Consider the following 233488-nt stretch of genomic DNA (forward strand, 5'->3'; position numbering starts at 1 on the left):
CTGGGGGCATCGGGCTCCTGCCTCCCTTCGGCTCACACAACCAGGCTCTTTCCTCCCACAGAAGACTCCGAATGCCAGCAGGATTGAAGAGGCTTTTAAGTGGATCAGCTCCTGCCTCTTTGGGCCAACTCTCCTTTACGTGGCTTAAAACAGCCACGAGACTGGCAAGATCCCTGCCCACTGCTGCTGCAGGGCACAAGAGGACAGTCTTAAACCTGTCCTTCATAGTGCTCATTTTCACTCTTGGTAAGTGCAGATAAGCAAATGCTCTGCAACCACCATAGGGTTGTGCTGGGTGCCTTCAGTGTGAGCAGAGACCCCCAGTGTGGCTCCTTCTGCCTTCCTATCCCAATCTGGTTGCTCCAGAGCTGCTCTCCACCAATGGGTCCCACTCAGCCAGAGAGCTGCTGTGGATCCCCCCTGTATTCTGTATATCTCCCTGTATATCCCCCCGTGATTCTGTACTTATCACCTTCTCTCTGCCATGTGATTTGCAGTCATGGTGAATTCTTATTTCTTTATTACTTGGTCGACACTCCGGAGGGCACATAAGGACAGCATGGTGCAGGTCAGTGACTGTGGGCTCAGACGTCCTTCCTCAATCTTGGCCTCTTGTGCCCGCGAGCATGGAGCTCACAGCCCTCTAATGTCATTGATTGATATTGAAGACATTGATGCTTGTCTTCCCCAGGAGATTGAGAGACTGCAGCAGGCTGTTACTGAGCAGAGAGAGCAGCTGGACTGCTATCAATCTCCTGACTGGGCACTGAAAAGCTTAGGTGAGGACACAGCCAGGCAAGCCCTGCTCCCCTGTGCTGCTCCACGTATGTTACCTCTTGCACTCATCTCCTCCCTCCTCATTACAGGCGCCTCCATCGACCTGCAGAGAACATCTCCCACCTATACATTCAAGTGTTGGGTTTGCAGGCTCCGCTGGTTCTGGCGCACCATGAACCCTCCAGATACCATATTGCAGGTATCTTAGTGCTGGTTGCAACCCTCACTCCCCCTCACCCCTCAGCCACCATCTTCCCCTTTTCAGTAACACTGAGAGCCCCTTTGTAGGACAGGGAATTAAGGCCCTGTGTTTCTGGCTCCTCACACATAAGCCACTCTCAAGCACAAGTACGACCCACAGACACTCACTGCCTTTGCCTTTAGCTGAAGCAGGAGTGCTGTGACCCCAGTGCTCTCTCTTATTTCTCTCCCATTCTATTTGCAGCCAGGTGTTTCACTTGGACAATGCTGGCCCATGGAAGGACAGCAGGGCCAGGTTGTCATCCAGTTCCAAGCTGAAATCCTGCCTACTTGTGTCACACTGGAGCACATCATGCCTGAAATGACTCCAACTGGCACAGCCATCAGTGCTCCCAAAGACGTCGCTGTCTTTGTAAGTCTCTATTGGGCTCTATTTTAGATGTGGCCATAGCACAGTGTTAGGGCAGGCACTTGCTTTTGGGCATCCTCTTGAGTCCTGGGCTGAGCACTGCAGTGCCACAAGGGGATGTTTCCTATGTTGGAGAGATGGAATCCCTCTTAAAGTCTTGCTTTGCCAAGCGTCTTGGGGTTCTTGATCTCCAACAGAAGCAGTGCTGGGCTAATGCCCGAGCCTCAGGGCAGCGGGGTGGTCATCCATATGGCACTATCCTTATCAGCCCTCCTTGTGCTTTCCTTGCAAGGGACTGGATGTGGATAGTGAAGAGGAGGTTCCCCTTGGATCATTCACCTTTCAGATGGGGAAAGAACCTGCACAGACCTTCCTGCTTAAGGTACAATACATATACTATGCATTGAGGCCTGCTCCTCCCTGCATCCCCAATGGTTGCACAGCCACACTCTGCTGCTTCCTGCAGCTCCTTAGCAAGAATGGGGAACTTGCTGAGTTTACAGTGGGAATTTACACCCCTGTTTCTTTTTTCCTCCCCATTTTCCTTTGCAGAGTCATCATTCCAGAGCCTTTCGTTCCATCAAGGTTCTGGTAAAGAGCAACTGGGGACAACCAGATTACACCTGCATTTACCGAGTGCAGGTGCACGGAAAAAGGATGAAAAGCGATGATATGTAATAGGATTTGTTGCAATAATAGTAATAATCATAATAAAGACATTAATAACATCATGAACTGTGTCTGGGTTGAGATGGGGCACAGCTCTGTGGGGTGGGCAGCTCAGCATTCAGCTCCTCCTGTGGGAGGCAGTCAGCAGGCTGAGGTCTGGCATTCAGAGGGAATGATTGACACGGTCTCTCCGGTTCCGGAGCCGCCTCCCCCTGACCGGGTCCGGTTCCGAAGCGGTGGGTGGGTTTTAGGCCCAAATCCAACATGGCGGCGTCGGAGGAGACAGGGGGTCTCTGTGTGATACAGGGCTGCCATGGTCGGGGTCTTCCCTATGAAGCATCATGGCCTGGCTCAGTTTGTTGCTGAGAGCCATAACAAGGCCAAAGGGGCGGCTGAGTGCAGGGAAGGGAGCTCTGGAGCTGCCGTGTTTGCCATGAAACAAAAGCCTGAGAGTCAAAAATGGGATGCAAGCTGATTTTATTGTGAATTAAGTGAAGGAAAGGACACAACAACAGAGTCGGAGACCCTTCCCAGAACAGAACCTGCATGCTTGCAGATATCATGGGGCTGCATGTCCTGGCAGCTGTGAGCCCCCCTGCATCCTGACAGGACCCCTCCAGACTGAACGTAGCACTGTGTGAATCAGAGCTGGCACGGCTGGGGTCTTTGCCCCAAGATAGCCAAGCTTGGCTCAGCATGGGGCTGAGAGCCTGTCCTGGTCAAGTGATGAAGCTGTGTGCACAGGAAGGCAGCCCTGCAGCTCCAAAAACAAAAGCCCAAGATTCAAATATTGGATGCAAGCTTATTTTATTGTAAAGACAGCAAAGGACAAACACAGAGATGTGTACGAGGCCCAAGCAGGCAGGAGAAGCCTGGAGCATCAGAAGTGCTTCTTCAGGTTTCTCCAAGACAACAGCCAGCACAAGGCCCAGAAAGGACAATGAAGGACAATGGGGAAGGGGTGCTGGGGGGTCCCGTCCAACCCAATTTGTGCTAAGAAAAAGCTTGTGTGCATCAAAGGGAGACCTGAGGTGGGGCCATCTTATGTCACTGGGTGTGCAGCTGCCCTCTGTGACATCACAGCTGCCGCCTCTATTGCCTTCAGCGTGGCAGAGCCCCAGTGGGCTCAGAGCTTTTGGGACCGCAGTGCTGAGAGGACGTGCTGCTTCCAGAGCTGCTTCCAGGGCTCAGCTATCGCTTAGATGGCTAGGAGAAAGGCTCCGAGAAGAAGGCGCCAGAATATACCTGGCTCCTCAGGGAGCCAGGCTGTTGGAGAGGACCATCAGGTCCCCGCAGAGGAGATTTCAGCAGTGGGTCACAGGTATGAGATGGGGGGAACCTGCTGGGGGCATCGGGCTCCTGCCTCCCTTCGGCTCACACAACCAGGCTCTTTCCTCCCACAGAAGACTCCGAATGCCAGCAGGATTGAAGAGGCTTTTAAGTGGATCAGCTCCTGCCTCTTTGGGCCAACTCTCCTTTACGTGGCTTAAAACAGCCACGAGACTGGCAAGATCCCTGCCCACTGCTGCTGCAGGGCACAAGAGGACGGTCTTAAACCTGTCCTTCATAGTGCTCATTTTCACTCTTGGTAAGTGCAGATAAGCAAATGCTCTGCAACCACCATAGGGTTGTGCTGGGTGCCTTCAGTGTGAGCAGAGACCCCCAGTGTGGCTCCTTCTGCCTTCCTATCCCAATCTGGTTGCTCCAGAGCTGCTCTCCACCAATGGGTCCCACTCAGCCAGAGAGCTGCTGTGGATCCCCCCTGTATTCTGTATATCTCCCTGTATATCCCCCCGTGATTCTGTACTTATCACCTTCTCTCTGCCATGTGATTTGCAGTCATGGTGAATTCCTATTTCTTTATTACTTGGTCGACACTCCGGAGGGCACATAAGGACAGCATGGTGCAGGTCAGTGACTGTGGGCTCAGACGCCTTTCCTCAATCTTGGCCTCTTGTGCCTGCGACCATGGAGCTCACAGCCCTCTAATGTCATTGATTGATATTGAAGACATTGATGCTTGTCTTCCCCAGGAGATTGAGAGACTGCAGCAGGCTGTTACTGAGCAGAGAGAGCAGCTGGACTGCTATCAATCTCCTGACTGGGCACTGAAAAGCTTAGGTGAGGACACAGGCATGCAAGCCCTGCTCCCCTGTGCTGCTCCACGTATGTTACCTCTTGCACTCATCTCCTCCCTCCTCATTACAGGCGCCTCCATCGACCTGCAGAGAACATCTCCCACCTATACATTCAAGTGTTGGGTTTGCAGGCTCCGCTGGTTCTGGCGCACCATGAACCCTCCAGATACCATATTGCAGGTATCTTAGTGCTGGTTGCACCCCTCACTCCCCCTCACCCCTCAGCCACCATCTTCCCCTTTTCAGTAACACTGAGAGCCCCTTTGTAGGGCAGGGAATTAAGGCCCTGTGTTTCTGCCTGGTTCCTCACACATACGCCACTCTCAAGCACAAGTAGGACCCACAGACGCTCACTGCCTTTGCCTTTAGCTGAAGCAGGAGTGCTGTGACCCCAGTGCTCTCTCTTATTTCTCTCCCATTCTATTTGCAGCCAGGTGTTTCACTTGGACAATGCTGGCCCATGGAAGGACAGCAGGGCCAGGTTGTCATCCAGTTCCAAGCTGAAATCCTGCCTACTTGTGTCACACTGGAGCACATCATGCCTGAAATGACTCCAACTGGCACAGCCATCAGTGCTCCCAAAGACGTCGCTGTCTTTGTAAGTCTCTATTGGGCTCTATTTTAGATGTGGCCATAGCACAGTGTTAGGGCAGGCACTTGCTTTTGGGCATCCTCTTGAGTCCTGGGCTGAGCACTGCAGTGCCACAAGGGGATGTTTCCTATGTTGGAGAGATGGAATCCCTCTTAAAGTCTTGCTTTGCCAAGCGTCTTGGGGTTCTTGATCTCCAACAGAAGCAGTGCTGGGCTAATGCCCGAGCCTCAGGGCAGCGGGGTGGTCATCCATATGGCACTATCCTTATCAGCCCTCCTTGTGCTTTCCTTGCAAGGGACTGGATGTGGATAGTGAAGAGGAGGTTCCCCTTGGATCATTCACCTTTCAGATGGTGAAAGAACCTGCACAGACCTTCCTGCTTAAGGTACAATACATATAGTATGCATTGAGGCCTGCTCCTCCCTGCATCCCCAATGGTTGCACAGCCACACTCTGCTGCTTCCTGCAGCTCCTTAGCAAGAATGGGGAGCTTGCTGAGTTTACAGTGGGAATTTACACCCCTGTTTCTTTTTTCCTCCCCATTTTCCTTTGCAGAATCATCATTCCAGAGCCTTTCGTTCCATCAAGGTTCTGGTAAAGAGCAACTGGGGACAACCAGATTACACCTGCATTTACCGAGTGCAGGTGCACGGAAAAAGGGTGAAAAGCAATGATATGTAATAGGATTTGTTGCAATAATAGTAATAATCATAATAAAGACATTAATAACATCATGAACTGTGTCTGGGTTGAGATGGGGCACAGCTCTGTGGGGTGGGCAGCTCAGCATTCAGCTCCTCCTGTGGGAGGCAGTCAGCAGGCTGAGGTCTGGCATTCAGAGGGAATGATTGACACAGTCTCTCCGGTTCCGGACTTGCCTCCACCTGACCAGGTCCGGTTCCGAAACAGTGGGTGGGTTTTAGGCCCAAATCCAACATGGCGGCGTCGGAGGAGACAGGGGGTCTCTGTGTGATACAGGGCTGCCATGGTCGGGGTCTTCCCTATGAAGCATCATGGCCTGGCTCAGTTTGTTGCTGAGAGCCATAACAAGGCCAAAGGGGCGGCTGAGTGCAGGGAAGGGAGCTCTGGAGCTGCCGTGTTTGCCATGAAATGAAAGTCTGAGAGTCAAAAATTGGATGCAAGCTGATTTTATTGTGAATTAAGTGAAGGAAAGGACACAACAACAGAGTCGGAGACCCTTCCCAGAACAGAACCTGCATGCCTGCAGATATCATGGGGCTGCAGGTCCTGGCAGCTTTGAGCCGCCCTGCATCCTGACAGGACCCCTCCAGACTGTAGCACTGTGTGAACCAGAGCTGGCACGGCTGGGGTCTTTGCCCCAAGATAGCCAAGCTTGGCTCAGCATGGGGCTGAGAGCCTGTCCTGGCCAAGTGATGAAGCTGTGTGCACAGGAAGGCAGCCCTGCAGCTCCAAAAGAAAAGCCCAAGATTCAAATACTGGATGCAAGCTTATTTTATTGTAAAGACAGCAAAGGACAAACACCAGAGATGTGTACGAGGCCCAAGCAGGCAGGAGAAGCCTGGAGCATCAGAAGTGCTTCTTCAGGTTTCTCCAAGACAACAGCCAGCACAAGGCCCAGAAAGGACAATAAAAGACAATGGGGAAGGGGTGCTGGGGGGTCCCGTCCAACCCAACTTGTGCTAAGAAGAAAAGCTTGTGTGCCTCGAAGGGAGACCTGAGGTGGGGCCTGCTTATGTCACTGGGTGTGCAGCTGCCCTCTGTGACATCACAGCTGCCTCCTCTATTGCCTTAAGCGTGACAGAGCCCCAGTGGGCTCAGAGCTTTTGGGACTGCAGTGCTGAGAGGACGTGCTGCTTCCAGAGCTGCTTCCAGGGCTCACGTATTTTTCAGATGGCGACGAGCAAGGCTCTGAAAAGAAGGCTCCTGAATATGCCTGGCTCCTCAGGGAGCCAGGCTGTTGGCGGGGACCATCAGGTCCCCGCAGAGGAGATGGCAGCAGTATGTCACAGGTATGAGATGGCTGCCCACTGTGACATCACAGCTGCCATCAGTGACATCAGAGCTGCCGCCTCTATTGCCTTCAGTTTGACAGAGCCCCAGTGGGGGCTCAAAGCTTTTGGGACCGCAGTGCTGAGAGGACGTGCTGCTTCCAGAGCTGCTTCCAGGGCTCACGTATCGCTCAGATGGCGAGGAGAAAGGCTCTGAGAAGAAGGCTCCTGAATATACCTGACTCCTCAGGGAGCCAGGCTGTTGGCGAGGACCATCAGGTCCCCGCAGAGGAGATGGCAGCAGTGGGTCAAAGGTATGAGATGGGGGGAACCTGCTGGGGGCATCGGGCTCCTGCCTCCCTTCGGCTCACACAACCAGGCTCTTTCCTCCCACAGAAGGAAGACATCTTGGGCTGATGGGATGGAGCTCTGCAACAGGGCACAGAGTGGAAGAGAGCAGCCGATGGCAGCAGCCCAGGCACAGGGGCCTGAAGCTGGCCTGGGTCAGGAGCAGCAGGAGAAGTGCTCTCAGACTTACCCTGTTCCCAAGGAGGAGGAGGCCAGAGCAGTGCTTGGGAGAGCTCAGTGCAGACCCAGCTTTTATACAAGCTGTCCCACAGCTCATCACCCGCTGGACCAATGGGCAGAGGCTGCACTCCCAGATGCTGAGGTCAGGCTGCTCTGCCCCTGGCCTCCCTGAATCAGCAGCCCATGGCTGGACAGGCACAGGCCCCTTCACTGCCTTCCCTACTCTTCCTGCTTAATGGACATAATGAGTGGTGCTGAGCAGGCAGTGACTGAGAGATTTGCCTTTGATTTGGTGTTTCATCACCTCACTCCTTTGCAGATAACAACTGCAGTGTGTTTGTCACTCAGACGCTGGCATGGAAGATGCCTGGGACAAACCTTCCAATTGCCCAGTGCTGTCACCTGCTCCTCCCTGATGCTCTGCACAGCTGGCATGAGGACACAGCAAAACCAAGCCCTTGGGGAAGTGCTGTGGCATGCATTGAACTGCTACCAAGCATGTGTCATGCTCTCTTCCCTCTTACACAGGCTGAGGATGAGAGGACAGCAGTCCTAATTTTCCCATTAGCAGAAGGCTGGCCATTATCCAAGCATGACAATTGCAAGGGCTGAAACAGCGGGTGGGGGCTGCCAAGGAAACGGCATCAGCAGAACAGCCCCATGGTATGCACATGGCAGATTGGGGTTTGGCTGCTGAGAGCCACGTGCCCCCATCACAACCAGCTCCTCCCCATGCTCTCCAGCCCCCATAAAAGCAGCGCCCTGGGTGAGCACCAGCATCCAGCACTGCTTCCTGGCTCAGCTTGGGAAAAGGGTGAGTGGCTGGGCCTCCTCTGGCTGGTCCTTCTGTGGATCTGCCTGGCTGGAGAGCAGGGTGCTGCGGGGAGACTATGGCCCTGCATCAATTGCAGATGCTCTGGTCCTGCTGTGTGTAGAGCAGACTCTGTTCTTGGGCTAAGATCTGCCTGGGCATCTCCTCACTCACAGCTCTATGCTTTCTGTCTTTGCTCTGCAGGCTCATCTCTCTCACCCCAAGATGTCTTGCTACGACCTGTGCCCACCCAAAACCAGCGTGGCCGTGCCCCAGCCCATCGCTGAGAGCTGCAACGAGCTGTGCGCGCGCCAGTGCCCCGACTCGACGGCCTTCATCCAGCCACCGCCCGTCGTCGTCACCTTCCCAGGCCCCATCCTCAGCTCCTTCCCCCAGCAAGCCGTGGTGGGCTCCTCCGGAGCACCCGCCTTTGGGGGCTCCCTGGGGCTGGGGGGCCTCTACGGCGCCGGGGCCACTCAGGGCTCGGGGGGCCTCTGCACCTTTGGCAGACCCTACACTTCTGCCTGCAGCCCCTGCCCCTTGCCCCGCTACAGCAGGAAGCTCTGGGACACCTGCGGGCCCTGCTAAACCCCAGCCCTGCACATACCCAGCTCCAACATTATCCCTTATAGTCTGCGCTTCACAGGACACTGAGCATCTCCAGCTCCATCTGTGGCCTGTGTTGCAATGCTATCAGCTTCATCTGTCCTATTCCCTTCTTTCACATGCTGCCCATCCACAGCCAGAGCCTGTTGCCTGGCGTTCCCTTGTTCTCTTTCCCTTTCTGTAGCCTTGCTGTGCACAATAAAGATTTTCTGAATGCATTTCTGTCTATTCCATCTCTGTTTTGCTTCAGGAAACCCCACATCAGTTGTTCAGTCACTGGGGAATTAGAAACCATTGTCATGGGATGCACTGGGCCCTACTGTGCTCAGCTGATATGAGGAACAGACAGTGCAGATACGGCTTTAATGGGGTTTGGGGGGTTAAAAAGGGACACAAAGCAAGAGGGAACTTCTTGTTGATACTCCAGCAGCAGAACAGCGGTACTTAAAGACTGAATGTTCTGGTTCTATATTACCGTTGCGGGCACGTTGTGTTCCCGAAGAGGAGGAGGGGCAGCTCGGCCCGAAGGGGGAAGTGGGGAGGAGCTCCGGACCGGGCCTGTGTCTGTCTCAACTTGCCCTGAGGAGAAGCGAGTTTCCATCGCACTGTCGTGGTTCGACACGTACTTTGTGTGCTCTCGTCTCTTCATTTTGTTTCATTTAGTTACATTTAGTCAATTCCCGTTCTTCCTCGGATCGCTGCCGTTGTGTTTTCTCTTTGTTAAAACGATCTGCTCGCTCTCGGCCCTTTTCCCTCTCCCCTGAGCAGCAGCTTTATTCCTGGGGCCTGCGCACCCCTGTCATGGACTGATACCCAGGGATAACCCCATGACAGCTGATTAAAATGAATCTACACCTTCAATGTAGGTTCAGTCCCTTCAGATGGGCACAGAGGGGATTTCATTAATGGCTCTGGGGAGTCGGAGACCCTTCCCAGAACAGAACCTGCATGCTTGCAGATATCATGGGGCTGCAGGTCCTGGCAGCTGTGAGCCCCCCTGCATCCTGACAGGACCCCTCCAGACTGAACGTAGCACTGTGTGAATCGGAGCTGGCACGGCTGGGGTCTTTGCCCCAAGATAGCCAGGCTTGGCTCAGCATGGGGCTGAGAGCCTGTCCTGGCCAAGTGATGAAGCTGTGTGCACAGGAAGGCAGCCCTGCAGCTCCAAAAAGAAAAGCCCAAGATTCAAATATTGGATGCAAGCTTATTTTATTGTAAAGACAGCAAAGGACAAACACCAGAGATGTGTACGAGGCCCAAGCAGGCAGGAGAAGCCTGGAGCATCAGAAGTGCTTCTTCAGGTTTCTCCAAGACAACAGCCAGCACAAGGCCCAGAAAGGACAATAAAAGACAATGGGGAACGGGTGCTGGGGGGTCCCGTCCAACCCAACTTGTGCTAAGAAGAAAAGCTGGTGTGCATCAAAGGGAGACCTGAGGTGGGGCCTGCTTATGTCACTGGCTGTGCAGCTGCCCACTGTGACATCACAGCTGCCTCCTCTATTGCCTTAAGCGTGACAGAGCCCCAGTGGGCTCAGAGCTTTTGGGACCGCAGTGCTGAGAGGACGTGCTGCTTCCAGAGCTGCTTCCAGGGCTCAGCCTATCGCTTAGATGGCGAGGAGAAAGGCTCCGAGAAGAAGTCGCCAGAATATACCTGGCTCCTCAGGGAGCCAGGCTGTTGGCGGGGACCATCAGGTCCCCGCAGAGGAGATGGCAGCAGTATGTCACATGTATGAGATGGCTGCCCACTGTGACATCACAGCTGCCATCAGTGACATCAGATCTGCCGCCTCTATTGCCTTCAGTGTGACAGAGCCCCAGTGGGGGCTCAGAGCTTTTGGGACCGCAGTGCTGAGAAGACGTGCTGCTTCCAGAGCTGCTTCCAGGGCTCACGTATTACTCAGATGGCGTGGAGCAAGGCTCTGAAATGAAGGCTCCTGAATATGCCTGGTTCCTCAGGGAGCCAGGCTGTTGATGGGGACCATCAGGTCCCCGCAGAGGAGATGGCAGCAGTATGTCACAGGTATGAGATGGCTGCCCACTGTGACATCACAGCTGCCATCAGTGACATCAGATCTGCCGCCTCTATTGCCTTCAGTGTGACAGAGCCCCAGTGGGGGCTCAGAGCTTTTGGGACCGCAGTGCTGAGAGGACGTGCTGCTTCCAGAGCTGCTTCCAAAGCTCACGTATTACTCAGATGGCGAGGAGCAAGGCTCTGAAAAGAAGGCTCCTGAATATGCCTGGCTCCTCAGGGAGCCAGGCTGTTGGCGGGGACCATCAGGTCCCCGCAGAGGAGATTTCAGCAGTATGTCACAGGTATGAGATGGCTGCCCACTGTGACATCACAGCTGCCATCAGTGACATCAAAGCTGCCGCCTCTATTGCCTTCAGTGTGACAGAGCCCCAGTGGGGGCTCAGAGCTTTTGGGACCGCAGTGCTGAGAAGACGTGCTGCTTCCAGAGCTGCTTCCAGGGCTCACGTATTACTCAGATGGCGAGGAGCAAGGCTCTGAAATGAAGGCTCCTGAATATGCCTGGTTCCTCAGGGAGCCAGGCTGTTGATGGGGACCATCAGGTCCCCGCAGAGGAGATGGCAGCAGTATGTCACAGGTATGAGATGGCTGCCCACTGTGACATCACAGCTGCCATCAGTGACATCAAAGCTGCCGCCTCTATTGCCTTCAGTGTGACAGAGCCCCAGTGGGGGCTCAGAGCTTTTGGGACCGCAGTGCTGAGAAGACGTGCTGCTTCCAGAGCTGCTTCCAGGGCTCACGTATCACTCAGATGGCGAGGAGAAAGGCTCCGAGAAGGCGGCGCCTGAATATGCCTGGCTCCTCAGGGAGCCAGGCTGTTGGCGGGGACCATCAGGTCCCCGCAGAGGAGATGGCAGCAGTGGGTCACAGCTATGAGATGGCTGCCCACTGTGACATCACAGCTGCCATCAGTGACATCAGATCTGCCGCCTCTATTGCCTTCAGTGTGACAGAGCCCCAGTGGGGGCTCAGAGCTTTTGGGACCGCAGTGCTGAGAGGACGTGCTGCTTCCAGAGCTGCTTCTAAAGCTCACGTATTACTCAGATGGCGAGGAGCAAGGCTCTGAAAAGAAGGCTCCTGAATATGCCTGGCTCCTCAGGGAGCCAGGCTGTTGGCGAGGACCATCAGGTCCCCGCAGAGGAGATGGCAGCAGTATGTCACAGGTATGAGATGGCTGCCCACTGTGACATCACAGCTGCCATCAGTGCCATCAAAGCTGCCGCCTCTATTGCCTTAAGCGTGACAGAGCCCCAGTGGGCTCAGAGCTTTTGGGACCGCAGTGCTGAGAGGACGTGCTGCTTCCAGAGCTGCTACCAGGGCTCACGTATTACTCAGATGGTGAGGAGCAAGGCTCTGAAAAGAAGGCTCCTGAATATGCCTGGCTCCTCATGGAGCCAGGCTGTTGGCGAGGACCATCAGGTCCCCGCAGAGGAGATGGCAGCAGTATGTCACAGGTATGAGATGGCTGCCCACTGTGACATCACAGCTGCCATCAGTGACATCAAAGCTGCCGCCTCTATTGCTTTCAGTGTGACAGAGCCCCAGTGGGGGCTCAGAGCTTTTGGGACCGCAGTGCTGAGAAGACGTGCTGCTTCCAGAGCTGCTTCCAGGGCTCACGTATTACTCAGATGGCGAGGAGCAAGGCTCTGAAATGAAGGCTCCTGAATATGCCTGGTTCCTCAGGGAGCCAGGCTGTTGATGGGGACCATCAGGTCCCCGCAGAGGAGATGGCAGCAGTATGTCACAGGTATGAGATGGCTGCCCACTCTGACATCACAGCTGCCATCAGTGACATCAAAGCTGCCGCCTCTATTGCCTTCAGTGTGACAGAGCCCCAGTGGGGGCTCAGAGCTTTTGGGACCGCAGTGCTGAGAAGACGTGCTGCTTCCAGAGCTGCTTCCAGGGCTCACGTATCACTCAGATGGCGAGGAGAAAGGCTCTGAGAAGGTGGCGCCTGAATATGCCTGGCTCCTCAGGGAGCCAGGCTGTTGGCGGGGACCATCAGGTCCCCGCAGAGGAGATGGCAGCAGTATGTCACAGGTATGAGATGGCTGCCCACTGTGACATCACAGCTGCCATCAGTGACATCAGATCTGCCGCCTCTATTGCCTTCAGTGTGACAGAGCCCCAGTGGGGGCTCAGAGCTTTTGGGACCGCAGTGCTGAGAGGACGTGCTGCTTCCAGAGCTGCTTCCAAAGCTCACGTATTACTCAGATGGCGAGGAGCAAGGCTCTGAAAAGAAGGCTCCTGAATATGCCTGGCTCCTCAGGGAGCCAGGCTGTTGGCGGGGACCATCAGGTCCCCGCAGAGGAGATGGCAGCAGTATGTCACAGGTATGAGATGGCTGCCCACTGTGACATCACAGCTGCCATCAGTGACATTAAAGCTGCCGCCTCTATTGCCTTCAGTGTGACAGAGCCCCAGTGGGGGCTCAGAGCTTTTGGGACCGCAGTGCTGAGAGGACGTGCTGCTTCCAGAGCTGCTACCAGGGCTCACGTATTACTCAGATGGTGAGGAGCAAGGCTCTGAAAAGAAGGCTCCTGAATATGCCTGGCTCCTCATGGAGCCAGGCTGTTGGCGAGGACCATCAGGTCCCCGCAGAGGAGATGGCAGCAGTATGTCACAGGTATGAGATGGCTGCCCACTGTGACATCACAGCTGCCATCAGTGACATCAAAGCTGCCGCCTCTATTGCTTTCAGTGTGACAGAGCCCCAGTGGGGGCTCAGAGCTTTTGGGACCGAAGTGCTGAGAAGACGTGCTGCTTCCAGAGCTGCTTCCAGGGCTCACGTATCACTCAGATGGCGAGGAGAAAGGCTCCGAGAAGGCGGCGCCTGAATATGACTGGCTCCTGAGGGAGCCAGGCTGTTGGCGGGGACCATCAGGTCCCCGCAGAGGAGATGGCAGCAGTGGGTCACAGCTATGAGATGGCTGCCCACTGTGACATCACAGCTGCCATCAGTGACATCAAAGCTGCCGCCTCTATTGCCTTCAGTGTGACAGAGCCCCAGTGGGGGCTCAGAGCTTTTGGGACCGCAGTGCTGAGAGGACGTGCTGCTTCCAGAGCTGCTTCCAAAGCTCACGTATTACTCAGATGGTGAGGAGCAAGGCTCTGAAAAGAAGGCTCCTGAATATGCCTGGCTCCTCAGGGAGCCAGGCTGTTGGTGGGGACCATCAGGTCCCCGCAGAGGAGATGGCAGCAGTATGTCACAGGTATGAGATGGCTGCCCACTTTGACATCACAGCTGCCATCAGTGACATCAGAGCTGCCGCCTCTATTGCCTTCAGTGTGACAGAGCCCCAGTGGGGGCTCAGAGCTTTTGGGACCGCAGTGCTGAGAGGACGTGCTGCTTCCAGAGCTGCTACCAGGGCTCACGTATTACTCAGATGGTGAGGAGCAAGGCTCTGAAAAGAAGGCTCCTGAATATGCCTGGCTCCTCATGCAGCCAGGCTGTTGGCGAGGACCATCAGGTCCCCGCAGAGGAGATGGCAGCAGTATGTCACAGGTATGAGATGGCTGCCCACTGAGACATCACAGCTGCCCTCTGTGACATCAAAGCTGCCGCCTCTATTGCTTTCAGTGTGACAGAGCCCCAGTGGGGGCTCAGAGCTTTTGGGACCGAAGTGCTGAGAAGACGTGCTGCTTCCAGAGCTGCTTCCAGGGCTCACGTATCACTCAGATGGCGAGGAGAAAGGCTCCGAGAAGGCGGCGCCTGAATATGCCTGGCTCCTGAGGGAGCCAGGCTGTTGGCGGGGACCATCAGGTCCCCGCAGAGGAGATGGCAGCAGTGGGTCACAGCTATGAGATGGCTGCCCACTTTGACATCACAGCTGCCATCAGTGACATCAAAGCTGCCGCCTCTATTGCCTTCAGTGTGACAGAGCCCCAGTGGGGGCTCAGAGCTTTTGGGACCGCAGTGCTGAGAGGACGTGCTGCTTCCAGAGCTGCTTCCAAAGCTCACGTATTACTCAGATGGTGAGGAGCAAGGCTCTGAAAAGAAGGCTCCTGAATATGCCTGGCTCCTCAGGGAGCCAGGCTGTTGGTGGGGACCATCAGGTCCCCGCAGAGGAGATGGCAGCAGTATGTCACAGGTATGAGATGGCTGCCCACTTTGACATCACAGCTGCCATCAGTGACATCAGAGCTGCCGCCTCTATTGCCATCAGTGTGACAGAGCCCCAGTGGGGGCTCAGAGCTTTTGGGACCGCAGTGCTGAGAGGACGTGCTGCTTCCAGAACTGCTTCCAAAGCTCACGTATTACTCAGATGGCGAGGAGCAAGGCTCTGAAAAGAAGGCTCCTGAATATGCCTGGCTCCTCAGGGAGCCAGGCTGTTGGCGGGGACCATCAGGTCCCCGCAGAGGAGATGGCAGCAGTATGTCACAGGTATGAGATGGCTGCCCACTGTGACATCACAGCTGCCATCAGTGACATCAAAGCTGCCGCCTCTATTGCCTTCAGTGTGACAGAGCCCCAGTGGGGGCTCAGAGCTTTTGGGATGGCAGTGCTGAGAGGACGTGCTGCTTCCAGAGCTGCTTCCAGGGCTCACGTATTACTCAGATGGCGAGGAGCAAGGCTCTGAAAAGAAGGCTCCTGAATATGCCTGGCTCCTCAGGGAGCCAGGCTGTTGGCGGGGACCGTCAGGTCCCCACAGAGGAGATGGCAGCAGTATATCACAGCTATGAGATGGCTGCCCACTGTGACATCACAGCTGCCATCAGTGACACCACAGCTGCCCTCTGTGACATCAAAGCTGCCGCCTCTATTGCCTTCAGTGTGACAGAGCCCCAGTGGGGGCTCAGAGCTTTTGGGACCGCAGTGCTGAGAGGACGTGCTGCTTCCAGAGCTGCTTCCAGGGCTCACGTATCGCTCAGATGGCGAGGAGCAAGGCTCTGAGAAGAAGGCTCCTGAATATGCCTGGCTCCTCAGGGAGCCAGGCTGTTGGCGGGGACCATCAGGTCCCCGCAGAGGAGATGGCAGCAGTATGTCACAGGTATGAGATGGCTGCCCACTGTGACATCACAGCTGCCATCAGTGACATCAGAGCTGCCGCCTCTATTGCCTTCAGTGTGACAGAGCCCCAGTGGGGGCTCAGAGCTTTTGGGACCGCAGTGCTGAGAGGACGTGCTGCTTCCAGAGCTGCTTCCAGGGCTCACGTATTACTCAGATGGCGAGGAGCAAGGCTCTGAAAAGAAGGCTCCTGAATATGCCTGGCTCCTCAGGGAGCCAGGCTGTTGGCGAGGACCATCAGGTCCCCGCAGAGGAGATGGCAGCAGTATGTCACAGGTACGAGATGGCTGCCCACTGTGACATCACAGCTGCCATCAGTGACATCAGAGCTGCCGCCTCTATTGCCTTCAGTGTGACAGAGCCCCAGTGGGGGCTCAGAGCTTTTGGGACCGCAGTGCTGAGAGGACGTGCTGCTTCCAGAGCTGCTACCAGGGCTCACGTATTACTCAGATGGCGAGGAGCAAGGCTCTGAAAAGAAGGCTCCAGAATATGCCTGGCTCCTCAGGGAGCCAGGCTGTTGGCGGGGACCGTCAGGTCCCCACAGAGGAGATGGCAGCAGTATATCACAGCTATGAGATGGCTGCCCACTGTGACATCACAGCTGCCATCAGTGACACCACAGCTGCCCTCTGTGACATCAAAGCTGCCGCCTCTATTGCCTTCAGTGTGACAGAGCCCCAGTGGGGGCTCAGAGCTTTTGAGACCGCAGTGCTGAGAAGAAGTGCTGCTTCCAGAGCTGCTTCCAGGGCTCACGTATCACTCAGATGGCGAGGAGAAAGGCTCCGAGAAGGCGGCGCCTGAATATGCCTGGCTCCTCAGGGAGCCAGGCTGTTGACGGGGACCATCAGGTCCCCGCAGAGGAGATGGCAGCAGTGGGTCACAGCTATGAGATGGCTGCCCACTGTGACATCACAGCTGCCATCAGTGACATCAGATCTGCCGCCTCTATTGCCTTAAGCGTGACAGAGCCCCAGTGGGCTCAGAGCTTTTGGGACCGCAGTGCTGAGAGGACGTGCTGCTTCCAGAGTTGCTTCCAGGGCTCACGTATCGCTCAGATGGCGAGGAGAAAGGCTCTGAGAAGAAGGCTCCTGAATATACCTGGCTCCTCAGGGAGCCAGGCTGTTGGCAAGGACCTTCAGGTCCCCGCAGAGGAGATGGCAGCAGGGGGTCACAGGTATGAGATGGCTGCCCACTGTGACATCACAGCTGCCATCAGTGACATCAGAGCTGCCGCCTCTATTGCCTTAAGCGTGACAGAGCCCCAGTGGGCTCAGAGCTTTTGGGACCGCAGTGCTGAGAGGACGTGCTGCTTCCAGAGCTGCTACCAGGGCTCACGTATTACTCAGATGGTGAGGAGCAAGGCTCTGAAAAGAAGGCTCCTGAATATGCCTGGCTCCTCATGGAGCCAGGCTGTTGGCGAGGACCATCAGGTCCCCGCAGAGGAGATGGCAGCAGTATGTCACAGGTATGAGATGGCTGCCCACTGAGACATCACAGCTGCCATCAGTGACATCAAAGTTGCCGCCTCTATTGCTTTCAGTGTGACAGAGCCCCAGTGGGGGCTCAGAGCTTTTGGGACCGAAGTGCTGAGAAGACGTGCTGCTTCCAGAGCTGCTTCCAGGGCTCACGTATCACTCAGATGGCGAGGAGAAAGGCTCCGAGAAGGCGGCGCCTGAATATGCCTGGCTCCTGAGGGAGCCAGGCTGTTGGCGGGGACCATCAGGTCCCCGCAGAGGAGATGGCAGCAGTGGGTCACAGCTATGAGATGGCTGCCCACTTTGACATCACAGCTGCCATCAGTGACATCAAAGCTGCCGCCTCTATTGCCTTCAGTGTGACAGAGCCCCAGTGGGGGCTCAGAGCTTTTGGGACCGCAGTGCTGAGAGGACGTGCTGCTTCCAGAGCTGCTTCCAAAGCTCACGTATTACTCAGATGGCGAGGAGCAAGGCTCTGAAAAGAAGGCTCCTGAATATGCCTGGCTCCTCAGGGAGCCAGGCTGTTGGCGAGGACCATCAGGTCCCCGCAGAGGAGATGGCAGCAGTATGTCACAGGTATGAGATGGCTGCCCACTGTGACATCACAGCTGCCATCAGTGCCATCAAAGCTGCCGCCTCTATTGCCTTAAGCGTGACAGAGCCCCAGTGGGCTCAGAGCTTTTGGGACCGCAGTGCTGAGAGGACGTGCTGCTTCCAGAGTTGCTTCCAGGGCTCACGTATCGCTCAGATGGCGAGGAGAAAGGCTCTGAGAAGAAGGCTCCTGAATATACCTGGCTCCTCAGGGAGCCAGGCTGTTGGCAAGGACCTTCAGGTCCCCGCAGAGGAGATGGCAGCAGGGGGTCACAGGTATGAGATGGCTGCCCACTGTGACATCACAGCTGCCATCAGTGACATCAGAGCTGCCGCCTCTATTGCCTTCAGTGTGACAGAGCCCCAGTGGAGGCTCAGAGCTTTTGGGACCGCAGTGCTGAGAGGACGTGCTGCTTCCAGAACTGCTTCCAAAGCTCATGTATTACTCAGATGGCGAGGAGCAAGGCTCTGAAAAGAAGGCTCCTGAATATGCCTGGCTCCTCAGGGAGCCAGGCTGTTGGCGGGGACCGTCAGGTCCCCACAGAGGAGATGGCAGCAGTATATCACAGCTATGAGATGGCTGCCCACTGTGACATCACAGCTGCCATCAGTGACACCACAGCTGCCCTCTGTGACATCAAAGCTGCCGCCTCTATTGCCTTCAGTGTGACAGAGCCCCAGTGGGGGCTCAGAGCTTTTGGGACCGCAGTGCTGAGAGGACGTGCTGCTTCCAGAGCTGCTTCCAGGGCTCACGTATCGCTCAGATGGCGAGGAGCAAGGCTCTGAGAAGAAGGCTCCTGAATATGCCTGGCTCCTCAGGGAGCCAGGCTGTTGGCGGGGACCATCAGGTCCCCGCAGAGGAGATGGCAGCAGTATGTCACAGGTATGAGATGGCTGCCCACTGTGACATCACAGCTGCCATCAGTGACATCAGAGCTGCCGCCTCTATTGCCTTCAGTGTGACAGAGCCCCAGTGGGGGCTCAGAGCTTTTGGGACCGCAGTGCTGAGAGGACGTGCTGCTTCCAGAGCTGCTTCCAGGGCTCACGTATTACTCAGATGGCGAGGAGCAAGGCTCTGAAAAGAAGGCTCCTGAATATGCCTGGCTCCTCAGGGAGCCAGGCTGTTGGCGAGGACCATCAGGTCCCCGCAGAGGAGATGGCAGCAGTATGTCACAGGTACGAGATGGCTGCCCACTGTGACATCACAGCTGCCATCAGTGACATCAGAGCTGCCGCCTCTATTGCCTTCAGTGTGACAGAGCCCCAGTGGGGGCTCAGAGCTTTTGGGACCGCAGTGCTAAGAGGACGTGCTGCTTCCAGAGCTGCTTCCAGGGCTCACGTATTACTCAGATGGCGAGGAGCAAGGCTCTGAAAAGAAGGCTCCTGAATATGCCTGGCTCCTCAGGGAGCCAGGCTGTTGGTGGGGACCATCAGGTCCCCGCAGAGGAGATGGCAGCAGTATGTCACAGGTATGAGATGGCTGCCCACTGTGACATCACAGCTGCCATCAGTGACATCAGAGCTGCCGCCTCTATTGCCTTCAGTGTGACAGAGCCCCAGTGGGGGCTCAGAGCTTTTGGGACCGCAGTGCTGAGAGGACGTGCTGCTTCCAGAGCTGCTTCCAGGGCTCACGTATTACTCAGATGGCGAGGAGCAAGGCTCTGAAAAGAAGGCTCCTGAATATGCCTGGCTCCTCAGGGAGCCAGGCTGTTGGCAGGGACCATCAGGTCCCCGCAGAGGAGATGGCAGCAGTATGTCACAGGTATGAGATGGCTGCCCACTGTGACATCACAGCTGCCATCAGTGACATCAGAGCTGCCGCCTCTATTGCCTTCAGTGTGACAGAGCCCCAGTGGGGGCTCAGAGCTTTTGGGACCGCAGTGCTGAGAGGACGTGCTGCTTCCAGAGCTGCTTCCAGGGCTCACGTATTACTCAGATGGCGAGGAGCAAGGCTCTGAAAAGAAGGCTCCTGAATATGCCTGGCTCCTCAGGGAGCCAGGCTGTTGGCGAGGACCATCAGGTCCCCGCAGAGGAGATGGCAGCAGTATGTCACAGGTATGAGATGGCTGCCCACTGTGACATCACAGCTGCCATCAGTGCCATCAAAGCTGCCGCCTCTATTGCCTTAAGCGTGACAGAGCCCCAGTGGGCTCAGAGCTTTTGGGACCGCAGTGCTGAGAGGACGTGCTGCTTCCAGAGCTGCTACCAGGGCTCACGTATTACTCAGATGGTGAGGAGCAAGGCTCTGAAAAGAAGGCTCCTGAATATGCCTGGCTCCTCAGGGAGCCAGGCTGTTGGCGAGGACCATCAGGTCCCCGCAGAGGAGATGGCAGCAGTATGTCACAGGTATGAGATGGCTGCCCACTGTGACATCACAGCTGCCATCAGTGCCATCAAAGCTGCCGCCTCTATTGCCTTAAGCGTGACAGAGCCCCAGTTGGCTCAGAGCTTTTGGGACCGCAGTGCTGAGAGGACGTGCTGCTTCCAGAGCTGCTACCAGGGCTCACGTATTACTCAGATGGTGAGGAGCAAGGCTCTGAAAAGAAGGCTCCTGAATATGCCTGGCTCCTCAGGGAGCCAGGCTGTTGGTGGGGACCATCAGGTCCCCGCAGAGGAGATGGCAGCAGTATGTCACAGGTATGAGATGGCTGACCACTGTGACATCACAGCTGCCATCAGTGACATCAGAGCTGCCGCCTCTATTGCCTTCAGTGTGACAGAGCCCCAGTGGGGGCTCAGAGCTTTTGGGACCGCAGTGCTGAGAGGACGTGCTGCTTCCAGAACTGCTTCCAAAGCTCACGTATTACTCAGATGGCGAGGAGCAAGGCTCTGAAAAGAAGGCTCCTGAATATGCCTGGCTCCTCAGGGAGCCAGGCTGTTGGCGGGGACCATCAGGTCCCCGCAGAGGAGATGGCAGCAGTATGTCACAGGTATGAGATGGCTGCCCACTGTGACATCACAGCTGCCATCAGTGCCATCAAAGCTGCCGCCTCTATTGCCTTCAGTGTGACAGAGCCCCAGTGGGGGCTCAGAGCTTTTGGGATGGCAGTGCTGAGAGGACGTGCTGCTTCCAGAGCTGCTTCCAGGGCTCACGTATTACTCAGATGGCGAGGAGCAAGGGTCTGAAAAGAAGGCTCCTGAATATGCCTGGCTCCTCAGGGAGCCAGGCTGTTGGCGGGGACCGTCAGGTCCCCACAGAGGAGATGGCAGCAGTATGTCACAGCTATGAGATGGCTGCCCACTGTGACATCACAGCTGCCATCAGTGACACCACAGCTGCCCTCTGTGACATCAAAGCTGCCGCCTCTATTGCCTTCAGTGTGACAGAGCCCCAGTGGGGGCTCAGAGCTTTTGGGACCGCAGTGCTGAGAGGACGTGCTGCTTCCAGAGCTGCTTCCAGGGCTCACGTATCGCTCAGATGGCGAGGAGCAAGGCTCTGAGAAGAAGGCTCCTGAATATGCCTGGCTCCTCAGGGAGCCAGGCTGTTGGCGGGGACCATCAGGTCCCCGCAGAGGAGATGGCAGCAGTATGTCACAGGTATGAGATGGCTGCCCACTGTGACATCACAGCTGCCATCAGTGACATCAAAGCTGCCGCCTCTATTGCCTTCAGTGTGACAGAGCCCCAGTGGGGGCTCAGAGCTTTTGGGACCGCAGTGCTAAGAAGACGTGCTGCTTCCAGAGCTGCTTCCAGGGCTCACTTTTTGCAGAGATGGCTAGGAGAAAGGCTCTGAGAAGAAGGCTCCTGAATATACCTGGCTCCTCAGGGAGCCAGGCTGTTGGCGAGGACCATCAGGTCCCCGCAGAGGAGATGGCAGCAGGGGGTCAAAGGTATGAGATGGGGGGAACCTGCTGGGGGCATCGGGCTCCTGCCTCCCTTCGGCTCACACAACCAGGCTCTTTCCTCCCACAGTAGACTGCGAATGCCAGCAGGATTGAAGAGGCTTTTAAGTGGATCAGCTCCTGCCTCTTTGGGCCAACTCTCCTTTACGTGGCTTAAAACAGCCACGAGATTGGCAAGATCCCTGCCCACTGCTGCTGCAGGGCACAAGAGGACAGTCTTAAACCTGTCCTTCATAGTGCTCATTTTCACTCTTGGTAAGTGCAGATGAACAAACGCTCTGCAACCACCATAGGGTTGTGCTGGGTGCCTTCAGTGTGAGCAGAGACCCCCAGTGTGGCTCACTCAGTGAGCCTCCTCCTGTGGGAGGCAGTCAGCAGGCTGAGGTCTGGCATTCAGAGGGAATGATTGACACGGTCTCTCCGGTTCCGGAGCTGCCTCCCCCTGACCGGGTCCGGTTCCAAATCGGTGGGTGGGTTTTAGTCCCAAATCCAACTTGGCGGCAGCAGAGGAGCCACATGAAGGAGCTGCCGCACCACGTCACCAAATAAACATGGCCGCCGTCAGAGCGCTTCCCGCCTTCGAGCTTGGGGGCGTGGTTTGGTCGGAACCCTTCCTTTTATTGGCTGGGGGCTCCGGTTTTAATTGAAGCCGTAGTGCTATTGGTCGAGTGGTGTGATCTCTTTCTATTCCTTCGCTCGATTGGCTGAGTGGAGAGTATGTGCCTGAGTGCAGACAGGGGGTCTCTGTGTGATACAGGGCTGCCATGGTCGGGGTCTTCCCTATGAAGCATCATGGCCTGGCTCAGTTTGTTGCTGAGAGCCATAACAAGGCCAAAGGGGCGGCTGAGTGCAGGGAAGGGAGCTCTGGAGCTGCCGTGTTTGCCATGAAATGAAAGCCTGAGAGTCAAAAATTGGATGCAAGCTGATTTTATTGTGAATTAAGTGAAGGAAAGGACACAACAACAGAGTCGGAGACCCTTCCCAGAACAGAACCTGCATGCTTGCAGATATCATGGGGCTGCAGGTCCTGGCAGCTGTGAGCCCCCCTGCATCCTGACAGGACCCCTCCAGACTGTAGCACTGTGTGAACCAGAGCTGGCACGGCTGGGGTCTTTGCCCCAAGATAGCCAAGCTTGGCTCAGCATGGGGCTGAGAGCCTGTCCTGGCCAAGTGATGAAGCTGTGTGCACAGGAAGGCAGCCCTGCAGCTCCAAAAACAAAAGCCCAAGATTCAAATATTGGATGCAAGCTTATTTTATTGTAAAGGCAGCAAAGGACAAACACCAGAGATGTATACGAGGCCCAAGCAGGCAGGAGAAGCCTGGAGCATCAGAAGTGCTTCTTCAGGTTTCTCCAAGACAACAGCCAGCACAAGGCCCAGAAAGGAAAATAAAAGACAATGGGGAAGGGGTGCTTGGGGGTCCCTTCCAACCCAACTTGTGCTAAGAAGAAAAGCTTGTGTGCCTCGAAGGGAGACCTGAGGTGGGGCCTGCTTATGTCACTGGCTGTGCAGCTGCCCACTGTGACATCACAGCTGCCTCCTCTATTGCCTTAAGCGTGACAGAGCCCCAGTGGGCTCAGAGCTTTTGGGACCGCAGTGCTGAGAGGACGTGCTGCTTCCAGAGCTGCTTCCAGGGCTCAGCTATCGCTTAGATGGCTAGGAGAAAGGCTCCAAGAAGGCGCCTGAATATACCTGGCTCCTCAGGGAGCCAGGCTGTTGGCGGGGACCATCAGGTCCCCGCAGAGGAGATGGCAGCAGTATGTCACAGCTATGAGATGGCTGCCCACTGTGACATCACAGCTGCCATCAGTGACATCAGAGCTGCCGCCTCTATTGACTTCAGTGTGACAGAGCCCCAGTGGGGGCTCAGAGCTTTTGGGACCGCAGTGCTGAGAGGACGTGCTGCTTCCAGAGCTGCTTCCAAAGCTCACGTATTACTCAGATGGCGAGGAGCAAGGCTCTGAAAAGAAGACTCCTGAATATGCCTGGCTCCTCAGGGAGCCAGGCTGTTGGCGGGGACCATCAGGTCCCCGCAGAGGAGATGGCAGCAGTATGTCACAGGTATGAGATGGCTGCCCACTGTGACATCACAGCTGCGATCAGTGACATCAGATCTGCCGCCTCTATTGCCTTCAATGTGACAGAGCCCCAGTGGGCTCAGAGCTTTTGTGACCGCAGTGCTGAGAGGACGTGCTGCTTCCAGAACTGCTTCCAGGGCTCACGTATTACTCAGATGGCGAGGAGCAAGGCTCTGAAAAGTAGGCTCCTGAATATGCCTGGCTCCTCAGGGAGCCAGGCTGTTGGTGGGGACCATTAGTTCCCCGCAGAGGAGATGGCAGCAGTATGTCACAGCTATGAGATGGCTGCCCACTCTGACATCACAGCTGCCATCAGTGACATCAGAGCTGCCGCCTCTATTGCCTTCAGTGTGACAGAGCCCCAGTGGGGGCTCAGAGCTTTTGGGACCGCAGTGCTGAGAGGACGTGCTGCTTCCAGAGCTGCTTCCAGGGCTCACGTATCGCTCAGATGGCGAGGAGAAAGGCTCTGAGAAGAAGGCGCCTGAATATACCTGGCTCCTCAGGGAGCCAGGCTGTTGGCAAGGACCATCAGGTCCCCGCAGAGGAGATGGCAGCAGGGGGTCACAGGTATGAGATGGGGGGAACCTGCTGGGGGCATCGGGCTCCTGCCTCCCTTCGGCTCACACAACCAGGCTCTTTCCTCCCACAGAAGACTCCGAATGCCAGCAGGATTGAAGAGGCTTTTAAGTGGATCAGCTCCTGCCTCTTTGGGCCAACTCTCCTTTACGTGGCTTAAAACAGCCACGAGATTGGCAAGATCCCTGCCCACTGCTGCTGCAGGGCACAAGAGGACGATCTTAAACCTGTCCTTCATAGTGCTCATTTTCACTCTTGGTAAGTGCAGATAAGCAAATGCTCTGCAACCACCATAGGGTTGTGCTGGGTGCCTTCAGTGTGAGCAGAGGTCCCCAGTGTGGCTCACTCAGTGAGCCTCCTCCTGTGGGAGGCAGTCAGCAGGCTGAGGTCTGGCATTCAGAGGGAATGATTGACACGGTCTCTCCGGTTCCGGAGCTGCCTCCCCCTGACCGGGTCCGGTTCCAAATCGGTGGGTGGGTTTTAGTCCCAAATCCAACTTGGCGGCGTCAGAGGAGCCACATGAAGGAGCTGCCGCACCACGTCACCAAATAAACACGGCCGCCGTCAGAGCGCTTCCCGCCTTCGAGCGTGGGGGCGTAGTTTGGTCGGAACCCTTCCTTTTATTGGCTGGGGGCTGCGGTTTTAATTGAAGCCGTAGTGCTATTGGTCGAGTGGTGTGATCTCTTTCTATTCCTTCGCTCGATTGGCTGAGTGGAGAGTATGTGCCTGAGTGCAGACAGGGGGTCTCTGTGTGATACAGGGCTGCCATGGTCGGGGTCTTCCCTTTGAAGCATTATGGCCTGGCTCAGTTTGTTGCTGAGAGCCATAACAAGGCAAAAGGGGCGGCTGAGTGCAGGGAAGGGAGCTCTGGAGCTGCCGTGTTTGCCATGAAACAAAAGCCTGAGAGTCAAAAATGGGATGCAAGCTGATTTTATTGTGAATTAAGTGAAGGAAAGGACACAACAACAGAGATATGTACCGGGTGAAGGCAGATAGGAGGTGCCAGGGGCTTCAGGACAGGAGTTTTGTCAGGCACCCTCCATGCAGTGGCCAACACTGGGCCCAGAAAGGACCTTGCAGGACAATGTTGGCATCACACATCAATGCACAGAAGGAGGAAGGAGGAGGAGATCAAGGCCTGGGTTTAGCAGGGCCCGCAGGTGTCCCAGAGCTTCCTGCTGTAGCGGGGCAAGGGGCAGGGGCTGCAGGCAGAAGTGTAGGGTCTGCCAAAGGTGCAGAGGCCCCCCGAGCCCTGAGTGGCCCCGGCGCCGTAGAGGCCCCCCAGCCCCAGGGAGCCCCCAAAGGCGGGTGCTCCGGAGGAGCCCACCACGGCTTGCTGGGGGAAGGAGCTGAGGATGGGGCCGGGGAAGGTGACGACGACGGGCGGTGGCTGGATGAAGGCCGTCGAGTCGGGGCACTGGCGCGCGCACAGCTCGTTGCAGCTCTCAGCGATGGGCTGGGGCACGGCCACGCTGGTTTTGGGTGGGCACAGGTCGTAGCAAGACATCTTGGGGTGAGAGAGATGAGCCTGCAGTGCAAAGACAGAAAGCGTAGAGCTGTGAGTGAGGAGATGCCCTGGCAGATCTTAGCCCATGACATGAAGCTACCATGCATACAGCATGCCTGGAGTCTCTGTCACTGCTGTAAGGCCCAAGCCACCCCCAGTATCCTGCTCTCCTGTCTGGGAGCCCCACACCAGCTCCTGACAGAGGATGCCCAGCCACTCACCCTTTTCCCAAGCTGAGCCAGGAAGCAGTGCTGGATGCTGGTGCTCACCCAGGGCACTGCTTTTATGGGGGCTGGTGAGCATGGGGAGGAGCTGGTTGTGATGTGGACACGTGGCTCTCAGCAGCCAAACCCCAATCTTTTCCTGCATTACATCGGGCTGTTTTGCTGATACCATTTCTCTGGCTGCCCCCACCCGCTCTCTCAACCCCTGCAATTACTCTGCTTGGATGCTGGCCAGGCCTGTGCTAATGGGCAAATTAGGCTTCTCATCCTCAGCCTGTGTAAGAAGTGTGACAAAGGTGAATGCCAGTGTCCATGCATGCCACAGCTCTTCCCCAGGGGGCTGGTTTTGCTGTGGCTTCGTGCCAGTTGTATGGAGTACCAGGAACTTGGCTTTGGCACTGGGCAGGGAGGAGGCCTTTCCCATTCTTCCTGAATGCCAGTGTCTGAATGATGAACACACTGCAGTTGTTATCTCTAGACAGTCATGGTGATGAAACACCAAATCAAAGGTTCTTCTCTTGGACGCTGCCTGCTCAGCACCATGCATTTGCCCCACGAAGCATTAATTTGATGCAAGGTGGCAAAGGGGCCACTGCTGGTCCAACCAGGGGCTGCTGATTCAGGGAGGGCAGGGGCAGGCCAGCAGTAGCAAGGAGTGCAGCCTCTGCCCATTGGCCCAGCAGGTGATGAGCTGTGGTACAGCTCGTATAAAAGCTGGGTCTGCACTGAGCTCTCTCAAGCACTGCTCTGGCCTCCTCCTCCTTGGGAACAGGGTAAGTCTGAGAGCACTTCTCCTGCTGCTCCTGACCCAGGCCAGCTTCAGGCCCCTGTGCCTGGGCTGCTGCCATCGGCTGCTCTCTTACACTCTGTGCCCTGTTGCAGAGCTCCATCCCATCAGCCCAAGATGTCTTGCTACGACCTGTGCCCACCCAAAACCAGCGTGGCCGTGCCCCAGCCCATCGCTGAGAGCTGCAACGAGCTGTGCGCGCGCCAGTGCCCCGACTCGACGGCCTTCATCCAGCCACCGCCCGTCGTCGTCACCTTCCCCGGCCCCATCCTCAGCTCCTTCCCCCAGCAAGCCGTGGTGGGCTCCTCCGGAGCACCCGCCTTTGGGGGCTCCCTGGGGCTGGGGGGCCTCTACGGCGCCGGGGCCATTCAGGGCTCGGGGGGCCTCTGCACCTTTGGCAGACCCTACACTTCTGCCTGCAGCCCCTGCCCCTTGCCCCGCTACAGCAGGAAGCTCTGGGACATCTGCGGGCCCTGCTAAACCCAGGCCCTGTCCACAGCCAGCACCACCAGCATCACCTCATGCCTGAACTAATGGGCATGGGATGCTGCAAAGTGCTGAGCTGTGGCTGAGACCTGAACAGCTGGCAGCGTTGGCACCTTTGCTCTGCCGGGTTCTCCTGCCCATTCCTCTTCTTCCATGGACTACTACCTGAACCTGGCCTTACTTCCTCACTTTACCCCATTCTCCCGATGACCTTTGAATAATAAAGTTTTCCTGCATTCACTAAAGCCTTCTCCCTCTCTTTGTTGTTGATTCAAAAAGTTAGAGGTGGTTTTAAGGCAGCTGGGCTTGGGCAAATCCTGCTGATGAGAATCCAAGGTTCCCCTTAGAATGGTGGGTGTGTTTGGAGTAGGGATGGAAGAGAGGTACTTTTGGAGGGGCTGTGGAGGGGACTGAGAGCAGGATGGTGCTGACCTCACTCCCTTGCCCATCCTCCTCAGTTCTGTAGTGGGACCAGCTCTGCCAAGTCTTGCTCTTCCATGATGTAGAAGCAGCACATGAGCTCTGGAGCAAAGATGAGGAGAGGCTGGAAAGTGGTTGGTGGCAAATACTGCCTTTTATTAATGCACTGCCAGCTCCTGGCTGGAAAACAGCCTTACAGCAGCAGACATGGGTAGGGAGCCACAAAATTATTGCATAAGCTACTCATGTGCCCTGAGGTTATGACCATTGGGAATGTGGATGGCATCAGCCATAACGTGGAAGCCAGCTGTGCATGGATCCCTTGTCTCCCTCTTTCTGCTATCAGGTTGTGCTGACACCCATTCACAAGTCAGCCTGCTGGTCACATATGGATTAAACTCATCAGTAGTGTTAAAGTGGAGGTGATGGGACTGCAGGATAGAAGGTGAACTCTTATTCTAGAATGGGCTGAATCACTACCTCCAAAACGTATGAGCAGTGAGGCCTTGTGGGTCTGAGTGGCATGAAGATCTGAGACTAATGATCTCAGTGATGTCTCTGGGTCAACTTTTTCCTCTGAGGACTGAGTGAGTCACTTGTGATCATTGTGAGAAAGTCTGGATCAAGGCAATAATTACTGCACTGAATGAAGTGGAGGAAGAGTATGGCCTGAAGAGTAGAAGATCCAGGTGACAAGAGCCCTGAAGTTAGGAGTTAACAATAAATATCTGCTGTTTAATAGAAGCATTTCTGACTGTATCCTCTCTTAATTGTTCGAAATTGAGTTCAGTGTTTTGCTATGTGAATCAGTGGGAAGTGAGGGAATGGCTTAAGGCCACATGAGGGGAATTTAAACTAGCAATGCTTATAGGAAAAATGTCTGCAATGAGAGGATGGACAAACACAGATGCTCTCCAGGGTAATAGTTTGGTCAGTGTTCAGGAAGAGTGTTTGAATCTGTGTTGTCAGGTGTTGAAGCCTGTATCCTCAGGATGGATTCCCTTTGATTTTCTGATTTATTGTACAGGCTGTTGGCTGCAAAACCTAGAATATGTAGTGGGAGTGGATGATGTTCTTCCTAGAAGTTCCCTCACAACATAATCTGTGCCTTCAAATTGACATGGAGGGGATATTTCTGAAGACATGGGAGTTGGGGAAGACCCTCAGCAGAGAGGATGACGGTTCTCAGATGCCCTGCGGCTCCATTTTCTGCTTATCAGGGAGCAGCCTACATTCAGACAGGGCTCATCAGATGGGCAGAAGCACAGTGTGAGTCAGAGCTGCCTTGGCCAGAAGGTTTGACCCATGGAAATGCAGCCTGGATGAGCAGGGGCTGAGCACCTTTTCTGGGCCAGATGTGGGGAACATGCATGGGAGAAGGGAGCCAGGGTGCAGCCAGTGTGCCCAGGAAAAAAAGTCCAAGATTCAAACTTTGGATGCAGATTCATTTTATTGTAAAGATTGGAAAGGACACAACAGCAAAGACGTAATTCAGTCCAAGGCAGGATGGAGGTGCCTGGGGCTCCAGCAGAAGTGTTTCTTGAGGCATCTTCAAGGCAGTGGCCAGCACAGGGCACAGCTCAGGACCAAGAAAGACAAAGTAGGTATTACAGATCAGCTCACAGGATGAGGAAGGAAGAGAAGAAGAGTCTTGTGCTTGGGTTTAGCAGGGCCCGCAGGTGTTCCAGAGCTTCCTGCTGTAGCGGGGCAAGGGGCAGGGGCTGCAGGCAGAAGTGTAGGGTCTGCCAAAGGTGCAGAGGCCCCCCGAGCCCTGAGTGGCCCCGGCGCCGTAGAGGCCCCCCAGCCCCAGGGAGCCCCCAAAGGCGGGTGCTCCGGAGGAGCCCACCACGGCTTGCTGGGGGAAGGAGCTGAGGATGGGGCCGGGGAAGGTGACGACGACGGGCGGTGGCTGGATGAAGGCCGTCGAGTCGGGGCACTGGCGCGCGCACAGCTCGTTGCAGCTCTCAGCGATGGGCTGGGGCACGGCCACGCTGGTTTTGGGTGGGCACAGGTCGTAGCAAGACATCTTGGGGTGATGGGATGGAGCTCTGCAACAGGGCACAGAGTGTAAGAGAGCAGCCGATGGCAGCAGCCCAGGCACAGGGGCCTGAAGCTGGCCTGGGTCAGGAGCAGCAGGAGAAGTGCTCTCAGACTTACCCTGTTCCCAAGGAGGAGGAGGCCAGAGCAGTGCTTGGGAGAGCTCAGTGCAGACCCAGCTTTTATACCAGCTGTCCCACAGCTCATCACCCGCTGGACCAATGGGCAGAGGCTGCACTCCCAGATGCTGAGGTCAGGCTGCTCTGCCCCTGCCCTCCCTGAATCAGCAGCCCATGGCTGGACAGGCACAGGCCCCTTCACTGCCTTCCCTACTCTTCCTGCTTCATGGACATAATGAATGGTGCTGAGCAGGCAGTGACTGAGAGATTTGCCTTTGATTTGGTGTTTCATCACCTCACTCCTTTGCAGATAACAACTGCAGCGTGTTTGTCACTCAGACGCTGGCATGGAAGATGCCTGGGACAAACCTTCCAATTGCCCAGTGCTGTCACCTGCTCCTCCCTGATGCTCTGCACAGCTGGCATGAGGACACAGCAAAACCAAGCCCTTGGGGAAGTGCTGTGGCATGCATGGAACTGCTACCAAGCATGTGTCATGCTCTCTTCCCTCTTACACAGACTGAGAATGTGAGGGCAGCAGTCCTAATTTGCACATTAGCAGAAGGCTGGCCATTATCCAAGCAGGACAATTGCAGGGGCTGATACATCGGGTGGGGGCTGCCAAAGAAAAATCATCAGCAGAACAGCCCCATGGTATGCACATGGCAGATCGGGGCTTGGCTTCTGAGAGCCACGTGCCCCCATCACAACCAGCTCCTCCCCATGCTCTCCAGCCCCCATAAAAGCAGCGCCCTGGGTGAGCACCAGCATCCAGCACTGCTTCCTGGCTCAGCTTGGGAAAAGGGTGAGTGGCTGGGCCTCCTCTGGCTGGTCCTTGTGTGGATCTGCCTGGCAGGAGAGCAGGGTGCTGCGGGGAGACTATGGCCCTGCATCAATTGCAGATGCTCTGGTCCTGCTGTGTGTAGAGCAGACTCTGTTCTTGGGCTTATCTCTGCCTGGGCATCTCCTCACTCACAGCTCTATGCTTTCTGTCTTTGCTCTGCAGGCTCATCTCTCTCACTACAAGATGTCTTGCTACGACCTGTGCCCACCCAAAACCAGCGTGGCCGTGCCCCAGCCCATCGCTGAGAGCTGCAACGAGCTGTGTGCGCGCCAGTGCCCCGACTCGACGGCCTTCATCCAGCCACCGCCCGTCGTCGTCACCTTCCCCGGCCCCATCCTCAGCTCCTTCCCCCAGCAAGCCGTGGTGGGCTCCTCCGGAGCACCCGCCTTTGGGGGCTCCCTGGGGCTGGGGGGCCTCTACGGCGCCGGGGCCACTCAGGGCTCGGGGGGCCTCTGCACCTTCGGCAGACCCTACACTTCTGCCTGCAGCCCCTGCCCCTTGCCCCGCTACAGCAGGAAGCTCTGGGACACCTGCGGGCCCTGCTAAACCCCAGCCCTGCACATACCCAGCTCCAACATTATCCCTTATAGTCTGCGCTTCACAGGACACTGAGCATCTCCAGCTCCATCTGTGGCCTGTGTTGCAATGCTATCAGCTTCATCTGTCCCATTCCCTTCTTTCACATGCTGCCCATCCTCAGCCAGAGCCTGTTGCCTGGCGTTCCCTTGTTCTCTTTCCCTTTCTGTAGCCTTGCTGTGCACAATAAAGATTTTCTGAATGCATTTCTGTCTATTCCATCTCTGTTTTGCTTCAGGAATCCCCACATCAGTTGTTCAGTCACTGGGGAATTAGAAACCATTGTCATGGGATGCACTGGGCCCTACTGTGCTCAGCTGATATGAGGAACAGACAGTGCAGAGGTGGCTTTAGTGGGGTTTGGGGGGTTAAAAAGGGGCACAGAGCAAGAGGGAACTTCTTGTTGATACTCCACCAGCAGAACAGCGGTACTTAAAGACTAAATGTTCTGGTTCTATGTTACCATTGTGGGCACGTTGTGTTCCCGAAAGGGGAGGAGGGGCAGCTCGGCCCGAAGGGGGAAGTGGGGAGGAGCTCCGGACCGGACCGGACCCGCTCTGTGCCTGTGTCTGTCTCAACTTGCCCTGGGGAGAAGCGAGTTTCCATCGCACTGTCGTGGTTCGACACGTACTTTGTGTGCTCTCGTCTCTTCATTTTGTTTCATTTAGTTACATTTAGTCAATTCCCGTTCTTCCTCGGATCGCTGCCGTTGTGTTTTCTCTTTGTTAAAACGATCTGCTCGCTCTCGGCCCTTTTCCCTCTCCCCTGAGCAGCAGCTTTATTCCTGGGGCCTGCGCACCCCTGTCATGGACTGATACCCAGGGATAACCCCATGACAGCTGATGAAAATGAATCTACAACTTCAATGTAGGTTCAGTCCCTTCAGATGGGCACAGAGGGGATTTCATTAATGGCTCTGGGGAGTTGGAGACCCTTCCCAGAACAGAACCTGCATTTTTGCAGATATCATGGGGCTGCAGGTCCTGGCAGCTGTGAGCCCCCCTGCATCCTGACAGGACCCCTCCAGACTGAACGTAGCACTGTGTGAATCAGAGCTGGCACGGCTGGGGTCTTTGCCCCAAGATAGCCAAGCTTGGCTCAGCATGGGGCTGAGAGCCTGTCCTGGCCAAGTGATGAAGCTGTGTGCACAGGAAGGCAGCCCTGCAGCTCCAAAAAGAAAAGCCCAAGATTCAAATATTGGATGCAAGCTTATTTTATTGTAAAGACAGCAAAGGACAAACACCAGAGATGTGTACGAGGCCCAAGCAGGCAGGAGAAGCCTGGAGCATCAGAAGTGCTTCTTCAGGTTTCTCCAAGACAACAGCCAGCACAAGGCCCAGAAAGGACAATGAAGGACAATGGGGAAGGGGTGCTGAGGGGTCCCGTCCAACCCAACTTGTGCTAAAAAGAAAAGCTTGTGTGCATCAAAGGGAGACCTGAGGTGGGGCCTGCTTATGTCACTGGCTGTGCAGCTGCCCTCTGTGACATCACAGCTGCCTCCTCTATTGCCTTAAGCGTGACAGAGCCCCAGTGGGCTCAGAGCTTTTGGGACCGCAGTGCTGAGAGGACGTGCTGCTTCCAGAGCTGCTTCCAGGGCTCAGCTATCGCTTAGATGGCTAGGAGAAAGGCTCCAAGAAGGCGCCAGAATATACCTGGCTCCTCAGGGAGCCAGGCTGTTGGAGAGGACCATCAGGTCCCCGCAGAGGAGATGGCAGCAGGGGGTCAAAGGTATGAGATGGGGGGAACCTGCTGGGGGCATCGGGCTCCTGCCTCCCTTCGGCTCACACAACCAGGCTCTTTCCTCCCACAGAAGACTCCGAATGCCAGCAGGATTGAAGAGGCTTTTAAGTGGACCAGCTCCTGCCTCTTTGGGCCAACTTTCCTTTACGTGGCTTAAAACAGCCACGAGACTGGCACGATCCCTGCCTACTGCTGCTGCAGGGCACAAGAGGACAGTCTTAAAACTGTCCTTCATAGTGCTCATTTTCACTCTTGGTAAGTGCAGATAAGCAAATGCTCTGCAACCACCATAGGGTTGTGCTGGGTGCCTTCAGTGTGAGCAGAGGCCCCCAGTGTGGCTCCTTCTGCCTTCCTATCCCAATCTGGTTGCTCCAGAGCTGCTCTCCACCAACGGGTCCCACTCAGCCAGAGAGCTGCTGTGGATCCCCCCTGTATTCTGTATATCCCTCTTTATATCCCCCCTGTGATTCTGTACTTATCACCTTCTCTCTGCCATGTGATTTGCAGTCATGGTGAATTCCTATTTCTTTATTACTTGGTCAACACTCCGGAGGGCACATAAGGACAGCATGGTGCAGGTCAGTGACTTCGGGCTCAGACGTCCTTCCTCAATCTTGGCCTCTTGTGCCTCTGAACATGGAGCTCTCAGCCCTCTAATGTCATTGAAGACATTGATGACATTGATGCTTGTCTTCCCCAGGAGATTGAGAGACTGCAGCAGGCTTTTACTGAGCAGAGAGAGCAGCTGGACTGCTATCAGTCTCCTGACTGGGCACTGAAAAGCTTAGGTGAGGACACAGGCAGGCAAGCCCTGCTCCCCTGTGCTGCTCCACGTATGTTACCTCTTGCACTCATCTCCTCCCTCCTCATTACAGGCGCCTCCATTGACCTGCAGAGAACATCTCCCACCTATACATTCAAGTGTTGGGTTTGCAGGCTCCGCTGGTTCTGGCGCACCATGAACCCTCCAGATACCATATTGCAGGTATCTTAGTGCTGGTTGCAACCCTCACTCCCCCTCGCCCCTCAGCCACCATCTTCCCCTTTTCAGTAACACTGAGAGCCCCTTTGTAGGGCAGGGAATTAAGGCCCTGTGTTTCTGCCTGGTTCCTCACACATACGCCACTCTCAAGCACAAGTAGGACCCACAGACGCTCACTGCCTTTGCCTTTAGCTGAAGCAGGAGTGCTGTGACCCCAGTGCTCTCTCTTATTTCTCTCCCATTCTATTTGCAGCCAGGTGTTTCACTTGGACAATGCTGGCCCATGGAAGGACAGCAGGGCCAGGTTGTCATCCAGTTCCAAGCTGAAATCCTGCCTACTTGTGTCACACTGGAGCACATCATGCCTGAAATGACTCCAACTGGCACAGCCATCAGTGCTCCCAAAGACGTCGCTGTCTTTGTAAGTCTCTATTGGGCTCTATTTTAGATGTGGCCATAGCACAGTGTTAGGGCAGGCACTTGCTTTTGGGCATCCTCTTGAGTCCTGGGCTGAGCACTGCAGTGCCACAAGGGGATGTTTCCTATGTTGGAGAGATGGAATCCCTCTTAAAGTCTTGCTTTGCCAAGCGTCTTGGGGTTCTTGATCTCCAACAGAAGCAGTGCTGGGCTAATGCCCGAGCCTCAGGGCAGCGGGGTGGTCATCCATATGGCACTATCCTTATCAGCCCTCCTTGTGCTTTCCTTGCAAGGGACTGGATGTGGATAGTGAAGAGGAGGTTCCCCTTGGATCATTCACCTTTCAGATGGGGAAAGAACCTGCACAGACCTTCCTGCTTAAGGTACAATACATATACTATGCATTGAGGCCTGCTCCTCCCTGCATCCCCAATGGTTGCACAGCCACACTCTGCTGCTTCCTGCAGCTCCTTAGCAAGAATGGGGAGCTTGCTGAGTTTACAGTGGGAATTTACACCCCTGTTTCTTTTTTCCTCCCCATTTTCCTTTGCAGAATCATCATTCCAGAGCCTTTCGTTCCATCAAGGTTCTGATAAAGAGCAACTGGGGACAACCAGATTACACCTGCATTTACCGAGTGCAGGTGCACGGAAAAAGGATGAAAAGCGATGATATGTAATCAGATTTGTTGCAATAATAGTAATAATCATAATAAAGACATTAATAACATCATGAACTGTGTCTGGGTTGAGATGGGGCACAGCTCTGTGGGGTGGGCAGCTCAGCATTCAGCTCCTCCTGTGGGAGGCAGTCAGCAGGCTGAGGTCTGGCATTCAGAGGGAATGATTGACACGGTCTCTCCGGTTCCGGAGCCGCCTCCCCCTGACCGGGTCCGGTTCCGAAGCGGTGGGTGGGTTTTAGGCCCAAATCCAACATGGCGGCTTCGGAGGAGACAGGGGGTCTCTGTGTGATACAGGGCTGCCATGGTCGGAACCCTTCCCTATGAAGCATCATGGCCTGGCTCAGTTTGTTGCTGAGAGCCATAACAAGGCCAAAGGGGCGTCTGAGTGCAGGGAAGGGAGCTCTGGAGCTGCCGTGTTTGCCATGAAACAAAAGCCTGAGAGTCAAAAATGGGATGCAAGCTGATTTTATTGTGAATTAAGTGAAGGAAAGGACACAACAACAGAGTCGGAGACCCTTCCCAGAACAGAACCTGCATGCTTGCAGATATCATGGGGCTGCAGGTCCTGGCAGCTGTGAGCCCCCCTGCATCCTGACAGGACCCCTCCAGACTGAACGTAGCACTGTGTGAATCAGAGCTGGCACGGCTGGGGTCTTTGCCCCAAGATAGCCAAGCTTGGCTCAGCATGGGGCTGAGAGCCTGTCCTGGTCAAGTGATGAAGCTGTGTGCACAGGAAGGCAGCCCTGCAGCTCCAAAAACAAAAGCCCAAGATTCAAATATTGGATGCAAGCTTATTTTATTGTAAAGACAGCAAAGGACAAACACAGAGATGTGTACGAGGCCCAAGCAGGCAGGAGAAGCCTGGAGCATCAGAAGTGCTTCTTCAGGTTTCTCCAAGACAACAGCCAGCACAAGGCCCAGAAAGGACAATGAAGGACAATGGGGAAGGGGTGCTGGGGGGTCCCTTCCAACCCAATTTGTGCTAAGAAAAAGCTTGTGTGCATCAAAGGGAGACCTGAGGTGGGGCCTGCTTATGTCACTGGGTGTGCAGCTGCCCTCTGTGACATCACAGCTGCCTCCTCTATTGCCTTCAGCGTGACAGAGCCCCAGTGGGCTCAGAGCTTTTGGGATCGCAGTGCTGAGAGGACGTGCTGCTTCCAGAGCTGCTTCCAGGGCTCAGCTATCGCTTAGATGGCGAGGAGAAAGGCTCCGAGAAGAAGGCGCCAGAATATACCTGGCTCCTCAGGGAGCCAGGCTGTTGGAGAGGACCATCAGGTCCCCGCAGAGGAGATTTCAGCAGTGGGTCACAGGTATGAGATGGGGGGAACCTGCTGGGGGCATCGGGCTCCTGCCTCCCTTCGGCTCACACAACCAGGCTCTTTCCTCCCACAGAAGACTCCGAATGCCAGCAGGATTGAAGAGGCTTTTAAGTGGATCAGCTCCTGCCTCTTTGGGCCAACTCTCCTTTACGTGGCTTAAAACAGCCACGAGACTGGCAAGATCCCTGCCCACTGCTGCTGCAGGGCACAAGAGGACGGTCTTAAACCTGTCCTTCATAGTGCTCATTTTCACTCTTGGTAAGTGCAGATAAGCAAATGCTCTGCAACCACCATAGGGTTGTGCTGGGTGCCTTCAGTGTGAGCAGAGACCCCCAGTGTGGCTCCTTCTGCCTTCCTATCCCAATCTGGTTGCTCCAGAGCTGCTCTCCACCAATGGGTCCCACTCAGCCAGAGAGCTGCTGTGGATCCCCCCTGTATTCTGTATATCTCCCTGTATATCCCCCCGTGATTCTGTACTTATCACCTTCTCTCTGCCATGTGATTTGCAGTCATGGTGAATTCCTATTTCTTTATTACTTGGTCGACACTCCGGAGGGCACATAAGGACAGCATGGTGCAGGTCAGTGACTGTGGGCTCAGACGCCTTTCCTCAATCTTGGCCTCTTGTGCCTGCGAGCATGGAGCTCACAGCCCTCTAATGTCATTGATTGATATTGAAGACATTGATGCTTGTCTTCCCCAGGAGATTGAGAGACTGCAGCAGGCTGTTACTGAGCAGAGAGAGCAGCTGGACTGCTATCAATCTCCTGACTGGGCACTGAAAAGCTTAGGTGAGGACACAGGCATGCAAGCCCTGCTCCCCTGTGCTGCTCCACGTATGTTACCTCTTGCACTCATCTCCTCCCTCCTCATTACAGGCGCCTCCATCGACCTGCAGAGAACATCTCCCACCTATACATTCAAGTGTTGGGTTTGCAGGCTCCGCTGGTTCTGGCGCACCATGAACCCTCCAGATACCATATTGCAGGTATCTTAGTGCTGGTTGCACCCCTCACTCCCCCTCACCCCTCAGCCACCATCTTCCCCTTTTCAGTAACACTGAGAGCCCCTTTGTAGGGCAGGGAATTAAGGCCCTGTGTTTCTGCCTGGTTCCTCACACATACGCCACTCTCAAGCACAAGTAGGACCCACAGACGCTCACTGCCTTTGCCTTTAGCTGAAGCAGGAGTGCTGTGACCCCAGTGCTCTCTCTTATTTCTCTCCCATTCTATTTGCAGCCAGGTGTTTCACTTGGACAATGCTGGCCCATGGAAGGACAGCAGGGCCAGGTTGTCATCCAGTTCCAAGCTGAAATCCTGCCTACTTGTGTCACACTGGAGCACATCATGCCTGAAATGACTCCAACTGGCACAGCCATCAGTGCTCCCAAAGACGTCGCTGTCTTTGTAAGTCTCTATTGGGCTCTATTTTAGATGTGGCCATAGCACAGTGTTAGGGCAGGCACTTGCTTTTGGGCATCCTCTTGAGTCCTGGGCTGAGCACTGCAGTGCCACAAGGGGATGTTTCCTATGTTGGAGAGATGGAATCCCTCTTAAAGTCTTGCTTTGCCAAGCGTCTTGGGGTTCTTGATCTCCAACAGAAGCAATGCCGGGCTACTGCATGAGCCTCCAGTCAGTGGGGTGAGCAACCATGGCACGATCCTTACCAGCCCTCCTTGTGCTTTCCTTGCAAGGGACTGGATGTGGACAGTGAAGAGGAGGTTCCCCTTGGATCATTCACCTTTCAGATGGGGAAAGAACCTACACAGACCTTCCTGCTTAAGGTACAATACATATACTATGCATTGAGGCCTGCTCCTCCCTGCATCCCCAATGGTTGCACAGCCACACTCTGCTGCTTCCTGCAGCTCCTTAGCAAGAATGGGGAGCTTGCTGAGTTTACAGTGGGAATTTACACCCCTGTTTCTTTTTTCCTCCCCATTTTCCTTTGCAGAGTCATCATTCCAGAGCCTTTCGTTCCATCAAGGTTCTGGTAAAGAGCAACTGGGGACAACCAGATTACACCTGCATTTACCGAGTGCAGGTGCACGGAAAAAGGATGAAAAGCAATGATATGTAATAGGATTTGTTGCAATAATAGTAATAATCATAATAAAGACATTAATAACATCATGAACTGTGTCTGGGTTGAGATGGGGCACAGCTCTGTGGGGTGGGCAGCTCAGCATTCAGCTCCTCCTGTGGGAGGCAGTCAGCAGGCTGAGGTCTGGCATTCAGAGGGAATGATTGGCACGATCTCTCCGGTTCTGGAGCCGTCTGCCCCTGACCGGGTCCGGTTCCAAAGCAGTGGGAGGGTTTTAGGCCCAAATCCAACATGGCGGCGTCGTAGGAGACAGGGGGTCTCTGTGTGATACAGGGCTGCCATGGTCGGGGTCTTCCCTATGAAGCATCATGGCCTGGCTCAGTTTGTTGCTGAGAGCCATAACAAGGCCAAAGGGGCGGCTGAGTGCAGGGAAGGGAGCTCTGGAGCTGCCGTGTTTGCCATGAAACAAAAGCCTGAGAGTCAAAAATTGGATGCAAGTTGATTTTATTGTGAATTAAGTGAAGGAAAGGACACAACAACAGAGTCGGAGACCCTTCCCAGAACAGAACCTGCATGCTTGCAGATATCATCTTTTGGGACCGCAGTGCTGAGAGGACGTGCTGCTTCCAGAGCTGTTTCCAAAGCTCACGTATTACTCAGATGGCGAGGAGCAAGGCTCTGAAAAGAAGGCTCCTGAATATGCCTGGTTCCTCAGGGAGCCAGACTGTTGGTGGGGACCATCAGGTCCCCGCAGAGGAGATGGCAGCAGTATGTCACAGGTATGAGATGGCTGCCCACTGTGACATCACAGCTGCCATCAGTGACATCAAAGCTGCCGCCTCTATTGCCTTCAGTGTGACAGAGCCCCAGTGGGGGCTCAGCTTTTGGGACCGCAGTGCTAAGAGGACGTGCTGCTTCCAGAGCTGCTTCCAAAGCTCACGTATTACTCAGATGGCGAGGAGCAAGGCTCTGAAAAGAAGGCTCCTGAATATGCCTGGCTCCTCAGGGAGCCAGGCTGTTGGCGGGGACCATCAGGTCCCCGCACAGGAGATGGCAGCAGTATGTCACAGGTATGAGATGGCTGCCCACTGTGACATCACAGCTGCCATCAGTGACATCAGAGCTGCCGCCTCTATTGCCTTCAGTGTGACAGAGCCCCAGTGGGGGCTCAAAGCTTTTGGGACCGCAGTGCTGAGAGGACGTGCTGCTTCCAGAGCTGCTTCCAGGGCTCACGTATCGCTCAGATGGCGAGGAGAAAGGCTCTGAGAAGAAGGCTCCTGAATATACCTGGCTCCTCAGGGAGCCAGGCTGTTGGCGAGGACCATCAGGTCCCCGCAGAGGAGATGGCAGCAGTGGGTCAAAGGTATGGGATGGGGGGAACCTGCTGGGGGCATCGGGCTCCTGCCTCCCTTCGGCTCACACAACCAGGCTCTTTCCTCCCACAGAAGCAAGACATCTTGGGCTGATGGGATGGAGCTCTGCAACAGGGCACAGAGTGTAAGAGAGCAGCCGATGGCAGCAGCCCAGGCACAGGGGCCTGAAGCTGGCCTGGGTCAGGAGCAGCAGGAGAAGTGCTCTCAGACTTACCCTGTTCCCAAGGAGGAGGAGGCCAGAGCAGTGCTTGGGAGAGCTCAGTGCAGACCCAGCTTTTATACAAGCTGTCCCACAGCTCATCACCCGCTGGACCAATGGGCAGAGGCTGCACTCCCAGATGCTGAGGTCAGGCTGCTCTGCCCCTGGCCTCCCTGAATCAGCAGCCCATGGCTGGACAGGCACAGGCCCCTTCACTGCCTTCCCTACTCTTCCTGCTTAATGGACATAATGAGTGGTGCTGAGCAGGCAGTGACTGAGAGATTTGCCTTTGATTTGGTGTTTCATCACCTCACTCCTTTGCAGATAACAACTGTAGTGTGTTTGTCACTCAGACGCTGGCATGGAAGATGCCTGGGACAAACCTTCCAATTGCCCAGTGCTGTCACCTGCTCCTCCCTGATGCTCTGCACAGCTGGCATGAGGACACAGCAAAACCAAGCCCTTGGGGAAGTGCTGTGGCATGCATTGAACTGCTACCAAGCATGTGTCATGCTCTCTTCCCTCTTACACAGGCTGAGGATGAGAGGACAGCAGTCCTAATTTTCCCATTAGCAGAAGGCTGGCCATTATCCAAGCATGACAATTGCAAGGGCTGAAACAGCGGGTGGGGGCTGCCAAGGAAACGGCATCAGCAGAACAGCCCCATGGTATGCACATGGCAGATTGGGGTTTGGCTGCTGAGAGCCACGTGCCCCCATCACAACCAGCTCCTCCCCATGCTCTCCAGCCCCCATAAAAGCAGCGCCCTGGGTGAGCACCAGCATCCAGCACTGCTTCCTGGCTCAGCTTGGGAAAAGGGTGAGTGGCTGGGCCTCCTCTGGCTGGTCCTTCTGTGGATCTGCCTGGCTGGAGAGCAGGGTGCTGCGGGGAGACTATGGCCCTGCATCAATTGCAGATGCTCTGGTCCTGCTGTGCGTAGAGCAGACTCTGTTCTTGGGCTAAGATCTGCCTGGGCATCTCCTCACTCACAGCTCTATGCTTTCTGTCTTTGCTCTGCAGGCTCATCTCTCTCACCCCAAGATGTCTTGCTACGACCTGTGCCCACCCAAAACCAGCGTGGCCGTGCCCCAGCCCATCGCTGAGAGCTGCAACGAGCTGTGCGCGCGCCAGTGCCCCGACTCGACGGCCTTCATCCAGCCACCGCCCGTCGTCGTCACCTTCCCCGGCCCCATCCTCAGCTCCTTCCCCCAGCAAGCCGTGGTGGGCTCCTCCGGAGCACCCGCCTTTGGGGGCTCCCTGGGGCTGGGGGGCCTCTACGGCGCCGGGGCCACTCAGGGCTCGGGGGGCCTCTGCACCTTTGGCAGACCCTACACTTCTGCCTGCAGCCCCTGCCCCTTGCCCCGCTACAGCAGGAAGCTCTGGGACACCTGCGGGCCCTGCTAAACCCCAGCCCTGCACATACCCAGCTCCAACATTATCCCTTATAGTCTGCGCTTCACAGGACACTGAGCATCTCCAGCTCCATCTGTGGCCTGTGTTGCAATGCTATCAGCTTCATCTGTCCTATTCCCTTCTTTCACATGCTGCCCATCCACAGCCAGAGCCTGTTGCCTGGCGTTCCCTTGTTCTCTTTCCCTTTCTGTAGCCTTGCTGTGCACAATAAAGATTTTCTGAATGCATTTCTGTCTATTCCATCTCTGTTTTGCTTCAGGAAACTCCACATCTGTTGTTCAGTCACTGGGGAATTAGAAACCATTGTCATGGGATGCACTGGGCCCTACTGTGCTCAGCTGATATGAGGAACAGACAGTGCAGATACGGCTTTAATGGGGTTTGGGGGGTTAAAAAGGGACACAAAGCAAGAGGGAACTTCTTGTTGATACTCCACCAGCAGAACAGCGGTACTTAAAGACTGAATGTTCTGGTTCTATGTTACCATTGTGGGCACGTTGTGTTCCCGAAGGGGAGGAGGGGCAGCTCGGCCCGAAGGGGGAAGTGGGGAGGAGCTCCGGACCGGGCCTGTGCCTGTCTCAGCTCGCTCTGAGGAGAAGCGAGTTTCCATCGCACTGTCGTGGTTCGACACGTACTTTGTGTGCTCTCGTCTCTTCATTTTGTTTCATTTAGTTACATTTAGTCAATTCCCGTTCTTCCTCGGATAGCTGCCGTTGTGTTTTCTCTTTGTTAAAACGATCTGCTCGCTCTCTGCCCTTTTCCCTCTCCCCTGAGCAGCAGCTTTATTCCTGGGGCCTGCGCACCCCTGTCATGGACCGATACCCAGGGATAACCCCATGACAGCTGATTAAAATGAATCTACACCTTCAATGTAGGTTCAGTCCCTTCAGATGGGCACAGAGGGGATTTCATTAATGGCTCTGGGGAGTCGGAGACCCTTCCCAGAACAGAACCTGCATGCTTGCAGATATCATGGGGCTGCAGGTCCTGGCAGCTGTGAGCCCCCCTGCATCCTGACAGGACCCCTCCAGACTGAACGTAGTGCTGTGTGAATCAGAGCTGGCACGGCTGGGGTCTTTGCCCCAAGATAGCCAAGCTTGGCTCAGCATGGGGCTGAGAGCCTGTCCTGGCCAAGTGATGAAGCTGTGTGCACAGGAAGGCAGCCCTGCAGCTCCAAAAAGAAAAGCCCAAGATTCAAATATTGGATGCAAGCTTATTTTATTGTAAAGACAGCAAAGGACAAACACCAGAGATGTGTACGAGGTCCAAGCAGGCAGGAGAAGCCTGGAGCATCAGAAGTGCTTCTTCAGGCTTCTCCAAGACAACAGCCAGCACAAGGCCCAGAAAGGACAATGAAAGACAATGGGGTAGAAAGGGGTGCTGGGGGGTCCCTTCCAACCCTACTTCTGCTAAGAAGAAAAGCTTCTGTGCCTCAAAGGGAGACCTGAGGTGGGACCTGCTTATGTCACTGGGTGTGCAGCTGCCCTCTGTGACATCACAGCTGCCTCCTCTATTGCCTTCAGCGTGACAGAGCCCCAGTGGGCTCAGAGCTTTTGGGACCGCAGTTCTGAGAGGACGTGCTGCTTCCAGAGCTGCTTCCAGGGCTCAGCTATCGCTTAGATGGCGAGGAGAAAGGCTCCGAGAAGGCGCCAGAATATACCTGGCTCCTCAGGAAGCCAGGCTGTTGGCGAGGACCATCAGGTCCCCGCAGAGGAGATGGCAGCAGTGGGTCAAAGGTATGAGATGGGGGGAACCTGCTGGGGGCATCGGGCTCCTGCCTCCCTTCGGCTCACACAACCAGGCTCTTTCCTCCCACAGAAGACTCCGAATGCCAGCAGGATTGAAGAGGCTTTTAAGTGGACCAGCTCCTGCCTCTTTGGGCCAACTCTCCTTTACGTGGCTTAAAACAGCCACGAGATTGGCAAGATCCCTGCCCACTGCTGCTGCAGGGCACAAGAGGACGGTCTTAAACCTGTCCTTCATAGTGCTCATTTTCACTCTTGGTAAGTGCAGATAAGCAAACGCTCTGCAACCACCATAGGGTTGTGCTGGGTGCCTTCAGTGTGAGCAGAGGCCCCCAGTGTGGCTCCTTCTGCCTTCCTATCCCAATCTGGTTGCTCCAGAGCTGCTCTCCACCAATGGGTCCCACTCAGCCAGAGAGCTGCTGTGGATCCCCCCTGTATTCTGTATATCTCCCTGTATATCCCCCCGTGATTCTGTACTTATCACCTTCTCTCTGCCATGTGATTTGCAGTCATGGTGAATTCCTATTTCTTTATTACTTGGTCGACACTCCGGAGAGCACATAGGGACAGCATGGTGCAGGTCAGTGACTGTGGGCTCAGACGCCCTTCCTCAATCTTGGCCTCTTGTGCCTGCGAGCATGGAGCTCACAGCCCTCTAATGTCATTGATTGACATTGAAGACATTGATGCTTGTCTTCCCCAGGAGATTGAGAGACTGCAGCAGGCTGTGACCGAGCAGAGAGAGCAGCTGGACTGCTATCAGTCTCCAGACTGGGCACTGAAAAGCTTAGGTGAGGACACAGGCAGGCAAGCCCTGCTCCCCTGTGCTGCTCCACGTATGTTACCTCTTGCACTCATCTCCTCCCTCCTCATTACAGGCGCCTCCATCGACCTGCAGAGAACATCTCCCACCTATACATTCAAGTGTTGGGTTTGCAGGCTCCGCTGGTTCTGGCGCACCATGAACCCTCCAGATACCATATTGCAGGTATCTTAGTGCTGGTTGCACCCCTCACTCCCCCTCACCCCTCAGCCACCATCTTCCCCTTTTCAGTAACACTGAGAGCCCCTTTGTAGGGCAGGGAATTAAGGCCCTGTGTTTCTGGCTCCTCACACATAAGCCACTCTCAAGCACAAGTAAGACCCACAGACACTCACTGCCTTTGCCTTTAGCTGAAGCAGGAGTGCTGTGACCCCATTGCTCTCTCTTATTTCTCTCCCATTCTATTTGCAGCCAGGTGTTTCACTTGGACAATGCTGGCCCATGGAAGGACAGCAGGGCCAGGTTGTCATCCAGTTCCAAGCTGAAATCCTGCCTACTTGTGTCACACTGGAGCACATCATGCCTGAAATGACTCCAACTGGCACAGCCATCAGTGCTCCGAAAGACGTCGCTGTCTTTGTAAGTCTTTACTGGGCTCTTCTGTCTGGGATGTGGCCATAGCACAGTGTTGTATGTGGCCATAGCAAAGTGCCGGAGCAGGGACTTGCTTTTGGGCATCCTCTTGAGTCCTGGGCTGAGCACTGCAGTGCCACAAGGGGATGCTTCCTATGTTGGAGAGATGGAATCCCTCTTAAAGTCTTGCTTTGCCAAGCGTCTTGGGGTTCTTGATCTCCAACAGAAGCAGTGCTGGGCTAATGCCCGAGCCTCAGGGCAACGGGGTGGGCAACCATGGCACGATCCTTATCAGCCCTCCTTGTGCTTTCCTTGCAAGGGATTGGATGTGGACAGTGAAGAGGAGGTTCCCCTTGGATCATTCACCTTTCAGATGGGGAAAGAACCTGCACAGACCTTCCTGCTTAAGGTACAATACATATAGTATGCATTGAGGCCTGCTCCTCCCTGCATCCCCAATGGTTGCACAGCCACACTCTGCTGCTTCCTGCAGCTCCTTAGCAAGAATGGGGAGCTTGCTGAGTTTACAGTGGGAATTTACACCCCTGTTTCTTTTTTCCTCCCCATTTTCCTTTGCAGAATCATCATTCCAGAGCCTTTCGTTCCATCAAGGTTCTGGTAAAGAGCAACTGGGGACAACCAGATTACACCTGCATTTACCGAGTGCAGGTGCACGGAAAAAGGGTGAAAAGCAATGATATGTAATCGGATTTGTTGCAATAATAGTAATAATCATAATAAAGACATTAATAACATCATGAACTGTGTCTGGGTTGAGATGGGGCACAGCTCTGTGGGGTGGGCAGCTCAGCATTCAGCTCCTCCTGTGGGAGGCAGTCAGCAGGCTGAGGTCTGGCATTCAGAGGGAATGATTGACACGGTCTCTCCGGTTCAGGAGTTGCCTCCACCTGACCAGGTCCGGTTCCGAAACAGTGGGTGGGTTTTAGGCCCAAATCCAACATGGCGGTGTCGGAGGAGACAGGGGGTCTCTGTGTGATACAGGGCTGCCATGGTCGGGGTCTTCCCTATGAAGCATCATGGCCTGGCTCAGTTTGTTGCTGAGAGCCATAACAAGGCCAAAGGGGCGGCTGAGTGCAGGGAAGGGAGCTCTGGAGCTGCCGTGTTTGCCATGAAACAAAAGCCTGAGAGTCAAAAATTGGATGCAAGTTGATTTTATTGTGAATTAAGTGAAGGAAAGGACACAACAACAGAGTCGGAGACCCTTCCCAGAACAGAACCTGCATGCCTGCAGATATCATGGGGCTGCAGGTCCTGGCAACTTTGAGCCCCCCTGCATCCTGAGAGGACCCCTCCAGACTGTAGCACTGTGTGAACCAGAGCTGGCACGGCTGGGGTCTTTGCCCCAAGATAGCCAAGCTTGGCTCAGCATGGGGCTGAGAGCCTGTCCTGGCCAAGTGATGAAGCTGTGTGCACAGGAAGGCAGCCCTGCAGCTCCAAAAAGAAAAGCCCAAGATTCAAATATTGGATGCAAGCTTATTTTATTGTAAAGACAGCAAAGGACAAACACCAGAGATGTGTACGAGGCCCAAGCAGGCAGGAGAAGCCTGGAGCATCAGAATTGCTTCTTCAGGTTTCTCGAAGACAACAGCCAGCACAAGGCCCAGAAAGGACAATGAAAGACAACGGGGAGGGGGTGCTGAGGGGTCCCATCCAACCCAACTTGTGCTAAGAAGAAAAGCTGGTGTGCCTCAAAGGGAGACCTGATGTGGGACCTGCTTATGTCACTGGTTGTGCAGCTGCCCACTGTGACATTACAGCTGCCTCCTCTATTGCCTTAAGCGTGACAGAGCCCCAGTGGGCTCGGAACTTTTGGGACCGCAGTGCTGAGAGGACGTGCTGCTTCCAGAGCTGCTTCCAGGGCTCACGTATTTTTCAGATGGCGACGAGCAAGGCTCTGAAAAGAAGGCTCCTGAATATGCCTGGCTCCTCAGGGAGCCAGGCTGTTGGCGGGGACCATCAGGTCCCCGCAGAGGAGATGGCAGCAGTATGTCACAGGTATGAGATGGCTGCCCACTGTGACATCACAGCTGCCATCAGTGACATCAGAGCTGCCGCCTCTATTGCCTTCAGTGTGACAGAGCCCCAGTGGGGGCTCAAAGCTTTTGGGACCGCAGTGCTGAGAGGACGTGCTGCTTCCAGAGCTGCTTCCAGGGCTCACGTATCGCTCAGATGGCGAGGAGAAAGGCTCTGAGAAGAAGGCTCCTGAATATACCTGGCTCCTCAGGGAGCCAGGCTGTTGGCGAGGACCATCAGGTCCCCGCAGAGGAGATGGCAGCAGTGGGTCAAAGGTATGGGATGGGGGGAACCTGCTGGGGGCATCGGGCTCCTGCCTCCCTTCGGCTCACACAACCAGGCTCTTTCCTCCCACAGAAGGAAGACATCTTGGGCTGATGGGATGGAGCTCTGCAACAGGGCACAGAGTGGAAGAGAGCAGCCGATGGCAGCAGCCCAGGCACAGGGGCCTGAAGCTGGCCTGGGTCAGGAGCAGCAGGAGAAGTGCTCTCAGACTTACCCTGTTCCCAAGGAGGAGGAGGCCAGAGCAGTGCTTGGGAGAGCTCAGTGCAGACCCAGCTTTTATACAAGCTGTCCCACAGCTCATCACCCGCTGGACCAATGGGCAGAGGCTGCACTCCCAGATGCTGAGGTCAGGCTGCTCTGCCCCTGGCCTCCCTGAATCAGCAGCCCATGGCTGGACAGGCACAGGCCCCTTCACTGCCTTCCCTACTCTTCCTGCTTAATGGACATAATGAGTGGTGCTGAGCAGGCAGTGACTGAGAGATTTGCCTTTGATTTGGTGTTTCATCACCTCACTCCTTTGCAGATAACAACTGCAGTGTGTTTGTCACTCAGACGCTGGCATGGAAGATGCCTGGGACAAACCTTCCAATTGCCCAGTGCTGTCACCTGCTCCTCCCTGATGCTCTGCACAGCTGGCATGAGGACACAGCAAAACCAAGCCCTTGGGGAAGTGCTGTGGCATGCATTGAACTGCTACCAAGCATGTGTCATGCTCTCTTCCCTCTTACACAGGCTGAGGATGAGAGGACAGCAGTCCTAATTTTCCCATTAGCAGAAGGCTGGCCATTATCCAAGCATGACAATTGCAAGGGCTGAAACAGCGGGTGGGGGCTGCCAAGGAAACGGCATCAGCAGAACAGCCCCATGGTATGCACATGGCAGATTGGGGTTTGGCTGCTGAGAGCCACGTGCCCCCATCACAACCAGCTCCTCCCCATGCTCTCCAGCCCCCATAAAAGCAGCGCCCTGGGTGAGCACCAGCATCCAGCACTGCTTCCTGGCTCAGCTTGGGAAAAGGGTGAGTGGCTGGGCCTCCTCTGGAATGAGCTGGTGTGGGGCTCCCAGACAGGAGAGCAGGATACTGGGGGTGGCTTGGGCCTTACAGCAGTGACAGAGACACCAGCCGTGCTGTTTGCATGGTAGCTTCGTGTCATGGGATTAGCTCTGCCTGGGCATCTCCTCACTCACAGCTCTACTCTTTCTGTCTTTGCACTGCAGGCTCATCTCTCTCACCCCAAGATGTCTTGCTACGACCTGTGCCCACCCAAAACCAGCGTGGCCGTGCCCCAGCCCATCGCTGAGAGCTGCAACGAGCTGTGCGCGCGCCAGTGCCCCGACTCGACGGCCTTCATCCAGCCACCGCCCGTCGTCGTCACCTTCCCCGGCCCCATCCTCAGCTCCTTCCCCCAGCAAGCCGTGGTGGGCTCCTCCGGAGCACCCGCCTTTGGGGGCTCCCTGGGGCTGGGGGGCCTCTACGGCGCCGGGGCCACTCAGGGCTCGGGGGGCCTCTGCACCTTTGGCAGACCCTACACTTCAGCCTGCAGCCCCTGCCCCTTGCCCCGCTACAGCAGGAAGCTCTGGGACACCTGCGGGCCCTGCTAAACCCCAGCCCTGCACATACCCAGCTCCAACATTATCCCTTATAGTCTGCGCTTCACAGGACACTGAGCATCTCCAGCTCCATCTGTGGCCTGTGTTGCAATGCTATCAGCTTCATCTGTCCTATTCCCTTCTTTCACATGCTGCCCATCCACAGCCAGAGCCTGCTGCCTGGCGTTCCCTTGTTCTCTTTCCCTTTTTGTAGCCTTGCTGTGCACAATAAAGATTTTCTGAATGCATTTCTCTCTATTCCACCTCTGTTTTGCTTCAGGAAACCCCACATCAGTTGTTCAGTCACTGGGGAATTAGAAACCATTGTCATGGGATGCACTGGGCCCTACTGTGCTCAGCTGATATGAGGAACAGACAGAGCAGAGGTGGCTTTAATGGGGTTTGGGGGGTTAAAAAGGGACACAAAGCAAGAGGGAACTTCTTGTTGATACTCCACCAGCAGAACAGCGGTACTTAAAGACTAAATGTTCTGGTTCTATGTTACCATTGTTGGCACGTTGTGTTCCCGAAGGGGAGGAGGGGCAGCTCGGCCCGAAGGGGGAAGTGGGGAGGAGCTCCGGACCGGACCCGCTCTGTGCCTGTGTCTGTCTCAACTTGCCCTGAGGAGAAGCGAGTTTCCATCGCACTGTCGTGGTTCGAGACGTACTTTGTGTGCTCTCGTCTCTTCATTTTGTTTCATTTAGTTACATTTAGTCAATTCCCGTTCTTCCTCGGATCGCTGCCGTTGTGTTTTCTCTTTGTTAAAACGATCTGCTCGCTCTCTGCCCTTTTCTCTCTCCCCTGAGCAGCAGCTTTATTCCTGGGGCCTGCGCACCCCTGTCATGGACTGATACCCAGGGATAACCCCATGACAGCTGATGAAAATGAATCTACACCTTCAATGTAGGTTCAGTCCCTTCAGATGGGCACAGAGGGGATTTCATTAATGGCTCTGGGGAGTCGGAGACCCTTCCCAGAACAGAACCTGCATGCTTGCAGATATCATGGGGCTGCAGGTCCTGGCAGCTGTGAGCCCCCCTGCATCCTGACAGGACCCTTCCAGACTGAACGTAGCACTGTGTGAATCGGAGCTGGCACGGCTGGGGTCTTTGCCCCAAGATAGCCAAGCTTGGCTCAGCATGGGGCTGAGAGCCTGTCCTGGCCAAGTGATGAAGCTGTGTGCACAGGAAGGCAGCCCTGCAGCTCCAAAAAGAAAAGCCCAAGATTCAAATATTGGATGCAAGCTTATTTTATTGTAAAGACAGCAAAGGACAAACACCAGAGATGTGTACGAGGCCCAAGCAGGCAGGAGAAGCCTGGAGCATCAGAAGTGCTTCTTCAGGTTTCTCCAAGACAACAGTCAGCACAAGGCCCACAAAGGACAATAAAAGACAATGGGGAAGGGGTGCTGGGGGGTCCCGTCCAACCCAACTTGTGATAAGAAGAAAAGCTTGTGTGCCTCGAAGGGAGACCTGAGGTGGGGCCTGCTTATGTCACTGGGTGTGCAGCTGCCCTCTGTGACATCACAGCTGCCTCCTCTATTGCCTTCAGCGTGACAGAGCCCCAGTGGGCTCAGAGCTTTTTGGACCGCAGTTCTGAGAGGACGTGCTGCTTCCAGAGCTGCTTCCAGGGCTCAGCTATCGCTTAGATGGCGAGGAGAAAGGCTCTGAGAAGAAGGCGCCTGAATATACCTGGCTCCTCAGGGAGCCAGGCTGTTGGCGAGGACCATCAGGTCCCCGCAGAGGAGATGGCAGCAGTATGTCACAGGTATGAGATGGCTGCCCACTGTGACATCACAGCTGCCATCAGTGCCATCAAAGCTGCCGCCTCTATTGCCTTCAGTGTGACAGAGCCCCAGTGGGGGCTCAGAGCTTTTGGGACCGCAGTGCTGAGAGGACGTGCTGCTTCCAGAACTGCTTCCAAAGCTCATGTATTACTCAGATGGCGAGGAGCAAGGCTCTGAAAAGAAGGCTCCTGAATATGCCTGGCTCCTCAGGGAGCCAGGCTGTTGGCGGGGACCATCAGGTCCCCGCAGAGGAGATGGCAGCAGTATGTCACAGGTATGAGATGGCTGCCCACTGTGACATCACAGCTGCCATCAGTGCCATCAAAGCTGCCGCCTCTATTGCCTTCAGTGTGACAGAGCCCCAGTGGGCTCAGAGCTTTTGGGACCGCAGTGCTGAGAGGACGTGCTGCTTCCAGAGCTGCTACCAGGGCTCACGTATTACTCAGATGGTGAGGAGCAAGGCTCTGAAAAGAAGGCTCCTGAATATGCCTGGCTCCTCAGGGAGCCAGGCTGTTGGCAGGGACCATCAGGTCCCCGCAGAGGAGATGGCAGCAGTATGTCACAGGTATGAGATGGCTGCCCACTTTGACATCACAGCTGCCATCAGTGACATCAAAGCTGCCGCCTCTATTGCCTTCAGTGTGACAGAGCCCCAGTGGGGGCTCAGAGCTTTTGGGACCGCAGTGCTGAGAGGACGTGCTGCTTCCAGAGCTGCTTCCAAAGCTCATGTATTACTCAGATGGCGAGGAGCAAGGCTCTGAAAAGAAGGCTCCTGAATATGCCTGGCTCCTCAGGGAGCCAGGCTGTTGGCGGGGACCATCAGGTCCCCGCAGAGGAGATGGCAGCAGTATGTCACAGGTATGAGATGGCTGCCCACTGTGACATCACAGCTGCCATCAGTGACATCAGAGCTGCCGCCTCTATTGCCTTCAGTGTGACAGAGCCCCAGTGGGGGCTCAGAGCTTTTGGGACCGCAGTGCTGAGAGGACGTGCTGCTTCCAGAGCTGCTTCCAGGGCTCACGTATTACTCAGATGGTGAGGAGCAAGGCTCTGAAAAGAAGGCTCCTGAATATGCCTGGCTCCTCAGGGAGCCAGGCTGTTGGAGGGGACCATCAGGTCCCCGCAGAGGAGATGGCAGCAGTATGTCACAGGTATGAGATGGCTGACCACTGTGACATCACAGCTGCCATCAGTGACATCAGAGCTGCCGCCTCTATTGCCTTCAGTGTGACAGAGCCCCAGTGGGGGCTCAGAGCTTTTGGGACCGCAGTGCTGAGAGGACGTGCTGCTTCCAGAGCTGCTTCCAGGGCTCACGTATTACTCAGATGGCGAGGAGCAAGGCTCTGAAAAGAAGGCTCCTGAATATGCCTGGCTCCTCAGGGAGCCAGGCTGTTGGCAGGGACCATCAGGTCCCCGCAGAGGAGATGGCAGCAGTATGTCACAGGTATGAGATGGCTGCCCACTGTGACATCACAGCTGCCATCAGTGACATCAGAGCTGCCGCCTCTATTGCCTTCAGTGTGACAGAGCCCCAGTGGGGGCTCAGAGCTTTTGGGACCGCAGTGCTGAGAGGACGTGCTGCTTCCAGAACTGCTTCCAAAGCTCATGTATTACTCAGATGGCGAGGAGCAAGGCTCTGAAAAGAAGGCTCCTGAATATGCCTGGCTCCTCAGGGAGCCAGGCTGTTGGCGGGGACCATCAGGTCCCCGCAGAGGAGATGGCAGCAGTATGTCACAGGTATGAGATGGCTGCCCACTGTGACATCACAGCTGCCATCAGTGCCATCAAAGCTGCCGCCTCTATTGCCTTCAGTGTGACAGAGCCCCAGTGGGCTCAGAGCTTTTGGGACCGCAGTGCTGAGAGGACGTGCTGCTTCCAGAGCTGCTACCAGGGCTCACGTATTACTCAGATGGTGAGGAGCAAGGCTCTGAAAAGAAGGCTCCTGAATATGCCTGGCTCCTCAGGGAGCCAGGCTGTTGGCAGGGACCATCAGGTCCCCGCAGAGGAGATGGCAGCAGTATGTCACAGGTATGAGATGGCTGCCCACTTTGACATCACAGCTGCCATCAGTGACATCAAAGCTGCCGCCTCTATTGCCTTCAGTGTGACAGAGCCCCAGTGGGGGCTCAGAGCTTTTGGGACCGCAGTGCTGAGAGGACGTGCTGCTTCCAGAGCTGCTTCCAAAGCTCATGTATTACTCAGATGGCGAGGAGCAAGGCTCTGAAAAGAAGGCTCCTGAATATGCCTGGCTCCTCAGGGAGCCAGGCTGTTGGCGGGGACCATCAGGTCCCCGCAGAGGAGATGGCAGCAGTATGTCACAGGTATGAGATGGCTGCCCACTGTGACATCACAGCTGCCATCAGTGACATCAGAGCTGCCGCCTCTATTGCCTTCAGTGTGACAGAGCCCCAGTGGGGGCTCAGAGCTTTTGGGACCGCAGTGCTGAGAGGACGTGCTGCTTCCAGAGCTGCTTCCAGGGCTCACGTATTACTCAGATGGCGAGGAGCAAGGCTCTGAAAAGAAGGCTCCTGAATATGCCTGGCTCCTCAGGGAGCCAGGCTGTTGGCAGGGACCATCAGGTCCCCGCAGAGGAGATGGCAGCAGTATGTCACAGGTATGAGATGGCTGCCCACTGTGACATCACAGCTGCCATCAGTGCCATCAAAGCTGCCGCCTCTATTGCCTTAAGCGTGACAGAGCCCCAGTGGGCTCAGAGCTTTTGTGACCGCAGTGCTGAGAGGACGTGCTGCTTCCAGAGCTGCTACCAGGGCTCACGTATTACTCAGATGGTGAGGAGCAAGGCTCTGAAAAGAAGGCTCCTGAATATGCCTGGCTCCTCAGGGAGCCAGGCTGTTGGCGGGGACCATCAGGTCCCCGCAGAGGAGATGGCAGCAGTATGTCACAGGTATGAGATGGCTGCCCACTGTGACATCACAGCTGCCATCAGTGACATCAGAGCTGCCGCCTCTATTGCCTTCAGTGTGACAGAGCCCCAGTGGGGGCTCAGAGCTATTGGGACCGCAGTGCTGAGAGGACGTGCTGCTTCCAGAGCTGCTTCCAGGGCTCACGTATTACTCAGATGGCGAGGAGAAAGGCTCTGAAAAGAAGGCTCCTGAATATGCCTGGCTCCTCAGGGAGCCAGGCTGTTGGCGAGGACCATCAGGTCCCCGCAGAGGAGATGGCAGCAGTATGTCACAGGTATGAGATGGCTGCCCACTGTGACATCACAGCTGCCATCAGTGCCATCAAAGCTGCCGCCTCTATTGCCTTCAGTGTGACAGAGCCCCAGTGGGGGCTCAGAGCTTTTGGGACCGCAGTGCTAAGAGGACGTGCTGCTTCCAGAGCTGCTTCCAAAGCTCACGTATTACTCAGATGGCGAGTAGCAAGGCTCTGAAAAGAACGCTCCTGAATATGCCTGGCTCCTCAGGGAGCCAGGCTGTTGGCGAGGACCATCAGGTCCCCGCAGAGGAGATGGCAGCAGTATGTCACAGGTATGAGATGGCTGCCCACTGTGACATCACAGCTGCCATCAGTGACATCAGAGCTGCCGCCTCTATGGCCTTCAGTGTGACATAGCCCCAGCGGGGGCTCAGTGCCTTTGGGACCGCAGTGCTGAGAAGACGTGCTGCTTCCAGAGCTGCTTCCAGGGCTCACGTATCACTCAGATGGCGAGGAGAAAGGCTCCGAGAAGGCCGCGCCTGAATATGCCTGGCTCCTCAGGGAGCCAGGCTGTTGGCGGGGACCATCAGGTCCCCGCAGAGGAGATGGCAGCAGTGGGTCACAGCTATGAGATGGCTGCCCACTTTAACATCACAGCTGCCATCAGTGACATCAAAGCTGCCGCCTCTATTGCCTTCAGTGTGACAGAGCCCCAGTGGGGGCTCAGAGCTTTTGGGACCGCAGTGCTGAGAGGACGTGCTGCTTCCAGAGTTGCTTCCAGGGCTCACGTATCGCTCAGATGGCGAGGAGAAAGGCTCTGAGAAGAAGGCTCCTGAATATACCTGGCTCCTCAGGGAGCCAGGCTGTTGGCAGGGACCATCAGGTCCCCGCAGAGGAGATGGCAGCAGTATGTCACAGCTATGAGATGGCTGCCCACTGTGACATCACAGCTGCCATCAGTGCCATCAAAGCTGCCGCCTCTATTGCCTTCAGTGTGACAGAGCCCCAGTGGGGGCTCAGAGCTTTTGGGATGGCAGTGCTGAGAGGACGTGCTGCTTCCAGAGCTGCTTCCAGGGCTCACGTATTACTCAGATGGCGAGGAGCAAGGCTCTGAAAAGAAGGCTCCTGAATATGCCTGGCTCCTCAGGGAGCCAGGCTGTTGGCGGGGAACGTCAGGTCCCCACAGAGGAGATGGCAGCAGTATATCACAGATATGAGATGGCTGCCCACTGTGACATCACAGCTGCCATCAGTGACACCACAGCTGCCCTCTGTGACATCAAAGCTGCCGCCTCTATTGCCTTCAGTGTGACAGAGCCCCAGTGGGGGCTCAGAGCTTTTGGGACCGCAGTGCTGAGAGGACATGCTGCTTCCAGAGCTGCTTCCAGGGCTCACGTATCGCTCAGATGGCGAGGAGCAAGGCTCTGAGAAGAAGGCTCCTGAATATGCCTGGCTCCTCAGGGAGCCAGGCTGTTGGCGGGGACCATCAGGTCCCCGCAGAGGAGATGGCAGCAGTATGTCACAGGTATGAGATGGCTGCCCACTGTGACATCACAGCTGCCATCAGTGACATCAGAGCTGCCGCCTCTATTGCCTTCAGTGTGACAGAGCCCCAGTGGGGGCTCAGAGCTTTTGGGACCGCAGTGCTAAGAGGACGTGCTGCTTCCAGAGCTGCTTCCAGGGCTCACGTATTACTCAGATGGCGAGGAGCAAGGCTCTGAAAAGAAGGCTCCTGAATATGCCTGGCTCCTCAGGGAGCCAGGCTGTTGGCGAGGACCATCAGGTCCCCGCAGAGGAGATGGCAGCAGTATGTCACAGGTATGAGATGGTGGCCACTGTGACATCACAGCTGCCATCAGTGCCATCAAAGCTGCCGCCTCTATTGCCTTAAGCGTGACAGAGCCCCAGTGGGCTCAGAGCTTTTGGGACCGCAGTGCTGAGAGGACGTGCTGCTTCCAGAGCTGCTACCAGGGCTCACGTATTACTCAGATGGTGAGGAGCAAGGCTCTGAAAAGAAGGCTCCTGAATATGCCTGGCTCCTCAGGGAGCCAGGCGGTTGGCAGGGACCATCAGGTCCCCGCAGAGGAGATGGCAGCAGTATGTCACAGGTATGAGATGGCTGCCCACTTTGACATCACAGCTGCCATCAGTGACATCAAAGCTGCCGCCTCTATTGCCTTCAGTGTGACAGAGCCCCAGTGGGGGCTCAGAGCTTTTGGGACCGCAGTGCTGAGAGGACGTGCTGCTTCCAGAGCTGCTTCCAAAGCTCATGTATTACTCAGATGGCGAGGAGCAAGGCTCTGAAAAGAAGGCTCCTGAATATGCCTGGCTCCTCAGGGAGCCAGGCTGTTGGCGGGGACCATCAGGTCCCCGCAGAGGAGATGGCAGCAGTATGTCACAGGTATGAGATGGCTGCCCACTGTGACATCACAGCTGCCATCAGTGACATCAGAGCTGCCGCCTCTATTGCCTTCAGTGTGACAGAGCCCCAGTGGGGGCTCAGAGCTATTGGGACCGCAGTGCTGAGAGGACGTGCTGCTTCCAGAGCTGCTTCCAGGGCTCACGTATTACTCAGATGGCGAGGAGAAAGGCTCTGAAAAGAAGGCTCCTGAATATGCCTGGCTCCTCAGGGAGCCAGGCTGTTGGCGAGGACCATCAGGTCCCCGCAGAGGAGATGGCAGCAGTATGTCACAGGTATGAGATGGCTGCCCACTGTGACATCACAGCTGCCATCAGTGCCATCAAAGCTGCCGCCTCTATTGCCTTCAGTGTGACAGAGCCCCAGTGGGGGCTCAGAGCTTTTGGGACCGCAGTGCTAAGAGGACGTGCTGCTTCCAGAGCTGCTTCCAAAGCTCACGTATTACTCAGATGGCGAGTAGCAAGGCTCTGAAAAGAACGCTCCTGAATATGCCTGGCTCCTCAGGGAGCCAGGCTGTTGGCGAGGACCATCAGGTCCCCGCAGAGGAGATGGCAGCAGTATGTCACAGGTATGAGATGGCTGCCCACTGTGACATCACAGCTGCCATCAGTGACATCAGAGCTGCCGCCTCTATGGCCTTCAGTGTGACATAGCCCCAGCGGGGGCTCAGTGCCTTTGGGACCGCAGTGCTGAGAAGACGTGCTGCTTCCAGAGCTGCTTCCAGTGCTCACGTATCACTCAGATGGTGAGGAGAAAGGCTCCGAGAAGGCCGCGCCTGAATATGCCTGGCTCCTCAGGGAGCCAGGCTGTTGGCGGGGACCATCAGGTCCCCGCAGAGGAGATGGCAGCAGTGGGTCACAGCTATGAGATGGCTGCCCACTTTGACATCACAGCTGCCATCAGTGACATCAAAGCTGCCGCCTCTATTGCCTTCAGTGTGACAGAGCCCCAGTGGGGGCTCAGAGCTTTTGGGACCGCAGTGCTGAGAGGACGTGCTGCTTCCAGAGTTGCTTCCAGGGCTCACGTATCGCTCAGATGGCGAGGAGAAAGGCTCTGAGAAGAAGGCTCCTGAATATACCTGGCTCCTCAGGGAGCCAGGCTGTTGGCAGGGACCATCAGGTCCCCGCAGAGGAGATGGCAGCAGTATGTCACAGGTATGAGATGGCTGCCCACTGTGACATCACAGCTGCCATCAGTGACATCAGAGCTGCCGCCTCTATTGCCTTCAGTGTGACAGAGCCCCAGTGGGGGCTCAGAGCTTTTGGGACCGCAGTGCTGAGAGGACGTGCTGCTTCCAGAACTGCTTCCAAAGCTCATGTATTACTCAGATGGCGAGGAGCAAGGCTCTGAAAAGAAGGCTCCTGAATATGCCTGGCTCCTCAGGGAGCCAGGCTGTTGGCGGGGACCATCAGGTCCCCGCAGAGGAGATGGCAGCAGTATGTCACAGGTATGAGATGGCTGCCCACTGTGACATCACAGCTGCCATCAGTGCCATCAAAGCTGCCGCCTCTATTGCCTTCAGTGTGACAGAGCCCCAGTGGGGGCTCAGAGCTTTTGGGATGGCAGTGCTGAGAGGACGTGCTGCTTCCAGAGCTGCTTCCAGGGCTCACGTATTACTCAGATGGCGAGGAGCAAGGCTCTGAAAAGAAGGCTCCTGAATATGCCTGGCTCCTCAGGGAGCCAGGCTGTTGGCGGGGAACGTCAGGTCCCCACAGAGGAGATGGCAGCAGTATATCACAGATATGAGATGGCTGCCCACTGTGACATCACAGCTGCCATCAGTGACACCACAGCTGCCCTCTGTGACATCAAAGCTGCCGCCTCTATTGCCTTCAGTGTGACAGAGCCCCAGTGGGGGCTCAGAGCTTTTGGGACCGCAGTGCTGAGAGGACATGCTGCTTCCAGAGCTGCTTCCAGGGCTCACGTATCGCTCAGATGGCGAGGAGCAAGGCTCTGAGAGGAAGGCTCCTGAATATACCTGGCTCCTCAGGGAGCCAGGCTGTTGGCGGGGACCATCAGGTCCCCGCAGAGGAGATGGCAGCAGTATGTCACAGGTATGAGATGGCTGCCCACTGTGACATCACAGCTGCCATCAGTGACATCAGAGCTGCCGCCTCTATTGCCTTCAGTGTGACAGAGCCCCAGTGGGGGCTCAGAGCTTTTGGGACCGCAGTGCTGAGAGGACGTGCTGCTTCCAGAGCTGCTTCCAGGGCTCACGTATTACTCAGATGGCGAGGAGAAGGCTCTGAAAAGAAGGCTCCTGAATATGCCTGGCTCCTCAGGGAGCCAGGCTGTTGGCAGGGACCATCAGGTCCCCGCAGAGGAGATGGCAGCAGTATGTCACAGGTATGAGATGGCTGCCCACTGTGACATCACAGCTGCCATCAGTGACATCAGAGCTGCCGCCTCTATTGCCTTCAGTGTGACAGAGCCCCAGTGGGGGCTCAGAGCTTTTGGGACCGCAGTGCTAAGAGGACGTGCTGCTTCCAGAGCTGCTTCCAGGGCTCACGTATTACTCAGATGGCGAGGAGCAAGGCTCTGAAAAGAAGGCTCCTGAATATGCCTGGCTCCTCAGGGAGCCAGGCTGTTGGCGAGGACCATCAGGTCCCCGCAGAGGAGATGGCAGCAGTATGTCACAGGTATGAGATGGCTGCCCACTGTGACATCACAGCTGCCATCAGTGCCATCAAAGCTGCCGCCTCTATTGCCTTAAGCGTGACAGAGCCCCAGTGGGCTCAGAGCTTTTGGGACCGCAGTGCTGAGAGGACGTGCTGCTTCCAGAGCTGCTACCAGGGCTCACGTATTACTCAGATGGTGAGGAGCAAGGCTCTGAAAAGAAGGCTCCTGAATATGCCTGGCTCCTCAGGGAGCCAGGCTGTTGGCGAGGACCATCAGGTCCCCGCAGAGGAGATGGCAGCAGTATGTCACAGGTATGAGATGGCTGCCCACTGTGACATCACAGCTGCCATCAGTGCCATCAAAGCTGCCGCCTCTATTGCCTTAAGCGTGACAGAGCCCCAGTGGGCTCAGAGCTTTTGGGACCGCAGTGCTGAGAGGACGTGCTGCTTCCAGAGCTGCTACCAGGGCTCACGTATTACTCAGATGGTGAGGAGCAAGGCTCTGAAAAGAAGGCTCCTGAATATGCCTGGCTCCTCAGGGAGCCAGGCTGTTTGCAGGGACCATCAGGTCCCCGCAGAGGAGATGGCAGCAGTATGTCACAGGTATGAGATGGCTGCCCACTTTGACATCACAGCTGCCATCAGTGACATCAAAGCTGCCGCCTCTATTGCCTTCAGTGTGACAGAGCCCCAGTGGGGGCTCAGAGCTTTTGGGACCGCAGTGCTGAGAGGACGTGCTGCTTCCAGAGCTGCTTCCAAAGCTCATGTATTACTCAGATGGCGAGGAGCAAGGCTCTGAAAAGAAGGCTCCTGAATATGCCTGGCTCCTCAGGGAGCCAGGCTGTTGGCGGGGACCATCAGGTCCCCGCAGAGGAGATGGCAGCAGTATGTCACAGGTATGAGATGGCTGCCCACTGTGACATCACAGCTGCCATCAGTGACATCAGAGCTGCCGCCTCTATTGCCTTCAGTGTGACAGAGCCCCAGTGGGGGCTCAGAGCTTTTGGGACCGCAGTGCTGAGAGGACGTGCTGCTTCCAGAGCTGCTTCCAGGGCTCACGTATTACTCAGATGGCGAGGAGAAAGGCTCTGAAAAGAAGGCTCCTGAATATGCCTGGCTCCTCAGGGAGCCAGGCTGTTGGCGGGGACCATCAGGTCCCCGCAGAGGAGATGGCAGCAGTATGTCACAGGTATGAGATGGCTGCCCACTGTGACATCACAGCTGCCATCAGTGCCATCAAAGCTGCCGCCTCTATTGCCTTAAGCGTGACAGAGCCCCAGTGGGCTCAGAGCTTTTGGGACCGCAGTGCTGAGAGGACGTGCTGCTTCCAGAGCTGCTACCAGGGCTCACGTATTACTCAGATGGTGAGGAGCAAGGCTCTGAAAAGAAGGCTCCTGAATATGCCTGGCTCCTCAGGGAGCCAGGCTGTTGGCGAGGACCATTGGTCCCCGCAGAGGAGATGGCAGCAGTATGTCACAGGTATGAGATGGCTGCCCACTGTGACATCACAGCTGCCATCAGTGCCATCAAAGCTGCCGCCTCTATTGCCTTAAGCGTGACAGAGCCCCAGTGGGCTCAGAGCTTTTGGGACCGCAGTGCTGAGAGGACGTGCTGCTTCCAGAGCTGCTACCAGGGCTCACGTATTACTCAGATGGTGAGGAGCAAGGCTCTGAAAAGAAGGCTCCTGAATATGCCTGGCTCCTCAGGGAGCCAGGCTGTTGGGGGGGACCATCAGGTCCCCGCAGAGGAGATGGCAGCAGTATGTCACAGGTATGAGATGGCTGACCACTGTGACATCACAGCTGCCATCAGTGACATCAGAGCTGCCGCCTCTATTGCCTTCAGTGTGACAGAGCCCCAGTGGGGGCTCAGAGCTTTTGGGACCGCAGTGCTAAGAGGACGTGCTGCTTCCAGAGCTGCTTCCAGGGCTCACGTATTACTCAGATGGCGAGGAGCAAGGCTCTGAAAAGAAGGCTCCTGAATATGCCTGGCTCCTCAGGGAGCCAGGCTGTTGGCGAGGACCATCAGGTCCCCGCAGAGGAGATGGCAGCAGTATGTCACAGCTATGAGATGGCTGCCCACTGTGACATCACAGCTGCCATCACTGACATCAGAGCTGCCGCCTCTATTGCCTTCAGTGTGACAGAGCCCCAGTGGGGGCTCAGAGCTTTTGGGACCGCAGTGCTGAGAGGACGTGCTGCTTCCAGAGCTGCTTCCAGGGCTCACGTATTACTCAGATGGTGAGGAGCAAGGCTCTGAAAAGAAGGCTCCTGAATATGCCTGGCTCCTCAGGGAGCCAGGCTGTTGGCAAGGACCATCAGGTCCCCGCAGAGGAGATGGCAGCAGGGGGTCACAGGTATGAGATGGCTGCCCACTGTGACATCACAGCTGCCATCAGTGACATCAGAGCTGCCGCCTCTATTGCCTTCAGTGTGACAGAGCCCCAGTGGGGGCTCAGAGCTTTTGGGACCACAGTGCTGAGAGGACGTGCTGCTTCCAGAGCTGCTTCCAGGGCTCACGTATTACTCAGATGGCGAGGAGCAAGGCTCTGAAAAGAAGGCTCCTGAATATGCCTGGCTCCTCAGGGAGCCAGGCTGTTGGCGGGGACCATCAGGTCCCCGCAGAGGAGATGGCAGCAGTATGTCACAGGTATGAGATGGCTGCCCACTGTGACATCACAGCTGCCATCAGTGCCATCAAAGCTGCCGCCTCTATTGCCTTCAGTGTGACAGAGCCCCAGTGGGGGCTCAGAGCTTTTGGGATGGCAGTGCTGAGAGGACGTGCTGCTTCCAGAGCTGCTTCCAGGGCTCACGTATTACTCAGATGGCGAGGAGCAAGGCTCTGAAAAGAAGGCTCCTGAATATGCCTGGCTCCTCAGGGAGCCAGGCTGTTGGCGGGGACCGTCAGGTCCCCACAGAGGAGATGGCAGCAGTATGTCACAGCTATGAGATGGCTGCCCACTGTGACATCACAGCTGCCATCAGTGACACCACAGCTGCCCTCTGTGACATCAAAGCTGCCGCCTCTATTGCCTTCAGTGTGACAGAGCCCCAGTGGGGGCTCAGAGCTTTTGGGACCGCAGTGCTGAGAGGACGTGCTGCTTCCAGAGCTGCTTCCAGGGCTCACGTATCGCTCAGATGGCGAGGAGCAAGGCTCTGAGAAGAAGGCTCCTGAATATGCCTGGCTCCTCAGGGAGCCAGGCTGTTGGCGGGGACCATCAGGTCCCCGCAGAGGAGATGGCAGCAGTATGTCACAGGTATGAGATGACTGCCCACTGTGACATCACAGCTGCCATCAGTGACATCAGAGCTGCCGCCTCTATTGCCTTCAGTGTGACAGAGCCCCAGTGGGGGCTCAGAGCTTTTGGGACCGCAGTGCTAAGAAGACGTGCTGCTTCCAGAGCTGCTTCCAGGGCTCACTTTTTGCAGAGATGGCTAGGAGAAAGGCTCTGAGAAGAAGGCTCCTGAATATACCTGGCTCCTCAGGGAGCCAGGCTGTTGGCGAGGACCATCAGGTCCCCGCAGAGGAGATGGCAGCAGGGGGTCAAAGGTATGAGATGGGGGGAACCTGCTGGGGGCATCGGGCTCCTGCCTCCCTTCGGCTCACACAACCAGGCTCTTTCCTCCCACAGAAGACTCCGAATGCCAGCAGGATTGAAGAGGCTTTTAAGTGGATCAGCTCCTGCCTCTTTGGGCCAACTCTCCTTTACGTGGCTTAAAACAGCCACGAGATTGGCAAGATCCCTGCCCACTGCTGCTGCAGGGCACAAGAGGACGGTCTTAAACCTGTCCTTCATAGTGCTCATTTTCACTCTTGGTAAGTGCAGATGAACAAACGCTCTGCAACCACCATAGGGTTGTGCTGGGTGCCTTCAGTGTGAGCAGAGACCCCCAGTGTGGCTCACTCAGTGAGCCTCCTCCTGTGGGAGGCAGTCAGCAGGCTGAGGTCTGGCATTCAGAGGGAATGATTGACACGGTCTCTCCGGTTCCGGAGCTGCCTCCCCCTGACCGGGTCCGGTTCCAAATCGGTGGGTGGGTTTTAGTCCCAAATCCAACTTGGCGGCGTCAGAGGAGCCACATGAAGGAGCTGCCGCACCACGTCACCAAATAAACATGGCCGCCGTCAGAGCGCTTCCCGCCTTCGAGCGTGGGGGCGTGGTTTGGTCGGAACCCTTCCTTTTATTGGCTGGGGGCTGCGGTTTTAATTGAAGCCGTAGTGCTATTGGTCGAGTGGTGTGATCTCTTTCTATTCCTTCGCTCGATTGGCTGAGTGGGGAGTACGTGCCTGAGTGCAGACAGGGGGTCTCTGTGTAATACAGGGCTGTCATGGTCGGGGTCTTCCCTATGAAGCATCATGGCCTGGCTCAGTTTGTTGCTGAGAGCCATAACAAGGCCAAAGGGGCGGCTGAGTGCAGGGAAGGGAGCTCTGGAGCTGCCGTGTTTGCCATGAAACAAAAGCCTGAGAGTCAAAAATGGGATGCAAGTGGATTTTATTGTGAATGAAGTGAAGGAAAGGACACAACAACAGAGTCGGAGACCCTTCCCAGAACAGAACCTGCGTGCTTGCAGATATCATGGGGCTGCAGGTCCTGGCAGCTGTGAGCCCCCCTGCATCCTGACAGGACCCCTCCAGACTGTAGCACTGTGTGAACCAGAGCTGGCACGGCTGGGGTCTTTGCCCCAAGATAGCCAAGCTTGGCTCAGCATGGGGCTGAGAGCCTGTCCTGGCCAAGTGATGAAGCTGTGTGCACAGGAAGGCAGCCCTGCAGCTCCAAAAAGAAAAGCCCAAGATTCAAATATTGGATGCAAGCTTATTTTATTGTAAAGACAGCAAAGGACAAACACCAGAGATGTGTACGAGGCCCAAGCAGGCAGGAGAAGCCTGGAGCATCAGAAGTGCTTCTTCAGGTTTCTCCAAGACAACAGTCAGCACAAGGCCCACAAAGGACAATGAAGGACAATGGGGAAGGGGTGCTGGGGGGTCCCTTCCAACCCAACTTGTGCTAAGAAAAAGCTTGTGTGCCTCAAATGGAGACCTGAGGTGGGGCCTGCTTATGTCACTGGGTGTGCAGCTGCCCTCTGTGACATCACAGCTGCCTCCTCTATTGCCTTCAGCGTGACAGAGCCCCAGTGGGGGCTCAGAGCTTTTGGGACCGCAGTGCTGAGAGGACGTGCTGCTTCCAGAGCTGCTTCCAGGGCTCAGCTATCGCTTAGATGGCTAGGAGAAAGGCTCCAAGAAGGCGCCTGAATATACCTGGCTCCTCAGGGAGCCAGGCTGTTGGCGAGGACCATCAGGTCCCCGCAGAGGAGATGGCAGCAGGGGGTCAAAGGTATGAGATGGGGGGAACCTGCTGGGGGCATCGGGCTCCTGCCTCCCTTCGGCTCACACAACCAGGCTCTTTCCTCCCACAGAAGACTCCGAATGCCAGCAGGATTGAAGAGGCTTTTAAGTGGATCAGCTCCTGCCTCTTTGGGCCAACTCTCCTTTACGTGGCTTAAAACAGCCACGAGACTGGCAAGATCCCTGCCCACTGCTGCTGCAGGGCACAAGAGGACAGTCTTAAACCTGTCCTTCATAGTGCTCATTTTCACTCTTGGTAAGTGCAGATAAGCAAATGCTCTGCAACCACCATAGGGTTGTGCTGGGTGCCTTCAGTGTGAGCAGAGACCCCCAGTGTGGCTCCTTCTGCCTTCCTATCCCAATCTGGTTGCTCCAGAGCTGCTCTCCACCAATGGGTCCCACTCAGCCAGAGAGCTGCTGTGGATCCCCCCTGTATTCTGTATATCTCCCTGTATATCCCCCCGTGATTCTGTACTTATCACCTTCTCTCTGCCATGTGATTTGCAGTCATGGTGAATTCTTATTTCTTTATTACTTGGTCAACACTCCGGAGGGCACATAAGGACAGCATGGTGCAGGTCAGTGACTGTGGGCTCAGACGTCCTTCCTCAATCTTGGCCTCTTGTGCCTGCGAGCATGGAGCTCACAGCCCTCTAATGTCATTGATTGATATTGAAGACATTGATGCTTGTCTTCCCCAGGAGATTGAGAGACTGCAGCAGGCTGTGACCGAGCAGAGAGAGCAGCTGGACTGCTATCAGTCTCCTGACTGGGCACTGAAAAGCTTAGGTGAGGACACAGGCAGGCAAGCCCTGCTCCCCTGTGCTGCTCCACGTATGTTACCTCTTGCACTCATCTCCTCCCTCCTCATTACAGGCGCCTCCATCGACCTGCAGAGAACATCTCCCACCTATACATTCAAGTGTTGGGTTTGCAGGCTCCGCTGGTTCTGGCGCACCATGAACCCTCCAGATACCATATTGCAGGTATCTTAGTGCTGGTTGCAACCCTCACTCCCCCTCACCCCTCAGCCACCATCTTCCCCTTTTCAGTAACACTGAGAGCCCCTTTGTAGGACAGGGAATTAAGGCCCTGTGTTTCTGGCTCCTCACACATAAGCCACTCTCAAGCACAAGTACGACCCACAGACACTCACTGCCTTTGCCTTTAGCTGAAGCAGGAGTGCTGTGACCCCAGTGCTCTCTCTTATTTCTCTCCCATTCTATTTGCAGCCAGGTGTTTCACTTGGACAATGCTGGCCCATGGAAGGACAGCAGGGCCAGGTTGTCATCCAGTTCCAAGCTGAAATCCTGCCTACTTGTGTCACACTGGAGCACATCATGCGTGAAATGACTCCAACTGGCACAGCCATCAGTGCTCCGAAAGACGTCGCTGTCTTTGTAAGTCTCTATTGGACTCTATTTTAGATGTGGCCATAGCACAGTGTTAGGGCAGGCACTTGCTTTTGGGCATCCTCTTGAGTCCTGGGCTGAGCACTGCAGTGCCCCAAGGAGATATTTCCTATGTTGGAGAGTTGGAAAATCCCTTTTAAGCCTCTCTTTGCCAAACATCTTTCGGTTCTTGATCTCCAATAAAAGCAGTGTTGGGCTACTGCATGAGCCTCAGGGCAGCGGGGTGGGCATCCATATGGCACTATCCTTATCAGCCCTCCTTGTGCTTTCCTTGCAAGGGACTGGATGTGGACAGTGAAGAGGAGGTTCCCCTTGGATCATTCACCTTTCAGATGGGGAAAGAACCTGCACAGACCTTCCTGCTTAAGGTACAATACATATACTATGCATTGAGGCCTGCTCCTCCCTGCATCCCCAATGGTTGCACAGCCACACTCTGCTGCTTCCTGCAGCTCCTTAGCAAGAATGGGGAGCTTGCTGAGTTTACAGTGGGAATTTACACCCCTGTTTCTTTTTTCCTCCCCATTTTCCTTTGCAGAATCATCATTCCAGAGCCTTTCGTTCCATCATGGTTCTGGTAAAGAGCAACTGGGGACAACCAGATTACACCTGCATTTACCGAGTGCAGGTGCACGGAAAAAGGATGAAAAGCGATGATATGTAATAGGATTTGTTGCAATAATAGTAATAATCATAATAAAGACATTAATAACATCATGAACTGTGTCTGGGTTGAGATGGGGCACAGCTCTGTGGGGTGGGCAGCTCAGCATTCAGCTCCTCCTGTGGGAGGCAGTCAGCAGGCTGAGGTCTGGCATTCAGAGGGAATGATTGACATGGTCTCTCCGGTTCCGGAGTTGCCTCCACCTGACCGGGTCCGGTTCCGAAACAGTGGGTGGGTTTTAGGCCCAAATCCAACATGGCGGCGTCAGAGGAGACAGGGGGTCTCTGTGTGATACAGGGCTGCCATGGTCGGGGTCTTCCCTATGAAGCATCATGGCCTGGCTCAGTTTGTTGCTGAGAACCATAACAAGGCCAAAGGGGCGGCTGAGTGCAGGGAAGGGAGCTCTGGAGCTGCCGTGTTTGCCATGAAACAAAAGCCTGAGAGTCAAAAATTGGATGCAAGTTGATTTTATTGTGAATTAAGTGAAGGAAAGGACACAACAACAGAGTCGGAGACCCTTCCCAGAATAGAACCTGCATGCTTGCAGACATCATGGGGCTGCAGGTCCTGGCAGCTGTGAGCCCCCCTGCATCCTGACAGGACCCCTCCAGACTGTAGCACTGTGTGAATCAGAGCTGGCACGGCTGGTGTCTTTGCCCCAAGATAGCCAAGCTTGGCTCAGCATGGGGCTGAGAGCCTGTCCTGGCCAAGTGATGAAGCTGTGTGCACAGGAAGGCAGCCCTGCAGCTCCAAAAAGAAAAGCCCAAGATTCAAATATTGGATGCAAGCTTATTTTATTGTAAAGACAGCAAAGGACAAACACAGAGATGTGTACGAGGCCCAAGCAGGCAGGAGAAGCCTGGAGCATCAGAAGTGCTTCTTCAGGTTTCTCCAAGACAACAGCCAGCACAAGGCCCAGAAAGGACAATGAAGGACAATGGGGAAGGGGTGCTGGGGGGTCCCTTCCAACCCAACTTGTGCTAAGAAGAAAAGCTTGTGTGCATCAAAGGGAGAGATGAGGTGGGGCCTGCTTATGTCACTGGGTGTGCAGCTGCCCTCTGTGACATCACAGCTGCCTCCTCTATTGCCTTAAGCGTGACAGAGCCCCAGTGGGCTCAGAGCTTTTGGGACCGCAGTGCTGAGAGGACGTGCTGCTTCCAGAGCTGCTTCCAGGGCTCACCTTTTGCAGAGATGGCGAGGAGAAAGGCTCCGAGAAGAAGGCGCCAGAATATACCTGGCTCCTCAGGGAGCCAGGCTGTTGGCGAGGACCATCAGGTCCCCGCAGAGGAGATGGCAGCAGTGGGTCACAGGTATGAGATGGGGGGTACCTGCTGGGGGCATCGGGCTCCTGCCTCCCTTCGGCTCACACAACCAGGCTCTTTCCTCCCACAGAAGACTCCGAATGCCAGCAGGATTGAAGAGGCTTTTAAGTGGATCAGCTCCTGCCTCTTTGGGCCAACTCTCCTTTACGTGGCTTAAAACAGCCACGAGATTGGCAAGATCCCTGCCTACTGCTGCTGCAGGGCACAAGAGGACGGTCTTAAACCTGTCCTTCATAGTGCTCATTTTCACTCTTGGTAAGTGCAGATAAGCAAATGCTCTGCAACCACCATAGGGTTGTGCTGGGTGCCTTCAGTGTGAGCAGAGGCCCCCAGTGTGGCTCCTTCTGCCTTCCTATCCCAATCTGGTTGCTCCAGAGCTGCTCTCCACCAATGGGTCCCACTCAGCCAGAGAGCTGCTGTGGATCCCCCCTGTATTCTGTATATCTCCCTGTATATCCCCCCGTGATTCTGTACTTATCACCTTCTCTCTGCCATGTGATTTGCAGTCATGGTGAATTCTTATTTCTTTATTACTTGGTCGACACTCCGGAGAGCACATAAGGACAGCATGGTGCAGGTCAGTGACTTCGGGCTCAGACGTCCTTCCTCAATCTTGGCCTCTTGTGCCTGCGAGCATGGAGCTCACAGCCCTCTAATGTCATTGATTGATATTGAAGACATTGATGCTTGTCTTCCCCAGGAGATTGAGAGACTGCAGCAGGCTGTGACCGAGCAGAGAGAGCAGCTGGACTGCTATCAGTCTCCTGACTGGGCACTGAAAAGCTTAGGTGAGGACACAGGCAGGCAAGCCCTGCTCCCATGTGCTGCTCCACGTATGTTACCTCTTGCACTCATCTCCTCCCTCCTCATTACAGGCGCCTCCATCGACCTGCAGAGAACATCTCCCACCTATACATTCAAGTGTTGGGTTTGCAGGCTCCGCTGGTTCTGGCGCACCATGAACCCTCCAGATACCATATTGCAGGTATCTTAGTGCTGGTTGCACCCCTCACTCCCCCTCACCCCTCAGCCACCATCTTCCCCTTTTCAGTAACACTGAGAGCCCCTTTGTAGGGCAGGGAATTAAGGCCCTGTGTTTCTGCCTGGTTCCTCACACATACGCCACTCTCAAGCACAAGTAGGACCCACAGACGCTCACTGCCTTTGCCTTTAGCTGAAGCAGGAGTGCTGTGACCCCAGTGCTCTCTCCTACTTCTCTGCTCTCCCATTCTATTTGCAGCCAGGTGTTTCACTTGGACAATGCTGGCCCATGGAAGGACAGCAGGGCCAGGTTGTCATCCAGTTCCAAGCTGAAATCCTGCCTACTTGTGTCACACTGGAGCACATCATGCCTGAAATGACTCCAACTGGCACAGCCATCAGTGCTCCCAAAGACGTCGCTGTCTTTGTAAGTCTCTATTGGGCTCTATTTTAGATGTGGCCATAGCACAGTGTTAGGGCAGGCACTTGCTTTTGAGCATCCTCTTGAGTCCTGGGCTGAGCACTGCAGTGCCACAAGGGGATGTTTCCTATGTTGGAGAGATGGAATCCCTCTTAAAGTCTTGCTTTGCCAAGCGTCTTGGGGTTCTTGATCTCCAACAGAAGCAGTGCTGGGCTAATGCCCGAGCCTCAGGGCAGCGGGGTGGTCATCCATATGGCACTATCCTTATCAGCCCTCCTTGTGCTTTCCTTGCAAGGGACTGGATGTGGATAGTGAAGAGGAGGTTCCCCTTGGATCATTCACCTTTCAGATGGGGAAAGAACCTGCACAGACCTTCCTGCTTAAGGTACAATACATATACTATGCATTGAGGCCTGCTCCTCCCTGCATCCCCAATGGTTGCACAGCCACACTCTGCTGCTTCCTGCAGCTCCTTAGCAAGAATGGGGAGCTTGCTGAGTTTACAGTGGGAATTTACACCCCTGTTTCTTTTTTCCTCCCCATTTTCCTTTGCAGAATCATCATTCCAGAGCCTTTCGTTCCATCAAGGTTCTGGTAAAGAGCAACTGGGGACAACCAGATTACACCTGCATTTACCGAGTGCAGGTGCACGGAAAAAGGGTGAAAAGCAATGATATGTAATCAGATTTGTTGCAATAATAGTAATAATCATAATAAAGACATTAATAACATCATGAACTGTGTCTGGGTTGAGATGGGGCACAGCTCTGTGGGGTGGGCAGGTCAGCATTCAGCTCCTCCTGTGGGAGGCAGTCAGCAGGCTGAGGTCTGGCATTCAGAGGGAATGATTGACACAGTCTCTCCGGTTCCGGAGTTGCCTCCACCTGACCAGGTCCGGTTCCGAAACAGTGGGTGGGTTTTAGGCCCAAATCCAACATGGCGGCGTCGGAGGAGACAGGGGGTCTCTGTGTGATACAGGGCTGCCATGGTCGGGGTCTTCCCTATGAAGCATCATGGCCTGGCTCAGTTTGTTGCTGAGAGCCATAACAAGGCCAAAGGGGCGGCTGAGTGCAGGGAAGGGAGCTCTGGAGCTGCCGTGTTTGCCATGAAATGAAAGCCTGAGAGTCAAAAATTGGATGCAAGCTGATTTTATTGTGAATTAAGTGAAGGAAAGGACACAACAACAGAGTCGGAGACCCTTCCCAGAACAGAACCTGCATGCCTGCAGATATCATGGGGCTGCAGGTCCTGGCAGCTTTGAGCCCCCCTGCATCCTGACAGGACCCCTCCAGACTGTAGCACTGTGTGAACCAGAGCTGGCACGGCTGGGGTCTTGGCCCCAAGATAGCCAAGCTTGGCTCAGCATGGGGCTGAGAGCCTGTCCTGGCCAAGTGATGAAGCTGTGTGCACAGGAAGGCAGCCCTGCAGCTCCAAAAAGAAAAGCCCAAGATTCAAATACTGGATGCAAGCTTATTTTATTGTAAAGACAGCAAAGGACAAACACCAGAGATGTGTACGAGGTCCAAGCAGGCAGGAGAAGCCTGGAGCATCAGAAGTGCTTCTTCAGGTTTCTCCAAGACAACAGCCAGCACAAGGCCCAGAAAGGACAATAAAAGACAATGGGGAAGGGGTGCTGGGGGGTCCCGTCCAACCCAACTTGTGCTAAGAAGAAAAGCTTGTGTGCCTCGAAGGGAGACCTGAGGTGGGGCCTGCTTATGTCACTGGGTGTGCAGCTGCCCTCTGTGACATCACAGCTGCCTCCTCTATTGCCTTAAGCGTGACAGAGCCCCAGTGGGCTCAGAGCTTTTGGGACTGCAGTGCTGAGAGGACGTGCTGCTTCCAGAGCTGCTTCCAGGGCTCACGTATTTTTCAGATGGCGACGAGCAAGGCTCTGAAAAGAAGGCTCCTGAATATGCCTGGCTCCTCAGGGAGCCAGGCTGTTGGCGGGGACCATCAGGTCCCCGCAGAGGAGATGGCAGCAGTATGTCACAGGTATGAGATGGCTGCCCACTGTGACATCACAGCTGCCATCAGTGACATCAGAGCTGCCGCCTCTATTGCCTTCAGTGTGACAGAGCCCCAGTGGGGGCTCAAAGCTTTTGGGACCGCAGTGCTGAGAGGACGTGCTGCTTCCAGAGCTGCTTCCAGGGCTCACGTATCGCTCAGATGGCGAGGAGAAAGGCTCTGAGAAGAAGGCTCCTGAATATACCTGGCTCCTCAGGGAGCCAGGCTGTTGGCGAGGACCATCAGGTCCCCGCAGAGGAGATGGCAGCAGTGGGTCAAAGGTATGGGATGGGGGGAACCTGCTGGGGGCATCGGGCTCCTGCCTCCCTTCGGCTCACACAACCAGGCTCTTTCCTCCCACAGAAGGAAGACATCTTGGGCTGATGGGATGGAGCTCTGCAACAGGGCACAGAGTGTAAGAGAGCAGCCGATGGCAGCAGCCCAGGCACAGGGGCCTGAAGCTGGCCTGGGTCAGGAGCAGCAGGAGAAGTGCTCTCAGACTTACCCTGTTCCCAAGGAGGAGGAGGCCAGAGCAGTGCTTGGGAGAGCTCAGTGCAGACCCAGCTTTTATACAAGCTGTCCCACAGCTCATCACCCGCTGGACCAATGGGCAGAGGCTGCACTCCCAGATGCTGAGGTCAGGCTGCTCTGCCCCTGGCCTCCCTGAATCAGCAGCCCATGGCTGGACAGGCACAGGCCCCTTCACTGCCTTCCCTACTCTTCCTGCTTAATGGACATAATGAGTGGTGCTGAGCAGGCAGTGACTGAGAGATTTGCCTTTGATTTGGTGTTTCATCACCTCACTCCTTTGCAGATAACAACTGCAGTGTGTTTGTCACTCAGACGCTGGCATGGAAGATGCCTGGGACAAACCTTCCAATTGCCCAGTGCTGTCACCTGCTCCTCCCTGATGCTCTGCACAGCTGGCATGAGGACACAGCAAAACCAAGCCCTTGGGGAAGTGCTGTGGCATGCATTGAACTGCTACCAAGCATGTGTCATGCTCTCTTCCCTCTTACACAGGCTGAGGATGAGAGGACAGCAGTCCTAATTTTCCCATTAGCAGAAGGCTGGCCATTATCCAAGCATGACAATTGCAAGGGCTGAAACAGCGGGTGGGGGCTGCCAAGGAAACGGCATCAGCAGAACAGCCCCATGGTATGCACATGGCAGATTGGGGTTTGGCTGCTGAGAGCCACGTGCCCCCATCACAACCAGCTCCTCCCCATGCTCTCCAGCCCCCATAAAAGCAGCGCCCTGGGTGAGCACCAGCATCCAGCACTGCTTCCTGGCTCAGCTTGGGAAAAGGGTGAGTGGCTGGGCCTCCTCTGGCTGGTCCTTCTGTGGATCTGCCTGGCTGGAGAGCAGGGTGCTGCGGGGAGACTATGGCCCTGCATCAATTGCAGATGCTCTGGTCCTGCTGTGTGTAGAGCAGACTCTGTTCTTGGGCTAAGATCTGCCTGGGCATCTCCTCACTCACAGCTCTATGCTTTCTGTCTTTGCTCTGCAGGCTCATCTCTCTCACCCCAAGATGTCTTGCTACGACCTGTGCCCACCCAAAACCAGCGTGGCCGTGCCCCAGCCCATCGCTGAGAGCTGCAACGAGCTGTGCGCGCGCCAGTGCCCCGACTCGACGGCCTTCATCCAGCCACCGCCCGTCGTCGTCACCTTCCCCGGCCCCATCCTCAGCTCCTTCCCCCAGCAAGCCGTGGTGGGCTCCTCCGGAGCACCCGCCTTTGGGGGCTCCCTGGGGCTGGGGGGCCTCTACGGCGCCGGGGCCACTCAGGGCTCGGGGGGCCTCTGCACCTTTGGCAGACCCTACACTTCTGCCTGCAGCCCCTGCCCCTTGCCCCGCTACAGCAGGAAGCTCTGGGACACCTGCGGGCCCTGCTAAACCCCAGCCCTGCACATACCCAGCTCCAACATTATCCCTTATAGTCTGCGCTTCACAGGACACTGAGCATCTCCAGCTCCATCTGTGGCCTGTGTTGCAATGCTATCAGCTTCATCTGTCCTATTCCCTTCTTTCACATGCTGCCCATCCACAGCCAGAGCCTGCTGCCTGGCGTTCCCTTGTTCTCTTTCCCTTTTTGTAGCCTTGCTGTGCACAATAAAGATTTTCTGAATGCATTTCTCTCTATTCCACCTCTGTTTTGCTTCAGGAAACCCCACATCAGTTGTTCAGTCACTGGGGAATTAGAAACCATTTTCATGGGATGCACTGGGCCCTACTGTGCTCAGCTGATATGAGGAACAGACAGAGCAGAGGTGGCTTTAATGGGGTTTGGGGGGTTAAAAAGGGACACAAAGCAAGAGGGAACTTCTTGTTGATACTCCACCAGCAGAACAGCGGTACTTAAAGACTAAATGTTCTGGTTCTATGTTACCATTGTTGGCACGTTGTGTTCCCGAAGGGGAGGAGGGGCAGCTCGGCCCGAAGGGGGAAGTGGGGAGGAGCTCCGGACCGGACCGGACCCGCTCTGTGCCTGTGTCTGTCTCAACTTGCCCTGAGGAGAAGCGAGTTTCCATCGCACTGTCGCGGTTCGAGACGTACTTTGTGTGCTCTCGTCTCTTCATTTTGTTTCATTTAGTTACATTTAGTCAATTCCCGTTCTTCCTCGGATCGCTGCCGTTGTGTTTTCTCTTTGTTAAAACGATCTGCTCGCTCTCTGCCCTTTTCTCTCTCCCCTGAGCAGCAGCTTTATTCCTGGGGCCTGCGCACCCCTGTCATGGACTGATACCCAGGGATAACCCCATGACAGCTGATTAAAATGAATCTACACCTTCAATGTAGGTTCAGTCCCTTCAGATGGGCACAGAGGGGATTTCATTAATGGCTCTGGGGAGTCGGAGACCCTTCCCAGAACAGAACCTGCATGCTTGCAGATATCATGGGGCTGCAGGTCCTGGCAGCTGTGAGCCCCCCTGCATCCTGACAGGACCCCTCCAGACTGAACGTAGCACTGTGTGAATCAGAGCTGGCACGGCTGGGGTCTTTGCCCCAAGATAGCAAAGCTTGGCTCAGCATGGGGCTGAGAGCCTGTCCTGGCCAAGTGATGAAGCTGTGTGCACAGGAAGGCAGCCCTGCAGCTCCAAAAAGAAAAGCCCAAGATTCAAATATTGGATGCAAGCTTATTTTATTGTAATGACAGCAAAGGACAAACACCAGAGATGTGTATGAGGCCCAAGCAGGCAGGAGAAGCCTAGAGCATCGGAAATGCTTCTTCAGGCTTCTCCAAGACAACAGCCAGCACAAGGCCCAGAAAGGACAATGAAGGACAATGGGGAAGGGGTGCTGAGGGGTCCCATCCAACCCAACTTGTGCTAAGAAGAAAAGCTTGTGTGCATCAAAGGGAGACCTGAGGTGGGGCCTGCTTATGTCACTGGGTGTGCAGCTGCCCTCTGTGACATCACAGCTGCCTCCTCTATTGCCTTAAGCGTGACAGAGCCCCAGTGGGCTCAGAGCTTTTGGGACCGCAGTTCTGAGAGGACGTGCTGCTTCCAGAGCTGCTTCCAGGGCTCAGCTATCGCTTAGATGGCGAGGAGAAAGGCTCCGAGAAGAAGGCGCCAGAATATACCTGGCTCCTCAGGGAGCCAGGCTGTTGGCGAGGACCATCAGGTCCCCGCAGAGGAGATGGCAGCAGGGGGTCACAGGTATGAGATGGGGGGAACCTGCTGGGGGCATCGGGCTCCTGCCTCCCTTCGGCTCACACAACCAGGCTCTTTCCTCCCACAGAAGACTCCGAATGCCAGCAGGATTGAAGAGGCTTTTAAGTGGACCAGCTCCTGCCTCTTTGGGCCAACTCTCCTTTACGTGGCTTAAAACAGCCACGAGATTGGCAAGATCCCTGCCTACTGCTGCTGCAGGGCACAAGAGGACGGTCTTAAAACTGTCCTTCATAGTGCTCATTTTCACTCTTGGTAAGTGCAGATAAGCAAATGCTCTGCAACCACCATAGGGTTGTGCTGGGTGCCTTCAGTGTGAGCAGAGGCCCCCAGTGTGGCTCCTTCTGCCTTCCTATCCCAATCTGGTTGCTCCAGAGCTGCTCTCCACCAATGGGTCCCACTCAGCCAGAGAGCTGCTGTGGATCCCCCCTGTATTCTGTATATCTCCCTGTATATCCCCCCGTGATTCTGTACGTATCACCTTCTCTCTGCCATGTGATTTGCAGTCATGGTGAATTCCTATTTTTTTATTACTTGGTCAACACTCCGGAGGGCACATAAGGACAGCATGGTGCAGGTCAGTGACTGTGGGCTCAGACGTCCTTCCTCAATCTTGGCCTATTGTGCCTGCGAGCATGCAGCTCACAGCCCTCTAATGTCATTGATTGATATTGAAGACATTGATGCTTGTCTTCCCCAGGAGATTGAGAGACTGCAGCAGGCTGTTACTGAGCAGAGAGAGCAGCTGGACTGCTATCAGTCTCCTGACTGGGCACTGAAAAGCTTAGGTGAGGACACAGGCAGGCAAGCCCTGCTCCCCTGTGCTGCTCCACGTATGTTACCTCTTGCACTCATCTCCTCCCTCCTCATTACAGGCGCCTCCATCGACCTGCAGAGAACATCTCCCACCTATACATTCAAGTGTTGGGTTTGCAGGCTCCGCTGGTTCTGGCGCACCATGAACCCTCCAGATACCATATTGCAGGTATCTTAGTGCTGGTTGCAACCCTCGCTCCCCCTCACCCCTCAGCCACCATCTTCCCCTTTTCAGTAACACTGAGAGCCCCTTTGTAGGGCAGGGAATTAAGGCCCTGTGTTTCTGGCTGGTTCCTCACACATAAGCCACTCTCAAGCACAAGTACGACCCACAGACGCTCGCTGCCTTTGCCTTTAGCTGAAGCAGGAGTGCTGTGACCCCAGTGCTCTCTCCTACTTCTCTCCCATTCTATTTGCAGCCAGGTGTTTCACTTGGAGAATGCTGGCCCATGGAAGGACAGCAGGGCCAGGTTGTCATCCAGTTCCAAGCTGAAATCCTGCCTACTTGTGTCACACTGGAGCACATCATGCCTGAAATGACTCCAACTGGCACAGCCATCAGTGCTCCAAAAGACGTCGCTGTCTTTGTAAGTCTTTACTGGGCTCTACTGTGTGGGATGTGGCCATAGCACAGTGTTGGATGTGGCCATAGCACAGTGCCGGAGCAGGCACTTGCTTGTGGGCATCCTCTTGAGTCCTGGGCTGAGCACTGCAGTGCCACAAGGGGATGTTTCCTATGTTGGAGAGATGGAATGCCTCTTAAAGTCTTGCTTTGCCAAGCGTCTTGGGGTTCTTGATCTCCAACAGAAGCAATGCCGGGCTACAGCATGAGCCTCCAGTCAGTGGGGTGAGCAACCATGGCACGATCCTTATCAGCCCTCCCTGTGCTTTCCTTGCAAGGGACTGGATGTGGACAGTGAAGAGGAGGTTCCCCTTGGATCATTCACCTTTCAGATGGGGAAAGAACCTGCACAGACCTTCCTGCTTAAGGTACAATACATATACTATGCATTGAGGCCTGCTCCTCCCTGCATCCCCAATGGTTGCACAGCCACACTCTGCTGCTTCCTGCAGCTCCTTAGCAAGAATGGGGAGCTTGCTGAGTTTACAGTGGGAATTTACACCCCTGTTTCTTTTTTCCTCCCCATTTTCCTTTGCAGAATCATCATTCCAGAGCCTTTCGTTCCATCAAGGTTCTGGTAAAGAGCAACTGGGGACAACCAGATTACACCTGCATTTACCGAGTGCAGGTGCACGGAAAAAGGGTGAAAAGCGATGATGTGTAATTGGATTTGTTGCAATAATAGTAATAATCATAATAAAGACATTAATAACATCATGAACTGTGTCTGGGTTGAGATGGGGCACAGCTCTGTGGGGTGGGCAGCTCAGCATTCAGCTCCTCCTGTGGGAGGCAGTCAGCAGGCTGAGGTCTGGCATTCAGAGGGAATGATTGACACGGTCTCTCCGGTTCCGGAGCTGCCTCCCCCTGACCGGGTCCGGTTCCGAAACAGTGGGTGGGTTTTAGGCCCAAATCCAACATGGCGGCGTCGGAGGAGACAGGGGGTCTCTGTGTGATACAGGGCTGCCATGGTCGGGGTCTTCCCTATGAAGCATCATGGCCTGGCTCAGTTTGTTGCTGAGAGCCATAACAAGGCCAAAGGGGCGGCTGAGTGCAGGGAAGGGAGCTCTGGAGCTGCCGTGTTTGCCATGAAACAAAAGCCTGAGAGTCAAAAATTGGATGCAAGTTGATTTTATTGTGAATTAAGTGAAGGAAAGGACACAACAACAGAGTCGGAGACCCTTCCCAGAACAGAACCTGCATGCTTGCAGATATCATGGGGCTGCAGGTCCTGGCAGCTTTGAGCCCCCCTGCATCCTGACAGGACCCCTCCAGACTGTAGCACTGTGTGAACCAGAGCTGGCACGGCTGGGGTCTTTGCCCCAAGATAGCCAAGCTTGGCTCAGCATGGGGCTGAGAGCCTGTCCTGGCCAAGTGATGAAGCTGTGTGCACAGGAAGGCAGCCCTGCAGCTCCAAAAAGAAAAGCCCAAGATTCAAATATTGGATGCAAGCTTATTTTATTGTAAAGACAGCAAAGGACAAACACCAGAGATGTGTACGAGGCCCAAGCAGGCAGGAGAAGCCTGGAGCATCAGAAGTGCTTCTTCAGGTTTCTCCAAGACAACAGCCAGCACAAGGCCCAGAAAGGACAATGAAGGACAATGGGGAAGGGGTGCTGGGGGGTCCCTTCCAACCCAACTTGTGCTAAGAAGAAAAGCTTGTGTGCCTCGAAGGGAGACCTGAGGTGGGGCCTGCTTATAGCTGGGTTTGCAGCTACCCACTGTGACATCACAGCTGCCTCCTCTATTGCCTTAAGCGTGACAGAGCCCCAGTGGGCTCAGAGCTTTTGGGACCGCAGTGCTGAGAGGACGTGCTGCTTCCAGAGCTGCTTCCAGGGCTCACATATCACTCAGATGGTGAGGAGAAAGGCTCCGAGAAGGCGGCGCCTGAATATGCCTGGCTCCTCAGGGAGCCAGGCTGTTGGCGGGGACCATCAGGTCCCCGCAGAGGAGATGGCAGCAGTATGTCACAGGTATGAGATGGTTGCCCACTTTGACATCACAGCTGCCATCAGTGACATCAAAGCTGCCGCCTCTATTGCCTTCAGTGTGACAGAGCCCCAGAGGTGGCTCAGAGCTTTTGGGACCGCAGTGCTAAGAGGACGTGCTGCTTCCAGAGCTGCTTCCAGGGCTCACGTATCACTCAGATGGCGAGGAGAAAGGCTCCGAGAAGAAGGCGCCTGAATATACCTGGCTCCTCAGGGAGCCAGGCTGTTGGCGGGGACCATCAGGTCCCCGCAGAGGAGATGGCAGCAGTATGTCACAGGTATGAGATGGCTGCCCACTGTGACATCACAGCTGCCATCAGTGACATCAGAGCTGCCGCCTCTATTGCCTTCAGTGTGACAGAGCCCCAGTGGGGACTCAGAGCTTTTGGGACCGCAGTGCTGAGAGGACGTGCTGCTTCCAGAGCTGATTCCAGGGCTCACGTATTACTCAGATGGCGAGGAGCAAGGCTCTGAAAAGAAGGCTCCTGAATATGCCTGGCTCCTCAGGGAGCCAGGCTGTTGGCAGGGACCATCAGGTCCCCGCAGAGGAGATGGCAGCAGTATGTCACAGGTATGAGATGGCTGCCCACTGTGACATCACAGCTGCCATCAGTGCCATCAAAGCTGCCGCCTCTATTGCCTTAAGCGTGACAGAGCCCCAGTGGGCTCAGAGCTTTTGGGACCGCAGTGCTGAGAGGACGTGCTGCTTCCAGAGCTGCTACCAGGGCTCACGTATTACTCAGATGGTGAGGAGCAAGGCTCTGAAAAGAAGGCTCCTGAATATGCCTGGCTCCTCAGGGAGCCAGGCTGTTGGCGAGGACCATCAGGTCCCCGCAGAGGAGATGGCAGCAGTATGTCACAGGTATGAGATGGCTGCCCACTGTGACATCACAGCTGCCATCAGTGCCATCAAAGCTGCCGCCTCTATTGCCTTAAGCGTGACAGAGCCCCAGTGGGCTCAGAGCTTTTGGGACCGCAGTGCTGAGAGGACGTGCTGCTTCCAGAGCTGCTTCCAGGGCTCACGTATTACTCAGATGGCGAGGAGCAAGGCTCTGAAAAGAAGGCTCCTGAATATGCCTGGCTCCTCAGGGAGCCAGGCTGTTGGCGGGGACCATCAGGTCCCCGCAGAGGAGATGGCAGCAGTATGTCACAGGTATGAGATGGCTGCCCACTGTGACATCACAGCTGCCATCAGTGACATCAGAGCTGCCGCCTCTATTGCCTTCAGTGTGACAGAGCCCCAGTGGGGGCTCAGAGCTTTTGGGACCGCAGTGCTGAGAGGACGTGCTGCTTCCAGAGCTGCTTCCAGGGCTCACGTATCGCTCAGATGGCGAGGAGCAAGGCTCTGAGAAGAAGGCTCCTGAATATGCCTGGCTCCTCAGGGAGCCAGGCTGTTGGCGGGGACCATCAGGTCCCCGCAGAGGAGATGGCAGCAGTATGTCACAGCTATGAGATGGCTGCCCACTGTGACATCACAGCTGCCATCAGTGACATCAAAGCTGCCGCCTCTATTGCCTTCAGTGTGACAGAGCCCCAGTGGGGGCTCAGAGCTTTTGGGACCGCAGTGCTAAGAAGACGTGCTGCTTCCAGAGCTGCTTCCAGGGCTCACTTTTTGCAGAGATGGCTAGGAGAAAGGCTCTGAGAAGAAGGCTCCTGAATATACCTGGCTCCTCAGGGAGCCAGGCTGTTGGCGAGGACCATCAGGTCCCCGCAGAGGAGATGGCAGCAGGGGGTCACAGGTATGAGATGGGGGGAACCTGCTGGGGGCATCGGGCTCCTGCCTCCCTTCGGCTCACACAACCAGGCTCTTTCCTCCCACAGAAGACTGCGAATGCCAGCAGGATTGAAGAGGCTTTTAAGTGGATCAGCTCCTGCCTCTTTGGGCCAACTCTCCTTTACGTGGCTTAAAACAGCCACGAGATTGGCAAGATCCCTGCCCACTGCTGCTGCAGGGCACAGGAGGACAGTCTTAAACCTGTCCTTCATAGTGCTCATTTTCACTCTTGGTAAGTGCAGATAAGCAAATGCTCTGCAACCACCATAGGGTTGTGCTGCGTGCCTTCAGTGTGAGCAGAGGCCCCCAGTGTGGCTCACTCAGTGAGCCTCCTCCTGTGGGAGGCAGTCAGCAGGCTGAGGTCTGGCATTCAGAGGGAATGATTGACACGGTCTCTCCGGTTCCGGAGCTGCCTCCCCCTGACCGGGTCCGGTTCCAAATCGTTGGGTGGGTTTTAGTCCCAAATCCAACTTGGCGGCGTCAGAGGAGCCACATGAAGGAGCTGCCGCACCACGTCACCAAATAAACATGGCCGCCGTCAGAGCGCTTCCCGCCTTCGAGCGTGGGGGCGTGGTTTGGTCGGAACCCTTCCTTTTATTGGCTGGGGGCTGCGGTTTTAATTGAAGCCGTAGTGCTATTGGTCGAGTGGTGTGATCTCTTTCTATTCCTTCGCTCGATTGGCTGAGTGGAGAGTACGTGTCTGAGTGCAGACAGGGGGTCTCTGTGTGATACAGGGCTGCCATGGTCGGGGTCTTCCCTATGAAGCATCATGGCCTGGCTCAGTTTGTTGCTGAGAGCCATAACAAGGCCAAAGGGGCGGCTGAGTGCAGGGAAGGGAGCTCTGGAGCTGCCGTGTTTGCCATGAAACAAAAGCCTGAGAGTCAAAAATTGGATGCAAGCTGATTTTATTGTGAATTAAGTGAAGGAAAGGACACAACAGCAGAGATATGTACCGGGTGAAGGCAGATGGGAGGTGCCTGGGGCTTCAGGACAGGAGTTTTGTCAGGCAACCTCAAGGCAGTGGCCAACACTGGGCCCAGAAAGGACCTTGCAGGACAATGTTGGCATCACACATCAATGTACAGAAGGAGGAAGGATATGAGATCAAGGCCTGGGTTTAGCAGGGCCCGCAGGTGTCCCAGGTCTTCCTGCTGTAGCGGGGCAAGGGGCAGGGGCTGCAGGCAGAAGTGTAGGGTCTGCCAAAGGTGCAGAGGCCCCCCGAGCCCTGAGTGGCCCCGGCGCCGTAGAGGCCCCCCAGCCCCAGGGAGCCCCCAAAGGCGGGTGCTCCGGAGGAGCCCACCACGGCTTGCTGGGGGAAGGAGCTGAGGATGGGGCCGGGGAAGGTGACGACGACGGGCGGTGGCTGGATGAAGGCCGTCGAGTCGGGGCACTGGCGCGCGCACAGCTCGTTGCAGCTCTCAGCGATGGGCTGGGGCACGGCCACGCTGGTTTTGGGTGGGCACAGGTCGTAGCAAGACATCTTGGGGTGAGAGAGATGAGCCTGCAGTGCAAAGACAGAAAGAGTAGAGCTGTGAGTGAGGAGATGCCCAGGCAGATCTTAGCCCATGACATGAAGCTACCATGCATACAGCATGGCTGGTGTCTCTGTCACTGCTGTAAGGCCCAAGCCACCCCCAGTATCCTGCTCTCTTGTCTGGGAGCCCCACAGCAGCTCATTCCAGAGGAGGCCCAGCCACTCACCCTTTTCCCAAGCTGAGCCAGGAAGCAGTGCTGGATGCTGGTGCTCACCCAGGGCACTGCTTTTATGGGGGCCGGTGAGCATGGGGAGGAGCTGGTTGTGATGGGGACACGTGGCTCTCAGCAGCCAAACCCCGATCTGCCATGTGCATACCATGGGGCTGTTCTGCTGATGCTGTTTCCTTGGCAGCCCCCACCCGATGTATCAGCCCCTGCAATTGTCCTGCTTGGATAATGGCCAGCCTTCTGCTAATGGGAAAATTAGGACTGCTGCCCTCACATCCTCAGCCTGTGTAAGAGGGAAGAGAGCATGACACATGCTTGGTAGCAGTTCAATGCATGCCACAGCACTTCCCCAAGGGCTTGGTTTTGCTGTGTCCTCATGCCAGCTGTGCAGAGCATCAGGGAGGAGCAGGTGACAGCACTGGGCAATTGGAAGGTTTGTCCCAGGCATCTTCCATGCCAGCGTCTGAGTGACAAACATGCTGCAGTTGTTATCTGCAAAGCAGTGAGGTGATGAAACACAAAATCAAAGGCAAATCTCTCAGTCACTGCCTGCTCAGCACCACGCATTATGTCCACGAAGCAGGAAGAGTAGGGAAGGCAGTGAAGGGGCCTGTGCCTGTCCAGCCATGGGCTGCTGATTCAGGGAGGGCAGGGGCAGACCAGCCTGACCTCAGCATTTGGGAGTGCAGCGTCTGCCCATTGGCCCAGCGGGTGATGAGCTGTGGGACAGCTTGTATAAAAGCTGGGTCTGCACTGAGCTCTCCCAAGCACTGCTCTGGCCTCCTCCTCCTTGGGAACAGGGTAAGTCTGAGAGCACTTCTCCTGCTGCTCCTGACCCAGGCCAGCTTCAGGCCCCTGTGCCTGGGCTGCTGCCATTGGCTGCTCTCTTACACTCTGTGCCCTGTTGCAGAGCTCCATCCCATCACTCCAAGATGTCTTGCTACAACCTGTGCCCACCCAAAACCAGCGTGGCCGTGCCCCAGCCCATCGCTGAGAGCTGCAACGAGCTGTGCGCGCGCCAGTGCCCCGACTCGACGGCCTTCATCCAGCCACCGCCCGTCGTCGTCACCTTCCCCGGCCCCATCCTCAGCTCCTTCCCCCAGCAAGCCGTGGTGGGCTCCTCCGGAGCACCCGCCTTTGGGGGCTCCCTGGGGCTGGGGGGCCTCTACGGCGCCGGGGCCACTCAGGGCTCGGGGGGCCTCTGCACCTTTGGCAGACCCTACACTTCTGCCTGCAGCCCCTGCCCCTTGCCCCGCTACAGCAGGAAGCTCTGAGACACCTGCGGGCCCTGCTAAACCCAGGCCCTGTCCACAGCCAGCACCACCAGCATCACCTCATGCCTGAACTACTGGGCATGGGATGCTGCAAAGTGCTGAGCTGTGGCTGAGACCTGAACAGCTGGCAGCGTTGGCACCTTTGCTCTGCCGGGTTCTCCTGCCCATTCCTCTTCTTCCATGGACTACTACCTGAACCTGGCCTTACTTCCTCACTTTACCCCATTCTCCCGATGACCTTTGAATAATAAAGTTTTCCTGCATTCACTAAAACCTTCTCCCTCTCTTTGTTGTTGATTCAAAAAGTTAGAGGTGGTTTTGAGGCAGCTGGGCTTGGGTAAATCCTGCTGATGAGAATCCAAGGTTCCCCTTAGAATGGTGTGTGTGTTTGGAGTAGGGATGGCAGAGAGGTACTTTTGGAGGGGCTGTGGAGGGGACTGAGAGCAGGATGGTGCTGACCTCACTCCCTTGTCCATCCTCCTCAGTTCTGTAGTGGGACCAGCTCTGCCAAGTCTTGGTCTTCCATGATGTAGAAGCAGCACATGAGCTCTGGAGCAAAGATGAGGGGAGGCTGGAAAGTGGTTGGTGGAAAATGGTGCCTTTGATTAATGCACTGCCAGCTCCTGGCTGGAAAACAGCCTTACAGCAGCAGACATGGGTAGGGAGCCACAAAATTATTGCATAAGCTACTCATGTGCCCTGAGGTTATGACCATTGGGAATGTGGATGGCATCAGCCATAACCTGGAAGCCAGCTGTGCATGGATCCCTTGTCTCCCTCTTTCTGCTATCAGGTTGTGCTGACACCCATTCACAAGTCAGCCTGCTGGTCACATATGGATTAAACTCATCTGTGGTGTCAAAGTGAAGATGCTGGGACTGCAGGATAGATGGTGAACTCTTATTCTACAATGGGCTGAATCACTACCTCCAAAACTATGAGCAGTGATGCCTTGTGGGGCTGAGTGGCATGAAGCTCTGAGACCAATGAGGTCAGTGATGTCTCTGGGTCAACTTTTCCTCTGAGGACTGAGTGAGTCACTTGTGATCATTGTGAGAAAGTCTGGATCAAGGCAAGGATTACTGCACTGAATGAAGTGGAGGAAGAATAGAAGCATTTCTGACTGTATCCTCTCTTAATTGTTCGAAATTGAGTTCAGTGTTTTGCTATGTGAATCAGTGGGAAGTGAGGGAATGGCTTAAGGCCACATAAAGGGAATTTAAACTAGCAATGCTTATAGGAAAAATGTCTGCAATGAGAGGGTGGACAAACACAGATGCTCTCCAGGTTAATAGTTTGGTCAGTGTTCAGGAAGAGTGTTTGAATCTGTGTTGTCAGGTGTTGAAGCCTGTATCCTCAGGATGGATTCCCTTTGATTTTCTGATTTATTGTAGAGGCTGTTGGCTGCAAAACCTTGAATATGTAGTTGGAGTGGATGATGTTCTTCCTAGAAGTTCCCTCACAACATAATCTGTGCCTTCAAATTGACACGGAGGGGATATTTCTGAAGACATGGGAGCTGGGGAAGACCCTCAGCAGAGAGGATGACGGTTCTCAGATGCCCTGTGGCTGTATTTTCTGCTTATCAGGGAGCAGCCTACATTCAGACAGGGTTCATCAGATGGGCAGCAGCACAGTGTGAGTCAGAGCTGCCATGGCCAGAAGGTTTGACCCATGGAAATGCAGCCTTGATGAGCAGGGGCTGAGCACCTTTTCTGGGCCAGATGTGTGGACCATGCATGGGAGAAGGGAGCCAGTGTGCAGCCAGTGTGCCCAGGAAAAAAAGTCCAAGATTCAAACTTTGGATGCAGATTCATTTTATTATAAAGATTGGAAAGGACACAACAGCAAAGATGTAATTCAGTCCATGGCAGGATGGAGGTGCCTGGGGCTAAAGCAGAAGTGTTTCTTGAGGCATCTTCAAGGCAGTGGCCAGCACAGGGCACAGCTCAGGACAAGAAAGACAAAGTAGGTATTACAGATCAGCACACAGGATGACTAAGGAAGAGAAGAAGAGTCTTGTGCTTGGGTTTAGCAGGGCCCACAGGTGTTCCAGAGCTTCCTGCTGTAGCGGGGCAAGGGGCAGGGGCTGCAGGCAGAAGTGTAGGGTCTGCCAAAGGTGCAGAGGCCCCCCGAGCCCTGAGTGGCCCCGGCGCCGTAGAGGCCCCCCAGCCCCAGGGAGCCCCCAAAGGCGGGTGCTCCGGAGGAGCCCACCACGGCTTGCTGGGGGAAGGAGCTGAGGATGGGGCCGGGGAAGGTGACGACGACGGGCGGTGGCTGGATGAAGGCCGTCGAGTCGGGGCACTGGCGCGCGCACAGCTCGTTGCAGCTCTCAGCGATGGGCTGGGGCACGGCCACGCTGGTTTTGGGTGGGCACAGGTCGTAGCAAGACATCTTGGGCTGATGGGATGGAGCTCTGCAACAGGGCACAGAGTGTAAGAGAGCAGCCGATGGCAGCAGCCCAGGCACAGGGGCCTGAAGCTGGCCTGGGTCAGGAGCAGCAGGAGAAGTGCTCTCAGACTTACCCTGTTCCCAAGGAGGAGGAGGCCAGAGCAGTGCTTGGGAGAGCTCAGTGCAGACCCAGCTTTTATACAAGCTGTCCCACAGCTCATCACCCGCTGGGCCAATGGGCAGAGGCTGCACTCCCTGCTACTGCTGGCCTGCCCCTGCATTCTCTGAATCAGCAGCCCCTGGTTGGACCAGCAGTGGCCCCTTTGCCACGTTGCATCAAATTAATGCTTCGTGGGGCAAATGCATGGTGCTGAGCAGGCAGCGTCCAAGAGAAGAACCTTTGATTTGGTGTTTCATCACCATGACTGTCTAGAGATAACAACTGCAGTGTGTTCATCATTCAGACACTGGCATTCAGGAAGAATGGGAAAGGCCACTTCCATGCCCAGTGCCAAAGCCAAGTTCCTGGTACTCCATACAACTGGCACGAAGCCACAGCAAAACCAGCCCCCTGGGGAAGAGCTGTGGCATGCATGGACACTGGCATTCAGGCTTTGTCACACTTCTTACACAGGCTGAGGATGAGAAGCCTAATTTGCCCATTAGCACAGGCCTGGCCAGCATCCAAGCAGAGTAATTGCAGGGGCTGAGACAGCGGGTGGGGGCAGCCAGAGAAATGGTATCAGCAAAAGAGCCCGATGTAATGCAGGAAGAGATTGGGGTTTGGCTGCTAAGAGCCACATGCCCCCATCACAACCAGCTCCTCCCCATGCTCACCGGCCCCCATAAAAGCAGTGCCCTGGGTGAGCAGCAGCATCCAGCACTGCTTCCTGGCTCAGCTTGGGAAAAGGGTGAGTGGCTGGGTCTCCTCTGGAATGAGCTGCTGTGGGGCTCCCAGACAGGAGAGCAGGATACTGTGGGGTGGCTTGGGCCTTACAGCAGTGACAGAGACTCCAGCCATGCTGTATGTATGGTAGCTTCATGTCATGGGCTCAGATCTGCCAGGGCATCTCCTCACTCACAGCTCTATGCTTTCTGTCTTTGCTCTGCAGGCTCATCTCTCTCACCCCAAGATGTCTTGCTACGACCTGTGCCCACCCAAAACCAGCGTGGCCGTGCCCCAGCCCATCGCTGAGAGCTGCAACGAGCTGTGCGCGCGCCAGTGCCCCGACTCGACGGCCTTCATCCAGCCACCGCCCGTCGTCGTCACCTTCCCCGGCCCCATCCTCAGCTCCTTCCCCCAGCAAGCCGTGGTGGGCTCCTCCGGAGCACCCGCCTTTGGGGGCTCCCTGGGGCTGGGGGGCCTCTACGGCGCCGGGGCCACTCAGGGCTCGGGGGGCCTCTGCACCTTTGGCAGACCCTACACTTCTGCCTGCAGCCCCTGCCCCTTGCCCCGCTACAGCAGGAAGCTCTGGGACACCTGCGGGCCCTGCTAAACCCAGGCCTTGTTCTCCTCTCCTTCCTCCTTCTGTACATTGATGTGTGATGCCAACATTCTCCAGCAAGGTCCTTTCTGGGCCCAGTGTTGGCCACTGCCTTGAGGGTGCCTGACAAAACTCCTGTCCTGAAGCCCCAGGCACCTCCTATCTGCCTTCACCTGGTACATATCTCTGTTGTTGTGTCCTTTCCTTCACTTCATTCACAATAAAATCAACTTGCATCCCATTTTTGACTCTCAGGCTTTTGTTTCATTGCAAACACGGCAGCTCCAGAGCTCCCTTCCCTGCACTCAGCCGCCCCTTTGGCCTTGTTATGGCTCTCAGCAACAAACTGAGCCAGGCCATGATGCTTCATAGGGAAGACCCCGACCATGGCAGCCCTGTATCACACAGAGACCCCCTGTCTCCTCCAACGCCGCCATGTTGGATTTGGGCCTAAAACCCACCCACCGCTTCGGAACCGGACCCGGTCAGGGGGAGGCAACTCCGGAACCGGAGAGACCGTGTCAATCATTCCCTCTGAATGCCAGACCTCAGCCTGCTGACTGCCTCCCACAGGAGGAGCTGAATGCTGAGCTGCCCACCCCACAGAGCTGTGCCCCATCTCAACCCAGACACAGTTCATGATGTTATTAATGTCTTTATTATGATTATTACTATTATTGCAACAAATCCGATTACATATCATTGCTTTTCATCCTTTTTCCGTGCACCTGCACTCGGTAAATGCAGGTGTAATCTGGTTGTCCCCAGTTGCTCTTTACCAGAACCTTGATGGAACGAAAGGCTCTGGAATGATGACTCTGCAAAGGAAAATGGGGAGGAAAAAAGAAACAGGGGTGTAAATTCCCACTGTAAACTCAGCAAGCTCCCCATTCTTGCTAAGGAGCTGCAGGAAGCAGCAGAGTGTGGCTGTGCAACCATTGGGGATGCAGGGAGGAGCAGGCCTCAATGCATAGTATATGTATTGTACCTTAAGCAGGAAGGTCTGTGCAGGTTCTTTCCCCATCTGAAAGGTGAATGATCCAAGGGGAACCTCCTCTTCACTGTCCACATCCAGTCCCTTGCGAGGAAAGCACAAGGAGGGCTGATAAGGATAGTGCCATATGGATGCCCACCCCGCTGCCCTGAGGCTCAGGCATTAGCCCAGCACTGCTTCTGTTGGAGATCAAGAACCCTAAGATGTTTGGCAAAGAGAGGCTTAAAAGGGATTTTCCATCTCTCCAACATAGGAAACATCTCCTTGTGGCACTGCAGTGCTCAGCCCAGGACTCAAGAGGATGCCCAAAAGCAAGTGCCTGCCCTAACACTGTGCTATGGCCACATCTAAAATAGAGCCCAATAGAGACTTACAAAGACAGCGACGTCTTTCGGAGCACTGATGGCTGTGCCAGTTGGAGTCATTTCAGGCATGATGTGCTCCAGTGTGACACAAGTAGGCAGGATTTCAGCTTGGAACTGGATGACAACCTGGCCCTGCTGTCCTTTCATGGGCCAGCATTCTCCAAGTGAAACACCTGGCTGCAAATAGAATGGGAGAGAAATAAGAGAGAGCACTGGGGTCACAGCACTCCTGCTTCAGCTAAAGGCAAAGGCAGCGAGCATCTGTGGGTCGTACTTGTGCTTGAGAGTGGCTTATGTGTGAGGAACCAGGCAGAAACACAGGGCCTTAATTCCCTGCCCTACAAAGGGGCTCTCAGTGTTACTGAAAAGGGGAAAATGGTGGCTGAGGGGTGAGGGGGAATGAGGGTTGCAACCAGCACTAAGATACCTGCAATATGGTATCTGGAGGGTTCATGGTGCGCCAGAACCAGCGGAGCCTGCAAACCCAACACTTGAATGTATAGGTGGGAGATGTTCTCTGCAGGTCGATGGAGGCGCCTGTAATGAGGAGGGAGGAGATGAGTGCAAGAGGTAACATACGTGGAGCAGCACAGGGGAGCAGGGCTTGCCTGCCTGTGTCCTCACCTAAGCTTTTCAGTGCCCAGTCAGGAGACTGATAGCAGTCCAGCTGCTCTCTCTGCTCAGTAAAAGCCTGCTGCAGTCTCTCAATCTCCTGGGGAAGACAAGCATCAATGTCATCAATGTCAATCAATGTCATTAGAGGGCTGTGAGCTCCATGCTCGCAGGCACAAGAGGCCAAGATTGAGGAAGGACGTCTGAGCCCACAGTCACTGACCTGCACCATGCTGTCCTTATGTGCTCTCCGGAGTGTTGACCAAGTAATAAAGAAATAGGTATTCACCATGACTGCAAATCACATGGCAGAGAGAAGGTGATAAGTACAGAATCACGGGGGGATATACAGGGAGATATACAGAATACAGGGGGGATCCACAGCAGCTCTCTGGCTGAGTGGGACCCATTGGTGGAGAGCAGCTCTGGAGCAACCAGATTGGGATAGGAAGGCAGAAGGAGCCACACTGGGGGTCTCTGCTCACACTGAAGGCACCCAGCACAACCCTATGGTGGTTGCAGAGCATTTGCTTATCTGCACTTACCAAGAGTGAAAATGAGCACTATGAAGGACAGGTTTAAGACCGTCCTCTTGTGCCCGGCAGCAGCAGTGGGCAGGGATCTTGCCAGTCTCGTGGCTGTTTTAAGCCACGTAAAGGAAAGTTGGCCCAAAGAGGCAGGAGCTGATCCACTTAAAAGCCTCTTCAATCCTGCTGGCATTCGGAGTCTTCTGTGGGAGGAAAGAGCCTGGTTGTGTGAGCCGAAGGGAGGCAGGAGCCCGATGCCCCCAGCAGGTTCCCCCCATCTCATACCTGTGACCCCCTGCTGCCATCTCCTCTGCGGGGACCTGATGGTCCTCGCCAACAGCCTGGCTCCCTGAGGAGCCACGTATATTATGGCGCCTTCTTCTCGGAGCCTTTCTCCTAGCCATCTCTGCAAAAGGTGAGCCCTGGAAGCAGCTCTGGAAGCAGCACGTCCTCTCAGCACTGCTGTCCCAAAAGCTCTGAGCCCACTGGGGCTCTGTCACGCTGAAGGCAATAGAGGAGGCAGCTGTGATGTCACAGAGGGCAGCTGCACACCCAGTGACATAAGCAGGCCCCACCTCAGGTCTCCCTTTGAGGCACACAAGCTTTTTCTTAGCACAAGTTGGGTTGGAAGGGACCCCTCAACACCCCTTCCCCATTGTCTTTCATTGTCCTTTCTGGGCCTTGTGCTGGCTGTTGTCTTGGAGAAACCTGAAGAAGCACTTCTGATGCTCCAGGCTTCTCCTGCCTGCTTGGGCCTCGTACACATCTCTGGTGTTTGTCCTTTGCTGTCTTTACAATAAAATAAGCTTGCATCCAATATTTGAATCTTGGGCTTTTCTTTTTGGAGCTACAGGGCTGCCTTGCTGTGCACACAGCTTCATCACTTGGCCAGGACAGGCTCTCAGCTCCCTCTTGCTCTGTGCCCCTTTTTAACCCCCCAAACCCCATTAAAGTCACCTCTGCACTGCCTGTTCCTCATATCAGCTGAGCACAGTAGGGCCCAGTGCATCCCATGACAATGGTTTCTAATTCCCCAGTGACTGAACAACTGATGTGGGGTTTCCTGAAGCAAAACAGAGATGGAATAGACAGAAATGCTTTCAGAAAATCTTTATTGTGCACAGCAAGGCTACAGAAAGGGAAAGAGAACAAGGGAACGCCAGGCAACAGGCTCTGGCTGTGGATGGGCAGCATGTGAAAGAAGGGAATGGGACAGATGAAGCTGATAGCATTGCAACACAGGTCACAGCTGGAGCTGGAGATGCTCAGTGTCCTGTGAAGCGCAGACTATAAGGGATAATGTTGGAGCTGCGTATGTTTAGGGCCGGGGTTTAGCAGGGCCCGCAGGTGTCCCAGAGCTTCCTGCTGTAGCGGGGCAAGGGGCAGGGGCTGCAGGCAGAAGTGTAGGGTCTGCCAAAGGTGCAGAGGCCCCCCGAGCCCTGAGTGGCCCCGGCGCCGTAGAGGCCCCCCAGCCCCAGGGAGCCCCCAAAGGCGGGTGCTCCGGAGGAGCCCACCACGGCTTGCTGGGGGAAGGAGCTGAGGATGGGGCCGGGGAAGGTGACGACGACGGGCGGTGGCTGGATGAAGGCCGTCGAATCGGGGCACTGGCGCGCGCACAGCTCGTTGCAGCTCTCAGCGATGGGCTGGGGCACGGCCACGCTGGTTTTGGGTGGGCACAGGTCGTAGCAAGACATCTTGGAGTGATGGGATGGAGCTCTGCAACAGGGCACAGAGTGTAAGAGAGCAGCCGATGGCAGCAGCCCAGGCACAGGGGCCTGAAGCTGGCCTGGGTCAGGAGCAGCAGGAGAAGTGCTCTCAGACTTACCCTGTTCCCAAGGAGGAGGAGGCCAGAGCAGTGCTTGGGAGAGCTCAGTGCAGACCCAGCTTTTATACGAGCTGTCCCACAGCTCATCACCCACTGGGCCAATGGGTAGAGGCTGCACTCCCTGCTACTGCTGGCCTGCCCCTGCATTCCCTGAATCAGCAGCCCCTGATTGGACCAGCAGTGGCCCCTTTGCCACCTTGCATCAAATTAATGCTTCGTGGGGCAAATGCATGGTGCTGAGCAGGCAGCGTCCAAGAAAACAACCTTTGATTTGGTGTTTCATCACCATGACTGTCTAGAGATAACAACTGCAGTGTGTTCATCATTCAGACACTGGCATTCAGGAAGAATGGGAAAGGCCTCCTCCCTGCCCAGTGCCAAAGCCAAGTTCCTGGTACTCCATACAACTGGCACGAAGCCACAGCAAAACCAGCCCCCTGGGGAAGAGCTGTGGCATGCATGGACACTGGTATTCACCTTTGTCACACTTCTTACACAGGCTGAGGATGAGAAGCCTAATTTGCCCATTAGCAGAGGGCTGGCCAGCATCCAAGCAGAGTAATAGCAGGGGCTGAGACAGCGGGTGGGGCTGCCAGAGAAATGGTATCAGCAAAACAGCCCAATGTAATGCAGGAAGAGACTGGGGTTTGGCTGATGAGCCACGTGCCCCCATCACAACCAGCTCCTCCCCATGCTCACCAGCCCCCATAAAAGCAGTGCCCTGGGTGAGCACCAGCATCCAGCACTGCTTCCTGGCTCAGCTTGGGAAAAGGTGAGTGGCTGGGCCTCCTCTGGAATGAGCTGCTGTGGGGCTCCTAGACAGGAGAGCAGGATACTGGGGGGTGGCTTGGGCCTTACAGCAGTGACTGAGACTCCAGCTGTGCTGTATGCATGGTAGCTTCATGTCATGGGCTCAGATCTGCCTGGGCATCTCCTCACTCACAGCTCTACTCTTTCTGTCTTTGCTCTGCAGGCTCATCTCTCTCACCCCAAGATGTCTTGCTACGACCTGTGCCCACCCAAAACCAGCGTGGCCGTGCCCCAGCCCATCGCTGAGAGCTGCAACGAGCTGTGCGCGCGCCAGTGCCCCGACTCGACGGCCTTCATCCAGCCACCGCCCGTCGTCGTCACCTTCCCCGGCCCCATCCTCAGCTCCTTCCCCCAGCAAGCCGTGGTGGGCTCCTCCGGAGCACCCGCCTTTGGGGGCTCCCTGGGGCTGGGGGGCCTCTACGGCGCCGGGGCCACTCAGGGCTCGGGGGGCCTCTGCACCTTTGGCAGACCCTACACTTCTGCCTGCAGCCCCTGCCCCTTGCCCCGCTACAGCAGGAAGCTCTGGGACACCTGCGGGCCCTGCTAAACCCCAGCCTTGATCTCCTCTCCTTCCTCCTTCTGTACATTGATGTGTGATGCCAACATTGTCCTGCAAGGTCCTTTCTGGGCCCAGTGTTGGCCACTGCCTTGAGGGTGCCTGACAAACTCCTGTCCTGAAGCCCGAGGCACCTCCTATCTGCCTTCACCTGGTACATATCTCTGTTGTTGTGTCCTTTCCTTCACTTCATTCACAATAAAATCAGCTTGCATCCCATTTTTGACTCTCAGGCTTTTGTTTCATGGCAAACACGGCAGCTCCAGAGCTCCCTTCCCTGCACTCAGCCGCCCCTTTGGCCTTGTTATGGCTCTCAGCAACAAACTGAGCCAGGCCATGATGCTTCATAGGGAAGACCCCGACCATGGCAGCCCTGTATCACACAGAGACCCCCTGTCTCCTCTGACGCCGCCATGTTGGATTTGGGCCTAAAACCCACCCACCGCTTTGGAACCGGTCCCGGTCAGGGGCAGATGGCTCCGGAACCGGAGAGACCGTGTCAATCATTCCCTCTGAATGCCAGACCTCAGCCTGCTGACTGCCTCCCACAGTAGGAGCTGAATGCTGAGCTGCCCACCCCACAGAGCTGTGCCCCATCTCAACCCAGACACAGTTCATGATGTTATTAATGTCTTTATTATGATTATTACTATTATTGCAACAAATCCTATTACATATCATCGCTTTTCACCCTTTTCCCGTGCACCTGCACTCGGTAAATGCAGGTGTAATCTGGTTGTCCCCAGTTGCTCTTTACCAGAACCTTGATGGAACGAAAGGCTCTGGAATGATGACTCTGCAAAGGAAAATGGGGAGGAAAAAAGAAACAGGGGTGTAAATTCCCACTGTAAACTCAGCAAGCTCCCCATTCTTGCTAAGGAGCTGCAGGAAGCAGCAGAGTGTGGCTGTGCAACCATTGGGGATGCAGGGAGGAGCAGGCCTCAATGCATAGTATATGTATTGTACCTTAAGCAGGAAGGTCTGTGCAGGTTCTTTCCCCATCTGAAAGGTGAATGATCCAAGGGGAACCTCCTCTTCACTGTCCACATCCAGTCCCTTGCGAAGAAAGCACAAGGAGGGCTGATAAGGATCGTGCCATGGTTGCCCACCCACTGCCCTGAGGCTCATGCTGTAGCCCGGCATTGCTTCTGTTGGAGATCAAGAACCCCAAGACGCTTGGCAAAGCAAGACTTTAAGAGGGATTCCATCTCTCCAACATAGGAAACATCCCCTTGTGGCACTGCAGTGCTCAGCCCAGGATTCTAGAGGATGCCCAAAAGCAAGTCCCTGCCCTAACACTGTGCTATGGCCACATCTAAAATAGAGCCCAATAGAGACTTACAAAGACAGCGACGTCTTTGGGAGCACTGATGGCTGTGCCAGTTGGAGTCATTTCAGGCATGATGTGCTCCAGTGTGACACAAGTAGGCAGGATTTCAGCTTGGAACTGGATGACAACCTGGCCCTGCTGTCCTTCCATGGGCCAGCATTGTCCAAGTGAAACACCTGGCTGCAAATAGAATGGGAGAGAAATAAGAGAGCACTGGGGTCACAGCACTCCTGCTTCAGCTAAAGGCAAAGGCAGTGAGCGTCTGGGGGTCGTACTTGTGCTTGAGAGTGGCTTATGTGTGAGGAACCAGGCAGAAACACAGGGCCTTAATTCCCTGCCCTACAAAGGGGCTCTCAGTGTTACTGAAAAGGGGAAGATGGTGGCTGAGGGGCGAGGGGGAGTGAGGGTTGCAACCAGCACTAAGATACCTGCAATATGGTATCTGGAGGGTTCATGGTGCGCCAGAACCAGCGGAGCCTGCAAACCCAACACTTGAATGTATAGGTGGGAGATGTTCTCTGCAGGTCGATGGAGGCGCCTGTAATGAGGAGGGAGGAGATGAGTGCAAGAGGTAACATACGTGGAGCAGCACAGGGGAGCAGGGCTTGCCTGCCGGTGTTCTCACCTAAGCTTTTCAGTGCCCAGTCAGGAGATTGATAGCAGTCCAGCTGCTCTCTCTGCTCGGTCACAGCCTGCTGCAGTCTCTCAATCTCCTGGGGAAGACAAGAATCAATGTCATCAATCAATGGCATCAATGTCAATCAATGACATTAGAGGGCTGAGAGCTCCATGCTCGCAGGCACAAGAGGCCAAGATTGAGGAAGGACGTCTCAGCCCACAGTCACTGACCTGCACCATGCTGTCCTTATGTGCCCTCCGGAGTGTCGACCAAGTAATAAAGAAATAGGTATTCACCATGACTGCAAATCACATGGCAGAGAGAAGGTGATAAGTACAGAATCACAGGGGGGATATAAAGAGGGATATACAGAATACAGGGGGGATCCACAGCAGCTCTCTGGCTGAGTGGGACCCATTGGTGGAGAGCAGCTCTGGAGCAACCAGATTGGGATAGGAAGGCAGAAGGAGCCACACTGGAGGTCTCTGCTCACACTGAAGGCACCCAGCACAACCCTATGGTGGTTGCAGAGCATTTGCTTATCTGCACTTACCAAGAGTGAAAATGAGCACTATGAAGGACAGTTTTAAGACTGTCCTCTTGTGCCCTGCAGCAGCAGTGGGCAGGGATCTTGCCAGTCTCGTGGCTGTTTTAAGCCACGTGAAGGAAAGTTGGCCCAAAGAGGAAGGAGCTGATCCATCTAAAAGCCTCTTCAATCCTGCTGGCATTCGGAGTGTTCTGTGGGAGGAAAGAGCCTGGTTGTGTGAGCCGAAGGGAGGCAGGAGCCCAGTGTCCCCAGCAGGTTCCCCCCATCTCATACCTGTGACCCCTTGCTGCCATCTCCTCTGCGGGGACCTGATGGTCCTCGCCAACAGCCTGGCTCCCTGAGGAGCCAGGTATATTCAGGCGCCTTCTTGGAGCCTTTCTCCTAGCCATCTAAGCGATAGCTGAGCCCTGGAAGCAGCTCTGGAAGCAGCACGTCCTCTCAGCACTGCGGTCCCAAAAGCTCTGAGCCCACTGGGGCTCTGTCACGCTGAAGGCAATAGAGGAGGCAGCTGTGATGTCACAGAGGGCAGCTGCACACCCAGTGACATAAGCAGGCCCCACCTCAGGTCTCCCTTTGGTGCACACCAGCTTTTCTTCTTAGCACAAGTTGGGTTGGAAGGGACCCCCCAGCACCCCTTCCCCATTGTCCTTCATTGTCCTTTCTGGGCCTTGTGCTGGCTGTTGTCTTGGAGAAACCTGAAGAAGCACTTCTGATGCTCCAGGCTTCTCCTGCCTGCTTGGGCCTCGTACACATCTCTGGTGTTTGTCCTTTGCTGTCTTTACAATAAAATAAGCTTGCATCCAATATTTGAATCTTGGGCTTTTCTTTTTGGAGCTGCAGGGCTGCCTTGCTGTGCACACAGCTTCATCACTTGGCCAGGACAGGCTCTCAGCTCCCTCTTGCTCTGTGCCCCTTTTTAACCCCCCAAACCCCATTAAAGTGACCTCTGCACTGCCTGTTCCTCATATCAGCTGAGCACAGTAGGGCCCAGTGCATCCCATGACAATGGTTTCTAATTCCCCAGTGACTGAACAACTGATGTGGGGTTTCCTGAAGCAAAACAGAGATGGAATAGACAGAAATGCTTTCAGAAAATCTTTATTGTGCACAGCAAGGCTACAGAAAGGGAAAGAGAACAAGGGAACGCCAGGCAACAGGCTCTGGCTGTGGATGGGCAGCATGTGAAAGAAGGGAATGGGACAGATGAAGCTGATAGCATTGCAACACAGGTCACAGCTGGAGCTGGAGATGCTCAGTGTCCTGTGAAGCGCAGACTATAAGGGATAATGTTGGAGCTGCGTATGTTTAGGGCCGGGGTTTAGCAGGGCCCGCAGGTGTCCCAGAGCTTCCTGCTGTAGCGGGGCAAGGGGCAGGGGCTGCAGGCAGAAGTGTAGGGTCTGCCAAAGGTGCAGAGGCCCCCCGAGCCCTGAGTGGCCCCGGCGCCGTAGAGGCCCCCCAGCCCCAGGGAGCCCCCAAAGGCGGGTGCTCCGGAGGAGCCCACCACGGCTTGCTGGGGGAAGGAGCTGAGGATGGGGCCGGGGAAGGTGACGACGACGGGCGGTGGCTGGATGAAGGCCGTCGAATCGGGGCACTGGCGCGCGCACAGCTCGTTGCAGCTCTCAGCGATGGGCTGGGGCACGGCCACGCTGGTTTTGGGTGGGCACAGGTCGTAGCAAGACATCTTGGGCTGACGGGATGGAGCTCTGCAACAGGGCACAGAGTGTAAGAGAGCAGCCGATGGCAGCAGCCCAGGCACAGGGGCCTGAAGCTGGCCTGGGTCAGGAGCAGCAGGAGAAGTGCTCTCAGACTTACCCTGTTCCCAAGGAGGAGGAGGCCAGAGCAGTGCTTGGGAGAGCTCAGTGCAGACCCAGCTTTTATACAAGCTGTCGCACATCTCATCAGCCGCTGGGCCAATGGGCAGAGGCTGCACTCCCTGCTACTACTGGCCTGCCCCTTCCCTCCCTGAGTCAGCAGCCCCTGGTTGAACCTGCAGTGGCCCCTTTGCCACCTTGCATCAAATTAATGCTTTGTGGGGCAAATGCATGGTGCTGAGCAGGCAGCGTCCAAGAAAACAACCTTTGATTTGGTGTTTCATCACCATGACTGTCTAGAGATAACAACTGCAGTGTGTTCATCATTCAGACACTGGCATTCAGGAAGAATGGGAAAGGCCTCCTCCCTGCCCAGTGCCAAAGCCAAGTTCCTGGTACTCCATACAACTGGCACGAAGCCACAGCAAAACCAGCCCCCTGGGGAAGAGCTGTGGCATGCATGGACACTGGCATTCAGGCTTTGTCACACTCCTTACACAGGCTGAGGATGAGAAGCCTAATTTGCCCATTAGCAGAGGGCTGGCTAGTGTCCAAGCAGGGTAATTGCAGGGGTTGAGAGAGTGTGTGGGGGCTGCCAGAGAAATGGTATCAGCAAAACAGACCGATGTAATGCAGGAAGAGATTGGGGTTTGGGAGCTGAGAGCCACGTGCCCCCATCACGGCCAGCTCCTCCCCATGCTCACCAGCCCCCATAAAAGCAGTGCCCTGGGTGAGCACCAGCATCCAGCACTGCTTCCTGGCTCAGCTTGGGAAAAGGGTGAGTGGCTGGGCCTCCTCTGTAAGGAGCTGCTGTGGGGCACCCAGACAGGAGAGCAGGATACTGGGGGGTGGCTTGGGCCTTACAGCAGTGACAGAGACACCAGCCATGCTGTATGCATGGTAGCTTCATGTCATGGGCTAAGATCTGCCTGGGCATCTCCTCACTCACAGCTCTACTCTTTCTGTCTTTGCACTGCAGGCTCATCTCTCTCACCCCAAGATGTCTTGCTACGACCTGTGCCCACCCAAAACCAGCGTGGCCGTGCCCCAGCCCATCGCTGAGAGCTGCAACGAGCTGTGCGCGCGCCAGTGCCCCGACTCGACGGCCTTCATCCAGCCACCGCCCGTCGTCGTCACCTTCCCCGGCCCCATCCTCAGCTCCTTCCCCCAGCAAGCCGTGGTGGGCTCCTCCGGAGCACCCGCCTTTGGGGGCTCCCTGGGGCTGGGGGGCCTCTACGGCGCCGGGGCCACTCAGGGCTCGGGGGGCCTCTGCACCTTTGGCAGACCCTACACTTCTGCCTGCAGCCCCTGCCCCTTGCCCCGCTACAGCAGGAAGCTCTGGGACACCTGCGGGCCCTGCTAAACCCAGGCCTTGATCTCCTCCTCCTTCCTCCTTCTGTACATTGATGTGTGATGCCAACATTGTCCTGCAAGGTCCTTTCTGAGCCCAGTGTTGGCCACTGCCTTGAGGGTGCCTGACAAAACTCCTGTCCTGAAGCCCCAGGCACCTCCTATCTGCCTTCACCTGGTACATATCTCTGTTGTTGTGTCCTTTCCTTCACTTAATTCACAATAAAATCCACTTGCATCCCATTTTTGACTCTCAGGCTTTTGTTTCATGGCAAACACGGCAGCTCCAGAGCTCCCTTCCCTGCACTCAGCCGCCCCTTTGGCCTTGTTATGGCTCTCAGCAACAAACTGAGCCAGACCATGATGCTTCATAGGGAAGACCCCGACCATGGCAGCCCTGTATCACACAGAGACCCCCTGTCTCCTCCGACGCCGCCATGTTGGATTTGGGCCTAAAACCCACCCACCGCTTCGGAACCGGACCCGGTCAGGGGGAGGCAGCTCCGGAACCGGAGAGACCGTGTCAATCATTCCCTCTGAATGCCAGACCTCAGCCTGCTGACTGCCTCCCACAGGAGGAGCTGAATGCTGAGCTGCCCACCCCACAGAGCTGTGCCCCATCTCAACCCAGACACAGTTCATGATGTTATTAATGTCTTTATTATGATTATTACTATTATTGCAAGAAATCCTATTACATATCATCGCTTTTCATCCTTTTTCCGTGCACCTGCACTCGGTAAATGCAGGTGTAATCTGGTTGTCCCCAGTTGCTCTTTACCAGAACCTTGATGGAACGAAAGGCTCTGGAATGATGACTCTGCAAAGGAAAATGGGGAGGAAAAAAGAAACGGGTGTAAATTCCCACTGTAAACTCAGGAAGCTCCCCATTCTTGCTAAGGAGCTGCAGGAAGCAGCAGAGTGTGGCTGTGCAACCATTGGGGATGCAGGGAGGAGCAGGCCTCAATGCATAGTATATGTATTGTACCTTAAGCAGGAAGGTCTGTGCAGGTTCTTTCCCCATCTGAAAGGTGAATGATCCAAGGGGAACCTCCTCTTCACTGTCCACATCCAGTCCCTTGCAAGGAAAGCACAAGGAGGGCTGATAAGGATCGTGCCATGGTTGCTCACCCCACTGACTGGAGGCTCATGCTGTAGCCCGGCATTGCTTCTGTTGGAGATCAAGAACCCCAAGACGCTTGGCAAAGCAAGACTTTAAGAGGGATTCCATCTCTCCAACATAGGAAACATCCCCTTGGGGCACTGCAGTGCTCAGCCCAGGACTCAAGAGGATGCCCACAAGCAAGTGCCTGCTCCGGCACTGTGCTATGGCCACATCCAACACTGTGCTATGGCCACATCCAACACTGTGCTATGGCCACATCCCAGGCAGAAGAGCCCAGTAAAGACTTACAAAGACAGCGACGTCTTTTGGAGCACTGATGGCTGTGCCAGTTGGAGTCATTTCAGGCATGATGTGCTCCAGTGTGACACAAGTAGGCAGGATTTCAGCTTGGAACTGGATGACAACCTGGCCCTGCTGTCCTTCCATGGGCCAGCATTCTCCAAGTGAAACACCTGGCTGCAAATAGAATGGGAGAGAAGTAGGAGAGAGCACTGGGGTCACAGCACTCCTGCTTCAGCTAAAGGCAAAGGCAGCGAGCGTCTGTGGGTCGTACTTGTGCTTGAGAGTGGCTTATGTGTGAGGAACCAGGCAGAAACACAGGGCCTTAATTCCCTGCCCTACAAAGGGACTCTCAGTGTTACTGAAAAGGGGAAGATGGTGGCTGAGGGGTGAGGGGGAGCGAGGGTTGCAACCAGCACTAAGATACCTGCAATATGGTATCTGGAGGGTTCATGGTGCGCCAGAACCAGCGGAACCTGCAAACCCAACACTTGAATGTATAGGTGGGAGATGTTCTCTGCAGGTCGATGGAGGCGCCTGTAATGAGGAGGGAGGAGATGAGTGCAAGAGGTAACATACGTGGAGCAGCACAGGGGAGCAGGGCTTGCCTGCCTGTGTCCTCACCTAAGCTTTTCAGTGCCCAGTCAGGAGACTGATAGCAGTCCAGCTGCTCTCTCTGCTCAGTAACAGCCTGCTGCAGTCTCTCAATCTCCTGGGGAAGACAAGCATCAATGTCTTCAATATCAATCAATGACATTAGAGGGCTGTGAGCTGCATGCTCGCAGGCACAATAGGCCAAGATTGAGGAAGGACGTCTGAGCCCACAGTCACTGACCTGCACCATGCTGTCCTTATGTGCCCTCCGGAGTGTTGACCAAGTAATAAAGAAATAGGAATTCACCATGACTGCAAATCACATGGCAGAGAGAAGGTGATAAGTACAGAACCACAGGGGGGATATAAAGAGGGATATACAGAACACAGGGGGGATCCACAGCAGCTCTCTGGCTGAGTGGGACCCATTGGTGGAGAGCAGCTCTGGAGCAACCAGATTGGGATAGGAAGGCAGAAGGAGCCACACTGGGGGCCTCTGCTCACACTGAAGGCACCCAGCACAACCCTATGGTGGTTGCAGAGCATTTGCTTATCTGCACTTACCAAGAGTGAAAATGAGCACTATGAAGGACAGGTTTAAGACCGTCCTCTTGTGCCCTGCAGCAGCAGTGGGCAGGGATCTTGCCAGTCTCGTGGCAGTTTTAAGCCACGTAAAGGAAAGTTGGCCCAAAGAGGCAGGACCTGATCCACTTAAAAGCCTCTTCAATCCTGCTGGCATTCGGAGTCTTCTGTGGGAGGAAAGAGCCTGGTTGTGTGAGCCGAAGGGAGGCAGGAGCCCGATGCCCCCAGCAGGTTCCCCCCATCTCATACCTTTGACCCCCTGCTGCCATCTCCTCTGCGGGGACCTGATGGTTCCCGCCAACAGCCTGGCTCCCTGAGGAGCCAGGTATATTCTGGCGCCTTCTTGGAGCCTTTCTCCTAGCCATCTAAGCGATAGCTGAGCCCTGGAAGCAGCTCTGGAAGCAGCACGTCCTCTCAGCACTGCGGTCCCAAAAGCTCTGAGCCCACTGGGGCTCTGTCACGCTGAAGGCAATAGAGGAGGCAGCTGTGATGTCACAGAGGGCAGCTGCACACCCAGTGACATAAGCAGGCCCCACCTCAGGTCTCCCTTTGATGCACACAAGCTTTTTCTTAGCACATGTTGGGTTGGAAGGGACCCCCCAGCACCCCTTCCCCATTGTCCTTCATTGTCCTTTCTGGGCCTTGTGCTGGCTGTTGTCTTGGAGAAACCTGAAGAAGCACTTCTGATGCTCCAGGCTTCTCCTGCCTGCTTGGACCTCGTACACATCTCTGGTGTTTGTCCTTTGCTGTCTTTACAATAAAATAAGCTTGCATCCAATATTTGAATCTTGGGCTTTTCTTTTTGGAGCTGCAGGGCTGCCTTCCTGTGCACACAGCTTCATCACTTGGCCAGGACAAGCTCTCAGCTCCCTCTTGCTCTGTGCCCCTTTTTAACCCCTCAAACCCCATTAAAGCCACCTCTGCACTGTCTGCTCCTCATATCAGCTGAGCACAGTAGGGCCCAGTGCATCCCATGACAATGGTTTCTAATTCCCCAGTGACTAAACAACTGATGTGGGGTTTCCTGAAGCAAAACAGAGATGGAATAGAGAGAAATGCATTCAGAAAATCTTTATTGTGCACAGCAAGGCTACAGAAAGGGAAAGAGAACAATGGAACGCCAGGCAACAGGCTCTGGCTGTGGATGGGCAGCATGTGAAAGAAGGGAATAGGACAGATGAAGCTGATAGCATTGCAACACAGGTCACAGCTGGAGCTGGAGATGCTCAGTGTCCTGTGAAGCGCAGACTATAAGGGATAATGTTGGAGCTGTGTATGTGCAGGGCCGGGGTTTAGCAGGGCCCGCAGGTGTCCCAGAGCTTCCTGCTGTAGCGGGGCAAGGGGCAGGGGCTGCAGGCAGAAGTGTAGGGTCTGCCAAAGGTGCAGAGGCCCCCCGAGCCCTGAGTGGCCCCGGCGCCGTAGAGGCCCCCCAGCCCCAGGGAGCCCCCAAAGGCGGGTGCTCCGGAGGAGCCCACCACGGCTTGCTGGGGGAAGGAGCTGAGGATGGGGCCGGGGAAGGTGACGACGACGGGCGGTGGCTGGATGAAGGCCGTCGAGTCGGGGCACTGGCGCGCGCACAGCTCGTTGCAGCTCTCAGCGATGGGCTGGGGCACGGCCACGCTGGTTTTGGGTGGGCACAGGTCGTAGCAAGACATCTTGGGCTGATGGGATGGAGCTCTGCAATAGGGCACAGAGTGTAAGAGAGCAGCCGATGGCAGCAGCCCAGGCACAGGGGCCTGAAGCTGGCCTGGGTCAGGAGCAGCAGGAGAAGTGCTCTCAGACTTACCCTGTTCCCAAAGGAGGAGGAGGCCAGAGCAGTGCTTGGGAGAGCTCAGTGCAGACCCAGCTTTTATACCAGCTGTCCCACAGCTCATCACCCGCTGGACCAATGGGCAGAGCCTGCACTCCCTGCTACTGCTGGCCTGCCCCTGCCCTCCCTGAATCAGCAGCCCCTGGTTGGACCAGCAGTGGCCCCTTTGCCACCTTGCATCAAATTAATGCTTCGTGGGGCAAATGCATGGTGCTGAGCAGGCAGCGTCCAAGAAAACAACCTTTGATTTGGTGTTTCATCACCATGACTGTCTAGAGATAACAACTGCAGTGTGTTCATCATTCAGACACTGGCATTCAGGAAGAATGGGAAAGGCCTCCTCCCTGCCCAGTGCCAAAGCCAAGTTCCTGGTACTCCATACAACTGGCACGAAGCCTTTGGGGACTCCCTGGGGCTGGGGGGCCTCTACGGCGCCGGGGCCACTCAGGGCTCGGGGGGCCTCTGCACCTTTGGCAGACCCTACACTTCTGCCTGCAGCCCCTGCCCCTTGCCCCGCTACAGCAGGAAGCTCTGGGACACCTGCGGGCCCTGCTAAACCCAGGCCTTGATCTCCTCCTCTTCTGTACATTGATGTGTGATGCCAACATTGTCCTGCAAGGTCCTTTCTGGGCCCAGTGTTGGCCACTGCCTTGAGGGTGCCTGACAAAACTCCTGTTCTGAAGCCCCAGGCACCTCCTATCTGCCTTCACCTGGTACATATCTCTGTTGTTGTGTCCTTTCCTTCACTTCATTCACAATAAAATCAACTTGCATCCAATTTTTGACTCTCAGGCTTTTGTTTCATGGCAAACACGGCAGCTCCAGAGCTCCCTTCCCTGCACTCAGCCGCCCCTTTGGCCTTGTTATGGCTCTCAGCAACAAACTGAGCCAGGCCATGATGCTTCATAGGGAAGACCCCGACCATGGCAGCCCTGTAATCACACGGAGACCCCCTGTCCCCTCCGACGCTGCCATGTTGGATTTGGGCCTAAAACCCACCCACCGCTTTGGAACCGGACCCGGTCAGGGGGAGGAGGCTCCAGAACCGGAGAGACCGTGTCAATCATTCCCTCTGAATGCCAAACCTCAGCCTGCTGACTGCCTCCCACAGGAGGAGCTGAATGCTGAGCTGCCCACCCCACAGAGCTGTGCCCCATCTCAACCCAGACACAGTTCATGATGATATTAATGTCTTTATTATGATTATTATTATTATTGCAACAAATCCAATTACACATCATTGCTTTTCACCCTTTTCCCGTGCACCTGCACTCGGTAAATGCAGGTGTAATCTGGTTGTCCCCAGTTGCTCTTTACCAGAACCTTGATGGAACGAAAGGCTCTGGAATGATGATTCTGCAAAGGAAAATGGGGAGGAAAAAAGAAACAGGGGTGTAAATTCCCACTGTAAACTCAGCAAGCTCCCCATTCTTGCTAAGGAGCTGCAGGAAGCAGCAGAGTGTGGCTGTGCAACCATTGGGGATGCAGGGAGGAGCAGGCCTCAATGCATAGTATATGTATTGTACCTTAAGCAGGAAGGTCTGTGCAGGTTCTTTCCCCATCTGAAAGGTGAATGATCCAAGGGGAACCTCCTCTTCACTGTCCACATCCAGTCCCTTGCAAGGAAAGCACAAGGAGGGCTGATAAGGATCGTGCCATGGTTGCTCACCCCACTGACTGGAGGCTCATGCTGTAGCCCGGCATTGCTTCTGTTGGAGATCAAGAACCCCAAGACGCTTGGCAAAGCAAGACTTTAAGAGGGTTTCCATCTCTCCAACATAGGAAACATCCCCTTGTGGCACTGCAGTGCTCAGCCCAGGACTCAAGAGGATGCCCAAAAGCAAGTCCCTGCTCCGGCACTGTGCTATGGCCACATCCAACACTGTGCTATGGCCACATCCCAGACAGAAGAGCCCAGTAAAGACTTACAAAGATAGCGACGTCTCTGGGAGCACTGATGGCTGTGCCAGTTGGAGTCATTTCAGGCATGATGTGCTCCAGTGTGACACAAGTAGGCAGGATTTCAGCTTGGAACTGGATGACAACCTGGCCCTGCTGTCCTTCCATGGGCCAGCATTGTCCAAGTGAAACACCTGGCTGCAAATAGAATGGGAGAGAAATAAGAGAGAGCACTGGGGTCACAGCACTCCTGCTTCAGCTAAAGGCAAAGGCAGTGAGCGTCTGTGGGTCCTACTTGTGCTTGAGAGTGGCGTATGTGTGAGGAACCAGGCAGAAACACAGGGCCTTAATTCCCTGCCCTACAAAGGGGCTCTCAGTGTTACTGAAAAGGGGAAGATGGTGGCTGAGGGGTGAGGGGGAGTGAGGGGTGCAACCAGCACTAAGATACCTGCAATATGGTATCTGGAGGGTTCATGGTGCGCCAGAACCAGCGGAGCCTGCAAACCCAACACTTGAATGTATAGGTGGGAGATGTTCTCTGCAGGTCGATGGAGGCGCCTGTAATGAGGAGGGAGGAGATGAGTGCAAGAGGTAACATACGTGGAGCAGCACAGGGGAGCAGGGCTTGCCTGCCTGTGTCCTCACCTAAGCTTTTCAGTGCCCAGTCAGGAGACTGATAGCAGTCCAGCTGCTCTCTCTGCTCAGTAAAAGCCTGCTGCAGTCTCTCAATCTCCTGGGGAAGACAAGCATCAATGTCATCAATGTCTTCAATGACATTAGAGGGCTGAGAGCTCCATGTTCGGAGGCACAATAGGCCAAGATTGAGGAAGGACGTCTGAGCCCGAAGTCACTGACCTGCACCATGCTGTCCTTATGTGCTCTCCGGAGTGTCGACCAAGTAATAAAAAAATACGAATTCACCATGACTGCAAATCACATGGCAGAGAGAAGGTGATAAGTACAGAATCATGGGGGGATATACAGAATACAGGGGGGATCCACAGCAGCTCTCTGGCTGAGTGGGACCCATTGGTGGAGAGCAGCTCTGGAGCAACCAGATTGGGATAGGAAGGCAGAAGGAGACACACTGGGGGCCTCTGCTCACAGTGACAGCACCCAGCACAACCCTATGGTGGTTGCAGAGCATTTGCTTATCTGCACTTACCAAGAGTGAAAATGAGCACTATGAAGGACAGTTTTAAGACTGTCCTCTTGTGCCCTGCAGCAGCAGTGGGCAGGGATCTTGCCAGTCTCGTGGCTGTTTTAAGCCACGTAAAGGAGAGTTGGCCCAAAGAGGCAGGAGCTGGTCCACTTAAAAGCCTCTTCAATCCTGCTGGCATTCGGAGTCTTCTGTGGGAGGAAAGAGCCTGGTTGTGTGAGCCGAAGGGAGGCAGGAGCCCGATGCCCCCAGCAGGTTCCCCCCATCTCATACCTTTGACCCCCTGCTGCCATCTCCTCTGCGGGGACCTGATGGTCCTCGCCAACAGCCTGGCTCCCTGAGGAGCCAGGTATATTCTGGCGCCTTCTTCTCGGAGCCTTTCGCCTAGCCATCTCTGCAAAGTTGAGCCCTGGAAGCAGCTCTGGAAGCAGCACGTCCTCTCAGAACTGCGGTCCCAAAAGCTCTGAGCCCACTGGGGCTCTGTCACGCTGAAGGCAATAAGGGAGGCAGCTGTGATGTCACAGAGGGCAGCTGTGATGTCACAGAGGGCAGCTGCACACCCAGTGACATAAGCAGGCCCCACCTCAGGTCTCCCTTTGAGGCACACAAGCTTTTCTTCTTATCACAAGTTGGGTTGGAAGGGACCCCCCAGCACCCCTTTCTTCCCCATTGTCCTTCATTGTCCTTTCTGGGCCTTGTGCTGGCTGTTGTCTTGGAGAAACCTGAAGAAGCACTTCTGATGCTCCAGGCTTCTCCTGCCTGCTTGGACTTCGTACACATCTCTGGTGTTTGTCCTTTGCTGTCTTTACAATAAAATAAGTTTGCATCCAATATTTGAATCTTGGGCTTTTGTTTTTGGAGCTGCAGGGCTGCCTTCCTGTGCACACAGCTTCATCACTTGGCCAGGACAGGCTCTCAGCCCCATGCTGAGCCAAGCTTGGCTATCTTGGGGCAAAGACCCCAGCCGTGCCAGCTCTGATTCACACAGTGCTACGTTCAGTCTGGAGGGGTCCTGTCAGGATGCAGGGGGGCTCACAGCTGCCAGGACCTGCAGCCCCATGATATCTGCGAGCATGCAGGTTCTATTCTGGGAAGGGTCTCTGACTCCCCAGAGCCATTAATGAAATCCCCTCTGTGCCCATCTGAAGGGACTGAACCTACATTGAAGGTGTAGATTCATTTTAATCACCTGTCATGGGGTTATCCCTGGGTATCAGTCCATGACAGGGGTGCGCAGGCCCCAGGAATAAAGCTGCAGCTCAGGGGAGAGAGAAAAGGGCAGAGAGCGAGCAGATCGTTTTAACAAAGAGAAAACACAACGGCAGCGATCCGAGGAGGAACGGGAATTCACTAAATGTAACTAAATGAAACAAAATGAAGAGACGAGAGCACATAAAGTACGTGTCGAACCAGGACAGTGCGATGGAAACTCGCTTCTCCTCAGGGCAAGTTGAGACAGACACAGGCCCTGTCCGGAGCTCCTCCCCACTTCCCCCTTCGGGCCGAGCTGCCCCTCCTCCCCTTCGGGAACACAACGTGCCCACAATGGTAACATAGAACCAGAACATTCAGTCTTTAAGTACCGCTGTTCTGCTGCTGGAGTATCAACAAGAAGGTCCCTCTTACTCTGTGTCCCTTTTTAACCCCCCAAACCCCATTAAAGCCACCTCTGCACTGTCTGTTCCTCATATCAGCTGAGCACAGTAGGGCCCAGTGCATCCCATGACAATGGTTTCTAAGTCCCCAGTGACTGAACAACTGATGTGGGGTTTCCTGAAGCAAAACAGAGATGGAATAGACAGAAATGCATTCAGAAAATCTTTATTGTGCACAGCAAGGCTACAGAAAGGGAAAGAGAACAAGGGAACGCCAGGCAACAGGCTCTGGCTGTGGATGGGCAGCATGTGAAAGAAGGGAATGGGACAGATGAAGCTGATAGCATTGCAACACAGGTCACAGCTGGAGCTGGAGATGCTCAGTGTCCTGTGAAGCGCAGACTATAAGGGATAATGTTGGAGCTGGGTATGTGCAGGGCCGGGGTTTAGCAGGGCCCGCAGGTGTCCCAGAGCTTCCTGCTGTAGCGGGGCAAGGGGCAGGGGCTGCAGGCAGAAGTGTAGGGTCTGCCAAAGGTGCAGAGGCCCCCCGAGCCCTGAGTGGCCCCGGCGCCGTAGAGGCCCCCCAGCCCCAGGGAGCCCCCAAAGGCGGGTGCTCCGGAGGAGCCCACCACGGCTTGCTGGGGGAAGGAGCTGAGGATGGGGCCGGGGAAGGTGACGACGACGGGCGGTGGCTGGATGAAGGCCGTCGAGTCGGGGCACTGGCGCGCGCACAGCTCGTTGCAGCTCTCAGCTATGGGCTGGGGCACGGCCACGCTGGTTTTGGGTGGGCACAGGTCGTAGCAAGACATCTTGGGGTGAGAGAGATGAGCCTGCAGAGCAAAGACAGAAAGAGTAGAGCTGTGAGTGAGGAGATGCCCAGGCAGATCCGAGCCCATGACATGAAGCTACCATGCATACAGCACGGCTGGAGTCTCTGTCACTGCTGTAAGGCCCAAGCAACCCCCCAGTATCCTGCTCTCCTGTCTGGGAGCCCCACAGCAGCTCATTCCAGAGGAGGCCCAGCCACTCACCCTTTTCCCAAGCTGAGCCAGGAAGCAGTGCTGGATGCTGGTGCTCACCCAGGACACTGCTTTTATGGGGGCCAGTGAGCATGGGGAGGAGCTGGTTGTGATGGGGACACGTGGCTCTCAGCTGCCAAACCCCAATCTGCCATGTGCATACCATGGGGCTGTTCTGCTGATGCCGTTTCCTTGGCAGCCCCCACCCGCTGTATCAGCCCCTGCAATTGTCCTGCTTGGATAATGGCCAGCCTTCTGCTAATGGGCAAATTAGGACTGCTGTCCTCACATCCTCAGCCTGTGTAAGAGGGAAGAGAGCATGACACATGCTTGGTAGCAGTTCAATGCATGCCACAGCACTTCCCCAAGGGCTTGGTTTTGCTGTGTCCTCATGCCAGCTGTGCAGAGCATCAGGGAGGAGCAGGTGACAGCACTGGGCAATTGGAAGGTTTGTCCCAGGCCCCCATTCATGCCAGCGTCTGAGTGACAAACACACTGCAGTTGTTATCTGCAAAGCACTGAGGTGATGAAACACCAAATCAAAGGCAAATCTCTCAGTCACTGCCTACTCAGCACCACACATTATGTCCATGAAGCAGGAAGAGTATGGAAGGCAGTGAAGGGGCCTGTGCCTGTCCAGCCATGGGCTGCTGATTCAGGGAGGGCAGGGGCAGACCAGCCTGACCTCAGCACCTGGGAGTGCAGCCTCTGCCCATTGGTCCAGCGGGTGATGAGCTGTGGGACAGCTTGTATAAAAGCTGGGTCTGCACTGAGCTCTCCCAAGCACTGCTCTGGCCTCCTCCTCCTTGGGAACAGGGTAAGTCTGAGAGCACTTCTCCTGCTGCTCCTGACCCAGGCCAGCTTCAGGCCCCTGTGCCTGGGCTGCTGCCATCGGCTGCTCTCTTACACTCTGTGCCCTGTTGCAGAGCTCCATCCCATCAGCCCAAGATGTCTTGCTACGACCTGTGCCCACCCAAAACCAGCGTGGCCGTGCCCCAGCCCATCGCTGAGAGCTGCAACGAGCTGTGCGCGCGCCAGTGCCCCGACTCGACGGCCTTCATCCAGCCACCGCCCGTCGTCGTCACCTTCCCCGGCCCCATCCTCAGCTCCTTCCCCCAGCAAGCCGTGGTGGGCTCCTCCGGAGCACCCGCCTTTGGGGGCTCCCTGGGGCTGGGGGGCCTCTACGGCGCCGGGGCCACTCAGGGCTCGGGGGGCCTCTGCACCTTTGGCAGACCCTACACTTCTGCCTGCAGCCCCTGCCCCTTGCCCCGCTACAGCAGGAAGCTCTGGAACACCTGTGGGCCCTGCTAAACCCAGGCACAAGACTCTTCTTCTCTTCCTTCCTCATCCTGTGTGCTGATCTGTAATACCTACTTTGTCTTTCTTGTTCTGAGCTGTGCCCTGTGCTGGCCACTGCCTTGAAGATGCCTCAAGAAACACTTCTGCTGGAGCCCCAGGCACCTCCATCCTGCCATGGACTGAATTACGTCTTTGCTGTTGTGTCCTTTCCAATCTTTACAATAAAATGAATCTGCATCCAAAGTTTGAATCTTGGACTTTTTTTCCTGGGCACACTGGCTGCACACTGGCTCCCTTCTCCCATGCATGGTCCACACATCTGGCCCAGAAAAGGTGCTCAGCCCCTGCTCATCCAGGCTGCATTTCCATGGGTCAAACCTTCTGGCCAAGGCAGCTCTGACTCACACTGTGCTGCTGCCCATCTGATGAGCCCTGTCTGAATGTAGGCTGCTCCCTGATAAGCAGAAAATACAGCCACAGGGCATCTGAGAATCATCATCCTCTCTGCTGAGGGTCTTCCCCAACTCCCATGTCTTCAGAAATATCCCATCCATGTCAATTTGAAGGCACAGATTATGTTGTGAGGGAACTTCTAGGAAGAACATCATCCACTCCAACTACATATTCAAGGTTTTGCAGCCAACAGCCTCTACAATAAATCAGAAAATCAAAGGGAATCCATCCTGAGGATACAGGCTTCAACACCTGACAACACAGATTCAAACACTCTTCCTGAACACTGACCAAACTATTACCCTGGAGAGCATCTGTGTTTGTCTATCCTCTCATTGCAGACATTTTTCCTATAAGCATTGCTAGTTAAAATTCCCCTCATGTTGCCTTAAGCCATTCCCTCACTTCCCACTGATTCACATAGCAAAACACTGAACTCAATTTCGAACAATTCAGAGAGGATACAGTCAGAAATGCTTCTATTAAACAGCAGATATTTCTTGTTATCTCCTCTTCTAACTTCAGGGCTTCTGTCACCTGGATCTTCTGCTCTTCAGGCCATACTCTTCCTCCACTTCATTCAGTGCAGTAATCCTTGCCTTGTTCCAGGCTTTCTCACAATGATCACAAGTGACTCACTCAGTCCTCAGAGGAAAAAGTTGACCCAGAGACATCACTGAGATCATTAATTTCAGAGCTTCATGCCACTCGGCCCCACAAGGCATCACTGCTCATAGTTTTGGAGGTAGTGATTCAGCCCATTGTAGAATAAGAGTTCACCATCTATCCTGCAGTCCCATCACCTCCACTTTGACACCACCGATGAGTTTAATCCATATGTGACCAGCAGGCTGACTTGTGAATGGGTGTCAGCACAACCTGATAGCAGAAAGAGGGAGACAAGGGATCCATGCACAGCTGGCTTCCAGGTTATGGCTGATGCCATCCACATTCCCAATGGTCATAACCTCAGGGCACATGAGTAGCTTATGCAATAATTTTGTGGCTCCCTACCCATGTCTGCTGCTGTAAGGCTGTTTTCCAGCCAAGAGCTGGCAGTGCATTAATCAAAGGCAGTATTTGCCACCAACCACTCTCCAGCCTCCCCTCTGCTTTGCTCCAGAGCTCATGTGCTGCTTCTACATCATAGCAAAGCAAGACTTGGCAGAGCTGGTCCCACTACTAAACTGAGGAGGATGGGCAAGGGAGTGAGGTCAGCACCATCCTGCTCTCAGTCCCTTTCATAGCCCCTCCAAAAGTACCTCTCTGCCATCCCTACTCCAAACACACCCACCATTCTAAGGGGAACCTTGGATTCTCATCAGCAGGATTTGCCCAACCCCTGGTGTCACAAAACCACGTTTTACTCTTCTGAAACAACACCAGCAAAGAGAGGGAGAAGGCTTTAGTGAATGCAGAAAAGCTTTATTTTTCGAAAATCATTGGGAGAATGGGGTAGAGCGAAGAAGTCAGGCCAGGTTCAGGTTGTAGTCCATGGAAGAAGAGGAAAGGGGAGAAGAACCCAGCAGAGCAAAGGTGCCAACGCTGCCAGCTGTTCAGGTCTCAGCCACAGCTCAGCACTTTGCAGCATCCCATGCCCATCAGTTCAGGCATGAAGTGATGCTGGTGGTGCTGGCTGTGGACAGGGCCTGGGCTTAGCAGGGCCCGCAGGTGTCTCAGAGCTTCCTGCTGTAGCGGGGCAAGGGGCAGGGGCTGCAGGCAGAAGTGTAGGGTCTGCCAAAGGTGCAGAGGCCCCCCGAGCCCTGAGTGGCCCCGGCGCCGTAGAGGCCCCCCAGCCCCAGGGAGCCCCCAAAGGCGGGTGCTCCGGAGGAGCCCACCACGGCTTGCTGGGGGAAGGAGCTGAGGATGGGGCCGGGGAAGGTGACAACGACGGGCGGTGGCTGGATGAAGGCCGTCGAGTCGGGGCACTGGCGCGCGCACAGCTCGTTGCAGCTCTCAGCGATGGGCTGGGGCACGGCCACGCTGGTTTTGGGTGGGCACAGGTCGTAGCAAGACATCTTGGGGTGAGAGAGATGAGCCTGCAGAGCAAAGACAGAAAGCGTAGACCTGTCAGTGAGGAGATGCCCTGGCAGAGCTAAGCCCATGATCAAGGACTGCTCTACACACAGCAGGGCTGGAGCCACTGCCACTGCTGCAGGGTCATAGCTGCTCCACAGCACGCTGCTCTATTGTCAGAGAGACCCGTTCCAGCCCCTGCCAGAGGAAGCCCAGCCACTCACCCTTTTCCCAAGCTGAACCAGGCAGGAGAGATGAATGCCAACACTCACCCATGTCTGTGCTTTTATTGGGGCTGGCATGGGGAGGAGCAGATCATAATGGGGGCACGTGGCTATCAGCACCTGAGCCACAGACACTACTGTGCATACCATGGGGATGTTTTGCTGATGCTGTTTCCTTGGCAGCCCCCACCCTATCTCTCAGCCCTTGCAATTACCCTGCTCAGACACTGGCCAGCCCTCTGCTAATGGGCAAATTTGGACTGCTGCCCTTTCATCCTCGGCCTGTGTAAAAGTGTAGGGTGCATGACAAATGCTGAATGGCCATTCCTTGCATGACACAGTGCTTCCTTAACAGCTTGGTTTTGCTGTGTCCTAATGCTAGCTGTGCAGAGCATCAGGGAGGAGCAGGTGACAGCACTGGGCAAGTGGAAGGATTGTCCCAGGCATCCTGCACAGCAGCGTTTGAGTGACAAATACATTGCAGTTGTTATCTGCAGAGAGGTGAGGTGATGTAATTCCAAATCAAAGGAGCTCCACTCCATCACTGCTTGCTCAGCACCACTCATTTGGCCTATGGAGCATAAAGAAGAGCTAAGGTGGAAAAGTGACATGTGCCTGTCCAGCCATGGGCTGCTGATTCAGGGAGGGCAGGGGCAGACCAGACTGACCTCAGCATCTGGGAGTGCAGCCTCTGCCCATTGGTCCAGCGGGTGATGAGCTGTGGGACAGCTTGTATAAAAGCTGGGTCTGCACTGAGCTCTCCCAAGCACTGCTCTGGCCTCCTCCTCCTTGGGAACAGGGTAAGTCTGAGAGCACTTCTCCTGCTGCTCCTGACCCAGGCCAGCTTCAGGCCCCTGTGCCTGGGCTGCTGCCATCGGCTGCTCTCTTACACTCTGTGCCCTGTTGCAGAGCTCCATCCCATCACCCCAAGATGTCTTGCTACGACCTGTGCCCACCCAAAACCAGCGTGGCCGTGCCCCAGCCCATAGCTGAGAGCTGCAACGAGCTGTGCGCGCGCCAGTGCCCCGACTCGACGGCCTTCATCCAGCCACCGCCCGTCGTCGTCACCTTCCCCGGCCCCATCCTCAGCTCCTTCCCCCAGCAAGCCGTGGTGGGCTCCTCCGGAGCACCCGCCTTTGGGGGCTCCCTGGGGCTGGGGGGCCTCTACGGCGCCGGGGCCACTCAGGGCTCGGGGGGCCTCTGCACCTTTGGCAGACCCTACACTTCTGCCTGCAGCCCCTGCCCCTTGCCCCGCTACAGCAGGAAGCTCTGGAACACCTGTGGGCCCTGCTAAACCCATCCTCATGGTTCTTCTACCTGGCACAAACCACGCTTATTCGGAGTGTTCAAATTCAGTGCTTCCCTTGAATTTATTTTCTGATATGTTTTGTCTCCCTTTGTGCATATTTGTCTTTAACTCCTCTTTCATCAGCCTGTTCCTGTATTTTGCTTTATTTCATTGATATTATCATTAAATCTCTTCTGTGTTAAATTATCTGCCTTGTTTTCTTTATAACTTTTTATTGGACGAAATATTTTCTACTCATTTGCCACATACGATTTTCTTTCTATACATTGAGTTACTTTCCTCTATTCCGTTATTCTCCCTAATAAACCCAATCACTCATTTCATGTTTTATGAGTTGCTTTAAGACATTAATAGATTTCCAGGCTGCTGTCTCTTCTTTAAAGTGCAGCAGTCATGACCTGTTTTTAAACCACCACCTGTCAAAGGTTTGAATCTCACCCCTGTATAATTTAGCTTTATCAGCTCATCCCTCCTGGTTGCTAGGAAAGCTATAAAGACACTTGAAATAATGGGAAGCTTTTATTGCAGTCTTCAGGTCACTACTGAAGACATCAGTACTTATTGGGAAAGGGGTAGACTACCTGGCTGAGACAAAAGGGAAAGCAGGACAGGGATGGGGCTGACCAGCCCTGAGGCTACAAACCGGGCTCTTATTAGAGAAGTGATAAGCCTCCCTGTTCAGCCTAATGCTATTACACACAACTTAAGCATGTGCATTGCATTATAACAAAACAGCTCACTTGCATAAACCATTAGTCAGTGTTTCTAAACTGCTTTGATTTCCTTTGTTCCTGACAAGCTTGAGAAAAGCTGCAGTAATTGTTTGTTCCCACGGGAAGCCCCAAAAGGCATTTTACAATTACAAGAGTATTTAAATGAGGGTGTTGTTAAGCTCAGGTAGAGATTTCAAGTGGAGAGAGGAAATGGAGATCTTTCATGTGGCTGAGAGTTTGTTGATTAGACAAAGAATCATGACAGACAACGTGTTCTGATAGTAGATGTAGTGGTAAGCTTAGGCAAAGAAGTCAGATTTAGAGACTGGATAAACTACAGATCACAGTAATTCACCTTCTGTGCCTGAAGAATAACAGGTCAAGGGACAAAGGAAAAGCAGTGAGGCTCATATGCAACACCACAGGGTTTTATTGGGACACAAGAACATAGCAGGTGATTACAGAAACTCAAGGTGATCCGAGGGGAAACGGGCAAAGCAGGGACTGCGCTGGGGGTATAATGCCCCCATTTAGGACCCAGGAGACAGTGGAGGTGGCAGGAAGATGCAGGGGACACCAAAGCTGCAGCCAGGGTACATGGTAGCACAGGCAAGTGGGACACTGGGCACACAGCATCCTCCTGTCCCCATGCTGGGGCAGCTGATGGGTGCTGCCGGTCCCCTCAGCTCCTGCTCCATGTCCAGCTGCTGCAGTCCTTGCTTCAGGGCTGTTGATGGCTCTGGACATGATGGCAGTGGATTTAGAAAGATCCGCAGCTCCCACGGCGAGATCTGCTCCAACGCTGGGCACCAGGGAAGAAGCCAGTGCCACAGGAGGAGCTGTAGGACCTTCCACAACTGCCAAAGCCACTGGAGCCATACTGGCCCCCATAGCCCAGGGAACCCCCGTAGCTCATGTCATCTCCATAACCCAGGCAGCTCCCATAGCCCTGGGAGCCCCCATAGCCCCTTGAACCAAAGGAGCCCCCATAGCCCCAGGATCCCCCATATCCCCCTGAGCCAAAGGAGCTCCCATAGCCCCGAGATCCTCCATAGCCCCCCGAGCCAAAGGAACCCCCATAGCACCGGGATCCTCCATAGCCTCCCAAACCAAAGGAGCTCCCATAGCCCCTGGATCCTCCATAGCCCCCTGAGCCAAAGGAGCCCCCATAGCCCAGCGAGCTCCCATAGCCCCGGGAACTCCCCAAACCAAAGGAGCTCCCATAACCTCGAGACCCTCCCAGACCAAAGGAGCCCCCAGAGCTTTGGGAGCTGAAGGAGCCCCCCATCCCGGCTGGGCCTGATGATCCCACAATGCTATCCTGAGGAAAAGAGGTGAGCACGGGGCCAGGGACTGTCACCACCACCGGTGGGGGCAAGATCACTGCTCTGGAGTCAGGGCACTGCTGCACACATGGCTCGTTGTAGCTCTCGGCAATGGGCTGAGGGCAGCTCACCCCGTAGGGTCTGCGGGATTCCATGCAGCCAGACATCCTTCTTGGGTTGGTTGTTGAGTCTGCAATGCACAGCACAAAGTGGATTTAATTCTGGCTCTACTTGCTTTATGGTTATTGTATGTTATCACTCTCTAGAATTGTTCTTCTAAAGCAAACCTACGTGTAGTCATGTCAACCACATCCCAGACTCTATTTACTGTCAGTAAATCCTAAATGCCATGTTTATATTGCATGTCACATGTAGTAAATCCTACACATAATATCACTTATGCTCTTACTTCAATCATAACTAATCTAAGTTATACAACCAACTTAAACAGAGTGTATTTTGGTAGTCTATGTATATTCATTATGACAAGAACTGTAATAGATCCAGTCCTTCCCATAGTAGCACCCAGCTTCCAAATGGGAATATTTCCTCTTCAACAAGGAGGTAGATACGATGCTCCACCTGCCATTTCTACATTTCATACTGCATGTAGCTGCCGATTTGTAACTAACACACTTGGCAAACTGATAGTCAATACGGCATCAAAACATCCCAATTTTGTTCTAAGATCTTGTGACTCTAGCAGATCTCCAACTTGCCATTCTAGAGCATCATGCACAGTTTAGCATTAACCGAAAAAGAGAAAGCTTGACAAAGATAGAAGCTGAGTTGAATACAACTTACCCTGTTCACTAAGGAGAATGAGCCAGGAGAAGCTGATGGAGAGGTCTGGAGCAGAGTGAGCTTTTATACATCTCTTCAGCTGCTCACAGGATATGAAACACCCTCCGTGCTCCAGGTCTTACACAGTCACGAAACAACCCTTGATACAGAGGGATTTAATTTTGCTTGCTTTGCACTGCCACTCCCCAGCTTTAAAAACAGGTGTGAGACAATGTCAGTGGGCATTAGATTGATGAATGATGGCATCTTTCAGTCACCTAGTGCCCAACACCAGCACTGGGGCATCTGCTATTTAAATTACACTTTAGGGTTTCTGTAATGTAAATTGACTACTGTGTGGTCAAAATCTTGTGCAAGAGCAATAATTCAGAGATGTTGGGGTGATGTGCTCTGTTTCATAAGAGAGAGGGTCATTTAGGAGTGAACAGGAGATTTGGAGACAATGAGAGCAGAGATTCTGGGACATCTGTTTTAGCCTCTTTGTTTCACAGCCTTATTCAGGTAGCCTTTAAGAGAGGCTCTTAAGTTTTCCTTAATCAAGGCATTAGACATTCCAGATATATTACAAAAATTCAGGGTTGTAAAGGGAAATGAGGCTACTACACAGCATCCATAGCACAGACCCACCGTAATATCCCAAATATCACTGAATCACAGATTGGCCTGGGTTGAAAAGGACCCCAATGCTCATCAGCTCCAACCCCATGCTATGTGCAGGGTCACCAACCAGCAGCCCAGGCTGCCCAGAGCCACATCCAGCCTGGCCTTGAATACCTGCAGGGATGGGGAATCCACAGCCTTCTTGGGCAACCTGTTCCAATGTATCACCACCCTCTGGGTGAAAACCTCCTAATATCCAACCCAATATATTAGCATTTAATAAATAAAGTACTTGACTTCATAAATAAATACCAAATTCTTGTTCAACTTAAAAATCATGGCCTTACTGGGGAAGAAACCGATTGTCATCACTTGGCATATTTTAGAAACAGGTTGTTTCATAACAAGGGAACTTCTAAATCCTGCCCTTCCTCATTTCGTATGATAATAGCAGAAATTGCAAGCATTAAGTATTAATGAGTGCTTGTGGAGCAGCTTAAAGTCATTATCTTCCAGGTATTATTATCAGTGAATTCTGATGACACTTCAAAGACACAGCTATTTAACAATTTAGGGGTAATTAATAGCCCATCTTTTGAAATATCATTAAATTAGAAAACAACAGACTTGCGGGTAATTGTATGATGCCACATAATGATTCAATTAATAAAATAGTATTGAAAGAGATATGTTAGAACTTTTTCTCGAGCCATCAGCACTTCTAGATGGGGGAATCAATAGGAAAATGAGGATTGCTTTAAAATATACGTCTAAAATAACTTCTAGGACTCGAGAATCCAAATGAAATGTTAAAGAGCTTGAGGTAGAGAACCCCATTAACAGTTCTGATCAGATCAATAAGGGCTTTTACCCCAGAGGGTGGTGATGCACTGGGACAGGTTGCCCAAGGAGGCTGTGGATGCCCCATCCCTGCAGGCATTCAAGACCAGGCTGGATATGGCTCTGGGCAGCCTGGGCTGCTGGTTGGTGACCCTTCCAACACATCAGTTGGAACTGATGATGGGTGACCTTCACCTACTTCTTGCACGTGTCACCACGAGGGCCTCCTGTTGTGTATGTATCCTGAATGTGACCATGGGACTGACGTGACGCATAGTTTGTGCTCTGATTTCCAGTGGGTGACTGCATCTCACCCTTCGGCTGTGAGTTCCCTAAGTCCTCTAACATTAAAATCACAGATAAACAGTTGTCATCGGCTTTGTATCACACACCCAGGGTAACTTCTTGGGAGGGACAGTGCTGACATGGCACTACGAAAGCTCCCACCATCATGTTTGTTTTGTAACACACGAGGACCAGTGGCTTAAAGACAACATCTGGAGAAGCATATAAAAGCTGCTACCACCTGCAGCCCTTCTATTCACTTCTCTCACTTCATTCCCTGCAGTGAACAAGGTAAGTTTGGCTTCACTCTATCTTTCTACTACAATTAGCATTTACTTGAGCAAAGCTTTTATCATGGAGGTGATTCCTGCATGGGTAACTGCAGACTTAAAACTTTGGTTCATCTCATCCCAGTGCAGTTTTAATACTTCTCCATTCACCTTAAAACTGCTTCATGCTCTACATTGCAGACTCAACGACCAACCCAAGAAGGATGTCTGGCTGCATGGAATCCTGCAGACCCTACGGGGTGAGCTGCCCTCAGCCCATTGCCCAGAGCTACAACGAGCCATGTGTGCAGCAGTGCCCTGACTCCAGAGCAGTGATCTTGCCCCCACCGGTGGTGGTGACAGTCCCTGGCCCAGTGCTCACCTCTTTTCCTCAGGATAGCATTGTGGGATCATCAGGCCCAGTCGGGCTGGGGGGCTCCTTCAGCTCCCAAAGCTCTGGGGGCTCTTTTGGTCTGGGAGGGTCTCGAGGTTATGGGAGCTCCTTTGGCTTGGGGGGTTCCCGGGGCTATGGGAGCTCGCTGGGTTATGGGGGCTCCTTTAGCTCGGGGGGCTATGGAGGATCTCGGGGCTACAGGAGCTCCTTTGGTTTGGGAGGCTATGGAGGATCCCGGGGCTATGGGGGCTCCTTTGGCTCAGGGGGCTATGGGGGATCCTGGGGCTATGGGAGCTCCTTTGGTTCAGGGGGCTATGGAGGCTCCCAGGGCTATGGGAGCTGCCTGGGTTATGGAGATGACATGAGCCACGGGGGTTCCCTGGGCTATGGGGGCCAGTATGGCTCCAGTGGCTTTGGCAGTTGTGGAAGGTCCTACAGCTCTGGACTCTCCTCCTGCGGCACTGGCTTCTTCCCTGGTGCCCAGCATTGGAGCAGATCTCGCCGTGGGAGCTGCGGATCTTTCTAAATCCACTGCCATCATGCCCAGAGCCATCGACAGCCCTGAAGCAAGGACTGCAGCAGCTGGACATGGAGTAGGAGCTGAGGGGACCGGCAGCACCCATCAGCTGCCCCAGCATGGGGACAGGAGGATGCTGAGTGCCCAGTGTCCCACTTGCCTGTGCTACCATGTGCCCTGGCTGCAGCTTTGGTGTCCCCTGCATCTTCCTGCCACCTCCACTGTCTCCTGGATCCTAAATGGGGGCATTATACCCCCATCACAGTCCCTGCTTTGCCCATTTCCCCTCGGATCACCTTGAGTTTCTGTAATTGCCTGCTATGTTCTTGTGTCCCAATAAAGCCCTGTGGTGTTGCATATGAGCCTCACTGCTTTTCCTTTGTCCCTTGGCCTCCTGTGTGAGCAGCACTCCCTGGTGTGCAGGGTTAAATGATCACAGCATCTGCCCTGCTCCATGGCCCTTCAGTCTGTGGAATGAGAGTTTAATTGGGATCCTTTAGGTAGGCACAGTGCTAATGAATATTTGTTTAGCAATTTAGAAGTCATTATCTTCCCCACGGTTTAGAATGGGAAGCGTAATTGTCATTGCTCTGGGGATTTCCTGTCACCTCAAATGCCCCCTAATCACCACCTAATTTAGAAACCCACCGCCCCCTAATTACAGCATTCCTGAGCAAACAAAGGCAGAATCGTACTCTTCTCCCTCTCATTTTCCTCTATCTAATGGTTTTATTTTTATTTACAGACGTTTCTTTACTGCAGATTGTCTGTCATAGTGTGAAAGATGAGTCAGAACAGTAACAACAGGGATTGCTGGAGTTTTACGTGCTCCACAATAGAGAAGGAGATGAAAGGTGATGCTGCTTGCAAGACAGGATTGGTTTTCCCTACTGTCTGTTAGCCAGGAATGAATATTTAATATTGTACTGAAAGAAATGTGGGTAGGGAAAACACCCCATCAAAAAAAAAGGTGGGTTTTACTCATTACTTCTGTCTTCAATATCCTTGCTAACTGGTATGGTCTGAGTCATATGAAGATCTACTTGGCACTGACAACTTGACACACTGATAAATTTCTTCCAGAGAAAATATAGAATAAAGAAAGGAGAAAAAACATCAGAACAATATGTTGTTTATGATGCACCATGAGTTTAATGAGCAAGAAGTAGAACAACAGCTAAAAACAAATGAACAGCATGAGAAAGCAATAGTTTTCAGTGTGGATTAAAGTAAATCTCCTAATTCAAGGTGATGCTTTACATCTGGATACCCAACTCCTAGTGCAACTATGGGTTATGTTTTTCATCTCAGAGAAAGGCATTGGATCAGAAATGCCAAGCTCCTGAAGTCCCATGAGCTCAGGGTGGTCAGCAAGCACAGGGCTGTGGTCATGAACTCTGGATCAAGCTTTCAAACTTCTTGTTATTTCATCTGTGCTTTCTAAATGGGGCTTTAGCATGGCCCACAGCTCCCACGGCGGTTGTAGCGGCGGTAGGACCTCCCATAAAAGCCCCCCAAACCCAAATAGCCAAGGCTTCCAAGCCCTGAGGAGCTGCCGGAGGAGATGGGGACCCCCGCTGCACTCAGGACATCCCCAACAGCTGCAGAGGCTGAAGATCCCACAGTGGTGTTCTGGGGGAAGGAGCTGAGGATGGGTCCTGGCAGGGTCACCACCACGGGAGAGGGCTGGATGATGTAGGTGGAGTCCTGGCACTGTCGCACGCAGGGCTCGGTGCAGCTGTTGGCCAGTGGGGTTGGTCCACAGGTTGTGGGGGCACACAGGTCGTAGCAGGACATTTCTCTGGGTTGGAGGTAAATCTGAAATACAGAGAAGGTATTAATAAAGAAGTTGTAATTACAACCACACAACTGAGCTGCTGAGATGGTGGAGAATACCAGAATCTCACTAGAGACTGTGGGGAACAAAGTGATGCATTCTTAGGTTGAGAGGAGGCCCAAATTACTCTGCCCTACAAAAGGGAGCATGAGGGGCATCTCGACCTATCCAGAGCAATCTAGGATCTCATTTCTCTCAGTACCCTTCAGGATCCCTGGAGCCTGTAGGAGGTAGGAAGAAGGGACCACCTTTATAACCCTCCTGTCCTGGAAAGCCTGGAGATTCTCCACAACCACTTCTATTTTCTGAGTTATTTACATACACAGATTTTAATGTCTTGGACCAGAATGAACCATTGACCCACTGAAAAATGTGCCCAGCAAATGCAACCCCTCAAACCTGCTGTCCTCTATAGAAAGTTGCCCTCAGCTTCTCTCCATGCATGGATCATAGAGTCATAAAATGGTTTGGGTTGGAAGGAACCTCGAGGATCATCAAGTTCCAACCCTCCTGCCATAGGCTGGACCACCAACCTCCATATCTAATGCTAGACCAGGCTGCTGTTTCAGCACCTCAACACCCCCTTAGTAAAGAACTTCCCCTGATATCCGACCTAAATCTTCCTTCCTTCAACTTCAAACCATTTCCCCTTGTCTTTCTGTTATCTACCCTTATCAAGAGTTGATTCCCCTCCTGTTTGTAGGCTCCCTTTAGGTACTGGAAGGGATGAAGAGGATAAATGTTAGACAGCTATGTACAAGCCAATGAAGAAAAAGAAAATAACACAAATGCAACAATTCAGGACAGAGAGAGGCAGTGGATTCAGACTTACCTTTTCACTGAGGAGAATAAAAGAGAAAAAGTGGATGGCAGTGACTTGCGCAGCGCTGTTTTTATACTGCATCCCAAGCGTCTGAGGACCTGAGATGTACTTTGTGCATGAAGCCACTTACCAGCCAATTGCTAAAGATGTCTTGTATGCAAACCATTCCCAGCTGATGATGTACTTCTTCCTCACTGTTACCTTGTTTTAAACTCATAAATTATGTGTTCCACTATAGAAGTTTCTTTTATCTTAAAACCTTATGAGCTCTGTTAATTCCTGGCCAGATGAACTGATTCATCTCAGCTACTAAGGGAAAGAATTTTGCATCCTAAACACAATCTGTGCAGCGTACATCTTTTGACACAGATGAATATGTATATCAGGAGAGATGCATGTGATAACCACCCTATGCATCTCTTCCTTCCAGTCTATGAAGTCCACAGGTTACTGGGACATCTACAGCTATGACTCTGAAACAAACCAATTTCCACTCCAGCAGCTGCACAAAGAAGGTAAAGTCCATTATCCAGAAGATAATGTTCCTACAGAAAGCACTTGGCAGAGCAGACTGTGCTGAGCCAGACTCAAAGGTACTACCTGGGAAACAGCTGATCCAAGGGAAAATGTTGCTTTACTTCCTTGACTCAGGATGAAAGAGCATCAGCAGTTTGACCTGTTCATTTCATATTAAACTACTGCATTTCCATGAAGGGATTTGAGACGCTGGTCTTCAATTTGGAGACTTTCAAAGTCCTTCATCTCAGGAGTCGGCAATTTTAGCTTTATTCCGATGTCAGACTCAGGTCAAACTGGGGGTGTATGTGGGTTTTTGGTACTAAAAGTTCTGCACAACTTAACTCTGCAGTCATTAAATCACCAGTTTTACATTTGCTGATATAGTATTCTCTGTCCTTATTGTGTCTTGCAGTATTACACAGAATTATAGTCCAAATTAATGGTTGCTACCTACAGAAGTGTGTAATATTCTTTCTTCCTCCCTTGAAAGCAAATAACTTTGTCTTCATTTTGCATGGTCTTAAAGAGCATCGCGACGTGCAACATTTCAATTTCTTTTTCAAAGACAATTTCTGGACTAAAAACTAATTGCATGCAATGCAATTAGTGTAATCTCTCCGCTCCAGAGACATGTAAATTGTGTCTAAACTGTATCTCCATGAAAATCTCCTGGGAAATAAATGCTGATTGCACAGTTTTGAAGAACAAAGGTCTTCAGAGCTCCCATCAATGGCTCAGACATGCAATTGGAACATTAGCAGAACATTTGAAGGTGCACGACATCGTTTGAACACCAGCAGTGTCTGAAATCTGTGACCAGTATGGCTGATGGTTCTCCTGAACTGCATCACATTCTGTGGCTTCTGAAGCTGAAGTCTGCCCATCTCTTCCTTAACCTTTGAAGAAGTCTTTGCCTCAAAAAACCACAAGCTTCAAAACCCCATTCCAACGTATCAGCCACTGGATTTCCATCGGTGTGAGATGATGCTACCCATACTGTCCCCATTAGTGACACTAGTGCCTGCAGCTCCTCTATCCCTTGAGGCTCATCAGGTTTTAGCCCAATGCAACGTTAAAATACACACTCCTCTGTAACAACAACTACCTATTGACCATAAAAGCAGCAAGTATTTCTGAAAAACAAGCTCATCAAAAGGTATAGGGATGATGAAAGAGTCACAGCTTCTCTCCTGATGGCGATCATGTGTCAAATGTGCCTCTCTGGTTCAATCTCCTCATCCCAAGGAGCTGAAAGCTTTGGGATATTGCTAATTGGAATATTACAAAGCAAACCTAAACCTCACCGTTGCTGATGAGGGATGAAATTGCACGCTGTGGTCTTCAATTAATATTTCTTGCTGTGACTGCACTTGCCATGAAGCCACGTGAAGAGCAGACAAAATTCCAAGCCAAAGTGAATTTTTGACTCATCCACACCTCAAGAAAGTGGGGTTGGTGTAATGGAGCCAGGCGTATTCAAAGGATGCAAACCATAAAGATGAGACACCACAGATGGTGGTTTTCATCTACAGCAAGCAATAAATATAAACAATAAACAGGACAATTTCACTGGTGGGAACGCAGCCATATGCAAAAAGGAAGAATAAATTAATTTAAAGGCAAGGCAGGACTGGTTAATAAAGGTGCAAAAACATCCCGGGTCCTCCAGGAGGCCTGAGAAACCAATGGGAGCTCTGCCCTTATGAACATTTATTTCTACATCTTATCCCTGTAGGCACAGAGATACTGTAAATTTGCCTTTAATTTCACACTGCATCAAAATACAACTTCCCTGACCATGACAGCAAAGACAGCATCCTGCTTCCTTCTATGGGGAGAAATCCTTCCAGTTGTTCTATGGCAGATTAATAGACACAGGTTTATAAATCTAGGATGAATGACTGTTTTGTTTGGCCATGCACTGGTTTTCAAGCTGCTGCTGTATGACTTGGTACCATTTGTCACTGCACACATGCTGCTTGATTACATAGATCCCAGTCTAAAGTGGGATGACATTTTCTGGGGGTCAGTGAGATGAAAGTGTAACAGAGAACTGCAGAAAGGGGATTATGGCTGTAGGACAATGTATTTTGGGGAGAAGAAATGATATTGTTTGACCAGTTGGATAGGTCAGAGATACTTCAACCACAGCACATCAATCAGGATCCTTCCCAGACACTTGGATACAGTGCAATTATAACCCCTCTATGGGTTTGGATAGGCAGATTGACCTCTGTATGGGAAGTTGCTTTGCTGCAGCTACAGATGAAGGATAACTTCTTTGGGATGCATCCATTTTGGTTGAGCAAAAAACTGAAATCATATTGCACATTTAATTCCCACCAAATTTCTGCTGTATTATAATATCAAACTGCTCAATTTCCATTCTCCTCTGTTGTTTAATTATTAAGAAAACCTGCTCCTTAGAATTATGGATTCTTTCATAGGACTGATGTACCTCCTTTAATTTAGCTCCAGTAATGAATGTAGTCAGTATAACTTTGTCAACATCTTTCTCTGGCCTTAATTAGAGTTCAGCATCAGACTGCTCAGACAGACTGTGTGGGGAAACAGGACACTGATTCATCCAGAGCCCTCAGGTAGAGCTTTTCAGGCTCATATCCCTCTGGGAACAAAGCTCCAGATGTCCAAAGACCACATTTATTACAACTCAGACAACCTTGCTTGAACAAAGCAAAACCAGACACATTTCAGATCTACAAGGCACAACAAACAGTGATACCTAAAGGCACAATCAGAAAGAGCTTTAATCCTTTCATTGACTTCTTCCAGACGTGTTTCCCAGGCCAGCAAACATCAGTGGCCAATTCCTTTGCAGGAATACCACATCAACTCCCCTCCACCACCTCCAATGCTTCCTGTGGTCTGCAGGAGGCTCTGGGTTGCTCAGAGGGTACCACCATCCCACCTCCCCCCTTAGCAAGCCCAGATGCTCCCAAGGACAGCATAAGCACTCCTTTCTTTTAAAGGACCCCTCATTATTCTCACTGGTAGAGCAAAGAACATCACAATCTTCTTCCAGGTTGGTGAGCAAGTGGAGAATAGTTAAGTGGAGGTGGAGCTTCAGAGGATTTATCCCCTTTATTTCCAGTGTTCCTCATATCCCTGTAGAATTTCCTGCTGTATCTCTATCCCTCTGCCTACTTTTCTCTGCATATCTTATGTATTATGTCTACAGAGAGGTAAGGAGAAATAAGACTACCCTCATTGGGCCCTCCATTCTCATCCCTCTTCATCATGTCACAACTAACAGTGTTTCATAGAAGAGTGATATCAAAAGGTTTAAAGGGCTTATCTGACTCTCCATGGTGCAATAGATAAAGAGTATTTAAAGAAAGCAAGGAAAAGCAGCTCACTTACAACACTTCCTGCTTCTGCTACACCAGAAGGCAAACACATTGCAAGGGAACTCTTTATTTCTAGGCTCTGAAAATATTTTCTTGGGCTAGACTTACTGTATAAGCACAAAAGCAAAACTCCATCCACAGTTGAAATCTGAATCATTCTCCCTAAGCAACTGACTTAGAGTTATTTATACAGTGGTTTCTGGCACAAATGAGTTGCAAACAGACCTGTTTCACCACAGACAGGTTGGAAAATGGGCTGGGATTAGAAAGAAATTCAGGCAGACTCGCAGTATAATGCAGCACCAATTTAATGAGGCTGAGGCATAGAAGGAAGCAATGTAAAATGTAAGGAATATATTTCCAGAGTCCGGTAAGGACAGCACCCACTCATCCCTCTCACAATGATATATTCAGCACAATGAGATCTTCCTTCTTTATGATTTAAATGGACTGCACTACTTCAGCCATGCAGAACAACTCCTAATAATTACATATTTCACCTAATCATCGCCAAATAAAAAGAGAACAAGATATGATCGGAACTATAAAGTAAAGCATAACAAAAGACAAGCAAAGGCTTGATTTTAGGGGATGCCAAGCTCCCACAGCTCCACTAACTTCTGGCAGAGTCATGGGTGTCCAACATCATGTAACCATGGCCAGGAGCTCTCTCCCACACTGGGTCATGCTTCGGCATCTCTGGTCATCTCATCATGCCTGCTCCTCGTGCTTTAGCACGGCCCATTGAAGCTGCTGCGGTAGGTGTTGTAGCGGCGGTAGGGCCGGCTGTACCCGCTGCCCAAGCTGGGATAAGCAAAGCTCCCAAATCCCAAGGAGCTGCCGGAGGAAATGGGGACTCCCCCTGCACTAAGAGCGCTCCCAACAGCCGCAGATGCTGAGGATCCCACAGTGGTGTTCTGGGGGAAGGAGCTGAGGATGGGTCCTGGCAGGGTCACCACCACAGGAGAGGGCTGGATCACCACTGTGGAGTCCTGGCACTGGCGCACGCAGGGCTCGCTGCAGCTGTTGGCCAGTGGGGTTGGTCCACAGGTTGTGGGGGCACACAGATCATAGCAGGACATTTCTCTGGGGCGGAGGTAAATCTGAAACACAGGGAAAGAAACAAATGCAATACAAGAAGCGGATTAAACCTTTCTCGAATAGAGCAAAACTAGAAAGAGATTGCATGGAGGAGCAAGATGATATTTTTGCTCCAGAGTGCTTTGAAAACAGGGTTGAGTTTGCGTTTCCTTTAAGGAGACTGCTAGGGGAGGTAGCACTAATGCATCTTGCTCTGTCACTTACCCTGAAGCCTCCGTGGTTAGTAAACTCACCCAGGAACCGGGGCATGTGGAGCTGCTGAAAACCTCGACGTTCCCTTTGCAGAGAATGCCCTAACCACATGGCCATAATTCTACCCTGGAAAAAGGGAACTTTCAACACCTCCCCCTTGCAGCTGTGGCTGCACATAGGAAAGGTATGTGTGTCCTAAAGAAATAGATGCCTCCAGATGAAGGTTCTCAGCTGGACATGGCCTGTTACTGATGATTCAAAGCTTATATATTTGCTAAACAGCCAGGGATGACAAGCATCCTACCCAGCGCTCAAACAGCAGATGATTTTTTCCTTCATATCCCTTCATTTCATGCAATTCCCATCTTCGAGGTTCCTTCTCCCAGTATGAACAAACTGGAGAATACAAGCTGACTGCTTGAAATTGCTTGACGGGAACTGGCAGGGCAGGCTGCTGAGTTCAGGAGCCTTTCTACTTTATGTCTTGCTATTAACATAAAAATCAACAGCAGTTCTTAGAAGTTACAGTGGAAATCTCTCTGCAGGTGTTTGGTGCATGGGGAGGAGCTGGTTCATGTGCACTGTTTGCCTGCAGAATTGCTATGAGGTGAGTTTCAAAGACAGATATGAGGCATCCTATGTGAAAAGCTGGCACGCCAGGACTGCAAAGGATAAAATGCAGTATCGGACCCCTGTTTGTTGCTCTTAACATCTGACCATAGATAAATTTCCCACTAACTTGGGCCTGATTCCCCCATTCCATTATTTTTATAACAGATCACCAACAGAAAACTCCCTCTTTCATATGAAAACCCCTCTCAGCTTCCTCTCTCAGAGAGAAGAGTAAGCTGAATGTATGTCAATGGTACAACATCATCCAGGCAAGAGTTCAATGCACACAAAGAGAATAAATGAGTTCAGACTTACCCTATTGACCAAGGCAAAGAAGGGAGGAGAAATGGTTGGAAGGACCATGGGTTGCTCAGGTTTTTATACCTCATCCCAAGTTGCCCAACAACTTGGGACGTTCTTTGTGCATGAAATTATTTATGAGCTGGTACTGATTACATGGTTTTTTACCTCAGTATTTGTGCTTATTACTGCTTTGCTTCCTTATCTTGTGGCATGTATATCTGACCACAGGTTCCTTTCATCTTAAAATATTCTGGGCCGAGTTAATTTCTGGTAACATTAGAATAATTAATTCAGGATTTATCCGGCCTTAAAAAGCCTTTGGGATCTGCCTGGTGTCATTAAAGTACATTAAGCTGAATTTGCATAACGCAGCACTGTGGACAAGCCCTCCTCTGCAAGGTAAATGCTGTTGCAAATCATAATGGATTTCAGCTTTTGTGAGTGGGAAGCTGGTCCATGAGCAGCTGTAGTTGGGAGATTCCAGATGCTCTAAGGGAGAAAATGAGAGAGAAAATGGCAAAGAAGGTGCACACAACTCAGACCCCAAAATGAGAGAAGGAATCATGAATAGTGCAAAGGGAAGGGCTGTGAAAAACTCAGTGAGAGCTGGGAGGGACTAAAAAGAGTTACAACTTTCTACAAAGGCCAAATAGACAGATAAGCACTTAAGTTGCTGATTCTTTGACATGGAAGAAGTGTACAAGAAGAATACAAAAACTCCTGTCCTATGAGATATTATCAAGCTACTGTGTTTCTGTGGAAGGCTCAGAAGGAAAATCTTATACAGGATCTTGCTTGTCTGTCTCCAGTTCCGAGCTCTTAAGAGCTTTATATCCAAAGAGTCCATAGATACACCTCAATTCTTATCTCAGACCTCATCATCACATCCACAACTGCTTTTAGATTAACTTCCATATGGGTGAACACGTTGCCATTTGTTCTCAAGGAAGAGCCCTGCAAAAGATAAGGCTTTGCAAAACTCAGGCTGTGGAAACAGTCACACACAATGTTTTTTCCTTCCATAACACCACACTGATTTCTGCTGCCTCTGCAGAGCCTGGTGTGTAGCTTTAGACCAGTGGCAGCCAACTGGAGATGTGTCAGAAATACATGAAACCTCAGTAACTTCTACACTTGTCAATTTTAATGGACTTTGCAAAGAAACTGAGCTTCTTCTATAGGAAAAGACTGCAGGATAAATAGTAAAGGGATAAAAATACATAAACAATCCTTGGCACAGAGATCAGCACTTAGGTCTTTGCTCTCCTAGCACTTCAATGACTGAGACATGTAAATCATCTCTAAATTATAATTGTCTTTGGAGGATCCCCTGGGAACAGAAACTTGTTTGGCTTGGTCAGACTTTCCTGAGAACTTCAAAGTTTATCAGAAACTTTTATTAAAACTCCAGGCATGCAAAGCATCACGTTATGTGAAGCGTAAGATATGTGACCTGTGTTTGAATTTTCATATCTCTCCTATAATCACCTATTACCAAGATTTGGAAGTATAGATCAGTCATGGGCCTCTAAAATTTATGTTCCTGGTGGCAGGATTGATGGCTATTTCATTTTTAATTAAAAATAGCTCAAGGTTGGTGTCAAACCGTCTCATATTCCAAAGAGATCCCCAAAGAAATGACTCTCACCTTTCTTGGCTTCACCAGCTATGGCCAATCCTCAGGATTTCTCTGTATCCTAAGGGAATAGCAATGTTTTTCAGAGATATTCCTCTGGTATCTAGCACTCATTTGGGGAATTAATTTGCATGACAGCATCCTCAGATGATTTAGAAATTATTTTGTTCCTTCTTCCAACCTCTGCTTGGAAACAAAGAATCTTTTCAATATCAGAGCTTAGAAAAGGACCTAGAGATGTTTTCAGAGATGTCTGTGACCTTCCTTGAAAGTGATTACAGTAATTGGTGCTCCGAGACCAACCGATGTACTGCACAGTCAGAATGACTTCATCTCCTGATCTTTGGGCTGAATTAAAGCGAGTGAATCAGAAGTTCACAGCTGTTTTTATGTGATCAAGGACAGGTCTGTATATTCATATTATAATTACAAGTTTTTGCATAATGTGAGAACATCCTCCTGAGACACCTGTGAGAGACTAAATGGCTGAGGAGAAGCCCTTCATCAAAAGGGAATTGGAATCTTACTCACAGTAATCCTTGTGGAATGGCTCCAGACACAAAAGTGACCCCAAAACCTGCACATGGAGACACAGACGCATGGCAAACAAAGCAGGTTCCCTGATGGGAAGAGTTGCAATAACATTTGAGTTGTAATTAATTACCTTGTTCAAAAGAAAGGGATGCCTCGGAGACTCCAAGCAGCTGAACAAATCTACAGCACTCCTTATAGCACTAAACCCACCATGCAACCCCTTCTCCCACTGTCCACAATGGGTTTGATTGCTCTCTCTTTAACCTCAATCTTAGCCAGCTGTGCTAATACTAATGTTGATTGACTGCACAATCAACAGTCTGCAGCTCACACAGTAATTTAGGACACCTGGTTCCAGGCCATTGGCAGTGAATTCTGCTAATACCCTCATGGTGCCAGCAATTGCTGGCTTAGTGCTTACAACAGAAGATGTATTTATATGTTAAGGTCCATTTGTTCAGTCAGACTGGGTATCCCTGCAATGCATTGCTGCTTCTATTGCTTCCCAATGAGGCCATGTATTGTTTGAAGCAGGTGGATGAATAATATGCACTGTGCGTTTAATTTGGGGTGTCACTGGGTATAGGCAGAGCCTGCAATGGGAGCTTCACCATTTCAACTTGTGCTGCCCCCGAAGGCAGAGGCGTTCAGATATAAGTAGATATATACAGTCCTCAAGAGTTCATACCTATTTCATAGGCTGGATCCATCTGCCTTGCAGCCACCTAAGACTGATGAGAGCGTACCTGCAATCTCAGGGCAAGGGGGTTTCTTATAATCACTGGTAGAAATTCTTTTCACAATCCAGCATTTATTTCTGCCAGGAGTTATGTGAGACCTCACTGCAATTATACACCAGGCCCCTGATTTTATGTTTACTTCCATTAGTCATTTAGGAAGGAAACTATCATGGTGTACTTTGAGCTGGAGATGCACAACGAACGCAAACTCATTTAAATCTTTTCCATCCCAGTAAGAAGAGGTGAATTTCCATACTGTAAATAAACTGAAGTTGCAGACATCACCAAGGGGTGAACATTCAGCCTGTCATTTAACTCCACAGCCGCCTGCAGCCAATGAGTGTATTGCAAATACCTCTGCCAAACCCAACATTTTCAGCATCATCTCATGGAGATTTGCACAAAAGCACCAGGATTCAGGTATACACCTCTTGCTACGTGTCTACACACACACATACACACACTGCTACACACTACTGCAGACTATTTGCCTTGTATATGTAAGGAAGCCAAAGTTTCCTGGCTGTAGAAATGCTGCCATGGCATAGAAGTAGTAACCCAACATGAAATCGTAGCATTTAATTACTGAAAGTAAACAGAGATATGGACAAAAACTTTATCAAGAGCAGGCTGCTCATGGGCATAAAACAGCCAACAAGCACCAGGAGACTTTTGTGATGCAACACGACTTTAATGAGCAAGAAGTGGAATAAAAAAGTACAAAGTATAAGCACGTCAAGGATTCAGGGAGACAACAGCTGATGTGTCTTTTCATCTTAGGTTTCGTTTCTTAGTGCTGTAATCCTGTTTCTCAGTAAAGTCTCAGATGCAAGGGAAAAAAAGTTCATTAGAAATATGAAGAATGCAAAATATAAGACAAACAAAGGCCTGATTTTAGGTGATGCCAAGCTCTCACAGCTCCATTAACTTGAGGAGTCCAACATCACGTAACCATGGCCAGGAGCTCTCTCCCACATTGGGTCATGCTTCAGTATTTCTGGTCATCTCATCATACCTGCTCCTTGTGGTCTAGCACGGCCCATTGAAGTTGCTGCGGTAGGTGTTGTAGCGGCGGTAGGGCCGGCTGTACCCGCTGCCCAAGCTGGGATAAGCAAAGCTCCCAAATCCCAAGGAGCTGCCGGAGGTGATGGGGACTCCCTCGGAGCTGAGGGTGCTGCCCACAGCAGCAGAGGTGGAGGATCCCACAGCGGTGTTCTGGGGGAAGGAGCTGAGGATGGGTCCTGGCAGGGTCACCACCACGGGAGGTGGTTGGATGATGTAGGTGGACTCTTGGCACTGCTGGGCACAGGGCTCATTGCAGCTGTTGGCCAACGGTGTCGGGCCGCAGGGGTTGGGAGTGCATAGGTCGTTCGAGGACATGTCTGCAGGATGGGGAGTGATCTGAAACACAAGACCAGAAAGCACATGCAATAGAAGCACTGTGTTGAATTTATAAACCTCAGACAAGGGGTTGACAGATGTGAAAGCAATGAGACAAAGTGGCTAAATGGGTCATTATTTCTTAGATCAAAACCCACAGTGAGCAGTCTGAACATGACATAGAGAATTCTGTTCTTCTCAAGGTTGGCAGAGCTGCTGGCTTCTGAACTCTGCTGCTGGTCATAAGTCCCTTTGTGTCCCCATAGCGAAGGCACTTCCCATTCCTTGAGGGTTTCCCCATCCCAGCCCTGTGGATTTTATCACTGCAGCTGTCATGGGAGATGGAGGACAGCAGCTGGAGCTGAAGGCAGAGCTGGAAATGCTGAGCTTTATTATGCTTATCTGTGTTTATTGCCTTAGTGCTCAGATTTATTCTCTAACAGCCTATTTGCAAAACTATAGAAGAGATTTAGAAGCACCTTATGCTCCCAGAGATTTAAGGAGCACAACAGGCCAACACGGAGTGGGAAAAAAAGGATTGTTTTCTCAACAGGTTTTTGCCCAAATTCATTTTCAATGAGGCTCCTAGAACAAATATCTCCTGCCTATGGAAAAGAGGAATTCAGATAAATTCTGGAATTTGGATTGGGTTTATCTGTTGGCTAGTTCCAGTATCTTAAGACAAGACTGCAGCCAGGGCCTTTAGTACTACTACTTTGATTCTACTCCCTTTAGAGTCTTCCAGACTCTAAAATGGAGCATGGAGATGCATGTTCTGAGGGTATTGCCAGTATCCAAGTCCTGCCTTGTTACACCCTGCTTCACAAATAAATAAAACCTTTCTATTTGACAGAAGTATGCCTTTCTAATTTTCCTCTCCAAAAGGAAAAAAGAGAAAAAAGAGCCAAGCAATATTTATAAAGAACTAAGAACAACAAAAAAGCAGGCATCAAAGTAACATTTAGCATTTAAAAAGACTTTGGGTAGATTCAGACTTACCTGTTTACCTGGCGAATAGGGCAAGAGAAGTGGATGGAAGAGCCTTGTGTTCTATAGGCTTTTATACTGCGTTCCTGATTGCATGCAGACCTAGGACTTATGCTATGCATGAAATTGTTTAATGATCCATACTTTGGCATGCAAAATCCTCCAAATAGATTAACTCCTTCTTTTTCCCCCCCAAAAAATCTCTTCTGGTATTTCTCTACTTTTCCCCTCCCCTTATAATGTTCACATTCCAGTACAAGCAAAGCTTTCATCTTCACCAATGTGCACCCATCCTTGGAAGACTGTGGTGATTCATTTCAATTTCAGCAATAATTATATTGTTTCCTAGGGCCAGTGTACATTTTGTGTTTCACTGTAGTCATCAAAACACTGCTTAAGGGAAGTGTATGGGATGCATAGTCCTTATTCAGGACTTCACTCCTTTAGGTGAATAATCATTAAGCTCCGAGGTGGGAGCCTGCATTCAGTTCATATTCAGTATTTCCATATCAAGGGCTCAGTCTGACCACAAGACGAGATGCATAATAAATATTCCCAAATTTTGCATTTCTGCACTATTTCAATCCCACACAGCTGAGAAGCAACAGATTTCCATAAGTACTATAAGAGGTGAAGATAATTAAGACCAGTGAGAATTGCTGACCAGAGATCATAAAACACTTTCTGACCCACATTGTACTTTCAGTCTGTATGGACGCAGCTAACTCTAACAACCACAATCTAATGTAAAAAATGCTGTGACTTGACCTTATTATTTAGGAACATTTACAAATTGCCTCTCATTTTCAATGTGATATCTGCACAGGGTTTCATCTGAAGAATCAGCATTGTTACTGCATGAAACCCTGCTAAGTCATAGCAATTTTCATACCAGTTTAGATACAAATGTGGCTAATAAGCTTGCTTTGAATTATCAGTTCTTACAGGCAATGTTCTGCCTGAGCTGAACTACAGCGCTGGTAGAAGTTGCACCTAATAATTCAGTTCTCTGTTTTATTAACCATTATGTGATTTGCTTCACATCTGCAGTCTATGGTGCCTGCAGGAAAGACTTGTACACATAAAAGAGCTTCATGAACCAACTCAATGTACACACCTTCAGAAAGCCACTATTCTATTTATTAGAGTGCCACCATTAAATCACAACAGAGCTTGTCCTCCAGTGTACGTCACAGTCATCAGGATAAAGATTAAGGGAAATGTAGGAAATACGTAATACATCATTCAATCTCTTTTTTCTTTCATTACAAATGAGTCTAGGTCCTTAAATTCTGGTCTCCACCAATGTTTACAAAGCTCCAGCTCCAGTTATGCATAAAAACAATCAAGACTGAACTTACGTGTCTTCTCAAGGCTGGGGGTAATTCACATTCTTTAGTACAGATTCAAATCTGTACAAGATTTTGCTTCTTGGATGAAGCACAAAAGTTGGGAGTGGTGTCATCTAATTGAGCTATTATCACACTCTTCCACTTTGGTATCTCAGTTTGAGGTGCAGCTGCTATCACCCTGAGACACATGCCGACCAGTTTTGAACCTGATCTCTCAGGTCTTTCACGCAGAGAGCCTATAACTCCCTTCCATATCATCTCAGACCACAAATATGAATAGCATTTCCCAAATCATCTTGAGGACACGTATGAACTTTAAACGATTTTGTAGTATTACCCTCACACCAGTTTAACTGTGGAGTCATTGTGGGAAAAGCAACACAATTACCTGTTTGCCCTCACATTTATTCCCCTTGTGGCAGACTTCAGTGTAGCAGTGATTATACTCCAGACTAGAGAGTCATTGCAGTCTGAACACTCTCATCATCCATTTACAGCAGTCGAGATTTATTGGCAACCTGGATAATTAATTTTCCTGTAAAGCATGCAACGATGTCCACAGATGTTGCTTTCAACCCTTCTGCTTCATTTTATTAATACGAGAGCTTCTATTTGGTCTGCTACCTCATTTCAAAACCCAACTCAAAGATCACAGCAGTGCTTTCAAAAAGACTCCTGAATTGTCTTCTGGTGGTGAACTGACTCCAGACTGGTCTGGTTGGCTCTAAGAAATCATCCAAGAGGCTTGGAGCCTGTCTTGAAATTATATATATATATATTTTTAAAGAATGGTGAACAAATTAGATGGCAATTGTACTTAACTAGGTCAGACAGAGAACCTCACATAAAGAGCTTTAATAAATGTCTTGGATCCAGTCTTAGATTGTACTTCCAAGACACCTGCAAGCTAACAAATTGCTGAGGAGCAGGAAAGAATGCTTCATTAGACTGGGCTTTGACTCATTTCATACTGACACTAATGGAAGTATCAGAAATAAAAAGAATCCAGAACCTGTGAAGATGAAAGGGTTTTAAATGGGTAGAGTGTGTTTCTCATGCAATGCCAGAAGAAATTTAGACTGGAAAACTAAAAGCAGAATAATTTCATGATCAAGAAAAGATTCAGTTTGCAAAAACATACATGAGAACTAATTGGATCAAGCAATTGAGAATGCCTCACTAGTCCCAAATAGGCTGAGAAGTTTATAAAAGTCTATAATCTTACTCATTGCATCCATTTCTCCAATCTTAATGTGCAAAGGGGAAATGGATTTCAAGCTGATATTCACACTCTTCAGGACCTCTCTAATGTAATGTTTAATAAAGGCTTTAACGTCTTGTGTAACCACCACTTAGGGCCATAAAATCCAAAGGTGGATTTGTTCCAGGAGATATATTTATTTAAAATCAACCAGTGTTAATAAACAGACTTAAAGGCATATGAGGAGGAGCTACTCCATAGATTCAAGTATACATCCTACTCAGTGTGATTGTTCCTAATCAGTCCACTCCCCTATACAAGCAAGAATTTATAGTCTGATTAATGCAGAGATGATTTTTTTTTCACATAATGGTCTATTCCACCTTAAAGAATAGGAAAAAAGGACTAAGAAAAAAAAAACAAACATGAAACAAATTAAGATGCAACATCAGTTTAATGAAAAAGTTATGAAGTGCTCTACAATAATAAAGCAAAATATATGTTTACATGAAGGAAGGAAACCATATAAGCCATTCAAGAACAGAAAGCGAGATTGATTTCCTAACACATGAACTAAGAACCCTAAACTGATAATTTATAAGCAGAGCATTAAATAAAACCAATCAGAAACCAAAATTAAAATGCACGAAAAAATTAATCACAAGAAAAATTTTGAAAATGAGATATCCATCATTATTCCAATCAGAACAGGATGGCATCTTCCATCTCTGCTTTGCAGGAGGGCATAAGGGTGCTCAGCCCAGCAGGAAACATTGGCCAGCAGCTTCATCTTCAATCTGGAGCCTGACTTTGGGCTTCCTCAGGGATAAGATGACCAGCAAGCGGTGTTGCCTTTAATAGGGCAGGCATCTTCTGCTAGAGAAGCGGCTGCCCAGGCCAGAGAGGCCAAAGCCACCAGAGGAGATGGGGACTCCCTCCTCACTCAGGATGCTGCCAACAGCAGCGGATGCTGAAGATCCCACAGCGGTGTTCTGAGGGAAGGAGCTGAGGATGGGTCCTGGCAGGGTCACCACCACGGGAGAGGGCTGGATCACCACGCGGGAGTCCTGGCACTGGCGCACACAGGGCTCGTTGCAGCTGTTGGCCAGGGGGGTCGGGCCACAGGGACGGCACAGATCGTAGCAGGACATGGCTGTGGGATGGAGGTGGACCTGGAGAGAGGACAGGAAAACACAGGCAGCGTGAGCTGCAGCCTGGCGTCCTCACCAAGGATGCACAGGCTGTGAAGCAGGGACAGGCAGTTCAGGGACAGAGAGAGTCATAGCAATCCAAATTCCCAGGAGCCACAGCAGAGTCAGCCTAAAGCCTTCTCCCACCAACCCCACACTGGCAAGCAGAACAGATTTTGTAGGAGCACCATCTAGGAGCAAAGCCCACACCAAGGTCTGCAAAGAGGCAAAGACTTGATGGATGCCAGAAGAGCAAAAGGAGAAGCAGAGGAAGAGAGAAGTGAAAAGAGCTCTGCTGCAGCTCACCTTGTTCACCAAGGATGAGAAGGCAAGAGAAGTGGATGAAGGAGCCTGGTGCTCGACTGGCTTTTATACTGATCTGGACCGCCCCAGGCCCAGAGGCAACCAATGCGTATGTAGCTGTATTAAGGCAAGCACATTTGTAAGCAAAACAACACAATTATAGAAATTGATGCCTTATTTCTCTTCCCTGCAACGCTCCCTTTTCATTTCCCCGTTCATGACATGCCCATTTTGCCACACAAGCTCCTTTCAAGTGACAGAATTAGAGGCCTAAGCATTTCTGTAGAAAGAACTCAAAAGCACAGGGAGAAGATGAAGGCAAGGGGATGAAGATGGCCAATGCTCTCAGCTTGTGACAGTCTCTCATTCCCTTGCAACTTGCTTTAATGATTTGCTTTAAAGTATAGGGCCTCATTTCCTTACAAACATGGCTTTAAAGATCAAACTTAGAATAAGACTCATATGCAAAGACCAGCACACCCTTTGCTTCACCCATCTATGTGCTCATGCTGTCTCAGCTGTTAACACTCCACAGATGGCTGCTCTGCTTTCTGGCTCTAGCAATTCTACAACATCGAGGATTGCTCTCAGTGGACCTAAGATTCACTGTTGTTGTTCTCCCCTTTGTCAACAGCTGATGGAAGTCCTGACACCAGAAATGGCGTGTTTCACAGAAAAAGTCATTGCCCTCTTACAACCAAGCATTACTTGACCACTCATCATAAACTGCTATGCCTGCTACAATCAAACACAAAGACTGGGCAAAAATTGAGCAGCTCTCACCACCCTCATGTCCATGCATTGCATCCTGCTTTGCCCTTACATCCTGACATAACAGCACACACATAACAACATTTCCAGGCTGCAAACACACTTGCCCAGAAACAAGTGAGATCTAGGAGTTCCAGCAAGAGCAGCTGGGACAGCAGCAGCATTCAGGGCCTTCTGAGGACATGTGCCAAAGAAGGACATCAAGCTCTATGCATCATTGGCCTGAAGCAGCAGGCACCCAGGGGCAATGACTGCCCAGCAGGCGATACCCAACAGACACACCTCAGGCTCCAGCCAGGCCACATCCTGCAGCAGTGACAAAATGCCCTCCACAATTATGCTGGGACTCCACCAGGCACAGACAACTCTCTAATCACGGAGACACAACCAAATGTCTCATTTAGGAAGATGAAGAGAATGGAAGCCAGGAGTCACACCACCAAAGGGCCTCGTTGCACATTGCCTGAGCAAGGGAGATGTAGAAATGCCAGGCAGGTCCACAAGAGACCAGCTCAACCATCAGGGCCAGAATAATACACTCAGACCCAAGGTAGAGCTGGGAAAGCACTGTGCATCCAGACCAATGGGGCCATGGTGGGGCATAAGCCAACCTGTCCCAGAACAACAGAACCAGACTGCTGCCTTTGAGTTAATGGGCCTGAGTCAGTGGGTGTGCTGGGAGACCCCAGGTATGTGTGAGGAGCACCAATAGGCTTCTGGTAGCTCTCAGAGTGCTGATGTGCATGAAGAGAACATCTCCCGTGTGCACCTGGGATGCTGGACACCATCTTTGTCTGACACAGAAAAGGAAGGGTCGATTTCCTTTCTCCTCAAAGGAAACTTTAATTTCCAGAGTGAAAAAATACATCCTTGTTTCTCAGGGTCTGCCCAAATATCTCTGGTGCCCCACAGCACCCTGCCCCCCTCTGACCATGTGCTGCACAGGTTGTCTTCCCTCCCAGATACCATGTTTTATGTGCATTTTGATCCTACTCTCAGCTCACAATGGTTTCACAATAGGGTAAAGCATTGCAGGGCTTCTCACAGCCCCACATCAAATTGCAATAAGAGGCACACACAAAAGCCTCATGTAAGGTGGTGTAGAGCATATGGGAAGTAGAGCTCTGTACCTTCCTTTCTCCTGCACTCCTTGTGGCAAGAGCAATCATCACATGTGGTGGAATAGGGCAGAATAGCACTGGCCATTCCACACACAAGCCACCTTGTGTCCCTCTCTGATGCTGGTGTACTTGCATATCTGGACCAGTAGGCCAAATGTTTCAATGCCTGCAACCAGGAGAATTTGTTTCTTCCTCATGTTCATATGGGTCAGTCAATGAGTTGTGAAATGCCTTTAATTCAGAGATGTTGGCCAAGGGTCCTACAAAAACAAATGAGGTTCTGGGAGTAAAACTAATCTTCACATCCCAAGGTATCCCATTTCTGTTTGGGGAATGTCATGGGGCGTCTCAACAAGTAAGGAACAAAAAGAGACTCAGATTTCAATGCAACATAACATTTATTGAGTTGGAAGATAGAAACAAAGAATTGCATGGCAGAAGGGATCCGGTCCAAGTTGCTACTAGGGCAGCTGGAACTCTGATAGACCTTCAACATAATGGGATGCAGGTCTTCCTCCCTCACAATGTGAGAGGGAGAAGAAGCAGGGCCATCTCCACTTCCTTCAGGATGAACCCAAGGCACAGGACAGCAGGAGACAACAAGGATGTGTGATGATGACAAGAAATTAGGTGAAGAAGAAGAGATCTGCTGGCTGTGTTTCCAGATAGCGGAGGCTGGCAACCTGGCATTCCTCTCTGCTTCGCAGAAGGACACAGAGATACTCAGCCCATCTGGAAACACAGGCCAGCAGCTCCAACTTCATTGCAGCTCCAAGCTTTGGGCTTCCTGGGGGACGCATTCATGGGACGCCCACATCATCCTTAGTAGGGCAGGCATCTTCTGCTAGAGAAGCGGCTGCCCAGGCCAGAGAGGCCAAAGCCACCAGAGGAGATGGGGACTCCCTCCTCACTCAGGATGCTGCCAACAGCAGCGGAGGTGGAGGATCCCACAGCGGTGTTCTGAGGGAAGGAGCTGAGGATGGGTCCTGGCAGGGTCACCACCACGGGAGAGGGCTGGATCACCACGCGGGAGTCCTGGCACTGGCGCACACAGGGCTCGTTGCAGCTGTTGGCCAGGGGGGTCGGGCCACAGGGACGGCACAGATCGTAGCAGGACATGGCTGTGGGATGGAGGTGGACCTGCAGAGAGGACAGGAAAAACACAGGCAGTGTGAGCTGCAGCCTGGCAACCTCCTTACCAAGGCAGGATGCACAGGCTGTGGAGCAGGGACAGGCAGTGCAGGGACAGAGACTCATAGCAATCCAGATCTGCAAGAGCCCCAGCAGAGTCAGCCCATTGCCTTCTCCCACGTCCCCCACATACTGGCAAGCAGAACAGAGAAGGTGGGAGCACCATCAAGGAGCAAGGCTCACACCAAGGTCTGCAAAGAGGCAAAGTCTCGGTGGAAGCCAGAAAAGCAAGTGAAGAATCATAGAAAGAAAAGTGAAGAGATCACTGCAGCTCACCTTGTTCACCAAGGAGGAGAAGGCAAGAGGAGTGAATGAGGGAGCCTGGTGCTGGAAGAGCTTTTATACTGGTCTAGTCTGCCCCAGGCTTAGAGCAGCGCCCTTTGCAAAAGTAATGTGTTTACCAAAAGCTCATCTTGCATGCAAATCATCACAATTACAAAAACTACTGTCTTGCTTATTTTCCTTGTAATGCTTCCTTTTATTTTCCTGTTCTGCACATACTATTCAACTGCGCAGACTGCTTTCAAGTGCCAGCATTAGAGGCCAAAATATTACCAGAGGTAAGGATGCGTCATCACAAGAATGATGCAGCCAGTGATGAAGAATGTCCCAGCTCTCCAGGGGATGTCTGCCATTTACTCTCTGGGGCACTGCACTAACATTTGTCCTGATGACTGGGGCTTTTCTTCTCCTAACCTTGAAGCTTTAGGCTGGACATCTATAGGCAAGGAGAGGCCGCATCAGTAAACATCCATAACATTATGCTTACTCACATTCTGTTAAAAATCGCCTTTCCAGTCAGGGCACTTCTGCTTCTGGATTTTAGAATCTCTCTCAAATTAATTATTGTTCTTGGCATCAATGGGCCTGGCTCTTCTTCTGCAATCTTGTTTCTCTACTTCATACCTCGCTCTCTTAAGCATCGCAATACCAGGAATAAGCAATAAAGGCTATTACTCTCCAATGACTCCTTGCTGGTGACATCTGGTAAACTAGGAGGAATCCCAATGGCAAAAGCAAATGAAGGCAATTGCTACAAGTCCCTCCATCTGCCCATGTCTTTGACACAATTCATGCTTTGGCCATCCAGACTGACAGACCAGTGGGTACAACCAAATACTTGGTAGGATTTTTACCAGTCATCCTATCCCATTCAGGAGCTCTCTAAGTCTTTACAAAGACAGATGGATGATCAATGGCACCAGAGGATCCCCCAGTACCACTGAATACAGGATCAGAGTTGCAGGAGCAAAGCAGGGGCTGTGGAGGACAAGAGTGTGGGAAGGAGGACTAAGACCAAAGTTGATGGTGAACCACTCCCTCAGTCTGTCCAGCTTGGGGCCAGTGTGGAGGGACAAAATGAACCCTGGTTTGGGACATCCCCATGCAGAGTCAGCTCAGCAGCTGGATAATAACTTTGGAGGAGCCCTGTGGGGATGCTCCAGAGCAAGTTCCCTTTAGGACACAGCGATGTGCATGTAAGGACTCCACAATACATCATGCTTTTAACCACAGGATTGCTCCACCAGGGGTGACCATTCTCTTCCTCCTCCATTCCTGCACTCTGCAGTGTCTTGTGGAGAAATCACAGATGCTGCCCAGTTCATCAGGTGAGAGAATATTGGCTCTGTGTTTCTAGTTTCTGCTTGTAACCATTATACCTGGCTATGCTCAATACAAACCTATAGTAACAAATCAAAGTAGGGCTCAGAATTCAACAGTGTTGGCCTCACTTTGACTTCTTTGGGACTCTCTCCACTTTGAGGGTTTGGCAGATATGCTTGGAGGAAGGATGGACAGAAGAATGCCTTTGAAGCAATGAACATAGTAATGCCTTCTGGCCATCCACTCTCTTGCTTTGTGATAGAATATTAAATAGCCTGAGCTGGATTATCAAATGAAAAACTATTTCTAATGTATTTCATTGTGCTTCTTCCCATTTGAGGGAGGTTCTGGACCCTCATGTATGAATGAGCTGACCTACACCCACATATCCCTGTCCCTCTCACAAATACCATCTCCCTTGAGAGTGCTCAAATCTCATGAGCAAGAAGAAGGTAAATATGAGCATGTTATGCAACACTCAGGCTCCAAGACAAAGTATTTCCCCCTGAATTGCTTTCCTATGAATACCAACTGGAAAGAAACGTGAGGAGACTGAGATTACAATGCATCATGATTTTTATTGAGTCTAAAGACAGAAACAAAGCAGTGCATAGTTTAAAGCTGCTACAAGGGCAGTTGAATACCAGATTGGCAATTTGCTGCCAAACTTGATGAAAATGAGATGGACATCTTCCGCCCTCACAAGACAAGAGGGGAAAGAATCAAGGCCATCTCAACTTGCTTCAGGATAAACCCGCAGCACAGGACAGCAGGAGACATCAAGGACTTGTGATGATGAGAAGAAAGCAGGAGAAGAAGACATCTGCTGGCCATGTTTCCAGACAGTGGAGGCTGGCAACCTGGCATTCCTCTCTGCTTTGCAGAAGGTCACAAAGATGCTCAGCCCATCTGGAAACATGGGCCAGCAGCTTTGTCCTCAGTCTGGCATCCGGCTTCAGGCTTCCTGGGCAATGGGCTCATGGGATGAACACCTCATCCTTAGCAGGGCAGGCATCTCCTGCTAGAGAAGCGGCTGCCCAGGCCAGAGAGGCCAAAGCCACCAGAAGAGATAGGAACTCCCTCCTGGCTCAGGATGCTGCCAACAGCAGCGGAGGTGGAGGATCCCACAGCGGTGTTCTGGGGGAAGGAGCTGAGGATGGGTCCTGGCAGGGTCACCACCACGGGAGAGGGCTGGATCACCACGCGGGAGTCCTGGCACTGGCGCACACAGGGCTCGTTGCAGCTGTTGGCCAGGGGGGTCGGGCCACAGGGACGGCACAGATCGTAGCAGGACATGGCTGTGGGATGGAGGTGGACCTGGAGAGTGGACAGCAAAACACAGGCAGTGTGAGCAGCAGCCTGGCAGCCTCCTCACCAAGGAAGGATGCACAGGCTGTGGAGCAGGGACAGGCAATGCAGGGACAGAAGAGACTCATAAGCAATCCAGATCTGCAAGAGCCCCAGCAGAGTCAGCCCAAGGGCTTCTCCCACCTCCCCCCACACTGGCAAGCAGAAGAGAGATGGTGGGAGCAGCATGGAGAAGGCTGCTGCAGCTTACCTTGTTCACCAAGGATGAGAAGGCAAGAGAAGTGGATGAGGGAGCCTGGTGCTGGACTGGCTTTTATACTGGTCAGGACCTCCCACTGGTCCAGAGTCACCCTTTGTATTTACACTGTGTGTATCAACAAACTCATCTTGCATGCAAAACACAACAATTAATGAAAACAGCGTCTTTTTTTTTTCCTGTTCCCTGCAATGCTCCCTTTTCATTTCCCTGTTTGTGACATGCCCCTTCCACCACTAATTCTCCTTTCAAGTGGCAGAATTAGAGGCCAAAATACTTCTTGGAGACGTGACACGTCAGTACAAGCGGGTGATGCAAGACAGTGATGAGCAGTGGGTAACCTCAGGAGGGAAGAACAGCCTCCTACCCCTTGGGCCTTGCTTCAACACACTCATCCTGGAGCAGGTTTCCTCCTAACCCTGAAGCTTCACCTGAACTTCCACATGGGAAGTCCGGCATCATCAACTGCTCTCCCTGATGCTATGTTAAAACTTGTATTTTAAAATGATTTAGTTTGGAAAGCACCTTTAAATATCATCTATTCCAAACTCCTTCCATGAGCTGGGACGTATTCCAGTAGATCTGGTTATTCATAATCCATCTAACCTTACTTTGAATGTTTCCAGTGCTGGGGCATTCACAACTTCTCTGTACAACCTGTACTAGTGTCTAATAAACCCATCTAACTTTACCCTCTTTCACATTAAAACTGGTTTCCCTTGTCACTGCTGTACCTGGTATATCCTCTCCATCTTTCTTATAAACCACCTTTATATACTGAAAGGCTGCAATAACATTTCCATGGAGTCTTCTCTTCTTCCGGCTCAATAACGCCAACTCTATCAGTCTTTCTGATCGTCTTTATGGCCTCCTCTGGACCTGCTCTAACAGGTCCATACCTTCCTTGTACTGGGGACCCAGAGATGAATGCAGTACCAGCAGGAAGGGTCTCATGTAAGTATAGTAGATGGGGAAAATCATTTTCCTTGACCTTCTGGCCACACTTCTTCTCATGCACCCCAGGATATGATTGGTTTCTGAATAATGTTAACTCAGACACGGTTATTAATCAACCACTATGCCCAACCCCTCCTCTGGGGAGCTGATCTCAGTTGTCTAAATTCATTTCCCAGCCTGAACTGAAGCTGGGATTTTCTCCAACACAGAGGCAGGATCTTGCACTTGTCTTTGTTGAACTTCGTGAGGTTCACATAGCCCCAGTCCTCACGTCTGTCCGAGTCTCTCTTAATGAAATACCTATCCACCAGAGTATCACATACATCACTCAGCTTGGTGTATTCCCTAAACTCAGTGCCACCCATGAACACCAAGCCAATCCAACTTTGTTAAGCATTGCCTTTCTAGGCAGGACACCTCTGCTCTTGGATTTTAGACAGTGTCTCTCAGATTAACTATTCATCTAGGGAGGGCTCAGATCTCAATTCACACTGTTGTCCCTGATGCCACCGGTTAACTTTGACTCCTCTGGAACCCTCTCCAATTTAGGTCTGGGAAATGTGCTTGAAGAATGGATGAAAAGACAAATGTAGAGTGGTAAAATCCAAACACAGATTCAATCAGCTGAGCACTGGCAGGTACAGAAATGCCTTCTGGCAATCCAATGTCTTGCCTTAGCATCTGGAAGTAGGAAAATATTCAACGTTGCTCATTGCTGATGTGTCACTTGAGGCTGCTCATAAACACCAGTGTTAAACTGCACTCCCACTATACACTCATCCAGCTACAAATATCTCTTCCAATTATAAGGGGTTATGAGGGAATTCAACACCTTAGGGGATCAAGAAGGCTCACACTAGGAGGATATTACACAAATCTCCATTCCAGTAAAAAGCTTCTCACCATGAGCAGATTAGCTGACTATCCAAACATAGAATGAATGTGAGGGAAGAAACATGAGGAGACTGAGATTACAATGCAGCATACATTTTATTGTGCTAAAAGAAGGAATCAAAACAGTGAAAAGTTAAAGGCTGCTACAAATACAGCTGACAAACATATTGGCCACCAGGAGGAAAACTAGAGGAAGATGGGATGCATGTCTTCCCCATCACAAGGCAAGTGGAAGAAGAAGCAGGGCCATCTCCACTTCCTTCAGGATGAACCCATGGCACAGGACAGCAGGAGACAACAAGGACCACTGATGATGAGAAGAAAGCAGGAAAAGAAGAAAACATCTGCTGGGTCTATTGACAAACAGCACAGGCTGGCACCTTGATGTCCCTTTTTGCTTTGAAGGAGAGCAGCAGGGTGCTCAGCACATCCTGGTCAGCAGCTCTGTCACAGTCCAGCACCAAGCTTTGGGTTTCCTGAAGGATGTGTTCATGGGATGAACACCTTAGCAGGGCAGGCACCTCCTGCTAGAGAAGCGGCTGCCCAGGCCAGAGAGGCCAAAGCCACCAGAGGAGATGGGCACTCCCTCCTCACTCAGGATGCTGCCAACAGCAGCAGAGGTGGAGGATCCCACAGCGGTGTTCTGGGGGAAGGAGCTGAGGATGGGTCCTGGCAGGGTCACGACTACGGGAGAGGGCTGGATCACCACGCGGGAGTCCTGGCACTGGCGCACACAGGGCTCGTTGCAGCTGTTGGCCAGGGGGGTCGGGCCACAGGGACGGCACAGATCGTAGCAGGACATGGCTGTGGGATGGAGGTGGACCTGGAGAGAGGACAGGAAAAACATAGGCAGTGTGAGCTGCAGCCTGGTTGTCTGCTCGCCTAGAGAAGAGGCATAGGCATGAGAGAGCAGGGATAGACAGTACAGGGACGAAGAGAGGCTTAGCAGCCCAGATCCCCAGAATCACCCCAGCAGAGTCAGCCCAAAGCCTTCTTCCACCACCTCCCACACTGTCAAGCAGAACAGAGCTGCTGAGAGCAGCAACAAGGAGTAAAGCTCACACTAAGGTCTGCAAAGAGGCAAAGACTCAAAGGAGGCAAAGAGAGGAAGAGGACAAAAAGAGAAAGAGAAGAGAGAGGAGAAATCCACTGCAGCTCACCTTGTTCACCAAGGATGAGAAGGCAAGTGAAGTGGATGAAGGAGACTGGTGCTGGACTGGCTTTTATACTGATCTGGACCGCCCCAGGCCCAGAGGCAAGCCATGCATATGGCGTATTAGGGCAAGCTCATTTGTAAGCAAAACAACACAATTATAGAAATTGATGCCTTATTTCTCCTCCCTACAACGCTCTGTCTCCATTTCCATTTCCCCATTCATGACATGCCCATTTTGCCACTCAAACTCTTTTCAAGTGACAGAATTAGAGGCCTAAGCATTTCTGAGGAAGGAACTCAAAAGCACAGCGAGAAGATGAAGGCAAGAGGATGGAAATGGCCAACGCTCTCAGCTGGTGACAGCCTCTCATTCCAATGAAACTTGCTTTAATGCTTTGCCCTAATGCTTGAGATATCATTTCCTTACAAATATGGCCTTAAATGCCAAACTCCTGTCAAGGCTCATATGCAAAGACCAGTGTGCCCTTCATTTCACCCATCTACGTGCTCAGGCTGCATCAGCTGTGAGCACTCCACAGATGGCTGCTCTGCTTTTTGGCTCTAGCAGTTGTACAACATCAAGCATTGCTCTCAGTGGACCTAAGATTCACTGTTGTTGTTCTCTCCTCTGTCTGCAGCTGAGAGAGGTCCCCTGATATCAAAAAACACATGTTTCAGAGGAAAAGAGGTTGCTCTCACATAACCAGGCATTACTTGACAGCTCATCATAAATTACAATGTGTGACATAATCAAACACAAAGACTGGGCAAAAATTGAGCAGCTCTCCACCACCCCCATGTCCATGCCTTGAATTCTGCTTTGCCCTTACATCCTGACATAACAGCACACACCAGCAAACACATAACAACATTTCAAGGCTGCAAACATACCCAACTACATACAAGTGAGATCTTGACATGCCAGCATGGGCAGCTGGAACAGCAGCAGCAATCAAGGTTGTTCCAAATTCATGTACCAAAGGAGGACATCAAGCTCTATGCAGCGTTGGCCTGAGGCAACAGGCACCCAGGGGCAACACACCTCAGGCTCCAGCCAGGCCACATCCCACAGCAATGACAAAATGCCCTCCACAATTATGCTGGGACTCCACCAGGCACAGGCAACTCTCTAATCACGGAGACACAACCAAATGTCTCATTTAAGAAGATGAAGAGAATGGAAGCCAGGAGCCACACCACCAAAGGGCCTCACTGCACATTGCCTGAGCAAGGGAGATGCAGAAATGCCAAGCAGGTCCACCAGAGACCAGCTCAACCATCAGATTCATAGGGGTACAGCAGCACTGACACCAGGAAGTCAGGGCACAGCTCAGGGTTAGGTGCTGTGACAGTAACATGGGCCAACAGTTCTGAGCAGAGCCAGAATAATACACACAGACCCAAGGAGGAGCTAGGAAAGCACTGGGCAGCTGTGCATCCAGACCAAGGGGACCATGGTGGGGCATAAACCGACCTGTCCCAGAGTAACAGAGCCAGACTGCTGCCCCTGGGCTGGAGAGAAGGCTGAGGGCACAGTTGTAATGCAGACCCTGGAGTTAATGGGTGTACTGGGTGACTCCAAGTGAGCATGATGAGCACCAATGGGCTTCTAGCACCTTTTAGAGCATTGATGTGCCTGAAGAGGACATTTCCTATGCATCCAGTATAGAGGACACCATCTTCTTCTGACAAAGAAAGGGCAGGGAGGGCATCTTCTGGGTGCAGACATCATTGCATGTGGTAGGGTATGACACAAAGCAACACGCCAGCAAGACTACCAACAGTTTACTTCTCTCTCTGATGCTGGTGATCTTCAGTCTGAGGTAGAAGACCCAGGAAATACAATATTTTAGCCAGGAGAAATTTATTATTTCTCCCTTGTCTGTGCTATTGTTGTTATTGTCATACGCTACCTGGCTAAACCTCCATGTCCGCAGCATGTTGGATCTGTGCACATACAAGCAGTGGCTCTGCAGAGGTCTCATATTCCTCAGTATTTCAGGAATTGAGCTGTAGGCACAGAGGGAAGATGTGGGAGCAGAACTAACACTGAAGTGGGACTGTCAGAGTGCTGGAAAGAGCTGCCCAGACAGCTGGTGGTCTGTCCTTCACTGAACGTATTCCAGACCCACCAGGATGTTTTCCATGCTGACTGTTCCAGGGAACATGCTTTAGCAGGGGAGTTGGACTAGATGGTCCCCTGAGGTCTCATATAACCCCATCATTATGTTTCTGTGATTCCATGAACTGATCTTTACAGTCCAAGACATCCCATTTCCCATTGAGGAATATGACTGGGTATCTCAACAAGGAAGGAACACAAGGAGACTGAGATTACAATGCAGCGTAAACTTTATTGAGTCTTAAGATAGAAATGAAGCGATGCATGATGGAAGGGATCTGGTCCAGGCTGCTACAGGAGCAGCTGGCACACAGAAACTCCATCACCACGATGGGATTCAGGTGCTTGTCCCTCAGGAGACAAGAGGGATAAGAAGCAGGGCCATCTCAACTTGCTTCAGGATAAACTCAAGGCATGGGAGCTGTCCCATGGATGATGAGTAGAAAGTCCAAGATGAAGAAGACTTGATGGCAGCATTTTCAGGCAGTCAGGGTTGCATTCTGGCTTCCCTCCATGCTCTTCAGGAGTGTGCAAGTCTGCTTAGACCATCTGAAAACTCTTGCCAGCAGTTCCATCCTCAGTTCAGCATCAGGCTTTGAGCATCCTGGGCAATAGGCTCAAGGGATTCTACATCCTCCTTAGCAGGGCAGGCATCTCCTGCCAGAGAAACGGCTGCCCAGGCCAGAGAGGCCAAAGCCACCAGAGGAGATGGGCACTCCCTCCTCACTCAGGATGCTGCCAACAGCAGCAGAGGTGGAGGATCCCACAGCGGTGTTCTGGGGGAAGGAGCTGAGGATGGGTCCTGGCAGGGTCACCACCACGGGAGAGGGCTGGATCACCACGCGGGAGTCCTGGCACTGGCGCACACAGGGCTCGTTGCAGCTGTTGGCCAGGGGGGTCGGGCCACAGGGACGGCACAGATCGTAGCAGGACATGGCTGTGGGATGGAGGTGGACCTGGAGAGAGGACAGGAAAAACATAGGCAGTGTGAGAAGCAACCTAGTTGTCTGCTCAGCAAGGAGGGAGGCACAGGCTGTGGAGCAGAGATAGACAGTGCAGGGAGATAGAAAGACTTGGCAACCCAGATCTGCAAGAGCCCCAGAAGAGTCTGCCCAAGACCTTCTCCCTCCTCCCCTAACACTGGCAACAGAACAGAGGTGGTGGGAGCAGCATCAAGGAGCAAAGCTCACACCAAGGTCTGCAAAGAGGCAAAGACTTGATGATGGCAAGAAAACCAAGAGGAGAATCAGAGAAGAAAAGAGTGAGGAGAAGGCCACTGCAGCTTACCTTGTTCACCAAGGAGGAGAAGGCAAGAGAAGTGGATGAAGGAGCCTGGTGCTGGACTGGCTTTTATACTGTTCTGGACCGCCCCAGGCCCAGAGGCAAGCCATGCATACGTAGCTGTATTAGGGCAAGCCCATTTGTATGCAAAATAACACAATTATAGAAATTGATGCCTTATTTCGCTTCCCTACAACACTCTGTCTCCATTTCCATTTCCCCATTCATGACATGCCCATTTTGCCACACAAGCTCTTTTCAAGTGACAGAATTAGAGGCCTAAGCATTTCTGAGGAAGGAACTCAAAAGCACAGGGAGAAGATGAAGGCAAGGGGATGAAGATGGCCAACGCTCTCAGCTGGTGGCAGTCTCTCATTTCCCTGCCACTTGCTTTAAAATTTTGATTTAATGTATAGGGCCCCATTTCCTTACAAGTATGGACTCAAAGGTCAAACTCCTGGCAATGCTTATCTGCAAAGACCAACACAACTTCCATTCAGCCATTTATGCATTCAGGCTGCCTCAGCCATGAGCAGTCCAATGAAGGCTGCTCTGCTTTTTGCCTGTAGCTGTTCTATGACATCAAGCGCTGCTTTCAAGAGACCTAAGAGTCAGAATAATATGGGTAGGATGCAGATTGATTAGGTGATCTTGAAGGTCTTTTCCAAACAGAGCAATTCTATGATTCCATCATTCTAAGCCTCACTGTTGCCCCTCTCCCCTCTGTCTGCAGCTGAGAGAGGTCCCCTGATGCCACAGTAGGAACAGTTCACCATAAAGGACACTGCAGTCTGATAAACATGCATTAGAAGACCAGTCCTTGTGAACTACGATGCCTGCCACAATCAAACACAAGGACAGGGCAGAAGTTGATCAGATCTCCATCAGCCCCATATCCATGCGTTGCATCCTGCCTTGCCCTTACATCCTGACACAACAGCACACACAAACAAACACACAACATTTCCAGGATGCAAATAAACCCAACTAGATACAAGTGAGATCTGGACATGCCAGTATGGGCAGCTGGGACAGAAGCAGCAATCAAGGTTGTTCCAAACCCATGTGCCAAAGGAGCACATTAAGCTCTATGAAGTGTTGACCTGAGGCAGCAGGCACCCAGGGGCAATGACTGCCCAGCAGGCGATACCCAACAGACACACCTCAGGCTCCAGCCAGGCCACATCCTACAGCAGTGACAAAAAACCCTCCACAATTAGAATGGGACTCCACCAGGCACAGACAACTCTCTAATCACGGAGACACAACCAAATGTCTCATTTAGGAAGATGAAGACAATGGAAGTCAGGAACCTCCATGTCTGCAGCAAGTTGGATCTGTGCACATATGAGCAGTGGCTTTGCAGAGGTCTCATATTCCTCAGTATTTCAGGAATCGAGCTGTAGGCACAGAGGGAAGATGTGGGAGCAGAACTAACACTGAAGTGGGACTGTCAGAGTGCTGGAAAGAACTGCCCAGACAGCTGGAGGTCTGTCCTTCACTGAACGTATTCCAGACCCACCAGGATGTTTTCTATGCTGACTGTTCCAGGGAACATGCTTTAGCAGGGGAGTTGGACTAGATGGTCCCCAAAGATCCCTTAAGACCCCATCATTTTGTTTCTGTGATTCCATGAACTGATCTCCATTTACACTCCAAGACATCCCTTTTACCATTGAAGATGATGGTTGGGTTCCCCAATAAGGAAGGAACACAAAAAGACTGAGATTACAATGCAGCATAAACTTTATTGAGACTAAAGAAGAACTCAAAGTAGTGCATGATAGAAGTGACCTTGCCCATGCTTCTATTATGGAAGCTAGCACTCAGACACCCCAGTACCACAATGGGATTCAGGTGCTTGTCCCTCAGGAGACAAGAGGGATAAGAAGCAGGGCCATCTCAACTTGCTTCAGGATGAACCCAAGTCACAGAACAGGAGGAAACAATATGGACTCATGATGATGAGCAGAAAGTAGAAGAAGAAGACAACTGGTAGCAGCATTTCCAGACAGTCAAGATGACATTGTGGCTTCCCTCCATGCTTTACAGGGGAGCAGAAGGGTGCTCAGCCCATCTGGAAATGCTTGCCAGCAGCTCGATCCTCAGTTCAGCATCAGGCTTTGGGCATCCTGGGCAATGGGCTCATGGGATGAACACCTCATCCTTAGCAGGGCAGGTACCTCCTGCTAGAGTAGCGGCTGCCCAGGCTAGAGAGGCCAAAGCCACCAGAAGAGATGGGCACTCCCTCCTCACTCAGGATGCTGCCAACAGCAGCGGAGGTGGAGGATCCCACAGCGGTGTTCTGGGGGAAGGAGCTGAGGATGGGTCCTGGCAGGGTCACCACCACGGGAGAGGGCTGGATCACCACGCGGGAGTCCTGGCACTGGCGCACACAGGACTCATTGCAGCTGTTGGCCAGGGGGGTCGGGCCACAGGGACGGCACAGATCGTAGCAGGACATGGCTGTGGGATTGAGGTGGACCTGGAGAGAGGACAGGAAAACACAGGCAGTGTGAGCTGCAACCTGGTGCCCTGTTTGCAAAGGGAGGAGGCACAGGCTGTGGAGCAGGGACAGGCATTGAGGGGAGATAGAAAGACTTAGCAACCCAGATCCCCAAGAGCCCCAGCAGAGTCAGCCCAAGACCTTCTCCCACCTCCCCCAACATTGGAAAGAAGAACAGAGCAAGCGGGAGCACCATCCAGTAACAAGCCTCACACCATGGTTTGCACAGAGGCAAAGGCTCGATGGAGGAGAGAAAAACAAGAAGAGAAACAGAGAAAGAGAAGAGTGAGGAGAAAGACACTCCATCTTACCTTGTTCACCAAGAGGAGAAGGCAAGAGAAGTGGATGAAGGAGCCTGGTTCTGGGCTGCCTTTTATACTGGTCTACTCCACCCCAGGCACAGGGAATGCTTTGGATGCTAATGTTTACAAATAGATCATCTTGCATGCAAAACACTGACCATTACAGAAAATAGTGTCTTTTTAAAGTTCTAGTGATGCTACCATTTTGTATCTCATTCCTTGTCACACCCATTCTATCATTCCCATTCCTCTCAAGTGACTGTACTGCAGTCCACAATATTTCCAGTGAAATGGACACGTAGGCACAAGCTGATGATAGAGCTGGAGATGATGACTTTCTCTTCACTCCAGGGGATTTCAACCTGTGACTCTGGGGCCTTGATTTAACAAGGTTGGGATGACTGAGGTAATTCTTCTAACCATGAAGCTTCAGGCTGGACTTCAGTGTCTCAAGGCCAGCATCGTCACTTTAACACTATGGTTACTCACATTCTGTTAAAAATCACCTTTCCAGTCAGGGCACTTCTGCTCTTGGGTTTTGGAATCTCTCTCCAATTAACTATTGCTCTTGGCAGTTATGGGCCAGGCTCTTCTTTTGCAAGCTTGCTTCTCTCCTTCATACCTCCCTGCCCTAAGTAGCATAGTTCCAAGAATAGGGAATGTAGACGGTTGCACTCCAGTGTCTCCTTGATGGTGACCTATGATAAACTTGGAGGAATCCCAATGACAAAAGCAAATGAAGGCAATTGCTACAAGTCCCTCCACCTGCCCATGACTTTAACACAACTCGTGCTTTGCCCATCCAGACTGACAGCCCAGTGGGTACAACCAAATACTTGGTAGGATTTTTACCAGTCACCCTATCCCATTCAGGAGCTCTGTAAGTCTTTACAAAGACAGATGGATGATCAATGGCACCAGAGGATCCCCCCGTACCACTTAAGAAAGGATCAGAGTGGCAGGAGCAAAGCAGGGGCTGTGGAGGACAAGAGTGTGGGAAGGAGGACTAAGACCAAAGTTGATGGTGAACCACTCCCTCAGTCTGTCCAGCTTGGGGCCAGTGTGGAGGGACAAAATGAACCCTGGTTTGGGACCTCCCCAGGCACAGTCTGCTCAGCAGCTGAACAGTAACTCTGGAGAAGCCCTGTGGGGATGCTCCAGATCCACTTCCCTTCAGGGCATGATGATATGCATATAAGGACGCCACAATATATTGTGCTTTTAACTATTGCTCCACCAGGGGTGACCATTCTCTTCCTCCTCCATTCCTGCACTCTGCAGTGTCTTCAGGAGTCATCACAGATGCTGCTCAGTTCCTCAGATGAGAGGATACCAGCTCTGTGTTTCCACCTCCCACTTGTAACCATTATATCCAGCCATGCTCAACACATACCTATAGTAACAAATCAAAGTAGGGCTCAGAATTCAACAGTGTTGGCCTCACTTTGACTTCTTTGGGACTCTCTCCACTTTGAGGGTTTGGCAGATGTGCTTGGATGAGGTATGGGCAAATGAATAGTCTTTAAGCTGCAACATCCAGTCAGAGCTTTGCCTCTTTGAACATTGGTGTCAGAAAAACACATTACAAAAATTAAAATGCTTGCTTCATCAGCTGAAATGCACTATGAAAACCTTTTTTCTTTATATATATAAGTTTGAGAGAGTACCTGGACTCTCTTGGCATACCTTGCCTAACTACATACCTATTCTCATCTTCAGTTACCCTGAAGTGTTCAGCTGCCTTCAGGGTAACCTAACACTCTACATGGAAAGCAGGTCCAATTAGGACTATAAGCACCCAGTCTTGTCCAACCCAAAGCATCACATCAAGCCCCTGACAGATGAACCACTCATCCCAACATGAAAGGAATACAAGGAGACTGAGATTACAATGCAGCATAAACTTTATTGAGTCGGAAGGTAGAAAAGAAGCAGTGCATGATGGAAGGGATCTGGTCCAGGCTGCTATGGGGGCAGCTGGTACTCAGACACATTTCCACCAGAATGGGATGCAGGTCTTCCTCCCTCACACTGTGAGAAGGAGAAGAAGCAAGGCCATCTCCACTTGCTTCAGGATAAACCCAATGCATAGGACAGCAGGATACAAGATGATCTTGTGATGTTGAGAAGAAAGTAGAAGAAGAAGACATCTGCTGGTCATATTCCCTGATTGTAATAGCTGGGAAAGGTGCTCAGCCCATCTGGAAATGTTGGCCAGCAGCTCCGTCCTCAGTTCAGTGTCAGGCTTTGGGCATCCTGGGCAATGGGCTCAAGGGATGAACACCTCATCCTTAGCAGGGCAGGTACCTCCTGCTAGAGAAACGGCTGCCCAGGCTAGAGATGCCAAAGCCACCAGAGGAGATGGGAACTCCCTCCTCACTCAGGATGCTGCCAACAGCAGCGGAGGTGGAGGATCCCACAGCGGTGTTCTGGGGGAAGGAGCTGAGGATGGGTCCTGGCAGGGTCACCACCACGGGAGAGGGCTGGATCACCACGCGGGAGTCCTGGCACTGGCGCACACAGGGCTCGTTGCAGCTGTTGGCCAGGGGGGTCGGGCCACAGGGACGGCACAGATCGTAGCAGGACATGGCTGTGGGATGGAGGTGGACCTGGAGGGAGGACAGGAAAAACACAGGCAGTGTGAGCTGCAACCAGGTGCCCTGTTTGCAAAGGGAGGAGGCACAGGCTGTGGAGCAGGGACAAGCATTGAGGGGAGATAGAAAGACTTAGCAACCCAGATCCCCAAAGTGCCCCAGCAGGGTCTGCCCAAGACCTTCTCCCACCTCCCCCAACACTGGAAAGCAGAACAGAGCTGGTGGGAGCACCATCCAGGAGCAAGGCTCACACCATGGTCTGCACAGAGGCAACGACACAGCGGAAGCCAAGAGAGCAAGAGGAGAATCAGAGAAGAAAAGAGAGTGAGGAGAAATCCACTGCAGCTCACCTTGTTCACCAAGGATGAGAAGGCAAGAGAAGTGGATGAGGGAGCCTGGTGCTGGACTGGCTTTTATACTGGTCTGGACTGCCCCAGGCAGTGAGGCACTATTTGCACTCGTAATATGTTTACCAACAAGGTTATATTTTATGCTTAGCTTCCCAATTATGTAAATATTTTGGTTGTTTATTTTCCTTGCAACGCTTCCTTTTTATTTCCATTTTCATTACATTTCCATTCCCTCATTCAGTTTCCTTTCACGGTCCGATATTATAGGCCAGTATTTCCACTGGTAATTATGCTAAAATCAGGCCATTGTTTTTCAAGTCAGAATGTTGCCATGTTTTCAGGTGACATCAGCATTTTACCCTCCTGAGGTTTGCCTTTATGCTTTGTTGTTATGAATGTGTTTGTGTTGTTTGGGTTGGTTTTTTTTTTCATTATAAACATACAATTAAAGAGCAGAACTGGCTGAACCTTTTGCTCTTAATTCCCCCAAGGACTTCTAAGCTTTCCTAGGCATCATTTTTACAACAGGGAGAATGTGTCAGGTGTTACAAACTCCCTATGTGATATGTCACTGCACTCTGTCAAGCTAGACTGTCTGCTTTGCCTTTTTAACTCCTTCAGCATTGCCCGGTGATCCCCCAAACACCAGACCATGCATCAGAAAAGAAGGATGTTGATCTTCCAAGGTCAGTAATAGCTAAATTCTACTGCTATCTTATAGAAAGCAAAGCATAACAAGAACTTTTTGTTTCTTTAGAACTCTTCCTTCTTTATTTCCCATGTTTCCATGCCTTGGATCCTTTTTTACCCCTATATCCTGACACTGCACACAGTGACAAACACCCAGCAACATTTCCAGGCTGTACATATATCCAACTAGAAACAAATGAGGTCTGGGAGTGACACCAAGGGACAACAGCAGGAGTCAGGGCCATCCCAAGGACATCCCAAGGAGGACATCAAGCTCTATGCAGTATTAGCCTGAGTCAGCAGGCAACCAGGGCGAGCAACTGCCCAGTGTGTGATACCCAACAGACACACCTCAGGCCCACAGTGAGGACAAAACGCCCTCCACAATTAAAGTGGGACTCTACCAGACACAGAAAACTCTGTAATCATAGAAGCACAACCGAATTTCTCATTCAAGAAGATGAAAGGAGCTTCTAGGGCGACAGAATGTGTTCATGTAAGCAAATCTCTATTCAGAGTAAGTCCTCGGTGTGATTGCAATACAGCATCTCTGCATGAAGAAAAAGGATTTTATTTGTACTTTAAGGAATCTTAGTCCTCCTCCAACTTCATGGTAAGGGTGTTGTCTTCCATCCCTGGGTGTATATTTTGACATGACCTGTATCCAGTAAAAAGGCACAGAATACCTTAAAGCATAAAGCAAAGTGGATTTTTACTGAGTCTCCCAAGCAGAGACACAAGGGTCTTATGAATTCTTGCTGAATATAAGTTAGAATAGTAGCCATCAAATACAATAGTATCCATCAGGCATAGAAATATACTTTTGTCAAGAGGATACAGCACAAGAGTGGACTCTCACTCTGCTTTAAACAGGACTACAGGGCCAGGAGATAAGGATTGCCCATGAAGTAGTAGAGGGAAGAACAGCAGGTTCTGAAAAGAGAACTCAAAATAGGAGCTATAATCTGCCATTAGAGAGATGCTATAGATGCCAGCTTATCTCTTTGACTCTTCTTGGACTCTGTACTTCGAGGGTTTTTCAGGTGCTCATGGAGGGATGGGAAGAAAAATATGCTTAGAATGGTAATATAGCATCAGAACAGAGTCAACCAGTTAAGCACTAGCCTCAAAACCATACAATCCAGCAATTCAAACGTATGCATCAGCAACTGAAAGACAAGATCCAAACCTTGCTTGTTCTTTAAATGAAATTTAAAGGAGCATATGGAAACACTTGGAGGACATTGCCAACAATGTGCTTTACTCCGGCTCTCAACCAGTTCACAATGTCATCTCCAATGTCCATCTCCAATACTCAAGGCAGGAAGGAAGTCCAAAATAGGACAACTGACCATTTTCAACAGCAGGGCATTACATTTACCCCTATACAGCTTGAGTGAACATCCCAACAGGAAAGAAACGAGGAGACTGAGATAAGAATGCAACGTAAACTTTATTGAGTCTGAAGGTAGAAAATAAAGCAGTGCATGGTGGAATGGATCTGGTCCAGGCTGCTACAAGAGCAGGACCATCTCAACTTGCTTCAGGATGAACCCATTGTACAGAATAGCAGATAATATGGACTCATGACGATGAAAAGAAAGTGGAAAAAGAAAATAACATCAGAGGGCCATGTTTCCAGGCTTTGCAGCAGGGCAGGAGAGTGCTCAGCCCATCTGGAAACTCAGGCCTGCAGCTCCATCCTCAGTCCAGCTTCAGGCTTCCTGGGCAATGGGCTCACGGGACATCCATCTCATCCTTAGTAGGGCAGGCATCTCCTGCTAGAGAAGCGGCTGCCCAGGCCAGAGAAGCCAAAGCCACCAGAAGAGATGGGCACTCCCTCCTCACTCAGGATGCTGCCAACAGCAGCGGAGGTGCTGGAGCCCACAGCGGTGTTCTGGGGGAAGGAGCTGAGGATGGGTCCTGGCAGGGTCACCACCACGGGAGATGGTTCAATCACCACGCGGGAGTCCTGGCACTGGCGCACACAGGGCTCGTTGCAGCTGTTGGCCAGAGGGGTCGGGCCACAGGGACGGCACAGATCGTAGCAGGACATGGCTGTGGGATGGAGGTGGACCTGGAGAGAGGACAGCAAAACACAGGCAGCGTGAGCAGAAACCTGGAGCCCTGTTCACCAGGGGAGGAAGCATGGGCTGGGGAGCAGGGACATAGAGAGGCTTAGCAGCCCAGATCCCCAAGAGCCCCAGCAGAGTCTGCCCAAGACCTTCTCCCACCTCCCCCAACACTGGAAAGAAGAACAAGCAGGCAGGAGCACCATCCAGGAGCAAGGCTCACACCAAGGTCTGCACAGAGGCAAAGACTCACTGGAGATGAGGAAAAGGAGAAATAGACAAAGAGAAGAGTGAGGAGAAGGCCACTCCAGCTTACCTTGTTCACCAAGGAGGAGAAGGCAAGAGAAGTGGATGAGGGAGCCTAGTGCTGGGCTGCCTTTTATACTGATCTGGACTGCCCCAGGCCTAGAGCTACCATTACTGTGAGATACCCAAGCTCATCGTGTATGCAAAACTTGGGAATTAAGTAAATAGGGACACTGATTTTTCTTCCCTGCAATTCTCCCTTTTCATTTAACTTTTCATGACATACGCATTTTGCCACACAGGTTCCTTTCAAGTGACAGGATTAGAGAGCAAAATTTTACCATTGGAAATGATACATCAGCAGAAGCAAATGATGCATCCAGCAGCGTGCAGTATCCAGCTACAGCATTTGATGCTAACCTTGTACCCTCAGGGGCATTGCTTTGAAGACTTGAAAAATGCCTCATGTTGCCTTTCAATCCTAAAATACAAGTCTTAAGAATATTTTCCTATGACCGGAGTAGCTGCCACCATTGCTTCATGTCTCACCTAACTATGCCAAAATTAAGTATAAACCTTCCCAGTTAGGTTGGATATATGCTGTTGTATTTTAGCCTATCCAAAAACTGACATCAGGGGAAACTCATGTGTTCAAACTCATGTGTTCTTTGACCTTCTCTCCTTTACCTGTGCATCTTTCTGCAGCCCCAAATGACTGCAGATGGCTGTTAGAGGAGAGATCCTTCTTAACACACCACCAAAGGCCACTGTTGTGGACTCAGGACTGTTCCTTCTTTCTCTCCAAGGCTTTCAACATGTGCTTTGTAACTACATGCTAATTCAATAGCTATCACTAAAAAAGCTTGGAAACCTCAGCTTCCCATAGGACAACTAAAGTCACCACCAGCTGCTATTGCCCAAGAACATCAATAAGATGCCTGTGGATGCAAGTAAATACCAGGATCTCCATATGCATTCTCATCACTCTCACACAGTTTTCCATATGGAAGTCCTACAGTCAGTGCTCACACAATTGTGGTCGCTTCTCTTCCCTGTTTGAGCTTTTCAGCACACTTTGCTCCAGCTCAAAGCTCACAATGACTCATGTCTGTTGGCAAAGAGTACATTTCCTGAGGGGCTTCCTGCACAGTCAGCCACAGGACTTTCCTTCACGAAAGCTGCTTGTCATGGAAGACAAGGCCTTTACCTACAGTGAAAGGCATTGCAGGGCTTTGCACAGCACGAGAGACACCCATCAGAGCCTCAGACAGGACTGGGGGGCACAGACAAAAGCATCACATGCGGAGGACCAGAGCAAAATGGGAAGAACTACAGAGCTGCTTCTTTCTCCCTGCAGTCCCTTAGGCAGAAGCAATCATCACACCTGGTGAAGTGAGGCACAATCACACAGGTCACAGCACACATGGACCAGGTTGTATCCCTCTCTAATGTTGGTGGTCAGGGGCAGAAGGGCTAAAAGATGCAGTGACTGCAAATCAAGAGGATTTCTTTCCTGCTCATGTGTGCAATGGTCAGACAAATACCTTCAATTCCCAGCTGCAGCTCAGTGGTACAACAAACACAAGCAGTGACTGTGCAGCAGCCTCAGCATTGCTGAGGAATCAGAAAGTGGGGAGTAGGAATAGATGGAAGGTCTGGGAGCAGAACTGAACTTGACAGTCCAGAACATCACATTTCACCTTGGAGAGAATGGTTGGGCATCCCAACAATGAAGAAAAACAAACAAACTGAGATTATAATGCAGCACAAATTTTATTGAGTCTGAAGATAGAAAAAAAAACACCAAAACAATACAGTGCATGGTCAAAGGGATCTGACACCCCTTCACCAATATGAGATGCAGATCTTCCTCATATGGTGAGAGAAAGAAGATGCAGAGCCATCTCCATTTGCTTCAGGATAAAACCAAGGCATAGGAGAGCAGGAGACAATATGGACTCCTGATGATGAGAAGAAAGCAGGGGAAGACATCTGCTGGCTGTGTTTCTAGATACATAAGCTGGCAACCTGGCATCCCTCTCTGCTTTACAGGAGGGCACGAGGGTGCTCAGCCCATCTGGAAACACAGGCCAGCAGCTTCATCCTCAATCTGGAAGTGGGCTCATGGGACAGCATCATCATCCTTAGTAGGGCAGGCACCTCCTGCTAGAGAAGCGGCTGCCCAGGCCGGAGAAACCAAAGCCACCAGAGATGGGCACTCCTTCAGCACTCAGGATATTGCCAACAGCAGCAGATGCTGAAGATCCCACAGCGGTGTTCTGGGGGAAGGAGCTGAGGATGGGTCCTGGCAGGGTCACCACCACGGGAGATGGTTCAATCACCACGCGGGAGTCCTGGCACTGGCGCACACAGGGCTCGTTGCAGCTGTTGGCCAGGGGGGTCGGGCCACAAGGACGGCACAGATCATAGCAGGACATGGCTGTGGGATGGAGGTGGACCTGGAGAGAGGACAGGAAAAACATAGGCAGTGTGAGAAGCAGCCTGGCAGCCTCCTTGGCAAGGGAGGAAGCACAGGCTGGGGAGCAGGGACAGGCAGTGCAAGAAGAAAGTGTCTCAGCAAGCCAGAAGAACAAGAGGAGAAGCAGAGAAGAGCGAGGAGAAGGCCACTGCAGCTCACCTTGTTCACCAAGGAGGAGAAGGCAAGAGAAGTGGATGAAGGAGCCTGGTGCTGGACTGGCTTTTATACTGATCTGGGTTGCCCCAGGCCTATAAATCCAGTTTCTCTTGTAATTTCTGTACCAGAAACATGCTCGCCATGCATGCAAATCAGTCCCCACTAGAGACGCAGTGTTTGGGATTGATCCTTGCAATGTTCCCCCTTCATTTCCTTGCTAATGACATGCCCATTCCTCCTCTGATCCTTTCGTTTTATCTTCACTAACGTTGCAAATGATGTCTCAAAAGCGGAGTACTCTTTATTCTCATAATTTGTACATTAATGGCACTCTGCTTGGAAAGCAATGCAGCTCTCCTTCACTCCATGTCACTTAATCATTGGCTTGCTCCTCTTAAGAAATGCTGATTTAGGTGTTTTTTTTTTTCTTAAAGCAATCCAAAACTATTCTACAAAGCATTTCTCTATGGAAAAAATACTTCTCAGTATCCAGTGTTGGATATTACTGGGTATGGGCTATTGAATTAGTTGCTTCCCATGTCTAATTAGAGGTGCATTATGCTAAGGTTTTATGTACAGGAACAACAATTTTGCACCCAGAACCTCCACTTATGTTATTCAGACACCTCTCTTGTAGGAAAGAAATTAAACCAATTTACATCACATGAGAACATGGCACCTATGTAATTGCTTGGACACATACTTTGTTGATTTATTACCATACCATAACACAGGAAAACAAATGCTCCATTGAGGTGGTGTACCAGACAATCCCTTCTATTAGACTCAAGTAATTTGAGTTGGTAATTTTGGCTTAAGCAAATGAAGAATGTCTGAAGCAATGATCTTTCCTCCCTCTCCTGACCCCCACAAGAAGAGATTCATGGGGAATGCAGCCTATGACTATCACTGAGGTGAAATAAGTGATGCTCCATCCCTGTTCAAGGCCAGTTTAGATGGGGTCCCAAGCAGCCTGATCTAGCATCAGATATGGAGGTTGGTGGCCCTGCCTGCAATGGGGGGGAATGGAGCTTCAATGATCCTGGGGTCTCTTCCAACCTCAAGCCATTCTATGATCAGTTCTAGGAAATATTTGTACAAAATCTTGTTATTTCCTTCTGAAAGGTTATACTTAAAGTCTTCACCCAGCAATATCACCATCTCCATCTTTCATTCGCCTCCATTATACCTTCAGAAGCCACCAAGGTGTGTCTGTCTGCAGATCCCTGGGGCTGTACAACACTAAAGCTTCTCCTTCAGCTCCTTTAAAGAACCAAGCTTCAAAGCCAGTCCCAGATATTCATTAATGGTTGAGACATAAAGTACACACACTATGTAAATATTCCAAGTGTATGACAGAATTGAAACAGGTATGTCACTCGGATAATAACTTCACTTGAAATTTGGAGAGTCATGGTTACTCCCCAAGCAGACAATATTAAATAACTTCAGAAACCAGGGTTATTATCATTTTTTTTTCCCATTAAAAAGTAGTTTTCTGTGTTGTAATGGCAGCATCCAGAACCAACTGGAACAGATCTTCAGCCACCCTGAATTCCTCTGCCTGTGCAATGCAACAGCACCAGGCAACAAAATAAAGCTGGAATGTGCTTATATGGAGACCATAACACCAACCAGCCCCTTTCCCAAGCACCAGCCTAATGCTGTACCCACTGCCATTCCAAAAAGGTGCGTTTTATACAAATTCTGCCTCTTTTTGCTTCTCTCCCTTTCTGTTTTCATCAGCACACCCGTCTCACTGAAGAGTCCTTGGGTCTGCTGAGAGAAGACAAATTAAAGGCGTTTACCTGCAGAGCTGGAGCCAAATGTCTGCTCCAGGTTTACAGCCTGAGATCACACCCAGTGATCCCACAGCAGGTGGGCTCCCTCTGGTCTCAGAAGGAAGGGTTGGAGACTTTCCCTTCTATTGAAGTCTGAAATAAAAGCAATTGCAATGTACCAATGTGCTGTCTAGACACGTTGTTTGATCATTATTACTTTAGGGCCTTTCTAGCCTTCTTCACCCTTTCTGATGGTGAAAGCATCGTTCTTCAAGCTCTGTTTGGCCCCCACTATGCTCACTTGGGCAGTGACCCCCCCCATTAAGGGGTCCATGAGCAAGAATCAGGGTGAAAAGCTGCAGCCACCACTGATTACAGTGTTTTTTTTCCTACCCTTGTGCAGCTTATCTTTGTGGCAGAAGCTGCATTTAACAGCCCACAGGAGGAGCTCATCAGGGAAAGTGCCTCACATAGCCTGAGATCTGCCCTCCAGATTTCCCACCCGGGGTTGTTTACCTGCTGCTTGTTTGCTTCATTCATAGAACAGTGATTGCTTTTTTTTTTCTTCCTCCTGCAAATATCTTCTAAATTATAAGGCGTGTTGGAGGGATGCCTGGGGCAGCAACTCTTATCAGGAAGCTCTGTGGCCTCCTTAGATCAAATGTCATATCACAGGTATTCATTAATGATTTATACATGCAGAGCGTAGCGCTATTAGACTTAAAATATGGTTCTGGCTTCAGACACCCATGAATTGAGCAACAGCATCCCTTCAAGATAAACAGATCACAGTCACGCATGACATCCCACTGATCAGCTCTTAATCAGGTCACGATTTCTTGCCTCACAATGCAATTTTTTTACCCAACATCGTGTTCATGCTAAAACCCATTCACACCTTATACAGACTCAGGTGACCCCAATAGATGTGGGTCAACTCCACTCCATGGATACCCATCATTACAATGATTATTTACTACCAAGGGTAGAAGTCATTCCAATCATCATTTTCTCAGGGTAAAAGTCATATCCACAGTGGGTTATTTTCCCTTCTCATAAGGGAATTTCAGTAACTACTGTGGGATTTAAATGCAGAGCCCCTCATATGCATTGTTTGGGAGGCAAATGTTTCCTAAAAATCAGTATTGTTTAAAGCACTGTGGCTTAATCAGGAGCAATTTGGGCAGTGCTTCCATCCTATATCCCCAGGATGTCACTTACTGGCTCCAAAGAGACCTGGGGGGATTCTCAGAGGAAAGATGACAGGGAATCACTGGGCTCTGCATGAAACAATACTGAAGATATGGCCATAAGATAAGCATAGTGCCCTCTGCCATTAGCCATGCCCAAGAACCCTACACATTTAGGGAAAGTGAGCACATATAATCTTATATATAGGGAAAAGGATTTTCTATTTTCTTTGTTCCCTCATTTTTGCTCTCCTACACGCCAAGAGATCCTCATCCTGCCCTGGAGACCGATGGCATCATCTGATGGCAGATAGTTGCAGCAGTCAGCTGTTTGGACAAAGCTGATGAGCCAGGATGACTCTTTCCTTCTCATAATGCCAGGATTACATTTGTAGCTGAGTGTGAAAAACTCCTTGCAGGTTTGATGTACCAACTCTGAACTATGCAAGTCAGACTCTTTGGACAAGGTGCTGAAGGTAAGGAGGCTGGGGATCTCTCTCATAAGAGATGAGGAATATTCTAGCACAAAAGCTGCTTAAGCTCCACTATCTCTCTCTAAAAACCATTCCATTTCCTCTGTCTCTTTCTCTTTTTTCCCTTTTAATATATATAATATATAACATCCCTTATAATATAACTAATTCAATCCCTTATTCTCACCTTCTGAATTATTCCTGTGAAGTAGCTGCCTTTGTAAAGATCCCAGAGCAATGAAAGCCATTGGAAACAGCCGATGGAAGTTTCAGATTAAAGGATTTCTTTGCACTCTGCAAACCCTCACTAATGATTTATGCATGCAAAATGCTTATTACCATATTTTAAGCATCCAGGCACGATTGCAGCATTTTAAAGCAAAGTTACAAAGTCACCCTGAAATAGGTGTCAAGGTTATTAATGCACATTCTCTAGCTATGTAAGGAGCTTGCATCACATGCATTTTTGTTTGCTTTCCATTGGAGTAGCTCTGCAATGTTGGCAGGTGTCTCAAAGCAGGCAGCTGAAATCACACTGCAGAGCAAGGCTGAACCTTTACATACAAAACCATCTTCTCAGAAGTCACCTGAATGAAAACCTGCTTGCTTGCTGCCTACGTAGGTCTAAATAGGGAAGAACACTTGTGAACAAATGCATCATCTGATCGTCTTCCTTTTGCATTTTGGGAAGGGGGCTCAGAAAGACCTGAAACATTCATATGCTCAGGTTGGAAAAGGAGCAACTAAAGGAACATCCTTCAATCCCAAGGGTTGTTTCCAGAGTCAGGAAAATGACCCAAAAGATGGTTTAGGATCTTCTACGTTACCAAGGAAAGAAACCTGCAGGCAGAATATGAATGTGTGTTCTAATTGGGTGCAGCCCGGCTTATATGAGCAGGTGGAAGTAGAAACCTGCATGAATAAATAGGACCTCAAGCACAAAAACATCTTTAATCCTTCAAGTCAGTTGAAGAACATTTCCATCGTGTAAGCTTATCATTCCTCTGCTTATTCTTTCCTTTGTTTCTCTCTAACTGCTCTCTTCAGAAAAGCACATAAATCCACGGTAAGACAATTCTTCCCTTTTTAAACCAACTACCACCTAAAGGATGACTCCCAGTGTAGATTTTCATTAAGGGGATTGCTTTTCATTAAAGATCATTATCCCGTAGTCATTAACTCCCAGGCATCAGTAATTGCAGTTTTCTTTCAAAATAAAGAAAGAAAGAAACCATAAAAGCCAGCATAGATTTTAAAGGAGATGATATCTTAAATCTTTTGGAGAGCTTTGAAAAGCTTGGCACCTTTTTCTGTTCTATGAGAAAAGATTTAATGCTCACTATTCATTCCAAGCAAGAAAAAAAAAGCATAGATCAAGTCTTACTGAAATGTTATGCTTCGGTCTGAACAGGCAGCATTTATAATCCTTTTGGACACTTAACATAGTCATAGGGTTACAAAGACCTCAAAGATCATCTCGTTTCAACCCCCTGCTGTGTGCAGGGTCACCACCAGGCTGCCCAGAGCCACATCCAGCCCGGCCTTGAATGCCTGCAGGGATGGGGCATCCACAGCCTCCTTGGGCAACCTGTTCCAGTGCATCACCACCCCTTGCATGACAAACTTCCTCCTAAGATCCAACCCAAACCTCCCCTGTCTCAGTTTAAAACCATTCATAGAATTGCTCAGGTTGGAAAAGACCTCAAAGATCATCAAGTCCAAGTGCAACCCAACCACAACACCCTGACTCTTGTCTTATCACCATCAACCCGTGTAAACAGCCATTCCGCCTCCTGTTTATACACCCCCTTCAAGTACTAGAAGGCCACAATGAGGCCATGTCTTCCTTTAGATTCTATTTCAAAGCTCTTCTCTGGAAATAGATGTGTCAGAGAGAAGGATGCTCCATTACCCAAACCACTGGGTTAGCCACAGCCACACACATTGCAGACAACATCAGCACTGAGTTTTTATACCAAATCTTCAGTTTTAATCATGGAAACAGCACAGGACAACACCACTCTGATGGTTACCTCTTGGGGCTCTGTCACTTATTAAAACGTGGGCTGTGTTCATTTCCTATCTTAAAATTGATGAAGTCATTTCAGGACATGTCAAAAATTGCTCCCTGTGCTTTTCTGTGCTGACAACCCCTCCCTTAATCCCTGTGCATTATGGTTGCATTTGTAGAAGAGATAATAATCCCTTCTCCTTTGTTTCTCAGGTCTAATCAGTTCCAGTGTTTGTTGTTCAGCGCAGGGACTTGTCCTTTGTTTGCCCAATGCAATGCAATCTAAGTTAAGTCTTCAAACAGTTGCTGGAATTCCAATTATAAATATGATAAACGCCAATGAGGAAAGCCTGTTTTACTCCAGGCTGTTCCATTCACTCACCAAGTGACCTCTGGTGATTCATTTAGCCTCTGTACTTCAACTTTATAAAACCTAGATAATAGCTAGAATTAAAATTGCCTCAAGGCAACGAAAAACTGAGCTGCGAGGGAAGCGTTGGGTACCATTTAACACAGTGCCCCAAACTGCAAAGAAAATCCCATCCCCATGATGTTATGTGAACACAAAGCACTGACCCAGCCTGGGGCAGCCCAGAAGAGAGTGAGACATGGAAGAGTGATGGTAGTGACATTAGAGATGTGCATGGTTGGCAGCTAAGGGTTTTGTGCCATTATCTCCCTGTGCTGTTACCCAAGCCTGTACCCATTTGCCTAAAGCAATGGCAGCAAAGCCTCTGTGGGGCATCACATTGCTTCAGGTGGTATCTAGGGCACCTGATGCTTTGGGAAAGGAACAGCCACTGTTCTGTGCTCCTCCACACCAACCCCATGGGCTCTCCCACCAGCAGGATCCACATCTGCACCACCAACACATGAATTTCTCTTTGGACAGAACTAAATAGATGGGCATATGCTGTCACTAAAGGACCTTTTGCATATAGTAGCTCTCCCTGCTAGGAACAGCACCAGTGCCGTGTTACAATTGGCTTAATAGAGATCTAAGGATTAAACAGAAATCCACTTCCACTCCAAACTTGCCACCTTCTGGCAGCAATGTCACTGCATGCATAACATTCCTCCCCAATGTCCATTCACAGCCAAGAGCAACACAGGAGACAATCAAGAAACAGAGCTCTTATTTGCCTTCTGTGAATAGAAGCAATATCTCACCTGCATTACACAGGAGGAGCAGGTAATCTTTCCCCCCCCATAGCCTCAAGCAGACATTTGGCTTTAAAATATGCCGGGCAAACACTAAGCAACCTCAAGACCCTTCCATCAACCCTCTCACTTCCCTTTGTATACCAAGCAAAGAAGAACCATCCTCATGTGCAACAATATGCCTTGCCCTTCTTGCCTTACAAACCAGGAGGGACCATTCTTTTGTTTGTAACTATCTCCTTAAGCTTTCCTTCACATCAAACTATCTGTAGCTTGGGAGGGTGTTCACAGGGGGTCCTAAGGCCAAAACATTTACATGGACAGAACAAAAGATTGAGTGGTTCTCAGCCATTCGTGCAGATAAATCATTGTGTATATACATTAATGCAACACACTGAGTTCCATTCTGCCGCAGTATTCCCCAGCATGTAAATGAACTAAGCCCTTGCAATAAGATTTTAATTAAGAATGCCTTTCATGTGATTTTATATGGGGAAAAAAGAAACACAAACCCAAAGCAATACTAAACTGTAACTGATTTATGAGCTGCTGTGTCAGTGAATGACATCAAAAACACTCCCATCCACGCTACCTTCTCCGGAAGTCATAGAAAGCAAACAAAGGCTGGATGGAAAGACCAGTTTCAGCATCCAGTGCAATCTCTTGCAATCTCCCTTTCCTGCAGTACTGCCCTTTTCAACCCAGTCCATAAACTACATTAAAAAAAGCCCCAACAAAACACACAGTCCCACGACTCTCCGTGACTTCACTTTGAGTCAGTGATAAAAAACGTGGGTGACATCTGCCTGCCCTTTAACTGCAACGTGGCCAAAGCAAATTGCTGCTCCATTTCAGACCCATGAAACCTCTGTTTGCAAGCACTGAAGAGGATGTTAAATAACAGAGGTTCCTCCCTAGAAATCAGCCTTGAGATGGTCAGCCTCATGGGAAAGTGGCTACGAATGTTAGCTCTTCCCTTATATATATATATACATACATAACAGCTTCAAGTCACGCTATAACACATTTCAGAGGTAAACTTTCCTCTCTTTTAGGCTGCACAGGAGAGCAAATCTGCTAGAAGAAAATACAATGCTGCTCCCTGACAGCAAGTGCTACCGCTCAGTTCCTTTCAGATTGAAGTATATAAGCGAATGCTTAATCAAGTCATAATATAACTGAAATGTGGTTAATGGAGTCTATCTAGTTCTTTCTGACCCACGAGATGCTGAAGCGAATCCTGCCTGCAGGGTGTAGCAGCACGTTAGCACACAGCGTGAAGATCCAATAGCCAGCAAACAAACAGCAAGCAAAACAGTTTCATTACTTGCAGAAGTTATGCATGCAGCAAACTTTGTTTTGCAACTAATTAAGACTTCATGCAAAAAGGGTGTCACATCCTCCAGGCAATTTGACTAAGTGTATAAAAGCATTTGCTACGTAGAACTCTCCTAATCACTTTTCTTAAACTCTTCTCCTTGGTGATCCGGGTAAGTCAATTTCGAATCAATTACTTATTGCTATCTAAATATTAATCAAATAATAGGTTGAACTTAGGAAGCGGTAAAGGGGATGCTCTTCCAGAAATATACTTTCTGTTGTCCTTTAAGTTTAAGACAACTGAAGTTTTACGCTTCAGAGGCGAACGCTGGCAATTGCAAACGACGTTTAACATTCAGGCCAACAGTTCATTTAGGCTGGGAAGGGAATATGGGATTCCCTCAGAACCTTAGGAAGTCTCAGTTTCACCCTGACAAGCATTTCTTCTTTAATACTACAAGAACTGACACATTAAACGGTTTGATTTGTTTGATGCTCTCACCTTCAGCTGTTCCATTTGCCTTTTGTCTTTGAACAGCTGAAGAACGTGCCCTAAGTATTTACAAAAGCCTACGGGGACTGGAGCTCAGATTTTCCTATTAAAAAGCCATTTTGCTGATTTTCTTTAAGATATGTTTTAGACAATGCTGAAACTAGAAGGAATATAAAAATGATCCCTCTCCAGCTCTATGTGGGTGTCAGGATGGGCTGCATTGAGATTCACTGCCCCCTTGGACTCTTAGGTCCAAGGGGAACCTAACCACTTAAATCCAGCTCCTCAGCTGCTGAAACCTTCTGTCGTTGCCTTTTCCATCCCTTCAAGTCAGACAATGGGGCAACTGGCAAAAGCTGAAGACCCAGCCCTGAGGATGGGAGAAGAGAATGAAGGCACATAGCTAAAACAAGACATTTACACGGAGAAAACTCTTGTCTTTCTCCCGCAGACTCAAAGGGTAAATGCTGGGATTCATGTGGACCTTCCTGCCATCCCTTAATCTCTTCCACATCAGTTTTGTGCTGATGAAGGAAATTATCGCTTCTCCCTTACTCTGTTTGCATCGCCTAATTAGTGTGGGCACAATTCAGGGCAAGGACTGCTTGTCAATCTATAATTAAACGATGCCCAAGAAAATCTGCCCTTGATATCAGGTATGGTTTTAAAGAGCTGTGTGGTTTCAAATATAAGACACTGCAATGTGAATGATAAACAATGGGACTAATAAAAGATGGGTGGATCTCCATCCCAGTTCTGACTGTTCCACTTCCAACCATGCTAGGATGAGGTAACTCTTCATTCATCCCATGCTGCAGTTTCACCGGTGCTGAAGAATAAAACTGGAACCTTTAATATGGAGTTGAGTTTGGGTTACAGCTTAAAGCAAGGCTCAACAGGCAGCAGGAGGAGATGAGCAGTGCAACAGGTTAAGAATCCTGATAAGCAATAACCATTTTAGGCTGAGAACAGCCATGTTCAAGAAAGTATATTTAGATATTGAAACAATGGAATTAAAAAGGGTTACTTATGGAGAAGACAGAGACACCAGTCATAGAACCATAGAATGGCTTGGGTTGGAAGGGACCTCAAGGATCATCAGGCTCCAACCCCCCTGCCACAGGCTGGGCCACCAACCTCTGTAATAATACTGGACCATTTGTGCTTCACAATTCTCCCCTTTATCAGCATTTGCAGTACCCAGCCTACAATTCTTTCCTCTAAAATCCAGACATCCAACAGAACAGCTTCCCACCGAACTGACCATCCCTTCTTCCCCCCCCTTCCTTCTCCTGTCTTTCAGGTCTGGATCCATCCCATGTCGCCCTTCGATGAGTGCTGCCTGCCGCCGGGGGTTGTTTGCCCCGAGCCCTTTGCCCTCACCTCCAATGAGACCTGTGTCATAAAATACCCCGATACGATAGTGGACATAGTGGAGCCCGACTCGCCACCATATTCTGTCATCTATCCAGGCCCAACACTCACCACTTTCCCTCAGCAAACCATAGTGGGAACTACCGCGCTCTTTGATATCAGCAACCTGCTTGGTTCTGGGGGATCTCTTGGGTTCAGGGGCATGTGTGGTTCTGGGACAGCATGTAATTCAGGATTATCATGTTTTGATTCAGGAAGCGGGAATCCTTTATCTCCTCACTTCTCCAACCCGTTGTGCTTTAGAACTTGTAGGCCAAGCTAAATCCATGGATATCCATACTGGATTAAAACCAGAAATGAAACAAAAAAGACAGATGACGACTAAGTTTATGGATGATGGATTGTAGAAGTGCTGAGCTCCCGCAGCTTCCAGTGCAATCAAAAAAGGGAATGGCTTCCCACCATTAAACCTGCATGAGAAATTGAGAATGGCTTATTGGTCTTATTCCAAATTCAGGTGAAAAAGAAACCTCCAAGAAACGAGATTTTAATTGAAAAAATTCCCTGATTTGATAAACCTTGAATAAATTCAAGTTTTTATGCCAACAGTGATGTTTATTATCAATTCCTCTTGGGAAAAAAAAAAACACTAAAAAACAGTAAAATAACTTCTTAAAATTATATGACTGAAAATCTTGGGTTTCTAAATGAAATTTCTAATCAGAATTGACATTCATTTGTATACTTTGCTGAACCAGGATTTACCATCAATATTATTAATAATAATAATAATCAGCTCTTAGGCATTTGTAAGCCTTCCTTACACTTTACTTCTGCTTAGAACCGTAATGCATAATGTAATGATTTAACAGCTTATTTCTCTGCTTATATGAGCTTATATCTCATTGGATGCAAACCAGGGCAAAGCAAAACAAAACCCAACAACTTCAAGCAACTGTAACAGCAGATTTCATTGTAAAATACTTCTGATTAAAGAAAAAAAGAGCAGCCTACGCAGTGCCACATAACTGGAGATTCATTGTAGACCCTTATGAAGTCCTGGAACTCTTCTGCTTATACCCTATCCATCTCATTTTGCACATGTATACTCAGCTTCTCGTTTGCATTAAACATGATCGTGCAGCAGATGCTTTTCAGTTTCCCTTTTTCTTCTCAGGTCACTTTGTTGGGGCAGCTTGCGCAAAAGAATCCTGCAACCTGGATACATGCAACTTAATGGTGCAAAGCAAACAGGAGTTGGCCAATACTCAATAACAGCTAGAACTAATGAGCTATTAGCCTAAGCATTAGGGCGCTGAAGAGGCCGGGTAGGGGAGTGATTCTACCTTTAATTGGCTACACTGTGCAAGTAGGAAGGATTAACACCTTCTCCTTACCTGCGCTTCCAAAGTATTCAAGAAAGCAGGATAGATATAAGGGGATGACTTGAGGCCAGGCCAGTGGGTATCAATCCATGAAAATATAGCATCAAAATGCACACCCTGAAGTCAAACGCTGCTGCCTCACAAGATTTTAAAGTGGGCACCTTTTCCCCCCCCAGCCTTCCTCATACTCATCCACCCGAGTTCTTGGAGTCTGCTAATTAAACCTGCAGCTTTGACTTCCATCAATTAGAGCACCTGCTGACGGATCCTTTCAGTAATAGCACATCAGCCTGAAGCCTCCAGTGTTTCACAAACATTAATTATGTTTGCACACAGGCAGCGTTGTGAAACTCAGCGTACGGCCCCTCACATTTTGACACCCAGATGTTGGGCAACATCCACACTTTAGAAACCAATGCAGGAACTGCAAGCAGCATTTTGCAGGTGGAAAAAAAAAACCTGGAAAATAATGACCTCATGCTTCATTTTAACCAGCTCTTCTCTCACATACCCTGAAGCTTTTTAAGAGCATGGGACAGATACCAAGACGTTGGCATCCATGCATCTCCTTCGCTCTCTCCCCCATTCACCAGCACAGAATGCATCGTGTTCAGCATAAATTGGACACAAGATTCTCATGTGTTTGGAATATCACTGCCCTGTAGCAGCCCAGTCCCAACAAACCCATCACCTCTCAAAGGGTCCCAGAGGCAAAACCATCCTCTGGGAAGCCACCAATTGCCCTCAGGGAAGGAGTTCCTAAGTACTCCTCCAGGGTTTTTGTGTTGATTCATATAGGTGAAGCACCTACTATAAAATCAATATCATTTAACTCAACCCAGACATCCCAGAACCAGATCTTTACTACTGCCTTTACCACTAATCCGGATCAGACAAATCCAATCTTAAACCTTGAATGTGCAAAACGACTTCATTCATTGCTTCAAGCCTTTCCCATGAGGCAGAATCCACGTTCCTGATTCTCTCCAACCTTTTCTTCTGCCTCAGACAACTTCCCTGTGCAGGAAGACAGAATTTTGCCATCTTCTTTCCTTTAATTCATCAACTTCTTCATTCCTTATCCCTACTTTCTGGGCTGCCCTCTAAAGGAACCATTAAGCAATAGCACCTACCTGTGTCTATTTTAATAGATGAAACTTCAACATTATGATCTCAAAGTCATTTTAAGGTGTTGCTGGCTTTCTTTTAGTCCATAAAACATGGCAACAGATGGAACCACCCCACATCAGATAACACTTGAATATCAACTACTAACATCACGTTAAAACATGCACAAAAACCTCATTGATGACACTTTGCTAACATAGCTGTCATTTCCAACCCCTGAGCTTTGAGTACTTTGACTTCCATTAGCAACCAAGCTCCCATCCCCCCTTCATTCCCAGGGGAATATGGGGGACACTGGGACCAGAGGTCCATTACTGGGCAGCATTTCTCACCCCATAACCATCTCAACTCTGAGGTCTGCCATGGAGGACACAAGATGACTCTCACTGGCTTAAGCTGCTACACCCACAGATTGCTAAAAGCACCTTCTTCATTCTCCTGTATAATTTGTTTACATTCCTGTGGTTCGATCCTGATTAAACGACTTCAGGTTTTCCATGCCATAAACTGTCTTTAAATTCTGAGGTGAATGTGTGGGATCCCCCCGGGGGGGAAACGTTCACTTCTTAAACACATCCTGCTGACTGCTGAGAGCAAATCCTTCCAGAGAATCTCCTTAAGGCTCTATAGGACCTTCTGAAAGTACCACACTGCAGTGCTGGCAAATCATCAGCATATCAGCAAGCTGTGATACCACAGGACTGAAAAACACCCATTCCTTTAATACACCAAAACAGATTCCCTATGATCTCTATTCGTTTTTGCTCTCATTGAGAAATAACTGCTTTAAAGAAAAGCAATGAGAGCAGCTCCTTCCACACCTTTAGGCAAGCCAGACTGATGAGCTCAGATACAGCCCCACTCGTGGACTGTTTCTGACACTGCTATTTGTAGTCAATGCAATGCAAGCTTCACCCTGACTCTAACATTAACAGGTAATAAATATCAGATATACACCACTAGAACTTCACCTGGCCTGCTCCTTATCCAAGCCTAGGAAACCAACCAGCAACTTCAGCACCCGTCTTTATGTTTGTGTTGAAAATACATAATTGGACACCTAAGAATAAGGTTGTGCACATGACACGTGGCAGAAGAAAAGCAGTTTGCTGCTTATGTGCTGGTTACCATCTGTGCTGCTACTTAGGTGTGAAAGCTAAAGAAATACTTAACACAAGGGGAAACTGAGGCAGGATGTGCAGTGTCCTAATTGGGCCACTAGAGAGAGCTGTAGAGGTTAAGTAACCCAGGGTTAATTCTGCTCTCAACTTGGTTGTATGGCTCTGGTTTCTATATACAAACAACAAAAACACCCCACACAACACAGGGCTAGCAGGAAAAACAACATAAAACCCATGCTAAGACCAAGGACAACACACAGCCTCACACTCCAAACACATTTTACATCATTTAAGTGACTTTTCTCTGCTTTCCTGCACCCAACGAGCCACCATTGAGTCTTCCTTGCATCACGTTTCAGTACTACTCTGGTCATCACATGGTGATCTGTTCTGCCCCCTTCATTGTCTTTCCTTCCTGTGCTCCTTCAGCACCACCCTCCTCTAAATTTCTCTCTCTAACCCTCAGTTTGTATAAGTCAATGCTTCTCCTTCTGCTGGGCTCTTAAGCCCTAAAAGTGAACTGCTAAAGATGTGGAACAGCCAAGGAGCCATAACCCCACAACATTGGTCCTGACAAGCCTGGAAAGCAAAGAGCTCAACCAGCACACAGACCACAAGGTCATAATGCAAGACAACATTCCCCTTTTTGACCCACTAATGTTACTGGAAGACCTTCAGTAAAGGCTTTACTCAGTTGAACTGCAATACATGCTCCAAGAAACCCTTCCATAACCCTATTTGACACCCAGCTTGATGGATTTATATTATATTTTTCCAGTAGCTGTGCAGCTTCGTTCAATTGTACGCCTTCTTGCCATGCATTAGGATTTATGAAGCCTTTCTGGAAACACCCTGTGTAATTAAACACCATGGGAATGCTGAGGACTGCAAATGTTTCACAAACACGAATACGTGGCCTATGCAAATTGCTGTATAATGACAACAGCTGTAGGCGACGCCTTGTGTTGGGCAAGAGCATCATCTTAAAGGAGATGATCAAGGTCACTTCTGGCATGGTCCTAATTAGGCTGCAATGTGCTGCCTCAGATTTTGAATTACTTTCACTCATAGTTTGTATAAAGCCAGAAAGCCAAAGTTTCTACTAGTGTAAGAAATCACAGAACTGTATGTTAAATACATAAGTGATTAACTTCTGCTCACAATCCGGACCCTGCATTTCAATTCATAACTGCCTAGTGGGCAGAATTTGTGCTGATATAATATATTTGCAGATGAGGTAAGCATATAGAGTTCTTTGAAGTCCAGAGAGTGAACGTTGCAGATCTACATCAGCAGAGCATCCATTCCTAAGTATTTTCCTTTGATTATTCCTTCATTAGCAAGCATTCCTGACTCAGCTTTATAAACAAGACTCCTGCACTATGAAGTTAAACAGAACTGGTTTGGCCATACAGATCACATTTTAGCTAGACAAGAGGCATTATTAATGCTGCCCCTGCCTTGCACAAGGGTATAATTTTCTAAAATGATTTAAAGTTAATAGGTGCTGACAATATTAACATCGTATATTGTGGTATATGCAGTCTGCCTTACTCCTTGTGCTCTGCTGCCTTTATGAGTCACCCTGGAGTACAATATAAGAACTAGAGTGGGGGAAAAAAAGGCTAATTTAGCAATACTACATAGCAGGGAACTCTGAAGAATTCATTCTCTCATAGCTAAGGAAATGCATCTCAACACAACAGCCAGGATTCAGTTCCTGCCTATGTCAAGGATTCCCTGAGTGCCGTGAAGATGAAGTGAGAATCCACTGTCCTAAGCTAGAATGCTTTTACAGGGGTGAATTTCATTCTTGCTGCGTGTACTCTAAAAGCCATGCTTTGAAACGGCAATTCTTGAGGGTAGAAGCCTTCTAGACAGAAGTTATGTGAAATCAGAGCCACAAGATCTTGGTTAAAAAAAAAAAAATACCACCTCACTGGGAGCAATGCAGGAAAACCTGATGCTACCTCTGTCATAGCACAAACCCACAGCCCAAATGCAGCCCCAGGCTGCCCCAATCCCCCTTAACAATGCCCCAATCCCCCTTAACTCTGCCCCAGTCCCCCTCAACTCTGCCCCAATCCCCCTCAACTCTGCCCCATCCCCCCTTAACTCTGCCCAGTCCCCCCTTAACTCTGCCCCAATCCCCCCTTAACTCTGCCCCAATCCCCCCTTAACTCTGCCCCCATCCCCCCTTAACTCTGCCCCAATCCCCCCCTTAACTCTGCCCCAGTCCCCCCCTTAACTCTGCCCCCAGGTGACCATGATGGGAAGCTCCTGAACACAGGATGGCCCCCCCTGGTGGCATAGACCTGCAGGAGGACTTCAGTGATGGAGACATGGGGGACACCCTATCTCCAATCAATCAGTTCACTGCACTCCATCCTCCCTCTGGCTTTGTGCATTGAGGCACCAATAAATCAAACCCACTGTCGTGATGTTTATGCCATGAATTACTCTTATTTAGTGAGGCAGCCCCAAACAACCTCCAGGCTGCAGAGCTTATCAGGAATATTCTGGAGACAGCACGAAACGAGATTTCAAAGTACTCCATAAACATGTTCATATATCATACTTGGAAATCATTTTATGTTAATAGTAATGATATCTTAGCGAGTTTAGACTTCTCTGACCTCATACAGAATGAAAAGGATAAAAAAAAGTAAAGCATTTATTTAATCAGTTCTACTTTTTAGGCTTCAAAATTGGAGACGGCTTCATCTTTATTTAAAAGGTAGTTTTGGTTTCGAGTTTTTTGCACCAGATACTTCCCCTGAGGTCGTTAAGAGCACTTCCATCAACTCCATTAACATTATATCAGATGAGAAAGCCCTGTGCCTCCAGAGATTCATCTAGGCGTGGAAAAGAAGAGCCTATGTCAGCCTGTATTTCCAACAAGGAAGGAGATCTTGCATACACTGACTCACTGTGATACTGACATCCCCGACTGTGTTTTCAGCACAGATAAGTCACAAAAAGCAGCCGTGTATTCTTAATTCCTAACAAAATCAGTAGAGCAAAACCAGGAAACTTGGGAGATTAAAGGAACTGGCAGCTCACAGTCTGCATTTTGAGTCACTACTTAGCTCAGCTTCAGATAACCATAAACAGCAAGCAAAACAATTACAGGAGTAATACATGCAACAAAGTTTGCTTCATAAGTAATTAAGGTGCTTTACACAAAGGGTGGCTCAGATCCTCCAGGCAATCCGAGGAAAGCTATAAATGCTCTATTCACACGCTGCTTTCCTCACTGCTTCTTCACTTTGTTCTCTGCGCTACACCGAGTAAGTCTGATTTGACAACTGTGAGTTTGATGCTATTTTAGGGTAAATCTGGTTAAAAATCGGGACTAAATCCTGCAAGATGCGCTATCAGGGGGATTAGGAAACATCTTTCTATAGATACTATATTTTTCCTTTGCAGGATGAAGGCTGTAAAATAAAAACCAAGGGTTTCCGGAGACTCTGGGCTGTTAATTTGATGGGAGATGCAGGAATTTTAACCTCTTTGCTTGGAAAAAATCTCTTAGAAGAGCAGAGTGTGTCTTTTTAGCTCTGTTTATTCTTATTTGCCATGCAAGGGGGGTTGGCAGTTGCTGGGGGGGGGGAGGGGGGGCGGGGGGTCTAGAATAAAGCTTCATTGCTTGAAGTAGCTTTGCTCCGCTATAGAGATGCAACACTGCTTTTATTTGTTATTAGCTAATTTACTTGGAGTCCTAACAAGCTGCACCAGGTGATCATTACAGACCATTACTTCACCTAACTCTGAAAATAAGCTTTCACTTCTAACTATCAGCACATGGTTCCGCTGGCATTTTCGGGTCTTTACAGAGGATGAACTACAAAGGTTTTCTTTTCAGGCCAACGTTGAGTTCTAACCAAAGGGTATTTAAGGAATAAAATGCTATGCATGCTTCCCCCCTATCCCTACCCTCTGCAGGATGAAGGGTTTGGAGATGGCTTTCTGTTCTCCTGGCTACAGCTGAGAGAAGCAAATAGATCAGAGAGCTCTCGTTTGCTCCATCCCTCTCAGCACTGAGCTCCTGAAGTCAGGGAAAGCAGCTTCAAACACTCCACGCTTTGCAATAATTATATCCATTAGATAACTAGATTATTTTATGACCCCATATACCACTTGTCCATTGATAAAACAACCGGCCAACCACTCATCTACAACATGCATGCCGCAAGAAACGCATTTTATTTATTAAACCTGTATCTGAAAACCCCCCGTTTATTCTTTGCCTTCAGTTTTTTCCGTGTGTTCATAGAACGATGCCTTTTAATAGCAGGGATTTACATGGCAAACAATAGAAGAAATAAAGTAGCTTCCTAAACAGATCGTTCGAAGTGTGGAAAAGCCAGATCCCCCAACTTGAACCTTATTCATACAGCACATAGAGTGGGTGCAGCCCTAAAGGCTCAGGGTGGGAGGAGATGCTGTGTGAACAGGATGCTGCTTGCCTGCAAGAAGCGCTGCCAAAGGCTGGGAGGTGTCAGAGCAAAGTTAGTTTGGAGGGGGGATGGGAAACATAGGGAATGGGGAGGATTTGGGCTTTGGAAGGAAGGGAGAGAGCTTAAAGGAGCAAATTAGAAAGAGATAAATAGAAGAAGGAAAAGCCTATTGAGATGGGGAGAGGAGTTAAACGGTTTCTTTTGTCCACGTTAATCTGCCTTAAGTTCCCTTAGAGCCAAGATTAGAATCGTCGATAACCGAGCAAACAGGGGGAAAAAAAAACCAAAATAAAATAGCAATGACAACCAAGACGTTTTTCTTTTCCTTTCCCTTGTCTAATACCAGAATTAACTTGCAGGATACCCGTGTCGCTGCCGGGTGATGGCTACCAACCAGCTGGCTTGTACCAACCCCTGCGAAACCAAATGCCCCCAACCACTGGCCAGCAGCAGCAACGAGCCCTGCGTGGTTACCTGCGGTGACTCCCGGGTCATCATTTACCCACCGCCCGTCGTTGTTACCTTCCCGGGACCCATCCTCACCACCTACCCACAGCAAACCGTGGTGGGGTCTTCGGAGTCTGCAGAAGTGGCTCAGGTTGAGCCCCCCACCGCATCAGCCCTACCTGCAGAGGTACCACCAGTTGAGAAACTCACCCCACAAGTCATCACCCGTCCCGAACCGCGTTGTGCACCGAAGTATTCCTATACCTATTCTTCCCAATGGACTCATCCATGCAATTCTTATCGCTCCGGGAAGCGGTGGGCATTCTGAATACACACACGGAGCGATCTGAAGAAATCGCCGAGGGAACTCTAGAAGCAAATTAAGGGTGGAGCCAATGGGATTAGCTCAAATCACCCCCAGGGCTGGGCTCCAGTTGAAGGGAATGAGAGTTGAGAGCACTCAGTACCTGTGGAAGGCAGGCTTGTATGTGCATTTCCTCGTTTTGCCTTTAGGTTAGGTCTGTTATCCTCTGGTTTTCCCGTTTCGTCATCTGCTTAAGTCGTGCTTCGTTTCAGTTACGTTCTTAACACTGATTTTAGGGAGGTGACTCGGGATGTTAGAAATTGCACGCAGGAAGTGCACCAAAAGGGAAATAAAACAAATAGATTGCATTGCTTTGATGCTGGTGATCAACCAAAGCCCCACTGGATCCCCAAGAAGATAAACTTTATATTCTGGCCAACTTATACTTTGTACAACTGTAGAAAAGCTGTCTCCCTCCCAATAAATTTTCTATACCAAACTACGTCTTTTGGTTTTCATTGCCATGCAATCACTGCCTTCTCCTTTCATTCCTCAATTGAGTTTGTAGTGTGGGTATCAAATGTTGTTTCTGCATTAGAGCAAGATAAGGATGTTTTATTTCATGGTCTCTGCTGGCAAAGCTCTTTTTTGGGGGGTCCTTATATTTATTGAAGGGGATTCTTTGATAGTTTTCATCACTTATCCTCTAGATGAACCTTCCCCAGCAATGCATGCTCAGTATATAGGTGAATTGATTTGTAGTCATAGAGATTAGGTAGATGGAATAGGTTATAGGCACAAAGACAACAGCTCCTGTCTGTCCAGCCCTCTGAAATACCCCTGAGCTGAATATTTGACAGCCCCCAGGACCAACCCACATCCCCTGCAGCTGTAGCTTCTCAGGGAATGATCTGCATCAAACTTCCCATATCCATCTCAAGGCAGGGTGGCTTCCCAGCCCAAAACAAGAGGTGACTTCATTGGGTTCAGCCCTCAGGGTGGAGAATCCTAAGGCCCAGACAAAGCCCAGGGGTTCATGCAGAGGGAGGGAAAGCCATAAGGACATTCTGGTGTGCACATCTGGAGCATCACAACTGATGGGCTGAAGTGGGGAGCAGAGAGGTTTGCCTTAATGAGCTGAAGAAATGTCACTTTGGATCCCACTGAACATTTCCTTTCCTCCTGAATAGGAAAAGCCTATTCATTTCATCTCTATTTTCTGGCTTTAAATGTATAATCTTGTGTTTTTCCAGGGTCTGAATGAGAACAAAATATGGCACTTGTCCAATATTCGTTCCTCTAAAGAACATGCAATATATATATTATATATATATATATAGACCCCAAAATATACGGGTTCTGTATATATAATCTGCATGCAGTAGCAAAGTGTATCATTTATTATCAATTTGCCTACACTTCATTTTAAAAGAGTTCTCTGAGAGAAAATAGGAGCTATCACTAAACCTGCCCTCAAACCCATGAGCTGTTGGGTGTTTCACATCAATGCTCAGTTATAAATGAAACTCATATCGAAAGGAAAACCAAACTCAGACAAAAAGGAATTGTGGATGCAGTACAGATTCTTTAATGCAAATAGAGAAGGCAATAGACAATGAGACAGAAAACAGCACAACACAGAAACAATGAATTGCAGTCGTGCAAACCACAAGGCTGCAGCAAGTCTCCACCCAGGGCTTCACCCTGGAGATTCCCCTTCATAACGTTGTTCAGGAGGCTCAGAGCTGGTCAGAGTGGGAGTATATAAGTATATATATAAGTAGAGGGGAACTTGTGGAGGCAATGATGGAAACCCTGAGCCCTCTAGTGCAGATTTGAAAGACTGCACTGAGTAAAAAGCAAGGAGCAGTAATTTAAAGTAACTGCTTTGGCGCAGCCAAAAGAGGGATGGAAAGCTGCATCTGGTGGTAGAAGAGATGAGGAGGTATCTGTGAAGACTCAGCAGATGCAGCACTGTACTGTGTGGATATCTGGGGTTTAGCAGGGCCCGCAGCTGCCCCCAATGGAACTGTAGCCTCGGCGAAAGCCACCGAAACCACAGCTGCCAAAACCTCCATAGCCCCCAATGCCTCCAAGGCCATAAGAGCCTCCATAGCCTCCCAGGCCTCCAAAGCCGGCACTGCGTCCAAAGCTGCCACCCAGGCCTGCTCCGATGGCGGGGACTCCTGCTGAGCCAACTACAGCGTTCTGCGGGAAGGAGCTGAGGATGGGCCCGGGCATGGTGACCATGGTGGCCGGGGGTTGGATCAGCACAGTGGAGTCGGGGCACTGGCGCACGCAGGCCTCGTTGTAGCTGTCAGCCAGCGGGGCCGGGGCGGCCACACCGCAGGCAGGGGCACACAGGCTGGAGCAGGACATCCTTTGGTTCAGGAGATGAAGCTGTGAGAATAGGCAGATGCAAGGTCATAAGAGAAATGGAACACAAATCCTTTGTGAATGTTTTGCATTTGGAGCATATGCTCGAGGATACACTCTGCATCACATCATCCAGCCAGAGCAAAAGTACAATATTCACTTGAAATGCTGGTGTAAACCACCTCCTCTTCCTGCATGAGACCAGCTGAGCCAGAGGGTGGAGTAAAACTCCCTCACAGAAAGCAGACAGAAAGTCACCGAGAGCGCAAAGCATAAAATTGCATTGGAAAGCTCAGAACACCATGCCTAAAAGTTTAAATATCCATTCTTTCCATATTTCTGAAAAAATATATGATCTCACGCAGACACTATGAGAAGTGTCAGAGTCCCCAGTGTAAGAAGCACTTGACAAAAGCACTGCTAAGAAACTGAGGAGAGACAGAAGCTGTGGACTTACCACGCTGAGATGGAGTGTCAAGTGGAGGAAGCTGGATATTGGACTGCAAAGTCCTCAGCTCTTTTATACCTGTCTGAGACAGCCTGGGGCATCGACCCAAGGGTGGTGGTGGCAGAAGCCCCAGATAATCATGAAATAAAGCCAATACTCTTCATGACACACAAGGAGTGATGCGGAGCAATTATATCCCTCATTGCTGGTACACTGAGTAGCAAAGGTGCCCTGGAGAACAAGAATGTGATGGGAGGGTCGAACACTGATGCAACGTCACATGAAGGACCACAAACTGCTGAATCTGAGCTCACAACACCAACAAACCCCAAAGTGTTCCTAATCCCAAACTTTGTCTATGTCGAAGAGTCACAGGCGTCCTGCAGATGAAGCAGTTTACAATGCAGCACGCCGCCAGCACACCTCTCATTACCTCCACTTTATGGGCTGGTAAACAGAGGTGGAATTGGGGGTAAAAAATGAAGCTATCCCACACACCTGGGGCTGCTCACACTTGTCCACCATCAACATACACCAGTGAGGGCTGGGAGGCAATTGGGGTTGAATTCTGGAGCCTCCATAAACATTGCTTCTGTGAGACACGGGGTGTTTCATGTTCCCTACTTCCCTAAAGATGCTCAAAACAATTTGGAGCTGTGCTGCCTTTAAAAGGTGATAATGCAATTGCATGGAAGATAAAGAAAATATTAGGGATGGTAAGTTTAACAAAATGAGCATCAATAGCAGATGGTACTAAATATAATTGCATGTTACCATCTATCTCTTCCATCTTCTTGTTCTCCACAGCATGTTTGGGCCTCAGACTCTCCAAAGGGGAGAGATGCAATTGCATCACATCACTGCTTGTGTGTCATGAAACGTGACGGCTTTATTTCATGATTATTGGGAGCTTCTGTCACCACTGCCCTCCCATCTATGCCCCAGGCTGTCTCAGACAGGTATAAAAGAGCTGAGCGCTTTGCAGTCCAACATCCAGCTTCTTGACTCCACTTGACTCCCCTCATCTCCTGGGTAAGTGCAGCTCTCAGAGGCTTCTCAGGACTCTCTCCCACCTCCATTCTTCCCTAGGGCTCTCCGCGAGCCTTTCCTCACTCTGGCTGCCCTTTGCAGGACTCCTTGCTTGCGTGGAAGATGTCCTGCTCCAGCCTGTGTGCCCCTGCCTGCGGTGTGGCCGCCCCGGCCCCGCTGGCTGACAGCTACAACGAGGCCTGCGTGCGCCAGTGCCCCGACTCCACTGTGCTGATCCAACCCCCGGCCACCATGGTCACCATGCCCGGGCCCATCCTCAGCTCCTTCCCGCAGAACGCTGTAGTTGGCTCAGCAGGAGTCCCCGCCATCGGAGCAGGCCTGGGTGGCAGCTTTGGACGCAGTGCCGGCTTTGGAGGCCTGGGAGGCTATGGAGGCTCTTATGGCCTTGGGGGCATTGGGGGCTATGGAGGCTTTGGCAGCTGTGGTTTCGGTGGCTTTCGCCGAGGCTACAGTTCCATTGGGGGCAGCTGCGGGCCCTGCTAAGCACAGCACTGCGTCCAGCCACAGTTGAAGGAGAGCTCTGGAGAAGCCCCAGCACATCCCTACCTGACACCGTGATGATGGGCTCCCCTTCAGCATCACTGGGCTCTGGAGCTTGGACACCTCATACCTGCACCGGAACCACCTCTACCTTCCTCTGCTCCATTTGATCTTTGCTTCAGGACTTGCTGCCCTCTGATGATGCAGCCCAGCTCTGGCTGCCTGCTCCTGTCCCTCTGCAAACTGCAAGGAGATGTGGACAGCCTCTGGACAGGGGCTGCCCTTCTGCCTCCTCCATCCTCCCCCATGGTCCCGCAATAAAATCTATCTTGCACCACAGTTTTTATCTCTGAGTTTTCCTTCACCCTTCCTATGTCCGCAGTTCACACTGCAGCTGCAGAGGCACCTTGGGGCCATTTCCAGTATCTCCCAGCTTGGACTTCTCAGGAGCCCTGTGGGCACTGCCCCCTCCCCTCTCACCTGCCCTTGGCTCTATGGCTGCAGCAGGAGCTCATCCCATCCAGGCTGCATACAGTGCTGACAGCACCTGCTGCACCTTTAGAGCTCTCTGCCTCTCCTCTGCTCTGCTTCCTGCCTGCTGCAGCCCAAGGAGAGCTCCAGGATAACAGTGAGCTCAGTACCCACTCTTCAGTGTCCCTGTAGACGGCTTTTGGGCTGTGTGGTCCATGGTTGGCAATGCAGCCTCCTAATGGGCAAAGGCCATGTCACAGCATCCTGAAAGCCATTGCAGCAAAGAAAGGAGACTATGATTCCCTCAGCAACCTTGTTTCCAGCCTCTCAAGATTATCTCCTACACCTCCTCCTCTCAGAGCACCATATACCACCAACACAGGGAGTTATTACTTACATTTGGCTCAGAAGAAATTCCACAGCAGCTTGGGCACATGGCTCTGCCTGAGCAAGACAGTGTTTCACTCTGCCCCATGCAGTGAATGCAATTCAGAGCCCTTGGCAGAGCTTCATCTCACACAAAGCTCCTGCACCCAGGCCCCACAAAGCACCCACCCATATCAGTGTGATGGGGCCCAGCCAGCACATGGCACACCAAAGGAAGCAAAACATGAGGTTTGGCTGAACACCATCAATCAGGAGCCAGCAGAGAGGTGGGGAAGTGGGAAGAAATTCAGATGTAGCCAAAGGCAATGGAGGAAGGATAATTTTCTGCTCAGCCCATGCAGGAAACCTATGGCTGCTCCTGACATTTTGCTGCCTTTTCACCCTTCCCTCTGTTCTTGGTTATTAATGCAGAGTGTGCACTGCAGTGACCAACCTGCTGCCCCACTGCCCACCTGAATTTCTCTGTAAGGAATTACTTCTACACAAGAGCAGCTCACAGTGCTGGGATGGTGGAACCAGAAGATGTCTGGGGGAAAAAAAAGGACATAAAGAGAGGAGGGACTCTAAACTCTGACTTAAGACCTTTGTGCTCCCCAGGTCAGGATACCTGTGCTCTGTTCATGGCTATGAGGGATACATTGGGAACATGGGGTGGTTCATCCCTTTCACTCTCCAGTGCCCATCCAGGAGCTGAGCACAGGAGTACAGTCAGCAGATGGCAGCAGCCCTGTCCATGCACTGCTTGTCTCCTCATTTACTCTGACCTCCAAATGTGATCAGTGGCAGGGCAAGAAAAGGAGGTGAAACAAAGCATGGAGAGCCCCGGATGGGCAGAGGATGAGGCAGAGGCTCTGTGGGACATTGAGTGTTAACATACTGCAGTGATGTTTGTTCATGAGGTGTCATTGTAACCATAGTAGAGGAGAGGAGGCTGAGTGTGATGTGCTCTGCAGGACCCTCTTTGGACTGTGATCCTCAGCAGTAATGCACTGCCCCAACAGCCAAATGTCCCACAGGCAGAGCTGTGGGAGCAGCTCACAGACTAGAATCAGAGGCTGTGAGATGTGGGGGAAGGAAGGAGAAGGAAGATAAAAACACTGGAGTTGAGATTGCAGTTTAAGAGAGCTTTTATTGCAGATCTAAGGGGTAAGGATGGAGGTGCCAGGACAGCTGCTGTCCAGAGGCTGCCCTTGTCTCCTTGCAAATGGCAGAGGGACAGAAGTTGGCAGCCGGATCTGGGCAGCATCATCTCACGGCAGCAAGTCCTGAAGTTAAGGTGAAGCGGATCAGAACAAGGCAGTGCAGGTATGAGGTGTCCAAGCTCCAGAGACTAGCAATGCTGAAGGGGAGTCCGTCCTCATGGAGTCAGGAAGGGATGTGCTGGGGCTTCTCCAGAGCTCTCCTTCAACTGTGGCTGGACGCAGTGCTGTGCTTAGCAGGGCCCGCAGCTGCCCCCGAAGGACCTCAGGCCTCGGCGAAAGCCACCAAAACCACAGCTGCCAAAGCCTCCATAGCCCCCAATGCCGCCAAGGCCATAAGAGCCTCCATAGCCTCCCAGGCCTCCAAAGCCGGCACTGCGTCCAAAGCTGCCACCCAGGCCTGCTCCGATGGCGGGGACTCCTGCTGAGCCAACTACAGCGTTCTGCGGGAAGGAGCTGAGGATGGGCCCGGGCATGGTGACCATGGTGGCCGGGGGTTGGATCAGCACAGTGGAGTCGGGGCACTGGCGCACGCAGGGCTCGTTGCAGCTGTCAGCCAGCGGGGCCGGGGCGGCCACACCGCAGGCAGGGGCACACAGGCTGGAGCAGGACATCTTCCACGCAAGCAAGGAGTCCTGCAAAGGGCAGCCAGAGTGAGGAAAGGCTCGCGGAGAGCCCTAGGGAAGAATGGAGGTGGGAGAGAGCCCTGAGAAGCCTCTGAGAGCTGCACTTACCCAGGAGATGAGGGAAGTCAAGTGGAGTCAAGAAGCTGGATGTTGGACTGCAAAGTGCTCAGCTCTTTTATACCTGTCCCAGACTGCCTGGAGCTTTCCTGTGTTGACAGCAGTGGCAGAAACCTCAGATAATCACAGAAGAAAGCCAACACACTTCATGACACTCCATGTGTGATGCAGAACAATTATATCCCTCATTGATGGAGTTATTGGGGTGTAAGCATGCCCTGGAGAACAAGAAGGTGATGAGTGGCACAGGTGATTACAAGCAATTACATGAAAGCCCACACGCTGCTGATGCTGACCTCAGGACACCTGTAAACCCCAATGTGTTCCTAATCCCAAACTTTGTCTATGGGATTGGCTCACAGGTATCCTGCAGACAAAGCACTTTGCAATCCTGCTCACAAACACCACGTCTGTCATTACCTTCATTAGCTCTGTTTTATGGGCTGGGGAACTTTGGACAAAGCGCTGAAGTGATCCCACCCTCCTGGGTCAGCTCCCAAACAACTGCCACCACCCTGCAGTGGCAAAGACTGGGACGCAATTGGGTTGGGACATCAGGAGCATCCCTGTTTGTTGCCCACCTCCCTGCCCAGTGCTGCATGCGGCATTTCTGACCCGCATGCCAAGGATAAATCTGTGGCTGTGATGTCTTTGTGTGTGAATCTCACAAGTCATTAGGAGCACATTGACGGTTATTGGTTTTTAACATGTAGGATGCACCTTGCCTCTGAAGTAATTGTGTAAAGCCACCTGACTCGCTCATCCCCTTGCTGTTCTCCAGGTTGCCTTTTTGCCTCACTGTAACCAGGGGGAAGGGAAATAATTGCTCTGCATCTCTTCTAGTGTGTCATGATGAGTATTGGCTTTATTTCACGATTATCCGGGGCTTCTTCCACCACCGCCCTCCCATCTATGCCCCAGGCAGTCTGGGACAGGTATAAAAGAGCTGAGCACTTTGCAGTCCAACATCCAGCTTCTTGACTCCACTTGACTCCCCTCATCTCCTGGGTAAGTGCAGCTCTCAGAGGCTTCTCAGGGCTCTCTCCCACCTCCATTCTTCCCTAGGGCTCTCCGCGAGCCTTTCCTCACTCTGGCTGCCCTTTGCAGGACTCCTTGCTTGCGTGGAAGATGTCCTGCTCCAGCCTGTGTGCCCCTGCCTGCGGTGTGGCCGCCCCGGCCCCGCTGGCTGACAGCTACAACGAGGCCTGCGTGCGCCAGTGCCCCGACTCCACTGTGCTGATCCAACCCCCGGCCACCATGGTCACCATGCCCGGGCCCATCCTCAGCTCCTTCCCGCAGAACGCTGTAGTTGGCTCAGCAGGAGTCCCCGCCATCGGAGCAGGCCTGGGTGGCAGCTTTGGACGCAGTGCCGGCTTTGGAGGCCTGGGAGGCTATGGAGGCTCTTATGGCCTTGGGGGCATTGGGGGCTATGGAGGTTTTGGCAGCTGTGGTTTCGGGGGCTTTCGCCGAGGCCTGAGGTCCTTCGGAGGCAGCTGTGGTCCCTGCTAAGCACAGCACTGCGTCCAGCCACAGTTGAAGGAGAGCTCTGGAGAAGCCCCAGCACATCCCTACCTGACTCCATGAGGACGGACTCCCCTTCAGCATTGCTAGTCTCTGGAGCTTGGACACCTCGTACCTGCACTGCCTTGTTCTGATCTGCTTCACCTTAACTTCAGGACTTGCTGCCCTGAGATGATGCTGCCCGGATCCGGCTGCCAACTTCTGTCCCTCTGCCATCTGCAAGGAGACAAGGGCAGCCTCTGGCCAGCAGCTGTTCTGCCACCTCCATCCTGACCCCTTAGATCTGCAATAAAAGCTCTCTTAAACTGCAATCTCAACTCCAGTGTTTTTATCTTCCTTCTCCTTCCTTACTTCCCCCACATCTCACAGCCTCTGATTCTAGGCTGTGAGCTGCTCCCACAGCACTGCCTGTGGGACATTTGGCAGTTGGGGCAGTGCATTACTGCTGAGAACCACAGTCCATAGAGGGTCCTGCAGAGCACATCACACTCAGCCTCCTCTCCTCTACCATGGGTACAATGACACCTCATGAACAAACATCACTTCATTACGTTAACACTCAATGGATGTCCCTCAGAGCCTCTGCCTCATCCTCTGCCCATCCAGGGCTCTCCAAGCTCTCTTTCACCTCCTTTTCTTGCCCTGACACTGATCACATCTGGAGGTCAGAGTAAATGAGGAGACAAGCAGTGTATGGACAGGGCTGCTGCCATCTGCTGACTGTGCTCCTTTACTCAGCTCCTGGAGGAGCATAAGGGATGGACCACCCCATGTTCCCAAGGTATCCCTCACAGTCCTGAACAGAGCACAGGTATCCTGACCTGGGGAGCACAAAGGTCTTGAGTCAGAGTTTAGAGTCCCTCCTCTCTTTATGTTTCTTCCTTCCCCCAAAATTTTCTGTTCCCCCCATCCCAGCACTGTGTGCTGCTCTTGTGCAGATGTGATTCCTGCCAGAGAATTCCAGCTGGGCAGTGGGGCGGCAGGTTGGTCACTGCTGGGTACCTCAGTTGAACAAACTGCAACAGCAACCGAGAATACAGGGAAGGGTGAAAAGGCAGCAAAATGTCAGGAGCAGCCATAGGAATCCTGCATTGGCTGAACAGAAAATTATCATTCCTCCCTTGCCATTGGCTACTCCTCAATTTCTCCTTGCCTTCCACATCTCTCTGCTGGCTCCTGATTGATGGTGCTCAGCCAAACCTCATGGTTTGCTCCTTTGGTGTGTCATGTGGTGGCTGGTTCCCATCACAATGACGTTGGTGGGTGCTCTGTAGGGCCTGGGTGCAGGAGTTTTGTGTGAGATGAAGCTCTGCCAATGGCTCAGCATTGCAATCACTGCATGGAGCAGAGTGAAACACTGTCTTGCTCAGGCAGAGCCATGTGCCCAAACAGCTGTGGAATTTCTTCTGAGCCAAATGTTAGTAATAACTCTTTATGTTGGTGGTACATGATGCTATGGGAAGAAGAGGTGTAGGAGACAATCTTGAGAGGTTGGAGACAAGGTTGCTGAGGGAATCTTAGCCTCCTTTCTTTGCTGCAATGGCTTTCAGGATGCTCTGACATGGCATTTGCCCATTAGGAAGCTGTACTACCAACCATGCACCACACAGCCCAAAAGCCACCTACAGGGACACTCAATAGTGGGTACTGAGCTCACTGTTATCCTGGAGCTCTCCTTGGGCTGCAGCAGGCAGGAAGCAGAGCAGAGGAGAGGCAGAGAGCTCTAAAGGTGCTGCAGGTGCTGTCAGCACTATATGCAGCCTGGATGCGATGAGCTCCTGCTGCAGCCATAGAGCCAAGGGCAGGTGAGAGGGGAGGGGGCATTGCCCACAGGGCTCCTGAGAAGTCTCATCTGGGAGATACTGGAAATGGCCCCAAGGGGACTCTGCAGCTGCAGTGTGAACTGCGGACATAGGAAGGGTGAAGGAAAACTCAGAGATAAAAACTGTGGTGCAAGATAGATTTTATTGTGGGTCCATGGGGGAGGATGGAGGAGGCAGAAGGGCAGCCCCTTTCCGGAGGCTGTCCTTGCCTCCTTGAATAGGGCAGACAGAGGAGGAGGCAGCCAGAGCTGGGCTGCATCATCAGAGGGCAGCAAGTCCTGAAGCAAAGATCAAATGGAGCAGAGGAAGGTAGAGGTGGTTCCGGTGCAGGTACGAGGTGTTCAAGCTTGAGACCTCAGCAATGCTGAAGGAGAGTCCATCCTCATGGTGTCAGGTAGGGATGTGCTGGGGCTTCTCCTTCTCCAGAGCTCTCCTTCAACTGTGGCTGGACGCAGTGCTGTGCTTAGCAGGGCCCGCAGCTGCCCCCGAAGGACCTCAGGCCTCGGCGAAAGCCACCGAAACCGCAGCTGCCAAAGCCTCCATAGCTCCCAATGCCCCCAAGGCCATAAGAGCCTCCATAGCCTCCCAGGCCTCCAAAGCCGGCACTGCGTCCAAAGCTGCCACCCAGGCCTGCTCCGATGGCGGGGACTCCTGCTGAGCCAACTACAGCGTTCTGCGGGAAGGAGCTGAGGATGGGCCCGGGGATGGTGACCACGATGGGTGGGGGTTGAACCATCACAGTGGAGTCGGGGCACTGGCGCACGCAGGCCTCGTTGCAGCTGTCAGCCAGTGGGGCCGGGGCGGCCACACCGCAGGCAGGGGCACACAGGCTGGAGCAGGACATCTTCCACGCAAGCAAGGAGTCCTGCAAAGGGCAGCCAGAGTGAGGAAAGGCTCGCGGAGAGCCCTAGGGAAGAATGGAGGTGGGAGAGAGCCCTGAGAAGCCTCTGAGAGCTGCACTTACCCAGGAGATGAGGGGAGTCAAGTGGAGTCAAGAAGCTGGATGTTGGACTGCAAAGTGCTCAGCTCTTTTATACCTATCTGAGACAGCCTGGGGCATAGATGGGAGGGCGGTGGTGACAGAAGCTCCCAATAATCATGAAATAAAGCCGTCACGTTTCATGACACACAAGCAGTGATGCATATTCATTATATCATCATCGGAAGCATGGTATGGTAAGCGTGCTTTTTCAAACGCTGACATGATGGGCAGGATAAGACTTTAAATGATATTACATTAAATTCTATGCTTTGCTGAATCTGAACTAACAACCCTCATAAACCATAGGGTGCTCCTCATTGCATTCTTAGGGATTGGAATATTCTTGGCCATTTTGCTGTATGTGCTCTTTGCAGCTGCACTTACAGCCAGAGCTCCTGTCATTACATCTCCTTCGCTGGCTGGAAAGCTGAAGTTCTTGAGGATTGATCAAAAATCCCCTCTGCCTTTGTAGGCCCCATTCCTACCATCTACTCATACCAGCATGAGATGCGGATCCTGTCAGGGTGGTATTCAAGAGCCCATCCCGAGCACGTTGTCTTTGATTGAAGGTTTAATGTATTTAGGGGTGCCTAATCCACTTGATGGCATTGAAAAATCAGGAGCAACAAATGTCAAGCTGGTCAAATGTTGGGGATCAGTAGGGTCTGGTGCTGGGGATGTATGAGATGGAGGATGCATAGGGCAGACAAGGAAAAGAGAATGTGGTTTAAGTCATGTTCAGCCTTCTCAGTTGAACGTCTGCAAGTAGCAAGGGAAGACAATACAAGTTTGGGATCTGTCTCAAGTGGGTGTGATCGCTTCCTCTCTTTCCTCAAACATCCACCACCTCTGTTTACCAGCCCATAAAAGGCAGGTAATGATAGTCATTCCATTTGCAAGCAGGATTGCAAAGTGCATCCTTTACAAGATTTGTGTGATTCTTACATGCAGACAAACTTTGGGATTAGGAAGGCATCAGTGATTATTGGTTCCATAAAGGTAGCATTGGCAGTACATGACATGTCATGTAATTAGATGTAAACAGATAATCTTAACATCACATCCTTCTTCTGCAGGGGATGTTTGCTCCTCAGTGTATCCAATGGAGAAGGAAATAATTGCTTGGCATCACTCCTTGAGTGTCATGAAACATGTTTGCTTTTTTTGCAATTCTCTGCAACTTGTGCCACCACCGCCCTCCCATCTATGCCCCAGGCTGTCTCAGATAGGTATAAAAGAGCTGAGCACTTTGCAGTCCAACATCCAGCTTCTTGACTCCACTTGACTCCCCTCATCTCCTGGGTAAGTGCAGCTCTCAGAGGCTTCTCAGGGCTCTCTCCCACCTCCATTCTTCCCTAGGGCTCTCCGCGAGCCTTTCCTCACTCTGGCTGCCCTTTGCAGGACTCCTTGCTTGCGTGGAAGATGTCCTGCTCCAGCCTGTGTGCCCCTGCCTGCGGTGTGGCCGCCCCGGCCCCACTGGCTGACAGCTACAACGAGCCCTGCGTGCGCCAGTGCCCCGACTCCACTGTGCTGATCCAACCCCCGGCCACCATGATCACCATGCCCGGGCCCATCCTCAGCTCCTTCCCGCAGAACGCTGTAGTTGGCTCAGCAGGAGTCCCCGCCATCGGAGCAGGCCTGGGTGGCAGCTTTGGACGCAGTGCCGGCTTTGGAGGCCTGGGAGGCTATGGAGGCTCTTATGGCCTTGGAGGCATTGGGGGCTATGGAGGCTTTGGCAGCTGTGGTTTCGGTGGCTTTCGCCGAGGCTACAGTTCCATTGGGGGCAGCTGTGGGCCCTGCTAAGCACAGCACTGCATCCAGCCACAGTTGAAGGAGAGCTCTGGAGAAGCCCCAGCACATCCCTACCTGACACTGTGAGGATGGGCTCCCCTTCAGCATCGCTGGTCTCTGAAGCTTGGACACCTCTTACCTCAATGGGGACCAGCTCTGTCTTTCTTTGTTATGCCTGATATTTGCTTCTGGACTGGCTTACCAGTGATGGCACAGCCCTGATCTGGTCTGCCAGCTCCTGTTCCTCTGCTATCTGCAAGGAGACAAGGACAGCCTCTGGCCAGTGGCTGCCCTTCTGCCATTTCCCCCCTTCATCCCTTTATCTTCAATAAAAGCTATCTTACAATGCAATCTTGACTCCAGTGTTTTTATCTTCATTCTCCTTCCTTACTTCCCCACATCTCATAGTCTCTGATTCTAGGCTGTGAGCTGCTCCCACAGCACTGCCTGTGGGACATTTGGCAGTTGGGGCAGTGCATTACTGCTGACAATCACAGTCCAAAGAGGGTCTTGCAGAGCACATCACACTCAGCCTCCTCTCTTCTCCTATAGGTACAATGACACCTCATGAACAAACATCACTGCAGTATGTTAACACTCAATGGATGTCCCTCAGAGCCTCTGCCTCATCCTCTGCCCATCCAGGGCTCTCCATGCCTTGTTTCACCTCCTTTTCTTGCCCTGCCACTGATCACACATGGAAGTCAGAGTAAATAGGGAGACAAGCAGTGCATGGACATGGCTGCTGCCATCTGCTGACTGTGCTCCTGTGCTCAGCTCCTGGAGGGGCACTGGAGGGAGTAAGGGATGGACCACCCCATGTTCCCAATGTATCCCTCATAGCCATGAACAGAGCACAGGTATCTGACCTGGGGAGCACAAAGTCTTGAGACGGAGTTTAGAGTCCCTCCTCTATTCATGTCGTTTTTTTTCCCCACAGATATCTTCTGTTTCCACCATCCACTGTGTGCTGCTCTTGTGCAGCTGTGATTCCTGCCAGAGACATTCAGGTGGGCAGTGGGGCAGCAGGTTGGTCACTGCTGGGGACCTCAGGAGAACACACTGCATCAGCATCTGAGAAGATGAGGAAGGGTGAAAAGGCAGCAAAATGTCAGGAGCTGCCATAGGTTTCCTGCATGGGCTGAGCAGAAAATTGTCCTTCCTCCATTGCCTTTGTTCTCACCTGAATATCTCCCTGCCTTCCACATCTCTCTGCTGGCTCCTGAGTGATGGTGCTCAGCCGAACCTCATGTTTTGCTTCCTTTGGTGTGCCATGTGGTGACTGATGCTCTGCTGGTGTGATGTCCTGGCTGGGCCCAATCACACTGATATGGGTGGGTGTTTTGTATGGCCTGGGTGCAGGAGCTTTGTGTTAGATGAAGGGCAGCCATAGGCCCAGCATTGCATTCACTGCACTGGGTAGAGTGAAGCACTGTCTTGCTCAGGCAGAGCTGTTTTTCACAGCTGCTATCAATTTGTTTCTGAGCAATCCTGGAGAAAATCACTGCCCATGATACTATATGGAGCTTTGGAAAGAAGTGGAGCAGGAGGGAATCTTAAGAAACTGCATACAAGGATGCTGAGAGTCTCCGACTCTCCTTCCTCATCCCAATGACATCCCAGGGGTCTCTGGAATTGTTTTTACCCTTTAGAAGTCTGCAGGTCTATCCACAGACACCACATCACAAAAGGCCACCTATAGAGACAATCATCAGCAGACACTGAGTTTTGTATGGGGCCAAGAGTCCTTAATGATCTGCTGGAAGCAGGAACAAGGGGCAGAGAAGTGAGTGACAGCACTGATGTGGGAGCAGGTACTGAAGGCACTGTATGGAGCCTACCTGGGGAAGCTCCTACTGGAGCTGCTGGGCCCAGGGAAGGTGAGAAGAACATGGGCAGTGCCCACAGTGATCCTGAGAAGGCTCACCTGTAAACTGGCAGTGATGGCCCCATTGTGGCTACAGTGGGAAGTGGGGATAGAAGAGGGGTGAAAGAAAACACGGAGATGGAAATTGTGATGCAAGATGGATTTTATTGCAGGTTCCATGATTGAGGGAGGTGACTGAAAGGCAGCCCCTGTGCAGAGGCTGTACCCATCTTCTTGAAGAGGGTAGATGGAAAGGAGCAGGCAGCCAGCACATGGTGGTGTCATCACAGAGTCATGAGTCCTAAAGCAAAGCTGATGTGGAGTAGAGGAAGACAGAGCTGGACCCTGTGTGTACACGAGGCATCCAAACAGAGGAGCTGAGAGATGCTGAAGGGGAGCCCATCCTCATGGAGTCAGGTAGGGATGTGCTGGGGCTTCTCCAGAGCTCTCCTTCAACTGTGGCTGGACGCAGTGCTGTGCTTAGCAGGGCCCGCAGCTGCCCCCGAAGGACCTCAGGCCTCGGCGAAAGCCACCGAAACCACAGCTGCCAAAGCCTCCATAGCCCCCAATGCCCCCAAGGCCATAAGAGCCTCCATAGCCTCCCAGGCCTCCAAAGCCGGCACTGCGTCCAAAGCTGCCACCCAGGCCTGCTCCGATGGCGGGGACTCCTGCTGAGCCAACTACAGCGTTCTGCGGGAAGGAGCTGAGGATGGGCCCGGGCATGGTGACCATGGTGGCCGGGGGTTGGATCAGCACAGTGGAGTCGGGGCACTGGCGCACGCAGGCCTCGTTGTAGCTGTCAGCCAGCGGGGCCGGGGCGGCCACACCGCAGGCAGGGGCACACAGGCTGGAGCAGGACATCTTCCACGCAAGCAAGGAGTCCTGCAAAGGGCAGCCAGAGTGAGGAAAGGCTCGCGGAGAGCCCTAGGGAAGAATGGAGGTGGGAGAGAGCCCTGAGAAGCCTCTGAGAGCTGCACTTACCCAGGAGATGAGGGAAGTCAAGTGGAGTCAAGAAGCTGGATGTTGGACTGCAAAGTGCTCAGCTCTTTTATACCTGTCCCAGACAGCCTGGGGCATAGATGGGAGGGCGGTGGTGGAAGAAGCCCCGGATAATCGTGAAATAAAGCCAATACTCATCATGACACACTAGAAGAGATGCAGAGCAATTATTTCCCTTCCTACTGGGTACACTGAAGCAAAAACATGCTTTTGAGAAAATGAAGAAGATGGTATGGTCACATATCAATACACAATTATGTCAATGGCAAGTTGCTGCTCTTGCTGATGTGTTTTGGACCAATAAGGCCCGGTATGTTCTGAATGCCATGGGATGTGAACGTTAATGCACAAAAACATCACAGCCACAGATTTATCCTTGGCATGCGAGTCAGAAATGCCCCATGCAGAACTGGGCAGGGAGGTGGGCAACAAACAGGGATACTCCTGATGTCCCAACCCAATTGCGTCCCAGTCTTTGCCACTGCAGGGTGGTGGCAATTGTTTGGGAGCTGAACCAGGAGGGTGGGATCACTTCAGCACTTTGTCCAAAGTTCCCCAGCCCATAAAACAGAGCTAATGAAGGTAATGACAGACGTGGTGTTTGTGAGCAGGATTGCAAAGTGCTTTGTCTGCAGGATACCTGTGAGCCAATCCCATAGACAAAGTTTGGGATTAGGAACACATTGGGGTTTACAGGTGTCCTGAGGTCAGCATCAGCAGCGTGTGGGCTTTCATGTAATTGCTTGTAATCACCTGTGCCACTCATCACCTTCTTGTTCTCCAGGGCATGCTTACACCCCAATAACTCCATCGATGAGGGATATAATTGTTCTGCATCACACATGGAGTGTCATGAAGCGTGTTGGCTTTCTTCTGTGATTATCTGAGGCTTCTGCCACCGCTGTCAACACGTGAAAGCCCCAGGCTGTCTCAGACAGGTATAAAAGAGCTGAACACTTTGCAGTCCAACATCCAGCTTCTTGACTCCACTTGACTCCCCTCATCTCCTGGGTAAGTGCAGCTCTCAGAGGCTTCTCAGGGCTCTCTCCCACCTCCATTCTTCCCTAGGGCTCTCCGCGAGCCTTTCCTCACTCTGGCTGCCCTTTGCAGGACTCCTTGCTTGCGTGGAAGATGTCCTGCTCCAGCCTGTGTGCCCCTGCCTGCGGTGTGGCCGCCCCGGCCCCGCTGGCTGACAGCTACAACGAGGCCTGTGTGCGCCAGTGCCCTGACTCCACTGTGCTGATCCAACCCCCGGCCACCATGATCACCATGCCCGGGCCCATCCTCAGCTCCTTCCCGCAGAACGCTGTAGTTGGCTCAGCAGGAGTCCCCGCCATCGGAGCAGGCCTGGGTGGCAGCTTTGGACGCAGTGCCGGCTTTGGAGGCCTGGGAGGCTATGGAGGCTCTTATGGCCTTGGGGGCATTGGGGGCTATGGAGGTTTTGGCAGCTGTGGTTTTGGTGGCTTTCGCCGAGGCTACAGTTCCATTGGGGGCAGCTGCGGGCCCTGCTAAATCCCAGATATCCACACAGTACAGTGCTGCATCTGCTGAGTCTTCACAGATACCTCCTCATCTCTTCTACCACCAGATGCAGCTTTCCATCCCTCTTTTGGCTGCACCAAAGCAGTTACTTTAATTTACTGCTCCTTGCTTTTTACTCAGTGCAGCCTTTCAAATCTGCACTAGAGGGCTCAGGGTTTCCATCATTGCCTCCACAAGTTCCCCTCTACTTATATATATACTTATATACTCCCACTCTGACCAGCTCTGAGCCTCCTGAACAACATTATGAAGGGGAATCTCCAGGGTGAAGCCCTGGGTGGAGACTTGCTGCAGCCTTGTGGTTTGCACGACTGCAATTCATTGTTTCTGTGTTGTGCTGTTTTCTGTGTCACTGTCTATTGCCTTCTGCATTTGCAATAAAGAATCTGTACTGCATCCACATCTTGGCTTTTGGTCAATTTGTTTGTATTTGCTCTTCTCATGTTCCACATTGGCTCTGAAGTTTCTGGTAATGAAACTCAGGTCCCATTATTAGAGATCAGAATGCACTCTGTGAAGGTTCAATGCTCTGTTTTTTACACCCTTGCATTGTAGCACGCAGGAGATGCCAACAAGGTATTAACCTCATTAATATCAACAGAGATTTTGCATTAAAAAACATCATTGAATGATTTTGTTCCCAGGAGATCGTTTTGTTAACCAGAAATGTGCAATATCCCCAAGATTTATTCACACTACGTAGTCTGTGAAGTTCAAAGCAGTTCTCATTTTCTTTGTGCTCTCAGAGTGTGTTATTACCGTATTAAATGCATACTGCTCTCATTATGTGCTTCCTTATTGAATAGGAGTCACTTCAAACATGCATAGTGAGGCATTTCAATATATGCTTCGTTTGAGATGGGGCTTTATAGCCTTCACCATTAAAACGTGGCTCATTATTAATGCAACTAGAATAGATCCAACAATTATTGGCTTTGTTCTTCCACCCTAGAAAGATGGATTTCTTTCTAGCCCTACTTTAAGACTTCTGAGAGGGAAAGTAAGGCAACTAAATGCATTGATTTTGAAGAAACTTCAATCATTTTTAATCATATTCCTGGTTGAGTCCTGCAGAACAACCAAGATTTAGTATTGGTGGTTATTTCCAGCCAACACCTCCTCTTACTTCATCACTGTAAGATGCTCAATACTTTCCAGATCTTATTTAGTATCACAACAGTAACTCTCTGGATTTCATTTTGTATTTTTAGATATTGAAACATTGAAATTATGACCAGCTAGGCCCAAATGGATCCACCTCAATGATAAGATGCAGGCTGGGGAGCAATCCGTACCACGCTCCAGTAATAAACGTGTCAGGCATCACAGTCAGTGCCTTCCCAGAAATAAGCTGCTCAAAAGCCGAAAGGAGATCCGTTCTGGGCTGTGCTGAAAGCAGAACCCACAGTTCTTCTTTGGAAGGTGTTCAGTGATGTTCACACTCATGGATATGGGTTTACCAGAACACAATTGAGATCCAATTCCTCTTGTTCTGCTGCCATCAAAGTGCCTGCGTGTGCCTTCAAAGGAGGGCAATTACGTTCACAACAAAGGTCCGAGGGTTTAATAGGGATTTCAAAGCACTTTGCCTGCTGTTCTCAGCCCAGACTGTTACAGCATCGTACTATTAAGAGGTTACTGCTGCTGCCAGTTAGGTGCTTATGTCCTGAACAACAGTCATTTGGGGTTTGCGTCAGGGATCTCGCCTTATTAACATCTGTGTGATGCTGCAGCCTGGGAGCTTCGTGCCAATTCATTGTCATTCAAATGGAGCCTCGCAATAACACTTGCTAACACTTGCCTTTACGAGCTCTTAATGAGGTGAACGGAAAGCGAGAGATTCTCTGCTCTGTAACAAATCAGCTCTGCCGGCGTAAAACCAGCCCAGAAAAAGGGCATTTTCCTTCCTAATTCCTGGCTTAACCACCTGTTAAATGGGTTTGCTTGCATTTGTAAATCACTGAGACGTGGTGCTGGTGGTGTTACCCCCAATTCCTGTGCATGTATTGCCATGCATAGGAAAACTGAAGGAGATATTCCCAAACCTAGGAAATGCCACAATGGGTTTCTTCATGTGATGAAGTACTACAGGGTCGTCATTAATATGCCAAGCGTTTGCTGATGTGAAAAGCTACATAAAAGCTACAGGGCTCGGTATATCTCAGGAAAACTTATCAAAATGGATTGAGGTGGGAAATAAAACTGCATACATGTGAGTCAGAAAGCAAAAAAAAAACCAACGAGGTGTTATAATGCTGTAACATTTTTAATAAGAATAAAGCTCACAATCCAATGCAAAAGAGAAGGTAGAAGCAGAAGGAATACAAGCAGAGATGACTTTATGCTGAAAATCACCTTGTTTTGCTGGTGCCATTGGCTATCAGTTTCAAACTGTTTCACTTTGTTGAGGGAGTCCAAGCGGATCGGATGATTCTCTTTGGTATAACTTCTAAAGGGGTGAAGTGAGAAACATATCTAGAGGAAGATCAGGGCTCAGCACTCCGGATTTCATTAATGAAAGAGGTGCAAATGAGTTGTCCACGCTTATGTCATGCCCTGCTTCCTTTCCACCATCAGACCCACACAAAGCAAAGGAGACAGCAGGGAAAGAAGAAAACAAAAGAAAAATTTAGAAGAACATTTGAAGAAGTTCAACAGAAACGCTGAGCTCCTAGGAACTGCTTCACATCGCTGTTCCGGACTCGGAGCTTCTGCAAGCCATCTCTATAGCACAGCCCCATGGATCCAGTTCCCATCAGTTCCTTTAGTAGTTATAGCAGGGGTAGCAGCTGCCCAGGCTGTAGCGGCGGCTGTAGCGAGTGTAGCACGGGGAATAGCAGCGGGAGCTGTAGGAGGGGTAGCAGTCCCGGTAGCCGCTCAGCCCCCAGGAGCCGCGGTACCCGCAGGGGATCCCGCAGTCGTAGCTGCGGTAACCGCAGGGGCTGCCGCAGTCGTAGGTGCGGTAGCTGTACACGCTGCCGTAGCTGCACGGGGAGTAGCAGGAATCGTCCCACTGGTTCTGGTAGTAGAAAGTCATCTTGGTGAGGTGGAGGGAGGCGAGCCTGGAACAGAAGGAAACACAAAGCCCGTCAGGCGATGCTCCTAACATTATCACCAATGAACGCTGCGAACGTGCAGTGGGGAAGAGAAAGGCAGCAAAGCCAGGCACGCTGCCTGAAACTCCTTCTCTTCGCTGGCCTGTTGTTCAGCTCTGACTCTGAATCCTGCCTTCCCCATAGCACTCCATCCTGCACTGCTGGGGGAGCTTTCCCACCCAGCCCCACTGCTGCCTGCACTGAATGGGAGCCATCAGGGGATAAACAGGACTGTCCTTCACTGAGATGAAGATCTGAAGGGGAAAGAAAGCTATGCACAGGGCTGAAACATTGAAATATTCATGAAAACACAGGGAAGAATGATTCTCATAAGTATAAATAACACTCATCAAATCCCAGTCCTCCCAGTGCAGTGCATTAATCTATAGCAGCTCAGTGATGAGAAGGGATGGGAGAAGAAGGGAGAGAAAACATATTAAGCTATGCACAGGGCTGAAACACTGAAATACTAACGAAAACACATGGAAGAAATATAATCTCTTAAGTATAAATAACACTCATCAAATCCCAGTCCTCCCAGTGTGTTAATCTATAGCACCCGCAGCTCAGTGATGAGAAGAGACCGGAGTAGAGGAGGGGAGAGAAAAAGAATTAAACACCTCTCTCCATTTCCTACTAGCTCTCCTAAACCCATTCTGACTTACCCACTTGTGTAAGGAGCTAAGGCAGGAGAAGTGAATGCAGAGCTCTCAGCAGTGTGGGCTTTTATAGAGCAGAAATCCCGCCCAGAGCGTGGCCATGCCCCGGATCAGCTCCAATTACCAAACGAATTTTGCTTCCCGCATGACTCCTCTCAATTGATATACCAGTTCTTCCCAAGGTTTCTGATTATTGGCCCGATGCTGTGACATGCAGGTTACACCCTTCCAGTTGCTTTCATCTCAAAACTACACCAATTAAGTCTTGGTATCATCACGCTGCATTCACTTGTTTAGCACAGCAATAAACTGAAAGATATGCTAAGACATCCGGATTACCAAATAACCTATTTTTGGATGCCCAGCTTCCAAAATACATTTTAACCCATGCATTTTTCTAAGAGAAAATCCTGTGGAGGAGGCAATCCTTCAATTTCAGGTATTTCATAACTTTAATCACAGGTCAAGCAGTGCATTGCTACCAAACCCTTCCAGTATTTCCTGTGACTAGCAAAGGGGTGAGACCCCCTTTGTGATCTTTTGGAATAGGCTCCACAAGGGGGTAGATGAGCCACCATCCCTGAATGTGCTTTAAAACCTCCTGGATGCGATGCTCAGGGCCATGAATGGAGTGGTAAGTCAGTAGAGTTAAGGTCGTAAGGTTGGGTTGAGTTTCAACTGGATGATCTTGAAGGTCTTTTCCAACCTGAGCCATTGGATGATTCTATACCACCGTCACACAACAGGATATTGCTGGGCTGATTGATTCAGCTGGAAAATTGGCCCATAAACTTCAGAACGCTACACGTGTGACGTATTTTTAGGAGAAAAATATTTCAGAGACCCAATTCCAAAGCTATGAATTGCAGCTGTAATAAAGCACAGAACTGGGTAACCCGATAGATGTTTTTAGTAACTGTGTTACATAATATTGGGGCGTTTTCCAGTAACGTGGCATTAATATTTAAATAACAAATCGCTTTGTACACGGAAATGTTAATAAGTATTAATGAAGGCTTTGATATTCAAAATTTAGAGAAAGGCCTGGAACATCTGTCACGCCTGTCATTATCCTTCCTTTGGATGCGTGTAAACAGCCACGTTTGGAGGTGAAGGTCACCTGGAAGGCTGAGATGTTGCTTCTCACCGGGACAAGTTGTGCACACAGCACTCAGTGTTATTCACTGCACTTAGAAGCGTGAAGCCAAACACCTCGCCAGCATTATGAAGATGCTGTGTTCAGCAATCTTTGGCATCTGGAGGGCTTCTCTGGAGTAATGCAGTTGTTACAGAGATACTAACCAGGCTGTAAGCAATAACAAAGCAGATATTTGGGATCCAAGTAAACATGCCTTGCTTGGGCAAGACGTGCAAAAAGCTGAGTGTGAGCATTTCAAAGCTGGGAAACTCTAAATGTTGATATCTCAGTCTGAAAGCCTTCAGATTTATTATTGATTTCAACGCACCTTCATTTAATTCTTCCCCAAAAGTCTCATCTACATCCTTTTATATTGCTCAAAATCATTCCCACTGCTCTCCCACCAAAGGGATCCCATTTCCCCCAGTCTCATTCTGTTTTGTCTTATAAGGTGGCTCTTTAAGTCTGTTAACAGCAGCTGATGGAGGGCAGCAAGTAAATTGGATTTCCAACATCATAACCATAACCTTGTAGCTGATCACGATAACAATTAGCACATTTCTGAACACCTGATTGCAGCAAGTTAACACTGGACATCCCCACTATTACAAACGTCCTTCTTGCACTTCTCCTTTTGAGAATTCAAATGAATAACAGCGAATAATGTAAATATCCTGGCCTAAAATTGTGATGTTGAAAGGAAAAGAAAGAAAAAGAAATGCTTTCTACGGGTGATTATTTCTGAAGGAAATGAAACTGATGCTCTTTCTTCTCAAACAAATCTGGAATCATTGCAAACTTCATGCACTGAGATCTGCCCACTCCTCCAAAAATGGGGTTATTAATGTCAACCAGTTCTGCTCTCCATGTCTTCCCTTTCCTGTTATAGCTCAGATTTCACCACACCAATTCCACAAACATAATTGTCCCAGGAAGTCTGAACATGAAAGAAAACTGCGATGCAATGTCATGCTTTTGGAAGCCAAGACCTGACTAATAATCACAAACCAAGAAAAACAATTACATCAACTGGAGAGTGACGTGCGCCAGAAAATTGGTTTTGTGATGAATGTGAGTTTAAAGCACAGTAGGTTTGGTCAGATACGTGTATAAAAAGGGGGAGAAATTCAGGGCTCTCCATTCGCACCTCCCAGCTTCCATCCTCACTGAGCTCGGTAAGTGGGACTTATTGCAGTGCCTTTATTGCTGTGTGGATGCTGCCTTTTTGCTACACTGGCGTATAGAGAGGAGTCAAGCTTTAAGAGAAGGCTGTGATTTCACAGCCATGCAAGTGCAATTCTTGCTTGTAAGAATGGGGCATTGGCATAGTGGCATAAGCTTAGAATGTTCAATCCCAGCAATGTACTATAAGAAATTTCCTTTTCTGTGCACCATATAGAAGAGTCCTGGGTATCTTTGCTTTGCAGTGGGAAGGCATAATGTTATTGCAGTTATCTCTACAGCACTGCTCCAAATTGGGCTGCCTATTCCAAGCAATGGCAACAGACAAAAAAGCAATAGGAATAGGGTAGAAAATGGTTTGGTTTAGGTTGGACTTGATGATCTTGAAGGTCTTTTCCCACCTGAGCAGTTCTATGATTGTATGGTTCTAAATATCTTTAAGGAGGAAAAGAAGGCACGTACACATAAAGCTGTGAGCTGGGCAGGAAGGAGCCAGGGCAAAGCCTTGAGTGTAGATATTTAGTTGGTTGCAGTGTTCCCCTTTCTCTCCTCTCCCCCCTTTCCTACACTTCCATGAGGTTTCCTAGAACTACTGAGTCATCTCAGCAACCTCAAACTCTTCTTCCCTCCTACTGCTTCAGGCTCACCTTCCTCCAGATGTTTAATATGTTTTCTCTCCCTTCTTCTCCCATCCCTTCTCATCACTGAGCTGCTATAGATTAATGCACTGGGAGGTCTGGGATTTGATGAGTGTTGTTTATACTTAAGAGAATCTTTCTTCCCTGTGTTTTCATGAATATTTCAGTGTTTCAGCCCTGTGCATAGCTTTCTTTCCCCTTCAAATCTTCATCTCAGTGAAGGACAGTCCTGTTTATCCCCTGATGGCTCCCATTCATGCAGGCAGCAGTGGGGCTGGGTGGGAAAGCTCCCCCAGCAGTGCAGGATGGAGTGCTATGGGGAAGGCAGGATTCAGAGTCAGAGCTGAACAACAGGCCAGCGAAAAGAAGGAGTTTCAGGCAGCGTGCCTGGCTTTGCTGCCTTTCTCTTCCCCACTGCACGTTCGCAGCGTTCATTGGTGATAATGTTAGGAGCATCCCCTGACGGGCTTTGTCTTTCCTTCTGTTCCAGGCTCGCCTCCCTCCACCTCACCAAGATGACTTTCTACTACCAGAACCAGTGGGACGATTCCTGCTACTCCCCGTGCAGCTACGGCAGCGTGTACAGCTACCGCACCTACGACTGCGGCAGCCCCTGCGGTTACCGCAGCTACGACTGCGGGATCCCCTGCGGGTACCGCGGCTCCTGGGGGCTGAGCGGCTACCGGGACTGCTACCCCTCCTACAGCTCCCGCTGCTATTCCCCGTGCTACACTCGCTACACCCGCCGTTACAGCCTGGGCAGCTGCTACCCCTGCTATAACTAAAGGCGAGATAGCGATGCATGGCTCCAGTGAGAATCTGAGCTCCTGAGATGATGACTGCGGTCGGGAATAGCATTAAAGTGCTTTCACCTCTCTCCAGCCTCCTCAAACGATACTGAATTACCTGCATTAGGGTCAACTCTTCCTTCGTAGCCTTTCGTGGTGCTCATGCTGCGTGTTTAGGTGCAGAGCTTTGCACCAGGAGGTGCAGAGCTCATCCCCAGAGCAAAACACCTGCTTTAAAGTGTGGAAACTGCACTTAAAGAACGTATGCATCCCGGGATGTTCCTCCTTTTCTGCTTATCTGTACTTGCTGTATACATTGCTTCTGCTTCTCATTAAAAGATCTTGCATCACAGCACTTCTTTCTGTGGGGTTTTTGTTTTAATGTGCTGGTTTTCTTTTTCACTTGGCATTAGTAATTATCTACCAGAGGGACGCACGATGCCCAATTCCTTATGCTTTTTTGCATCCCTGAAAGTAGATAAGGGAGCACATGGGATCCCACATCACCTGTTCCCATTGCACAGCTGTTTCTCCACCAGAAGGGCTTTGCACGGCCAATGCTGCTTGTGCAAGCCATAAGACAGCACCCTGCCCTGCCAAGGCTCCTGTTGGGCACAATCCTCACCCTCCCAGTCCATTAGGAAAAACTATTTTACATGAGAGGATTAGAAGAAAGCACATCCCTGCAGTAAGATGAGGCTACAATGGGAAGTCATCCATCCCCATAATTAACAGCAGGGCACATAGGAGAAGAGCTGCTGCAGGTAAAAGTGATGGTCAGCTCGATGACAAAGGGATGAACCTACCACGATGGTTCCCAGGCCGCAGCGGTTGGTAACCACAAGGAGGCTGAATCTTGCCAGAGATTTCCAGCAGGAGAAGTTTTTCCTTCCCATCTGTAAGAGTTTCAGCCTGGCAGCATGAGCCAGTCGGTGGGAGGTGGAATTAGGGGCTCAGGATGGCGTTCCCATATAGGTGGGCATTTGGGAAGGGATAGTTGCAGGCTTCCCTGCCTCAACAATAGAGCAAAGAAGCGAGGCACAATGCACGCGTTTATCCAACAGCTCGTTCAGGAGAGAAGAGCAAAGGAGGAACAGGAAGAAAACGAGTCCGTGAGCTCAGGATGAAGAATTCCCCCATGTGGTTTCCAGGGGTACTTCAGGTTTCAGACAAGTAACCTGCTTAGAAAGGCTGGATGCATTCACTGAGCTGCTTTGTCAGCTTCCTTTTAAAGGAAATCAGCCTGAAAATGCAAATCCAGGACATGTTTCCCCCACGTAGTCATGGGCTGAAATTCAGAATCTGAAGGCATTTGGTCTTCATTTGAAAACACCTTTGTTTTGTGCAGAAAGCTGTTCTGAAACTTGAAGTTGTCAGGTCATTTAAATGCAGTGTGATGTATTCCAGGTTGACCTGGAGGTGGGAATGGGATTTCTTTCATTTAGTATTCATAGGATCATAGAACCACCATGATTGGAACAGACCTCTCAGATCATCCAATCCAACCCATATCCTGCTTATCCATCACCAATACATCCCACTATTTATATACATCTCATCTCACACAGCCAGTTTGAGATGTCAGAAGAAACTGGGGGGAAAAAGTATAAGGGTCATATGTCAAAAAGTGTTGGTTTTGTTTTGTGTGTGTACTCATGCAAATGTACCCTATTTATGTGGGTTTATAAGTACATTTCTTATTGCTGTGTCGTCTCATTATGGGCAAGTTAGGAGATGAAAGTATGCATGTGGTTACACAGGAGTTAAAGAGAATATAGAAAAACCCATCTTGAAATAAAATGCCATTATTTTTCACAGGACTTCTCAAAACTGTTTGAAGTTCATAGCTGCCAAGTCTGGTCCCTGTGTTAGTTCTGATATAAACTGCTATAGCACTGCTTGGAACAGGGCTCCAGCTGAAGGAATAGCACGAGAAACATCAGCTGTCTGAGAAATGAAGATGACAACAAAGTAATTTCAATCTTATGGGGATTAAAACCCTCAAACATGCAATGGTGTCATGAATCAGAGCCCTCAGCTGCTCCGTATATAGACACACATATATACAAATATACATCCAGAAAGGAAATAAGAAAATGAATCACGTAGCCTATATTGCACCGTTGTAGCTGCTCATCCCACGGTGAAAAATATCCAGAATATCATCAGGTGATGCAAATGTAAACCAAGTTTTGTTGAGGTCAGAATAGCAACGTATTTAGACACCAACACGGTCATAGTATGTTACAGAAAATCTCATTGATGCTCTGCTCTGCTTCACCCAGCACCTCCCGGAGGAGGCAGAGCACAGCAAATAAAGACAAGAGCCTCTTTCCCTCATCAAATACCTCCTTGGATGACCTTCAACGCAGTGAGCCATGCTTAATTTGCATATGAAATTAGGATAATAACAGGCATTCTGGAGATGCTGAGCCTCGTCAAAATTCATGGTATCAGTGTTCTTCCAAAACAGTCATTAACTCCTTAATTTAGCTGCGTTTGTATTATTTAATTCTCGCTGCTTGGTCAGGAGCTGAGATGCTAAATAACAACAAAGCAAAATAGGGGTGGGACCCCCCTGGGTTGTGCATCTCACAGGGCAGCACCATCACAAATCTCCCACCACTGATTTCACCCCTCTCCAGCTTAGCAAAAAAAAACCCCTCTGCTATGGGGAGCTGCAGCACCTCAGCTGCCTTTTTGCACCACTGCAGCTTGTTGCAAATGCATCGACTGGTTGGGCACCTCGTTGCAAGCATGGCATCCTCCTGTCTTCCCTAGCAACCACTTCTCACCTGCAGGGAAGCACAGCCTAAATCCTCCCATTACCCTTGGCCTTCCTAAGGGATCCTTCTCCCTCTTTTCCCAACTACATTCCCAATGGAAGGCTGGCTGCGTTCTGCACCACCACATCCTGCAGTAAGGCTTGCCCCCCTCACTGCTGGGACACCATGAGATATAGATTTATGCAAGATTTTCTCAGGGTTTCTTAGAAATTCTAAAAGAAAAGTGACCAAAAAAAGAAGAAAAATACATTAAAAAGACATTAAGCCTTAAACACATTGCTCGGATGCTCATTTAATTGATCCCGTTCTTCTCATAGTGCATATATGCCAAATTATAGGCAGGAGAAGAACCTGAAGGAATTAATGGAATGCCTGTCATTAATTGTGACGTAAATGAATCAAACCACTGGCAAAGGCACTCAGCACATGCTGTGATGTCTTTTTCCACCCTAGGTGCTTCAAGTCACCTTACAATGTGTGGTATCTGCCTCCCTTGTAGGGGCATAATGTGAAAATACATTGGTGGGCTCCCCACATCCATGGGCAGTGAGGATCTGTTTGTCTTCCATCTCATTCCCAGTCCTCCCCCTGTGTCCATTCCCAGAGAGCCGTTTGTCCTTGAAAGTTGGAAGATGAAAGAACCCCGAGCACTGTAATCACAATTTGTTACCCGAGGAATTTGAAAATTATCCTAAACGTCGAGGAAAACAATTATAGCAATTGAACAGGTGATCTGCTTCCGATATTTGTTCCATGACTACCAGGCAATGGAAGCGCGCAGAGAACCGCACTGATTTCCATGGGCCTGAGAAACCATATAAAAGTGCTCCCAACCCTGAGCTCCTCACACCACTCCTCTTGGTTTACTCTCCTCGGTGAACTCGGTGAGTGCAGACTCCATTCATTCACTTGGAGTCTCCATTAACATAGAAATTCACCTGTTACTAACGTGCTCTGCTTTGTAACAAGGGTAGAAATAATCTGTCCTGTGCTTTTCTGAGCTGTTACAGTAAAAAATAAGAGGGCACTGATGGGAGAACACTGAGACAATGGGATTTGGGTATCGTTGGTGAGATGTTCAGGCTTGAAAGGAGTTTTATCTCTATGTGTTAGGGAGAAATAGCTCTGATTTCCGCTTCTTTTGACTTGGTGACCATCAGCACTGGCTGATAATGGGCAGAATTGTGCAATAGGTAAAGTAGAAACTGCTGTTTTATGGCAGGATGTTGCAATGATGAATGTTGGTAGGTCGTGTGAACTGCTTTGCTTGTATCCTCAACTAGAACTGGCACATGCAGGATGGGTGAACTGGAGTCAGAACAAGGGATAGTTTCTAAGATAAAAAGCATTCAAGGAGATTGTGTGCTCCAAAGGAATCTGTCAGCAGGTCCATCTGGTTGTGGTTCTGGGCACCCAGCTCTGGGTGGCTCTGCTGGAGCAGAGATGGGACAAACCAGGAGCACTGTGCATGAAAGCTTCTAAGATATATTCTGAAAACACAGTGTGGGATTCCTGCCAGCCATAAGGACACCCACATGTGCTTGAACTGAGCTGCAAGTAGAGTCTGACCTCGGCTGCACATCATGGGAGCTCAGACACCAAGAGCTCTCAAACACCTGCATTTGGGTGACCGCATCTTCAGGCTGCATCTCCTGGAACCTAAGTCCAAAAATACAAGGTGTTGCATTCATATTTTAAGAATAGAGCCTATAGAATAGAAACTGTCTTAGGGTTGAACCTCATGAAGGCATACAGGAACGGGTTGGATAAAAAACAGATGCCAAAAGCACATCCCAAGGCTGAGAGATTTTCTCAGCACCTCTCCAAATCCCCCGTCCTCACTAGGATGTCACTGCTTGCTCCCTACAAGCTGAACAACCCCCTTCACCTCTTGCTGTTTGCAGGTTTACCTCCCACCTCCAACCCCAAGATGTCCTGCTACTACGTGTGCTGCTCTCCCAGCTACAGGACTGTGAGGACCACCCGCCGCACCTACAGCTACTGTCGTCCCTGCTACACCTCCTGCTATAGCCCTTGCTACACCTCCTGCTACAGCCCCTGCTACAGCTCCTGCTACAGCTCCTGCTGCAGCCCCCGCTACATCTCCTGCTGCAGCCCCTGCTACACCTCCTACTGCAGCCCTTGCAGCTACCGCACCTGCTACACCCGCTGCTATTACCCCTCATACCGTACCTACAGCTCTGGGTGCTGCTATTGCTAAACCTGACCCGACCTGGCTCATCTTGGCTACGAGTTCAGGAGTGCTGAGCCCTTCATGCAGCAGCTGAAGTTACCAACGATGGGGAGCTTGGTTGCTTTCTAGGATCACTCAGCACTTCCATATTATTTGCTCTCTTTCCTTCTTCCTGCATTCCTATGAGCTCTCTTGATACCCTCCTGCATTTAGACCCCTTTGGCGGCGGTGAGATCAACTTGCAGCGCTTCTGGAGCTTCTTCCAATTGCCTCAGCATTGCTAAAGAACTTCTGCAGCAAGAAGAACTAACCTGAGTCATCTGCATTTCCACTAAGCACTTCCAGCAAGGTGCTGCTGCAGCGCTGTGTAATGAAGAAGCATACCCAGCTGTGCCTCCTTTGATCTGGATTTACAAGTACCTTAAGAACGAGCAACACAGCTTCAACAAAAAAGAATGTTCTGTACAGCGTAGCACGGTGACTCATCGACTCCAGCATGCCAAAACTATAATCTTTCTGTACCTGTTTCAACTTCTTTTCTTATTGCATTAAAATTCTCCCAGTGAGAAAAAAAATATCCAAGTTCCAGTCCTCTTTTGTCAGTCCTTTGGTTATGTGGGTATGGGGAGAGCAGTGGTGGCACTCAGGAGGGAATTTCTGCCCCTCAATGCATGCAGAGCAGCTGGCCTAAGGAAATGTGCTGTGTTCCTCACTCTAAACCTCAGAAATCTGAGGAATTCCACAATTTCTCCTTTGCCTTCATTAAATGGAACCTATTCCAGATTGAAGATTAACATATTTTAGCATAATAAGGCTGGGGATGCCTTCGTTATGATGCTTTAAAATAGAAGAGCATGTCCCAGATCTCTATAGGGAATTGATAAAAAAATGTTCAGGTGAGTTGAGTAGGCATATTCCTACAAACCAAAGTCAGGGTTTAAACTGGAAGAGGGGAGATTTAGACTGGATATTAGGAAGAAATTCTTTAACAAGAGGGTGGTGAGACAGTAGAACTGGTTGCCCAGGGAGGTTATGGATGCTTTCTCCCTGGAAGCACTCAAGGCCAATTTGGATGGGGCTGTGAGCATCCTGGTCTATTGGGAGGTAACCCTGCCTACAGCAGCAGGTTGGAATTAAATGATCTTAAAGGTCCCTTCCAACCCTTTCTATGAGTCAGTGATATGGTTCTATAAAACGTTCATCATGCAGAACAGTTCCCAACCCAGTTACCATCTATGAGATAAACTGCATTAGCAGCCGGTGGAGTTTAATATGTATATACACCAACTAAATCCAGGGGCTAAGAACTAGAAGAGAGAGAACAAAAAAGTAAATGAATTAAAAGAGGCAGCTTTTGAAACAAAATAATACACTTGAAACAGCTCTCATCACCCCTATGGCATTTTGGCAGCTCTTGGTGGCCACAGCCCCTGGCCAGGGAAGTGGTAAGGAAAGCACCGTCATCATCCTCACCACACAGCCACAGTCATTCATTTAAGTCAACCCTCTGCCCATAAAGGTCAATGGAAAATAAAAGAGTTAGGAAAAGCCAGTCATGATCCAACTGTCTTCCACGCTGTGGGCTCTGAACCCTCTCCCATGACCCTGCAGATAAAAACACTCTGCTGCCTTCCCTTCCCTTTGGAGGCATTGGACATCCATGTCTTCTAACAAAGCCTTTATCTCTGACCTCTTTACTGGAGAAACCCCTAATAGATAAAACAGGAGCTTCTTCCAAAATTAGATCAGAATTACCCATTAAGTGAAGGATTTTGTAATCACCTGCATGACCTCTTGAAAATCACAGGATGGGACAGGTTAAAAAGATCCTTAAAAAGCCTTAAAAAGATCCCCAGGTCCAACTCCCATGGGAAAAGGGAGCTTGGATGTGGCTCCAGTGGTCACAGCTGCTGAGGCGTCCTGTCCTATTCACATCCCATTAGCCCAACAGGAGCACCTAAGTGTTTTAAATGAACCTCTGGTTTGAAGTGCACAAAACAAGAGCCTGATGCTGCTGAAAATAGCAGAGATACAGCTGGAGTTTGTTGCAGCTGCAAACTGTTGTGTTTTCCAGTGCCAGATAAGGTTCTATAATAGAACCCAGGAGTGCACAGAGGTAAGGATAACTTTCAGACACCCCATCTGTGGTGTTCTTAAAATGGAAGTGATAACTTTAAAACAAATACCCCAAAACACAGAAATGAAGTATTGATGAAGCATAGATTTTAATATGAAAGTCAGATATATTCCAGAACAGAAAGACCACATTCCCCAAGGCACGGTACACCATGCCTGTTCCATTCAGTCAGAATATGCTTTGTACATCACTGCAACAAACACAAAAGCCAGACATTCCAGCGGTGTTACTGGAGTTTGCACAGAATGGAAGTTGAGAAGATGCAAGCTTTTGCTCCAGCAGTGATGAAGAGGAGAGTTTGGGAGGCAAGAGAGCAAACAGAGCAGGAAAAGATCAATTATTTCAAGCACTTGGGCAGCAGAGCCTCAGTGCCTCCATAGAGGGAAGCTGCTGTCACTGGGCTCTGTGCATTAGGAAGATGCTGCTGAGATTCGTTGTCAGTCCAGGCTGGGGTTGATCTTCACACGTCAGCACCGTTCCTGCTGGGTTTACCAGCCCCCATAGCCGTAGCGTTGACCGTATCTTGATCCAAAGTGGTGACCGTAGCGGCTGCTGTACCAGCCTGGGTAGCCATAGCAGTCCCCATACTGGCTCCTGTAGCCACCATGCAGACCTCCAAAGCCATAGTGGTCCCTAGAGCCAAAGAAGCCCCAGTGACCATACAGACCATCATGGCCATAGCGATCCCCTAAGTCGTAGAGGCCACCAAAGCCCCTGTAGTGGTAGGGGCTGCTGTAGTCGTAGCCTCGGTAGCTGTGGAGGCCCCTGTAGCTGTGGGGGAAGTAGTAGTCATCGTGGTGGAAAGTCATCTTTCTGCAGTGGGGGTAAACCTGGAACACAAAGAAGAGCCAAAGTGAGAAAAGCTTCACAGTGACAGCTCAGAGCCCAGAGCCCTCTTCAGTGGTCCCATGGGGTCAAGGACAGATGCTATTTCTTTCTTACACCCCTTCTACCATTCCCCTTCTCTCAGCTTTACCCATCTACCATCATCAGATTCTTTCCCAATTCACTGAACATTTTAAACTATTTTGTTTCCTTTCTTGCTTACCAGCTGTGGAACTGAAACTTCTGGATTATTCTTAGTGAATCTGGTGAGGACTTATCAATCCTAAATTTCTCTTAGGATTTCAGCTTTGTGTAAAGCTCTGCATTCTCGAATTTGTCAAGACAGTCTCAAGGAGAGTTTAAAGGAACGAGCTTCAAGGTTAAGTAAAGCTTTAAGCATCTGGTGTTGGCCATAATGGCACACAACAGCTGCTGGATCCACAGCTTCGGTCCACATTGATTTCAGACCGGGATCTGCAAATGCTAACAGCCCACCCAAGATACTACAAAGTCATCAAGAACATATCAGAACACCTAAAGCAGCTCCAAAGCATCGAACCTGCCCACCCTGCAAAGCTCTAAGCACAGATATGGGATGGTAGAACCTTGAAATTCAGCAAGTTGCAATAATCCTAACAAATTATGAAGCCAGTATCTCTAATTCCCATGAAGGCTTACCGAGTTCACCAGGAGGAGGAAGGCAAGTGAGCTGATGGAGAGCGTGGAGCTCAGAGCCCTTTTTATACTGTTTCTTGCCCTGGCGGCTTATCTAAGATGCCTTGCATATTCAGAAGGTTTGCAGCCTTATTGGTTGGAAAACAAATTTGCCTGTACTCATCATATCTTCAATTAATATAATTTTCTTCATTGTTTGGGATTATTAGTGTGTTCTCAGCCTTACTTATGTCACACATATTACAGGTTTCTTTCATCTTACAATGTTCTAGGTCAACTACATTCCTGATACCATTTTATTGTCTTCGCTGTCAAAACTTGAGTTTATTTAAATGTAATATAAAGGCATTTGTATGCTCCCAAAGCCATTAGAGAGAGAGGAAATTTCATTACAACATAAAACCTTTGGATCATCAGAAACCCTGATGTAGCGTGGCAGGGTCTTCCTATGGGATTTTCTGTTACATTGCTGAGCAACTGCAGCAAAGAGAACCAGCACAGCCAAGAAATAAAACCTAATTGCACTCCTCCAATATGTTGAGCGTGAGCAGAAATAATGTTCTCAACAGAAATGAGACGACTGCATCGTTTGCACCTTAATTTACTGGAGGTCATGAGAGATCATGAGCTCAGCAGAACGAAATGAGGAAAACAAGCATGAAGTTGGGCTAGAAAATAAGAAATGATAAAGGTTTGGGGAGATTTGCTAAATGCTGTTTTCTAAGACAGGGCTTTCATATTTTCTTAGCAAAGAATCAACCTCATGTATCAAACATGGTGAAGAATACTGGAGTTTGCTGCAGAACTCCTTGCATGACCTTCACCTAATTTCCTCCGTTGATTTGAATATAAAGTAAGGATAATAATGAGCAAGCAGAATGTTGAGGCATCCTCAGAATTTTGAATACCAAAGCACTTCATAAACACTCATTAATGTTTTCAATTTGCAAAGTGTTGCAGTATTTGAACATTAATGGTTTGTCACCAAAAGACACCAGCAGGTTTAATAATACGGTCAATTACAACATAGAAGCTCTCTTGTTTCTGTGTCCTAATGAGGTGATGCACTGTATGTTCTATACAAGGCAAAAGCTAAAAATCCTTGCCCAAAATAGGGAGAAATGTATGGAATATATGGAATATGTATATGGAATATATGGAATGTATGGAATATACACATGGAATATATGGACTATATATGTGGAAGTATAGGGAGGAATATTCTTAGAGCAGAAACAGAGAAGTTTCTTTCAGAGCTATGGAATGAGGAAGAAAACCAGCACTGCTGGCAATAGAACCCCACCAGTATCACCAGGCATGAAGCACAGGTTGCAGCATTGCTGAATAGAGTATCTACACAACACTACATCTCAACACAACAGAAAGACCCTCTTCTTCTCCCCTCCACGTCGTACCATAAATGAAAATCCCAAGTGAATGGTGCACCTACACGCAAGTTGCGCAACCGGTAATGGCCTAAACATACCATCCACCCAACTACAAAGAATTCCACGCAATTTTACTAAAAATGTGCTGAGCCTATTTCATCCTGTTTTAAGATGAAAGAAATTCTGGAGGTATTACAGGAGCGTCATCAGATCGAATTTGAAAAATATGAAAATCACTGGCTCTGATTACATCAGTTGGAGGAATACTGCACGCAACAAGATCCATCACGTAACTAACACTGGGGTTCGAGAGGGTATAAATACAGACCTCGAGCTCTGGAGCTTCATTCGCTTCTCTCGAGTTCCTCTCCTCGGTGAACCGGGTAAGCCCACACTGCCTTTACTCTACTCTACTCTTTTCTATATGTCTTTGTATGTATATATCTGTATGCGTGCTGTAAAAGTAGAGTGTTTTCTAAGTACTGTCAGACACTGTGTTTTGCCCAGAGAAGCTATGGATGCCCCATCCTTGGAGGTGTTCAAGACCAGGTTGGATGGAGCACTGGCCAACCTGGGCTAGTAGAGGATCTGGATGTTGGTAGCCCTGCCTGTGTCAGAGGGGTTGGAACTGGATGATCCTTGACGGTCCCTTCCAACCCAAGCCATTCTATGATTCTATATGAGGGGAAAGGTTCTGGGGGATCCAGAAGGTTAAACAGACAAATAAGGTGGCTAGGAGGTGAAAAGCCTTCTGGTGAGGATGTGGACTCACCCTGTTCCCTGCTGTATGTTTCAGGTTTCCCTCCAACAACCAGCAATGACTTTCCACAGAGAATTCTACAACGATGAGCACTACTCTCCCTTCTGCCAGGAAGACCAGCACGGTCTCTGGGTCCTGCATGACCAGCGATACAGGCACCCGTATAGCCTCCACCGGGACCACCACCATGACTACAACCAACACTGGAGCCCTTATGGCTACAACAGAAGCCATGGGATCCTGTATGGGAACAGGAGCTTGAGCGCTCACGGGGGCTATTATGGGCATGGGGATTTCTTTGGTTTTGGGCACCGTCACCCCTACCTTTCTCATTATGGCCACAGATACTGGTATTGAAGCTGCTATCCATGCTAAACCAGCAGAAATGGCAGGAAATGAGACAGACCCTTTGCTAAGGTCACGGTGCTGAGAAACGCTGGGTACCCACACCTCTGGCTGTGTTCAGCCAGATGTGTAGGTGCCAGGCTGCATTAACACTACCCTATGTATAACCCTCTAATATTTCTATCTCTTCTGCTATCCCTCTAAAGGGCAATTTGAATTACAGCAAGTATTGAAGCATCCTTACAGCCTGCTAAAAGTCTTGCTTTACTCCACTGGGTGGGTTAGAAATTTTCCTTTTAAATTAATTTACAGCCACTTTGTGTTGCTATAGTGACATATATATCCTGTGTCAATGAGAATCAGACTTTAACAGCAATGAAGAAGACCACTTTGCTCAACTATGAACTTCTCCAAAGACAACATGCAGAGAAGCTCCTGTTACGTATCCACGCTGTGCCTCATGTGGTTGTGATCAGAATTTATGAGCAACTCTGAGCACAAAACATTCCTGGACTGACAAATTCTATGAAGAGAGATCATCATCTGGCATCAGACCCACTTCTACTTGCTGAAGACCCTTTTGTAAAGCTGCAAACTTATTCTTTCTGTAACTTCTCACTCTTTACACATTAAAATGACTCTGCATAGTAATACCAGCTGTCTTGCCTTCTCTTTTTGTCCTTGCTGATGCACCACCAAACAAGGACCAGCAGCAGTACCACTGACAAAACATACACTAAGATGGAGGTTCAGACTCCAGATGCCAGGGAGCACTGTCACATCTCCATCTGAAATACTCCAGCCCCAACTTGCTTCCCAAATTAGGAAGAAATTCTACCATTTTTAATTAACCCATGAAATGTTATTGAGTGTTATTCAGGTGGTCTGCCAAGGAAAGATAGTGATGCTTCTTAGGATTAGAGAAGGGCACCCAAGAGAAAAGACCAAAGGCAACCAAGTTATGACCTATGTAGAAGTCCTTTGCTTTGCAAACTGAGCAGCTGGGTTGTTCAAGCAGTTCCTGTCTGCCTGTACTGTGTTCCCCTGGGACACTGAGCAGCCTTGATTTAGATTTAAAATAGTAAAGATTCTAATCTGGCACAAAATGAGGTGGTTCAACAAGCACAGCCTAAATATGGAGCCCATGCAAGCCCACTTACACATCAAAGACATCACCAGGAGTCAGAAAGGTAGTTGTAGAAGTGACTTTGAGGGGACACCTCTGGGCTGATTTCTGAGAGATACCCTACATACCCCTTCTCTCATGGCACCCACCCACATGAGCATCTTCTCAGCTGTCAGAGATGAGGTCAGAGACTGATGGAGAAGAGAGCGCTGAGGCTGTTTCCATAGGCAGAGAAATGCTGATAGCTGACAAAATACTCCCTTGTGCCTTGGATGCTCTTCCTTCTGTTAAGCCCATTTTTTCATATCCTTGGTGCTTTTGTGCACAGCATCCAAACTTGGGCTGGAGCACAGGAGAGGACAAGGCCCACAGACCCAGTTCTTCATCTGAGAAGGAGTAGCCATAGGCAGGAGATGGGCCAGGCTCAGACCTCACCACTTTTTGCCCTACTTTGAGCAAGATGAAGTCAGATAAGGACACCTTGGTCCTTATGTTAAGGACAGCACTCTGCTCCACCCTCACCTCCTAGCAAGACACAGGCAGCAAATCAGCACAACCCTTTGAAACAGGCAAAAACTGCTGCGACGCCCTCTATAATCCTGCTGCCAGCTGCAGTCAGCAGCACTGAGGGTTGGGTTGCCCAGGGAAAACCTTGAGAGATGTTAGAGGCTCCCACCACAATAACTTCAGCTCAACTCCCTTGGATGCCTTTAATTACCCAGATGGTTCCTTACCTATGATGGGTGATCACAGCAGTCCCAAATCACACAACTGCAGCTCAAACCATCTCTTAACCCCTCTGTGCATCAGCCAATAGCGCTGATGCTAACCCCCCCTGGATTAATCCTAAGGTCCCCAGCAGTTTCTCATACACCTGTTCACAATAGAGGGTAAAGAGCACTTCCCCCGTTTCATAGGACTTTTTGCCCTAAGGCTTAAGGGCAGTGGGATGATTAGAGGAACTCTGCCTGCCTGAAAGCACCACAGGGGATGGCTGGCTAATTTAGTTAACAGAAAACTAACTCCTATAATTTCCCCTAAACTTCCGAATGGCAGACAACAGCAGGATGTACTTATTGCATGCATGAGGGAAACTACCAATTTAAATGCACCTTATGAGCAGCCCACATGAGGCACATCACCTCCAATGCAAAACTATACAGCCAGAGCAAGATGTGCATTTAAAGGGCAAACCTATCCCCATATGAGACATTGGGTCCCTGTGTGAACATCTCAGGTAGATTTCTTTAGAGTATAACATCAGAAAGAGGAAGGGAAAGCAGTATAGGAATCCTGCTTTATCAGGAATGAGAATCATTTGTGCTTTGATGAATATTCCAACCCCCACAATGCAAATCACCAACCTCAGAAATGTGAACAATGCTTCTGCTATCTTACAAACCACATCGGTGTCCTTTTCAGGTATCTAAAAGAACAAATCCTCTTCAGGTACTTCATATCTTAAGGAATAAAAGATGCACTGCAAATAGCTCCATAGAAATCCCCCAGCAAAACCTCTCCCTTTTACTGACGACTCGGTGCTTTGTGGTGACTGCAAGTCTCAACCTATTACAACAGAAAGGACAACTTTACACTCCAGTTTATTACCGAGTTTCATTTCCAAACACGCCACGAGCAAAGTAATAAAGATCCCTTCATCTGGTTGTTGAGGTTTAGGGGATTTCTTTTGTAGGGCAGGATTTATGTGGTTGAAGCTGGTTGAACCATCTCATCCAGCCATCAATTACACACTATTACGGTGCCCGCCTGCTCTGCTTTCCTTACATGAAGATGTGCCTCCAAACAGGAACTACTCCCAGATAATCTAACATCCTGGTATTATTATGCTTTATTATTATCTATAAATTCCTGAGGAGATCTTAAATTCCAACAGACCTAAACAGAATTCCATCATACAGCAAAGCCTGAAACCAACCTTTTGGCATTGGTTTCTTCCTAGGAACACCAACCTCCATGCACCTCTGCACTTTGCATGATGGATGGAGGTTAAGACTGATGATACCCAGCAAAGAAAACACATTGAAAATAAAAGACAGCGTTGATTCAGCAGCTTCACATAACCAGGAATAGAAGCAAAGCGATGGGCAACTTTACTAAAGGACAGCAATGGCAGGGAGGTGCACACAACTATTGCCAGGCTATCACTGTCCCAAAGCAGAGCAATAGGATCAGCTAAGTGCTGCAGGATAGAGACAAACCAGGAGCAGAGGAACACATACACATACACACAAGCAGAACCCAGGAACATATTGCAAGGTCATGTTTAATGAGAAAGAAGCAGATCATACAGAGGTGGATTACATGGTGCGGATTACAAATTGCTTGCAACCTGTGATTTGATGCGAGGTGATTCGTGTAATAGCTGATGTTGTTTCCTTGTTGCAGAGACAGACATATAGCACAGAGAATGGGCTGGTTGACTCCGAGACCCTTCCTTACACCTTGTTATCCACGGAAAGCACTGACAAAGCAAGCTAAAAGGGGATAGTCGCCTGATCCTTACATGCTGTCACAATGATACCTACAGGCGTCCTACTGGATTACAAACTCAGTCCACTGCACTAAGAACAGAGCATTTAGGAAGACAGGAAAGCATTAAGAAGGAAAAGAAAGCAAAGGGTAATATAAGGAGGATGCGAATGGATTCTTATCCTTCAGAAGACTGGAACATCAGATGCATTTCTTTGTTCTTTGGTTCTTCCAAATGCTGGAGCTTTAGCTACAGGTCTACATTCTGCTCAGCATCTCCTGGATGTTCCTCTTCCAGCAGCTCCACACCAGGTTCAGCACGGTTTGCAGCTCCCAACCGGGTACCCCCGAGACCACCGGGCACCCCCAGAGACCTGCAGGCCCCCAGGAGCTGTGGCACCACTCAAACCACTTCCAACTTCAGGGGCTCCCACTGACCCGACGGTGCTCTGCTGTGGGAAGGTGCTGAGGATCGGTCCAGGGATGGTGACAACAACTGGTGGAGGGTAGATGACCACAGTTGAGTCAGGGCACTGCACCACGCAGGGCTCGTTGCAGCTGTTGGCCACGGGTTGTGGCACGGCCACCCCACAAAGTGAGGGGCTGCCATCAGTACACGGGCTTAAGGAGTGCGTCATTTGGGGAGATGGATGATCTGAGGTGCAAGGAAACAATATAGGAAGAAGGAAATGTATTTATAAGCTCCGTGATTAAATGTTAGAATAGAGAGGCTAGAGAGAAAGGCAGCATTTTTCATAGCTGGGTTCTTGGAAAACATCATCTATAAGGCTTATATCAAACATCAGATCTGGAAATGAGACTTCACAAAGAAGAGGAGTTTATTATCCAGACAGCATTGGAAGATCAGAATTTATCAAAGCCAAGAGCCAAACAGCAGCAAAACGATGCATTTACATCAAAACTTGAGTCTGATACTACAGAACATTTGCATAGGATTCACCCTGACTTACAACAAGAAAACAAAAAAAGTTTCTTTAGGAAGAAGAATTCAAATCAAGCTTACCTACTGCGCAACAGAAATAAGAGAAATGGTCGGACACGGCCCGATGCTGAGTGTTTTTATACTCGCTTTTAGGCTGCCCAAAGCACCTGAGTCACCTGCATGCATTGCATCCCAATCAATTACTAAACGCGTTTCTTTCAAGACTTAATGTCGTTAATGAATGTCAATTGTTTTTAATAAATCGCCCTTTGTAATTATTAGCTTGTCCTTCCCACCTCCAGCCTGTTTCAGAAGTTGATACTCTGCATATCAGAGGAAAAAGAAACTAAAAAACCATATTGTTCATATGCAGTGCCTCCTCCATAAGAGGACTCAGCAGCCAACAGCCAAATGTTTGCTTGGAAGAAGAGATCTTTAACTCAGCCCAGGAGGAGTTGCAAACGTGAGGGATACGTTGAGTTCTTGGCATGGGGAAGCCGTGTTCACAACTTGGTGATGAAATCAGGCTAATGCAAAGCCTGGGCATTCTGTAGGCTTCTTCAGGCTGAATTATGGAGCAATATATCCAAAGGGAGTCGGTGCAGCTCTTCTGGTCAGACACAAGGGATGCGTGTCTTTAAGAATGCAAGTTTTAACCAGACACAAAAAAATTAAACATAAAAAAATAAGACTATATCTTATATATGAAATTAAGCTCTACTGCAAAGCTATAAATCACAGCCTAATCAAGGATGGGACAAAAAGGCAATAGATAGTGTGGCTTATGCAAGACTTTGACAGGTCATTTTTGCCAGCAAGTCGTTTATTCAATAAAAGGATGCCTAAATCCACTGTAATAACATATTACACATCCAGAACATCGAGTTCCTTTTGCTGATGAATCGTGACTGCTGGCATGGGGTTATCATCAGCATTAAACACACAGATGGACGCTGAGGTTCACCAACACTCAGCAGCAGAGTCAGCAGCAGATGCAATAGGGCTGTGCCATACAGGTGCTCCCCACATCCAACCTGTCCTGCTTTATGCTTTGCTGCTCTTGTGATGGTAGACAGGACTCGTTGGGGCTGCCCTGTTATGGGACATCTCTAAGCTGTTCTCTCTGAACAGCAGCACGTTCTCAAGGAAAAGATATGGCAAAACCACAGAATAGCTTCTGCCCTCCAAAAGATCTCACAGGGAACCTCATATCAGACCAGTAGAATAATGATTTTGAAGGGCAATACTAGACCCCATTGCCTTATGTGTTACTGGGGGGGTAGAAACCCCTATCATGATTTTCACATTCATTTAATTGCAAACTGAGGTTTATCTTCATGCCATCCTTGATCATTATGGCCCCGAGACATCTCTCATTCCTTTGGGGAATTAGCTCTGCCTTTCCTATAATAGAAGATAAGCATGCAAATTGCAACACATGCCTTCATCTCAGCAGAAATCAGAGAGCAATATAACCCCCACAGAAGAGCTCAGTTTTCTTCTTAAAACGTTTTAATAACGTTGTGTTGAGGAAAAGGAGAGAACCACCCTGCCCAAGCTCAATATCACTGCAGGGCCCACGTGCAGGCTAACACCAGCAGTAGATGCCCAGGTGCCTTCTAAAAGCATTCCCAAACACATAATAAAAGCTCATTAATGTTCTACACAGCTGATGTTGTCATACAGATGCTTAACAAGAGCATTACAGCTCAAGCACCACTGGTGGACAAAGAAAGAAGGGAGGCATCAAGTGCTGAACCTCAGCCAAGTGTCACCGCCTATAGAGCAGCCAGAAGCAAATAAGGCAGGACAACAGCACGTGCCTCGACTCCATTTAACAGCTTAAAAAGGTTTGGGAATTAAGTTTCAGCACCTTAAGAAGCAAAGGCTTAAATGCAAACATGGAAATAAACATCCTTGTGTCGAGAAATAAACAGAGAGCAGACGAGCTCAATCAACACCTCCAGGTGCTGATAGAGCATGGGGTTGTTCAGCATTTAACTGAAACAGTGGGGATTCTTCAGTTATATATATGTTATATTTACAAGTTCCATAAGGTCATGAAGATAAACCATTAAATTCACAGAACCATAGAATGATTTGGGTTGGAAGGGACCTTTAAGATCATCCAGTTCCAGCCCTTCTGCTGTAGGCTGGGATATCTCCCAATAGACCAGGTTGCTCACAGCCCCATCCAGCCTGGCCTTCAATGCTTCCAGGGTGGGGGCAACCCCATTCCAGTGTCTCACCATCCACACAGTAAAGATATCTAGTCTAAATCCCCCTCCTCCACTTAAAAATCACTTCCCCTCATCCTGTTACTACCTGCCTTTATAAAAAGTTATAAAAACCAGCCAGCAATTTCCTGAGGATATCCTCTGAGCTGGAAAAAAAGCAGAAGAAATGGCAAAAAAGAGTGAATTTTGGTAAAACTGCCATCACGACTCATGTCATGACCTGTATCAGAGCCCATACACCATAGCTCAGCTTGGCTCTTTTGGTAAAGTAAAACCCTTCCCAGGTAACACACCCACACAGGCCAACATTTACCCACACATAGAACAGAACCGCACTGACAGAGGCTCTGAAACAACATCTTCATGAGCAAACCTCTCAGAACTCCTCACAGCTGCCCATTAAAATTGTACAAGAGTAAAGGTCTCCAAGCTGGTCTCCATCACAGAGATCACGGGCAGCAATTTAAAGGATGTGAATTGGGGCAGCACAGGGCAATGCCCACTCCTTCCCCTGGCCCCATTTCCAGCTGTAAGAGCAGCAGACACGAAGCCTCATAAAGGCAGGGAGGGACCCATAACCTTTAAAAAGCATCAGGCAGACAATGAGAATCAGGCGTTGGGAGCATCTCTCCCAGCCCTGCTCATCCCATAAAGATTCCGAATTGAAAGAACCCAGCAGGGTGTGAGGCGCATTTCATGCTATTTGGGGATCACGGTGCACTAATAATCCCCAGTGAGTAAAATAATTACAACCAATGAAAGCTGCTCCTGAACAAATTTCCCCCCATATTAGGATTTGATCCACAATGGCTCAGGTTTTCCATGCAGCCTCAGAGACCATATAAAAACACATATCTCCACACTTCCAATCCAGTTCTTACTCTCCTCTCTGAGCTCGGTAAGTTTTTTGCCTGCTTCTATTTCTAATTAGCTAAATGTCCTCTCATTGATCCTTTCAGCTTGCAATAGAGTCTGCAGAAATACTCTGGTGAGAAATAAGTTGGTTGCTTCCTATGAAAAGCTTTAGCTCTTTTCTATTTGCAAACATAGATAAGAGGCATTTGAAGCTAAGCCTGAGATTGACAGAACCTCTCTTTGTTTGGGATGTGGTGATCTGGCAACGCTGATGTCTTTAACCTGCCTTGAAAACCCTGAATTCTACCTTTCTGCTGTTTTAGAGAGCACTGATTTAAGTAACTTGAGCAACTCTATGGGCAGCTGACCCATACCATAGTAACCAATTGGATTTAGGCGACTTCTATTGTACTGCAAAGGCTTTGCTGCTCTGCTTGTTTTACAAACTCAGGAAGTATTTGCTCTCAGATTGCAGCAGTGCTGACCCAGCTGCCTCCCAGCTCTGCTGATCCCTCTGCAAACCAATTGCACCGGTGGGACCTGACCCTCAGAGCTTTGTTCTTAGGGCAGCCCCGTCTGGCTGCAAATGCAACTGCCACCACCTTGCAACACGCAGACGCCCGAGTGTCATTTGCTAGTGCTGAGCAAAGCTGATTTGCAGTCAGATGTTGAGTTTTAATTAGGAAATCTGAGGTCTCAGCACTTTCTACCCCCCCTAGTTTGGACACCTCATCCTTTCCAGGTATGACAGAGGGAGATCTGATGGTCCATGTTGAGCAGTGCCTGCCAGCAGGAATTGAGCAGGGCAGTTCGTACTGAGCAGGAGATAGCAGAGCTGGGAGAGCAACCTCACAGCTGCATCCTGAGATGGAGTTATAGTTCAATTTTTAGTCATCTGGGACATGGGCAGCTCAAGCCAGGTTTCAAAAGCTGTTTTTTTCCCTAATGAACAGGCACCTAAAGAGAGAGACCACAGAGATGATCTTCCAATCTGCAATTCAAATTAGGAAAGCAAATACTTTGGCTTTACCCAGCACTAGCAGAAAGCGATTCTGGCTTCATTTGTAGCAGCTGGAAAGCAAATAGCCTTCACTACATGAGATGAGAAACTCAGCACCAGCCTTAGCTATGCTGTTGTCTCAGTAGCAGAAATATGCAGGTCGCTTGGCAGCCAAGCCCCAGACTGCCCTTCCAGCAATAATAGCTGCCTACTTCATCTGATGCCATTAAATAATGTAATTTAAACACCAGGCTATGCAGTTTCTGCTACAGAATGAGGGCTGGGAATCAGAACAGCAAGTTCAGGCTGCATGAAGGAGCTCATCAGACAGAAGCAGCGATATAGAGGGAATTAATCTACCTTTATCTCCCACTGTGCTTTTTTAGATTCATCTCCAGCCCAGGACAATGTCCTACTGGTACCAATACAAGCAGCAGTGCTTCATCCCAGGTGGAGTGAAGCACAACATGCCAACATTCACACAGTGCCGCAGCCCAGGCGTGGTGAAGTCAGTGCCATGCGCATCGTGTGCCTCCAGGGATGCCAAGCAATGCACAACCAGGAGGATGGTGCAGAGCAGCCCCAAGTGCCCCACGACGTGCACATCCAGCTGCATGGAGAAGCACGTGGTGGAGGGTCACTCCTCCTCCTGCAGCCACCAGTCCACTGATGGGTGCACCATGATGTTCTCCCAGCCCCACGGGCAGCACCTATGCATGCCACAGTTCAGGCAGGTGGGTGTTATGGAACGTCCTCAGGTGTCTGCTCCGGTCCATGTGGGTCAGCACAGCTCGTATCCTTGTTCATACCAGTGGTCTGACAGCTATCACTACCGCTGCGGGCAGAGCTAAGATCCACAGGTGCCCAGCCCACCACTGGGTGCTGAAGAGCAAGATGGATGAAGAGCAAGATGCAGATCCAAATCCAAGCTCAGCACAGCTTCCAGAGGTGCAGCTCATCCCTTGCTGCAGCCACTGGCTTGTGGATAGACCCAGACCCTCACAACCACCCTCCTCTACGTTATACTCTCACAGCTTCGTATCTACAGCCTCCTACCATCTCCAATGCATCCACGGCTCGACCTTCCTGCAATTGCTGGTGTAAAGGATGTGTGAGCTTCACTCCAGGCATTATCACTCACACAAATGGCAGTGCATCCTCAGAGCAGCATCAGCCATAGCCCAGTCGGTACCAACCAGCTCCTTCTGTGCTTTGTTCTATATGCAACAAGCACAAATACAGCTCATCGACTGAGGAAAAACAGGATTCTGCTTTCAAGCCAAGGGGATCCACTGTGTCAAGCAACTCTCTCTTGAAGCACTGCCTGCTTCAGTATCCATCTCCAATGTAACACCTCAATGGATGGAAGTTCTTGCCTTATTCTCTATTGTATATATATGCAATACATAATAAAGTCTCTACTGCATCAAATTGCCCACTCTGTTTCCCCCCCCTACCCCAGCTGCATTGCAATGTTAAGGGTGGGATGAGCACTGCTTCCACCTGTACTGGTAACACTGGGATCCCACATTACATCTCAGCTCACAATAAAAGCCGACTCAGCTGTATGATGACTAACACTGAATCCATTAAACCAGCAGCAAAGGCTGAAATTAAGTCCAAGAGCCACGTGTCAGGGCTCTGCTCTGAACCCTGGGCCACGCTGTTTGATGCAGCCTGAAATTAAGTTATTTGGAAATTGAGATGATGTGACCCCAAATGTTACTTCTGCATTTTGGAAATGAACTCCAGAAGTTCACATTCACATCACAACGTTTGGGGAAGGCAGACTCACATTCCATCACAGCACAACAGCCAAAAGCTCAATACAGCAAGGACGCATCTTTAAAGAGGAAAAGGGTTGAAGAAATAAAAGCAGGTTGACTGTCTTGGAGCTGAAAACTCAGAGAGAGCAGCTCTGAAGCAGCACGACCTTCCCTGGAGTCAGCAGAGCTGAGGATGATTTTTGCCTCCTCCAAATCTGCCGACCATAATAACAAAACTCCAGTCCCCACCAAGCAGCCCAAGGGCATCTCTCTAATGTGGTGCATTTAAAGGAGGGTGAAGTGCAGAGGTGGTACCTGGAGAGGGGAGAGCTCTCTCTCCTGGTCAATAAAGCAGCCCTTCTGCATCCCCCTACCACAGCACAGAGCATCCCCTGCATTGCTTTCCATCCCCACTACACCCAGGCTTTAGGGGGGTTACAGCACAGCACTCATCTGGGGGGATTCCTCATTTAGGACCTTGCTGCTCATCACATTCTCTCCACCATTTGCATGGAAATTCAGATGCTTCCCACCCCTGAGCCCCACCACTTCTATAGAACAACACTGCACTGGAAGCACATTCAGTTTGCATTTAAATGCTCCCGTGCAATGCAGTCGTCTGCTCTTTCAATAAGCTGGGTGGCAACTACCGTGGTGTTTGGTTTTAATTATTCCTTAATTAAAAGCCATAAGTGTGAGAAATTAGGAAGGCATTCTCTGCCAGTCACGAGGGAACACCTATAAATGCTCAGAACAACCTAATGGGGAAGACAGACCCATCACGCTGGTTAAGCCCACCCTGGATTAAAGCCCACCCTGGGCTAAAGCCCACCCTGGATTAAAGCCCACCATACCTGACAGTCCCAGCCCAGGGACACCCATGGGCATCAGGTCACAGAGCCCTAATCCAAACTGTGCATTGCACAAGGAGGAGCAAAGGGATAAACCCAAACAGGCAGCTCCCTGCACACCCCCAGAGCCACAATCCCTGACCCCAGAGCAGCTCTCTGTCAGCACCAGAACCAAACCAACCATCACCCACTGCCCAAAGCCTTTCGTTTAACGCGGTTCCAAGTGTGGCGTTCGACATTTATTACCATTTTTCAAACAATTACCACGGAATCTTCGGGTTTCGTGAGCTAACGAGGCACAGCAATGCATTCCCAGCGCTGAGTGCCCTCCTGTGGGCACCGTCAGCCCCTACAGAGCCATAAGCTGCTCGTTTGCAATCAGCCAAGTTGCACTTTGATGCGATTTGACTTGAGGATGCTACAAACTGAGGCTTTAAAACACTTCGAGATGCCACAGAAATGATCGGTAGAGAAAACATTGTCTAGAAAATGGCAGTAAATAGAGGCTCTAAAGCTGCTCCAGCTGGACACGGCAGCAGCAAGGTCCTTCATAACAGCGCACAGCACAGTTTAAAGCCATCCTATTTCCCAGCCCTAAGCAAGAACTGTGTAACGTACCCATAGTGGTCCCACGGTTGGACCAGATGGACCTTTCGGGGTCCCTTCCCAAACTATTCTATGACTTCAAGCCAGAAAGAGCTGCGAGCAACCTGTGATGGCTTCGGCATTGCAACGAGCATCACCCCACAGATAGCTGCCCCATGGAGCCTTGACCCATGGAGCCCTGCCCCATGGATAGCCGGCCCATGGAGCCCTGCCCCACGGATAGCCGCCCCATGGAGCCCTACCGGGCTGCTCCCAGCTGAGCATCCCGGAGCTCCAATCGCGGTCCTGGAGCACCGCCCTGCGGTGGATGAACGCTCACCGCACACCTCGGACCGCTCCGAGTGATGCTGATGCTCTCCAGTGACCTCTGCAGGGCACAGAGCCCGACCTCTGTGAACCAAAGAGGAGTCGTTCCACCTACAGAGCAGATACCGTTTCCCTTCTCCGTTCAGAAGATAGACGTGATGTTGCCTAAGGTGTTTTTGGGGCACTTAAAGAATGAGGTGGGTGTGAGAAGGCGAAGCGGTGCAGAGCGATGCGCCCTGCTTGTTGAAATTGCAAGTTGCTGCACTGCTGACAACCCCCCCTTGACTGGGAAGGCAGTGATAAAGTGATGCAATGCTGCAGCAGTAGAAAAGCAGGTCTGTGAGGCTGGGATGTGGGGTTGGCTCGCCCATGACTTAGTGGTGTGATGGAGAAATGGGGTCAGCTTTAAAAGGAAAGAAGTGGTAAACCTGTTCCATGGGATTAGTGCGAGAAATAAAGGTTTTTAGCTGCAGAATGTCACATCTCCCTTGGATGTGGTGATTGCAGACCCTATGAGATCCCTCACCCTCTCTTCTCCCAAGGGAGCCAGTATTTGACTGGGAGTGCTTACAGAGCTGTTCTACCATTGGATGTGTCTGCCTTTCTTATCACAGCCTCATCCTGGGGGATGTTAATGGCAGAGGAAAGGGTCTGAATGGAGAACATCCTCAGAGAGGGTCCCCTGTGTGGGCCACATTCCTCTCTCCAACTGTTCTTGCCCCCATTGGATCAACTGGTGTTGATCTCATCTAAAAACCCCTGTGAAGCCTGTGGGGTGTTCCCAGGCAAATAAGCTAACTGTCGGATGTGACCACTGATGATAATGAATGGAGCAATTAAGACTTTCCTTTTGATGACTGTAATTTAAATGGGCTGGAGCAAACCGGTTGAATAACATGGGAAGGAAGCTGAGTTTGTGTCATAGGTAAAAACTGGGCAGATGACCCAGTAAAGAGCTGGGTGGGTCATACAAAATAGGCAGCAATGCAGCCTGACTTGTCAGGTGGGGAGCAGCTCCTTCCCAGGGGGATGGTCCTGAGCACAGTCACCATCACCACGTGTCCATGAGGGGCACCGAAATGAGGTTGGCCCTGATGGGCTGGGAGACAAATGACACGTTCCCTCTTGGCATCTCAGAAATGCTCCCGTTGCCTGTTGGAAGGGAAGGAATGAGAATGAGAGCAATGCCCGCTGTCAACCAGGTGCCACGGGGAGCAGCTGTTGCCTCAGTGACAACCAGCATCCTCCAACCCAGCCCTATGGGATGCTGTGCGTGGATGGGGTCCATGAAAATGCTTGCAGGGGGCAAAAGGTTTGGGCAAAGCAGGGTAAAGTATTATCTCCAATGCTCAGGGCCACAGGGAGTAGAACAAGGTAGGCACACAGGTTTATTGTTCCCTTTGCACTTTGTTCTCTGTTCTGAGATCCTGGGAGATTGAATTAATGATGGTGAGAACTTGCTTGGGCTTACAGGGGAACACCAGAATTACCTCCTACAAGGGGACCGTGCTGCATAGATGAGCTGCAAACGCACAAAGGCTCTTCTCGCATTGCAGTAACCTCGGAGTAGGCTCATTAAAACCAAAGGCTTTAAGATATTCCTTGTGCAAAGCACCAACAGGATGGGCAGCACTGAGCACTTCCCATGAACGCCGTGTCACGTACCTCTGAGCCACAGTGCTGAGTTGGATGAGTCGGTCACCTCCAGCAAGAACATCCCATAATTGCTTGGCAAACCACCTTTTCCCACAGTTCCCCGTCAAACCACCTTTTTCCTTATGGCTGGGGCAGGAAGCTCAGTGTCTCATGACACAGACTGGCATAGAGTTCATTGCTATGCCCCCCCCCTGAGCCCCACTCCATCTCACTGCAGGCACCAGGCATGGAAGTGGGCAGCAATGGGATGTGCCATGGAGCCTGGCTTCACATTTCCCCTTGGTATACACCATGGAGCCTAGGTTGACATTTCATGCTCCAACTTTCCTGTCATTACCAAATCACTCAGTGATGAGACCGTGGGTGTGATAAGAGCTCTGCATACTTAACTCAGCAAGGCTGTTGCTCAATCTTATCCTTTTTGCTTTATCTGTTGCTATCTCCCTTTGGTAGACTCCTCTGTAGGTTGAGGCTTGTCTTGATACGCCAGAACAAGACACGCATTCCCTTGTATGAATTTATGAATTTAATATATGAGGGAGGGGAGAGAGGGGATAAAGGAAGGAAGGAAGGAAGGAAGGAAGGAAGGAAGGAAGGAAGGAAGGAAGGAAGGAAGGAAGGAAGGAAGGAAGGAAGGAAGGAAGGAAGGAAGGAAGGAAGGAAGGAAGGAAGGAAGGAAGGAAGGAAGGAAGGAAGGAAGGAAGGAAGGAAGGAAGGAAGGAAGGAAGGAGGAAAATAGAGCTTTCTTTTGTTTGGTAAAGCATTTATCCTATGATCTAGGTTTGTCTGAGTTTGATATAGGTACAAAGCACAGGACAGCACTTCAACATATAGGGGCCAAAAGCCTTTTTTGGGGGGATCACCTCTTTGTATCCAGCAGAATAGCATCCAAACACATTCATTACCAAAGCAGCTCTTAGGAACACTTTGGTCTAATGGACATTGCTTTGATACAGCCACTATGAGATGCTGCGGTGTGAGCTGTGTTAGCAAAAACCTTTCTTTGTGCCACAACAGAGCTGTGGTGCTGCTGCTGTAGGGCAGGCCCAAGCCATCCCATTTTGTAACCCCATTCCCTATTGATAATTTCCCAATGGGTTTCAGACGAAGGAGGAACCAGGATGGAGGAAAGGGGGAAATCAAAAACAGGGTGTGCCCGTGGCTTTCATGTACGTGGCAAATAGCAGGGAGCAGAGAAAAGTGAAATAAGGAAGAACCCATGGCTGGAGTGTTGGATTGCCAAAGCCACTCCATATTGTTGGGGAAAGTTGTTGGGGTACACTGACCTCATCATCAACTTCCAACATCATCACATTCCTTGCCAGTGACACAGAGAATGTGTGTTTAAATGAGAAGGGTTTGCAGAAAGAGCATTAGCCACAAACCCAAGTAGTTCAGTACAACAGGAAGCAAAAAAAGGCATTTTCTATGTGGATTGTCCTGGGGGGAGAGCAACAGGGAGGAAGGCAAAGGTTTGGAAGCTCTGATCCCCAAAATAGAAGCAGAATGCAAGAGGTGGAGGAAGAAACACTTCCAGCTTAGAAATAATCCCTCCCTTAAGTCCCTGCACGAGGATGGAGCAGCAGAGAGGCAGGCTGCTCCTTGTCTGCAGACAGGGAGTGAGGAAACAGGCAGGAAAAGGATGAAATGCTTTGGGAAGGAGAACACCCTCAGCTCAGCAGAGCTGGATCTGTGTCCTCAGGCCCAGCTGCTGATGGCATGGGAGCAGCAGCAGCCACTGCAAGCAGCACATGGCATTGTCCTGGCACTGCCTTGTTGTTGCTGAGGAGCACTGAGCCCAGGTGGATCCCAATAATGTGTGCTCACAGCCCAGCAGTGCTTGTTTTCAGGGATGTCAATGTGCTGTGATGGCCCTGCATGCCATATAAACCCTATAAACCCCACACTGACTCTGCTGCATGCTATGAGGATGCTGCAGATTACAACTACATGGTATATCATGGCCATTTATTCATTGTTTTCTATATTCAGTCAATAAGGGAGAAGCTTTGGGTAGAGACAGAGGAAAAAGTGTCCACAGCTCTCCCAGTCCTTGCTCAAGCCTCCTCCTTCCCCATTGCCCTGCAATGTGCAAAAAAAGCCCAGCTGGGAGAATTAAACAGAGGATTTGAGGTGTTCAGACTGCTTAAAGCTGCATCTGCCACCCTTCCTCCAGCAGCACGTCAGGACGGATGTGAGGATCGCACCTCTTGCATCACCCACACGGAGGATGTAATCAGCAGATACTGAGCAAAGCATCATGAGAGCACGTAAACCTCAGTGGCAATTATACTCCACCCTCCTGTGACAACTGCAGGAGCTACAGACTGTGCTCCACGGCACAAGTGTTGTTCTTTGGGGACTCTGTATTAAATCATGGGGAGGAAAGAGCTCTGGCACCCACAAGCCTCTGTGATGTGGCTTTATTCCACCAAGGAAAGCTTTATCTGAAGGGGGGGGAGGGCAATGAGCTTAGATTTTTTAGCTCTGATTGAAGTCTTATATTTGAGGCCCTCCCAAATCATTCCATCCCACGTGTGAAATGGGAGAAGAATTCATCTTTGTCTGATTCTCAGCCTCTGGTACTCAAGACTCTGGGAAAAGGGATCTGCAGTAACTGAAGGAGCAAAAATGCTTTTAAAGCAGATTCAGACCTCAGATAGCTCGGCTGGGGCTGAGGCTCACCATAGAGCTCTTCAATTAGTGTCAGCACCTCACATTGCTCCTGGAATGCAGGAGTGCAGTGCCAAACTCTGATTTTCTTCCTATCTTTATCAGCTTGGGAATACTCATGTTTTACTGCTGGCAACAGCCCCTGTAACAAACTGGCAGTGCATGTCAGCACCTCTGTGTTGCCTTCACCCACCCCACCAAGCCAACAAGCCTCATTTAGAGCAATCAAGCCAAGCTTTGTTATGCCCTCCTCCTCAAGACATGTCCCTACATCCCAGGACTCATCTGTTATGTCCCAGAACATGCTAAACCTCTTACTACTGCTTCCTGACTGTCCCTTATCTCAGCAGAGATAAACACGCTGTTCCAGATATGCTAAATACATAGCACAACCAAGGCCCTTAATTTGGTTTTCAGACAAACAGTGCATCCTTTGACATCTGTCTTCCCTGCCCTACTTCCCTCCCTGGTCCGTGCCACTAAAGGGCATTGGTATCACTGCTATTGTGTCTCCTTCACATTGTATTTGTCCAAGTGAGTGAAAACTCAGGATATCTAACAGTCTTCCAAAAGGTTTCCTGTAGAGAGCCTTTAATAGAGCCCATGTGCTGCAGAGAGGGTCCTTTAACACTGCTATTGCTGCCTCCTGATGGGGTGACTGTGAGGCCGGGGTGCCACTGAGGGTGATGGATGCTGATGCCAAGCATGAAGATGAGGTATAGCTGAGACCTCGTGCTCCAGGGCAGGGAATGCAAAGAGGCAGCAAGCAGGGAGGCACCTCGAGATGATGATGGCGTGTATCTCTCCATGGAGACAGGGCTCTGAAACAACAAAGCAAGACACAGCTGCTCCAGCCAGCTCCAAGAGAAAGATCCTTCTAGTTCTTGACAGGAGCTGGAAGGTTTTATTGGAGGAATGCTGCTGCTCTTTGTAATCATTCCAATTTGGCAGAAAAAAACCCTACCAAATAAAAAGAATGATGTTCCTCCTGCAGGAAAAGCTTTCCCTATTCTCATAAGCTCCCAAGAGTTTTGAATAAAGTGATGACTAAATATGCCCACTGGACATAGAGCTCTCAATATAGTCA

At 50.9% G+C, this 233488-nt stretch overlaps 54 protein-coding genes, 4 long non-coding RNA genes and 3 pseudogenes across 73 annotated transcripts; 29 read left to right on the plus strand and 32 right to left on the minus strand.

Annotated features, from left to right (window-relative positions):
* Nucleotides 1-640: 640 nt before the first annotated feature.
* Nucleotides 641-2695, plus strand: LOC146751722 (sperm-associated antigen 4 protein-like). Its single transcript, XM_085533682.1, has 5 exons — nucleotides 641-779; nucleotides 867-976; nucleotides 1223-1390; nucleotides 1680-1769; nucleotides 1940-2695. The coding sequence occupies exons 1-5, from the start codon at nucleotides 647-649 to the stop codon at nucleotides 2063-2065; spliced, it is 627 nt and encodes a 208-aa protein (XP_085389808.1). The 5' UTR covers nucleotides 641-646; the 3' UTR covers nucleotides 2066-2695.
* Nucleotides 2696-3172: 477 nt separating this feature from the next.
* On the plus strand, nucleotides 3173-5632 carry LOC146751723 (sperm-associated antigen 4 protein-like). Its single transcript, XM_085533676.1, has 5 exons — nucleotides 3173-4177; nucleotides 4265-4374; nucleotides 4625-4792; nucleotides 5082-5171; nucleotides 5342-5632. The coding sequence occupies exons 1-5, from the start codon at nucleotides 3898-3900 to the stop codon at nucleotides 5465-5467; spliced, it is 774 nt and encodes a 257-aa protein (XP_085389802.1). The 5' UTR covers nucleotides 3173-3897; the 3' UTR covers nucleotides 5468-5632.
* A 1465-nt stretch (nucleotides 5633-7097) lies between these two features.
* Nucleotides 7098-8919, plus strand: LOC146751724 (scale keratin-like). Of its 2 annotated transcripts, none has more exons than XM_085533747.1 (2): nucleotides 7098-8102; nucleotides 8272-8919. In XM_085533747.1, the coding sequence occupies exons 1-2, from the start codon at nucleotides 7945-7947 to the stop codon at nucleotides 8681-8683; spliced, it is 570 nt and encodes a 189-aa protein (XP_085389873.1). In that variant the 5' UTR covers nucleotides 7098-7944; the 3' UTR covers nucleotides 8684-8919. The 2 variants fall into 2 exon arrangements, with proteins under 2 accessions (XP_085389873.1, XP_015739823.1); XM_015884337.3 differs by having other exon boundaries at nucleotides 7140-8098; nucleotides 8300-8919.
* Nucleotides 8920-25148: 16229 nt separating this feature from the next.
* Nucleotides 25149-26086, minus strand: LOC146751725 (scale keratin-like). Its single transcript, XM_085533777.1, has 2 exons — nucleotides 26029-26086; nucleotides 25149-25828 (listed from the first exon to the last, which is right to left on the minus strand). Exon 2 carries the CDS (start codon nucleotides 25805-25807, stop codon nucleotides 25445-25447), a length of 363 nt encoding a protein of 120 aa, XP_085389903.1. The 5' UTR covers nucleotides 25808-25828; nucleotides 26029-26086; the 3' UTR covers nucleotides 25149-25444.
* A 687-nt stretch (nucleotides 26087-26773) lies between these two features.
* On the plus strand, nucleotides 26774-27298 carry LOC146751726 (feather keratin B-4-like). Its single transcript, XM_085533778.1, has 2 exons — nucleotides 26774-26804; nucleotides 26914-27298. The coding sequence occupies exon 2, from the start codon at nucleotides 26936-26938 to the stop codon at nucleotides 27296-27298; it is 363 nt and encodes a 120-aa protein (XP_085389904.1). The 5' UTR covers nucleotides 26774-26804; nucleotides 26914-26935.
* Nucleotides 27299-29098: 1800 nt separating this feature from the next.
* On the minus strand, nucleotides 29099-29997 carry LOC146751727 (scale keratin-like). The gene has a single exon (XM_085533779.1). The coding sequence runs from the start codon at nucleotides 29748-29750 to the stop codon at nucleotides 29388-29390; it is 363 nt and encodes a 120-aa protein (XP_085389905.1). The 5' UTR covers nucleotides 29751-29997; the 3' UTR covers nucleotides 29099-29387.
* A 780-nt stretch (nucleotides 29998-30777) lies between these two features.
* LOC146751728 (feather keratin B-4-like) lies at nucleotides 30778-31660 on the plus strand. Its single transcript, XM_085533776.1, has one exon. The coding sequence runs from the start codon at nucleotides 30863-30865 to the stop codon at nucleotides 31268-31270; it is 408 nt and encodes a 135-aa protein (XP_085389902.1). The 5' UTR covers nucleotides 30778-30862; the 3' UTR covers nucleotides 31271-31660.
* A 1348-nt stretch (nucleotides 31661-33008) lies between these two features.
* On the plus strand, nucleotides 33009-35118 carry LOC146751729 (sperm-associated antigen 4 protein-like). Its single transcript, XM_085533671.1, has 8 exons — nucleotides 33009-33028; nucleotides 33111-33295; nucleotides 33548-33618; nucleotides 33690-33828; nucleotides 33916-34025; nucleotides 34276-34443; nucleotides 34733-34822; nucleotides 34993-35118. Exons 1-8 carry the CDS (start codon nucleotides 33009-33011, stop codon nucleotides 35116-35118), a joined length of 909 nt encoding a protein of 302 aa, XP_085389797.1.
* Nucleotides 35119-36389: 1271 nt separating this feature from the next.
* LOC146751730 (SUN domain-containing protein 5-like) lies at nucleotides 36390-38664 on the plus strand. The gene is made up of 4 exons (XM_085533679.1): nucleotides 36390-37231; nucleotides 37319-37428; nucleotides 37679-37846; nucleotides 38134-38664. The coding sequence occupies exons 1-4, from the start codon at nucleotides 36952-36954 to the stop codon at nucleotides 38434-38436; spliced, it is 861 nt and encodes a 286-aa protein (XP_085389805.1). The 5' UTR covers nucleotides 36390-36951; the 3' UTR covers nucleotides 38437-38664.
* Nucleotides 38665-40630: 1966 nt separating this feature from the next.
* LOC146751731 (scale keratin-like) lies at nucleotides 40631-41695 on the plus strand. 2 transcript variants are annotated; one of them, XM_085533769.1, is made up of 2 exons: nucleotides 40631-40878; nucleotides 41048-41689. In XM_085533769.1, exons 1-2 carry the CDS (start codon nucleotides 40721-40723, stop codon nucleotides 41457-41459), a joined length of 570 nt encoding a protein of 189 aa, XP_085389895.1. In that variant the 5' UTR covers nucleotides 40631-40720; the 3' UTR covers nucleotides 41460-41689. The 2 variants fall into 2 exon arrangements, with proteins under 2 accessions (XP_085389895.1, XP_085389894.1); XM_085533768.1 differs by having other exon boundaries at nucleotides 40743-40874; nucleotides 41076-41695.
* Nucleotides 41696-42533: 838 nt separating this feature from the next.
* On the plus strand, nucleotides 42534-45866 carry LOC146751732 (sperm-associated antigen 4 protein-like). 2 transcript variants are annotated; one of them, XM_085533670.1, is made up of 5 exons: nucleotides 42534-44004; nucleotides 44092-44201; nucleotides 44448-44615; nucleotides 44929-45018; nucleotides 45189-45865. In XM_085533670.1, the coding sequence occupies exons 1-5, from the start codon at nucleotides 43725-43727 to the stop codon at nucleotides 45312-45314; spliced, it is 774 nt and encodes a 257-aa protein (XP_085389796.1). In that variant the 5' UTR covers nucleotides 42534-43724; the 3' UTR covers nucleotides 45315-45865. The 2 variants fall into 2 exon arrangements, with proteins under 2 accessions (XP_085389796.1, XP_085389795.1); XM_085533669.1 differs by having other exon boundaries at nucleotides 42534-44201; nucleotides 45189-45866.
* Nucleotides 45867-47698: 1832 nt separating this feature from the next.
* LOC146751733 (scale keratin-like) lies at nucleotides 47699-48766 on the plus strand. Of its 2 annotated transcripts, none has more exons than XM_085533771.1 (2): nucleotides 47699-47950; nucleotides 48119-48766. In XM_085533771.1, exons 1-2 carry the CDS (start codon nucleotides 47793-47795, stop codon nucleotides 48528-48530), a joined length of 570 nt encoding a protein of 189 aa, XP_085389897.1. In that variant the 5' UTR covers nucleotides 47699-47792; the 3' UTR covers nucleotides 48531-48766. The 2 variants fall into 2 exon arrangements, with proteins under 2 accessions (XP_085389897.1, XP_085389896.1); XM_085533770.1 differs by having other exon boundaries at nucleotides 47815-47946; nucleotides 48147-48766.
* Nucleotides 48767-62443: 13677 nt separating this feature from the next.
* On the plus strand, nucleotides 62444-66080 carry LOC146751734 (sperm-associated antigen 4 protein-like). The gene is made up of 5 exons (XM_085533689.1): nucleotides 62444-64629; nucleotides 64717-64826; nucleotides 65073-65240; nucleotides 65531-65620; nucleotides 65791-66080. The coding sequence occupies exons 1-5, from the start codon at nucleotides 64350-64352 to the stop codon at nucleotides 65914-65916; spliced, it is 774 nt and encodes a 257-aa protein (XP_085389815.1). The 5' UTR covers nucleotides 62444-64349; the 3' UTR covers nucleotides 65917-66080.
* An 8-nt stretch (nucleotides 66081-66088) lies between these two features.
* On the plus strand, nucleotides 66089-69793 carry LOC146751735 (uncharacterized). The gene is made up of 9 exons (XM_085533672.1): nucleotides 66089-66143; nucleotides 66517-66651; nucleotides 66926-67219; nucleotides 67251-67493; nucleotides 67745-68026; nucleotides 68114-68223; nucleotides 68479-68646; nucleotides 68936-69025; nucleotides 69196-69793. Exons 1-9 carry the CDS (start codon nucleotides 66089-66091, stop codon nucleotides 69319-69321), a joined length of 1503 nt encoding a protein of 500 aa, XP_085389798.1. The 3' UTR covers nucleotides 69322-69793.
* A 1244-nt stretch (nucleotides 69794-71037) lies between these two features.
* On the plus strand, nucleotides 71038-72774 carry LOC146751736 (scale keratin-like). 2 transcript variants are annotated; one of them, XM_085533775.1, is made up of 2 exons: nucleotides 71038-71957; nucleotides 72127-72774. In XM_085533775.1, the coding sequence occupies exons 1-2, from the start codon at nucleotides 71800-71802 to the stop codon at nucleotides 72536-72538; spliced, it is 570 nt and encodes a 189-aa protein (XP_085389901.1). In that variant the 5' UTR covers nucleotides 71038-71799; the 3' UTR covers nucleotides 72539-72774. The 2 variants fall into 2 exon arrangements, with proteins under 2 accessions (XP_085389901.1, XP_085389900.1); XM_085533774.1 differs by having other exon boundaries at nucleotides 71038-71953; nucleotides 72155-72774.
* Nucleotides 72775-74853: 2079 nt separating this feature from the next.
* LOC146751737 (sperm-associated antigen 4 protein-like) lies at nucleotides 74854-76462 on the plus strand. The gene is made up of 5 exons (XM_085533667.1): nucleotides 74854-75098; nucleotides 75186-75295; nucleotides 75546-75713; nucleotides 76027-76116; nucleotides 76287-76462. Exons 1-5 carry the CDS (start codon nucleotides 74879-74881, stop codon nucleotides 76410-76412), a joined length of 714 nt encoding a protein of 237 aa, XP_085389793.1. The 5' UTR covers nucleotides 74854-74878; the 3' UTR covers nucleotides 76413-76462.
* A 4150-nt stretch (nucleotides 76463-80612) lies between these two features.
* Nucleotides 80613-82082, minus strand: LOC107324364 (scale keratin-like). Its single transcript, XM_085533773.1, has 2 exons — nucleotides 81212-82082; nucleotides 80613-81011 (listed from the first exon to the last, which is right to left on the minus strand). The coding sequence occupies exon 2, from the start codon at nucleotides 80988-80990 to the stop codon at nucleotides 80628-80630; it is 363 nt and encodes a 120-aa protein (XP_085389899.1). The 5' UTR covers nucleotides 80991-81011; nucleotides 81212-82082; the 3' UTR covers nucleotides 80613-80627.
* Nucleotides 82083-82131: 49 nt separating this feature from the next.
* On the plus strand, nucleotides 82132-82509 carry LOC107324464 (scale keratin-like; annotated as a pseudogene).
* A 2008-nt stretch (nucleotides 82510-84517) lies between these two features.
* On the minus strand, nucleotides 84518-85160 carry LOC146751738 (scale keratin-like). Of its 2 annotated transcripts, none has more exons than XM_085533615.1 (2): nucleotides 85014-85160; nucleotides 84518-84921 (listed from the first exon to the last, which is right to left on the minus strand). In XM_085533615.1, the coding sequence occupies exons 1-2, from the start codon at nucleotides 85158-85160 to the stop codon at nucleotides 84520-84522; spliced, it is 549 nt and encodes a 182-aa protein (XP_085389741.1). In that variant the 3' UTR covers nucleotides 84518-84519. The 2 variants fall into 2 exon arrangements, with proteins under 2 accessions (XP_085389741.1, XP_085389740.1); XM_085533614.1 differs by having other exon boundaries at nucleotides 84518-84904; nucleotides 85014-85092.
* A 596-nt stretch (nucleotides 85161-85756) lies between these two features.
* LOC146751739 (scale keratin-like) lies at nucleotides 85757-86381 on the plus strand. Its single transcript, XM_085533641.1, has 2 exons — nucleotides 85757-85790; nucleotides 85992-86381. The coding sequence occupies exon 2, from the start codon at nucleotides 86013-86015 to the stop codon at nucleotides 86373-86375; it is 363 nt and encodes a 120-aa protein (XP_085389767.1). The 5' UTR covers nucleotides 85757-85790; nucleotides 85992-86012; the 3' UTR covers nucleotides 86376-86381.
* Nucleotides 86382-86862: 481 nt separating this feature from the next.
* On the minus strand, nucleotides 86863-89166 carry LOC146751740 (sperm-associated antigen 4 protein-like). Its single transcript, XM_085533674.1, has 7 exons — nucleotides 89147-89166; nucleotides 88880-89064; nucleotides 88347-88628; nucleotides 88150-88259; nucleotides 87732-87899; nucleotides 87352-87441; nucleotides 86863-87181 (listed from the first exon to the last, which is right to left on the minus strand). Exons 1-7 carry the CDS (start codon nucleotides 89164-89166, stop codon nucleotides 87056-87058), a joined length of 981 nt encoding a protein of 326 aa, XP_085389800.1. The 3' UTR covers nucleotides 86863-87055.
* Nucleotides 89167-89771: 605 nt separating this feature from the next.
* Nucleotides 89772-91148, minus strand: LOC146751741 (feather keratin B-4-like). Its single transcript, XM_085533664.1, has 2 exons — nucleotides 90687-91148; nucleotides 89772-90594 (listed from the first exon to the last, which is right to left on the minus strand). Exons 1-2 carry the CDS (start codon nucleotides 90831-90833, stop codon nucleotides 90193-90195), a joined length of 549 nt encoding a protein of 182 aa, XP_085389790.1. The 5' UTR covers nucleotides 90834-91148; the 3' UTR covers nucleotides 89772-90192.
* Nucleotides 91149-91664: 516 nt separating this feature from the next.
* LOC146751742 (scale keratin-like) lies at nucleotides 91665-92441 on the plus strand. Its single transcript, XM_085533618.1, has one exon. The coding sequence runs from the start codon at nucleotides 91681-91683 to the stop codon at nucleotides 92041-92043; it is 363 nt and encodes a 120-aa protein (XP_085389744.1). The 5' UTR covers nucleotides 91665-91680; the 3' UTR covers nucleotides 92044-92441.
* Nucleotides 92442-92669: 228 nt separating this feature from the next.
* LOC146751743 (sperm-associated antigen 4 protein-like) lies at nucleotides 92670-94654 on the minus strand. Its single transcript, XM_085533677.1, has 6 exons — nucleotides 94555-94654; nucleotides 94008-94302; nucleotides 93811-93920; nucleotides 93395-93562; nucleotides 93019-93108; nucleotides 92670-92848 (listed from the first exon to the last, which is right to left on the minus strand). The coding sequence occupies exons 2-6, from the start codon at nucleotides 94132-94134 to the stop codon at nucleotides 92723-92725; spliced, it is 621 nt and encodes a 206-aa protein (XP_085389803.1). The 5' UTR covers nucleotides 94135-94302; nucleotides 94555-94654; the 3' UTR covers nucleotides 92670-92722.
* An 863-nt stretch (nucleotides 94655-95517) lies between these two features.
* On the minus strand, nucleotides 95518-96948 carry LOC146751744 (feather beta keratin pseudogene; annotated as a pseudogene).
* A 73-nt stretch (nucleotides 96949-97021) lies between these two features.
* On the plus strand, nucleotides 97022-98113 carry LOC146751745 (scale keratin-like). The gene is made up of 2 exons (XM_085533752.1): nucleotides 97022-97137; nucleotides 97339-98113. The coding sequence occupies exon 2, from the start codon at nucleotides 97360-97362 to the stop codon at nucleotides 97720-97722; it is 363 nt and encodes a 120-aa protein (XP_085389878.1). The 5' UTR covers nucleotides 97022-97137; nucleotides 97339-97359; the 3' UTR covers nucleotides 97723-98113.
* A 120-nt stretch (nucleotides 98114-98233) lies between these two features.
* LOC146751746 (sperm-associated antigen 4 protein-like) lies at nucleotides 98234-101202 on the minus strand. 2 transcript variants are annotated; one of them, XM_085533766.1, is made up of 6 exons: nucleotides 100273-101197; nucleotides 99739-100020; nucleotides 99542-99651; nucleotides 99124-99291; nucleotides 98698-98787; nucleotides 98234-98529 (listed from the first exon to the last, which is right to left on the minus strand). In XM_085533766.1, the coding sequence occupies exons 1-6, from the start codon at nucleotides 100535-100537 to the stop codon at nucleotides 98404-98406; spliced, it is 1041 nt and encodes a 346-aa protein (XP_085389892.1). In that variant the 5' UTR covers nucleotides 100538-101197; the 3' UTR covers nucleotides 98234-98403. The 2 variants fall into 2 exon arrangements, with proteins under 2 accessions (XP_085389892.1, XP_085389891.1); XM_085533765.1 differs by having other exon boundaries at nucleotides 99542-100020; nucleotides 100273-101202.
* A 378-nt stretch (nucleotides 101203-101580) lies between these two features.
* LOC116654406 (scale keratin-like) lies at nucleotides 101581-101963 on the minus strand. The gene has a single exon (XM_085533767.1). The coding sequence runs from the start codon at nucleotides 101943-101945 to the stop codon at nucleotides 101583-101585; it is 363 nt and encodes a 120-aa protein (XP_085389893.1). The 5' UTR covers nucleotides 101946-101963; the 3' UTR covers nucleotides 101581-101582.
* Nucleotides 101964-103302: 1339 nt separating this feature from the next.
* LOC146751747 (sperm-associated antigen 4 protein-like) lies at nucleotides 103303-106267 on the minus strand. Its single transcript, XM_085533666.1, has 7 exons — nucleotides 105165-106267; nucleotides 104855-104925; nucleotides 104645-104732; nucleotides 104448-104557; nucleotides 104030-104197; nucleotides 103627-103716; nucleotides 103303-103456 (listed from the first exon to the last, which is right to left on the minus strand). Exons 1-7 carry the CDS (start codon nucleotides 105427-105429, stop codon nucleotides 103331-103333), a joined length of 918 nt encoding a protein of 305 aa, XP_085389792.1. The 5' UTR covers nucleotides 105430-106267; the 3' UTR covers nucleotides 103303-103330.
* Nucleotides 106268-106756: 489 nt separating this feature from the next.
* On the minus strand, nucleotides 106757-107840 carry LOC146751748 (scale keratin-like). Its single transcript, XM_085533760.1, has 2 exons — nucleotides 107785-107840; nucleotides 106757-107583 (listed from the first exon to the last, which is right to left on the minus strand). The coding sequence occupies exon 2, from the start codon at nucleotides 107560-107562 to the stop codon at nucleotides 107200-107202; it is 363 nt and encodes a 120-aa protein (XP_085389886.1). The 5' UTR covers nucleotides 107563-107583; nucleotides 107785-107840; the 3' UTR covers nucleotides 106757-107199.
* A 42-nt stretch (nucleotides 107841-107882) lies between these two features.
* Nucleotides 107883-109334, plus strand: LOC146751749 (scale keratin-like). The gene is made up of 2 exons (XM_085533761.1): nucleotides 107883-108589; nucleotides 108699-109334. Exon 2 carries the CDS (start codon nucleotides 108721-108723, stop codon nucleotides 109081-109083), a length of 363 nt encoding a protein of 120 aa, XP_085389887.1. The 5' UTR covers nucleotides 107883-108589; nucleotides 108699-108720; the 3' UTR covers nucleotides 109084-109334.
* Nucleotides 109335-111179: 1845 nt separating this feature from the next.
* Nucleotides 111180-111900, minus strand: LOC146751750 (feather keratin B-4-like; annotated as a pseudogene). Its single transcript, XR_014941252.1, has 2 exons — nucleotides 111765-111900; nucleotides 111180-111563 (listed from the first exon to the last, which is right to left on the minus strand). The product of XR_014941252.1 is annotated as a feather keratin B-4-like (transcript).
* Nucleotides 111901-112447: 547 nt separating this feature from the next.
* LOC146751751 (scale keratin-like) lies at nucleotides 112448-113375 on the plus strand. Its single transcript, XM_085533763.1, has one exon. The coding sequence runs from the start codon at nucleotides 112696-112698 to the stop codon at nucleotides 113056-113058; it is 363 nt and encodes a 120-aa protein (XP_085389889.1). The 5' UTR covers nucleotides 112448-112695; the 3' UTR covers nucleotides 113059-113375.
* Nucleotides 113376-114546: 1171 nt separating this feature from the next.
* Nucleotides 114547-115278, minus strand: LOC107324380 (uncharacterized). 3 transcript variants are annotated; one of them, XM_085533758.1, is made up of 2 exons: nucleotides 114942-115278; nucleotides 114547-114833 (listed from the first exon to the last, which is right to left on the minus strand). In XM_085533758.1, exons 1-2 carry the CDS (start codon nucleotides 115276-115278, stop codon nucleotides 114547-114549), a joined length of 624 nt encoding a protein of 207 aa, XP_085389884.1. The 3 variants fall into 3 exon arrangements, with proteins under 3 accessions (XP_085389884.1, XP_085389882.1, XP_085389881.1); XM_085533756.1 differs by having other exon boundaries at nucleotides 114547-114800; nucleotides 114888-115278; XM_085533755.1 differs by having other exon boundaries at nucleotides 114547-115278.
* Nucleotides 115279-118133: 2855 nt separating this feature from the next.
* On the plus strand, nucleotides 118134-118829 carry LOC107324379 (uncharacterized). Of its 2 annotated transcripts, XM_085533759.1 has the most exons (2): nucleotides 118134-118425; nucleotides 118489-118829. In XM_085533759.1, the coding sequence occupies exons 1-2, from the start codon at nucleotides 118134-118136 to the stop codon at nucleotides 118827-118829; spliced, it is 633 nt and encodes a 210-aa protein (XP_085389885.1). The 2 variants fall into 2 exon arrangements, with proteins under 2 accessions (XP_085389885.1, XP_015739843.2); XM_015884357.2 differs by having other exon boundaries at nucleotides 118134-118829.
* A 1123-nt stretch (nucleotides 118830-119952) lies between these two features.
* LOC107324363 (feather keratin B-4-like) lies at nucleotides 119953-120634 on the minus strand. The gene has a single exon (XM_015884336.2). The coding sequence runs from the start codon at nucleotides 120615-120617 to the stop codon at nucleotides 120273-120275; it is 345 nt and encodes a 114-aa protein (XP_015739822.2). The 5' UTR covers nucleotides 120618-120634; the 3' UTR covers nucleotides 119953-120272.
* Nucleotides 120635-125706: 5072 nt separating this feature from the next.
* LOC107324386 (feather beta keratin-like) lies at nucleotides 125707-128125 on the minus strand. 2 transcript variants are annotated; one of them, XM_015884365.3, is made up of 2 exons: nucleotides 127588-128125; nucleotides 125707-126470 (listed from the first exon to the last, which is right to left on the minus strand). In XM_015884365.3, the coding sequence occupies exons 1-2, from the start codon at nucleotides 127633-127635 to the stop codon at nucleotides 126099-126101; spliced, it is 420 nt and encodes a 139-aa protein (XP_015739851.1). In that variant the 5' UTR covers nucleotides 127636-128125; the 3' UTR covers nucleotides 125707-126098. The 2 variants fall into 2 exon arrangements, with proteins under 2 accessions (XP_015739851.1, XP_085389791.1); XM_085533665.1 differs by lacking the exon at nucleotides 127588-128125 and adding an exon at nucleotides 126673-126888.
* Nucleotides 128126-131386: 3261 nt separating this feature from the next.
* LOC107324369 (feather beta keratin-like) lies at nucleotides 131387-132941 on the minus strand. The gene is made up of 2 exons (XM_015884345.3): nucleotides 132865-132941; nucleotides 131387-131886 (listed from the first exon to the last, which is right to left on the minus strand). Exon 2 carries the CDS (start codon nucleotides 131863-131865, stop codon nucleotides 131515-131517), a length of 351 nt encoding a protein of 116 aa, XP_015739831.2. The 5' UTR covers nucleotides 131866-131886; nucleotides 132865-132941; the 3' UTR covers nucleotides 131387-131514.
* Nucleotides 132942-135840: 2899 nt separating this feature from the next.
* On the minus strand, nucleotides 135841-136963 carry LOC107324450 (feather keratin 4-like). Its single transcript, XM_085533764.1, has 2 exons — nucleotides 136902-136963; nucleotides 135841-136577 (listed from the first exon to the last, which is right to left on the minus strand). The coding sequence occupies exon 2, from the start codon at nucleotides 136554-136556 to the stop codon at nucleotides 136260-136262; it is 297 nt and encodes a 98-aa protein (XP_085389890.1). The 5' UTR covers nucleotides 136557-136577; nucleotides 136902-136963; the 3' UTR covers nucleotides 135841-136259.
* Nucleotides 136964-139175: 2212 nt separating this feature from the next.
* On the minus strand, nucleotides 139176-140288 carry LOC107324448 (feather keratin 4). The gene is made up of 2 exons (XM_032449198.2): nucleotides 140258-140288; nucleotides 139176-139930 (listed from the first exon to the last, which is right to left on the minus strand). The coding sequence occupies exon 2, from the start codon at nucleotides 139907-139909 to the stop codon at nucleotides 139613-139615; it is 297 nt and encodes a 98-aa protein (XP_032305089.2). The 5' UTR covers nucleotides 139910-139930; nucleotides 140258-140288; the 3' UTR covers nucleotides 139176-139612.
* A 1856-nt stretch (nucleotides 140289-142144) lies between these two features.
* Nucleotides 142145-143220, minus strand: LOC146751752 (feather keratin 2-like). Its single transcript, XM_085533753.1, has 2 exons — nucleotides 143145-143220; nucleotides 142145-142903 (listed from the first exon to the last, which is right to left on the minus strand). Exon 2 carries the CDS (start codon nucleotides 142880-142882, stop codon nucleotides 142586-142588), a length of 297 nt encoding a protein of 98 aa, XP_085389879.1. The 5' UTR covers nucleotides 142883-142903; nucleotides 143145-143220; the 3' UTR covers nucleotides 142145-142585.
* Nucleotides 143221-145084: 1864 nt separating this feature from the next.
* On the minus strand, nucleotides 145085-146192 carry LOC107324370 (feather keratin 2-like). The gene is made up of 2 exons (XM_085533754.1): nucleotides 146162-146192; nucleotides 145085-145824 (listed from the first exon to the last, which is right to left on the minus strand). The coding sequence occupies exon 2, from the start codon at nucleotides 145801-145803 to the stop codon at nucleotides 145507-145509; it is 297 nt and encodes a 98-aa protein (XP_085389880.1). The 5' UTR covers nucleotides 145804-145824; nucleotides 146162-146192; the 3' UTR covers nucleotides 145085-145506.
* A 2311-nt stretch (nucleotides 146193-148503) lies between these two features.
* LOC107324451 (feather keratin 2) lies at nucleotides 148504-149644 on the minus strand. Its single transcript, XM_032449194.2, has 2 exons — nucleotides 149567-149644; nucleotides 148504-149235 (listed from the first exon to the last, which is right to left on the minus strand). The coding sequence occupies exon 2, from the start codon at nucleotides 149212-149214 to the stop codon at nucleotides 148918-148920; it is 297 nt and encodes a 98-aa protein (XP_032305085.2). The 5' UTR covers nucleotides 149215-149235; nucleotides 149567-149644; the 3' UTR covers nucleotides 148504-148917.
* A 1648-nt stretch (nucleotides 149645-151292) lies between these two features.
* On the minus strand, nucleotides 151293-152429 carry LOC107324453 (feather keratin 2-like). Its single transcript, XM_032449197.2, has 2 exons — nucleotides 152378-152429; nucleotides 151293-152045 (listed from the first exon to the last, which is right to left on the minus strand). Exon 2 carries the CDS (start codon nucleotides 152022-152024, stop codon nucleotides 151728-151730), a length of 297 nt encoding a protein of 98 aa, XP_032305088.2. The 5' UTR covers nucleotides 152025-152045; nucleotides 152378-152429; the 3' UTR covers nucleotides 151293-151727.
* A 1825-nt stretch (nucleotides 152430-154254) lies between these two features.
* On the minus strand, nucleotides 154255-155432 carry LOC107324449 (feather keratin 2-like). Its single transcript, XM_015884475.3, has 2 exons — nucleotides 155313-155432; nucleotides 154255-154977 (listed from the first exon to the last, which is right to left on the minus strand). The coding sequence occupies exon 2, from the start codon at nucleotides 154954-154956 to the stop codon at nucleotides 154660-154662; it is 297 nt and encodes a 98-aa protein (XP_015739961.2). The 5' UTR covers nucleotides 154957-154977; nucleotides 155313-155432; the 3' UTR covers nucleotides 154255-154659.
* A 2004-nt stretch (nucleotides 155433-157436) lies between these two features.
* Nucleotides 157437-179647, minus strand: LOC146751753 (feather keratin 4-like). 3 transcript variants are annotated; one of them, XM_085533739.1, is made up of 2 exons: nucleotides 179564-179647; nucleotides 157437-158079 (listed from the first exon to the last, which is right to left on the minus strand). In XM_085533739.1, the coding sequence occupies exon 2, from the start codon at nucleotides 158056-158058 to the stop codon at nucleotides 157762-157764; it is 297 nt and encodes a 98-aa protein (XP_085389865.1). In that variant the 5' UTR covers nucleotides 158059-158079; nucleotides 179564-179647; the 3' UTR covers nucleotides 157437-157761. The 3 variants fall into 3 exon arrangements, with proteins under 3 accessions (XP_085389865.1, XP_085389863.1, XP_085389864.1); XM_085533737.1 differs by having other exon boundaries at nucleotides 179510-179647; XM_085533738.1 differs by lacking the exon at nucleotides 179564-179647 and adding an exon at nucleotides 158391-158445.
* LOC107324447 (feather keratin 2-like) lies at nucleotides 160075-179647 on the minus strand. Of its 2 annotated transcripts, none has more exons than XM_015884472.3 (2): nucleotides 179564-179647; nucleotides 160075-160779 (listed from the first exon to the last, which is right to left on the minus strand). In XM_015884472.3, the coding sequence occupies exon 2, from the start codon at nucleotides 160756-160758 to the stop codon at nucleotides 160465-160467; it is 294 nt and encodes a 97-aa protein (XP_015739958.1). In that variant the 5' UTR covers nucleotides 160759-160779; nucleotides 179564-179647; the 3' UTR covers nucleotides 160075-160464. The 2 variants fall into 2 exon arrangements, with proteins under 2 accessions (XP_015739958.1, XP_032305086.1); XM_032449195.2 differs by lacking the exon at nucleotides 179564-179647 and adding an exon at nucleotides 160959-162385.
* LOC146751754 (uncharacterized) lies at nucleotides 177493-180102 on the plus strand. Its single transcript, XM_085533730.1, has 2 exons — nucleotides 177493-177682; nucleotides 179212-180102. Exon 2 carries the CDS (start codon nucleotides 179235-179237, stop codon nucleotides 179625-179627), a length of 393 nt encoding a protein of 130 aa, XP_085389856.1. The 5' UTR covers nucleotides 177493-177682; nucleotides 179212-179234; the 3' UTR covers nucleotides 179628-180102.
* Nucleotides 180103-181033: 931 nt separating this feature from the next.
* Nucleotides 181034-181982, minus strand: LOC107324396 (claw keratin-like). Its single transcript, XM_015884375.3, has one exon. The coding sequence runs from the start codon at nucleotides 181980-181982 to the stop codon at nucleotides 181602-181604; it is 381 nt and encodes a 126-aa protein (XP_015739861.2). The 3' UTR covers nucleotides 181034-181601.
* A 525-nt stretch (nucleotides 181983-182507) lies between these two features.
* Nucleotides 182508-184277, plus strand: LOC107324399 (claw keratin-like). The gene is made up of 2 exons (XM_085533731.1): nucleotides 182508-183459; nucleotides 183559-184277. The coding sequence occupies exon 2, from the start codon at nucleotides 183580-183582 to the stop codon at nucleotides 183958-183960; it is 381 nt and encodes a 126-aa protein (XP_085389857.1). The 5' UTR covers nucleotides 182508-183459; nucleotides 183559-183579; the 3' UTR covers nucleotides 183961-184277.
* A 1729-nt stretch (nucleotides 184278-186006) lies between these two features.
* On the minus strand, nucleotides 186007-186644 carry LOC107324398 (claw keratin-like). Its single transcript, XM_085533734.1, has one exon. It carries the CDS (start codon nucleotides 186626-186628, stop codon nucleotides 186248-186250), a length of 381 nt encoding a protein of 126 aa, XP_085389860.1. The 5' UTR covers nucleotides 186629-186644; the 3' UTR covers nucleotides 186007-186247.
* A 1098-nt stretch (nucleotides 186645-187742) lies between these two features.
* LOC107324404 (claw keratin-like) lies at nucleotides 187743-188587 on the plus strand. The gene is made up of 2 exons (XM_085533732.1): nucleotides 187743-187765; nucleotides 187865-188587. Exon 2 carries the CDS (start codon nucleotides 187886-187888, stop codon nucleotides 188264-188266), a length of 381 nt encoding a protein of 126 aa, XP_085389858.1. The 5' UTR covers nucleotides 187743-187765; nucleotides 187865-187885; the 3' UTR covers nucleotides 188267-188587.
* Nucleotides 188588-190277: 1690 nt separating this feature from the next.
* Nucleotides 190278-190949, minus strand: LOC146751755 (claw keratin-like). Its single transcript, XM_085533736.1, has one exon. It carries the CDS (start codon nucleotides 190943-190945, stop codon nucleotides 190565-190567), a length of 381 nt encoding a protein of 126 aa, XP_085389862.1. The 5' UTR covers nucleotides 190946-190949; the 3' UTR covers nucleotides 190278-190564.
* Nucleotides 190950-192505: 1556 nt separating this feature from the next.
* On the plus strand, nucleotides 192506-193203 carry LOC146751756 (claw keratin-like). The gene has a single exon (XM_085533735.1). It carries the CDS (start codon nucleotides 192506-192508, stop codon nucleotides 192884-192886), a length of 381 nt encoding a protein of 126 aa, XP_085389861.1. The 3' UTR covers nucleotides 192887-193203.
* A 1706-nt stretch (nucleotides 193204-194909) lies between these two features.
* Nucleotides 194910-195618, minus strand: LOC107324394 (claw keratin-like). The gene has a single exon (XM_085533612.1). The coding sequence runs from the start codon at nucleotides 195600-195602 to the stop codon at nucleotides 195222-195224; it is 381 nt and encodes a 126-aa protein (XP_085389738.1). The 5' UTR covers nucleotides 195603-195618; the 3' UTR covers nucleotides 194910-195221.
* A 1253-nt stretch (nucleotides 195619-196871) lies between these two features.
* On the plus strand, nucleotides 196872-197682 carry LOC146751757 (claw keratin-like). Its single transcript, XM_085533613.1, has one exon. It carries the CDS (start codon nucleotides 196872-196874, stop codon nucleotides 197250-197252), a length of 381 nt encoding a protein of 126 aa, XP_085389739.1. The 3' UTR covers nucleotides 197253-197682.
* A 1845-nt stretch (nucleotides 197683-199527) lies between these two features.
* On the minus strand, nucleotides 199528-201113 carry LOC107324400 (uncharacterized). Its single transcript, XR_014941239.1, has 2 exons — nucleotides 201043-201113; nucleotides 199528-200344 (listed from the first exon to the last, which is right to left on the minus strand). It is a non-coding gene; the product is annotated as an uncharacterized LOC107324400 (long non-coding RNA).
* A 2159-nt stretch (nucleotides 201114-203272) lies between these two features.
* LOC107324402 (uncharacterized) lies at nucleotides 203273-205137 on the plus strand. The gene is made up of 2 exons (XR_014941231.1): nucleotides 203273-203349; nucleotides 204485-205137. It is a non-coding gene; the product is annotated as an uncharacterized LOC107324402 (long non-coding RNA).
* A 3277-nt stretch (nucleotides 205138-208414) lies between these two features.
* LOC146751758 (uncharacterized) lies at nucleotides 208415-210337 on the plus strand. The gene is made up of 2 exons (XR_014941247.1): nucleotides 208415-208452; nucleotides 209473-210337. It is a non-coding gene; the product is annotated as an uncharacterized LOC146751758 (long non-coding RNA).
* A 1626-nt stretch (nucleotides 210338-211963) lies between these two features.
* On the minus strand, nucleotides 211964-213460 carry LOC107324392 (uncharacterized). The gene is made up of 2 exons (XM_015884373.3): nucleotides 213403-213460; nucleotides 211964-212729 (listed from the first exon to the last, which is right to left on the minus strand). The coding sequence occupies exon 2, from the start codon at nucleotides 212706-212708 to the stop codon at nucleotides 212388-212390; it is 321 nt and encodes a 106-aa protein (XP_015739859.2). The 5' UTR covers nucleotides 212709-212729; nucleotides 213403-213460; the 3' UTR covers nucleotides 211964-212387.
* Nucleotides 213461-215147: 1687 nt separating this feature from the next.
* On the plus strand, nucleotides 215148-216543 carry LOC146751759 (uncharacterized). Its single transcript, XR_014941233.1, has 2 exons — nucleotides 215148-215170; nucleotides 215584-216543. It is a non-coding gene; the product is annotated as an uncharacterized LOC146751759 (long non-coding RNA).
* The last annotated feature ends 16945 nt before the right edge of the window (nucleotides 216544-233488 follow it).

This window comes from Coturnix japonica, unplaced genomic scaffold, assembly GCF_054131305.1.
Source record: "Coturnix japonica strain WE unplaced genomic scaffold, WE-NBRP24 Scf062, whole genome shotgun sequence".
NCBI classification, from domain to species: domain Eukaryota; kingdom Metazoa; phylum Chordata; class Aves; order Galliformes; family Phasianidae; genus Coturnix; species Coturnix japonica.

Coding starts and splice junctions, on each gene's coding strand:
- LOC146751722 (XM_085533682.1), top strand. CDS start 647: ATGTCATTGATTGATATTGAAGACATTGATGCTTGTCTTCCCCAGGAG. Junction 977..1,222: donor CTCCAGATACCATATTGCAG/GTATCTTAGTGC, acceptor TTCTATTTGCAG/CCAGGTGTTTCACTTGGACA. Junction 1,770..1,939: donor CACAGACCTTCCTGCTTAAG/GTACAATACATA, acceptor TTTCCTTTGCAG/AGTCATCATTCCAGAGCCTT.
- LOC146751723 (XM_085533676.1), top strand. CDS start 3,898: ATGGTGAATTCCTATTTCTTTATTACTTGGTCGACACTCCGGAGGGCA. Junction 4,178..4,264: donor CTGGGCACTGAAAAGCTTAG/GTGAGGACACAG, acceptor TCCTCATTACAG/GCGCCTCCATCGACCTGCAG. Junction 4,375..4,624: donor CTCCAGATACCATATTGCAG/GTATCTTAGTGC, acceptor TTCTATTTGCAG/CCAGGTGTTTCACTTGGACA.
- LOC146751724 (XM_085533747.1), top strand. CDS start 7,945: ATGGTATGCACATGGCAGATTGGGGTTTGGCTGCTGAGAGCCACGTGC. Junction 8,103..8,271: donor TCAGCTTGGGAAAAGGGTGA/GTGGCTGGGCCT, acceptor CCTCACTCACAG/CTCTATGCTTTCTGTCTTTG.
- LOC146751725 (XM_085533777.1), bottom strand. CDS start 25,807: ATGTCTTGCTACGACCTGTGCCCACCCAAAACCAGCGTGGCCGTGCCC.
- LOC146751726 (XM_085533778.1), top strand. CDS start 26,936: ATGTCTTGCTACGACCTGTGCCCACCCAAAACCAGCGTGGCCGTGCCC.
- LOC146751727 (XM_085533779.1), bottom strand. CDS start 29,750: ATGTCTTGCTACGACCTGTGCCCACCCAAAACCAGCGTGGCCGTGCCC.
- LOC146751728 (XM_085533776.1), top strand. CDS start 30,863: ATGCTTTCTGTCTTTGCTCTGCAGGCTCATCTCTCTCACTACAAGATG.
- LOC146751729 (XM_085533671.1), top strand. CDS start 33,009: ATGGCAGCAGGGGGTCAAAG. Junction 33,296..33,547: donor AGTGCTCATTTTCACTCTTG/GTAAGTGCAGAT, acceptor TGTGATTTGCAG/TCATGGTGAATTCCTATTTC. Junction 33,619..33,689: donor ATAAGGACAGCATGGTGCAG/GTCAGTGACTTC, acceptor TGGAGCTCTCAG/CCCTCTAATGTCATTGAAGA.
- LOC146751730 (XM_085533679.1), top strand. CDS start 36,952: ATGGTGAATTCCTATTTCTTTATTACTTGGTCGACACTCCGGAGGGCA. Junction 37,232..37,318: donor CTGGGCACTGAAAAGCTTAG/GTGAGGACACAG, acceptor TCCTCATTACAG/GCGCCTCCATCGACCTGCAG. Junction 37,429..37,678: donor CTCCAGATACCATATTGCAG/GTATCTTAGTGC, acceptor TTCTATTTGCAG/CCAGGTGTTTCACTTGGACA.
- LOC146751731 (XM_085533769.1), top strand. CDS start 40,721: ATGGTATGCACATGGCAGATTGGGGTTTGGCTGCTGAGAGCCACGTGC. Junction 40,879..41,047: donor TCAGCTTGGGAAAAGGGTGA/GTGGCTGGGCCT, acceptor CCTCACTCACAG/CTCTATGCTTTCTGTCTTTG.
- LOC146751732 (XM_085533669.1), top strand. CDS start 43,725: ATGGTGAATTCCTATTTCTTTATTACTTGGTCGACACTCCGGAGAGCA. Junction 44,616..44,928: donor CGAAAGACGTCGCTGTCTTT/GTAAGTCTTTAC, acceptor TTTCCTTGCAAG/GGATTGGATGTGGACAGTGA. Junction 45,019..45,188: donor CACAGACCTTCCTGCTTAAG/GTACAATACATA, acceptor TTTCCTTTGCAG/AATCATCATTCCAGAGCCTT.
- LOC146751733 (XM_085533771.1), top strand. CDS start 47,793: ATGGTATGCACATGGCAGATTGGGGTTTGGCTGCTGAGAGCCACGTGC. Junction 47,951..48,118: donor TCAGCTTGGGAAAAGGGTGA/GTGGCTGGGCCT, acceptor CCTCACTCACAG/CTCTACTCTTTCTGTCTTTG.
- LOC146751734 (XM_085533689.1), top strand. CDS start 64,350: ATGGTGAATTCTTATTTCTTTATTACTTGGTCAACACTCCGGAGGGCA. Junction 64,827..65,072: donor CTCCAGATACCATATTGCAG/GTATCTTAGTGC, acceptor TTCTATTTGCAG/CCAGGTGTTTCACTTGGACA. Junction 65,241..65,530: donor CGAAAGACGTCGCTGTCTTT/GTAAGTCTCTAT, acceptor TTTCCTTGCAAG/GGACTGGATGTGGACAGTGA.
- LOC146751735 (XM_085533672.1), top strand. CDS start 66,089: ATGGTCTCTCCGGTTCCGGAGTTGCCTCCACCTGACCGGGTCCGGTTC. Junction 67,220..67,250: donor AGAGGAGATGGCAGCAGTGG/GTCACAGGTATG, acceptor GGGTACCTGCTG/GGGGCATCGGGCTCCTGCCT. Junction 67,494..67,744: donor AGTGCTCATTTTCACTCTTG/GTAAGTGCAGAT, acceptor TGTGATTTGCAG/TCATGGTGAATTCTTATTTC.
- LOC146751736 (XM_085533775.1), top strand. CDS start 71,800: ATGGTATGCACATGGCAGATTGGGGTTTGGCTGCTGAGAGCCACGTGC. Junction 71,958..72,126: donor TCAGCTTGGGAAAAGGGTGA/GTGGCTGGGCCT, acceptor CCTCACTCACAG/CTCTATGCTTTCTGTCTTTG.
- LOC146751737 (XM_085533667.1), top strand. CDS start 74,879: ATGGTGCAGGTCAGTGACTGTGGGCTCAGACGTCCTTCCTCAATCTTG. Junction 75,296..75,545: donor CTCCAGATACCATATTGCAG/GTATCTTAGTGC, acceptor TTCTATTTGCAG/CCAGGTGTTTCACTTGGAGA. Junction 75,714..76,026: donor CAAAAGACGTCGCTGTCTTT/GTAAGTCTTTAC, acceptor TTTCCTTGCAAG/GGACTGGATGTGGACAGTGA.
- LOC107324364 (XM_085533773.1), bottom strand. CDS start 80,990: ATGTCTTGCTACGACCTGTGCCCACCCAAAACCAGCGTGGCCGTGCCC.
- LOC146751738 (XM_085533615.1), bottom strand. CDS start 85,160: ATGCAGGGGCAGGCCAGCAGTAGCAGGGAGTGCAGCCTCTGCCCATTG. Junction 84,922..85,013: donor TCCTCCTCCTTGGGAACAGG/GTAAGTCTGAGA, acceptor GCTCTCTTACAC/TCTGTGCCCTGTTGCAGAGC.
- LOC146751739 (XM_085533641.1), top strand. CDS start 86,013: ATGTCTTGCTACGACCTGTGCCCACCCAAAACCAGCGTGGCCGTGCCC.
- LOC146751740 (XM_085533674.1), bottom strand. CDS start 89,166: ATGGCAGCAGGGGGTCACAG. Junction 87,442..87,731: donor CGAAAGACGTCGCTGTCTTT/GTAAGTCTCTAT, acceptor TTTCCTCGCAAG/GGACTGGATGTGGACAGTGA. Junction 87,182..87,351: donor CACAGACCTTCCTGCTTAAG/GTACAATACATA, acceptor TTTCCTTTGCAG/AGTCATCATTCCAGAGCCTT.
- LOC146751741 (XM_085533664.1), bottom strand. CDS start 90,833: ATGCAGGGGCAGGCCAGCAGTAGCAGGGAGTGCAGCCTCTACCCATTG. Junction 90,595..90,686: donor TCCTCCTCCTTGGGAACAGG/GTAAGTCTGAGA, acceptor GCTCTCTTACAC/TCTGTGCCCTGTTGCAGAGC.
- LOC146751742 (XM_085533618.1), top strand. CDS start 91,681: ATGTCTTGCTACGACCTGTGCCCACCCAAAACCAGCGTGGCCGTGCCC.
- LOC146751743 (XM_085533677.1), bottom strand. CDS start 94,134: ATGCCATTGATTGATGACATTGATTCTTGTCTTCCCCAGGAGATTGAG. Junction 93,109..93,394: donor CCAAAGACGTCGCTGTCTTT/GTAAGTCTCTAT, acceptor TTTCTTCGCAAG/GGACTGGATGTGGACAGTGA. Junction 92,849..93,018: donor CACAGACCTTCCTGCTTAAG/GTACAATACATA, acceptor TTTCCTTTGCAG/AGTCATCATTCCAGAGCCTT.
- LOC146751745 (XM_085533752.1), top strand. CDS start 97,360: ATGTCTTGCTACGACCTGTGCCCACCCAAAACCAGCGTGGCCGTGCCC.
- LOC146751746 (XM_085533765.1), bottom strand. CDS start 100,537: ATGAGATGGGGGGAACCTGCTGGGGGCATCGGGCTCCTGCCTCCCTTC. Junction 98,788..99,123: donor CAAAAGACGTCGCTGTCTTT/GTAAGTCTTTAC, acceptor TTTCCTTGCAAG/GGACTGGATGTGGACAGTGA. Junction 98,530..98,697: donor CACAGACCTTCCTGCTTAAG/GTACAATACATA, acceptor TTTCCTTTGCAG/AGTCATCATTCCAGAGCCTT.
- LOC116654406 (XM_085533767.1), bottom strand. CDS start 101,945: ATGTCTTGCTACGACCTGTGCCCACCCAAAACCAGCGTGGCCGTGCCC.
- LOC146751747 (XM_085533666.1), bottom strand. CDS start 105,429: ATGAGATGGGGGGAACCTGCTGGGGGCATCGGGCTCCTGCCTCCCTTC. Junction 104,733..104,854: donor ATAAGGACAGCATGGTGCAG/GTCAGTGACTTC, acceptor TGTCTTCCCCAG/GAGATTGAGAGACTGCAGCA. Junction 103,717..104,029: donor CCAGAGACGTCGCTATCTTT/GTAAGTCTTTAC, acceptor TTTCCTTGCAAG/GGACTGGATGTGGACAGTGA.
- LOC146751748 (XM_085533760.1), bottom strand. CDS start 107,562: ATGTCTTGCTACGACCTGTGCCCACCCAAAACCAGCGTGGCCGTGCCC.
- LOC146751749 (XM_085533761.1), top strand. CDS start 108,721: ATGTCTTGCTACGACCTGTGCCCACCCAAAACCAGCGTGGCCGTGCCC.
- LOC146751751 (XM_085533763.1), top strand. CDS start 112,696: ATGTCTTGCTACGACCTGTGCCCACCCAAAACCAGCGTGGCCGTGCCC.
- LOC107324380 (XM_085533755.1), bottom strand. CDS start 115,278: ATGTCTGGCTGCATGGAATCCCGCAGACCCTACGGGGTGAGCTGCCCT.
- LOC107324379 (XM_015884357.2), top strand. CDS start 118,134: ATGTCTGGCTGCATGGAATCCTGCAGACCCTACGGGGTGAGCTGCCCT.
- LOC107324363 (XM_015884336.2), bottom strand. CDS start 120,617: ATGTCCTGCTACGACCTGTGTGCCCCCACAACCTGTGGACCAACCCCA.
- LOC107324386 (XM_085533665.1), bottom strand. CDS start 126,837: ATGTGCAGCCACAGCTGCAAGGGGGAGGTGTTGAAAGTTCCCTTTTTC. Junction 126,471..126,672: donor CTAACCACGGAGGCTTCAGG/GTAAGTGACAGA, acceptor CCTGTGTTTCAG/ATTTACCTCCGCCCCAGAGA.
- LOC107324369 (XM_015884345.3), bottom strand. CDS start 131,865: ATGTCCTCGAACGACCTATGCACTCCCAACCCCTGCGGCCCGACACCG.
- LOC107324450 (XM_085533764.1), bottom strand. CDS start 136,556: ATGTCCTGCTACGATCTGTGCCGTCCCTGTGGCCCGACCCCCCTGGCC.
- LOC107324448 (XM_032449198.2), bottom strand. CDS start 139,909: ATGTCCTGCTACGATCTGTGCCGTCCCTGTGGCCCGACCCCCCTGGCC.
- LOC146751752 (XM_085533753.1), bottom strand. CDS start 142,882: ATGTCCTGCTACGATCTGTGCCGTCCCTGTGGCCCGACCCCCCTGGCC.
- LOC107324370 (XM_085533754.1), bottom strand. CDS start 145,803: ATGTCCTGCTACGATCTGTGCCGTCCCTGTGGCCCGACCCCCCTGGCC.
- LOC107324451 (XM_032449194.2), bottom strand. CDS start 149,214: ATGTCCTGCTACGATCTGTGCCGTCCCTGTGGCCCGACCCCCCTGGCC.
- LOC107324453 (XM_032449197.2), bottom strand. CDS start 152,024: ATGTCCTGCTACGATCTGTGCCGTCCCTGTGGCCCGACCCCCCTGGCC.
- LOC107324449 (XM_015884475.3), bottom strand. CDS start 154,956: ATGTCCTGCTACGATCTGTGCCGTCCCTGTGGCCCGACCCCCCTGGCC.
- LOC107324447 (XM_015884472.3), bottom strand. CDS start 160,758: ATGTCCTGCTATGATCTGTGCCGTCCTTGTGGCCCGACCCCCCTGGCC.
- LOC146751754 (XM_085533730.1), top strand. CDS start 179,235: ATGGCTACCAACCAGCTGGCTTGTACCAACCCCTGCGAAACCAAATGC.
- LOC107324396 (XM_015884375.3), bottom strand. CDS start 181,982: ATGTCCTGCTCCAGCCTGTGTGCCCCTGCCTGCGGTGTGGCCGCCCCG.
- LOC107324399 (XM_085533731.1), top strand. CDS start 183,580: ATGTCCTGCTCCAGCCTGTGTGCCCCTGCCTGCGGTGTGGCCGCCCCG.
- LOC107324398 (XM_085533734.1), bottom strand. CDS start 186,628: ATGTCCTGCTCCAGCCTGTGTGCCCCTGCCTGCGGTGTGGCCGCCCCG.
- LOC107324404 (XM_085533732.1), top strand. CDS start 187,886: ATGTCCTGCTCCAGCCTGTGTGCCCCTGCCTGCGGTGTGGCCGCCCCG.
- LOC146751755 (XM_085533736.1), bottom strand. CDS start 190,945: ATGTCCTGCTCCAGCCTGTGTGCCCCTGCCTGCGGTGTGGCCGCCCCG.
- LOC146751756 (XM_085533735.1), top strand. CDS start 192,506: ATGTCCTGCTCCAGCCTGTGTGCCCCTGCCTGCGGTGTGGCCGCCCCG.
- LOC107324394 (XM_085533612.1), bottom strand. CDS start 195,602: ATGTCCTGCTCCAGCCTGTGTGCCCCTGCCTGCGGTGTGGCCGCCCCG.
- LOC146751757 (XM_085533613.1), top strand. CDS start 196,872: ATGTCCTGCTCCAGCCTGTGTGCCCCTGCCTGCGGTGTGGCCGCCCCG.
- LOC107324392 (XM_015884373.3), bottom strand. CDS start 212,708: ATGACTTTCCACCACGATGACTACTACTTCCCCCACAGCTACAGGGGC.